Consider the following 288,358-nt stretch of genomic DNA (forward strand, 5'->3'; position numbering starts at 1 on the left):
TATAACACATAAATACATATTGTAAAGTGGCACAATAACTGTATTGTTAAAGAAAACTGTAAATGGCAAGACCCAGAGCATCCTGAATTTCCTCTTTGCCTTGGATTCTATCTGCGCGGTGATTTCTGCACTGTAACTTTAGTTCTTGGAGTCACTTAACCAGGGTGGCCTGCTAAGCAGGATGGGCACAACTGGGCATTTATCGAAGTGTTTTAAATGATAATAATCTGATTGAAAACTATAAACGTTTCAGATGAGAACATAAGGAGACACATGGAGGATATGCGGCCCAGTTTTGTTTTTTTAAAAATTTTTATTGGAGTATAGTTGCTTTACAGTGTTATGTTAGTTTCTACTGTACAGCAGAGTGAATCTGCTGTACGTATACATATATCCCCTCTTTTTTGGATTGCTTTCCCATTTAGGTCACCACAGAGCACTGAGTAGAGTTCCCTGTGCTGTACAGTAAGTTCTCCTTAGTTATCTACTTTATACATAGTATCGATAGTGTATACATGTCAGTCCTTTTGCCTGGTAGACCAGAAACCCAAATGTTATAAGCGACAGTGCTCCCAGACCCACAGACCCACAATGAATCTCCCAATTCATTCCGCCCCCCGCCCCCAGCTTTACTGAGCTGCAGTAAACTGACCATTTAATGGAACAGACTTGATTAATTTCCTGCCGATGACCAATTACCTCTGAGAGGTGTCTATGTAATATAAGTAGGCAGGTTATAGCTTCTGCAATGGGACCTCACTCTTAAAGTTAATGCATGTTGGAATACCTCTCATAATCACCTGTGCATGTTTTGGTTCAAATTTGTTTTAATTCAGAGCTGCAAGAGATAGAGACTTAAAAGTCAGGCCATATATCGTAACCCACACGTTAATCCCGAATGTCAGAGTGGAGTATCAAGTCTCAGGAGATAAATCCTATAATATTTAGCAGGTACAAATATTCTCTATAGAAGAAAGATTTATCCCAAACTGGGATGACTCAGTTTCCAATCCAGCTAGAGATGTTTAAGGATGTTCTTCTTAAAAGGCTGTGTTACTAGAGTCACAAATTTAAATAATAAATGGCATGGGACTACCATTCTCTGCATTTTAACGCCTAATTTTTAACTTCTTCTCTGACTGCCCCATCAAAAGAAAACCTGGGGTGCATACACATAGAATTGAATAAGAAAAAAGCCAAATGGTCCAACCGATATACTTTAAATGTCAGTTTGAGTCAAATGATCCGTTACTAACTGAATTTCTTTTCACCTCCCTACTTCAAATAACTCATTGTTGGCCTGAATTTCAGCCAGTTTATTTGTGCAGATATAGGCATGATCTAAGAAAAAGTAATTCCACATATGACTAAGTAAAAGAGGGCTGCTTAATATATTTTAAAGTTGTATGATGTAGGTTTGTGCATAGACTCCTGAGTTAGCATTTATTTTATACGAATTTTTCATTGGTTTTAAACATTCTATGTCCAAATAATGCCAGTTCTAACTAAAGCATGTTTATGAACCTCACTTTATTTCTTTATATAGGGAATTTACTTACGTTCAATTGATTTTAATAAGGTTTTACTGATTTACGTTGGGACTCAAGTAGTATTGTAATTCAGAAAAAAAAAAAGCCTGTACTATGTTTCTTGGAGTTTTGGCTGAGTTTCCTCTTTAGTCCTTTTGAATAAACAGTCAAAAGGCATAATCTTTTGCAGGCAAAAAGCTTTCCTTATTTATTAATTGAAATAAGTTATTAGGTTACAGAAATAAAATATAAACATAATTTCAAAAGCAATATTTCCTCTATAAATATGCTTATAACATTCCATTAATTAAATAAACATTTAAAGAATTTATATTTTACTGCTGACTGAAAGAAACGCACAAACGAAAAGTTGAGAATTATGTTTTATCCGGGCCATTACCGAGGACTATAGGCCGGGAAAGCAGCCTCTCAGAAAGCTCTGAGGAACTGTTCCAAAGAGGTAAGAGAGGAGACGGGATATACAGGAGCTTTTGCTAAAAAAAAAACAAAAACAAAAAAAAAAACACATACACACACCAAAAAAACAAAACATGTAATCCAACATCAAAAGATTACTGCTAATCACAAAAACCAGACATCTCAAGTTAATCATTTGATTGCTTTTCTATATATGGAAAGATGCAAGATTCTGGGCATGTTGAAATTATTTCTTTGATATGCATCTTAACTATCTAGGGCCAGTATCCTGTTTTTCTGCATCCCGAATTCCCCTCAGGGTGCACCGTTGGGGACAGCTGCCGTGGCTGATGACTTGGTGGTGAGCAGTATTCATTGTTTACTGAAATGGCAGGCAACAATTTTTTGTCCACAGTACATATCTGTCATTTAAGACATTTTAAAAATATTCAGAGATCTTTTAAATTACAAAATAAATATTGGCGGTATAAGCACTCTGTAAATGCTTTAGACTATGATAGGGGAAAGGAAAATTACGTTTCTAAACTTCCATTCTCATTATGCACTAAATCATAAATCATGTTCACAATCCTATTATTTTTCTTATAGCATTTCACTGCAATTACATATGGTTTTTCAGAAAGAAAAAATAAAAGGGAGAAGTGGCTGTTGCTGTGCTTCTAGAAATTGGTTCTCTAACCAGATAATTACTTCTCTTTTAACGGGGCTAAAAATAAAAAAGTTCCAGTTTATGTTATCCCCATATATATTATCATTAGTTTTTCATCATAAAACAACTGTAATTCCAGAGCTCTTTTAATAATCATAAATCAACATAGCTCTTAAATACTAAAATATTTAATAGCCAAAATAGTGGCTGTAACTTGCAGCTTTACATTGGCATTTTGAGTAAGAATGAGTGAACACCATTTGCTAGGTGTTGTATCAAAGGGTTCCAAGTAAAAAACATTCTACATTTCTTCATGGGCATAAAATCAAATAGTTTTGATGTTTGACTCATGTTCTCAGGACAGCCAAAAACAGATGCAAGTGATCTCCTCTGAATTCTCCTGAAGAAAGGTGCATTGTCTCTGCAAAACGTTTAGTTCTGAATATCTAGAGTTGCTGCAGGACTGAACTGGGTGGGTGTCTTCCTCTCGTTCCACCTCCTTCTCCACAGCTCCCAGGAGAACAAAAGTTTCCCGGTGGTTTCTATTCGGTTCCCCCACCCCCATGCGGTGGGTGTCGTGCCTGCCCAGGGCTGAAAAGACAACGTTCACATCTTAATCACGTGGTCTTTGGCACACAGTAGGCACTTGAGTAATGTTTGAGTTGAACAAAAATTCAGATATAGCACCAGACAGACTTTCAGAAAAGTTTTGACTCCTTGAGATCTCCACCCTTATTTTCTTGTCCTTTTCCTCAGGGATTCTGAAGGTCTTTTACTGTGTCTTAGTATCTCACCCGTCTGACTGGTCAAGACCTGAGTTCCGGGCTCTCTTTCCCACTGAGGTGTAAAGGGCTAACAAGTGGCCTGCTTCTTATTTGCATAAGAAATAGCAGCAAAGCCTTGACATCAAAAGATAAAATCTCCAACAGAGTTTCCTGGGAGATTTAAGAAGCCCATCAACTATAGTTTCAGATCATTATATTTCAGGTGGTAGCTAAGTTTAGGGGCATTTTTCTGACAAAAGTTGATATTTCATTACAGCTTTGGTTATTCATTATCACCAATATCTTGACTTGGTGGTGACATTTTTTATTCTTTACACCTTGTTTCATTTAATTGTTTTTGAAACTATTATATTTGAAGACAGTTACAATCCCTAGATTCAAATCCCACTGAATCATGTAGGGATATAAGAGTTTAGTGTGAGCTGTAATAAATCAACAATGAAAGAAGGGAAGCACTTAGAATTTATTTCCCCTACCTACTCCAGGAGTTGGTGAAATAAAGCCTTCTCCTCTCATGGAGAGCATAAGGTGAATCACAGAGATTGGTTTCCTTATGGAAGGGAAGTTTCAAGCTGAACAAATGATTGCACATTTAAAAATATTAATAGTTATTAATGAGATGTTATTTGAAAGTAATAATAGCTACTGATCATGAACCAGACACCATACTACGTGCTCTACAAAATTTATTCCATTTCAGAAGAATCACATAGCTATCTACAATTCACAGATAAGAAAACCATATCTCAGAGAGGTTAAGTAACTTACACAAAGACACCCAGCTAGTAAAAGAACTGTTAGAATGTTAAACTAGGGATGTCAGTCTTGAAAATCCTGGTTCTGGCAATGACAGGGAGTCATTGGAGCACTGTTGGAGACTCCATTTATTAATAAAGAGACCAAGGTCCAGGGAAGTCCAGCTACACTACCTAGAAAATCTGGCAGACTGTCTAGTAAAAGGCAGAGTGGATTCCTGTTCTCATTCTAACCTTTTCTCTAGTCTTCCATGCCCTCGCTTTATTGTTGTTTTTTTGTCCAAAGGTCCAATGTTCTTGTTACTGTGGTAAAATTGGTCCTCCGTTTAGATGCAGAAACTCCTAAGATACTTGGTGTTATTTTGAAAAGTCTTTACAAATTAGAGATACTTTTGAAATTCAACCTTAATTCAAATAAGCATTTAAAATGTACTTTGTAGCTCAAGATTTTATGGTAGGCACTGTACAAAAAGAACAATTATGTCAAGAATTTCAAATTATTGAATTATTATTTTCATTAAGCTTATAAGCATATATGTTTTGACATATCTCTTATTGGATTCAAAATACTCTCAACTTCTCACAGCAGTGGAGAGGCTAGTTTTATTAAAGAGTCAAGCTAATTGATACTAAAAGTAGGTAATTTTAGGCGCTTTTTGTGTGGTATTCTATTGTATGCTTTCGACTTCACTGAGTGACTGATTTGTTGCAAATACTCTCAAACGTCTGAAAATTCCAAGGCGTTTTCCAATAAAGTAGAGGGTTTGCATAGATGGTAGACCAGGACCACCATCTTTTTTTTTCATTTTTGTCCTGTTTTTAAGGAGGAATCATGTCTGTTGGATTAGAACACTTTTCCTCTAGGTTGTCACAGTGGACAGAGGAATTTTCAGCACCTCATTTCTTTTTTTTTTCTACTATAACTTTTATTACGGAAAACATTGAACACACTTAAGCATAGAAAGAATAGTATAATGAATTCACGAGTCCTATTATTCGGCACTTAAAAATATACCCCAAATTTCCCAATTCTCTTTCATCTATTTATTCCTTTACTCTTTTTCTTTCTTTTTCTTTTTTTATTGGAATGTTTCTACAGAAATCCAAGCTATCGTATACTTTCATCCTAAATACTTCAGTATTCAACAGCTCATTTCTGATCTTCAGCCCAGAAATGCTATAAAGAGGAAGTTATAGTTCAGTTTTCCCAAGTTAGCATTTCCTGCCTCTTGGGTCTCCAGATTATTGGGCTGCTTTGGGTCCTGAAAAGGGAAATGGGAAGAAAAAAGGGGACGGACATCACTGAATGTCCCCTAGCAAGTGAAGCCTTGCTTTCAGGCAGCTGTGGCTAGAAAGACTTTAATAATCAGTGTGCAGATACCGGGGGGGGGGGGCAGGGAATGGTTCATGTTTTAGAAATTTGACTGTTTCTAAGGAGGCAGCCAGTCGATTTCCCATTTCAACCACCCATACATGCAGCACTCAAATCTTGCAGAGAGGCAACAAGCAACTATTGTTTAAAAACGTTTTAAAAATCATTCGGATTGCTCTTTTTCTCCGCTGAGTCTGTGTACAGAATGACAGGGACCAATGTTCATCTCCTTTTTCAATAAACCTCAGGGAGACACGTGAAGGAACCTAGAAATGCATTCCTTAGAAGGACTTCGCGCAGTTATTTTAAATAATTTATACGCACACATACATATATATCCCCCGCGTGCATTTCTTTCCCCCTTTTCACTTGTGTAAAATCAGTAGCTACAATAACTGAAATCCACTTCCTCAGACTGTGACATTTCAGCAGGTCCTTCACGGAGAAGTCAGAAAGTCTGGAGCCGCACAAGCTGTCCCTCTAGGCCACCGACTCACACGGCTACTGCCCAGCGCCTCGCCAAGCGCGCTCAAGTAAAAGTTGCCCATATAATTAGCCCGGGTCTGAATTTGCACAAGTGGAGTAGACACGATGTGCTACGGAGGCCAATGACCTGAAACCGTGGCCGCGATCTCCTTTCTCCTCCACACCGCCCTACACCCCTCGTTCTTTCTCTAGGATTTCTATTTCAGGGATGGCAGCTACTCAGGCAACCCCTGGGATACTAAGAGTTTCTCCTTGAAACGCTTTCTGATTTCGTCTTCTGCAATCCAGCTGGCGAGAAGTGCGACAGGACTCCCGGGTCCTCTCCACGGCCACCCGCCACCACTGCGCAGGGGTGGCCTGGGTGCTCCGGAGAGGGGCGGGTGGATGAAAAGATACGCCACGGACACACCTACTCTGCGGACTGCGTGCTGCGGTCTTTGTCCGCTCGCCCTTCCGCGCGGGCCTCGCACTCCCTTTTCTGGCCGGCAGGTGGCGCGCTTGGTTCACGATGAGCTGCCGCCGGAGAGGGAAACGCGCTTCCATCTCTCCGCGGTCGCCTTCCCGCTGGGACCAAGGCCCGGGAGGAAAACCTGGCCCTACCCCGTGGGGAGCCAGAAGAGGGGTGGTTTGGGAGGAGGAGAGAAGGAGGGAGGCCTCGTCAGGAATCGGGGCGTCTTCAAACGTCCGGAGAAATTCACCGAGTCACGTCGGGGGCCGGGCCCCGGGCCGCCTGCTGCGTTGCGGTCTCTGGGCAGCGCTCAGTTGGCTGCGCCCGCGTCCGGGGCATCAGGGGACAAACCAGGGCCCAGTGCTGCCTGGGCCCCCAGGAGGCCCACAGTGACACCCGCAGCACCTCGGCGGGGGCGGCTGCGCGGATTTCTGCGGGTCCTGTCGCTCACCACCGTCTACTGGGGCGGCGAGAGCTGTCCGGACCAGCGCAGGGGAGCCACGGGAGCGCAGGGCGGCAGCAACCGCTCCGGGCACCCCCCGAGGTCGGGTTTGCGGCAGGTCCCGGCACTTCCACTTCAGCTCTTCGCCTCTACCCCCCGGGCCCCGAACTTGCTAGGCCCGGTTCCAGGGACTCCCCACGGGGAACACACAATTGATTCCGGCAGCCAAGGCCATCTCGGGGCGCCTTGCCGGGGTGGGGAGTCCTGTCCCGGGGGCCGGGGAGGTGGAAGCGCCTTTCCCTCCACGGCTGAGCGCGGAGATGGGGCCTGAGGGGGCTTCTCCGTTGCTAGAAAGTCTTTCGTTCAGTCTCTGGAGACAGGCCGAGGGCTGCACTCGACGTTGGGGACTGATTAGGTACCGCTCTCCAGGCAGCTGGGAGCCTGGGAAAAAAGCAGTAATCAAGCCACAGAACTCTCCCCAAAGAGCATTTCATATGTAGATGCACCACAGACACAAAATGGGGCCAGGAGCCAGGTAGCAGAGAGAGGCCGCGGCCGCGCGCAGGAGTGAACGTGTAGCCTGAGTCGGGGCGCGCGGGAGGCGAACACTTCGACCCTCAGAAAAAGAGCAACAGCAAAGAGGCAGGTCAACTTGATACTTTTTTTATTGCAATAAAAGAGCATTTTCCTCCATCTCAAACCGCCCGAGGCGTAAGATTGGGTTCCCACCCTTTCCTCGGACTTCCCCCAACCAATTCAGAGTCTTTCGAAGCTCCTTCCGCCGTCCAGGGGCTGGACTGCTGAGATGCGACCAGGGGACCCGCTGCTTCACTCCAGCAGGGGAGGGACGCGGCAGAACTCGCCCCCTTAATCCCGGGGAGACCAAGCGCCCAGCCGAGCCGACTGGGCGGGGCATAGGGGCGGGCTCTGCTCATCGGGGGCGGAGCAAGGCAACCCCTTCTGCGCTACTATTGGCTGCAAGCCCCGGACTGGCGGGTGCACGTCACGGGCCGGGCCCACCCCCTTGGCAATGTCTTCAGCCTGCTGCACTCCTAACTTAAGCATTTATTCCACTGGGATAGAAGCGGCAGGAGCAGCGTTAGCACCGGCGAACCATGGCTGGGATTTTTTATTTCCTCCTCTTTTCGTTTCTGTTTGGGATTTGCGACGCTGTCACCGGTTCCAGGGTGTATCCCGCGAATGAAGGTAAGAACGGGGCGGCCTTTCTGCGGTCTGGGACAGAGAGGCGAAGATCGGCGGGTGAATGGTCCCCGGGAGCGCGAGGCCGGAGGGTGCAGGGGGATCCCGGCGCGAGCGGTCGCCTTGACTCCGGAGAAAGGGGTCTGGAGCGACGGGAACCGCGAAGGGAAGGCGGGGAGCGGCCGGGCAGCCTGCCTCGGGGCGGTGACCCGTGCGTGTGGCGAGGTTGCCCAAGTTTGTAGCGAAAGGACAAAGTTTATCGGCATCCACCGGCGAGGGCAGCCCGAGGTGCCCCGAGGGGATGCATGGGAGACAACGCCAAGAAAACAAATAAATAAATAAATTTTGTGGACCTACTCCTACCGCCACTTACCCACTCAGCCCAGGTCGAGGGGGAACGGAAACCTGGAGGTCCCTGAGGGTATGGTGGTGCTCTCGGGTTCTTGCGAAAGCTTTGCGAGCTCTGGTTTCTGCAAAGTTTCCCGAGCCCTGCGCTTCCCGGGACCTGGCTGCCGGGCCTCCGCCGCGCAGCGGTCGTGGCGCCGCTCGCCGGTCGCCGGTGACCTGATTTGATTGCTAGCACCCGGCGTCAGATACCTTTCTCCCAGCCGGGCCCCCGTGCCGTCGGGGTGCGATTGCTGGCCTAGGGGACACCAAGCTCCTCATGTCACCCCGCAGACCTTGGGAACCCGCTGGCAAGCTGAACGTACTCGAGTTTTAGCTTTTTGCCCCTACAACTGTACACCGGGTTAGTTTGAAGGGAACGTGCCGGACCAACTGGATCAGTGTAGGTGCTCAGTTTTATGTGCGTCTGTTTGGACATGCTGGAGGGCTGTGTGTGTGTGTGTCTGTGTCGGGGAGGTGGGGGTTTATCATTTAGTTTCTGATGATCTCAGAGAAAGGCGAGTTGCGTGTGCGTGTGGGTATGCGCGCGCGCGCGCGCGCATATGGGTGTCTGTGGGTGCGCGGGTGTCCGCGTCGACGCGGACAATTGTGTGCCTGTGCTCGAGTGCCCCGATTGTGTGCGCTTATGTTCCGGCGATGCTCGCGCTCGAGCCTGCGCGCAACTGGCTCGCCGACTCCTTCACCTCCCCACCCTCCCCCATCCATCCATCCATCCATCCATCCATCCATCCATCCATCCATCCATCCGACTGTCCATCTCTCCAGGATCCGTGCATCCATTCCCGTACAATCTATCATTTTCCCTGTTCCGAAGGAGGGAGCCAAAAACCAACTTAGCCTTGGCTGGGCGGGCGGTGCCAAGAGCTCGCCGGACGCAACCTCCCAGAGATTCACACACCTGCCGGCAGACAAGGCTTGGGAGGAAAGAGGCGCTCTGTCACCCTTTCGATCTCCTCTCTCCTACCGACGTGGGCCATCTCGGTCCCTGCTGCCCCTCGGTCCCTGGGGTCGTTCCTCTGAGCAGTATCGTGGATCCCGCGTTCTCCTGACTACTTCGCACTCTTGTTAGGACGTCCCCCAAGACCTCTCTGCAGCAAACGCAGAGATTTTTTCCTTTTTTCCCCTTGTTTTTTCTTTGGGGAGCCCTAGACAAAAAAGGCGGTGATGGAGCTGTAGGCTGATGTAGAAAGGAGGGGGGTCAACCCCTCTCCGACCCCTCCTCCCCCTTAAAAATTAATTCATTTTGTTGCTTTTTATTCCCATCACGTTTTCTTTTCTCCCTTTTACCCTCCCTTTCTACTCCCTTCCTTTTTTTGTAAATTGGGTCTTATTGTTCCCTTTGTGTCCCTAATCCACCTTACATAAATCCAAATGGATGTAGCGGGCTTTTCTCTAGAGACCAAGAGGAGAGAAGGGGGGGGCGCAACTCCGGGCGGGAGCGACCCAGGGAAGGCTCTACATTTTAAAATAATTAACAGAACCTAGGAATTCAGGTTTCTCGGGAAAATCAGGAGAAAGAGGCTCATTTTTAACTACTTTGACGTCGGGGTGAAATGAGAGGAGAGGTGGGCAGAATTCAGGGGCCGGGGGGCGATACTGAGAGTTGGGGTGCGCACGAGCAAGGGTGAAGGTTTCCCATTTCCCACCCCTCCCCCAGCCTGAAGAGCCAGCCTCCCTGATCAAATTAATAACCCAGTGGTTCCTTTGAGATGGGCCTTTCGACCCCCAGGCCTGCAGATCTCGGTGGGAAAGACAATGTGGAGAGTTTAGGAATTCATTGCGTCGTTTTCAATGTTCTCGGTGCCTAGGACTGTTCCAGCGTGGGCGGGGTGCGACCGTCGTATAGCCGCCCTCCCGGTCCCCCCAAGCTGGGATGCATACTCTTAGGTGTAGCACAAGCATACTAAATCTATTAGGCAGTCCTCCATAACTAAAATTTAAACCAGTGATTTCCTCTTGGGGGAAGGAGTCTCCGATTGTCTTCAAAAAGGCCAAATAGAATACTTAAGTGTATTTGCATTCTAATTCCACACGTCTGCCATTTCCCCCTTCTGAAACTTTGATATTTAAAAAAGCAGCGGATACCACATCCAGGGCCTATTTATTTGGTGGTGGAGGAAAAAAAAAAAAAATGGTAGGGGAGAGAGCCTTTTCATGACCCTTTTGAGTACTCTCTGATAGAATTCACTTGTGGCTCTGTCACCATGATGATGAGTTATGCGGTCATCTGAAACTTGCAAAAACAAATAACTCTAGTAGATACCAGACAGAGATGAATGCAGATTTTGCTTGGGAGTGTAACTGCCCTACATAGATATATTTATTTTTTGAATTGTACTTGAGATTCTCAATTCATCCTTTTTAGAAAAAGAATCAACTGAGTCCTGGGATGGAATTTTAAATGCTAAGCAAGTTAAATAAATAAGAACCTGCAGATTTAAAGAGGGGAGAAGATCGAGTGAGTAATGATTATTTACATAAGTGAGACCGGGTTTAGGTTTTGATCAGAGTTGGATATGCACACCCTCGGCACATATGGAAACGCTCAGGCAAATGGTTTTTTGTAGTATTGGCTTTTTGCAATTGGAAATTAATCTATTTTTCTTTGGTTTTTTGCAGTTACTTTACTGGATTCCAGATCTGTTCAGGGAGAACTTGGGTGGATAGCAAGCCCTCTGGAAGGAGGGGTAAGTTCCGAATTGCTCTCTGATCCACAGGGTAAAAAGGAGTGATTAGCAACTTTCTGAGAGTCCTAATGGTGTGATTCTTGTTGATTGTGGCCGGGGGTCAGATTTCCGCCATGGCCTATGAAGTGAATTACGCTTTGTTGGAGAAATCCTATACTCCCTTTGGATAGCTCTGTCATGGAAGAACTGGAATCCAAAAGGGGTTTCCAAACTAGGAGATTGGTGGAGGCATTGCCTTAGATGCCTATTTAAGACTAAAACACCAACAAGAAATACGATCTGGGGACCAAATTCGTATTTATGCCTATTGCAGTGATAGCCATGAAGTCCTGACAGGGTTAATTTTAGAGCAATTGTTCTATTTCCAGAGGAGGAAAATGAATAAATAAAAATACCAGGGAGAGAACATTTCTAATTGTACCAGGAGCAGGTTTAGTTCTGTGTGTGAGCAGCGGGGGGCTCTGTAACTTGCTATGACAATCTTAAATCAGCTGCTTTTCGCTTGCACGCTGAGAGGAAGCCTTACAAACTTGTACCAAGGGCAACATCTATGCAGAAAAAAAAAAAAAGCCCCAAGTTTGGCATTGTTGTTACTAAATATGAAAGTATTTGGAATCTTGGATCTTTGGGGACTGGGGAGGCTGGATTATAGCGTATGAGAGGGCATCACTGTTCATTTCTTCTTGAATTTGCCATGAGAATAGAATTAGGTCAATAGCCACATTCTCCTACCCCATCCTCCCCCCTTAATAATAGGTCAGAATGAATCAGCTTTGGAAAGATCAGTACAATGTGTAACTCTGGCATCTGCCAAACTGAAACTCTCAAATCCTTTAAAAATTAAGCATATCATCCTACCTTTACTTGATAGTCTACGACTGAGCCATTTGATTAAAAGCGGTGGGGGTGAAAGATTAGGAGTCTTTATCAGGCAAAAATTGTAATGCCAGCACCCAGTACCGCGCTCCACACCTGGCCATTGAATAAACAATAAAGGATTGAAAAAAAATAAAGATTCACAGAAACTGTTATAGAAGATGGGCTTCAAAAATAAGACAAGGCAAGAATGGAAAATTTTAGGCTTTTTCCAAAGCAAGTCTTGTCATCCATTTGAAATAAAATGGAGATTGTCCTGCCTTCCTGTTTTTCTGCCTGAACTTGACTGAAGTTGGTTGGGTCTCTGCTGAAAAATTCTAGTCTGCCCTCAAAACCATTTTTTTTTAAAGGGAGGGAGAATGATTGGCAGGTCTCTGGCAGTGTAGACAGGCTGTATTCACCGCTGATTGCAGGCAATTGCCCTCATCCTTTGAATGCGAAGAAAGGTACAGCTTTATCTTGTGAGAGTCAGACTCTTGTTAATCCTATACCCTGGAAAGGTCATTGATTCAAGGAGGCTTTCCCATGCTACACCAGAGGTATTGCTCTGTAGGCCGAATGTATTAGAACTGCTGGCAAAACTGAGGATGGAAGGTATCAGTACTTGCATTAAAAAAATTAATGAGCCTTATTTTTCTTATTGGCTGTTCCCAAGTTTGAAGAGAGGATACGTCTAGTATGATTTTGGACCTGACTTGTTACACTAAATATACATGTGACCTATTGAAAAGCAAGGAGTAACACATTTTCAAGTACAGTTCATGGTCTATCTAGTTTCTGGGAAGCTTTTATTGCAACTTAATACGCTACAGACATCTCCCTCCCCCCACCCCAGCTCCCAGAGAACTGTTGAAAGAGCACCTGGTCACTTTTTCTAGACACAAAACTTCTTTTGGTTGTCTCCATGCCCCTTAAAAAAAAAAAAAAATACCGTGCATAGCTGACTGTACACAACCCAGAACCTTTTATGGGCAGAATGTGGACTTCTGAATATAGAATGTATTCCTTCCCTTTCCTTAAATACCATGTGTGTAATGTTTTAAATATTGTTAGGAAACATAAAAAATGAAATTTTATTTGTGTATAATAGAATTAGTCCTTCCAAACTACATAGTAGCCATTGAGAAATTATGTGCCAAATTATAAAGTTTAATTAATTTCTAGATTTTGTAATAAAGAAGACTTTGGGGCCTAGAATGAAGGGGTAAATTGGATATCTAACAAGTAGGGGGTGGATTGGCTTTAAAAAAGTCTTTCTGAGTATACAAGCATATTTGAATCTTTGGATTATTCTGAAATCTCTACTTATTGTTAGAACAGTTCACATCTTTCTTGGCTGGAAATTTGAGATTATAATTTTGCCGAATAATGACATTTATTTGTTTGTTGTTGTTGTTATTTTTAAAAAGAAAAAGAAACCTTATGTGACAATACCACCAGGTCAAAAATGAATTGTAGTCACTGTTCTTTCATTTTGCCATCAGAACAGCTAAGCAGAACTTGAAAATAATGGAAAGTGATGGTTTCTGATGGCAACATTGTAGCAAAAACCTAATTTCTTTTCAGTGTTCATTTAAAGGAGTATACTGAGTTTCTGACACTGATTGTAAAATGCAAAACTAAGGGGAGATTTGTCCTTGTTCTGCTGAATTGATCAATGTGTTTAGACAATTAAGTTCGGGCTGGAAAATTCGAATTAGACCTGAATTATGTGTATGAACTGTGGAGATATCCCTATGTGCTTTCATTTACATTGATAAATGTGTTTTTCCATATTTCCTTTGTTCTGAGATGAGAAGCATGCTGAGTAGGTTTTTTTGAAGGTGGGGATCTATTTTTGGATTTACATGAATTTCCCCCAAATAAGTAAATTACTGGTGATTTATTGCTTAGTGGATAAAAAGAAATTTTAATCACCACAGGGCACTTAACTCTCCCAGTTCTAAAACTTTCATAATGGTGGCAGATGAAAGGGATACAGAATTTTATGCATTATGACCCTTCACATAGTAACATTTCCATCCATTGATAGTTTTCCAATGCACAGATGGGAAACCTGTTAAAAGATATGTTATGATTCTGTGTACTTCATTGGCTTGAATGGAGCTTTAAGTATAGCTATTACAGAATACAAATTTTTTTTAAACTATCTTTTTTCTTCTAATTATATTCATGTGTTAGATACTTAAGCTGATTTATACCAGATCTATATAAAGGAACTACTGTAGATATTAACGAAGAATTGGAGGCTGTCTATCAGTCTGGTAGGAGCCCCAAATTATCTTGCTGCTTTTAGGATTATTTTAAAAGCCACAGCGAGAATGAAACTACAACGCTAGTCACAGTGAATTTTGCTGAACTCAGATTATCCCACTATGAGAGTCTCTATGTTAGGAAGTAGATTGAAAGAAAACCCTACTATCCTTCTTTAATTTTCTTGGGCTTTGACTCATAAATACCACTTACTGTTTTATTCTCGATATCCACAGTCTATTTAGAAGCAATGCACGTGTGCATTCGTGTTTACTTTGTTTTAAAAATAAGAACAGTATACAAACTTTTTGACTGAATACATGTTCTTGAAAAGTGTTCTACCATTATAAATGACAGTGTATTTGAGAAATCTAACCATAAAGTTTACTCTCTGTCTTCCCAGGATTACCAAAACCAAAATGGTGAGATTTTCTTTACCCCTTTAAAGAGTAGTGACATCGCCAAAAAAAAAAAAAATAGACTTTTTTTTTTAGGTATTAGAGAGCAGAGTTCTGACAGGAGCACCACTGATTGACTGATAACTGTCTTCCTTTGGCAGACTCTGCACTTCCTGCTCTTAATTTGCAGGTCTCTGCTCAGTTGTTGAAACAATACACATACTAGTTTTTTCATTTATGAGTAAGTTCGAACTGTTGTCACTTGAACCTGTAGCAGTTGTAATAGGTGAATTTGAGGTTGTTAGACCACCACGAACGAGGAACTGCTGAGAACTCAAAAGCAATCAATTCAGCAAAGCCTCTGGATCTGAGGCAAAAGAGTGAAAATTAAAATACTTTCCCAATATAATATCACCTTGGTGAGGAATTAGTGCTGGGTAGCTTTCTTTCTTACTGCAACAAAAATCATCACTGTGCTATGAGGGTAAAATAGAACTGATAAGTCACGGTGTGATGAAATGTTTGTAATCGATGCATTTCCTTTGGATCTTTGCAGTGGGAGGAAGTGAGTATTATGGATGAAAAAAATACGCCAATCCGAACCTACCAAGTGTGCAATGTGATGGAGCCCAGCCAGAATAATTGGCTGCGAACTGATTGGATCACCCGAGAAGGGGCTCAGAGGGTGTACATTGAGATCAAGTTCACCTTGAGGGACTGCAACAGTCTTCCGGGTGTCATGGGCACTTGCAAGGAGACGTTTAACCTGTACTACTATGAATCAGACAACGACAAGGAGCGTTTTATCCGAGAGAGCCAGTTTGCCAAAATTGACACCATCGCCGCCGACGAGAGCTTCACCCAAGTGGACATTGGCGACCGGATCATGAAGCTGAACACGGAAATCCGGGATGTAGGGCCATTGAGCAAAAAGGGGTTCTATCTGGCGTTTCAGGATGTGGGGGCCTGCATCGCCTTGGTTTCGGTCCGAGTGTTCTACAAGAAGTGTCCGCTCACCGTTCGCAATCTGGCTCAGTTTCCGGACACCATCACAGGGGCCGATACATCTTCCCTGGTGGAAGTTCGAGGCTCCTGTGTCAACAACTCAGAAGAGAAGGATGTGCCAAAAATGTACTGCGGGGCAGATGGTGAATGGCTGGTACCCATTGGCAACTGCCTATGCCATGCCGGGCATGAAGAGCGGAATGGAGAATGCCAAGGTAAGGAGAGCCATCTTGTACTTTTCATTAGGGCTGAGTGCACATAATTAAATCAGAGATGAGACTAAATGGAGTAAAGCCAGTAATTAGCAGCCCCTGTGGGATGTGGTGGGACAGAGGGGTCTAATGAGTAAGTGCTACAGCTCCAGGTGGCAAAGCTAAGACGATTCTAATACTGACAAAATAAATGATGCTGCTGTAATCAGCAGAAGGCCAAACATTTGCTAACAGGCACTTAGATCTGAACCGGCTTGATGTGCCCTCTGAAATGTAAATGAACAAGCTGAAGAAAGGCCCTGATTGATCCTTGCTTAAAGAGGGCCGACACATTTTCGAACCATGGTTCTCCTGTCCGTAAACATCTCTCCTCGTGTGGATGTGTACATGAATGATTTAAAGGTGGAATTAGGATTTGTTGTTCCAGTTTCCTCCTGCTGATTAAAATTGAGCTGTGCGAGGAAAGTCCAGTTTTTCCTGCCTTGTGGACCAGTGTAGACATGGCCCAGCAAAGTGGAGTGGCAAGGTTTCAAGTGCCTTATGTTCCACTGAGCACCCATTGATAGGGTTTCCAAGTGAAATGAATCTTGATGAAAGACCTCTTGATTTCCCTGAGGAGGTGACAAAGAGCTAGGAAGAGTCTTCTTATTCGATCTGTGGTCAGAGGCAATAGTAAATTGTAATCCATTTTGATTATTGAGTTTCTGAAGAAATCCAGATTTTTTTATCATGTTAATTACTATTTATCATATTACTAAGGTGACTTTTTTTTTTTTTCCCTCTCACCTAAAGTCCTGTGTCTGCAATTCCCTCTTCCCTTATTTCGCCTTTCTGGGGAGTTTGCAAACTTGTCTTCTTTATAGCAGCTTTGTGTTTGAGGAAGGATTGGGAGTAATCCATATTTATATGGATTGCTCATGTCATGTGTGGATTAAGGCTTAAAAAAAAAGCAGTTATTCCAAGATTTTAATTTTTGCTTGGTATTTATTTTCAGTGGTTATTAATAGTCTGCTGCTGCCAGTCTTATTATGGTTACTACTAAAGCGTGTAACTCTTGGTCCCATCTCTGGAACAGATCAGATTAATCTTTTCTCAGGGTAATTGTTGAACTGTAGACTGCATTGCCACATGGTTCATCTGATTTGGCGATTAAAGAGCCCGAAATAACTGACTGCCAAACAATTTGTCTGGCATTTCAACCATCTTAATGACAGGGTGGGATTAACTATGGAGCAATCCACTTGACTGATTGGAAATCAACAGTTATAACCTAAAGAAAGTTGCATTTGGGGTAGTTTGGTGTTATAGAGTTATGCATTTCTCCTTTCAGAGTTCATAAGTGTCATTCTTGATCTGCTATAGTTATTTCTAGGCATAGCTAACAATGACTGTCTTTTAACTGCATTGAAAAGTAAAACAGAATAAAGGCTGGCAACCTTTTCTGTTGACCTAGAGTCAGAAGGTAAACTTGTGAACTTGAAAATTTAAAGGTTGGAATTTCAAGGGTTTTTTTGTTTTGTTTTGTTTTTACAAAGGTTGATTTCTTGCCATTTTGTTAACTCTTGACTTGGCAACTACTAGCTAAGCTGTACCAAATGGAAACCCTGAAGTAGATTCTGGTATTAACATTAGAAAATACGTGAGTGCATTGTTACTGGCACTGAAATTACAATCATCATAGCAGGAAGAGTGAAATGAATAGGGCAGTGACATTGCATCACATTTTAGAGTAAATTATTCTGCCTTTTTGATTTTTGTAAGACAGGACTTGCACATCTTTACATTTCAAGATTCTTATATATATTTAAACACACACACACACATTGTCTTCCATTTCTTGCTCAAATGTTCATGCTTCTGGCATTAGTACATTTCTCTGTATCTAACGTCATTGATTTCCAATTGTCACAGAGCCCAGTAACTCATACGTTGCTGCACAGTGAGACTCCTTGACATTTTTACAACCCAAATGAGAAGGAAAAGAGAAAAAGATGGAGGGGGAAGTGAATGTAAAGGCAATTGAACATGGTAGTGGTTGGCTTTATGGAAATAACCTTGGGAATCCAGTTCATCATCATGTGGTCCATGGAAAGGGTGAGGCTTCATGTTTTAGGTCCAGTCCGTTTCTGAGCAAACTGTTCCTAACACAAGGCGAGATATTTAATGGAAGGGGAAGGTCGATTAAGCTATTTTTGAGAATCTTTGTTCTCTGCACTCTTGCTACCCAGGTATTTTCTTTGCTACTTGTAAAATGATTAAATCTTTCAAGAAGACACTTTTTGCACAAAACCTTGCACTTTGCTTGTATTTAAGACTACCAGGTAAGAATCTCTGATGAATTTAGGGAGGAAGAAAAAACTTGAATGACAACAATTCTAAAGTTCCAAATTTGAGTGAGAATTTTTAGGGATAACTCAAGACTGTAAACATCTTAAGAGTAATGAAAATGGTTTCCTCCATCCGTGCCATCATTACTGGAGTATCAGGATTATCTAGGAAGAGCAGAAAGAACATCAACACAAGGAAATGTGTCTCAGTTTGGTCACTTAGCTGCAAGACCTTGAGCATTTCTTAAGCCCTCTGAGCCTTGGTTTGTTCATCTATAAAATGGGTTGATAATAATTGTACTTAGCTTAGAGACTTGCTATGAGGACACAGTGATGTCAAATTAGTAAAAATCACCTTTTAGATCATAAAGCATTAATCTGATGTTAATGCTAACATTTCCTTTATCACTCAGCTCTGACCAAGGTCATAGCTGTTGAATTTTAAGGTTGTTGAGTTAAAATGGTAAAAGGGAAGTCCATCTTACAACCGCTCTTAGAAGTCAAGGACAAAGATAGGAAGCATTGCCTTTGCCCTAACAAAGAATAACATTCATTTGAAAATGATATTTGGAGAGTGTCATTTTTTTCCCCTCCCCTACAGGAAAGAGAACTTTCTTCTGAGTGAAAGAAAAGTGATTTGGAAGTGGGACAAGAAAGACCAGGGCGTAAAGGGAGCTTAAGAAAGGATATAAAGGAGAATGGGCAAGTCTTCAGAACTCTGGCTGCAGGTTCCTCCCCAATTGTCTTTTCAATGGGTCTGCTGTGGCAGGACAAATAGAAGAACAGGTGAAAGGTCACCTACTTCCTCATCCATCTTCCTTGGGGTCTGGGAGGTCAGAGTGAAGATTGATTAAGATCTTAAATGTTTGACAAAAGATCCTTGGGCAAAAATGGCCAGGGCGGGTGGGGGCCTGGGGTGTGCTGTTGTTTGCATCTAACCCTGGTCATCGGCTGGAGTCCTCAAGGGACCTTGGGGACAGGACTACACTTCCTCTTGGAGTTCTTACCTCCAAGCAGCACATGCAAATGCAGGCGGAGGTGAGTGGCCGCGTCAAAAGTGTCAAGAGCGGCAGGGTGATGGCGGGCATTGCCTTCTGAAGCAGCTGCAAGTTCATTCTGCCCTTGAATACCATTTTCTGAAATGCTCTGGCTCGGTCTCAGCAGGACAAAAAAGAGTGTGAGCCACTCATTTGTCTTCTCCAGGGGAATGTCTGCCTGGTGTTAGCAGTAGTTTGAACTTGCCTAGTGATTGGGTGCAGCGGCTAAGTAACTGTGCTAGTTAGTAGGAAAAAGGAAACAAAATTCTCCTGAGACATGTCCCCCCCACCCCCGGGAGGGAATGTTCCAGATGTTTTACAGGGTTGTTTTATTACCTCAGAAATATTAAGCAGGAGGAAGAGAGGAAAAGATTCTTTATTAACTTATTCTTTGCTTAAATAAAGAGCTGAACAATGAAAGGGAAGTCACAGGTTTACTCTTTGTGAAAGATTAATACGCAATATTTTCAGAGAGCATGGATAAAAATAATACTAATGAAAAGAAAACATTCTTATGGAGTCACTTAAGGCCAAATAATGCTAGGTAGGAATTAAACCTTGCTGAAATACATAATTTTGCTGTAAATTGTTTGGGGTCCTCTATATCTAGGACCTATATTATATATCATTACATATATGATACCTTCATATCAGCGAAAGGTATCTTATTAAAAGCTCTTTTGAGAAAGAACGATACAGAAATGCTTTGATGGCTGTAAAATAGTTCCCATCTGGGCTCTGAAAAGAGGGAGAGGGCTGTGTTTAGACAAAAATTATTACTTTGTTTTCCTAATGTATTATAGAAGGACCGGAGGAGAACGCAGTACGGGAAAGGAAGCATTTAAAATATAGTTCAGAAAGATACTGTTATATCCTTTCCACTTCTGAAATTTTTCTTCTACCTTTGAATCATGTCTTTAAGAATCAATTGCTCAAGTCACATGGCTGCTTTTATCTCTGGCTTTGAAGCATGGCTGTGATCATTGAAAGACACGATTCTTTACATCTGAGAAGAGCAGGGTTTAATTATTGTCCTTTTCCCGTTATACTTTTTTATTTTCCCTTCTACGTGTGACCAGGCTTCTTTTGTGAGTGTGAATCAGGCAATGGTCTCTATTTGGGATTCACCAAAGCACCACGTAGGAATTACCTCAGGGATGTTTGAATCCGATATTTAAGATTTGATGATTTATTTTAATCTGACTGAACTTCCTTGTACATTTCAAAAATGAATTAAGACACAATTATTCTGTTAAGACTTGAGTCTTTAGGAGAAAGACAGATTAAATGGCTTTTCAGTTACTACAGCGCGAAACAGAGGTGGTCATGATACGTGTTTGACTTTCACATCGTTGAATTTTAATACTTAGGTTTTTGGGGGGCAATTTTTTTTGCATTTAATTAATGAATTTAACATCACCAAAGAACTGTATGCTTCAGACTCTTACTCCAACTTATTTCTGAGTTCCCACTCTTTATGATTTGGTAGATAATGCAAATACATCTATATTCATGTATTTTAAAATATTATAGAAATGGAATCATCTTCTTGTCATCTTGTTTTTAAGATGCTTGACTGTTTGTCATGGACATCACTCCATATTAGAGAATATAACTTTTTTTCATCCTTCATAATTGATAATTAATATTCTGTAGTATGAATAGATCATACTTTAGTTTTTTTCCTTGTTGGTTGATAGTTAGGGTGTCTTAGTTTTTCCTGGTAATATTTTTAAGCAAACACTTTAATTTGTAAATCATACATGTACATTTTTTAAAAATTTGGATTAGCCTTGCTTTGTTATTTTTCTGGCTTTACCTTGGACAAGTGAATTTAGTAAAACTTCTTGACTATGAGCATGGATGTGGAGGAGGTCAGTCTAGGATAACCAGACAAGTAACACCACTGACAATTAAGGAACACAGTGGAGTCTCATTAAATGTTCATTGAATGAATGAATAAATAAATGCATAAGGTATTGTGGCCTGTTTCATATTAAACATTTATTTGGTGGAGTAGTGTTTCATGGAGTCAACATGCTATATCAGAATCTTTGCATGTGACTCACGTATTATGAGGTCCTTTTTTGTAATTCCTACTTCAGTTGGGTCTTAACTATTTTCATCATGTTTATGAACCATCTCTATGACCTGAATGTTCAAAAATCTCTGCAGCCCACGAGTTAACATAGTTATTAGCACAAAAGGGCTAAGAGCTGCCTTTGAAGTTGGAGACTTGAGTTTAGTTTCTAGGTGTGCCGCTTAACCAGGTGTGCAATCATGGTCACTAACTTAACCTCCCCAACCTCAAGTTTACATCTGCAGATTGCTGACAATGGTATGTTATTACGTATGATACACACATATCAGCATGCGTGTACAAAGGGTTTAGCACAGTGCCTAGAATGATTAAGCACTAATGAAGTAGAAAACGTTATTGTTAATTTTATTGTTGTTCGATAGAAATATGGTGACAGTATGGGCTATTAGGTCATTGTCTGTCCAACAGTGGAAACCGGTTTAGGGTTTGAAGTAGATTTTTTTGGCGGGGGGAGAGGTGAGGGCAGTGGTGACATATGCAAGGGTGTAGGGGATGGTATGAAATGGCTGTTCTTATCTGCATTGATCAAATCCTCTGTTCTCCAGCCTACTGCAGTGATTCTCAAAGTGTGTTCCAGCTGGGTTCCCCAAGACCCTTTCATGTGGTCTGCAAGGTCAAAACTTTCATACTGATATGTCATTCGCCTTTTCCCTCCCCTTTTCTCATGAATGGAGTTTTCCAGAGGCTACCTGATACGTGATAGCTCATCTCATCAAATTGAATAGAGAAGCAAGTACGAGAATCCAGCTGTCCTTTGTTAAGCCAGGCATTTAACGATGTCACTCTTCTCACTAATTTTGTTTTAGAAAATAATGTTTTTCATTAAAACATATTGTGTTAACATGTAATGGGTTTATTATCGATACTTTTAAATAAGTTCCTCTCAGTTTCAATTTCTAAGGGTAAATATTGGTAGCTTTAACCCACATAAACAAAAGCACGTTGGCATCCTCAGTTGTTTCTAAGAGTGTGTAAAAGGGTCATGAGACCAAAAAGTTTGAGAACCGCTGCACTGGTCCATCAGCTTTTTGTTTTTCTGGCAGGTACAGAGAGTGTACTTCTGTCTTCTGTAGACACTTTAAAGTTAAAGTGTTAAAGTTTAAAGTTAAAGTAAAATAAGAAAGCTCTGGAAACTTTCAGAATCTGGGAGATTTAGGTAGCTTAGGAGAATGACATTTATTCAACCCTTTAGATGTTTCTATAAAATTAGGCAACAATTTGTAGCCCTTAGCTTTTTAAAAACGGTTTATCTGTGTCCAATAACATGCCTCAGTGCTCTCTTAAGTTTTACTGTGCTTGTGAGAAGGAATGATTAAAGAAGGCCTCAGCTGGCCCCTGGACCCTGAGAGACTGTATCTTTTTCACTTAGGGCCTAAAACCTCTCTCACTGTGTCCCCTTCCAGCTGGTACCTCTGAGCTATTTTGGGGGGAGGAGAGCAGGTGAGGTCATTGGGTCCCATGATCTGGAGGGTAATGAATAGTCCCATGACTAAATGGACATTTTATGAATATTCAGAGTCTATTTGGGCTTCTGGGGAAACAAGCGGGTTGGTACCGCTGACAACTCCCTTTGGAGACACGGAGCGTTTTCTGCGTGAATGCGGGTCGTCAGCTGTCCGCCTAGGGTTGCTTTTGCCGGCAGCAGATTCCTCATTTGCATATTCTGTATGCGCCCTCATGCAAAACAGCACACCCATTTCCCCCTTTCACAAAGGCTAGAGGGCTTCCTTTGGAAACTCCAGCCAAAATCTCCTTCTGTTTATGCAGAACCCAATGATTTAGACACCATGCAAATTAATTCGGTTTTGATTTGAATGCTTCCAGAGATTGGGGGTGTAGGCGGAGAATGGGGTATTTGCACAGGGCCCTTTTTGTACACAACTCCGCACCCTCCCCGCTCCCCCACGACCCAGTGTGTCTGGTTGTCACTCCCCGGGCCCCTTGCCCCATGCAAAACAACCCACGGTCCCGCTGCTCTTTTTTTTTTTTTTTTTTTTTTTGCGGTACGCGGACCTCTCACTGTTGTGGCCTCTCCCGTTGCGGAGCACAGGCTCCGGACGCGCAGGCTCAGCGGCCATGGCTCACGGGCCCAGCCGCTCCGCGGCACGTGGAATCTTCCCGGACCGGGGCACGAACCCGTGTGCCCTGCATCGGCAGGCGGACTCTCAACCACTGCGCCACCAGGGAAGCCCCCGCTGCTCATTTTACTGTGACCTTTGGAAAGGAACCTAGTCTTGGTGAATCCCTTGGCTTGTGTGTTTAGTGACAGTTTCAGCTGGAATCTTGCTGTTCTTTCTGAGGAGAGAGGAGATGGCACTATTCAGATTATGCTAGGAATGTTTAGAAGTGGCCCAACAAAGGGCTTAAAACATTGTCAAGTAAAAGATAAAATTCTTGGAGAAAGATTTGTTAAGGTCTCAGGAAATTCCAAAAGTAGGCTTTAGGTCACTAGTGGGCTGGAACCTATTCACTCATTCAACAAATAGAAACTGAAAGCGTATAATGTACAAATCACCATTGGTATTTTCATTGTGTTAGTGTCCTTTATCTATGAATGAACACAACCATCTTCATACCTAGAATCATGATTAAAATCTCTTACTTTCACTTATGTCCCAGATAAATTTCTTTCAAAGGCGTAGTAACTATAATTCTGTTCCTTATTCTATATGTATATTTGCTTTGGGTTGAATATTGCCTTTTGAATTCCTGTCTTCCCATCCCACCCAGTGTCTCCAAATTGACTTAACCTTTGCTTTATTCCTTTAGAATGGTAATGCGAGCACACTTATATTTAACCCAACAAACTTCACTTTCCGCTTGAAAACAGCACTGTCTTCAGAAGGCCGTGATCATATGTATTCTATAAACTAGAAGAAGAGGACCGAGCATGAAATGTTTTTGAAGTTCAATTAGTTTTGAGTTCGCACTGATTCACAGGGCAGCATAGGCAGACTTTGCAGTGTAATTAGGCGGAAGGGCTGGGTCAGCTAAAACAACATCGAAATGTAGAAGAGCTTCGGTTTAGCTCCACGTGGCCTGACAGAATTTGATGATGCTGTTCAAAGTCGATTTGGGATGGATTATTAGGATTAAAGAACACCAGAAGGCTCTGTACTTGGTATAGTCTCTCGTGTCATTAGTGGATGAGAAAATTCAGCTGCTTCTCTGGCTCTTGTTTCGAAGAATGGATTTAAACAGACCCACACTTCTCAAACGTGATCTTACTAACCTCTTCTTAATAAGTTACAGATCTCCAATTGCTCAGAATCCTGAAAGTACCATTTGAAGTAAGTTGATTGATAATTATCATTTCCCCTACGTGTACAGATACTTGCCACAGCAGTGCAAAGCTATGGTACAGTTTCTTAATTACCCAGATAATCCTGTTTGCTTGTATTTTTAAACTATGAAGTGCTGGGTAATTATTCAATTCTTAATAGAAGGCAAATGGCAATGTAAACAATAATTAGGATGTTAGACAGACTAATGCGCTTCAGAGCAAATTGGATTTTTTTCATACTGTTCAGCATGAAGTCCCATAAAGCTAACAATTTAGAAGCAAGGCAAAAAAGGTTCCATTTGGTTCATATTTTATGGCGTTATCTCTTCATGGCTTGTTTCTGTGAATAGCAGTTTGCCCCAATGAAGCTGGCTGCGCCCAAGCCAACTGTTTCCTCTGTAACAATCGCTTCCCTGCTGTTTGACATTTGGCGATGTTCTCGAAGGCCTCCAGATTGGTCCTTTGTCTGCTGCAGATCCGAGGGGTCAGAGGTTAACAGAATACTGATTTCCTCTCATAATACCATACCAGGTAAATATGGGCCAAACTCATGATTAGTTAAGACGCAGCTAAGTAAGGAGTGCTTTTCTCATGGGCTTTTGTCCTTAAGAACTTCCCTGATTTGAGATGCTGAGTTTCCCAGCTCTTTCCTTCCGCAGCGGCATCTTCATTACCAGAGCTGCTGTCTCTTTTATATAGCTTTTCCCGTTAATAACCATTCACAACTAACAATATATCCCCAGAAATACATGACCTGAAAACTGAGCAAATCATCACGTTGGATGAATTAATTTTACCAGCTTAGCAATACTTTGCAATCTTTACACATTTAATTATGTCTTGTAGTCTTATCTGTACTGCGTGTTTCATGGATGAAATAATAAACTGATAACAAAGGCGGTAGACAAAGATCCTTTAATAGTGGTGCTCTTACCCGCCCTCCATTTTTTTTTTTAGTCCAGCCTTCATGGTGTGTTGCCAATTAGAGGTATAATTAAACAAACAATTTTATTCCCATTTTCACCATTTATGGAGATGTCCAAGCATTCATCAATATGCTATTAATATTTTACATTTAATTTAATGTAAATTTACATTTACATAATTAATATCAGTTTAATTATATCAGTGTTAATTTTTCTCCTAAGGATTAATGTAAGCTACTCAATAGGTTATACCTTAATTGTTCATGTTGGACACACAGGCTGTAGAAGTTTAAAGTATCTTTCAAACATTCTGTTACTATCAATTAATTAATGCAAAGGCCACCTTTGTGTATATCCCTATCCCATTTCTATTTGGCCAACCTCCTTCACATTGCACTGTGACCTTGATGCTTAGATTCATTTGTTTTCAGTTTTAAGTGTTTGAAAAAGACATCTCTCCTTTGAAAAACAGTTTCCTTTTGAAGTGTCCAGCTTGGCACTGACTGAAGCAGCCCCCGGGCCAATTAGCATGTTAAAAGAATGGGTCAATACCTTTCTGCTTCCTCCACCCTCCTTGCTCTCTTCTGAGGGGGAAGAGTTTTGAAGAACCCTAGGAGGCTCTTGACAGATGTGCCAGGGAGACTTCAAGAGGATTGTCGATTGCCCTGAGTAGGGAACATTGATGGTTTGATCTAGTGCCCAGACAGATTCTCTTGGCCATTTGAAAATGGATGCAAGAGGCACTGACAGCTTCAGGAAAGCTCTAGCAGTTCATGTAATTATGGAGAGGATTAGAAGAAAAGTGTTGGGAGAAATAAGAGATCAATACAGGGGCACTAGTTGACTTGAACTCACCTTTAGCTGTTAAACACTACATTTTGTAACGTTTAGCCTATGCACATGGAAGACTATTTTATAGGTTGGTTTTTTTAAGGGTTGTGTAAAGCCATGCATTAGAAAAAAACCATAAGCAGCCACTGATTTTTGAGAGCCGGACTTGTAGGTAATTAACACTGTAACACTTCTAGTACTTAAGATGCAAAGGTGCTAATTAACTAATGGGAGAAATTGAGATTTCATTACTCTGGTCTCTAACGAGGAGCCAGCAAAGATGTGCAGCTGAAAGTAATATTTTGAACAGTCAGGTTTCTTTTAAAGCATTTGCTTTAGGAACTGCCTGTTTATCCTAGAGTTTTCAATTAGCACTAATGCAGGGCTACAGTAAAACAATATAAAAGCGCAGTAATTTTGCACCAAGGAACTCCTGTTGATGGAAAAATGAGAACGTTGTCTTTGCATGATTAAAAAGAAAAGCTTTTAAAAAGTTTGAAACTCACCACCTGAGGGGCCCAAATGGTCTTGCTTTAGGAAGTTATCCTTCACAGGACAAAAAAATGGCTACTGTACTGAGCTAAACAAAGCCCAGTACATACTTTTTTCTAAACTTCAGGAAGGATTCTGGGATCCTCATTTACAAAATGTTGTGGCTGTAACTATTTTAGTAATTTTTAAATGGGTACTTGATAAGGCAAGAATTTTGCACTATGATTTCAGCAATTGTACTGAACTATTATCGGATCTTTCCTTTTCTTCTAGAGAAACAAAGTCATTTACTGAAGAGAAGTAATGTCTGACCTTATAAAAATCACAACTATTATTGCAACTTTAAAAAATAGATATACTAAAAAGAACCCCTACCCCCCTCAAAAGGATCGTTGACTTCTACTACAGATAATGATTGAAAAACAGAAACCTATTGAGTTTTCCCAGTATTTCCCATTATATTTTCCAGCTGGTTATCACTGATCTACAGGAAAGCTATTGATTTTTCTATGTTTATCTTGCATCCAATCTTTTTCTTGAACTGCCTTGTGAATACTAATAGGTTTTCAGTTAATTCTCTAGGTTTTCTAGAGAACTAAGAGTTTTAGGTGCAAGCAATCATATATTTTTCCTTTAAAAAAATTAAACCTCTTATTTATGATTTCTATCTTACAAAATTGGCCAGAATTTTCAGTCCAGAGAAGAATAATAGTGTAGATTGTAAGCATCTTGATTTTATGCCCAGTTTTAGAGGGCATAATTTAAGTATGCTGTGAGATATATTGTCTTAATATCATATTTCCAATTTTTAAACATTTCTAAGGAAGAAGGGCTTTTGAATTTTGCAATACCTTCAAGTATCTCTTTTAGCTATGTGACCTTTCTGACTTGCTGTGTTTATGGGATTGAATATATTAGTAGATTTTTCTGAAAATAATCTGTAAACTCTCTTTGCATTTGTGGAAAAAAATCCTATTAGGTGGCAGCAAATTTTGATAAATAGTTCCTTAAATTCTATTTGTTAATCGAAAATGGTGATGAAGAGCCAGGATTTTGGAATAAGAATTTAATTTTAATCTCAGCTTTATTTACAATGTGACAATGGGCTCTAGGTACTCAACTTTAGCACTTTTGTTTTCTCCTCTGTAACAGGAGAATAATGATACCTACCCCATGGGTAGCCTTAGGATTAAATAAGGCAATGTATGTAAGCCTTACTAGGAAGTGACATCTATTCAGTGCTCAGTAAAATGTAGAAATTTGTATTATTTTGAATTTTTAATAAATAACCAATTGATATTAAACTATATATTCCCTTTTTCTCTGTCTTTCTCTAACTGTATCTCTTTCTCTCTTTCTCCCCTCCTATTCTTAGCAGGTTTTAGGATTATAATTGAGTCATAAAGTTAATTACGATAGTTTTCCATTTTTTAATTAACATTGGGAAAGTTAGTGTGCAGGGGATCTAGCTTTACTCTGCAAGTTTGAAAGATTTCGCCATTAAAACTGGCTCTAGGCTGTGCACTTAGGATATGGGTACTTTTCTGTATATTTGCTAGACTTCAATGAAAAAATGCAACAACCCCAACAGGAAACTAGCTCTGGAACCTCATTCATTTGCTTTTCTAGTCACATAAATGACTCTTCCAGTCCATAGTTAGATGTGTTCTCTGACTCTGATCTGGGCTATTCCCAGCCTCTGTTGACTTCAGGGCTGAAAGCACAGATGCCACATTGCTCTCCTTTGTAATTACATCACTGAGATTTCTCATTACTTGTGTAGATCTTAAACATATAAGTTAAAGGCAATAGGATCGTTCGACCTGGAGTTAATGCATAGGTATGGTTGAGCTAGTCATAAATCAGGATCCTGGCTGTTAATGAGGATCTAGTTGAGATGATATTTAATATCTCATTAGGAAAAGCTACATTTCACTGCAGAGTGAATGTGGATGCAGGTCCTCTGAGCTGTGGTGCTTTGCTCTTTTTTTTTTTCTTTAATAGAGAGAGAGAGAGAGAACTTGAAGTGACAGATTCCCTGTTCTAGAAACATCTGGTGTTCCTTAGAGCCGCAACTTTGACATCATAATCTGTCAATATTTTATATTGGTTTTGAGGATTAGTAAGCTTCATTTTTTTTCATTTCAAATTATTCTGTGGGCCTCATGCAAGCTACACGAGGACCAGAGGACAGATATCGCCTCAGTATAAGGAAAGACCCATCTAATATTTTGAACTAGACAAGAGTGGAATGTGATGCCTTTTGAGAGGATGAGTTCCCCTTTGAAGCTGGTGTTCACACTGGCTGGATGACCCCAGGGCATCTAACTGTATCCCTCCAGTAAGAGATTGGAGACCCTGTGTTCCTTAAAAGGTGCACCATTGTCATTTTGAGGAGGATGATTCTTCCCTGAGTGTAATATTTACCAGACACTGCGGGTCCATCCTGTGCACGGTGGGTATGCACTTTGCAAGGCATTTGGTGTCCTGAGTGGTCCCTGGGCAGTAAATGCCTATGTCATCCTCTAGTCACTGTGACAGGCCAAAACCTCCCCTCACGTGTCCAACTGCCTCAGGTATGTTTACTAATCTCAATTGCAAGCTTCTAAACTAGACAAACTATAAGATAACTTACAACTGTTGAGATTCTAAGATAGTAGGGTATTTGGTCCCCTGTTACAAATGTTTCATATTTCTTATAGGATAGGTAATTCAGGTCTAGGATCTTTTTTTTCTTTTTTTTAAATATTTATATATTTGGCTACGCCGGGTCTTAGTTGTAGCACGTGGGATCTTCGTTGCGGCATGCAGGATCTAGTTCCCCAACAAAGGATCGAACCAGGGTCCCCTGCATTGGGAGCACGGCGTCTTAGCCACTTGACCACCAGGGAAGTCCCAGGTCTAGGACCTTGTAGCGTAGAAAAGATGGAGAAGCTCTTCAAACACTCCCGGCTATCAACCTCTCTATTTTTAATTTCCTTAAATCTAAGTGTACACCATAGCATCATCATCTGTTTCCCCAATAGGCACCAATTAAAGGAGATGGGGAATGTCTTCTGGAAGAAATTGCTCACATGTTATAAAAGCATCTGTAATGATGACCAACAACCAGGTTCCCTACTGACTTATTTAGTCCTAAAACAGCCTTGTAAGGCAGGTAGTGTTATTATCCCCATTTTATGGTTGGGAAGGCTGAGGCATGGAAAGGTGCCCAAGGTTATGCAGACTACTTAAAACAATTTGAAACCAGGTAGGCGGCTCCAGCCTCCAAGTTGCCAACTCTATACCATACTTTCCCTGGGTAAGAAGTGTTAGAAATCAAGAAATGTCTCCCCAAGGTAACTAACAATATGGAATCTGCCTTGTATTCTTACAAGGTAAGAGGAACATTTTAAATGCCTGAGTTATAAACTTATGTAAACAGCACCCTGTATTTACTCCAAGATTTGTAAAACACTCATCTGCCAATGGGTGGCCTTTATATTATTTCAAATGGCCTGGCAAAGAGCAAAATGTGACCTTGCAATTATTAGAGCTGAAGACCTTGTCATAGTGTGTTACTGAACAAATTATTCTTATTTTGACTCTGAATCACAGCACAGAGGGAGGTTATAAGCATAGATCCAAGTTTACATAAGACAGAACATCATCTCCTCTTAACTGGAGGACAGCTGAACCAAATGAGAAATTTTTTGATTTCTCAAATGCTGGACAATAAATCCAGAGCTATTTAGAAGGAAAATCAATCGAAAAAGGAGGATGAACTTTTCATAATCTAAATGTTGGGCTTGTGCTCTTATGCTGGTTCAGGTAGAGTATTTATTTGCAAATGTATGCAGAAAAAGAAAGAAATGGCAGCAAAATCATTTGTGATGCAATTCATTTCTGCAATAAAGCAAAAGGAGAAAAAAGGTGAGCTAAACATTGCAAATGGTGGTATATGTGATTCCTTCAGCATCCACGCAGCCATTCTACTCCCCCCCCCCCACTGTGTTGCTACCTAGTGGCTTCAGTGGAAATGGCTCACCTTTCAGCACCTAAAACCAGCTACATCCTGAATTGTTCTATTATGGAAGTCTCAAAAATTCTTTTTGTGGGGGGCTAAGTCATTTAGAATCAGGTTTTCTGTTGCTTGCATCACAACCCTAATAAATAAAAGAGGTCATTACTTTAACTGAAAACTAGTCTTCTATAGACAAATGTTTCACATAGGAAGCATAATGTGTTTGCCCAAGTTGAGTAGTTACTTTTCCAAAAGATTCCTTTCTAGTCCTGTAAACAACAAAAACATATTGGATGGCTATTTTGTCCTCCCTCCTCAGCCTGATGGCAAGATAGACTAGTTTGGGTTCTGTTGCTAATAGGAGAGAGAACCCTCTTCCATACAGTGGCTTTGTGAAGTGAGATATCTCTCTTCTTTGTGTTGAAGAATATTCAAGCCCTAACGACCTTAGAAATCCTTTATTTAGTTCACGCTTCTCATATTGCAGATGAGAAAACTGAGGTTCATATTAATAAAGTATGTAATAAATTAATAAAGAGGTACAAACTTCAGTTACAAAATAAATGAGTCACGGGGATGAAATGTACAGCGTGGGGAATATAGTCAGTAATAATGTAGTATCTTTGCATGGTGACAGATAGCATGTAGACTTATCGTGGTGATCATTTTGTAATGTATAGAAATATCGCTACGTTGTTCACCAGGGACTCACATAGTGTTCTAGGTCAATTATACTTCAAACAAACAAACTTACAGAAAAACAGATGAGATTTGTTGTTACCAGGGGTAGGAGGTGGGGAGAGAGGGATTTTATAGATACATACTACTCTATATAAAAAAGATAAACAACAAGGACCTACTGTATAGCACAGAGAACTATATTCAATATCTAGTAATAACTTATAATGGAAAAGAATCTGAAAAATAATATATATACATATATATAACACTGAATCACTTTGCTGTACATTTGAAACTAACACAACCTTGTAAATCAACTAGACTTTAAAAAAATTAAGCATTCAACTAAAAAAAAAGTGAAAAAAAAAGTAAAAAAGAAAGAAAAAAATAATTAAAGATAAAAAGACTGGCTCCTGAAATACGGAATTTTAGAGTCTTGCCTTCTTGACTGTGTCAAAGGGAGGATAATCCCAGAAAAGATGTAGGCAGCCAGGGTGAAGTAGCATCTGCATACCTTTGAAGTTGGCCTTGGAGAACTAAGTCCTATATACTCAAGTCTACTCCCCAAATTAGGCTTTTGATATGAGATCAAACTTGGTCCTTGATTGCAATCGTTGGGGTTTCAGTAAACTGTTGGCCCCCCACCCCCATAAAAGCTTGAAATCCTCAGATACGCTCTGACTCTCTTTGTCCGCATCAATACATTCTGAGGTCTCCATGCCTTTGTGTGTACTATTTCCTTTGCAAAAGAGTTTGCAGTCTAAGGGAGCAGGCAGCCCAGTAAAAATATTTATGATGTGTGATAAGTGAAGTTTGAGGACCTGGAAGAGGGAGATGCTGAGTGCTGCCGGAGGTGTGGTGTAAAGGAAGGTTTTTGGAAATTTGGACATAGTAGTGGTGCATTGGTCCACTGGTGGACTCAGTGGCCAGTGGGATCTAGGGGGTGTGTGAAAGGGAATGTTTTGAGTAACTTCAAGGTTGTAGGTTTGGTGCAACAATGCTTAGTGATTCTATTCTTAGATTAAGGAAATCCTAGGAGATGAGGTAATTTTTAAGGGAGGGTGGTTTGACCTGGCAGGATAGAGGATTAGTTTAGTTTATACTTGTTACATGTAGAATATAAGAAAGGATGAGGCTAGTGGTCCAGGAAGGGAAGGATGACCATAGTTTTATTTGCTTTTCATTTATGAATTTGACCTTATAGAAAAACAAGGATTTCCTTAGTCTAAGAATAGAATCACTATGCAATTCATTCCATCACAGGAGATGAAAAATGCCTTTCTCCTTGATCATTAAAACTTAGCCTTTGTGTCAAGGTTTCTGCCTTCATATCTTCGAGTTTGTTTTATTTATTTATTTATGCCTTTGTGGGTTTCTCGCGAAGACAGTGTGGTTTGGTGGCCTAGGGCTTGGGCCCAGGGTGGGGTGACTAGGGCTCTTCCAGGAGTGTGGATCTTGTGCAAATCACTTAATCCCTCTAGTTTCTTCTATTCCTCATCTGTGAAATGGGCGTACTGTTACTACTTTTAATTTTGCAGTATAATTCGTCTGATTGGTACACATGTTACATTTTTTAATATATCTATTATGTCTTTGGTTTAAAAAGATACTTTAATATTTCATTTTTAAAATATTTCAGCTGATTAATACTTCATTTGACCAAAACATAGATTTCTCATGTTAATTGTACTCTGGTTTTATTGTGTTTATAGCAGCTAAGTATACCATGGGAAACCCTACTTATTGGAGTATGAAAATATGGTTTTAAGCCATGTTGAAGGGAACTGATGAATTACAAAGTTATTGGGGTGAGAAAAAAATCATGAGAAATTCCTGTTTTTTTGTAGGAAAATGTGGTAATACCATTGGCAAGTAAAAAGACTGGCACAGTCATCTATAATGTCGCCACATAACGAGAGTCATACTTATTGTTTTGGTTTCTATGCTTCCAGACTTTCTTTGATGCACACATTGCCACACACACTCACTGAGTTATTGATCGTATAGCATGATGATAAAAAGTCTTTCCAGATCAATACATATAACTTGATAACATCATTTTTAAAGCTGACAGAGATTTCTGTTGCTTGGATGTACCACCGTTTCTTCACCCACCCTCTGCTTTTGGGCTTTTAGGTTGCTTTTAGTGTGGTGCTTTTTAATAACATTGCCCTGAATATCCTTACAGGAACATCTTAAAATATAGACTTAATTATTTTTTAATAATTGTTGGTTTGAAAAATGTGCAGTTTTAGATAGAGGCTTTGATATTTATTGGAAAAGACTCAGTTTTGAGATACGTGCTTACCTAAGCTTGAAACAATGAGAAATAACATACCTCTAGTGACTTCATATGACCATTTCCATGCAATACTCATAAATGAAGTGAGCTCCAAAGTGGAGGTAGTTTTACTCATTAGCACGTGCATGTTAGAAAACTTCAAGGTTTTTGCCAACAAAGCCTTTCTTTTCATCCAAAAAAAAAGCAATTAGCTTTTAAGCTTTATTTTCAACAAATGTAGGATTCATTGGCTATGTGATAGCTGTTAGCAGGAACCCTTTAATATAAAGGATAGCCTTTGATATAAATGATAATATAGTTTAGTCACCTGATAAACATTATTGCCTCTAAACCTACTGTAAATTTTCCCTCCCACTATCGAAGGAACGTCACTGCTCTTAAAACTCAGAGAATCACTGCCTTTCATAAAGACATTGTTAAAGTGAGCTTCATGAGGCTGGTTGTTTTCTATAATCTCTTCGATACTGTTGTCTTACAGTTTTAAGGAATGCCTTCAGGGCTTCACCTGGAAGCCCTGGTGGAAAGGAAAATGACTTCCTGGATTATGAGTGGGCTTTAAAATAACTACACACACAGAAACCAGCAATTCAAATTCCTGAAGGGTTAGCTGATTCTTCTTTTTTATGAGTTAAATGCATTGATTGCTGTGTAATCAATTGTTTCTGTGGCCTTAAAATTCATCTTGCTACACACCAGAGATTTAACACCTTTAAACTGGGTCATCCAAGTGCCTATACTAGCATTCCCTGCACTTATCTCCCAGTACCCACTTACTCACCATGGGATATTAATTATGCAGTTCAGTTTTGCACCTTCCCCTTTTTAAAATGAATTAAACATCTTGCAAGTTATTTCTCCAATTGCATGAATGGAATATAGAAAAACATTGCATCCTTTCTTTCCCACTTCCTAGACTCCTTTTGCCTCCATCTTTCTCAGTGAAGGAATCCTGTACATGTTGACTCTTAGCTGGAAGATCTTGTCATTTGAAAATAGAGTAGCATCTCTAAGGACAGTGAAACATTGCACGCATGTCCTCACACCGAAAATATTCATTCTTCTTTGGGCAACTCATCTCTCAGCAATGTGAAAAATAAAACCGTGTTATTTTTTAATTTATTTTTCCCTATTAAATGAATTATCGCATTTTATTCATGAAACTAATACTGTTCATTGTAGAGCATTTGGAAAACAAGAAAAGGAAACCGGAAGTCACATTTGGGATCATCCTGGTACCCATCCTCTGGTTTCTTGCTGTCCCTGCCTAAGTGTAGAATGGTGTTTCTCTGCCTGGTGGCAATTGCCTTTTCCTTTTTCCTGCCAGTGCAGAACAAGGAAGTGCTTCATTAGTAACCTCAGAATCACCTACTTGCTGGGTGGGTGATTTGTTTTGCTGTTGTAGGTGGCATTCCTGTCCTGCTTGGAGTGAATATTGGCATCTATGTGCCTGTGATGTTGCAGCTTCCCACATACTTTATTGGCCCAGAAATTCCAGCTACTCCTTTCTCTTTTCAGCTTGGCATTCCAGATCCCCAATGGGACCAGCACCTTTGGCTGTAACCCCAAAATCCTCTGTGAATGAGCTTGCCGATCCCTTCCCCTAGGATGTTACAGCCTGTTTCTCAATTCCACAGAATCTTGTTCTGAATCATCAGGAACTTGAATGTGGGTCGCCTACCTGACTTCTAGGGTGGTACCTTCTTAGGACCCTCTCTCTAGCTGCTTCTGACTGGGAGTCCTGAGAGTTTGATGTTGTCCCAAATCAAGACTTAGTTCTCCATGCTATTGTGGACACTAATTTGGCCCTACGTCACTTTCTTTAGATCTAGTCTCCGCAGATTCATCTCCCTCTGCTGCCTGTATCGGTGAAGTTTTACATGTTTGAACAGCCAACAGTTCAAAGACAAGCAGCTCTATGCCATGGAAAGTGTTTAAGCAGAAACTAGAGGGAGTCTTTAGTAAGAGAAGCTTCAGCAAGTCCCTCACTGGAAAGAAGGACTGGAATAACTGCTCTTATCCCTTATAATTTTGAGATTATTATAATTCAACAGTAAATGCCTCTACCTATCACAGGTTCAGTAAAAAATTCTCTCATTTATTTTTCAGATCCTGTGCTGAGAGCACTGATTGGTATGGAAGGCTTGCTGTGGCCCATTGAATGTAAAATAACATTTTAAAAAGGTCATATCCATACAAAAGGAGGGAAAAAATAATAACATGTTAATCAGAAGTGGCTGTTTGGTCATTTAAATTGTATTGGCCAAATTATTTAAATTACATATCAACCCTGTTTATTTCTGTCAGATATGAAGACAACTAAGAAAGGTTTGATTCACTGGATACACTGTTTCACCAGCTGCGTGTATATTTGTTTCGTTTTGCACATGGAAACTTGAGTGCTCACAAGAGCCCTGGCTGGATATTTTGCTTGACTAGAGAGAATATATTGAGTTTATTAATTAAGAAAAGTATCTTGTAAAAATGGACAAGTGCTAATAAATGAAGTAGTATTTAGGCAAAATTGACAATTGTCTTCCCTCTTTTCTCTGTTCCCCTCCTCCAAACCTATCTAGCCATGATGATATAGGTGGGATTATATAATTATAATGGGATATAGACTGAGATGATAAATCTTCCTAAACCTGAGTGTTGATCATGTGACACTCCTACTCTGAAATCACCCCTGGCTTTTACCTATGACCCTGCAGGGAAAGGAGGTCCAAGCTCTTTAATGTTGCTTCACTGCTCTAAGAATCCAGCTTCCAGGGCTTTTGCCCACACCGTTCCCCCTGCGCCACATGCTTTCCTGCCTGTCACTATTAGACACATTCTTCGAGGCCCTCTCGAGCAGCATTTTCTTTTCCCTTTGAACTCTCCTGAGTGTTTTGATTGCATCCCTTTTTTTTTTTTTTAATACAGCAGGTTCTTACCAGTTATCTATTTTATACATATTAGTGTATACATGTCAATCCCAATCTCCCAATTCATCACACCACCACCACCACCCTCCCCGCCACTTTCCCCCCTTGGTGTCCATACATTTGTTCACTACATCTGTGTCTCTATTTCTGCCATGCAAGCTAGTTCATCTGTACCATTTTTCTAGATTCCACATATATGCATTAATATACGATATTTGTTTTTCTCTTTCTGACTTACTTCACTCTGTATGACAGTCTCTAGGTCCATCCACGTCTCTACAAATGACCCAATTTTGTTCCTTTTTATGGCTGAGTAATATTCCATTGTATATATGTACCACATCTTTACCCATTTGTCTGTCGATGGGCATTTAGGTTGCTTCCATGACTTGGCTATTGTAAATAGTGCTGCAATGAACATTGGGGTGCATGGTGTCTTTTTGAATTATGGTTTTCTCTGGGTATATGCCCAGTAGTGGGATTGCTGGATCTTATGGTAGTTCTATTTTTAGTTTTTTAAGGAACCTCCATACTGTTCTCCATAGTGGCTGTATCAATTTACATTCCCACCAACAGTGGAAGAGAGTTCCCTTTTCTCCACACCCTCTCCAGCATTTGTTGTTTGTAGATTTTCTGAGGATGCCCATTCTAACTGGTGTGAGGTGATACCTCATTGTAGTTTTGATTTGCATTTCTCTAATAATTAGTGATGTTGAGCAGCTTTTCATGTGCTTCTTGGCCATCTGTATATCTTCTTTGGAGAAATGTCTATTTAGGTCTTCTGCCCATTTTTTGATTGGGTTGTTTGTTTTGTTAATATTGAGCTACATGAGCTGTTTATATATTTTGGAAATTAATCCTTTGTCCATTGATTCATTTGCAATTATTTTCTGCCATTCTGAGGGTTGTCTTTTCGTCATGTTTATAGTTTCCTTTGCTATGCAAAAGCTTTTAAGTTTCATTAGGTCCCATTTGTTTATTTTTGTTTTTATTTCCATTACTTTAGAATGCGGGTCAAAAAAGATCTTGCTGTGATTTATGTCAGTGTTCTTCCTATGTTTTCCTCTAAGAGTTTTATAGTGTGCAGTCTTACATTTAGGTCTTTATTGCTTGCATTCCTTAATGTCACGGATACTTTCTATTAACATATTCTTACTTTTTATGGGCACAGAGTATTAGTGAATAAACTGCCTACTACTTATTAGCTGTTTGACTTCTGGCAAGTCAATTTGTTTCTCTGTGCTTAGTTTACTTGTATATAAAATGCAGACAGGGGCTTCCCTGGTGGCGCAGTGGTTGAGAGTCCGCCTGCCGATGCAGGAGACGCTGGTTCGTGCCCCGGTCCGGGAAGATCCCGCATGCTGCGGAGCGGCTGGGCCTGTGAGCCGTGGCCGCTGAGCCTGCGCGTCCAGAGCCTGTGCTCCGCAACGGGAGAGGCCACAACAGTGAGAGGCCCGCGTACCGCCAAAAAAAAAAAAAAAATACAGACAGTAATAGTACCTCCTCCACAGGTGGTTGTTTGGATTAGACATGTAAATACTTGCAAAGCACCTGCCTGGAACATAGTAACTACTCAATAAATATTACCTTCTACTACTACTACTACTACTGCTACAACTGTTACTGAGTCCAGGCTCACTCTGTTCGCTGCAAGACAGGCCAATAAATCAGAGACGACGTGTTGAGGCAGGGAAGACGACTCTATTTGGAAAGCTGGCAGACCCAGAAGATGGCAGACTAAAGTCTCAAAATAACCGTCTTATCAGGGTTTGGATGCCAGTTCCTTTTATAGCACAGAGAGGCGGAGGAGATGAGGAAGTGAAGTAAAAAGGCCATAAGTTTTGCAAATATCCCCTGGAATGGCCAGCCTCGGGGAGGGGGTGTGTTAATTTCTTTCTTGCAGCCATCCACAGATGGACAGGGTCCGGATGTTGCCCTGAACAAAGGCACTTTGGTTTAACATTCAGGCGGAGGGGCAGGGTTCCCCAAGGCAGGCCATTATGTATAGACAGTATCCTTTTAGTGAACAAAAGCGACAGGAAGCAAACGCTAAAGTAAAAGAAACAGATCCAACATGGAGTCAGATTTGGCTCTTCCCTGTTACACAACTACTACTGGGTTGTTATGGTCCTGTTTCAGGGCCCTGAGCTTGGTGAGCAGAGTTTCAGCTGCATTTCAGACCCCACTTTCCCCTTCAGTTTGATGCCCTTGTTCAGTGAACAGCCTATATAACTGTATACGACAGTTCAGTATCAGAATCTATGTTCTCCCAGGCCTAAGTATAGATTCCACTTATCTTTGCATCCTTTCTAGTGCCTAAAATATAGTACACAGAGTTCTATTCTGTTCTGGTACTCCATATGGGATCACTGAAATGAATGAATAAACAAATGTAAAAAGAAAAATGTCACTGCAGTTTTGTTTATTTATAAGAGGCCCATTGATTTTTGAAGCATGCTCACAGAGCCTATCATGTATTTTCAGTAAGAAATCACTATTTTTCACCATCTTGTTACAATACTGGATATGTCATAAATTTAAAGAGTGAAATTGAGGGTAAATTTTCTGTGGGTTGATTTACTAGATCAAAGAGTGACTTCAACTTTCAGCACTTATTTTATTTGCCAGCATAAACTCAGAGGTTTAGTCAAGTGCCAAGAAAAGAAGTTAATTATCTGAATTATGCGGATCCTGGCAAATCATTCTTTCTTTTTTGGGGGGGGAGAATAAGAGCTTTGAGTCTTTATCTCCCTTCAGCAAATCCAAATGATTATAAAAGTAAGAATAAAACTCTAGTAATTAATCTAATAGCTCTAGGCTGCTAATCATTTCGGAAAAGTGACATTACCCAGAATATACTGGTTTCCATTATTCCATGTCATTGATATATAATTCAGTTGATTTTCACACTTTTTACATTCCAAAATGAAATACAGCTTTTGCCATGTCACTAGATTGGAATTCTTTGACAATACATTAACATGCCAAAAATAATATTACATATAAGAATAATGTAGAGATAAATTACAGGTAGAGCTGTATCCCTAAGGAGATTTTCATTTGTGTCTTAGAATAGAAGACTTATAACCCTACTCACACAACTATTTCATTCTAGTATGTTTCAGGCTCTTAGCTCAATTCAATAAATTACTCGTTTTGTACTTGTTGTATGCTAGACACTCAGTGTTGCTGAGCAGTGTACTTACACAAAAGTCTGTGTAACTCTCAAGTACATCCTGATTTTATCCAAAGAGCCGATAGAGACTTTTATGCAAATGAGTCCTTGAACTGGTCACCTTGACAGTTTTATAGGATTAGTATAATGCTGCCATGACTTTGAAACGTTTTTGGAACCGTCTTTTTTAAAAATGTCTAATGTCTTCTTTTCAAATGTGCTTAGTACTGGACAGTTCTGTGCTTTAAGGTAGATTTCATTTTTGGAAAGCACATCATTTATAGACAACGTTGTTGATAGATGAGAAGATCAGTCATGCTGTGTTATACATATTTTTTAATTCAAGAACAATGAGTGATTGCAATGTAACAAACTCTTTTCATGAGTAATCTTACTTTGAATGCAGCCTCAAAAGAAGTATTTGGAGCATATGGTTAAATTAGTAGGATAAGGGTGTGGTAGGTCTCCAGCATTCTTGGGTTTAGCTGTCAATCGCAATGTAACCAACTAAGAAGTCAAGTCTAGTTTGTTCCCTCTTGAATCCTCAGAATCCTGGAACTTGCTATTGAAATGAATGAGCGAGTGAATGGAAGCTTGCATGGATGAATGTTAACAGCAGTTCACACATGCACTCATAGGCCCTTGGATATATAGCAATTTATCTAGTTTATTATTATTTAACTTTCTGGCATTCCTTTAAATAATTTGTGTTAAGGTCACTTACCTGGTGAGAATTTGGTTCTATGTTAACCTCTTTTCTTGCAGTATTTCTTTGTAGCACTACAACCTGGTGAAGTAGTGACTGTCATTATTCCCTTTTTCATAGATGAGGAAACCAAGGCTTAGAGAAGCAAAGCAACTTGCCCAAAGCCAAAGCCACACAGCTAGTAAATGAGTCTGGACTCAACCTGAGAAGTCCGGCTACTGATTTGCAGTCTTAACCAGGATTCTATGCTTCCTTTCAGTGTATCTGTTTTTCTGATTGGGTACATGTTCTCACATAATGCTTTCAATCCTCCTAAACAGGGGATATAGAAATCCTTTTAGAGATAAGGGATTTGACCAAATTATGTTTTATAATAGAGATTTTCTAATTTAGGAAACCAGCAACCTCTTCTAACCATTTTATTTTGGCTTTCATGGGTCTCATTAGTTTCTTGATTAACAGTGAAGAGTAACTTTGTATTGTTCAGTATGTTAAAACCATGTGATTATCTGCTTATGTCCCCACCTAGATGTCCATAGCCAGTTCAAATGCAACATGTCCAAAACTGGGCTCTCCTCCCTGCCCCCCAATAAGCTTGTTTTCAGTATATGATTACATTTAGATGTTTAAGCCTGAAACCTGGGAGTGATTCTTCACACCTAATGGTGTGATCCACCTAACGGACTTGTCTTCTATTGACTTTATCATTAAATATTATCCTCCATCCTTGCTGCCACTTAGTTCTTACCAGCTGGGCACCCTGGCTGCCGTCTTGGTTATCTCCTGCTTACTGCTGTGATGTCCTCCTGGCTGCCCTTCTCCCCATACCACTTCTCTACGCCAAAGGACTCTTCATGTTTTTCCCTTTATGTTGGAATTTCCGATTACTCTTTCATTGAGATACAATCTTCTGGAATCTTAATAGTGCTTTTTTCTTTTCCCCAGAAGAAAAAAAAAAAAGAGAGATTTTCTAATTTAGGAACTAATGGGGGTTTGGGGAAATATCTTTAAAGAATGTCAAAGGTCTACTGCAGAGCAACCTTAGCCAAGGAATAGGATGGGCAGCTTTCAATGAAAGGGTAAACCACCAGTACATTTATTGAAAATAATTTCTCATCTAAAGCCCAAGATCCCAAAAAGGCCTACAATCTTCTTGAGAAAGGAGTACTTTAGGGTGGAAACACTGAGCTTCTAATCTCTGTTCTGAAAGTATCCAATTATCTGATCATGGAGAAGTTCCTTACCTTTCCCACATCAGTTTCCTCATCTAGAAAATAATTAGCTGGAATAAGTCTTTTACAGGACGCCTTTTAGCTCTTAAATGTGAAAATGTGTGATAGGATATTAAGTGCTGGTTCTCTGGAGATCGGGGGGTGGGGGTGGGGAATCTATGTTGACTGGAGCTATCTGGAAAGGCTTCCAGGGAGAAAAGGAACTTGATAAAACTTAGATAGTACAGTGGCATAAGAGGAATACATGCCCCTTGAGCTAAGAACAGGGAATTAGCTGTCACACCCTGGGGCTGAGGAGACTGGATTTTTGGAAGAATTTGAAGAGCAGAGGAGAGATTTGGTCTCTTCCACCTGGCTCATTCATCATCATATAGTCCTGATTGCATGCTCTCTTCTGGCCATCGAGAACCATTGATCTTGGAAGATTCTAGATATTTCATCCAACCAAAGAGAATGTTTTGTCGTTATGAAGATTTGTAATGTTTACCGAAATCTTTGTTCTACTATTAAGGCATGCAGAAGAAAGATAAGGAAAGCCTCCCAGGAAAGTTGACCTGAAGGTTATAGTTAAGGGATAATTTGCTTAATTTAAGCAAAAGGAGAAGATGACAAATCATTTGTTTGAAGAGCAAAAAAACAAAGTGCCCTTGATTTGGCATGATTGTTTTATTGCTTTGTAGATGGGTAGTTCAGGACAGTAAACAAATGATGATGATGTTTATTCAATTTGGAATTTGGAGCTGTTCTAAAAGGTTAATGCATGGCTGTTCATTTTTTTTTTTTTAGGTGTAGGAATGGCATAAGATAAGTTGGTGGAATGTGATTGTTTTGAGGCTTTTCTCTCTGATGATGAACCCCAGTGGTTCTGAAAATGAGTTTTGTACATTAGAATCATTTGGGGTGCTTGCTACAAATACACATGTTTAAGGTCACCTCCCAAGAGTTTTGAGTTTTGAGTCTGTGATCTAAATTGTCAACAAACTCCCAGGTGGTTCTGGTTAAAATTGTGGATGGAGCCTACACCCCTCTAGGCCCATGAGGTCAAGTTCAGATAGACAGAAATTAGCCAATACCACATTGTTTTGGTTGCATGCTGTAAATAATATTCTTTCTGATTGATACAAAAATTAAATCATGTAGATGCTCGAGCAAAGGGCAGTTCTGTCTATTGGAGAATTGGGAGTTTTTTACCTCTTTTTTATGGAGACTGTTTCTTGGGGGAAAAAGTAGTTGGAAGGACAACGACACAGAAGTGAAAGGCTGTTCGGTTTGGATTTAGGCATCAAATTATCAACTAAATGTGGCAGCCCTACTAGAACAAAGAAGAGCCAATCAAAAAGTTATCAACTATTAAGACTTTTAAACAGGAACCAACAGATTGACCTTGGGTTCCAGGGAGAATCCTAGCTTGCTGATTGTTTGTTCTCTTCCTTTTAAAAAGGTAGGGAAATTCACTCAACCCCACCCCCGCAGCCAGACCAGTGAAGAAGGCCATTTCAGGCTATCAGGCAAGAGACCGTTTTTCTGGGAGGGAGATCCTTCCTACACGCCAGTGTTAGAGCATTTGCAGATAAAGAGTCTCGGAATTTTCTGGAGTCAGCCTAGCATGCTGGTTAAAAGGAAAACTTTGTAGAGCAGGGCTAGATGTGGATTAGCCAAGAAGATCAACAAATGGAAGTAGAATCAGGACCAGCACCAGAGCTGAGACCAGGGCAGAGACATTTTCTCAAACCACTGGTGGGTACCTGGGATGTCAATGATCTGTTTATTCATTAGAGGTCTGTTTTTGCACAAATTCATTCTTTAGTCAAGAATGAATTTCTCGGAAGAGGCACAGTCCCGGGTGCCATCATTATTCCATATGTTTTGAAACTCCATAAACTGGAACTCATTCAGGGCCCTATAATCTGTGTGTCTAGAAGCTACGTTGAATTTTGGAGTTACAGATGGGTGTCGACCAGGGTTTCAACATTTTTCTTTCAGGGACACACCTATGAGTCTATGCTTTGAGCACATCAGTTTTCTTCTTTCAGAGTCATCAACCCCCTTAATCAAGTGCACATCTGTGTCCTTTATTGATACAACTGGGGGTGGGTGGGGCAGGTGACTACCTTTCCTCCATTTCCTCGTTCAAACATTTAGCAAAGGGCCACAAACCGAAAGAGAAACCAAGTCAAAAGAAGACCGGCCAGGCTTATGATTTGTTGTAACACGTTTTGAACAAAAAATGCCAGTGTTTTGAGAAGTAGAGCTGCCAGATGATAGGATAAATAATGAGTTTACTATAACGCATGTATATTGTTCAGTGAAACTCCTTTATAGTTTCCATGCCAAGGCCATTTGTGTGGCTCAAATAAAATGTAACAGGCATTTAACTGTAACAGCATAAAACATGACTGTAACATGACTGTTAAATGTAACAGCATAAAACATGACTGCTTTACTTTTACGCTGGTCTTCTTGAAGCTCATAAATTGGCTCAAAGTTTTGGTTCCTTGAGCAGGAACTGGAAATTAATAACCTGCCCTTAGAATGAGAAGGGATTTGGGTAAATCCTGTCTACTTAGCAAGTTAAAGGTGGCCAACAATCAGAACTCATTGTGAAATCTCAACAGGTGGGATTTTTCCCATCTTTCAATAGGATACATTTAACTATCTCTGTAACAGTGTTTGAAATTTACCTTTCAAACACCTTAATGAGGTTGGTTTGTCTCAGCAGGGTCCCACTTTGAAAGATCATTGGCCACACCTTGAGAAAGGAAAAGGGTCAATGATGGCCGCTAGAGGTTCTTTCTTCTGACACATTTTCCTTTTTGGTTTTGTTTTGTTTTTGGCTGTACCATGCTGCTTGTGGGATCTTAGTTCCCTGACGTGGGATCGAACCCAGGCCCCCTCCAGTGGAAGCTCAAGAGTCCTAACCACTGGACCACCAGGGAATTCCCCTGACACATTTTCATTGGGAAATTCTGCACATGGTCTCTCATTTATCCTTCCCTTCATTCAGCAGACATTTGTCTTCAGTCTCTGCTTCCCTGAGAGGACCATTAAGCCCTGGCCTTGGCACAGATACAAAATTCTGTTTGGGTTTGAATAGCTGTGATGTAAAAAGTAAAAATAAAACAGACATCTAGATAAAATGTTTTTGTCTAGACTGTATCTAGATACATAAAAATTGTTTAGACCAGATATAGGTGTGATACAGATAGATGGATATAACGTGACCCTATTTATACTACTTTTGTTCTTTAAAAACAAGAAAAGAAAAAAGCTTTTCACATACATCAACGAAGAAAAAGGATATCATTAAAAATCAGCCCTGAGTTGGAAGGATGTACTTATTTGTACAAGAAGTAGATTTTTATATTTTTCCTTTCTATCATGGTTCAGTGTTGAATTAGAATATCTTTATTATTTTTTTTAACTTCCATGTGTGATTACTTTGAAATTCCTGCCTGAGGACTTCCAAGAATTTGATAAAAATTATACAATGTAGAAGTTCTTTAAAAGAGGATTTTGAGTCCCAGCCGTACTGGCTCTTTAAGCTTAAAAAGTACTCATGGCTTTTGCAAACAGAAACAAGTCTAATGCTTTGAAGAATGTAAGAAATGATTGGTGTTTCAGGCATTGAAATGGTTAATCTATTAATCTATACTAGAGTAATAAACCCCCCAGTATAAACCCTTTCTAACTAGATTTGGTCTTGCAAGCTTATCTAATAGAGAGTTGAACATTACTTTTCTAATTTTGCAGTTTTAATACTAAGCAGGTTTAGAAGCCCTCGTTGGACTTTTCTAGTAGTAATTTTTTCTTGACCTTGCTTTCTTGAGTCGTCTTAGAACATACTTATTTGCTGCAATTGAAGCAGTTGTATCTTAACTGATGCTTTTCTTAACTTGATTGTAGCTGGGTACATGGGCTGATTATGTGACTCTAAATTAACATTTATAAGTTAGTTCCCAGGCCTTGGAGGTGTCATTCTGTCTTCAGCCACTTATAGCTAGTATTTGAAGGACTTCCAAGGTACTTGGGGGTGGCGGTAGGGGCTCAGAGAATCACATTTACCCACAGCACAATGGAGGAGTGGACAACAAAAAGAACTGCCTTCTTGCCCACTGCAACGCCCTGCTGTAATTCTTCCCTTCGGCTCCCACAGGGCTACGGATGTACCCAGCAGAGCTGGAGAACAGAATTTCCCCTGTCCCCCATTCCCAAATCATACGCATCAAGCCCTCAGCCCACATGTTTAAGGATGCCGAGCCCAGCAGCTCTCCTGAGAAGGATGCCCAGGGGTCCACGTGTCCCAGTTCCCCTGCAGGATTCCACTATGTGACAGGGTCACCACTCATCCCGTGCCAGGCACAGGTACTCACCCATCCCTAAGTCTATCAGTCCATCCGTGGTTCCCCGCTGCTGTGTTGTTTTATTTTAGAATTTGCTTCCAACTGCGCTCAAAGGCTTCCCTGTTGGTTAACGGCCATCTCCTCTCTGATGGATGATGCTGAACACAAAGGCAGTTGAAAGTAACAGTGTGATCAAATCCTTTCTCTTCCTGTTCTTCTGCATGAGTCGGTCTCCTGGCCTTAATGTTTATATAGATCCTTAATAACAAATAGCTGATGGCGACTTGCTGAGACATGTACAGTGAGGAAAGAAATTACGTATTAAAGATTTGGGTCTAGTCCCAACTTTTTTTTCAAAGAGGAAAAAAAAAAAGAGGGAGAGAAAGAGAGCCTTGTGCTAATAACCAGTTTGTGCAGCAGTGTTCCTTTTTCAAACCTAATGAGGTCCGATTCTCACAATTGTTTTGATTTATTACCTGCTCCTGCTGGTCTGTCTGTTTTGGTTATTATTTTGACATTTAGCTAATATCGCACTTGAAATCCTTTCACTTTCTTTTTTTAAATTTATTTATTTTATTTTTGGCTGCATTGGGTCTTTGTTGCTGCACGCGGGCTTTCTCTAGTTGTGGTGAGCGGGGCTACTCTTCGTTGCGATGCGCGGGCTTCTCATTGTGGTGGCTTCTCTTGTTGCGGAGCACGGGCTCTAGGCGTGCGGGTTTCAGTAGATGAGGCTCACGGGCTCTAGAGCTCAGGCTCAGTAGTTGTGGCGCACGGGCTTAGTTGCTCCGCGGCATGTGGGGTCTTCCCAGACCAGGGCTCAAACCCGTGCCCCCTGCATTGGCAGGCGGATTCTTAACCACTGCGCCACCAGGGAAGGCCCTCCTTTCACTTTCTGAATCCGTTTTTCACCCTTTTCATGAGTGGTTTTGTGGGAGGTCAGATTTCCTCATGTGAAAATAATACTCAGGTTAAAACACCTTTTCCGTTTCTAGTGCTCTGTCTTCACGTTGAGGAAACCGTACTTGCAGGTTTGCCAACTGAAGGAAAACGGTTGCTGGATTTGGGTCCAAAAGCTCCGTGTGTCATGCCTAGAAACCACCACAGTTGACGACCAAAGTTTCTGCCACCTTCAGTAATATGAATGCGGAATCACTGAAAGTTGAAGAGGTTATGCCCTTCGGCAGCAACTCAAATTTTGCTTTTAAGTCTGGGCTTCAAGACCAGGTGTGATGACCTCTGAGATGCTTCTGAGTCAGAGATTTGATGCCAGGGTATCTCAAAGCGTTAGGTCAAAATAATTAGCTCTGCCTACAGGATAATCACCTCCCTCTCTCCTCAGATCCAAACAATCTTTAAACTTGTTTTAGAAGATAGGCGTTCTCTGTTGGTACAAGTCAGCGTGTTGTGTTTAGATGTGGGAAGGGCTGGTGGTCCTTAGGGAGGGGCGGCTGTTTCGCAGAAGTCACAGTCCCCGGTGGAGAGAGGAAGCCGTCCACTCAGTTACCTCCATGTGCTCTGTGGATGGTGGCCTCCACCTTCACCCCACCTTCTCCACAGCCCCCTCAGGATGCAGCAAAATAAATCCCTTTCCTTCCTTCCTCAACTGACCCGACATCTCAGTGCTTTCATGGCTTAACATTTTTTAAATCATTTTCCCCTGATGTCAAACAGTGTGTGATATATATTAATAATAGAAAATTTAGAAAGTATAAAGTATTGCGTGAAGAAAATTACCCACAATCCTATCATTCAGAGAGACCCACTATTACTAGATTATGCATATTCTTGAGGTATTTTTTTTTTCTTTTTCTTCTTTTGTTTTGGTGGAGGCAGGGGGTGCATATGGACAGACTGTTTTTAATGCTCTCTGCTTATAATTTATTTGAGACTGCACAAGCTAATTCGATTCTTGATCTGGTTCTATCAGAGGGGCGTATCTGACCAAGGCTAAGAGCATGCCTTTAGTTGTGTGAGCGTTTGAAAACTGTTTGAATTGTTGAGCTGTAGCATATTTGGGGATGACACAGAAGAACATAGGACCAGAGAGCTGGGATAGAGGAGGAAGGGTGTGGAAGTGGCCATCAGAGGGACCGAAAATGGTGAAATGGGAGCAGTGCTGGATTTAGAATCGGAAGATCAGCTTCCTGCTCTGCTGGCTGGCAACCTCCCTGAAGCTGTATTTCCTAATCTGGGAAATGGGAGAACTCCAGCTTTTCTGGGTTGTATTGATGATTCAGTTCATTATACGAGGTACTCTTTGTGAAGATGAATTGTAAGCAAGCGCTGCAAGAATCAGATAATATTATTATAATAAAAAAAGGTGTTCGAACTTGGCCATGGTGATTCAAAGGGAATAAGAATAAAGTGACCAAAGGTGGCTGGGAGTTGTAGGTGGGTGTGCAGGTAAAAGGTTTAATTGTCTGATTTGATTTTATTGTTGTTGTTGTTAATGCATTTAATGGTTAATGTGGACTTTCTGTGAAGGTGGTTATCCAGCCTGGAATTAGGATGCTTTCCTTTGCTATTTCACTGTGGTCACTGTTCCTTCTCTCGTCTGTGTATTTTTAACTCAATAAGTACATTCTCCTGTAAAGCTAATATGTTTGCTCTCTCACCTAAGAGACCCTTATCAGACTTTTGCTGCGGGATTACAGGCCTCCATATCAGGAATCTTGCTGCATTTACACAAGGGTGAACCAGACAGGCAGAGCTCTGTGTTTTAAACAACAGATAAGGTTTGTGTTTCATGTGTGTGGAGAAGGAGGGGAGGGGAAAGAGGGAGAAATTAGGTTGGGGTGGGAGCTGGGAACGATGTCCAAACACCTGTAATCTGTGAAAGAATTTCTTTGTCTCTGCTCCTGAGCTTCTGGAATACTAAAAGAAGGAGTTTGCAGGGCACCTGCGAGAGCTCTGAAGTCAGATTGCCTCAGTCTATACCCTGTCCCATCCAGTACTTAGCTACGCAAGTTACTTCATCTTTATTTATTTTATGTTTCAATTTCCTCTTAGGTAAAATGGAAATAACAATAGTATCTAACTCCTAGGGCTGTTGTGGGATAAGGATATGCCATTAATATCTTTAGGACCGACCCATGCCAACTTTGCCTTGACTCTGGAAGGATTTGACAAGTGGTCCTGAGGCAGTGTGGGCCTCCAGGTTCCATGAGTGCGGAGGAGACCCAGGTGGGCCTCCCTTCCTGTGCTGGGGCCACCATGCTGGGCTGTTCACTTCTAGGTGGGGATGAAGGTGGAGGGTCAGGGCTGCACTTTGAGCTGTGACCCTCTTCATCCTGTGGGGCTGAGTCCTTGTCCTAAATCTGGACACTATCAAGTTCTGTCCAGGGTGTCTTTTGAAGAACACGCCTGTTCATTTCAGCTGCCTCTTCCCAGTGTCATAGTTTCTCCTTTCCTGTTCCCTCCCTCTTAACATTTTTCATTGAGAGACTAGGCTGGTGGGCCTGTGAGTATGGACGTTAATCAGAGACACTTTGCTATTGAAGAGTTGAACATGTTTGTTAATAGGAATCCTCTGAACCAAGAGAAGATGGGGACATGTTGAATTTACCCGATTTCCACACCATTTTTGTTTTCTTATGTTGTTCCAAGACAGATTAGTAGACTATGACTTTAATGCTTTTTCTCATTTTAAATGTGTGTGTGTGTAGTGTGTATGTGGAGTGTGTGTGGGTGTGTTTATGTGTATGTATGTGGTAGGTACGTGTGTGTGTGGTGGGTGTGAATTTTTCTTGACCCCGGATCCTATTATTATTCCCTGAGCACACAAGGGAAAGACAAGCTTTTGAGGCAGGCATAGTTCTGGAATTACGCTTCTTGGTTCAAATACTGACTCTGAAATTCATTACCGACAAGCAATCTAGCATTTGCCCAACTCTACATGCCTCAGTTTCCTTCATTTAAAATAGAGGTCATGTGTTTCCTTATTTATCAGGTCATCTTAAGTATTTAGTAAGATTACCCATGTAAAGCGCTGACCGTACTCATTCAATAAATATTAGTTATAATTATTTTTAGAATGTGGAAAACCTCAATTTGACTTTCACTTTGGCCATTTTTAACTAGCTGGAACCTTTGCCTGAACCTCCATTTTCTCATCTAGAAAATAAAATGGGGAAAACGGTATCTGATTCTGAGTCGTAAAGAGGATATGCACTTCAGCATTTTGGGGACACAGAACCTAAAAGTACTCGATAGGTTTCTTCTTCCTTCCCCACTCGTAGCCTCTTTCCTTGGCAATGTTTTTTCAGGGAATGTCAATTTCAGGAAGAAGCACTTCTGTAGAGAGGATATAGGTGCCACGTTTATGTTTCCTGCTGAGGACCTCAGGGCAGCGTGGTAAGCAGTGTATTTAGAGCACTGTGCCATGTACTTGGTGGGCAGTTTTCCATTATTTCTCACGCAATGTTGTCCCAGTTTCACTGAGGAAATCACAGCTGGGGGTTAAGTCTCACATCTCACTGTCGAGCGTCAGCTCCATTATTCAGGTCTGTCTGACTTCCGGTTGTGTGCCTAACCCCTGAGCCGTCCTACCCGCACTGAGGAAACACGGTGGAGCCGGGAGCACGGGTGTCCCCACCGCCGGAACTAATGGAGCTAAATAGAGGACGCATCCCTTCCTCACCTCCTTATCTTGTTTCACTGAAAGGTAATTTAGGGAGCATATGATAACTTGTTTACCTCCACAGCCCTAATATCCAGGCCACGAGTCAGAGAATTAACCTTTTAACTTAATATATATGTCGTACATGGAGTCTAGCACCAATTTTCATCTACCTAAATGGTAAGTTTCACGCAGCATAATGGATGTCCTCTCTGTGTACACATTGTAGGGGACAAATGCACCTGCTTTGCCCTGAGGCCATTGTGAATGCCACGTTTACTTGTCAGATGGGTCTAGTTTACATCATCAATTTTTATCACATTCTTTTATGAAATAGAAATTTCTGTCGTGGGCATGTAATTTGCTGAGTGTTGAAAATAGTGAGCTCTTTCAGAAGGCTGTAAACTTACATATTTGTATAAAATTTGCCCTATGTCTTCTCTCTCTTTCGCACTTATCCCAGAGGAATGAGACAACAGATAGTACAGTTAGGGGAATTTAAAGGGTTATAAAGTCATAATCATTACTTGAAAAATTTTATTTTAAATCTGAACTGGGGGAACAAATACCTTAACTATGAGCACGTTCCTAGTAATTCATTGGCAATAGCCGTTAAAATGTGATCAAATCACATCTAGGTTTGGGATGCTAAGAAGGATCAGTTATGTGGCAACAGGTTTAGGTTGTGTTTACTAACCTGAATGGACACTTGAGATGTTGAAAGTATTGAGAAGTCCAAGTACAAATTTCTTACATGTTGTATCTTTCTGGCTTAAGTCATTAAGATATATTTAAATTTTATGTAGATGGTTAAGCATTTGGGAAATTCTGAAAGACCACTCTCTAGAACTATACTTCCTTATCTTTTTTAGTTTGCCTATTCATTTGACATGGGCTTCATTAGGAAATGACAATTGTACTTCCCAGGTAACGTTCATCCTTACGTAAAACTGGTTATAAGTCTATCTTCAGTGGGTCATGAGGACTTAACAGCTATATTAAGATTTAACATGGACTGACCATTGCCCTGCATTCTCATTGTAGAAAAACACCTGCAAAGATAGGCAAACACCTGAGGAATGATCATTTCATTTACCACTTGCCTTATTGGCTATCTGCACGTGACTATGCTTTCTCAAGTTTCATTTTCCTTTCTTCCATTCGGAAGCCTGGCATGAAAATGCACTCAGACAGAATCTGGTGGGTTTAATGCTTAAACTCTTGGGGAGTTCTGGTGCTAAGGAGGGAGGGTAGTACCTGGCAGGAGGCACACAGGAGTGGCTAGAGCCTTTGCTCTGGAGCCATTCTCTCTGCATCTGACCTCCCATCCACCACTTAATAAATATTTTATTGCCTCTGCAAGTCAAGCACCGTTTGGGTGCCTTGGTTTTCTCAACTGAAATATATCTTTTTGGAAGCATATTGATGATACTGAGGTTCTCAAATTCTAGGCGGTAGTGCACAGTTTTAAAATAATGTAACAATTAGAATTTTATTTTTATTATCGCCTTCAATTTATGGCAAGGGATATTGGCTTTTGAGTTAAGAAATTAAGAAAATGATTGAACTTTCAGAAGATACAACTCCTGAAAATGGAACATAAGTCTGTGAAGTGTGGGAGACCCTGCTAGAGCCATGTTCTGGAGTGGGTGTTTATTGGTGTGTTGATTGGGTTTAAATCCCTATAATACTGAGCTTTGTTGTAACAGTAACCTACTGTCTTTATATAATTTCTAGACTGGTCATTGCATAGGTATATGGTTAGCTAACTTTTTGACTCATTGTGCTTTATAAACTGGACCAATCCTACAATTTAGCTGCTCCCACATCACTCCCCTGATACTGTTCTCAAAGAATACAGACGTCTTTGACATTGACAATCTGTCCCTTCCTAGGCCTCTTCCTCCTTAATAATCACCTTGACTGTTTGAAATTCTGATCTCCTTTAGCTTTTTTCATGCACCCTCCTTGTTCTTCCACAGTGAATGTAGCATTTGATCTGTAGCAGTGGACACTGAAATTCTCGGGTGCCTTTCATGCACAGTGGGCATAACTGGCAATGCCTAGGTCAAGAGCAATTGGTTGCTCTTGGTTAAATGTGATCACGTATTTAAAGTGCGTGACCTAGTGCCTGGTGGTGGCCAATAAATTCAAGTTCCCTTCTCGCTCTGTTCTGTTGTCTATCCTGCCTCTTTTCCAGTTGTCTTTGAAAGATGGTATTTACAAGATTCCTTCCTGAACTTTTTCTGAATCTACAGCTTCTCCACTCCTGTGATTCTTGTGTTCTTTGCAGATATTTTCCAAATCTCTGTCTCTAGTTGTGCTGACCTCCAGACCTGTATTTCCAATTGCTTCCTGAACATCTCAATTTAAAGGTCTTGAATTCAGTGACCACCTCGCAGACCTCATGCCCTTCCTTCCAAAATCAACTCCTCTTCTTCTGGTCCCTGTTTTGGTTATGGTGTCTCTTCTCTCAGGTATTTGGTCTGGAAACCTTATAGCTAGTTTCAATTCCACTTTTTCTACATCCTGCAACATCTAGTTAGAACTATTGGTTTGGTCTTGGGTAGAGCGTTCTTCCTTTCCTCATTCAAGGGCAAGTTTGGAAGTAAAGTTAGCTGCTTGAAGTTAGGCCAAGCAATGGCTACTTGATTGATATTCACAGTTGTAGGTCACAGAGTCTGTGGGACTGAGAATAGGGAAGGAATGATTGCAAAATGTCCCTGGTTAGCACTGCATGGACCAGGCCAGACCTTGCTGTATATGGAATAACCTGTCTCTCATAATCTCTATTTTTCAAATACATGAAGGTGCTACTATAGTTAATAAAATGCCAATGTCTTTTAAAGAGTTATTGAATGTGTAGTAACCTTTTGTCATTGTAGAATTTTTCAAATAATGCATGCTGGGAGTGCAACTGTTGGGGGGTTTCATCAAATGTTATGTATGATGTCATATGATGAAACATGGATTTCAAGGATTATTGACTTTCATTTGTTCAGAGTCACAGATGCATAGGGAAAAGAAACATCAGGGATTACATGAGCTTTCAAAAATTAGATTTGGGGGAAGAGAAATCATAATTGAAAATCTCAAAACACTTGACTAGTAAGTTTAGAACTCCCATCTGTTATAATCAAGATAGGGGTGTGTGTGTGTGTGTGTGTGTGTGTGTGTGTGTGTCTAGGATAAGTCCTGCCTTCTGGGTTTACCAATTACTTGCTGGATAACAGGGAAATAAATATATGTGTAAATAAGCATGAAGATAAAGGAGTGTAGTGTGCACGAAGTAAATGTGAGGTCTGATTCCCGAACGTAGTAATGCTTCACAGAAGAGGTGGTGGCTGATTTTATTTAGGCTTGGAAGTGCCCACCGAAGAAAAACACACAACCTAAATGTTGTGAGTTATGTTTTGTTCGGGGACCTTACTGAGGACTATAGCCCAGGAGAGTGAGGAGCTTCTGAAGAGGTAAGGAGGAGCCAGGATATATAGGAGTTTTTATTGGAAAAGAAAAAACAACAACAAAAAATACAACCACATAGTTGAACGTCAAAAGGTTACTGCTAATCACAAAACAAATCTTAAGTTAACGACGTAGTGCTCTTCTATGTATGGGAATATGCAAAAGTCTGGGCTCATTGAAACTATTCCTTAAATATATATATATCTTAACTATTTAGGGTTAGTATCCTGTTTTTCTCCATGCTGAACTCCCCACAGAGCACACTGTCATCGGGGGCTGATGGCTTGATGGTAGGCAACATTCCTTGTTTACTAAAATTGCAGACAACACGTTTTTGTTCTGCAGAGGAGAGGTTAAGATTTTGTTATTCGGAAGTGACTGAGAACTTGTAAACAGTCCAAGTAAGAACAAATGCTACACGGTCTAGTTTGACTGAAATGTAGGATATCTGAGGAACAACTGGGGCTGGATATGAGGCTTTTGAGTGTCTCTACTCTTCTGTTCGAATTTGATGGAGTACACAGTGGGGCCCCTTGAAAGATTTTAAACACAGGCATGACAGAATCAGTGTGGACATTGTACTTTCTTTATTACACAAAATGGGTATTTAAAAATTACGCTTAAATCCAGATAAATGGCCAATGAAGAAAGTGGAAGCAGAAACTAGAGGAAGGGAGAGAGACAGAAAAACTGAGAAACTACAGGGGAAGTAGAAGGATCTCGGTCGAAGAGCTAGGTAGGACATGGCTGGAGCTCTAGGTTGTGCTGGAGGTAACCTGCTTTTGTTTACTTGGGCTGGGAGTTTAGAATGCTATCCTTGCCTTGTCTCTGAAAGTTTACTTTGGTTGTTCTACCACTATGCCCACGTCTTTTCATGTTTTTTTATCCTTAAACCCTGAGAGGCTCCTTTCCTAGCGGCTAGTTAGCTGTAGTATTATCTTCGAGTGGCAATGCCAGCAGCATGAATACCATCCAGGACCAGTCTCCTAAGTGGGATGTCTTTATAGCTGGAGCAGAAGAAAGAAGTTCTGTTGGATGAGCCTGAATAGCTGAAGAAAAGGAAATGTTTTCTTGATGTCCCTTCCTGCTCTCCACCTCTCTCTTTCCCTCGGATTCTTGCTCTGAATCACCATCTGTTTTCCACCTCACAGGGTGTTGGGGTTAATATCAGCTCTGCAGTCTGTGACTCAGGGTCCAAACATCCTTAATCGGAAACCGCATCATTTCAAGTACGTTGAGGAAACGGGTTTCCTTTGTGGCCATAGGACCCTAGTAATCTTAGTGTTCTCATATTCTCAAACCATGGATCATGTTTTGTTATAGTCTACCCTCTTTGATTTTTTTTTTTAAACTACATTTACAGGCACCCTGGCTGTGACACTGCACTGTTTTGTTTAAAACACGCACCTGCTTTGTTCGTAAAGGAAACTTTGCCAAGAGAATTGTATGTAGGTGGGTGTGACTAACTCAGCAAAGAGACTTATCTCTCATCCTATCTGCCCGAGGTCCCGAGGCTGCCTTTGATACGACTTATTTCTTCCCTCACCAGCCCCACCCACTCCAACCTGTACTGCTCTTTCCTCCCCCAACTTTTCTTATCTAAATAGTTTAGCTTTTCAAAACTAGTCAGCCCTCTGGATTCATTTTCTGTTGCGTGACCTGAACCATGGGCTTCCTGCTCCTTTGAGTGCCAGGGGCTCACAAGCCGAGAGCATTCACATTTTGCCTCTCCACTTCCCCCACCCTTTAAGTATTACCAGCAGACCTTCTTGCCTGCCTGCGTTGGGGTCGTACTCTTTCCCTCTAGGCAACTTTCAGCACAGCCTGTAACGTTGCGAGGCTGTTTGAAGGGAAATCTGAGTCCCAGTGGACAAGAAACATAGGAACAGGAAAGGGAACCCAAAATGATCTTTGTAAAGCTTGGTTCACAGAGCCAGGGGTGGTCTGGCCGTGTGTCCAGCCTTCTAGAGCTGGTCATCAAGGTTTAGATGCTACAGGCAATTCATCCGTCCATTTACCCAGCCTACCAGTATGTCATGAACAGCTACCAAGGTGCTATACGCAGTGCTGGAGATTTCATCGCAAACAGGATAGGCACATTTACTACTGCTACTGATCAAGAGGTGCATTCTACAGGGGGAGATGGGCCGGGAACCTCTAAACACACAGTTCATTACTGAACGCTACTTGTGCAGAAGGCGGGGTTGACGAGAGGGTCTGTAAGAGTGAGGCTTTCCTTGTGGCTGGTACCGGCATGCCAGGAGTCCCTTCTTTTCTTATAAGCTGAAGATGACTGTTTTGCACTGTAGGCTAAGGACTGAGCTATATCATCACAGGGTCTATCAGGAAAAGAGGGTATGAATGGTACCAAATCTGAAAATTCTACTCTCATTTTTTCAGTTTTCTGGAAACCAGCTAGCTATCTGCGGTCTCCCAATTAGGTCAACGTCAGCTCTGTGCGGAAACAGGAAAGTAAAGACCCCACTTGAAAACCAACAGGGCCTGCCCACACCAACAGCAACCTAATGTCAACTCAGAAGCTAATGGCTCTTCTTTTACTTCTGTTGCTGTTGACACATTCTTGTCAGTTGCGCTCCTGGTTCTGGTTTGCCTCGCGCTCCGGAATCCGGCGCTCGGGCAGGCTCCGTGTCAGTGGGTGCTGTCGTGCGGCTGCCATCAAGGTGTGGCTGCTGTACGTAAGTGGTGGGAAACCTGGGCCTGGTTACCAGCCTCGTAGAGACTGTTGTGTTGGTGGGAGGTGTTCTATCATCAGCGGTGGGAGTGATGGCCCAGTCTGCTCAGGTACATCTAGACATGACTCATTTCAAAGGACACAGCCAACGGGAAAACCAAAATTTACTCCTCATGTCACTTGTCTGGTATCTTAAGTCCACATCCAGGAATATTTTGTGACCTCACTGGAGAGCAAAGCGAGTCCTTTATGTCATTTACTTGGAACCCAAGCTCTGATCCCTGCTCCTCTATCCCCACTCTGGTCCAGGTCACCATTGTCTCTTCTTGGTCTCCCTCAACAGTCTCCTCACTAGTGACCCTGCTTCTACTGGTACTTCCCAACACCCATCTTCCACCAGCCCCCAGAGTGATCTTTTGAAAAATCTTTACCCTGCTGGTCTCTTGGAGCTCAGTGTTGGCTTTCCTCCTCAAGCTTTCCCTAGAGACAGCTCTTCTTCTCTAACGGATGCACACCTCATCAGGGGCCTTTGCAACTTCCTTTTTCTCTTGGAATGCTTCTCTCACATAAATCTTCACATTTGCTGGCCCTTTCTTAATTCAGAGCCCAGTTCATGGGTCACCTATAAAAGGCCTTCCCTAAACACCTGCTGTAAGCCCTTTCCCCAATCTCTTTCATGTTACCACTTTGCTCTCTTGTAATTATACCTGAGCCACTAGAGTGTGTGTTCTTCCAAAGCACAGACGCCCTCTCTGTCATCCCCTCCCTCTGCCAGGCATATGCAGCTGCTTAAGTGTACATGTGGAGTGAGTGAGCCTTGATGCCATAGAGAAAAGACATCTGTTTTCTTCGTTCTCTTTTCTGATTTTAGTAAGTGGCAAAAGGAGCATAGGAACACTCAGAAATCTCTGCTAAGACAGGTAAGAGAAAGTTCAATAAAGAGTTTAAAGTTATGAATTTATGGGGGAGTGGGTTATTTTGATAAGCCCGTAACTCAGACCCATGGCTGGTGAGTGGTCGAGCTCAGGTCCTGAGTTCTGTGGATGAGCCCACACCGGGCCTGGAAGGGAAGGTCAAGGTACTGGAGTCATTTGCTGAATAGCATTTGAACCAAACCATAAATGACTTTAATGTTTATTAAAACGTGTTAGCTCTTTCAGAATCATTGAGTCTATCAGATCCTGGGAGGAGTATAGACCAGAATTTTAGAAGTTTAAAAAGAAATTTTATAAATTATGTAGTCTGGTGTCCTGAGAGGAAACAGAGGCCCAGAGACCTTCAGTTGGTAAATATTGGGACTAGAACCCAGCTCTGGTCCCCACAGAGCCTGGCCTCTGGATTCACTTCCTGCACTTACACATATGCTAGGAATGAATTCTGACATACCAAGTGTAACCTTGATGTAGCCTTGAGGAAAAAAGCTTCATTTTGTTCATGGAGATGATCATCCACCTGCCAAATTGTTTTAATGCTTTTCTTTTTTTTCTCTTCTGGGAGGAGGATTTATGACTTCAGCCTTTTTTTTTTAACTTCTTCAAATCCGAACCTCATTCAAAATGATCCCACCTCAGGGCTAGGAAAAAGTTTTCTATTCTAATAAATAAAATACAGGTCTTCTCATGGCCTCAGCTTTCCAGACACAAAACTGATCTGCTTTTGACAGCTCTGTGGAAGGACTTTTAATGTTTCTCCACTGCTTTGTGATATACAGAAAGGAAGAGTAATTAGCAAAGAAATTAAACCATTTTCCAAAATCCAGGTTGGTTATGATCTTGCAAATAGAATCCTAAGGAACGTTTTCAATTTCCCATGCTGCTTGTAATCATTTTTGAAGGTTAGTTCAGAAACTTGTTCTGGGCCAGTAAAGATTTTTGTACATCTGAGATGAATTTAGGTTATGTTAGTGAAATTCATTTCTTCTGTGTTTGGCAATAAGCCTGATTTGTTCTCCTGCTGGCTTTAAATGGCTCTCACTGTCACCCCATCTATATTTTACAAACAAGAGTTGTCCCACTCTTCCTTCCTATGACCCAACACTGCGGAAACTTGTCAATATCATGGTCTTGTTTTTATTAATATCAATTTTCATCGTGATTGCTTGTGTTTGATATTTGGGATGAGATACAAATGAAGAGATGATGACTTGATATTTCCCCCTGGCATCCCTGTTTGTGATTTATAATTTATACCTGGGAAAGATTTACTGACCTAACTGATAATCCTTCCCAACAAAAGATAAACACCTGTATAAGTCATCAGTGTTAAGTCAGATGCACTTGAAAGGGACAAAGAATTCACCTGCAAGCACTTTTGGCATCTTGCCCTTTCCCATGAATTCAAACTGCTGACAGAGAAAGCTGAGGCTGCCAGAGCACTTTCAACAGGAGAGCTCCTGAGGGAGGGACCAGCCCCACCTGCCATACTGTAAGGACCATCGTAGAGGCCTGCCCTTTGTGCTTTCATTAGCGGAGATCCGGTGACAGCGAAGAAATTGTCCTAGTGCTGTGGAGCTCAGATCTATGAATGTGCAGCTCCCCAGCCTCCCTTTTGTCCAAGTGGTCCTGTAGAAATCTCACAGGTAAGCCCTGACCAGTTGCTAGTCCTTCCTTGTCAAGGTGGGTGCCCATGGGCTCTCAGTGTCACGCTGCCTGTTCCTGCTAGCTTTAAACTGATTTCTTGGGACCACGATCTGTCAGCCTGATGGGCTGAAAATGCATTAGATAAAGGATCAAACCCATCCCACCCCTGAAGCTTGCATGAGTGTAACTGAGTCAGTGGGAGAGAGTGAGTTGGTACTAGCACTGTTTTATTTAAGAGTGAAGTCATTGGTGATCTCAAATGTTTGGTCTGCTGGTTCTTGCTCTGATCTCTCAGATTGTCTCTATACAGCACCAAACACAGACGGTGCACGTGCCCCATGACTTTCACTTGGTCTAGACTAGGACTCTTCAAGGAGCTCCTTGGGAATTTTTTGTTGTTCTCCTCAGACGTGAGCAGTGTTGGAATAGTCAAACACATGTAATATTAAATTACATGTAATTTAATGCTAATATTAAATGCTGGCTGATAGTTATATAAAATCACTAATCCACTAATGCAATACCAAAGACAAAACAAATGTTTAACCTGCTCATATCCATTTAACATAAATCCCCTTTTGATCATGAGTAACTCAGAATTTTAAAACTCTCTCCAAAAATTCTCAGTACGATAATATTCAAAAAATAAACAGTGGGGCCTCCCTGGTGGCGCAGTGGTTGAGAGTCCGCCTGCCGATGCAGGGGACACGGGTTCGTGCCCCGGTCCGGGAAGATCCCACATGCTGCGGAGTGGCTGGGCCCATGAGCCATGGCCGCTGAGCCTGCGCGTCCGGAGCCTGTGCTCCGCAACGGGAGAGGCCACAACAGTGAGAGGCCCGCGTACCGCGGAAAAAAAAAAAAAAAAAGTAAACAGTGAAGGGGCCCATGATCAAAACCTCAGCAAAGAATTGTAATGCATCCCTAATAACGTTAGCAGTGAGTCTTTTAAAGCTTCTTTTTCTTCTTCTGAGCTCCTTGGGCCCCATCAACATAACAAAAAAGAAGAGGGAGGCACTGAGCAGTGTTACTGTAGTCATTTCAGCCACATAAATCGTGATTTGTGACAACTCAGGCTGTAAAGTCGTTTGGATGACAATGACCAGCGACACTGCCAGTTAATCAAATAGTTGTTTAACATGTGTTTCTCTTGGTCTGGCCCTGGCTTCAGAACATATTTCATTCATTCCCAGTCTTTACAATCTTTACTTTTAAATGGAGAAACAGCAAGTATAGGATGTACCTAGAGTTAATGAGAGAACCTCCACTTGGGCTGTGATCTCCCTAAAAAGAGGGGCCTTGTCGAAATCAGCCTGGTAAATACCCAGAGTGCCCACTTCCGTGATCTGTACCTGGCTGGCAATCACTAACTCTTGTTTTATTTTTTCTGGGTAGAATCGGCTTCCTGGCCAAACTCTTTTTCCTTCAGGAACATTCTACTCAGGGGTCACGTGTTCTTACAGATGCCGTCTTTCTACTCCGTTCCTTCTATATGCAGACAGTCTTGGGACTTCCCTAGTGGTCCAGTGGTTAAGACTCCTTGCTTCCACTGCAGGGGGCGCAGGTTCCATCCCTGGTCAGGGAACTAAGATCCTGCATGCTTGCGAGGCGCGGCCAAAAAAAAAATAAGCAGATAGCCTTGGGTTAGGTGTGTCAGAAAGGTCCCCATAGAAGCCTGCAGGGACCCCTGCCAGAGAGCGTCCTTAAGATGGGAGTGGGGGCAGCAGTCTACTCTCTTCCTGAAGGCAACATTTCCCAGATTTCTTAGGGCTTAGTATGTGCTCAATGAATACTTTCTATCATGGTTACTATAAAAGCTTAACAAAAGCATTATAATAATGCTTAATAAATGTTTGCTAAAACATGAACAGACGAATGAATGAAAAGGTGTGCATACCTGCTAGTGGATGATCTCTTTATATAATAATGCTGATCACATCAAGTATCAAATTCAGAGTATGAGGAGTGGGATCCTTTATTCAGTGCTCTGACCTCTTATTTGAAATCAGTGGGTGTGTAATGAACCACGAGTCTTTATGTACCCCAAAGATCAGAGGCCGAAGAAGGCGATGGCACAACTCATTGGAAAGTTGGTCCCTCTCTGAAATGTCAGGGGTAATCAAGTTCGGTGTGAATGACTTCAGAGTCGCATGCCATCCCTGTGATTAACGTACTATCAGTGGTGAGGTTGGAGCCTATATAGCTGCACTTATTATGTTCCCATATATTTTCAGTAATTTTATATTCAAGGTCAAGGCAGGGATTAGGTGTTTTTAAGAACACGATTAGGAAATTCCCTGGCAGTCCATGGGTTAGGACTCGGAGCTTTCACTGCCAGGGTCCAGGTTCAATCGCTGGTCGGGGCACTTAGATCCCACAAGCTGCCTGGCACAGCCAAGAAAAAAAACAATAATAAAAAAAAATTTTTTTTAAGCCGTGATTAAACACTTTGTATGTTTAGCTCATCTTAAAGTATTTGTTTTTCTTGACTTTTTTTCTTTATATTGTAGACATTTGTGATTTTTAACTTATATTTGTTTCCTTTCCTAATATAAACTTTTACATATTAGAAAAGCAGATAAACTTAAATTTTGTCAAAGCCTTAAAAACATTATTATAAATCATTCAATTAAGTTCTGCTCAACCTATGCAAATTTATATCTTCAGTACGATCAATAAATTGAAAAAAATCAATCATTAATCTCAAATTTTATCAAAGAAAGTCACGGTCATTGATATGTGAAATTTAGTATGAAATAAAAGGAAAAGATCCACAAAATTTGTAGAGCTCTGGGGATTAGATTGTTTCCTTGAAATAGTCTCATTGTTTTTCAAGGCAATATTGAAATCCATGATTTGTTTTTTTTTAATATAGCAAATTTTCAGTGTCTTAAATGGGAGCATAAGAACAAGGGTTAGAGGTAAGAATAAAGAATCTTTATTTAACAAACTACATATTAAATATATACATATATATATATAGAGAGAGATTACAGTTTGTTGTGCTGCCTTCTATTTTAAAATTGTTACCCCCTATAAAATTGCAATAACTTACTTGTTTCTAGCAATGCTCTATTCTGATTTATTATAAATTCATGTTAACTCCCATCTTAGAGAAAATTGTAAAGATCAAACTAAGTTAAAGTTTCTAGCCTCACTGTGGTCAATTCTGGTAGCAACCTCTGGGCTTTAGATCAGAATAGATTCTGTCTCTTTCAAAAATACTGAAGCCCTTTATTTGTCCTGTCAAGTCACTTACATCTAAATTTGGAAACCTAATTGCCTTTGTTGGAGCCCTTAAAAATTCCCCCATGAGAGAGAATCCCAAACTGATGTAGCCAGAGATTGGAGCTAGCAACCTACATTCAGGTCAGTACCTTTACATATATACAGAGGAAGGCTTTTTTTTTTTCTTTTTTTGTGGTACGCGGGCCTCTCACTGTTGTGGCCTCTTCCGTTGTGGAGCACAGGGTCCGGACACGCAGGCTCAGCGGCCATGGCTCACGGGCCCAGCCGCTCTGCCACACGTGGGATCTTCCCGGACCGGGGCACGAACCCGTGTCCCCTGCATCGGCAGGCGGACTCTCAACCACTGCGCCACCAGGGAAGCCCCAGAGGGAGGCTTTTTTAAAGCAGTTTCTGGCAATGGAATTATGCCTTATTAATATGCTGAACCTACTAACTCATTTTCTTCTTTTCCATGTTTAGTTGAACTTTGTCTTTGGAATTTCTTCTGTTCACGTTGACTCCCTCCAAGTTTACCAAAGAGAAATAGCTCCTCAAATAATTAGACTGTGTGTTTTTGAGGCAAGCAGGGAAAATAATAAGTTATTTCTCCATTGCATTCTTTTTACTTGTGTTCAGTAATTTTTGTGGAGTTAATTTAAATTTAGCAGGCTTTATGTGAACTTGCTTCTAGAGGATTTACTGCATCTTATGTGAAAACCGTCTGCATCTGACATTTTAGAATTACCTACCTATTTATGGAATTATACTGCATTCTGTTGAAAGAGCAAGTCAATTTTCAGTGTAGATTTTTTCTGTCGTTTTCTTCCCCTTTGTCTATTTTTTGTGAAAGCTAGTTCCAGGATAAGAGTGGAAACAATGGAAGGAGCTGGAGGGTAGAGAATAGGATGGAACAGTGGTTTGCTGAAGGAGATGGTCTGCATCACAAACTATTGATGGAAAAAAGAAACCTCAAAACCCAACCCAATAATTTACTTAATTTTAAAAATGTTCTTACATATTTTTAAAATAAAACTTTACCTGAAACCTATCTTGTGTTGATCACTAAATAAGTTGCCGATGCTATGAGACAGAATTCAATCCAGGGTTTTTCACATCATGTTAACAAAGGAAACAAAACAATGAACACGTTATCTCATAGTGTTTTTGAAATTATATCCAGTTCTGTTCAAAAACAAAACAAAAACTTGAGTTTTATTTATTTATTATTTTTTAAAAATATATGGATTATGTGCACCTTTGCAGCCTGTTATATCCCACTGTAGTAATAATGTTACCCTTTTAGTGAGTAGTTAATACAGACCGGGCACTGTGCTTCACTGCGTAGGTATTGTCTCATCTAATAAGTACATCAGCCCCCAAGTCAGGCTACATCACTTTCTTACCATTGCTGCAAAAGAGTAAACTTTCCACCAACCATCTTACTGGAAAAGTAATTTGACTCAGTACTATAATATGTACATTCACTTTAAATTGGCTTTCAGAGAAGGATTTTTAAAGGCAACATTTGGGGTGACTGCTGCAGGATATATGACTTTCTTCTGATTGGTTAGTGATGAGGTAACAGGGGGTGTTCCAGGAATCTTAATCATCAACTTTCTGATTCCAACCAGTCTGGGGTCTCATTGTAGTTACTATTTACCACCTGGGTGGGGGTCATAGTTCCTACGGAACTCAAAGATGTCTATCCGATTGTCATGTATAGCCCTTGAGGAGGAACTAGGGCTCTGTTTTATCCCTGAGCTATTGTTCAAGCTATCTTGCTTAACTGCTTTTCCTTTGTTTCTGCATTCCATCACTTCTCTGATTAGTAACTGCTTGGAACTCGGGGAGACACTGCAGGGTAACAGAGATCAAGGAACCTTAGATTCCAGGCTTGATCCTGGCATACTCTAGAAGGAATGGTGGGCAAGTCATTCATCTCGAAAATGAGTGTGTTGGACTAGATTTAATATTGGCAAAGTATGACCCCCAGGCCTGACATCTGTTTTTTATGGTCTGAGAGCTAAGAATGATTTTTATAGATGACATTTGCAAACAATTTGATAATAAGGCACACTTTTTTTGAACTCCAATTAAGTGGAATATTATCCCTCCAGATAGGAATTCCATTCTTCTCATTAATAAATAGCACTTAATTGTTACTATTATATTCTGAATTTCATCAATTAAAAATTTTTGTAGAAATTTCTTAGAATTTTATCTTGTTATGTAATTACCTTCTTAATATCCTTGGTCTTCCTCTTGGCCTGCAAAGCCTAAATTTTTTACTATCTAACGCTTTACAGAAATGTTTGCTCGCCCCTGGATTAGATGATCTCTAAGCTTCCTTAAAAAACTCAATTTCCATTTTTTTTTTTTTTTCCAACTCTGCTTTGGTCCCAAAGCAGAGCCCAGTTTCCCTGTAACAATTGTCCATCTTTACCTGTAGATTTCAAAAGCATGAGGAGATCTATAAGCCTGATTTATAGGTTAAGCTACACTGCCTGGGTTAGAAAACCAACCCTGCCTTGGGCAGATCGGTAACCTCTCTGCCTCAGTTTTCCCGTCTGTACTATGGGGGATTTGTTGATGTTCACAACTTCCCCAAAGATGGCTGGGGATTGCACATTTCTGCAAAAACCTGAAAGCAGAAACCTTCTTTAGAGACCTCATTTTATTTTATTTTATTTTATTTTTTAATTTTTTTATACGTTTAATTTTTTTTAATTAAAAATTTTTTTTTGTTTGGCCTCACCATGCAGCCCACAGGCCTCCCACAGCCAAATGTTCCCCCTGGACCAGTTTGCATAAATGGCTCAGATTGCCCCAAGGGAGCCACTGTTGGAATTTCATCTTTAACCTTCTGGAGACTCCAAATTAAAATGCAAATTTGTTACCCAGGAAGGTAATTTTTAACACATTAATGTTTATTTGTTAGTACTTTAGCACAAATTAGGTTTTCTCAAATTAGCCAGCTGCCTGAGAGCAGTGCTTAAATAGAAGTGAATCAGACTCCCAGAGGTGGGTTCGGGGTAAATTTGAGTAAAGGTCCATCCCCCATCACTGTCAGTGCCCAGCATTTGCAAGAGTGCCTGTGTGTGGTCACACACACACACACACACACACACACACACACACACACACACACGTGCGCGCGCGAGACTTAAGATTCCAGACTTTAGCATAGCATTATTCAATAGAAATACAGTGCAAGTCACACAGATGATTTTAAGGTTTTTAGTAGCCACATTAAAAAATGTGAAGTTTCAAAGGTGAAATTAAATTTAATGGTATTTTATTTAACTCAGTATATCCAAAATGTTGCTTCAATATAAAAATTATTAATAAGTTAGTTCTCCTTTTTGAGTACGAAGTCTTTGAAATCTCCTGTGTATTTCACATTTACAGTTTGTCTCAATTCGGACCAGTCCCGTTTCAAGCACTCAGGGCCCGCTTGTGGCCAGTAGTTACTCTGGACAGTGTAGACCTGGAAAGTGGGTCACAGACATGTGGTTGACTGAGGCAGCAACCTGGTGGGCTGGAGGGACAAAAGGAAGTTGGGACCACCCGTACTTCCCCATCACTCAATTATATCAGTGTCACATTTTGCTAGAAGTCAGTCTTAATGCTGACTCCACCACTTAGCTGTGTGACCTTGGGCAAGTTACTTAAAACCCTCAGTTTTTTCATTTGCATGTAAACACCGTAAATGCTCAATGAATATTTGATGTATCATCACAATTGATATTATTAGTAGCTATTTTTACAAACTAAATGAGTTTAAATGTGAACTAAAAAGGCAGTCAGGTGCAATCAATCTTTCTGTATGTCTCTAAAAAGGAGAAAAATGACCAAACATCTATATATATAATATCTTTTAAGAGTAGGTTTCACTAGTTCCTGAAATTGGGCATTCCACCTCATGCAAATCATCTATACACTAAGAAATCCTGAAGATACTACCTTGCCTTAAGAACCATTTTGTTTTTGTTTTTAACCAAAAGTAGTTATATTTAAATATTCCACAAAGGAACTTCTACAGAAGACTGTCCTAAAATACAACCTCATTATAGTAGTGGGTCAGCCAATGAAACAAAAGTTTTTCTTTCTCTTCTTTGTCCTCATTTGTCTTCCTTTATTTAAAGTCAGCAGAAGGAACTAATTAAGGCAAAGCTAAAGGAGAAGAATTCAGAGTTTTGCATGGCACATGTGAATTAATCTTCCCACAATGGCATATTTGAAAGATCAAGTAAGGCACTCCTTCTCTGTACCCCATCTAGTGAACCCTCACCAGCAACGGGGCAGAAGGAAGGCATGTCTTGGGTGTGCAGTTGGGCTCTCTCCAAACTTGCTTACCAAGTCACTATCATTCAAAACTACAGTGTAATGGTTTTCACCCAAAAGAGAATGATGGAAAATCATAACACGTGTCAATGCTTGCTATACACGTTTCATGGGGGTTTTGTTTAGAATGAAAGATGTAGTGAAGATTTTAAGACGCAAATAAATGGTGATTAAATATGGGATGTACTTACACATCCATGCACCAAACGCTGCAAGGCTGTGAACCACACAGAGCAAAGAAATGTACTTAGCCATCCGTTTAGAAGGTCATTTTGAATGTAGGCAGCAAAATGGCTGTGTGCATGAAAAACCACTACTGTATTTTGTATCCTGAAATATTAATAACATGGTCTTAATGTAGTTGAAGACACAAGAATGTGTTAAGGGTAGCAAGGGTCGCTGAGAATAGCACAATGACAATTTTGTATTTTCTGCTTGCGCTTGTAAAAGCAAGAGGAAAAGAGAGTAAAAATAGTGTGTTTAAAGAACAGCAGCCTTCAATTTCCCAAATAGATACAAAACTCTGTATTCTCCAAATAAATTCACAAATACTTACTCTTGGTAACATTAATATACTAGCTTCAAGGAAACAGAAAAGAAGTATAAAACTGAAAATTCATTTTTCCCTTAAATAAACATGTATATATACAACTAATTTTTGAACTTTAGGAAATTCAAGATATCCTTCAATTTGATTTTTGTGAACTAGGAATTCAATTCTTTAACTGGAAGTAGTCTTATTGGAATAGAAGTGGAGGAAATAGCAATGCTTTTTTTTCCTTAAGTTTTTGAATGTGTTCTGTTTTCACATGGCAATGAATCAGTCATAGGCCAATTTTGTTGTCAATCTCCCTCTCCCACTGTGAGTTGTTACATTTTGATGCCTGATGAAACGAAGGTGCACAAGGATTAGGCAGGAACGTGGAAAGTTTTCCTCCAACATCCAGATGTGAAAAAATAAAAGCAATTTATCCCTTATTGGCCGTCCCAGCCCCGAGCGACCAGGTTTCCACAAGTTGCCTTTGTGGGCTGTGACTGACCGGGTGAGACACGAGACCCAGTGGGTTTGTGTCAAGTTCAAGGACTCATTGTGTTTGAAGTGGAAAGAACGAGTTTGACCCTCTGTGCTTCTTCCTGCCAAAGCCACAGTTTTTGATTTTAATCGAAACCCTAGGGCCATCTTAAGCGTGACCAAGAAGCACCTTGCATGTTGAACCTTATCTAATGATATGATGCGTATCATATTGAGACATAAATCTCAGTCATAGTCATTGGAGCAACTTGTTTTTCTAAGATGCTGCGGTCCAGTGACAGACGAAAGCAAATAAGGGAGAGCTTGATCTCCGAGCGCTTTTATTGTCGGTGCTCCACACACCATAAAGTTTTGGCTCGTTAAAGGAAATTCCATAAGCAACTTTAGTTAATAATGGTGAAGTAACTGCGCGCTTCTCTGGTGCTTCTGCTGAACTCCGTTTCCGCCTGCCGTTACCAGAGCATGATTAAGAAAATACCAACAGGATGTGCTGGACGGGGGAACAGACTTCAACTTGAAGCCGTACAGATGCTTGATGGATGAGTAACGAGACAGGGAATGTGGCCATTTCTCCTCGGAGAATCACATAGTTCTGTGGATCTCTTTTTATCTACTGGTTTGAGTAAAATCTGCTGGCGCGGTTGGTCTCTTGCGGTGGTCACGCTGATGGAAAAGGCCCTTCTCCCAGCTGATATTTTTGATAGTTTAGAAATACCCAAAGTGTGTGATAAATGGAGAAAATTGAGAGGGAATCATACTGGAAAGATTGTGGGTAACTGTAACATTTTTATCGTACCTCTGGTCTCATAAAATAACTTTATTTTTAATGGCCTTGTCACTGTGGGTTTAATTTGGATGGTGTCAGTCAATTTTTATTTGAGGTTGAGACAGATTTGGGAGGTGATCTTGAAGGGCATAGGGGAGAAAAAAAGACGCTATTAATTATTATTTATAGTGAGATTTCCCAGAATTATTGAGTCTTTCCACATTAGTCAAAGCGGTCCTCGGTGTCAGTGTGATGTTAGATGAGGTCATGGAAAGCGTGTCAGGTGCATAAGGAACTATATGGCCCTGGCCCATGTTCTCTCTCCACCAGCCACTTGGGCTGTGTGTGCAGAGGGAGGGCGGCGTTGGAAAAATGGAGGAAGGGGGAAACATGAGGGTTTTATGAATTTGAAAATGAACGCCAATATCTGCCAATCTTGAAAAAAAATCTGAACATATTATATTCCAGAATCCACCGTGGGTAGTTTTATATTACTTTCCCCTGAAATCATGATCCATGTCTTACCAACTCTTTTCTTTTATGCTTGGTTGCTTCTGTTGGTCTTCCACTTTGGTTCTCTCTGTAGCTGAGCGTAATTAGGAAATAATCACCTACCAATTTTTTGTTGGCGCTGGGATACACTTCCAGCTATTTGGTTCAAAACCATGCTGTCAGATTCCATAGCATGGGGCCAAGAGTACAGGCTTTGGGGGCCGAGCACTTGCAGTCAAAGCTGGTCCCTGACATTTACCAGATGCATGGTCTGGTGCCGACAGTTTACCGCTCAAAGCTGGTATTCCTCATTTCCAAGGTAAGACTAGTAACAGTGCCTGTGGAAAGGGGGCGCCGTAAGGATCAAACGGCATCATGCATATAAGCACGTAGGAAGCGCGGGGTGAACTTTAGCCGTGCTTTTATTGACACGACCGGTTTTAAGAATTTTTTTTTCCACAGGGCTTTGCCACCTGACCGTAATGTTAATGGCTCTTAAAGAGTGACTGTTATCAACAAATGTTTTGGGTTGTTTTACCTGCATCTCAAACCAGATGCTCACTAGTGATTAGCAAAAATGTCTCCTTTCTTCTGAATCAAGGAGGTAACATTTCGCTTTGCTATGTTATCAGGGGTTTATGTTGATTTTTTTTTTTTTTTTCTGCTTTCCTTTAGCTTGCAAAATTGGATATTACAAGGCCCTGTCCACGGACGCCAGCTGTGCCAAGTGTCCACCACACAGCTATTCTGTCTGGGAAGGGGCCACGTCGTGCACCTGTGACCGAGGCTTTTTCAGAGCCGACAGCGATGCTGCCTCCATGCCCTGCACCCGTAAGTTGTACGCTCATCTCCCGTTTCTTAGATGCCAACAGCTTTCATTTCCACCTAGCAGGGCACTGCTAGGCCTTCTCCCAGGATAACCATGCAGGGGGCAAATGAAATGAAACATGCATCTTTTCTCAGTCAGAGCAGGGGCAATCCTTAGGGAAAGAAAGGCTCTTTCTCACTGAGTTTGTCGCCTTCAAGACGCACAGCTGCCAACAGACGACTTGGTGGAGCAGAGATTGAACATTCAGGGGTTGTCTGACACAGTGTAATTAGAGCTGAGACTGGAATTTATAAACGGCTTTACCGTTTCATCTAGGACTCCTGGGGAAGAGTGACAGCTGCAAGGGAAACAGGTATAGGATGGGATCACATGTGGGCAAGTGGTTTCAGTTCTGTGCACAGATGTCATAGCCTGCAATGTCATTACCCTTCTTCCTTCTTTCCTCAGAGTTTTGTGTTCATAACATTTAGACCCGGATCCTAAGAAATGCTTGTTTAATGATAAGCACTGAACACATGCTGGGTTAAGGAGTGGATGGGGTTGGCACCTCGGTATGCAGGGGAATAGAGAACTCCTTTCTCACACTTTACGTGGACAGTGTTTCCGGGGGTTGACATTCCTTTCATGCATACCCTGGGATTCATAGACCCTGCAGTGGCTATGACCTTGACCAGAGCAGGGAGTGGTGGGCCCGGGTATTCCACCCCTGTGTTCTCATTGACTGAGACTGTGTTTGGAGGGACAGAGCTGAGTGGCCAGCCACAGGGGCTTTCCACAGGTTTTGGCTTTGTCTCGCAGCCCACCATTTAGTACCCAAACGACTATTTAGCCTTTTAAGTTTCAGTCTCCTCATCTGTAGAATGGTCTAATAATAGTACCTCCCTCATGGTTGTTGCTACTCAGTCCACTCATGTTATTTACAAACTATGTGAAATGTATAAAATCTTGCTACTTGACAGATGTTAGCTTTTACTGTCATTAGGACTTTCATTATTTTGTTCCTTAACTACCGTACATTCCATCTTGGCTGGCCTGTAAACATCACTGCAGATAGCGGGTTGTTTTTCTGGTTTGGAGTCAGTTGGGTCAGCTGGGGGGCCATTGTCTAGCCCAGTCAAAGACCACCTTTAAAAGGAGTGAGCGGAGAGGGCTTCCCTGGTGGCGCAGTGGTTGAGAGTCCGCCTGCTGATGCAGGGGACGCGGGTTCGTGCCCCGGTCTGGGAAGATCCCACGTGCCGCGGAGCGGCTGGGCCCGTGAGCCATGGCCGCTGAGCCTGCGCGTCCGGAGCCTGTGCTTCGCAGCGGGAGGGGCCGCAACAGTGAGAGGCCCGCGTACTGCAAAAACAAAAACAAAACAAAAACAAAAGGCAAAACAACAACAACAAAAAGGAGTGAGCGGAGAAACTTCAGGGCCATCCCAAATTTGTACTGAAATTGCTGTACCCTCCGGAGTTCATTTCATAACCAGAGAGGATAATAATTATTGTCATAATACCTACAACAACCATTTTATCATTATACCCAGGTAATGCATTAGGCACTTTTTTTTTTTTTGCGGTACGCAGCCTCTCACTGTTGTGGCCTCTCCCGTTGCGGAGCACAGGCTCTGGACGCGCAGGCTCAGTGGCCACGGCTCACGGGCCCAGCCGCCCCGCGGCATGTGGGATCCTCCCGGACCGGGGCACAAACCCGCGTCCCCTGCATCGGCAGGCAGACTCTCAACCACTGCGCCACCAGGGAAGCCCCATTAGGCACTTTTGATTAACTTTATCATAGGGCTCATATGATAGCAATCTACGAGATAGACATTATCTTTATTTTAGAGATGAGGTAACTACCAGCTCAGAGATGTTAGGGGTCGTGACCAGGACTACACCCCAGCTTGGTGGTGGTGCTGCAAGACCAGAAGACTCGCACAGTTTCTATTTATTGGGGGGCACTCTTGCCCTCTTCCTTAGCTCATGCACACATTTTCAGAGGGAAGGAGTATATTAGGGCCAGGCTTAGTTGTAAACATAACTGGACGAAGATTTCTTCATCTTCTTTTTCTGTTCCTTCCATAGACTAAGTACTTTCTCTGGATGCCACGTATATTTGATATGCTCAAGTCCAGCCTGTTTCTTTTCCAATCTAAATATTCTGCTCTTATGTTCCATTGTGTGCAATTAGTTTAATAATAAACTCTCCTCCTCTGTCCACACCCACTACCAACATTTCTCCAGTTGAGATTTTAGGGCATAATAGCAAGCTCAGAGGGAAACATAGTGGGACGACAGTGTGATAATTGCCCTCAATTTGCATCATGCAGTCCAGTACCTACATTCCACACAGATAAGTCTTCTCCAGGCTGGGGCTCGATTGTGAACCTCATAAAATTCACCTCTGATGGCAAGACAACCTGGCTTTTTCTCCCAGGTATTTTTAGTCTTATGATTCTGATCTGTTATCTAGCGTTCTGGGGGGCCATGGGCCAATCACTTAATTCTTGCAGCTTGCTGTGTGGGAGCTTAGGGAGACCCCAAAGGTTGCCACATGCCTGAGTTACTGGTATGTTTACCATATGTGTAAAAGTGGTTTCTGAACCCTCGGAGTTGTATGTTTCTGTAGGAGTAAATTATTAGCTTTACCCTGACTACGCAAATGAGAGAAAGAAAATATTGATTTTAGCCTATGGTTAGACCTGAAAGTTTAACATGAAAGTAACTTTTGCATTTTTCAGAGATTGTTTTCAAGAGAGGTGGCTTTTTGTGCCATTGATAAGAGACCCATGAAAATACCAAAGCAATATGTGATCCTTAACACTCTCCTAACAAGATCATTGCATTTATTGTATCTCTCTGACTCTGAGTTAAGAGGAAACACAGTGCTGATGTTAATACCACACACTTGAGAGGCTATTTAATCTCTCCAAGCCTCAGTCTACTGATCTATAAAATGGGGTTCTCACTATCTACCTGTGAGGTGGTTTTAAGAATTAAACAAGAAGGGACTTCCTGGTGGTCCAGTGGTTAAGACTCCGTGCTCCCAGTGCAGGAGGTCTGGGTTCGATCCCTGATCAGGGAACTAGATCCTGCATGCTGCAACTAAAAGAGCCCACATGCCTCAACTAAAGATCCCACACATGGCAATGAAGATCCTGTGTGCTGCAGCTAAGACCCAGAGCAGCCAAATAAATAAATAAATATTTTAAAAAAAGAAGAAGAAGAATTAAACAAGAAGATATTTGCAAAGGTCTGGCACATGGTAGGGATATAACGAATGTTTGTTCTCTTCTTTTATCCCCAGCTGGTCACTTCCTTCCCCAAATGACCTCCACAGCAGACAGCCAGTGCATCTCACTGCCCCTCTAAAGGGATTGTCTCACTTGACTACATGATTAAATTACCAGTGGCTGTACTGTACTCCAGAAGCTCTGGGGGTAGGACTGAGGCATCAGTATTTTCAAAAGTTGCCCCCATAATTCTACTGTACAGACAAGGTTGAGACCACTTCTCTGCAGAGTTGAATTTTTAAGTTTTATTTTTTAATTTAGTAAATATTAACTACACAAGACTCTTTAAGACCTCTTTGAGATAGGGGTAATCTGGGAGGTGACCATATTTTGCTAACAGATAGACTAGTAAATTAAACAAAAGAATTAGAATCTATTCTAGCCTACGGCTCTCCTTCTAGATTTCTTCCATCCTGGTGAATACAGTGGACCTGCATTGTCCAAGACGGTAGCCACGAGGCACACGTGACTGTTTTAATGGCCACATTTCAGGGCTCAACAGCCACATGTGGCTAGCGGTGACCATACTGAACAGCACTGCTATAGAATATTTCTATGATCACAGAAAGTTCCATTGGACAGTGCGGTGGTAGATTTTTCAATAGAGAAGACAGTGGGAGTTTCTCAGAGAACCCCTTGATCAAATAACCCAGAAAATGAAGCCCTTCCCCCTCGCCCCGCCCCCAGCTTTATCGGCTTCTCCTGACAAGATGTGGGGATGGAAAGGAACATAAACATCAGGGATCCTTTCAAAGTGATTCCAGCCTCTAATCAGTTCTTCCCAGTTGGTTAAGCCAGGTGACAAACCCAATCCCCTTGTGCTGACAGCCATGATAATCAGGGACTTCTTTGTTCATTATGCTGTCTTTAACCCCAACATTCTTATGCAGCCCTGAGTTTAGTGATCGCTCACTGTGACGGCACACTAATGAAGAAATAAAACACACTCTCTGAGACTCATTCTTCTGGCCAAAGAGAGACTCTGCTCCACTGGCTTGTAAAATCAGGTTTTTGTTCACTTGGAGAACGATTAGACCCGGAATACAAGCAGCATTGGCTAATTTAGAAGGAAACACCTAAGAAGTTCTTCACACCGTCGACATTGCTGGAGAACTTCAGAGAATTTAGTGGAGAATAAACTTTATCTCTAGGAGGACTTTGGATGGAGCTTCTGGTTAGGTTAGGTTAGCATAAATGGCTGTGAGTTAGATAGGCAGTTTTCAATGGAGGCATCATGTGAACATTTTCAAGAAAATAATCTGTACCTGTTAGAATAGAGAGTAAGAATAATGCTTCTTAAACATGAGTGTGCGCAGAATCACGCGAAAGACACCTAGGGATTGGTAGATGTCAGGCTTGACATTCTGCATTTTTAACAAGTCCCCAGATGCTGCTGGTCTGTGGACCACTTTTAGCCAGTAGGAATTTAGAGCCTCCCTGATGGATCGCATGTGATGGGAGACCCTCTCTTCTGTCCTTGTCACTTTCAGGCCATTTCTTCAGCTCATTGATGACTCTAGAGAGAGATTTCAAGTGTTCTGAACATTCTCCCTTAATGGAAATCGAGTACTTCATTTGTCTTCCAGATGAAGAAAATCCAACCTGGTTTGGAGTTGCATAATCAAACACGGGCACTGTGGAGTCTCCACTGTGTTACTAGGTTACAGCCAAAGAGTGGAAATGTCAGTGTTCCCTTTAGGCACAGACATCAGTCAAGAAGGTCAACAGGGTTTTTGGAGACGTTGCCAGCAAGGCAGACACGCAGGCCTCCATACATACAAGGATGCCATCTAAGCTGATTAAGGGATTTTGCTTTCATGAACCACTTCTTAGAAGAAATTTCAATGTGATTTTTAAAAAATGGAGTATAGTTGATTTACAGTGTTTTAGGTGTGCAGCAAAGTGATTCAGTTATATATATGTGTGTGTGTGTGTGTGTATTCCTTTTCAGATTCTTTTCCGTTAGAGGTTATTACGAGATATTGAATATAGTTTCCTGTGCTATACAGTAGGTCCCTGTTTATCTATTTTATGTATAGTAGTGTGTATCTGTTAATCCCAAATTCCCAATTTATCCCTCTCCCCTCCTTTGCCCTTTGGTAAACATAAGTTTGTTTTCTATGTCTGTGAGTCTATTTCTGTGTTGTAAATAAGTTCATTTGTATCATTTTTTTAAGATTCCACATATAAGTGATATTACATGATGTTTGTCTTTCTCTGACTTACTTCACTTAGTATAATCTCTAGATCCATCCATGTTGCTACAAATAGCATTTCAGTCTTTTTTATGGCTGAGTAATATTCCACTGAATATATGTACCACATCTTCTTTATCCATTCATCTATGGATGGACCATTTATGTTGCTTCCATATCTTGGCTACTGTGAATAGTGCTGCTGTGAACGTGGGGAGCACATATCTTTATGACTTAGAGATTTCGTCCTTTCTGGATATATGCCCAGGAGTGGGATTGCTGCATCATACAGGAGTTCTATTTTTAGTTTTTTAAGGAGCCCCCATACTGTCCTCCATAGTGGCTTCACCAATTTACATTTCCCCCAACAGTGTAGGAGGGTTCTTTTTTCGCCACACCCGCTCCAGCGTTTATTATTTGTAGACATTTTAGTGATGGCCATTCCGACCAGTCAGTGTGATTTTTATCAATGAAATCAATGTCCTTTAACTCTGATGATCACCAACGCTTCTCCTCCAGATCTCTTTCCCCTTCCCTTTACCTTTCCTTGTAGTCGGGGAACGTAGTCTGGTGATCAGCAGTGCTGGGAGACCTTGAAGCCTTAGTCATTCAGTTGCTTGTTCAGTGATTCTAGTCGGTGTTCTTTTCCCCCTTTGGAAGACAGAACCAGTATTACATTTAAGGTAACTTTCCAATCCTTCATTGTGTTTCAAAATGTACTGGAAAAAATGCCTTGTGAAAAAGCAAATTGGCTTTCTATATCTGGAAAGAACGAACTGATTTGTTATTTTGCCTCTTCTACTTCTGAGCACCATTACGGTGCTCTGTACTTTTCAATTGGAAATCTGTCCTTGTGCTGTTGGGTCCTCTTTGTTTAACTTGTTTGATGAAACTTATTAGAGCCTCATGATTGGGGGCACTCTGTAAATAAGAGATTATTATTTTAGATTGCCAACTTGAAGGGCCTTCACGAATCTGTCTGTAAGTAAACGGCCTTGAATAATTCAGTCAGCTATGCCAAACAAACAAAGAATGATTGATTGATACTTAGATGTGGCTAAAATATTCCAAAATTGCAGCTTTTAAGACAATTTGTACTGGAGGAGCTCAGTGCTAATGAGGGCAAATTTACCAAGATCTGTGACGAAAGGTCCTGATTTGAGGAGAGCTTTCTGCAGGTTTAGGTTATCAAGAAATTGAAACAGCCTAGCTCCAAACAGCAAAGCATCACTTACTTTGTCTTTACATTTGCCTTTTCTAATTGAATTTATCGCACCACTGTATTTCCTCTAGAAAATGTATTGTTTTAAAATTACCATTTCAGTTCTATTACTCAAAGCCCTCCCTTCTAATGCTTTCTGACAGTTATCCACATAATGAACCATAATGAAATGATGAGCAATCTTCAGTGGAAACCCGATGTGGATCCCAGTGGTGCTGTGTGACTGCGTTGTTAACATTTGAATGCAAATTAAAATAACATCGTCCTTACTTGTTTCCAAGGTCAGGAGAAGAGAGAGACTTTTTTCTTTTTTTTTTTTCCACGGTACGCAGGCCTCTCACTGTTGTGGCCTCTCCCCGTTGCGGAGCACAGGCTCCGGACACGCAGGCTCAGCGGCCATGGCTCACGGGCCCAGCCGCTCCGCGGCATGTGGGATCCTCCCGGACGGGGCACGAACCCGCATCCCCTGCATCAGCAGGCGGACTCTCAACCACTGTGACACCAGGAAAGCCCTTTTTTCATTTTTTAAGTGCTTTAATTTTGGAAATCTCATATCCATTTTCCAACATGCCCTTGAAGGTTCCACTGATGTTCATCTCTGCCCCAAAGACTTACATGCTTAACAGTCCAGCTAAGGGATTTTGGAAGGGATGTCTATCAGGAGACTTTGATGTTATAAACCACAGGATAAAAGGTAGCTGTCGGTTTCAAGTACACTACATTTCTTCCCCACCCAAAAGCATATTTCTTTTTGCCTTGGAACTGCAAGTAACTAATAATATAATGATGGAAGGGAGGACGTTCTGTGAAATTGATCAATGAGAGTGTAATTGGCTCTGGTGACAGACTAGTTAGTGGAAGAATGAGAATAAAGGCCAGAGATTCCTAAAGTTTTGTTCACGAAAGTGTTTCAGAAGATCCATTGGTTGATCCCTAACCACTTCACATTTTATTGTCTATGTTATCAATCCTTTTTTGAGAACATACTTTTATGAAAATTCTTGAATCTAAGGTTTGGTTATTTCATGTGATTTATAAAATTTGCAATATTAGAGTGTAGTTTCATACTGCATTCCATAGGACAAAAACTCAATTAAGACACCAACTCCCCCTTTTCCAGATCATGTGACGTAGTTTTTAAGGCAGAACATACGGTCCCACTGCCTGTTAAGCCAGCCGATAGGCCACCAAATGTGCCTGTCCTCTGGACCATGAAAACTGATCAGAACAACCAAAGCCATTTTCATGATTCAGATGCAGCCTTCCACCCATTCCATTTTTAAGCTGCATCTTTAGTTAGATCTCTAGTTCAAGGTCTGACATCAGTTAGTGAGTAAACCACATCCTTGTTTCTTCCTTTTAAGTTATCTTTCAGCCTTTTGACTGTGAATAGAAACAATTACCTCTAAAGAACCCAAGTGCATGATTCTTGTGTAAAGACAATTAAGGATATAAGGGGAAAAAAGCATCAAGTGTGCTTAATGGAAAGCACTAGACAGACCCCAGGCTGATCACTTGCCGTTTGGTAAAATTTTAAAAGTTCTAAGGTATTCGATAAAGATCAGATATCAGCTCATTGAGTTATTTTTCAAAAATGCTACTTTAACCTCAGCATTATCCTCCAACCTTATTCTAGCTTTATATAGATAAGCAGTCCAATGTGGACATTTTATCGGGATTAATAGTGCAATGCGGATTCAGCCGAAACATGCATATGTTTGAGGAACACGAATGTGTGCCCAAGTGAAAGACTTGACTCTTCTGCCAGCGTCATTTAGCCAGGTTATTACAATTTTTCCACCACCATGAATAATTAAGAATGGCTTGTTACCACCCGAGCCCCGTCATCTCTGGATAGCACTTTTGACACGACTCCTGGAAGTCCTACAGTGGCTGTGCGCAGCATGCTTCTGTGAAACAAGGTCAATTAGACACTTTCCTGAGATCCCCTGGGGTGAGAAGTGGATGCCTTCTCTGCTATCAGCATTTTGATTTTCCTGTCATAGCTGACTCTTGCTCTACATGCCGTCTACAGCTCGGCAGAAGATGGACTGAGGGGAGAGGCCTGTTGCATAGATAGAATTGCCCCCCACCCTCCCGTGACCTTCCACCCGGGAAAGCATCTTTAACAAAAACTCCTACTCTTGAGTGGAATGTAGGAACCAGGCAGAGAGAACAGAGCACCATCTGGGAGGTAATGCCAGCGAACTTCAGCCTGAAGGGCAGGGCAGCCAGGAGAAATGTGAGAACCCTCCAGCTGGGTCCACAAAGAATCCGTAGATATGCTTCATTTTTCCTTTGAATTGTCCGTATCTCTGGGAAGGGGGTCGTTTTAGCCTTTGAATCAGGCTTTCTGATCCTATCTTCGCACATATCGGCTGTGTGAATTTGGGTGAGTTGCTTCACTTTTCATATCTTAGTTTTTGGTCATCAGATTGCTTGGGGTAACAAGTACTGTTCTGCTAGATTTTATTATGGGGCTTAAATGAGATAAAGGATGAAAAAGGACTTGGCAAGAGGTGAATTCACAGGCTAGCTAATTCTAAAGCAAAACACTTAGAAATTTCTTTAAAAAATTACTTTTCGTGGTCTTTCATATTGTAACTTCTTCATGGATAACTGAGAGTTAACTGTATAAAGCACTTCAGCCATAAACTAGTCATCTTAAAATAAAGAAACTCCAACTGCAATTAACCTAGTAAAGAAAAGACAGATGGTTCCTGGGTGTAGAATAGGAAAAATAGATATACCGAAAAAATAGGTGGTAGCAAACTTTCAGCAAGGAGTTACCTCTACAGGAAACCAAGAATTTTTCGTGACAGTACTAAGTGATTGATGTGTTGGAATGGTTCTGTTTTTTAATCATGGGCAGTTCTGCTTTGACTCTGTTCGTTGTTAAACACATAAACTGCCGCTATAAAAGGTTACGCGCTGTGCATACATCTTGGAAGAGGTGTCCCAGCAGCAGTCTTCGTGTAAACTCACCCACAGCAGCAAAGTCTGAGAGAAGGCAATTAGTAGTGACACGTATATAACTGTCAGGGGGGATGCATGGGCTTTGTTTCAGAGTCAAAACTTACACACCCCAACTGTTTATTCTGCCTTATAACCTGTCTTTCAGCTGGAGAGAGATTAACAAAGGCTTATCTGAAGGGTTAGAGGGTTTTACAGCTAAGGCACTGAAGTATTATTGACAGTCCAAAAGTTGTACATGATTAATGAAGCCTTACGAAATGGAACTCAAGACCCGAGGTGCCTCTTCCTCGGAAGCTCTGTCTTGTCCTGGTTGCCTCGGCCTTTTAGTAGCATGACAGTAGCGCTTCAAGAAATTGATCATTTAAGAATTATGTTTCTGCCCATGCTCTGGGGGAATGTTTCTTCCATATCCAGAATTAATTTCATGGCACAGGCATTGAATTTTAAAATGGTGATTAAAAATCAGCTAAGTATTAAAAGTGTGTGATAGCTTTGGAAGCTGCTTTATACTTGAGCCTGGCTACTTTGGTTTCCTAGCAGCTATCTCCTAGCCCTGGTTGCAGACTTTTTTTTTTTAAAGCTTTTAGCATGTAATTGCCGTTTTTTCCTCCCCCCGTCACCTTTGCCTTTTGCGACGTGATATACCGCAGCGCTGTGGCTGTGATGCTTCTGAGGGGTGAGCTGGACTGGGCTTAAAGAATCATCCTTCCTTCACTTGTTCAGCAGATACTTAGGAAACATCTACTACACCTTTGGCATTTTTCTAAGGGCTGGAAGATGCTCATAAACCGGAAAAGAGAAAAGATTCCTGTTCTCATAGAGCTTCTGTTTTCATGGGAATAATAAACAAGATAATGTAAAATTCTCACAAGAAAGAAAAAACAAAGATCATGAGACAGGGTTAAAATAGAGGAAAGGGAAGAATTTCACTTTGCCGAGAGTGGTCAGGTGAGATTTGAGCTGAGACACGCCCCCCAGGGGGCGGGGGAGGCGGGGAGGGGGCTGCTCTTGAAGAAGCCAGGGGACAATTCCAGGCACAACTACCAAGTCTAAAGAATTTGAGTTGCAGGTTTCAAGTTTTACTGACAATGTGAGTTTTAAACTTGACTTATTTTGACCCTTTGGTCCTGGAGTCTGCTAGCACTTCAGTTGTTTTAAGTAACAGAAATTTCAGGTTCATGCGGCACGTTTCACCTTGTGTCCATGTAGATTTAAACCCTTTGGCAGAACCTACTTTTAAATGCGTTTCTCAAAGCGGGTTTCCATCATTTGCTGAAATTTCAGTTACTTGCTCTAAGAATAAAGAAGTGAATTTTACCTGACTTGTGACTTTGGCATGGGGTACATAAGGTGCAATTATCCTGACCTAGGCTTTCCATGGGGTGGTTTATAACAGACACCCAAGTTCACAATGGAGGTGTTTTTGACTTTGGATTGACTGTTGGCTGATCCTTTTTGAACCATTTTATTAAGCCTCCTACAGATTTCATGTGTATTTGTAAAACATCAGGTTGTCCTAAATGGGCTACTTTAAATCCTGGCATAAGCCATCAAGTATGTTTTCTAAATTACTCAGGAATTACACTTTCGTCTAATACATGGGAGGGAAGAATTATGATTTGTGGAATTACTGGAATTTTCTTTGATGCTTGGAATATTGCCCTTGTTAAATGTCACATTCATTTAATTTCTCTAGATAGTGTGTGGTTCATTTCTGAAAGCTTGTCTTTTCCCAGGGGAAAGCACATGATAGGTTAAGGAAGATCAAGATTTCTTTTATGATGTAACAGGATATGACGCGATAGTCCTTTGCTTCTGCTGTAACTTGGCTACAGTTTCTTGGGGACTTCATACTGTCAAACTCCTGTCAACTGAATGCAAGTTGACATCCCACTAGAAAATAATAATTACCCGTTGTAGCACCTTCCACCAGTACCTGCTGTGCGATACAGAAAGTCTTTCACACCCGTGAAGCAAATGGATGTTCATTAAATTTATCCACGGTGGCAAGAAATACAGAGGCCATTTCTGTCAGAGCAATGAGAAACCCAAAACATAGGCCATAATATTTTCTGTATTTTATTCCTTGCTTAATCAAAGAAAGTAGGTGTAACTCGGACTTCAGAAGCCAGAGTTGTTACCTGACCTGTATAAGTGTGTAAATCAGGGGTGTGATCTCCTTAGATTAGTTCAGAGTATGCTTGAAGTCCCTAGAATTATGTGCAAAATTACGAGTCATCATCTTTATGGGAAGAGAGTGCTTCGCTCCTATCAAAGTCCCTGTAGCAGAGCTTGGGAAACTATGGTCTGAGGGTCAAATTCAGCTGCCCTTGTTTTTGCAAATGAAATTTTCTTGGGACACAGTCATATGCATTTGTTTAGGTATTGTCTTTGATTGCTTTCAAGGTACCATGCAGAGTTGAACAGTTGCTAGAGAGACCATATAGCCCATAAAGGCTAAAATATTGACTATCTGACCCTTTACAGAGGTCTGTTGAATGTTGTCCTAGAGGGTTAGTAAGTTAAGGGTTATTGCCTTTGACTTCTGGTTCTAGTAGTTAAGCTATTACCCATGCCACTAAATTATGTTAAAAATGTGAAAGGCATTCTAAACATGAGAACTTTAAAATAGTTTAGCACGCTAGCCCCATTCTTTGATGCAGGAAGAGACAACCTTAGGCTTATATGTGAATATCAAGCAGGTTTTACAAATAAAACCAAAAATGTAAAGGAAGGATATTTATTATCCCCTTAAATATACTTCAGTATTTGATTGATTTGTATTTTAAAATGTCTTAATTTTGCTCATAAAAGTAAAATTAAAAGAAAAACCATGCTTCTCTAAAGGCTAATAAGGAAAAGGCCCATGAAACCGTTAAAATTAACTGTCTTCAGAGATAAAGTTTTCCAGAGCTTCATGCCTGAAGAAATCATTCCCTGAAGTCAAGATGGAGGAAGAAAAGTCATAATAACCAATCCCAAATTAACAAAACTTCAATTGATAGAGCCCACATTCTGAATTTCCAGCCATACTGGCTGGTTGTGGAGCTAGAAAAACAAGAGAGGAAAGAGTACTTGCCCTTCCGTCCTCCTGATGCTCACATGGTCCATATTTAACTTCCTTTAGTCTCTTCCTTCCCCCTTTGATTTCCTGCCCCTTCCTTCAACTATCCAGGAGAGTATCAAAATGAATCTGAATATTTCTTTTTCCTCCCTCCTCTAGAGCAGGTGACAAATACTGGACACAGTAAATATTTGTTGAGTAATTAAATGATTCCACAGTCCCTCCTAACAGAAGAAACCACCTCTATATGATACATAGCCCTCCCTACTTGTTCCAAAGTATTTTTTAAATGTAGAAAAGAAGAACTTGAATTAAACTAGCTACTCTGAGATACTCGTTTACAGGGCTTAATGGTAATGAATCAGTATGTGAAAAGCTGGCTAGTACAGCCTTATCTCAGAGAAGCTTGTATTAATTAACAGGCTTAAAATAACATTGTAGGTAGATGGGCAGAAGATGCATTAGAGGACCTTGTTAGTTTTCCATCCAGTCATTTGTGACTCCTCAAAAGTTTATTGAGCTTGCTCTGAACTAGGAATCATAGGAGATACTGGGAAATGAGGAAGACATCAATTCTTCTCTTGAGGAGCACACAGACTGTGATAGAAACAGATATGTACTGGGTGTCTGATTAGCAAGACCCCTTTACATGTTCCAAACAGAGAAGGAAATAGAAATAATGCCCTGAAATATGGAATAATCTCATAAGCAGGATTACTGCCAGTCCTACATTGAGACTAGTAGTGGGCAGTTTGGGAAGACATAAAACCCTATAATTCACAGTGACCTGCAGCTACCTGATGTTGGTGCATACTTGGTACATACGATTTCAATATGGAGACTAGAAAATTAAATGGTACGATTATCCCTATTAGTTATAAATCTCATATTTGAAATTGGAGACGTTTAGAGGTGGGTATATTTCTGATGAGAAAGGCAAGCATTTGTCAGAAATTTAATTGTTCCTAAGTATCTAGATATGATGCTATTACCGAACCAAGCTTGGGCCTGCTCACCTGACCTGTGGCAAAACCAATCTACTGACACAAGGTTGTGGTGAAGGAAAGTACAGCATTTATTGCCAGGCCCCAAGTGAGGAGAATGGACAGCTAATGCTCAAAAGACTGGAACTCTCTGATGACTTTCAGGGAAGGGTTTCTAAAGACAGTGTGAGGGAGAGTCTCAAGGTATGTGATCTGCTCGTGCTCAATTCTCTGATTGGTTGATGGTGAGGTAACAGGGTGATGTTTCGGGAATCTCAGTCATGGACCTTCTGGTTCCAACTGGCCTGGGGTCTAGTGCTTGTGTCAGCATGCAATTAGCTTCTTTTACCTGATGAGGGTTTTAGTATCTACAGAACAAGTCAAGGTTGTGGTTCAGGATATTAACTGTAGCCCTTGAGGAGGAATTAAAGGTCCTTGACTTTGTTTTATGGCTAAACTATTATTATTTTGTCTCACTTGACTGTTTTCCTTTGTTTCTGCATATTCTCACTTCCCTGATTAAATTGCTCTTTGGAACTCGGGGAAGGCCTAGGAGGCTAAAGCTTTTCCACACACAAGGGAGAGGGGCCATGGGGATCTGTCCCCGGGAAGGCCCTACAGAGTCCTGCTGGGTTTCAATACTTTAAAAAAAGAGTTAAGTTTTTTCCTTCTGGATGCCTTGTGTTTATTGAGAAAACTCAGTGTTACTCATGTTGCCTGTATTATTCTCTTTAGTCCTCTCTACAGGTAATTATTTTAAGATGCTGCCGTTAAGTATGACCGTTGGGCCCAGATTGACTTGGCTGTATTAAAGGCCATGCTGTTTTTTTCATTTTCTTGAGAAGAGGATACTTTCTTTTCTGAGGAAGAGGTGGCCCTTCCCTAGACATGGAAACACACCTGATGTGTTTACCATCTTTTAATGGGCAAAGTTTTTTTGAAAAGGAAAAACTCAGTACAACCACCATTGTGATTTTAATTTATAAAGCAAGTGTGCTTTCCCAGGTTTATGCAGAGGCCAAAATAATCCTCTACTAGGTGCACACTCCTATTATTCCTTCCCCCTACCTCAATTCTCTGGCTATAGTCCAATGTGTAAGCTGCTGCTGTGCCCCCATGTAACCATCACTCCTTATGGCAACAAAACATAACACATACGCAGTACAAGTCACCAGACCATTCGTGGAGGCAGCATTGAACTTGAACTTGCTTAGTTCTCTGTCTTCTGTTGAGCATTTGCCCCAGGGTAGATTCTTTAAGAATCACTGACCCAAGGAAGAAGGCTATTCCGCACTGCGTCTTGTTTTAATGCCAGCCCTCCATTTTGAAATCCTGCAGCATCTTTGTATTTTTTTTTTCACGTAGCAGCGTTATATCTCTGAGTCCTGTGACCATTTAGTTTTCTGCTCCATTTCTTCTCTGTTTAGACGCTGCCATGCCCCGTCCTACATACTAATTACTGACTTTTTGCTTCTGTGCTTGATTCATTGTGTCACATTTTCCCATGTGAAAGTGGACTAGGAACCTTGGCAAGGAGGTTAATGCATTTGAGAGTCACTCTTATTTAACCCTGAAAGTCACAGCAAAATAAGAACCAGTGGCTTGACTCATTTTATGAACCAAGCTGTGGTCAACTTCAGCGACAGACTAGCAATCAATGTCACTATGATGGAAAGAAACACGTACAGAATTTGAACAGGATTGAAGATACACCTTCCCTTTTCCTATCTTTACCTCTCAAACTTTGGCTGAAGCTACTGATTTTGTTGTTATTTTACCCTTAATGTGGAAATAACCCCAGAGTGTGGGAGTTAGTACTTTGGGATTTTAGTTGGACTCTGTCACTAATTAGGTTGCGTGAACTTTCAGTATTGTCAACTCTGCTTTCTGGCTCTCAATTTCCTCATCTATAAAATAAGGCTATTTAGCCAAATGATCTTTAACATCTTATCTGGCTCTAGGAGTCTGTGATTTCAAATAGCTCTAATCATTTATTCAAAAAAACATTTACTTAATCCTGTTGTTTTCCATTACTCTACTAAGGACCATAGATATAAATTTGGAATCTAAACAAGAAGGAAATTTGTGCTTCCTTTCTGAGGACCTCTGTGGGGGCAATCTTACCTTTAACACAAATTTTACAGCACTGTCTTTCCTTTAAGGTTCTCAGGATGGGGACCAGGTCTTAACATTAAGAGAGAGAGGTTGTCGGTAATTAGTCTCCCAGGGAGATTGGGAGGTCCTGCTTACCTTGTTAAAATAGAGGCTTCGGGCTTCCCTGGTGGCGCAGTGGTTGAGAGTCCACCTGCCGATGCAGGGGACATGGGTTCGTGCCCCGGTCCAGGAAGATCCCAGATGCCGCGGAGCGGCTGGGCCCGTGAGCCATGACCCCGGAGCCTGCACGTCCGGAGCCTGTGCTCCGGGAGAGGCCACATCGCTGTCGTGGGAGAGGGCACAACAGTGAGAGGCCTGCGTACCGCAAAAATAAATAAATAAATAAAGGCTTCAATTAAGTTGTATAAAGAGAAAAGGAGAGTGAATTACCCTTATTCAATATTATTACCAAAATCCTTTAGCCATTCATCACTGTGAACTAAGTAATAAATACTGAACATGACTCCTTATTCGTAAAAGTTACCTCTTCCAATTCTCTGGCGATGGCTAGTCTGGAACAGTATATTCCGTTATGGTTGACTAGGTAAAGCTTCTCCTGACCTCATGCGGGCTTCTGGTTAACCTCCTTTTTCTGGGGAACATGGACACATTTCCCTGAAAGCAGTCATTACAAATATATTAGAAGTAGAATAGAAACAATAAGGAAGAAGCCTCAGATTGTCACTGAAACTTGCTTTGGCTCTTTTCTTGGAACACCAAATTGGGAAAGAGGAAAGAAAAGAGAGAACCTTCCAACTGTTGCAGTGAGTCAATACTTTTTCCTAGAGTGCAGCAGGTATCTTTTAGACCTTTGGAATCAGCTCAGACTAGGAAAATTCCCCCTTTTCTGTTTCACCCTGATTCTTCTCCCTGAAGACAGTTTGTGTCACAACATCTTGGCATAGAGACTAATCTACGGCAAGAATCGAGATGGTTCATCGTGAGTCTGTGGTCTTATTTATTGTTACTATTTTTAAACCAACCATTTATGTTGTTTGCAATCAGTTCTGTTTCAAAACAGCCACTGCCATCAGACATATTTTGGAAACCTTTGATGTCAGTGGAAATGTGTATCATAAGAAGAGCCTGGTGCAGCCCTGGTCGGTTGAAGGACAGGACATGGGGTCTTAGGAGTCTTTGCACAATCCCTGCCCTGGAGTTGAGATTTCTCAACAACTGTACCTTCGACATCTCTGCAACCAGGTTAAACCAGTTCCTACTTAATTAACCATAAACAGCTTAACTTTCAACTGCCATGTCACACTGAAGAGGCACATCTATACAGTGCAGTTATTTTTATTCCATATTGGTGACGCACTGTACTTAGGAATCATCATTTATCTTCAGGAGTGGTATATAACTATTAATTTACCAGAGTCCCACAACAGCCCTGGGAATTAGAAACACATTCGTATACCCATCTTTCAGATGATTAGATTAAGACTAGATAAGTTATGAGAAAAAAAGCCTGGCCACTTCAGATGGAAAGTCAGGCTTGGAGCCCATTTGATGTAGAGCTGTTTCAAGTCTCACAGTGGCAGTCAATGCTACATTTGTTTGTTCAGGAAGGAGAATGACACTCACACATACAGCCTTCAATCATATTGCTCTTTTTTTTTTTTTAATTTTTTTGGCTGCACGGCTTGTGGGATCTTAATTCCCCGACCAGGGACCAAACATGTGTCCGCTGCAGGGGAAGCATGGACTCCTAAACACTGGACCACCAGGGAATTCCCTATCACGTTGCTCTTTTAAAAGATTTTTGCTGGCTCGATTTGCTTTTGGCTTTCTTTGCCAAACAGGACCGTCTTGCTTCTTGTAGCTGCAGAGAAGAATATAAGCTCCAAGAGATTCCAGAGGCTAGTTTCAGTTCTTGATGTGATAGTATGTTTTGTTTTGTTTCTTTCTTTTTCCAGGTCCACCATCTGCTCCTCTAAACTTGATTTCAAATGTCAACGAGACTTCAGTGAACTTGGAATGGAGCAGTCCTCAGAACACGGGTGGCCGCCAGGATATTTCCTACAACGTCGTGTGCAAGAAATGTGGACCAGGTGACTCCAGCAAGTGCCGGCCCTGCGGAAGTGGGGTCCACTACACCCCGCAGCAGAACGGACTGAAGTCCACCAAGGTCTCCATCACTGACCTCCTGGCTCATACCAACTACACGTTTGAAATCTGGGCAGTGAATGGCGTATCCAAGTATAACCCTAGCCCAGACCAATCTGTGTCCGTCACTGTGACCACCAACCAAGCAGGTAGGGATTGGCTCCACTTTACCGTCTATCTAAACATTTATGGAGAAAGAGCTTGTGTTGATATCCATGAAGGATGCTAAAGTTCTCCAGTTGAAGAAGAACTACAGGAATCTAATCATAAACCTGTGAGCTGCAGTGTAATACAAAAGATACTTAGAAGGATGTTTATTCATTCAGCATATATTTTTTTGGATACCAACTGTGTAACATGCATTGTACTAGGTGGTGGAGATTAAATGAAGGTTAAGACAGTGTCTGGTTGAAAACAGATGACATTGGGTTGGGTCATTCCATGCTAGACTTCTCTTGTAAGGGATGCGTCTTGGCCATTTTAATCACAAGGTCATGGTCAGATATCAGCACATTTACATATTATTTAGGAATATAAAGTTGATTTTTACCAACACAGAGTGCTATATTGGCATTTGCTGTATTTTCCAACAACAGCATTAGTGGATGTAGCTTTGATCTTGTTTTTTTATTTTAAAAATTAAAGAATAACTGACACGGGTCTTTATTGGAATCACCAGGTGGTGAGCCTGTGAATGATGAATGGTTTAATGGGTAGCTTGCTCTGTGTGGTTGACAAAATGTTCCTTCAAACACATACTACTTTTGTAGCCACTTTCATAGTTAAATTCACACTTGACAGGTGGAGGAGGAGAGTTAATTTGCCTTGTTTCCTGCATCACTTTCCTCTTCTAATTCAGATGACTGGAAAGCATTTTCTGTTCATGGAGAGTTTCTGCTGCGGTAATTGCAGAACTGTTATCCAATCTTGAATATCAGGTATTCCAAAGTGTGAATTAGAATCTAGATTTCTAGGCTCTGCTCCTGACCCACTTACTCCCATTCTTCCCCCAAAGAAGTTTCCACACTTTCTCATGATAATTTTCCATTCTGGATTTCTACCACATGTTTCACATTGCCACCTCCGTGTTATTTATTTCTGGGGATTTAAAGGGGAGGAGGAAAAAAGGACTGTGGTTTATCCTTTTGTGAAGCTCTTAAGAACAATCCACTTCATCAGAAAAGGATCATAAATTGCCAACAGTCCTATCGCCTCTTAGTGCACTGCTCCCTTAGATGAGAGTTTCAGTAAGTGCACTCAATAGTTAAGTAAAATATGTCTGTACTGATTGACTCCATAGTGAGAAGTATTCCAGTATCCCAATCCAAAGTCATTCTTTTTCCACTTTTCCCTGAACTCTCTAGAATAAATAAAAAGTTAAGACTGAGGGAAGATTTTGCATTGGTGCTAGACTGACAGATCTTCCCAGAAGGTAGTTTAAGTCACACAGATGTGACCAGTCTTCAAAAATATGTGGTGTGAACAGATCCTCTTGTTATGTTTTTGCCTTTTATTTCTGCACTTCTAGGATGTGAACACTGTTGTGGTCATCGCTTTTATTTCTCTACAAAGGCTAGTATGATTTAGGAGGTTTTGGGGGTTTTTTTAAATTATTTTTTTAATCAATTTATTTAATTAATTAATTAATCTATTTTTGGCTGCTTTGGGTCTTCGTTGCTGCGCGTGGGCTTCTCACTGCGGTTGCTTCCCTTGTTGTGGAGCACGGGCTCTAGGCGCACGGGCTTCAGTAGTTGTGGCACACGGGCTCAGCAGTTGTGGCTCATGGCTGTAGAGCGCAGGCTCAGTAGTTGTGGCGCACGGGCTCAGTTGCTCCGCGGCATGTGGGATCTTCCCGGACCAGGGCTCGAACCTGTGTCCCCTGTATTGGCAGGCAGATTCCTAATCACTGCGCCACCAGGGAAGCCCAATTTAGGAGGTTTTGATAGCATCACAAGGACTCTGTGAATGCCAGCTTTTTATTAGTTGTCTTTGGGAAGAAGGCAGGAAATACTGCACATAGGTCCTGGGAAACCTAGGATGTTGAGTGTCTCTGAGTTACAGGGAGCCAAGAAGGTGCAGAGTGGTCTTTGCACCCCTAGAGAATCTGGTTTATGATTCAATCAATATTCTTATGTTCAGCTCCCCTGTATTCTTCCGGCTATCCTCCAGTACATCACTACTTTGTGTTCTTAATGGAATTAAAACTAGGAATGGACCTTTGAAGCCTCAGCTGTACAAGGTGAAGTCATTCTCTTTGGCAGAGGGTAGCCTCTGGGAGATGTGCTGAGGACAGGCTTGGCTCCCACAGATTTTGTGGGGAGACTTCTCTGACTCTGTATATTTAAAGATTTAAGCCCCAAGGGACTATGTCAACCCCTACCAAGCCAGAAGGCACAAAGAACACAAGGAAGACAGGCCAGAAATCCTCCAGAAGAAGAAAATGTGCAAAAACATTATGCCTGGGAAGGAAACAAAGTCAAAGTTTTATTTAAAAAGTAGGTGTAATTGTTCTAGATCTAGAGAAATGGTGGACAGGGAATTCCTCTGACACAATGAGGTTTTCTCTGACACGGCGAGCAGTCCTGCCAGGAGGTTTGCTGAATAGGACAAAATTCCAGCTCCTTATTTTAATTTTCGTAAAGGGTAATGCTGGGAAGCTGTTCAAAATTAAAAATAAATCTTTCAATAAGGAGACCTCCTATGTGGCCAGCCAGAAGGCCCCTGCTTAGCAGAGAGTCGTGTGTGTGCACAGTGCCGTCTCATTATCCCACAGCGATTTGGAGTTCACTAATTCAAAATCATCGGGATGGTTTATCTTTGACTAACAAACCTTTTCTTCATAGTAGTGCAGATTAACAATGTAGGCCAAAATTCTGGATGAATGTAGCAACCATAAACTCTATCAAAGTTCCCCTATACATATTTACGTACACACAATTATATTCTAATTGCTGTTGTTCTGATCATTTCATTAAATTAAATTCCTTAGGGACCTCTAGAGGCAATGATGTCTCACTCTATAAGGAATACATAGAATAAATGAATGTTAGCTTTAAGCACCTGGAGGCCACCAAGTTTCATGGCTCTGCATTTTTGCTCTGTTTTCACAGGGTCCTTTCTCTCACCGGTGGTAACATATTTAAAAACAAACACAAAACCTAGAATTCCTGGTTTTATCATCACCACCTCTGAGACCGTCACAGCTGAACAGCACCGTGAAGGTGAAACTCACCTAAGCTCGTATCAGAGCCAGCACTTGAACTTGGGGAGAATCCTGCCCCCGAAAGGAGAAAGTTGCTTTCTTTTAAAAGTATCAGATACTTAATAGCATTCCTGTAGTCAGCTTGGCATCTCCCCATTTGTGAGGCCAGACTCTGAGTATCTGAGCCTGGAGATGGGGGTCTAACTGGGCTTTGATCATGCAGTTGTGGGATGTGGTGTGAATGGGCCAGTGTTCTCACGTGGTTATTTAAACCATTCTAACCCCAATCTTACAGTTGGTGTCTTAAGGAGCTAATAACACCCTTTTCCTCCCCTCCTGAGTTCAAACCCAACTGACACAGAAGACAAGACAAAGCTAACTCAGAGTGCCAGCTTTATTGCCGAACAGCTGATGAAAGGATGTGAGCTTTGTATCTACAGCCAAAAGGGCTGGATATGGTGACACGGCCCCAGTGTCACCCAGGGACAGTGTAACCCAGCTGGCTGACTGCAGGCTCCTTCCCAGGACAGAGCCTGCTCTGCTCAGGTCACCCGAATGTCTACGACTTCTCCCAGATCCTCTTCCTAAGCCTCCACCCGCACCCCAGGCCAAGAGCATGAAGTAGAGGCGAGGAGAAGGCAAGGATGGGGAGGCTTCAGCAGAAGTAGCCCCAGAGGAAAACATCGGACAAGGAAAATGGATGTTCTCCCTACACTTACTTTCCTCCATTGCAGTCCAAACGGAACAAAATGAGAATCCCTTGAAAACTCTTTCTCCTTCCTCCATCTTCCATCTTTTGTTTTGGAAGAGATGGTGTTTGTTCCGTCTTTTGTTCAGGAAGAGATGGTTTTGATGCTTATGAAAAATGAATAAGCAGACCGCTGGGTGATTTGTTTTCTAGATGACTTTCCTTCAGTTTACTTTTACTTAAGTGGACCATCTCAAGGAAATGAATGCAGGATGTGTGTCTAGGAGAGAGAAATGCTGTATAAATGAAACAACGTTTTCCTGACCAAGCAACAAAACTGTGACTTTTTGCTAAAAATGCTGTGATGGCAGCCGGCAGTAGACCTTAATATCACCGAACCAGTTTTCACTCTGCACCCCCTAAACCTCCCCCAACACCTGTCTCCCAGCTCTGGGGCCGGACCGAACTCTAGGTTCTTTTGTTTGTTTTAAATCGTGATGAACCCCTATGGCTGATATTCTCTACTTACACCAAGGTGCACCCAGGACAACTATAACATTTTGACTTTTACTTTGCATATGATGCTGTTCTAGAAGCTTTACAATGAAAAATACGTCTGATCATCTCTCTTTAGCACGGATGTCATGTCCTAGTGACAAAACATCTTTAACACGCTGGGTATGGACAAGTTCAGATATTCAGTGGGTTACATAATTATTTGAACCTAGCTAATCTCTAAGATCTTTTCCAATTTTAAAATTCTGTGATTCCAGGAATACACCCATGAGCAATGAAGTATGGGCTTGAAGGAGGGTTTCATTTCCATATGTTGTTCAGAAACTGGCTCTTAAGGCAATTCCGAGAGTGGGAAAACCTTCCAAAAATGCTTCAGCAGAATTACCAGAATGCATCTGAATCCTGCCTCTGCTCCATCCTTTCAAGCTGTTCTTCTAGGCTAGGTGTTCCACACCCCTCCCCAAACATTAGGCCACGCTGGGTGACATTTTTTGGTTGTCAAAATTAGGAGGATGGGGAGTGCTATTGCATCTACTGGGTCAAGTCTAGGGATGCTGCTAAACATTGTAGAACGCACAGGACGGCCCCACGACAAAGTATCTGGTCTGAAAAGTCCATAGTGCCAAGATGGAGAAACTCTGCTCTAGTGCTATGCTGGAAAACCAGATTTTATGACTTCATAGCAACGCCCACCTTCTCAGAGTTCCGTCCCCCAACCTGTCTTTGTTTGGGTCCATCGCTCCATGCTGGGAACACAGGGCTCACAGCACTATTCTCAGAGGATAGACAGTTATAAAAGGCCCTCTGGGGCCTCTTGTGAAGAATCCTAGTTGCTTTGTCATCAGATGAATTGGTGCTGCTTGTCAGACTGGCCTTGTTCCCTAGGATGGACCATTAAGAAAACTGCAAGAAAAAAAGAAAAGGAAAGAAAACTGCAAGAAAATACCACATTGACGATAAAGTGGCAGGAACCTCATTGTAATGCCACTGCACAGCACAGATATTCAATACCCGTCTGTTGATTAACACATTTATTTACAGTAAAAACAGTCAGTGAATGTTCTTTGTCAAGTAGTGATAAAGTTAATAAAACCAAAATAATGAGAAGAGAAAAGAAAATAACTAAGTACAAGAGGCATTCTGTCTTTTATTACTCAACTGGTAAGTTCCCATTCTCTCATTCTTTCTTTCTTGGCTGTCTTTTAATTAGACATATTATGTTATTTGAGTGGGATAATGGGGAACGGTGGGAATTCTCATCCCCACTGGGTATAATTGCTACTTGTCTTCTAGATGGTAAGAGGACAGCTTCAAGAAGGTGTTGGAAGAAAGGGAAACATCTTAGAGCAATTGTGTTAAGCAGTGCGCTCCAGGCATGGTAGAATGGGGCAGGTTCGGTGGAGTCTGAAGCTTAGACAATTTTTGTGTGATTTCAGGAAAAGATCTACAAATGTACACATATCAGATGAAGAATCAAGCTTTGGAAAGGGCCCGTGCAAGCTTCCTTAGCTTCAATATATAAAATCCTGCCTCTTAGTTTTATGGGACTATTGTGTAATTGTGCCTAAAAGTGCAAAGAAACAAGAAGAAAGTAGAGATTGCAAGAAGTCCAGGTTGGCTTAATAGGAAAGGTGATGTAGTGCAAGGGTCATACTGGAGTGGTTCTGGCCTATAGCTGGTGGGGAGGGACAGCGCTGGATGGACCTCAAGTGTGGTTTGAGATCCAATTTACCAGCAGAAAGCACAAGCAGAATGGTAACAGGTTGCTAAACCCAAATGAGATGTGAAGGATCTGGATTTCCTATAAGCTTAAACAGGAAGGAGCAGATCGAGGAACTATCTGTTGATATTTTTTGAGGGACAAATATCTGGCTTCTGTTAGTGCTTTAGAGCAGGGGTTGGCAAACCAGAGCCCAAATCCTGATCCCCCGCTTTGAAACCCCCTAAGAATGTTTTTTTCTATTTCTAAAGGGCTGAAAATAATCAAAAAATAATATTTTGTGAGATTTGGAAATTATATAAAATTCAAATGTCAGTGTCTGTAAAGAAGTTTTATTGGAACAAAGGCCCACTTATCTGTGTGTATGTGTTGCCTAAGACTGCTTTCCCAGAACCACAGCAGAGGTGAGTTCCTTTGGCAGAGTTGCCTGCACAGCAGACATATTCACCATCTAGATCTCTCCAGAAAAAGTTTGCCATTCCCTGCTCTGGAGTACCAAATCAAAAGAGGATGACACTGCAGCAGGCAACTCTGCATCTGTAAAGCAAAAGCAGGCATAGACAATATGTAAACGGGCGTGGCTGTGTCCCAATAAAACGTTACTTACAAAATCAGGCCCTGGGCCAGAGCCAGTCCTTGAGCTGGGAGGTAACTGGCTTTAGGGTCCATGTTCTTAACCATTACCCACATCGCATCAGCCTATTTAATCCTCACAAGTTTATAGTGAAGATCAAATGTGAAATCACATGCCCAGCTTCTAGCAGGTATCCGATTAACATTGCCTTAAAAAAAGTTTAAACTCAGTATTTGGAAATCTTACTTCAAATTGTTACCCCTCTAGTTGGAAGGTACCAAAGAGAAGAGGTTGAAATGCTGGTGTCATTTGTCAGAAACGACTCCGGCACAGGATGGCATGAATTGACATTTAGGTTCATCTCACATTGGAAACAATTTTGGTATTTAGTAAGACAGCTTCTTTCTAGAGGTTTTGACTCTATGAACAAGATTTCACAAAAATAATTAGGATTTCAAACAGGCCTTGACTTTCTTGTACCACAGATCTTTTCCCAATGACATCAGGTTTTTTTTTTTTTAACGTCTTTATTGGAGTATAATTGCTTTACAATGACGTGTTAGTTTCTGCTGTATAACACTCAGGTTTAAATATAGAATGTGGCACATGCTGGAGGGACTGTTCTGAGGGGGCAGTGTTCCGGTTCTCTTGAAAACATGCATTCTTAGCACTGCTGTATGGTTCCTAGATACTGGCAGCATTTTTTAAAATAATCATCTGTGCTGCTTTTTAAGGTTGCTTCCTCACCGAGATGATGTCTCGTTTGCCTTTGATCTCAAAAAAGTGATGCTTTTTTTTTCTTACTCCTAAGAAATGTAAAGGAGAAACACATGATGAAACTAGTGAAGTCTTTAAGTCAGAAATCTTTCTAAAGACACATTTTAAAATTCTTCAAACAAATTGTAAGCAATTCCATTGAGAAATTTTGCTGAAAAGTTGTTTGTACATCCTCAACGGTTGGTATGCAATCGTTAGGACCTCTAAGGTGGAAGCTGGTTGGAGAGTCCTTTCTGTGCCGGGGTCATTATAGGCCTAAACGAGCACACAGTGGGCTTCAGAGAAGCCAGGCTGTGGTTTTCTCATTAACAGCTCTGATCCAGCCATGGGCTCCTGGTTTAATTTCGTAATGCCTAGGAAATATACATTTTAAAAATATGCAGTACAATTTTTTTTTTTAAAGAGAACCGTCTCTTGATTCTAACTTTATACATAAAATAATTTCATGCCTGTGGAATCTTGTTGCCACCCCGATAATTATTACGCATGCTCACTAATTATGATCACGATGAAGAATAAAAGAAACCGGCAGATAGACAACGGTACAGCTTCTTGTGCGTGGCACCAGGGTCCAAGAATCTGTATTCAGGGTGGGTGCCACAAGTCCTGGTGGGGAAAAAAAATAAAAAGCCTTCCAAAAGAACCTACTAAATTATCCAGCTTCAAGGTTGACTGAACAGCACGGACAAATAGTATGTCTGTAGAGCCTAGTGGTAATTACTGCGTATACCTAAAAAGTGGGTTGCATTTTTAAAGAGGTGAATATTTCACTCTAAGAAAATGAAAGTTTTATTTACACACCCAGAACTGAGAGCGCTATCCTTCCTGATTCTTTTCCCTTCACTCCTACATAAGTATACACACATGTTCATTTGTGAGAAGGGAAATCAGTTCACCAGCATTCACCCTAAACGCTTGACAGTCTTAATGCTGATTTGCTTTTCATTCCTTAGTGTTATGCTTGTTCCTTCGGACACCACAGCCAACTTTTACACCCTACGGAGAAGCCATCGAGAGATCTGAAAAATAAGTACGCTACTGAGATGAGAAATGAATAGCGCAGGGCTAGCAAAGGTTCTGGATGAGCTTCTAAATTGTCTCGTTGTCACTCCAGCTGGCTGAATGAACGGCTGTCTCCTCAGAGGAGCCAGAAGAGACTCTATAGGGTCCAGTTTGCAACTAAACATCAACAAAAAGATCCAGAGAAGCTTCTATCAAAGCTTCACTCACCCCATACTGATGTCTTTAAAGAGTTTTTTTTCTTTAAACACGGGGAAAACCAAGAGCCGTGCTGCAGGACTAATCCTGCGTTGAGAGATCTTAAATCTGCAGAGACTATTAAAACACCTGTCCCTGCTGTACAGAGCCTTCTCTGAAACTCTGTCCGTGTGCTGTTTTCATGCTGGTATACAGCAAGAGAGCATTTTCTGTGTATCCTTCAGGTAGACTCGTGAGGATTTCTTTTAGGTTCTACACTTTAAATCTGTCAAGATAAAAAGAAAAAAAAATCTGTCAAGATAGGCATACCTTACGTAGCTATTTCTATGAGTATTAAAAATATATTTTTAATGGATCGTCCCCCTCTGTCTACCTCTCACCCCCAAGACACACACAGGCGGGTGCACACACACGCGCGCACGCACACACACAAATGTTTTCCTCCTTGGCTTGTGCCAGAAGAATGGAAAAGTTTCCATTGGTTGCCCCAAAACTGCAGTAACAGAAACAGAGAGATGGTGCCACACATCACTTGCCTCGTGAATACCGTGGCTTTCCTTGGGAAAGGTCGCTAATGATTTTGGTCGCACATGTGAAGGTTGGTACCCCAGAGCGCTGGAATCTAGCTGAACAGTCAGTCGAATGGCTGCCATATAGACCCAGAGCTGAAGAAACAGCTCTGGCATGAAACTCCTTCTTTCCCTGTTCTGATAGATTGGTCAGCCCACCCGCGAGGAGCTCTGCTGTGGCTCTCCTGTGCTTTATGACAAAGCACCAGAGCTACTCTCTAAAACATAATCTATCTAAAATAGCTTATGGGAAAAATGGTAGGGATTTGCCACCCTTCTTGCAAGGGAAGGGGAGAGGAAGAACAAGAGGAAGGGTGGGCCACTCCTTTTTGCCTGGCATCTTCTAAAGGATAATCTATGTATATGAATTTCTCAGGCAGTTTGGTCAAAAAGCCTCTTTGATGAAAGCTGGGGGGTAGCTGAATTTACAAGTTTCTTATCTGGGAACCTTTTGTCGGTGGTGTGTGCATACAAACACAACCGCAGTGTGTAGCTTCAGCTGCGCAGCGGGTGCTAAATAGGGACCCGCCTCCAGCAAGTTTGCTGTGTGTAACAGGCTTGGATAAGACCCATCCATTGGAACAAGCACTGAAAGGGGCAAGCTCACAGTGGCTCCCTGGAGAGTTGGTGTTGTCTAGGTAAGGTACTGCAAGCTGTGAGTCTGCCTCCTGAATCCCACCCCCCCTTTTCTAAAAAACACACGCACACACATAATAAGTGTGTATTTTGAACATAATAGCGTGAAGGTGGATGAGAGCACAGCTTCCTCCATGTCCCTTTATCAAAGCCAGGGCAAACATATAAACAGGCCAGGGATTTTGAATACGCAACTAGCTGAAAGCTTAATCAAGTGTTCCTTCCCCTCTCCAAGATAATCAAGGACTTTTTTTTTTATATATATGAAAGTTTCAGGTTATCCTAAGCGTTGCTGGCGGAGCCCTTACTTGCATTGAAACCCACTGAATTCGATCCCGATTCTACAGGGCTTCAGGAGAGCAAGGTTTTAGGAAACTTTCTAGGAGGATGCTTTTGGAGGCTTGGGAGTTCTTGTTGCTAACGTCAGCGGTCCCCAACCTTTTTTGGCACCAGGGACCGGTTTCGTGGAAGACAATTTTTCCACAGGGGATTGCGGGGGAGGGATGATTCAGGAGGTAATGTGAGCGATGATGGGAAGCAGCAGATGAAGCTTCGCTTGCTAGCCCGCCGCTCCCCTCCTGTTGTGTGGCCCGGTTCCTAACAGGCCGCGGACCTGTAGCGGGGACCAGACCCTGGGGTTGGGGACCCCCTGGCTAACATCATCTCATTTTCCCCATTTAAAATAGGGGTAGGATTGCCATTACAGTATGTAATCAGGACACTTCTTGCTTTGTTTTCCATTGAAAGCAAGAAGTACAAATACAGCAGAATCTTGCCGTACGAACATTGAGTGTCTTTATAACCAGAACAGTGGTCATAGTTTTTAAAAAGCATAAGTTATCTTTACGGCCCTCCTTGTATACATCAATGCTGATTAGTCAACTCATTAAGGTGTGGCTCTAAGAGGCTGGTAATATACTTAAGGAATCTTGATATAATGTAAAAGTGTATTGTTTGGGGAGATAGATAGATGGGAAGCAACTCACTGTTAACTCTTCAAGGGTATAACCTTAACTGTATGAGTTCTTTGGACGATGGCTTTCACTCTTTCTCTTTTCTTCCTTCCTTCCTATTTTAGAACACACACGAAATAACATTCATAAAACTGCTCATAGTATAATGGAGCCCTGCTCCAACATCTTTCTTAGAGACCGCGCTGTGGGACTATTTCTGGGTGAAATGTTGTTCTAATGAGGTCCTTCCGATACTTACAGATTGATTCCTGGTTGAAGCTAGCAATACTGAATTTTACCCTTCAGCAAGTTGTGTTAGAAAGGCCCCAGTGAGATGCTGTGAACCTCCTAGTTTTAAAAATAATCAGGTCCTAAAACAGTTATAACTTTCCTAATGCTTTCTTTGTTATTCTTTATGACTACAAAAGTCATCTTGGATTCTCAAGCACAGACCCAGTTGGAGACACCTATTGGCCTTAATAACATTTTAAAACTTCACATCTCGGTTGTTCTCAGCCTCAGTCTTATAATGCCTGTAGGAGTTTAAACTCTGGCACGTACAGTTTAGTTTCTAGCTGATACTCCCAAATTAAAAAAAAATTAATTCTTTGGTTGGCAATTCCCAAGCTTAAAATTCCTTCCCATAAATGATGCTCTTTTTTTTTTTAACCTCTATCATAGCTTTCAAAAGAATTGCCAAAAAGATAGTTTCAGATAGGAGGGCTGCAAGAATACCATTTCATTGCTACATTTTTTGAGAGCGTAGCATGTGGTGACCGTTTATATATGAAGCATTTTTAAAACATGCTGGTTGTAATTTAACCCCAAGGTCTCTGTATTTCTACCCTCCCCTTACCGGTCACTTCTTTGTGCTTGTCTATATAGCCAGCAAGAAACTGAACGAGAAAGGTTTGGCTACAAATAAAACGAAGGCTTCCTTAGGTAGTATTAAACCCCAGTTCCTCAGCATGCTATGGTTGGTGGATATTGTCCCCTGAGTATGATTCTCTGTGTTCAGAACTTTCCCAGACTTCCATATAGTGAAACCAAACTGAGAATAAAATGGAGAGCCTCAGTACTTCACCTGATTGGTCTACTTCCTGTTTCTCTCTCTGTCTCTCTTTCTACTTGTGACCTTCTACTTCACCATCCATGGCCATCACTTCTCAGTATTTAGCCATTGTTCTTTCAGCCAAGCAGCATTTGGACGTGGAAAAGTTCCGAGTAGCATACAACACATAGATTTGCAACCAGAATTGTATTGGCGTGTTTCCTCTGCCTACCTCATCCTGTCAGGGATCATCTGTAGCCTATAATTTCATGCTCCACTTTATTCTCTGTCAGATATTTTTCATCTCTGTTTTTTTTCTCTTTTCTGCCTATGTGTTTCAAAATGCAATAACAGAAAGAAAGATGAGTTACTAAAAAGTAATTTCAAAGATAAAAATAACAATGTCTGGTGAAAATGCTTACCATTTATGGAGCTTATATTCTCAATTTAGGGTCGCCATGACTTTATTTTTGAGCAGCTCATGAGGTCTTTTAAAATAACCATTTGGAAGAATAGGTATCCTGTTCCAACTGTATATGTGATGGGGAATTGGATGGCTCAGGAAATGACTCATGGGACTCTGGACCTTTCTGTCTTTAAGTCATCTTCTTGTATCTGAACTGCATCATAAGTGGTCCAAGGCCTGACCATCTGGCAGCCACTGAATGGCTATGGTAATGGAATTGGTCTCAGTCCAGGTCTTAGTCGACAGGTGTTCACATCATAAGTGACACTAATTGACTTCCTATCTTTCAACTTGGAAGACAGTGGACTGTCACTGAGACAGTGATGGGGAAGGAGTTATTCATGACATATTCAGGCTCCATTGAAAGCCAAGAAATTCAGTACCTTGAGCTGGCACCAACCTGGCACCTTGCAAATATTGTACTTGTCTCTTACGGGTTCCATTAACCTCAGAAATAAAAAATAAGAATCTAATTGCAATAGATTTGCCATAACTCAGAATGGCGAATGCTGTCTTTCTGAGGTTACATGAGCCTCATGTGTTGAGGCTTTTTCTCTTTATTTTGTATTAGAGTAATTAGGTGCCTCCTATGAAAATTTTATATAAGGATGAAAAAAAGAAATTGGATTCTTGGCCTGTATGATGGTATCAGTCAGGCTATCTGCTTTTATTTTGTGATTTTTTTCTTTGTTTGTTTTGGGGTTGATTACCAGGTCACTTCTTCACAGCAGATGATGTGGATGCTACCCTTTGATGGAGAATTTAATAAGGCTATCTTAAATGCCCTTGTGAAATGGAAACCAATGTGAAGAAGTAACTTTGAGGCTTTCATTAGCATAAATTTCAAAGCATAGAATTCAAGGGGCTTCATCCAACACATACCCTTTCCTGTGGTTCCAGGTATCTGAATCATAATTTATTCACTGTCACTGGGGCCATGACCTGAGGGTGACTTTGAGGAGATTATTAGTATTATTTGTATTAGCGTTATTAATATTTTGTTCCTTGAATTTTCCTAGGTTTATCTGAGGGCTCTTTTTGTAAACTACGCAGACAATTTGGATATCCCTGTAGCAAGTGGCAAAGCCATACTCTTGAATTACTTATCACACTTAAAAGTCAAGATGACAGCAGCCTCAGTGGATCTATTTATTGAAGCAGACAGCCTCTTTTAGCAGAATGATCAATGCCTTACCTCTTTCTGAAAGGCTTTTCAGGCACAGGAAATCGTCAAGCATCTGATAGAGAGTAATGAACAAGGCTTTTTATTGGTCAGTTTCTGGAGTAGGCTTTTAAGCATTTCTGCCTGTAAATGTAGAAACCTGAGTGTGAAAGTAAAAGGCAAGAGCAAAGATTTACTGGGTGCATCTATCATCCTGGCTTTTAGAGTCTTTGTGATTAATACATCTTTAATTGGGGACTGATCTAGATGCCTTGGATGTCAGAAAGCTAAATGTTACAGCGTTGTCTCATTGGTTCCTAACGCAGCAGGACGATTAGCAGCTGTCTGAGTAACAAAAGAACCTGAAGCCCACAGCACAGCTTTTATTTTCCAGATTTGGAATGCCTGTAGCTCTCCAGTGGAGCTGACAGCTAAGGGAACAGAAGCCTTCGTTCACAGCAGCTAATCCTTTTCCGCTCTCTGTGCTGTACTTCTGCTCAATAGGAGAAAACTTTTCCTTGACACCATCCTTCATATTGCAGATTAATTTCAGAGGGCATTGTCGGTCATGGAGGGGACTATATTGCCTAGGGCTCTTCATTCTAAGCAAGACACATAAAACAATTTCAGCTGAGAGTTTATACAAGATACTTTCCAACACACTGAGGCGCAATGAGAAGATTCATCTTCCTAGAGGCGTTCAGAGGAAACATATTTATTTAATTTTTTTCTGTTGTTGCTAGATTTACCCTGTTCTCTTATCTTAAAAAGGCTGTCTTGCTCAGACAAATTCTTACAAATCGCCTTCCAGTGGAAAGACTTGTTTTCCTGTTTGCCTCAAACTGGCATTCTTACTTAACAGGAAATACACACTGCATCCTGCCATGTTTCTGTTGGCAAGTGTTGGACTACCCTTGTCAGAACCTGCCAACAGATTTCTTAGTAAGCAAATAGAAAGTAAAACAAGCAGCTCTCAGACGAAACAGAAGACACAATTGTATTGCATCAGAGACACTCGGGTTCCCCCTAAGTCATTCCCAGTTAATTCTGGGGGGTGTGGCCTTGGTTTCACTTTGAGACATCACTCTCTTGTAATTCTACACTAATGGAGTGGCTATCCATGTAGGAATGCTAATTCAAGAGAGTTATTTTGAAAAGAAGAACAGGCATTTAAAGAATGCATTTTCCTTACTGTGGAAAGCAGCAATTGCTGTATGGCTCAGGTATTAAATATAGCGATTAAATAGTTATAAAAAAACCATAATTTGCAAAAATGGGCATCTTTCATGGCACTTTCAGAATTTTTACCCCAGAGGGTTAACTAAAAATTGCGAATGGGTCTTTCTATTATTAATTTTAATATTCCATCTTTTATACTCTTAGCTAACACTTTTATTTGTTCTTTAACCTTTTTATTGAAAAATATATACACATACAGAAAAATAGACAAGACAAATGTATCGTCCATGAATTATTGCAAAACAAACATCTCTGTGACCAGCAACCAGGTCGAAGAATAGAAGAACATTGCCAACCTTCCAGAAGCCTGCCTGCCTTTTGCCCCCCACTTCTTCCTTAACTCCAAATACTATTATTTTATTTTGTAATTAAATTTTCAGTTTCAGGTGATTCTCTTATTAGCTCTGTAGGTAGTTCTGAGATGATTCATCACCAAAGCTTTACACTTTGTCTGTTAACGGGGATCATGTCTAATCTATCTCTGGATTTCTGGCAACCAACAATGTACATAGATGGCCCTGAACCTAACATACAGCAGACCTAACATTTGCTCTGTTACTGACGCAGCTGATGCTGTGGAAGAAGAGGCCATTTAGCCTTCAAATCTCTAATTTCTTATCAGTGAAAGAAGGGGAGAGACTAGAGGCTTTTACAGATCAGTGGTTGAAAATGTGGGCTCTAGGACCTGACCTTTGAATTCATCACTTACAAGCTATAACTTGGGGCGAATTGTTCAAACTTTCTTTACCTTGTTTTTCTAATCTGTAAAATGGAAATAATAATAGTACGTTGCCTCAGAGGATATTTGTGAGGATTATATGAATCAATCCACGCAAGAGGTTGAAAACAATGCTTGGCTCTTACTAGTTACTCCATAAACGCTAGTTGAGTGTGTGTGTTTACAGACCTGTGATATGGAGAGAGGGTCACATACATACTTTTGAGTCAGGAAGACTTGGGTTTAAAAATCTCATTTTATAGCTTTGGTCAAATCATTTCATTTCCTTGTGCTGCAGGAGTTTCCAAATAGAAAATCAAAGGTGCTGATGATAACTGTGGACTTGAGAGTTGCGAGGGTTAAATGATGTTAAGTGTGTGGAAGTGCCTTGCAGAGGAGGCCAAAAGCATATTTTTGCTCATTTGCCCATTCTTCCCTGTTTAGCTCTGATTCACGTGGCCCAAGTCTTTACCTGCATGAGCTGTCAGCTATTCAATGAAGACTAAACTCTTTCCTAAAAAGAAAACTAAACCAAGCCATTTTGAGAACACTGCTGTCTTTTCCCATTTCCCATTAAAGCAAGCTCAGCTGAATCCTTCTGCCCAACATTTCGTGATTCTGCAGAATTCAGTCACTGATAGAAGATCTGGGGCTGTGCTTGTGTCTCGTGTCCCTGCAAAGCTGCACAGTCTGTTCCTGGCATTGTTGACCCCCAGGGCAGCACTCGGCCAGTGTCTCACAAACAAGTGGCTCTCCGCTCGCTGTGGGTGCCCAGGAGCTGGAGTTTCCAAGAGGGAGACCATTCAGGCAGCTTTCAAGTGCAGCTCAATCTTCTGCAGGCCACGGTACTCCTACACTTTATTTTAGTTAGTTATTGTATGAAGATGTTATTGCAGCTCTTCCTCGACTTATAACGGGGTTACTCCCCAATAAACTCACTGTAAGTTGAAAATACATTGAATACACCTAACCTATCAAACATCATAGCTTAGCCTCGCCCACCTCAGATGTGCTCAGAACACTTAGGTCGGGCAGAGATCATCTAGCACAAAGCCTATTTTATAATAAAGTGTTGAATTTATTGAATACTGAAAGTGAAAATCAGAACGATTTTCTGAGGACGTCTGCTAGCCCGGGAAAAGATCAAAATTTGAAATTCGAAGTACAGTTTCGACTGAATTCGCATTGTTTTCACGCTATCATAAAGTCGAAAAATAGCAAGTCGAACAACAGTCATCGTAAGTCTCGGACCATCTGTAGATGAAGATGCCCCTTTTTTCCCTGAATGGCTCCACTTTACCTGAATGGGCCGCTGTCACCCCAAATGTCAGTTAGCAGGTTAACACGATAGAAAATTGTTTCCTGCTCAAGTCACATCCAGTTGGTGGTGAAGAGGGGGAGGGTCTATGGGGAGCTTCCAAGATGGACCCTGAGCACCAGCATGGAGCTGGCAGACTGTGGGTTAGAGAGGATGGAGAGCCCAAGGGAGCTATTTATGTGATAGCTCTAGAAGGGGAGTCACTACTTCAACCCACAGCCAGAACTCAGGGATGTGAACCATCCTACATGTGAAGAGATCTAGGAAATGTGGACCTTGTCTAAGCAGCTCCACCCCAGAAACACTTATGGGAGGGGAACTCCCATTTTTGGGCAGTTAGCCACAGAGGCCTATCCCAAGACCTTCAACTTCTGTATGCAAACACTTAATGTAAAGGCTAAGAATTGCATCGCATTCCTTTATTTAAAATGTGGGTGATAGCTCTCTGTAAAGAATTTGCCTGAGATAATCTGCCATCCATTTCTCTGCAGAAATAAGAGTCTGAGTGAAACGCTTTGTAAAGTCTTGCTGTTGGATCACTTAGTTAAAGTACCATTAATGTCCCCAGAACAGATTCTGTCCCTCACTGGAAGCACAGGTCTGTTGTATCTTTTGGTAAATGTTACTGTACCCTGCTTTATGTTATAGTATTTGTTTAAAATAGATGCTGTATGTACTGACCTTGGAAATCATTTTATGGGAAAAAAAGTGCATCCCTCATACATTTTAAGTATAAGCTTAATATTAATATTTCCATATTTCAATATAAATGAACTTGATTTAATTCAGTCTCCTGAAGACTTTAGTTGAGAATCTGGCTCCACGTCTCTTGTTGAATAGGAAAAAAGTTCCATATCAATTTTAGAATAATCAAGTTTTTCCATACCTTTTGTCTGTTTGTTTTAGAAACAATTTCACTTCTTGACTATGAGAAAATGTGCTTAGGTACTTATTAATGGTACAGTAGCTAAAAGCTATGGGGTGCAGAGCTGAGTTCTTACATCAGTGATGTATTCAGGGAGGGTGGATAGGGATTGAGTCTTTTAATGATTTTTATCTAAGGATTAGCAGAGGGCTAATCCAGCTGATTGATCGAATGTAGCGCAAACAAGATCGTGCGTCTAGGAAAGCACTCTGTGCACTGTTGAGTGCTATGAACTACTGCAATATCATCGTAAAAAATAAAAGTTGCTCAGTGGTGTTTGGTGCCTTACATAATACAAAGCTCAGAGGAAGAATCCTGTCCTCCCTTTGGTGGGATGTGGAAGACAGCAATTCATATTAGCACCCGAGTTCTTAGCATCTCTGCGATGGCAAAACCCTTAATCACAAGGATATCATTAGTGCTCTGAAGCATTTAATTTTGATGCTTGACAGCATTTTAAAATGCACCAACCTTTGATAAAGAGCAAATCAGAGCTGTGGCGTTGAAATGAGAAAGAAAGGGGGAACAAAAACCACCTTAAGCTCCAAATAATTCAATCTAAATATGCTATTTGCATTAAGCAGAGCTATGTATAAACTGTAGGTTTATTTTTCCTATCAGGGAAAGACCCCTTAAGTAAACATCGCCTCTTTAAATTCAGATCTTGGGGAGGGAAACAAAACTCTGCTGAGGTTAAAGACGTCTTCCCTCCAAACGATGGGCTTGAGAACCACAGGCGTCCTTGGCTTTAGGTTTCTTAAGGTCCATAAAGGGCCATTTTCACTCTTCCCTGTCCACAGGCTGGAGACCTTTTGTTGCATCTGTTTCTTTCCTGCCTTATTCCTTTCTCCCCGCTAATTTGAGCCAGTAATGAAATGCAGTGGGTAGGTCCCCCAAACTCTTTATAATTCAACGCTTGTGATGCAGGATCCAAGAAGACAGTTTTACAGCCCACAAGTGAAGGACTATAGTGACTCCTTCCTCCCTTTCTTTTCTCCATGTCTCTTTTTCTCTTCATCCTATTGGGGTGTCACAAGGACCAAACTGCTGCAGTAAAATGACTTGTAGGTGTTTGATGGCAAGTCATTGAGGAAGTGAATAAAAGAAAATTGCAGCATTCACATCGGTGGGGAGCGGTTAGAACTGCTGAGCTTTGAACCAAAGAAGGTGAAATTTACCATTTTCTGAAAAGGAGCCACGTCTGTTTGACATCAAAGCATCTCCTGTAATTGTTCATTGTGAGACTCACGACTGTTGGAAAGTCATGATGGAGCCCCGAATCTAGGCTATTTCTGTTTATCCAAAACACACATAGAGATAAAACCCACCTGGGCCTTCGGGATGCGCCGTGGTCTGCTCTCAAACCAAAAGTAATCACAGGTACGTGGCCAATGCGGCTTCTACGGAGAAAGCATTCTCAGTTTCTTGAGGGTATGTATTATTTTGAATACAGAATTATTTGATGGGGAGAGAATTTCTCTTTGCTTCCTAGTGGAAAGCTCAGATCATTCAGCCTCAAGCTTCGGTAAAAGTTTCCTTTTATCCTCTTGAGTTTTTGCTCCATCTTTAAAAAGTGATATTTTCCTACCATTTTACTTGTTTCCAGTGGGTGCGTGGAAAGACAGTCTGTTTCACACACTTAATCTTGCTGTCCCTACCCTGACTGCAGAGGGCACTGTACTTGGTTACCCTGACACTTCAACAATGATGTTCTTTCCGTGGGATTTCAAGGATGTATGTGGTACTAAGGGCTGCCCCTGGTGGTGACTGTGCTTATGCTAGTGAGTCTTTAGAGATAACTCTGCTATTGTCAAACTAGGGGGCTGCTTGGGGCTCTTTCTGGATTTAGGATTCTAACTTGAAGGGAATCTCAACACCACTCACCTTTGTGTTAGGGAGTTCGGAAAACTATTTGCATATGCCCTCCAGAAACAGAGGAGAAATACCGAACATATTGTCAACGCCCTCGTCCAGGGAAAGAGCAGTTTCTCAAAATGCTATATGTAACAGGTGCAGTGAAAACTAGTTTTAATGTTAACTTACTTATTTATTTATTTTTTTTTTGTGGTACGCGGGCCTCTCACTGTTGCGGCCTCTCCTGTTGCGGAGCACAGGCTCCGGACGCGCAGGCTCAGCGGCCATGGCTCACGGGCCCAGCCGCTCCGCGGCATGTGGGATCTTCCCGGACCAGTGCACGAACCCGTGTCGCCAGCATCGGCAGGCGGACTCTCGACCACTGCGCCACCAGGGAAGCCCTTAACTTACTTTTGAATGACATTTTACAGCCTGTGTGTTCGACAGAAGTTCAGAAGCGCCAAAAAAGCCTTAGGAAACAGAGACTCCATTTAAAATTAGATTTGTCATTTGCTTCACTCCTGACTGCCAATATCTTAGTTAACCTAAATAGCAACACCAAACCCACGAAAGGCCATCTGAAACAGGTGCAGATATAAAGTTGTTTTAGGGATGACTTACTTCCGATACTTTATATTTAGAAAACATCTTGCTGGCTACAAAGAGTTTCTTTAGATCTGTTTAAACATTTAGTTCACCTTTATTCATTCGACAAATTTATTGAGCACCCAGTGTGTGCCAGACAAGATCTTGAATAGCGGGCATATAGAGGTAAGTCCTGTGCTTATAGGTTGTGCATTCTAATAGCCTACATGCTTGTATCTGAAAGGAGGGTGTTTTACAGACGGGAGAATGGAGGCAAGGAAACTTGTCCAAGATGGCAGCCAGTAAATTTCAAACCTGGATTTTTATCCAAAATCCTTTTTAAATTCATTGATTTTTTTTCCCATCAGATTAGTAAAATGAAGACTACTCCACGTGGCTAAGGATGCTTTTTCATCTTTACTTCATTTCATGTGTCCTAGATGAGCCCTCTGCCCCCACAGAACCAAGGGGCTAGTGATTTCCTGAACTTTCTAGTCACATGTGCAGCAGTGCAGCTCTGATCAGCCATCCTCTCCCCTTTCTGCTTCTTGTTTGCCCCAACAAATCAATCTGGACCACACTTCCCCAACCTCCTCCTTCCCCAAATCCTCCATTCTTTGTGTAATCCACAATGCACTCCTCCACATTCTGGCTTCTTATCCCAGTTACTGTCTGTTTAGTCAAGTACTGTTTAAGTTTTAAAACATAAATGCCTATTTAGCGCTACTTTAAGTTCTCCTCAAGCAAAGGCTTAAAGGACATTTGTAGAATGATTGAATGATGATTGATGTGTCAGCATGATTTGTAAGTGAAAAGAAGAGGAAATGGAGGCCACGTTTTAGATTCAAAACTACTGAAATCCCCTTGAGAGTAATAGGAAAAGGTGGTCTCAGACATCTGCATCTCAGGACAGTGAAAATTCTGCTCTAAAAATTTGAAAATTAAGGGCTGATTTGAATTAAATCACAAATCTTTCTGTAGAAAGTACCCTTTAGGAGTTCTTGCCTTTGTGATTTTTGCATCCATCCGTCATGATTCTCTAACCACACTGCTGTCAGCTAGCACGACCAGCTCTTCTGGTTGTGTGTTATGTCAAAATTCTAGCCATTAAAGGAAGGCTGCTTATGTCCAGGGGCACAAAATTTCCTTAAAGCAAACATCTCTTTTATGAAGGAAGTCTGTGGGTAGGGAGGAATGCCTTTCAGTCTAAGATGTGCTCTTTTCCTATAATGAGCGTACCTACATCAACCCTCAGCTTCCTCCCAGCTTCTCTCACTCTTCTGCAAGTGTATTACGTGTCTGAAGACACGGTATAATGAGGAAGTCTCTTATTCTCCCCATTGCCATGATAAAACTAGGATAAGAAGGTTAGCAGGAACTGTTTCTTGAGTTCTAGAAAATGGATTCTCTGGGTTGACACTAAAGAGTGTCTTCTCTGTCAGACTATTAAAAAATTCTCTGTCTTTTTTTTTTTTTTTCAGTTAAGAGGCTAAAGGGATAAGATGGCACTTAATTGGATACCAAAGATTGTATTTAATTTAGCTTCGTTTGCCCGTTTCCCTCTTTGCCGTGTTCCATTGGTGCTCATTAAGTTTGTGGTTAGTGGATGCGTCAGTACGGAGGAAGAGCCAGTCTCCATAAGGTTTGGGAACGTAAACTGGGAGGCAAGCAGGACCTTTTTTCTGCTTGGTCTTTTTATGTGGACCAAAATTCCCGGTATGATGAGAAGCCTTCTTTTGAACTAAGGCACTGATTTGTCAAAGCTCCTATTAAACCATGTATCTGGGACGAGTGTTCAGTCTGTTTTTTTATTAGTCTTTTATCTCCTCTTCTAATTCTGCTGGCAAAGGGCAGAGCCCTGAGGTACTGGGACTCAGGATCCAAAACACTTCTAAACCGAGTAGGGTTTGGCCGTGTTTACCAAAGTGTGGGAACATACCAATGGTGGCATCAGAGATGATTTTAGGGGAGACCCAGATGGGACATTATGTAATACTGAGTTGGTCTGTGTGAAAGTTAGTTCCTTTTCCATTCTCTCTCAGTTCTGATTTCTCTAAGGTCAGAATCTCAAATTGGTGTCGGGATTATCCTTAATGCTTCTCTAACACTGGCTAATCTCTTTTTCTTGGCAAAGCATAGAGAGGCAAGAGCATTTATGCAATTTTTTTACATTGTATTCATTATACTATTATTACGTATTCTTTAATGTATATATTATTTTTATTTGTATGGTTACCTGCCATTGATTGCACGTGATAACTCTAGAGGGAAGTTTTCTTTTGAGAAATAAAGTATGTCATCTTAAGAAAATTGTTATTTAAATCATAATCCAAGTTGCAGAGGGACGTGGTAGCAATTACTTGGGTGGCATGAGAAGACTGATGCTTGGGAACCACTGGGGGAGGGAAATGATTGAGAAATGCCATTGCCAAATGCCTCCTCTAGCCAGACGAGCCACAGGCTGGCACACAAGGCACGGTGGTGGCTTCTAGATGTAGAGCTGGAGGCTGTATTGGAAGCAGGGTAGGAAAGGCGAGGAAAGAACCCTTATGCGGCTTGTAACATGGAGGGCATCTTCTCTCCGAAGTGGCAGTGTGGCAAAGCCCAGTTTTTCCCACACTGGTGCTTTTCTTGCCAAAGAAGTTAAGAAGCTCTTCTCCAGGGGGAGGAATAACTGCCCTATTGACTATAACGCGCATCCCCGTTTTAGGTCCGATTCTCAATCTCACTTGGTCATGGGTTGCTTTTGTCACTATGGCCTGATAAAAATGCTCTTCTGAAAAAGAGCTGTTTGGAAAGAATTCAGACTTTACAGCCACACAGCATCATACTTTGTATAAATTACAATGATTTATTCTCCTTTCCTCTTTCATCTCATTTTCTTCCGTTTTTATAACAGCTGAGTAAGCATGCACTCTCGGTTTATTTTTTCACGTTCGTGCCTATGCATTTTCCAAGTAGGGCTGCATTAGGAATATCCGATTAGTTAACACGATGATATTGTTAACTGCCTGTCTGAGATTTTGTGAGCCCTCGGTGGAGCTCATATGCCCTTTGAATGACCACAGAAGCACTGCCGCTCCAACTCCCGAAGTGGGAATCAGGTTCATCTCCCACATGCAATAATTTAGGGATAACCCAACCAGAGAGAAACCGTCTTAGTTCATCAGTGTGCTCACTCCAAGGGCAGCCGGGCAATTCTTTCCCGAGACATCTGTCTGATCAGGATCTGATCCAGAACATTTCTGAGCGTAAGTTCATTTTATAACTTTATGATTTTCCTCCCTCCTGCTTTCTTTCTAACAGCCTCATTTTTCTATTTCATTTCCCAATCCTGAACGTGAGAGTTGGGAGAGCCCCTTTTTATGGAGTGGATGCTAAAGTGCTCTGTTAGGCCGTATATTTATTAACTGGAGTGAAATGGCTTTTCACAGCCAGGCAACCTTCCTAGCCTCCTTGCTACCTCTATATTTAAGAAAGTCACTCCTTGCATGTGCTGGACAATGGCTCTGTGTCAACCAGTAAGGAAAGAGAGAGAAGGCTTCCCTGGTGGCGCAGTGGTTGAGAATCTGCCTGCCGATGCAGGGGACACGGGTTCGAGCCCTGGTCTGGGAAGATCCCACATGCCGCGGAGCAACTAGGCCCGTGAGCCACAACTGCTGAGCCTGTGCGTCTGGAGCCTGTGCTCCGCAACAAGAGAGGCCACGACAGTGAGAGGCCCGCGCACCGCGATGAAGAGCGGCCCCCGCTTGCCACAACTAGAGAAAGCCCTCGCACAGAAACGAAGACCCAACACAGCCAAAAATAAAAATAAATTAATTAAAAAGAAGGCTCAACATTAAAAAAAAAAGAGAGAGAGAGAGAGAGAGAATGTGGGGGGCTGCAGGGGAGCCTTGACACAGCTAATGAGTGCATTTCCGGTTCTCATTATCCACAGGTGTTCCGTGGCTTTCATGTGTCTGCTGCGCGTCTCTCTGTTCACTCAGTTTGCTATTACTAACATGTGGGTTGCCTTTGATGGAGGATGTATTTATTTTCTGTATCGAAATTTTACTTGTGTTTATGCCTGAGATCCAATCTGGAATAGCTTTGGGGGCGGGGTGGGAGGAGAAGGAGAAATAGGGAAGAGAGTGTGTGTGTGCGCGTGCGCGTGTGTGCGCGTGCGCGTGTGTGTTACCATCTCAAGGCACCCCTAACAGAGATGCCGGGCTGTCAGATGGTCCCCTCCAAGAGGTGCTCTCTGCCGGATTAGCTTTAGCAGGAAGATTCCCTTGTGCGACATGTAACTTTGGTGTATCTAGTTGCATCTCTTGCCACCAGCATACCTGTCAGATGTGATCAGAGGGTTTGCAGCTAGTCCCATTCCATTTTCAGATAATTTATTTTACTTTTTCTCTTTTTCTTCCTCTGAGTTAGGATTTGGCAGTTGTATGTGCCGGGAAAGTGCAGGAGGATAGCCCAGCACTACTCTGTTGTTCCTCAGTGGCCGCTTTTGGACGTTTGTTTTCATATATATTCACAATTTGAGAATGAATACAAATATACATTCCATTCAGGAAAACCTCTGATCTCTGGTTCTATAGCAGCTTGGTTAGATAAGATCACAGATTTCGTGGACGCTCCCTCTTCTTCCTGGAGACGGCACATTTGTGCCATTGTTGGTCACCGCAGAGCTTGATAGCGGCTGGCTGGAGATGCGACCACCACAGTGGAGAAGCAAGGGTTAGGTGGCCTGGGTTGATAAAAGTTTCTGCTCTCCAACCCTGATAATACAGCTGGTGGAGGACGGCTTTTGTGTCTTTCTCAGTGGAAAGAGGAAGGTTTGCTACTCAGCAGGCAAAAGCAATATTTCATCTCTTGTAAAAGAGTTGCAAAATGCCTTCTATGTCCAGAGAGACTATCACGGCTTTATTTGTGTTCTTCATTATTTGCCTGGTTGTGTTCAAACTGGAAACTCTTACTGTAATTAAGCAAATGCTTTTATTTATATTGGGAAGTGTGTACATTGTTTGCCTTCTGGCATTCCCTGCAGTACCCTTGGAAGCGTTGCAGAGTCTCTTGTCTAAAATTAAAGACCAATAACACGACACTCAATTCTTTGGAGGTGGTAGGAGATGCAGTTTCTCTGAGCTTAAGAGGAGATTTTCCAAAGGTTTTCATGGCTTGCAAAAAAATAAACAAGCAGATAGCATTCTCTATACCTACGGCCTTTCTGAGGAGTGGCTGCAGGTGCTGTAGAGGTGATACTGTAAGGCCTGTGGACTTACCAGACTACTTCAGAGATTGTCTTTTTAAGACAAACCATATACAAGAAAATATTGGAAAGAACCGTAAAATGGTATATGCTTTTGTACTAGGGAAGAGGAAAACAGGGATTTGTCAGAAGACAAGACAATCCTTCACAGTTTTCTAAAATAAGATGGTATTATTGACTGATGCCACCAATTTTTCCCCCTAAAGTAAGATATCTTTTCTTTTCCCCACTAGCACCCTCATCCATTGCTTTGGTCCAGGCTAAAGAAGTTACAAGATACAGTGTTGCTCTGGCTTGGCTGGAACCAGACCGGCCCAATGGGGTGATCTTGGAGTATGAAGTCAAGTATTATGAGAAGGTATTACCTGAATAAGCAAGGTTCTTCTCCTTTCTTCCCCCCAACCCCTCTTTCCTTCCCTCCTTCCTTCCTTCTTTTCCTTCTCTCTATAGTTTTGGTCAGTTATAAGTCCTGGAATACTAGGAAATCTCAAAACCAAATGCATTTTGCTTCCCAATCAAATCCAATTATGAATTTTATGTATTAAGTTGCTAATCTTAAAAAAGAGAAAAAACACATTATGTTCTAATATAACTGTATTTTTTCTTTCTAGTCCTGCAAATCAAGATAGCTAAGCTAAGAATGTCTTATCTATAAACCTTCTATCAGGAAGAGTGACTCATAAAAGTTGAAATAATGATCTGTTTAAGTAGATCACTGCTATTCAGAATCAAGGTGTGGATTTTGATGACTTTTAATAGAAAATCAAGGAAAGAAAATTACATTCTTCAGCCTCTTAAAGTTATAGAAAGACATCATGTTTTACAAATAACTTGTCTCTTAAAGGACAGCATTCTGAAGAGAGTTATTTGCATTCAAGGTTGTCTAGAAAATGAACAATTGTCTCTTTCTTTTTAAAGGTAATCACTTATTGGCTTCCTTATTAAAAGCAGAAAGGGGACAGGATTTTTTTTTTTTTTGAAACCAGATTATAACATTTTTGACATTTTCTAGAATGGAAAATAGAAAAAGAAAAGGGACCTTCTTGCAGTAGTTATTTCTGTGAAATTGCTGGGTGTGGAGTGAGAAAAGCCATCAACCATCATCTAATGTTCTTTTCAAAAAAAAGATTACGGGTAAAGATCTGGATATGGTCAGTGTCAATAGCGATCATACCTGAACTCCACATTTCTTTCAACATCTAAGTAACAATAGTACTTCTAACATTGAACTGAATATAGTGTTTAGAGTTTATCAATCTCCATTTACTTTCAACCTCTGAATGGACTGGCTTGGCTGCCTTAATACTGTATCGGGGTAAGTGGGAGATTTATTTTGCCACCTTCCCTAATTTTATCCTCTCGTAATGTAGGATCAGAATGAACGAAGCTATCGGATCGTTAGGACGGCTGCCAGGAACACGGATATCAAAGGCCTGAACCCTCTGACTTCCTATGTTTTCCACGTCCGAGCCAGGACAGCAGCTGGCTACGGAGATTTCAGCGAGCCCCTGGAGGTCACAACCAACACAGGTAACGAGTTCTGAGATTCTTTGTACAATCCAGGGCAAATCCCATTATGGTGAACGAAGAAGCTATACAGATTTTTGGTTAGGCAAACATTTTGTTGCAAAGGCTATTGCTTGAAACTAGATAACCAGTGTCCGTAACTTAGCACACCTCTTGCTATTTAGAGAAGAACATTTTTCATAACGGTATCTGATCTGTCTTTTCATATGACTGAAAATTGTCTATCTTTCTCCTGTGTTGAGCCTTCCGTAAACCATGAAAACTGGGATGGCCAAACTGACTAATGGACAGTTGCATAACTATCTTACATTAAGCTAAGGAGTTTTCTCCCTGGGAAGATTAGAGAAGGTACCAATTTTTTTTTTTTCTCTCCTATGTATTTCTAGGAATCTGTTCAAATCAAGTCAGATCAGTTTTTTTAAAAGCCCCTCTAGACAACTACATCAATCTTTCAACATTGTGAGTTGGACCAACTGGATGATTGAATCAAAATGTTAATAGAGGGCATACCTATGAATAAGCAATTTACATAAGACATCTCCCCTCCATAATTAACAAACCAAAATTGAGCCTACTGGATAAGGAGCTGGTGGGGCAGAATTTCCTACATTAATTCTAGAAAGTAATTTTATTCACAAATTATTAAATAGAATATGAATGAAAAAAGAAAGAAAGTACTCTAGAATAAAATCTGAAGGGGTTTGACATCCTTTGTGATTATCCTGGAAGGCTTCAAGGAGGAAGTGGCTTTTGAGCTGGGCAATAATAGACAGGTTTTTCTATAGATGGGGTGTGAGGATGCAGTGGAGAGGTCATTCAAAACTGCTTGTCCTTTTGGCAATTTCCAGGTGTCTTTCTCACTAAGGAATTCATCAGATCCTTAAGTAAGAGTTTGGGCTGAGACTAGAAAGGAAGAGAAGAAAAAGCAATGAGTGGAAATGTTTACCATAGGATTTAATAAGAGTCTTCTGGTTGGAGTTCTTCATACAATTATAAAAAAGAATGTCTTTGTCTCATTAAGGCTGTCTTAGAAGATGCTGTTGTGTGAATACTTAACGTAGAGCAAAATAGGCTGTGAGCATTTCAAATGGCTTCAGAGAGTTGAAACTTGTGACAGTCAGAAGTTCTAGCGCTTAGGACCTTGCCCAAGGTGATCCTTGTGTAACTGTCTTTGCCAGTGCCTTCCCGGATCATTGGAGACGGGGCCAACTCCACCGTCCTGCTGGTCTCCGTCTCCGGCAGCGCGGTGCTCGTGGTTATTCTCATCGCCGCTTTTGTCATCAGCAGGAGGTAAGCACTTAAGCCACTCACTGCCCCTGACCCCCTTCCCAGTTTTTATGAGGGAGCTTTTTGTCTCCTCCACACAAAGCTGAGGCTTTTGATTAGCATCATAAACACGACATTTGCAGCACAAACTCCCTCCTCTTTGCTTTGATCTCCCCACCCCGCTGTAGAGCTTCCGGCTGGACCCTGGTGGCAGCCCTCACCACTGAGAGTCCTGGAAAGACCCAACTGATTGCAGGAAACTAAGCTGAAAAGCAGGCCATCGGGAACTTTCTAGATATTCTAGGCTGTAAGGTGTTACATTTATACCTCTCTTAAGCCTGAACTGACTGCCAAAGGCCAAAAAAAAAAAGCCATATAAAACAGACCTCACGTTTGAGCTCTATTTGTCAACTGCGTTACTTCACCTCTTTGAGTCATTGTTTCCTTTTTGTAAAATAGGGATAATAAAATATCTGCCTCTAAGAGTTATTGACAGGAGAGTTTTGATAGGCAAAGTAGATCATCTGTCACACAGAGAGTACTTCAACATGATATTCGTTCATAACAGTAACCAAAGCAAGGAAGTGGGCATTCCATCGTCCCTTAGGAAAAGCCATCGACATTTCCAGAGAGTATCCTTTGAGCACTTCGTGGGCATGGCATTGTTCTTGGAAATGGATCTAAAACAGCAATTACTTATTCTATGAGAGTTTACACTCTAACTTGATACTTGGAAAACAGTCTAGAAAAGAGAGGCATAGAAAGAGCTTGACAGCATATTCTTTTGTATGTGTGTATGTGTGTGTGTGTTACAATAAAACTTTATTTACAAAAACAGGTGGTGAGCTGGATTTGGCTGAGGACCATACTTTGCCAACCCCTGAGCTTGAAAGCATATTCTTTTGATCCAGTTTTTCTTATTATCATTGCCTCCATCAATTATTAACACTGCCTGGAGCTTCCAGAAGAATGGGGGGGAGGGGGTTTGAGGGGACAGCTGCTCATCTTCAACGTGTGTCCACATCTAGGTCCTCTCTGTCTCACGTGTGAGAATCTTCCCCTTCTCCAACCTTTACGCCCCCACCCCCACCCCCCATGCCATCAACTGTTTTACAAGATGGGGCTTTTAAGAGAAAAGCAGAACCCGGGCATGTCAAAATGATCCTCTTAAATATAAATCTTTTCATGTCACAGAAGAGGAAACTGATACTCAGAAAGGTACAGTCCTTGTCTGGAGTCACTATATTGCTTTAGTGGTAGATCTGTTACTGGACCCGCAGTAGCCGTGCTTGGACCTCAGGCCACTGTCTGTTGCACTGTCTTTTCCTGGCTCATCGGTTGATGAGCTTATTGATGTCACAGCATAGCCTCTGGCTATTTCCACTGACCTGGGCAAGCCACCATGATTTTCTCTCACTTTGTGGTACATTATAATTAAGGTGATGACCATATATCTTAGTTTGCCTGGATGGTTTCAGTTGTCACCCGTATTTATTAATATCATGTCTCTGCTCTCACTCTGCAGAATGTCCTGGTCTATAGAGATCAATCATGATCCCTCTCGCACAGTACAGCACAACTCCTTATTGTGTGTGGGCACCTCCATTTGTCATCGTGTGTGTTCTTTTTGGTGCAAAGTCTGTTTGATTAGAGCAGTGAATTTCGTCTTGAAGGAGTTAAACCCACCACAGACACTCACCCCTGTTGCTGTAATACACACACACAAACATACATCTAGACATGCCCACTGTACCCTATATAATAGTACAGCTCAGGCTTCGGAAACTTCAACTTGGCCTGAACAGACTCTGAATTGCCAGAGTTCTTTCCTTTCCTGGCGTTTGATTTTGGAAGTCAATCAGGATGGACCTCTTTCTTATTCATCGTCATTTGACTTTGTGCCTGTACACATGCCAGGCTCATAAACACATGGAAACTATAGGCATTCATCTATATCCATCTGATAGCCAAGAGGAGGGAGTGGGATGAGGATTGTATAGAAATTACATGGGCTTTTGCTTTCGTTATTACGTATTTCTGCATTTGAAATTTTTACAGTGTATTATAAACAACTTGTGTCATCAGAAAATAAAGTTGTTGAAAAGTCTAAAACTAAGGAAAAAATTATTATACACTGCCACTGCAAGAAATCTTTGACTGAAATCCAGTACCCCAGAATGTTCAGAACCATTTGAGAGAACGCTTGTTCACAGAAAGTGGATCTCGTCTCGAATCTCAACCAGGATATTGGTTGGAAGAATTCTCTAGTTGTAGTCTGGCTTTCCTTTAGAGTTACTGTTTTTGTTTATTTTTTGTATTTTAAGTTATCCTAAATACAGCAGTCAGACAGGAGTAATTAGAAATAAGTCACCTCGTTTTAAGTTTTTTTTCAGATTTTTTTTTGACAAAAGAAAAAAGAAAAGCAGATAAAAATGTAATACAGGAAGACAAGTTTATTAAAAGCTGTAGCTATAGAAAATAGCATCGCAAGCTTGATGACTTAATTTCCTTTCTGCTTTTTTTTATTGATCACTTTATTATATAAGGCAGGATTGATCGGATTTCCAATTATGAGTCCCCACCTTAGAGAACTGTGCCTGTCAAGTTACCCAGCCATGATCTTGTCCCTTCTCCCCCATTAAAAAAAAAAAATGTTACTTCCCAAGGCTGATAAACACTGCTTGGTGATTGGTCCTCAATGGATCACTTCTTAGAAAATGAAATGTCAACCCCTTGGCCTCCTATTGATTCTTCTTTAGTGTCGGACATAAAGCTGTCACGGAAAGGCTGCCTGGAGCCAGGTAGCTGACAGGCTTTGCAGCGGCCGATGCACACTCAGCTGATTCTTCTCCGCCAGCAGGTTGTGTGCTCTGTCATAACGGACCGCAGATGTTTAAATGGGACAAGAACAGGTGAGAAGAGAAGAGACAGGTAGTGCAGACAAAAGTCTGGTCCATGCTTTTAGTGAGAGTACAAATGAAAGATGGTAAATGGTACCCCTAAAATCATCTCACCACCCTGCAGCCAGCCATCTGGAAGAGCGACAGATGAAACATCCTAGCCTGGAAAATGATGCGGCTGCTTCTTGCCTCTTAGAGCCATGGGTAGTTGACGGCAGAATGGATGCGAGGGACGGACCCCTTATAGGGTGATTCCCTACACTGCTGATGACATGGGAGATTGTTTTAAGAGGTAGATGGGCAGAGATCCACACAGTGAGAAGAGTTTCAGTCCTTCCTATTACTTCAAAGGACAATCTGTTTGCTAATTTGTCATTTAAGAAAGAGGAAATGTCCTCAGGCTCACAGCTAGTATCTTGCTGGATTTTTTTTTTTTTACAGCAATTGTTTATTTTATTATATTTACTTTATATGGAGAAATATGAGCTTTAGGCAAGTCAGAGTCATCTTTAATTTTTCCAATGAGAAGATCCACTTTTTTCTTTTGACCAACTTGGAAGTGTAAACATTTGGGGATCTCAGTGAAAGAAGGAAATTCCTAAATTTATACATTTTATTTATATATTTAAAATAATATACAGAATACATTGACTTAGATTTATTGTATGTTTTTACCATCCACATTATGTTGAGGAAATTAACTTACATTTTTTATAGGCATCTTTGATCAGTGTCTTCCCGTGTCACTTATCACATACGTTATAATTTAAGGATTTTGTCAGCTTTTCAGAGAATGTAATTGTGCCTGCCATCTGGGTGGTTTAAGGTCCAGCATTTCTTGTATTTATGGAATGCTGTCTCTAGAAGTCTTCCTAAACTGCATGTGCACATTCTGTTGGCACCATTGCCTTCTACTCCTGTAGGTACACATTTGTGATCTCCACGGTGTAACCACTTTATTGCTTTTGAAAGTGATTTTTGACTGTTAACAATGACATCCTAAAATGCAATGATAAGGTCATAACCTCAGGACTAACGAACTTAGTGATCAACTGTGTTAAATTCCTCTGACAACTACCTCCCCCTTTTATATGAATGATTTTTTCAGTTTACCTCCAAGCATCCTAAATAGTATTAATTCAGGTTGCTTTGGGCCAGTGTGTCTTCCCCAAATAGAATTTTATTGTTCAGTATGTATGAGAAACACTTTTAAGAAAGAATTAGAATGCAAGATGAGTTCCTCTTTTCTAAAGGACAGTTTGGTGACCAGAGACAAGTACTGCCTGATAACCAGCCATAGGTGGCGTTTCTACTGACCTTCTGATGAGCTCTGGTGCTGCCGGGTTTCCATTTATGTTAGGGTTATAAAGTACCCCTTTTACCTGAATTAAAGAAGTGAATTAATTGATTTTAAGAAAAAAATGAAATGGCTATGGCAAAATTTGTGAAGGAGGTACACATACGGCTCAGGGTAGGAAACTACTGGCATCTTGTATATTAGGAACTTGAGGCCTAGAGAGGAGGTTAAACCGTTAGCTGCACAGGGTCATACAGCTAGTTAGTTGCCTGATCAGGACAGAAGTCCATCTCTCCTGACTTCCAGTACTGGCCTAGATAGATTATTTTAATGTCTTCTGGACTGAAAACATTGACCTACATCAAAAGTTAGCATTGACAACTGTAGCAAACCAGAGCTTCAGGAGTCTCCTTCACGATGTACCATTTGTGATGTGTGATTTGATGTGTAATCTAACACGTGCTGTAAGGTCAGACCTTGCACGTTAGTTTTATCTTCTTTGCAAGGTTACGATTTTCCACTTTGGAGCTGAAACTGTTCCCATAATGCTAAAACAGTCACCATTCAGACTCTATCTTCCCCAGTGTCCTAATTGTAATATTATGGTCACATAAGAATGAATACACTTAAATGTTAGCCTAAATTGGCTCTGATGAAGTCGTGTAAATTCCTACAATTCGTTGGCAGATGGTACTGCGGGAACATTTCTAAACAACCTGTGTGCCCTCGTGTGGTTCAGTTCCACCCATGTCAAAATGTTGCTCATGAAGAACGTGTAGCCATCATTTGGTGCAAGAACAATGACAGCTTAAGGAAGGGGAAAAAGAATAGCTTCGATGCATCTGCATAGGTGATGCCATTAAACGCTGGAAAGTGTCCTCCTGGAGCTATGCTAGTTATTACATTGCTTTATCTTCTTTAATCTACACTTTAGCTGAATAAATTACTTACCTTTTGCTAATTCGTTTTGGAACAGTGAGCCCCACCAATCAAACCCATCGACTTGATCAGGGAAGTCAGTATTTTACTAAAAGTGGGGTGCGTGCTGGGCCCTGTCACACTTCGCTCCACTGTTTTGTTGGTTTTATCGGGTAGTCAAGGTGCCAGGAACAACACATTGGTTGGGAGGGCAGGGCTGGGGTCTCATGCTGTCCCTGGACAATGTCTGTTAATACCCTGATTCCGCCTCCCTTTGACAGAGGCGAGCTTAGTCACAGGCTTTCAAAGTTTCACCTGCAGAGGAGTCTCTTTACCTCCTGCAGTTAAAAGGTTCCATGTTTCCTTCGGGAGCATTCACTCACAAACCACTCCCCTCCTTCCCCCCTTTTTGTAATCAGCTTGCCCACGTCTCAATAATTAGAAAATCGTCCACAAAGGTTTCCTTCTGTCATTCAGGTGATCTGCCTTGGATGTCAATTTAGCACTCTTTTAGGCGATGTGGTTTCCTCTGGTCTGGCTGACCCAACGATAAGCTTCCATAGGCTTTCTTTCTCTGGACAATAACGAACACATTGTCCCACCCTGAGCCTAAGGAGAAAGGGTCATCAGGTGACAAAGGTAGAGCAGGACTCAGGCTTTTTAGTTTTAAGGGTATTATTAAGTAGCTAATAGGCTACAATTAGCTTTTGAACAGTAATCCCTGTGTTTCTTTGTCAGCATTCCCTGTACTCTACCGGGGTCTTCTCCTCCAAGTAACACTCCAAGTAAAGTTTCTTGATAGGGAGGGTGGGAGGGAGGGAGACGCAAGAGGGAAGAGATATGGGAACATAAGTATATGTATAACTGATTCACTTTGTTATATAGCAGAAACTAACACACCATTGTAAAGCAATTATACTCCAATAAAGATGTTAAAAAAAAAAAAATACACCTTCTACCAGAAAAGCTGTCCTTCAGAGTTGAAGGAGAGAGAAAGAGTTTTCCAGACAAGCAAAAGCTAATGGAGTTCATCACCACTAGACTGGCCTTACAAGAAATGTTAAAAGAACTTATTTAAGCTGAAACAAGAGGGTGTTAATTAGTTGCAGGAAAACATATGAAAGTATAAATCTCACAGGTAAAGGTAAATATGCAGTAAAAATCAGAATAATTTAAAGTTGTAAGGTTAATTACTTACAAAGCTTGTATGAAGATTAAAAGACATGAGTAGTAAAAACAGCTATAACTACAATACTTTGCTGAGATACACAAGATAAAAAGATGTAAATTGTGACATCAAAAACATAAAACAGGGCTTCCCTGGTGGCGCAGTGGTTGAGAGTCCGCCTGCCGATGCAGGGGACACGGGTTCGTGCCCCGGACCGGGAAGATCCCACATGCTGCGGAGCAGCTGGGCCTGTGAGCCGTGGCCGCTGAGCCTGCGCGTCCGGAGCCTGTGCTCCGCAGCGGGAGAGGCCACAACAGTGAGAGACCCGTGTACCACAAAAAAAAAAACCAAAGAAACATAAAACATTGGCGGGGAGGGAATAAAAATAGAGAGTTTTATATAAAAAAAAATACACCTCCTAATTTACTTCCTCCTTCTATGTTCGGAAGCCTGAGGAGGGGGTGGGCAGGTCAGCCTTGTAATGGTCCCTGCCATTTTACCTCTCCTCTGGCTTTGCACAGATTTCATGAATATGTTGATGGAAAATGGCACTCCTGGGCTGCTTGAGGCTGCCCCTTTCTTTTGGTATCTACAAGGGTTTTTTGTTTGTTTGTTTGTTTTTGCGGTACCCGGGCCTCTCACTGTTGTGACCTCTCCCGTTGCGGAGCACAGGCTCCGGACGCGCAGGCTCAGTGGCCATGGCTCACGGGCCCAGCTGCTCCGCGGCATGTGGGATCTTCACGGACCGGGGCACGAACCCATGTCCCCTGAATCGGCAGGTGTACTCTCAACCACTGCGCCACCAGGGAAGCCCTCTACAAGGGTTTTTGATGAACTCTCTGACAGTTTAAAGTTGGGACAAAAGCTTCTCTGCTCGATGCATTTTTTCTTCTTTGAAGGAAAGAAATTCAAATCAGTATTCGAGATCTAAAGTTGTTTAAAATATATACTTGTAATTTTAGATAATGCTTTTAGGAGCTCTGATAAGATACAATCTCCCGAGCTGGCAGGACCCTATCACACCCTTGGGACCTAGGCACGCATTTCCCTGACATAAAATGCTATTTTCATAATCCCTGACCTAACACTCTTATATTTCCTTTAAAAGGAGAGGGGAGGGGGAGTTTTGGAGGGGACTACATCTTTCATACAAATGTTTGGTTTCAGGATGTTTAAACCTGTTTAGCTTCTTTGATGAAGCAATGGATTTTGAGAGCAAGTGGAATCCAATTTAAGTAGATTTACTGATATAAAATGTACTATGACTTATAATTAACTCTCACCAGCTATCATCATATAACTTCATCCATGCTGGGAGAGGCATGTGAGGTAGTGAGCTAGATGGGGCAGACACACTCCTCCTGTATTTGCTAGGAGGGTCGTGGGTAAATGACTTGCCCTCCTGCCTCCATGTTCTCATCTGTACAATGGGACTGAACATGTGTCTGTCTGCCTGATTGCTTTCATAGGGTTGTTGAGAAGATGCCATGAAATGTTATATGGGAAGGCTCTTTTAAAAGTTAAATACAAAGTAAAAATGCAAGCTATTATTTGGGACTGAATGACTCGCACTTTGAAGTGAACTCTAGTGACTGAGGTCTCTGTTTACTGAGCTGGTTCCTGCTTTGCAAACAGTTAGGGGAAGAGATAATATATGTGATGAGAGCACTTTGAAAAGTTAAATGCAGTGTAAAAATGCCAAGTATTATTATTTGCAAGGGAATTATACACACAGAGGAACATCTGTAGGCTCTGAGGGTCTGACTGCAGAGCTGGTTCCTGCGTTGCTGACAATTAGGAGAGGAATGTGGGTGAAGGGCTGGGACACGTGACTGTGACTGGGCTGCTCTCTGGTGGCACTGCGTGGCCCTCTCTCTTTTCCATGACCATCCTGCCCTTCTTGACTTGTTCAAAGTGCAGGGGTTCAGGTTATCAGATTCAGACAGGACCACACTGCTGCGACCCCCTGTGGCCACCAGGGACTCTTGTCACCACAGAGCCTGTTTCCTCACATATAAGAGTCTTGACGGACCTCATCTTTAAAGCTCTAAGAAAATTACAAGATGATTATAAAGTGCAATATAAACTTGACATTTTTGACAGAAACATACATGTACATATTTTATTCACTAATACGGTCTCATCTTCCAACTTTACAGAGTTCTAATATGGACTGAGTTGATTTTCCAATTTAACATACATACACATAGACACATATATATGTGTCTATGTATAATGTATCAAGATGACTGATTCAAGAATTATATATATTCAAGCTTGCTTTTTCCCAAGACTTTTTATAACCAAGCCTGATCTCACTCCTATGGGACACTGAGAGCAGAAGGCCAACTGTAGGACCATACACTGTTTTTTGGAGAAAAGAATTAGGCGACAAATGGAAACTTATTTTTTGTTTTGTTTTGTTTTTATTTGGTTGCATGGGGTCTTAATTGCGGGATCTTCGTTGTGGCACGTGGGGGGTCAGTAGTTGCAGCACGCGGGCTCTAGAGCACACAGGTTTAGTTGCCCCACAGCATGTGGGATCTTAGTTCCCTGACCAGGGATCGAACCCAAGTCCCCTGCATTGGAAGGCAGATTCTTAACCACTGGGCCGCCAGGGAAGTCCCGGATCCTTATTTTTACTGCTGCAAGTTTTCTACAAACTCTGTTTACCTTTTAAATTGTCGTTAATCATTTAGGAATTTGTATGCAGCAGCCGAAGCCAATAACCACAAAACTATTGTTTTAAGAATATCATATAATAGGATAATGAGTTTTTTTGTGGTGAAAGCAACAGGGCTTACTATTACTTATCACATACTGACTACGATTGCCTTTGATGTATGCAGAATTCACCTAGGGAAACTTATTTTAATTCAGAATATGTATGTGGGGAAATTAGCCGGTAAACTTCTAATCTATTTTCAATATAATAAATTTCTCCTGGAGATTTAAAATTATAATTGTATTATAAAATATTTGCTGTATCACCTCAGTTTAATACTGTGGTTACGAGCAGAGACTCTGGACTCTGTGGTGACAAGTTACTTACCCTGTTATTTCACCTCCCGTGAACCTCAGTTTTCTCATCTGTGAAATGTGCATTACATATCTGCCTGCCTTATATTATGGTAGGAAAGAACTTGTGGTTTACCGATTTTGAAAATATTGTTTTTTATCTTTTAATAGACGGAGTAAATACAGTAAAGCGAAACAAGAAGCAGACGAAGAGAAACATTTGAACCAAGGTACAGAAAGCTGGATTGAAAATAATTTTATTTTTAGAGCATGTCTCGTGTTTTCAGTTTAGAAATGTCTAAATAATATTCACATGGCTATTAATATTATATTCCTTTCATGAAATTATCCAAATAATGTACTTCAGGGTTTCAAACTGAAATAGGTGATCGGTATTTTTTTTTAAGTGAAATTAAAGATGGAGGTTGGGTAATTTCCTTAGATGCTTCTTTTTCCTTATCTTATCCTCCAACCTGAAAAAGTATTGGTCTAGCTGGCTCATTTTTGTAGCTGGGTGGCAAGATTTAGAAGGTCACAATTTTTCTCTTATTATAAGGTAAACATTTTGGAGACAATAGAATAAGAAATAGAACACACCACAGAATATGTGCTGTGGAATCCAGGACTATCGATATTTCTTTAGTGGATTTTCGTTATTTTGATATTCCAAGTGGAGTCAAAGACTGAATTCAAAGAATCGGCTCTGAATGACTTGAGCAAGATAGAAAACTCTGGAATGGACAGTGGTTGGTGTCTCTCCAGGAGTTCTGTCCACGAGAACTTTCTGAGGTGATGGCAGTGGTCTTTATCTGCACCATCTAATGCATTAGCCAAGGGGCCACAAGCACCACTGAATACTTGAAAAGTAGTGAGAATGAGGAAGTGAATTTTAAATTTTATTTAATTTTAACTGATTTATATGTAAATAACACTGAGTGGTTAATAGCTACCTTATTAGTGCAGGGAGGTAGAAGGGCTGGAAGAATAATCCTGAGAAAGGTTTTCTTGGCTAGAGCCTGTGAAGTGATGAAGGTTCACGGAGTGTCTGATAATTTTCCATTTGTTCATCTTGTTTCCTTTCTAAAAGCACACTTTCTCATTTGCGTGTGGTATATATTTTTAAAAACAAAAATGATGCATTTTTTTGAGATGAGGACAAAACTGACAGTCTTGGAAAATCAAAGGGTTTGAGCCAACCGGTATCCTACACCTCTCAGCGCCCCAAAGCCCCAAGAGCTCGAGCAGGGAGAGGCGGGGTGTAAAATGCCAGTGGAAAGTTCCCAGTAATCTCTTTTTTTTTTTTTTTTTTTTTTTTTGCGTTACACGGGCCTCTCACTGTTGCGGAGCACAGGCTCTGGACGCGCAGGCTCAGCGGCCATGGCTCACGGGCCCAGCTGCTCCGCGGCATGTGGGATCTTCCCAGACCAGGGCACAAACCCGTGTCCCCTGCATCGGCAGGCGGACTCTCAACCACTGCGCCACCACGGAAGCCCCCCAGTCATCTCTAATGCATCTTGTCCCGGACATCTCTGGCTGCCCCAGAGCTCACATTCCGAATTCAGTTTACCAGTGACTATGGGGTGTGGCCGAATTACCCTTCTTAGTATTTAAACCATTGATTCGCCGAAGCTTCCAGGTGAAATTCAATGTCTTTTCTTACAGCACTTTCTTTCCAAAACAGAATAAAAGTGGAACTCCAATACAGAGTTTGTATTTTCAAATCAAATAGCAGATACTGTCCCTCTCGTCCACTTAACCTAGGTTTAATCTTAGTTTGTTAATTGTTGTCAATTGTTGGTCCAGATATGAGGCAAAAGATGATATCTTATATCACAGGTCATTTGAGAAAGTTTCTATCATCTTCCCTAAGGGAAGAAAGCTGGAGATGGTGGGTAGGATGTGAGCAACTGATTGGGACAACAATATTTATTTAATTTTAAATTGTGTTTAGTTTTTTTTTGTTGTTGAATTTTATTTTATTTTTTTTTATACAGCAAGTTCTTATTAGTTATCCATTTTATACATATTAGTGTATACATGTCAATCCCAATCTCCCAATTCATCCCACCACCACCCCCCCCACTCCCCTCACCACTTTCCCCCCTTGGTTTCCATACGTTTGTTCTCTACAACCGTGTCTCAATTTCTGCCCTGCAAACCGGTTCATCTGTACCATTTTTCTAGGTTCCACCTATATGTGTTAATATGCGATATTTGTTTTTCTCTTTCTGACTTACTTCACTCTGTATGACAGTCTCTAGATACATCCACGTCTCTACAAATGACCCATTTTCGTTCCTTTTTATGGCTGAGTAATATTCCATTGTATATATGTGCCACATCTTCTTTACCCATTCGTCTGTCAATGGACATTTAGGTTGCTTCCATTACCTGGTTATTGTAAATAGTGCTGCAGTGAACACTGGGGTGCATGTGTCTTTTTGAATTATGGTTTTCTCAGGGTATATGCCCAGTAGTGGGATTGCTGGGTCATATGGTAATTCTATTTTTAGTTTTTTAAGGAACCTCCATACTGTTCTCCACAGTGGCTTTATCAATTTACTTTCCCACCAACAGTGCAAGAGGGTTCCCTTTTCTCCACACCCTCTCCAGCATTTGGGACAGCAATATTTAGATAACACATTCCAAATTTCCTTATAGAGACTCTCTTTTCTTCCACGGGATAGGTTGTTTTTAAAATTTCCTCCCTGAAGTGTGAAGACATTCCAGGAACTCAGTAGAGCTACAGCCTCTTAAGTAGCAAACAGTTCTTATTTACCCACTAACGAAACCCGGAGCAAGAATTTAAACATTTTCTTATGTCTACGCTAAGTATTTTTCTCATGCTAAGAAAATTTTTTCTGTGCTGAATATTTTTAGACCCAGAGAACTTCAGTGTATTAGTGGTTCCTGAGAAGTGTTCCGCCAACCTTTTGCATGTTTATTACTCAGGTGTTAGAACTTACGTGGATCCCTTTACGTACGAAGATCCCAACCAAGCAGTTCGAGAATTTGCCAAAGAAATCGACGCATCCTGCATTAAGATTGAAAAAGTCATAGGAGTTGGTAAGTGTCTGTGTCTATAAGCCTGTTTTCTTTCTGGATATTAAATATATGTATGTGGATTATATAAATGCATTAGAATGTATTGTATGTGCCTGTATATGTAAATATCTGTGTACCTGAAATTTCCTTGATCTACATAAAACACCAGCACAGTGCCTACTGTATAATAAGCACTCAACAAATGTTAGCTATTGGCTGTTATTCCTTCTCCTTGAACGTGTTTCTGGTTCAGAGTCAGTTCTTTTTCTCTCCCAAAGGTGAATTTGGTGAAGTATGCAGTGGGCGTCTCAAAGTGCCTGGCAAAAGAGAAATCTACGTGGCTATCAAGACTTTGAAAGCTGGTTATACAGACAAACAGAGGAGGGACTTCCTGAGTGAGGCCAGCATCATGGGACAGTTTGACCACCCAAATATCATTCACTTGGAAGGCGTTGTCACCAAATGTATGTGCGTCGCTCCCTTTACAAAGCCAAGTTAGAAGTTACTGGCAAATTAAACACACATTTTCTTTCCAGGGAAATGACAGATGGAGCAGACCCACTGATTGCTAATAGGAGGAAATCAGTGCAGGACAAGTCATTAATCTTGTAGTCATTTCTAAATGGGGGTATGGTGTAGGCTGATACCCTATTTCCAAGGCAGCTTGTGTGAGATTTTAGCGAAATTAATATTGCAGATTTTTGGTATGCCTTGCCATCCTTCAAATCTTTGCTAGACCAAACTGATTGTCACAGGATAGGCGCAAGCAGATGGTAAGCAAAATAAATTTTAAGTACTTTTCATATAAAACACAACAAAACCTCACCACACCTTATGTTCGAAGCTTGGGTTCCAGATGCAGGGAGTGCACCTTGGTCATCTGTTATATTGGGGGATTTGCTTGTCTGCTCTGCCTGATTTATGGAGCTGCAGTTGCAGTTCAGCACCTATTTCCAGGAACACCTGGTTGCACCTTCCTTTTTTAGTCCATTAGCATTCGCTCAGCCCGTGAAGCACGCTTCAGTTAAAATCCGACACAGCTCAAAAGATGCATTTTGCGAAGCAGACCCTGAATACACCTGTAAGACTGGCCAAGACCAACTTGTACAGCACCACATGGACAGGGCAGCTGAAATGGTTACTATTGAAGGTGGCTCTGTTCCAGAAGCCTTAGTACCTATTATAGTTACTACAAGTCAAGGATCTTGTAAGCCTGGGGCTGTGTCTCCAGGACAGCCAAAGAGCCATTTAATTTGATACCAGGTGCCTGGGAAAAGCGTCCTCCATCAACCGGTGCAGCGTGGCTGCCGCAGTGGGTGAAATGGAGGTGTAAACGTTGGATGTTAGGTCTGGGGCAAAGGGGGCAGTAAGACACAAGGGTACACAATCTTTAGGCAGAGAAAATTTGGAAATTACTAAAAAGTGAGAGCAGATATACACTAATTTAGAGGTCCTCAAACTTGAACATACATCAGAATTCTGGAAAACTCATTAAAACACTTTCCTGGGCCTCATCTTCAGAGGTTTGATTTAGTGAGTGGGAGCCCATGAGTTCCCATTTCTGAAGAGCTCAAGGTCAATCAAGCTATAGTCCCTGGAACCACACTTTGAGCACCTTTGACCTAGTGACCAAAGATTTACACATCATCTACTGCTAGTAAATTATGAGGCCTTGACTAGTTGCTCAAGTTCTCAGTTTCCTCATCTGTAAAATAGAGATAAAAATGGAATGGAATATTTAGCATGTTTGCCATAATGCTTATTTAGCAAATTAAAAAAAAACACAACTAAGTGTTAACTGGTATTATTATGTCTTAAAAAGTACATCTTTCCCCATCTTTGGAATCCTTCAAAAAAGGAACATTGATGCTAAGGGTATATAAGTTTTCACCAAAGGTGAAGTCTATAGTTAGCATAGAATAGCTCTATTTGCTTTTTAAGATGAGTTTTACAGACAGAATATTTTTCCCGTGGCCTGTGGAGCTGCCCAGAGCCCTTTACTACTTTAATTAAAAGATAACATTCCCTTTAAATACTTCTGCAGGTCCATTTTCTCAAAAGGAGGCTCTGTTCAACTTGGGGCGTTTTTCCTGGGGCAGACAGTGATTTTTGTAGCACCTCTGCAGAAGAGGGAAGAAACGGGATCTTTGTGACCTCTAAAACCCATGGCTATTACAGCTGTAACTGTTACAAACGACTGGATGCATTTGCATAATGCACTTGTCACTGAATTAAAATGGTTTAAAATTTCCACCAGAGGAGCCATCCCCTTCCCCCCACCTTTCCGCTCCCCATTGCCTCCCTGCCTGTTCCGGGAAAGGGTCTGTCTCTACCCTGGAGCCCAACCTGGACCCATTTCATAAGCCCCTCTGTGCTTACGGAGACATTCATCTTTATTTCTCTTGTAGAGCTCATAAATATTCTGACAAATGGATACTTTTCATAAACAAAAAAATGGAGAATAATTGTGAAGATAGTGCCAACAGTCAGACTAGGGAGGGGTGAGGGTGAAAGAGTGGGAGAGTGAATTCACGACTGGACTTCCTTGAGTAACTTTGTAAATGGACAGGGAGGCTATAAATTCTTGCCAGTACCCCGCGGATCTTCTCCTTGCTTCCCCACATTTCCAGAGGGATCTGGTGAAATGGAAGTAGGTGTTAATGCACCATCAGGGGAGTCACCCCTTCTCTTGAGTTGACAAAGTATCATTTGATTGAGGCAGGTTAATTAAAACTCATTTAGATGCATTTGTTCTATGTGGTCACAGATGCAGAGGGTAAATGAGTCTGAGGACTAAAGGCTTCCTAATAATATTGATGGAGAAGGGAAAGGTGTACGGGGACCACTCCCTCCAGCCAAGGGGAAAGAGATTAGAAGTGGTTTTGACTCATCCTTTGGTCTACACCGAGATTCCTGCTTTTTCTGCCTGCTTTCATTCATCACTTGAAAATTAAATGTTCGTGGTGGTGTTTTCTAATCCAACATTTTTGCCTCAGAAAGGTTTCTTAGGCACGGTACCAAATGTTCAATCGAAGAACAAATTGATAAATGGGACTTCATTGAAATTAAAAACGTCTGCTCTTCTAAAATTTTGCCTCTGAAATGAAGACATTTCTCCTTTCCCCACACCAGTACAGAGTCTCATCTGATAGGGGCTCTGGGTGGGAAATGTACTCGTTTAGAATAATTCTGGGGGCTTTCCAGCAGTGGCACAGAGCAACCCATTTTCCCTGACTGGATGTCTACGTCCAAACAGTCCACAAGGACAGCAATGAATGTTTTTGATTTTTCAAACTAACATTTTATTTTCCTCACAGGAACTCTGCTGTTCTCTTGGCTTTACCCCTTGCCTTAGTAAAATATCGAAGATTTACACCCCACTGCCACAAATACCCTTTAGAAAGAAGGAATTTCAGACCTTGAGTGCATTGCCAGGGATTAAGAAACTAAAGAATGATCCTTATTTCCTAAGGTCCTCGGAAAGAAAACCAAAGTGAAATGAGAGTGTTTCCCACTTCTCTCAAACCTTAAAATCATTCTGATTTCTTTGCTTAGAAAAGGGAGAAGGGCACACAAAGGTTCTAGTCCTGAATTAAAATTGCTGCCTAGGATGAAATCACTTATTGACCCTTTTCTGTGATTTTGTTGTTGCTGCTGCTGAGGTTGGCAGCTTAAGGAAGCAAATAGACTGAGTTTATTTATAGATAGGAAAAGGGAAAAGAAAGGATATAGCCCCTGACCTGAGTGAGGCAGGGGGAAAAGCTAAGACGGTACATGCTTGAACTTTAAGATGAGTCTGGGTAATGAAGTATCCAACATAGCTCCCAGAAGCTTGGGTTCCTCTAAATAGGTAAGAAAAAAAAAAGTTTCTCTGTTCATGATTCCTTTAGCATTGTACAAGTGGCTCTTCTGGGGACAGAATTAATTAATTATCTTAAAGATTTTTTTCTCCTTTAAACGGGCCATTTATCTTCTTCTCCATTTGCTTGAGAGAGCAAATACCCATCCACGTGCTCCCTGGATACCAGAGGCCACTTTATTAAAGACCTTGTCAACAAGCCACCCAAAGGGTTAACCTTCCAGATGGAATTTAAACCTACTCGTCCTTTTAATATTTCATTTCTAGCTCCCCACAGCTGAGGCATAAGCTTGGCTTGTTTTAATTAAATTAGATCGCACAAGACAGGTGTCCTGGCAGGAAAATTGCGCACAGCCCATTTTTATCTCATTAACTGCAGTGCTCATCAAGGGTTTTGTGTTTTTCTTTCTGGAAACTCTAGGTAAACCAGTAATGATCATAACAGAGTACATGGAGAATGGCTCCTTGGATGCATTCCTCAGGGTATGTGACTGCTTTATATTAAACCCAAGAATGTTGGTATTTAGAAAACTCTAACAGACTTCGAGTATTTGTTCTGTTTGGTTGTATTCATGGACTTTTTTCTAATGAGGCAAAGGAAGAAGAGGAGAAATAGAGAATGATGTGATTTTTAAAGGCTCTTCAATAATCCACGTACAAGGAGGGTAGTATTTGATTTATTCTTGTATCGTGGGGCTGTTTGAGCCATAGATTCATTATAGTTGGATAATTTCCATCTATTACAGGAAGCAAACCCAGCTCCTAGGATATACTCTACTCATGAATTAGTGACTTTGGTCAAAAAGGCCCGGAAATCATATTGAGTTTCACTGCACACCGGATACAGATATCAAAAAAGATCCAAGTAATAAATGCCTGGTGAAAATTAATTTGGCCTAATGCTAATGAGATTGTACCTTATTTCTTTCCTCTGCAGAAGAATGATGGCAGATTTACGGTCATTCAGCTGGTGGGCATGCTTCGTGGCATTGGGTCCGGGATGAAGTATTTATCTGATATGAGCTACGTGCATCGAGATCTAGCTGCACGGAACATTCTGGTCAATAGCAACTTGGTCTGCAAAGTGTCTGATTTTGGCATGTCCCGAGTGCTAGAGGATGATCCAGAAGCAGCTTATACCACCAGGGTAAGAAAGATTTGTGACCTCTGGGCTTTGACTCTGACGAAACTGTTCCTCTCACTTTGATGTTTTAAACCCTTTGTGATTTTTACAAGTTTCCTCATCCTTCAGAGCCCCTTCATAGCCATGTATCCATTTTTAAACCATGTTTCCAAGAGGGATTTTGAAACAGCCTCTAGATGTGTGACCACTTTACAAAGCCACAGGTTAGAGCGTCACTTATTATTGTATTTTTTCACACTTAATCTACCTTCCTTCCTTCCTTTCTTCTTGTTTGTTTTAGATTTTCTACTTGGTTCCTTTTTATTATTTTTAAAAAATCTTATTTTAAACAGGACAGAACACTATTTCTAGTCGGCTGCCTACCGAACCTGAGAATGTATATACAGGGTTTATAAAACATTTACACTACGCAAGGTTTCCCGGTATCTAATGGCCTGCGTTTTACTACTGGTAGATAAGCCAGGATTAAGGCACAGTTAAGAGTTATCAGTATACAGTTAATGGCTATGCTATCTTAGCCGGACAATCTGAATATAAGATACTAATGGAATAAACACAGAATCATAAAAGTTATTGGCCATTAGGGCTGACACTGTTAAAATCAACATGAAGCAGACCAGCCATTTTCTTCTTTGAATGCTCACCATTTTGCATCTACAATGGTAAGCATTGGGGTTTTTTGGTATAGTTCGTTGGGTGTGTGTGTGTATGTGTGTGCATGTTTTCTGGTAGTGTTCAGTTTCTTGGCTGTAGTTTGATTCTTACACATAGCCTCTTCTGAATTCACAGTCCATTCATTCAGGAAAGAATACATCCTTGTCCATGCTAAACACTTTTTATTTTTCCCCAGTAGTTGGAGAAAGGAAAGTAAAAGGAAGCTTCTAGAATGATACATTTGTATAGCCAAAATATTTAAGGAAGGCAGAAGGCAGCACAAGTGTCTTGCTGTATGGAACAAGCATAAATGTAATACAGTGTATTTTCAGAGTAAACTGCAGTGAACCAATGCAATTTGCAGTACAATTTACTGCCCTGTTTAGTAGCTCTAATAAAGCAAACTTTTAAATGATGTCCTCTTGAACACCTTAAGGGTCTGAACTGAAGTTGAATTAATTTCCCCAGATTGAACCCTAAGAAATTTGAAACTCCATTTAAAAATACCTTGCACATAAGCATAATCAAACAAGAGACATTTGAGACCTTTAAACTTTTCTTGGGTAATATTCAATTGCTTTACCATTTTTGCAGGATTTTTTTAGAAAAGTAAATAATAATCAAAATCTGGCCCTCCTGCCATTAAAGTTAATAATGGCTCTAGCATCTGGTATTATTTGACTTCCTCTAAGAGCCTGTTTAGCGTATTATCTTCTAGCTACGTTGGTCATGTTTCTCGTGCTCTATAGGAGTTGGATGACAGTGGGATGGATAGAAATGTTCATATTTAACTTTTTGAGGTCATGATTTCCAAAGCAGTATTAAGTATTGCCTTTGTGCTGCTGGGTGAGAGAATCTGACAAGAAGTCAAAATTACTGTCAGCTGCACATCCATTGATATATACCACGGATAAAGGTTTGTAAAACCTAAAATGTCCTTTCTTCTACAGTATTGCCTTAAGTAGAGCTCATGTAATAGGTAGACTTTTTAAAAAAATAATTAAACATGTTAGTTGCTTACTTCCCTGTGACTAAAGAAAACATATGAGAACTGTCTCAACCTGGAAGATTTTAGTTAGAATAAACAAATATCCTGTTATTGTTTGGACAGCTATCTCAGGAATGCTGTTGCCCTGCTTAGCAAACAGTAACAACATTCAGAAACTAGAATGGCACATCAGTGTACTTGGGGGATAACCTAGAGCTTGGATGTTCACAGGGTGGCAAGATTCCTATCCGGTGGACTGCACCAGAAGCAATTGCCTATCGTAAATTCACATCAGCAAGTGATGTATGGAGTTACGGGATCGTCATGTGGGAAGTGATGTCGTATGGAGAGAGACCCTATTGGGACATGTCCAATCAAGATGTGAGTCTTTATGTTCTGAAATATATGTCTTTGCATTAATGTATGATGGAGTGAGTGTTGAGCTTGAAATGATACATTAAACTTAAAATTCTTAATACAGATGTGTCTAGTAATCTAGCCAAAACTTATAGTCCTGGATTTCCAGTACCAAAATTACAAAGCCTTAATGGTATAATATGGGAGATAGATAGATAGATAGATCGGTGCATAGCTTGATCGAGTAGTGATATGGAACAGTACTTTTACTTGGTTAACTTTCAAACCCATACTGAAATAAAATTAAACCTTGAATTTTAAGAAAATGCAAGGATATCTGAAAAACACAGATTTCACATGAGATGAAACTGACATGAAAGGTTTATTGGAAGAAAATTAGTGAATATTTTAAAGCTGGCAAAATTGTAATTAGAGCTTGCCCCTTGAGGACTCTAAAATAAAGCTTCACTAAATGACCCTTTGTAAATTATACACATCCCTTTAAATGTACCATCTGGACTACTTTGTAAGGGAGTATCCACAATGCCTCCAATTTTAGAAAAGCGTTCAATAATGACACTAATAAGATTCCAGAGTAATAGAATTTAATTACAAACATCTCCAGTGAGAAAGGAAAAAAACAAACCTAGACCGGGGTGGGGGGGATCTTCCTAGAACACTTATTAGCTAATTCTGGGAAGGTGTTAGTTAGTTCTAGAAGGGTTGGAAATCAGAACAACATGAAATGGCCATTTCTTGAACTTCCCTAATTTTTTTATATGAGAGGTAAAATATTATCGTAGAGTGTGTTTACGAATGTGTGGTATTCAATTTATCGATAAAAATTGTATTTTTAAAAAAGGTTTTTTTAAAAAATTTTCTCGGATGTGGAATGTTACCTGATCATCTGCCTTATCCTGAAACAGCAGGATGTTGCAAAACCTTGACAGTTAAGTGAAAAACCAGGTGCACTCAAGAAATAGGATGTTGCCTTATCAGTAGAAGAATGTTTAGAGCAATACAGAAGCTGATGCATTCTGTGTCCAGTGGGGCAAAAAGAATTCTCTAACCAGAATAAGAGGAACAGTAGTGTTGACACTGTAGTATCTATAAATTATAAAGGAAGGTTCATAGCAAATAGCAAGAAAGACAGCAGCTAGCATAACTGATAGATAATTACAGGCTGGAGACAGACTATGGGAGTGAACAGTGTGTAATCTATTGTTTGATGTGATTGTGCAGACACCATCAGGTACCTTTCTTGTATAGTAACATTTGGTTTTGAGTTAGAGACATTCAGAGGAACAAAGACCAACAACCTAGAAGAAGGAGTGGTGCCTGTATTTACTTATTCGATTATTGGATATTTAAGCTTTTCTTTATTTCAGTTGAGAGTGGTCCCAAATGCTCATAAGAGCAGAATATCTAAAGATGTTGTCAGTTTTCCCACTCTAAATATTTTCAGACCTATAGCTTTGACAGCTTCTATATTATATTAAAATAATTTTGTTGGTTTAAACTTTCAGTTGTCTGCCTTTATCCATGAAAATGCATCTGAAGCCAATTCTCTCCCACAAATCATATTGATCTATCATTCACGTGTATTTGTCTCTGCGTTGGAGTCTGTATAGAACAGGAATCTACAGGAAATGTAACCGGAGAATTACTTTCATGGGTAGAATTCACTTGGCATATGGTGAATGGAGTCAAACTAACTGTTAAGAAGATGTCAAATTTATCAAGTTTTTTGTTTGTTTTAATCCTCGGCCTTCCCCCCCCAAAACATTCAGCAGTAAACTGAGAAAATATGCTTTGTTAACCCACAAGCCATCTTCCAAGCTGGCAGTGGATCGGGAGCTAATGAAAGAATACTAAGAAGTCTGAGGGTTTGTCACAAATTGTGTTAACCTGGCACCAGCCCAATGTTGCTTGCATTCTCATCAATTCGATGTAAAATGTTTTCATCAAGTCCAGAGTCAACACCGTGCACCTGGAAAGAGAAAAGAAAGTCAGAGGATCAAACTGACCTAATGTCATTGCCAGAAATAAATAGAATCACGTTCAGTTAGATAGCATATAGAAGTCTACCTTAGAAGGAGAAGTAAATTAATACTAATACAGTAGGAGGTTGGCAAAAAATACATGGGAGAAAAGGGTTCAGAGGGCTTAACAAATCACAAGATGATTGTTAAACTGAAACAGTATCCTGGATAAAAGAACCACAGTTATACTGGTACATATAAACTGGACCCAACTGAATTGATTATTTTCTCTTGAAGGCCAGTCATTGAGCAGTAATAGACCCACCTCAGGGGGACTCTGTCATGATCTCTGAGATGGCTGCAGCCAGTGGTGGTCTCACTAGAAGCTGTCATTTTAGTAGGGGGAGAAAAAGGACTGATTTAAAACATTCAGAACTTTTAAAAATCCCCAAAGAAAATCACCTCCAGAATCTCATAGGATACCCGTAAACCCAGATTATGAGTAGCCAAGAAATTAAGAAGTAATTCCCCTTTTGAAATTTGGCACGAGTCATATCATATTGTGTTATTGGAATTCACACCCTGAAGAAGGGGGATTTAGAGAAAAGCCAATAAGAAATGCTGTAATACCTGTGAAGATAGATTAGAAAAATTAGAATTAGAAGAAAGCCCGTGGAATGATTTATGGCTTATTAGGCAGGAGGCCCGCTCTGGGGGGGAGGCAATTATCACCTATCATTATCACTTCTTTCCTTAGATGTGCAAGGGTCCTCTTTAAGATATAAATGCCCCAAGGAAGGTTTTTGTTAATTATTTAAAAATTTTCAAATCTAGTTTTGAGCGCCTTTAACAGGGTCAGTTGACAGCCAACTGAGACCAAGAAAGAGATACAGGATTGGTAAACTGGTGTATTTTGGTCTTCCAAAACTAAAAATGGCTGCGCATCTGGAGGGGTTGAGGAATGTGCTATTTCTGAGAGAGGTAGTGTCTTCTGGATTGGAGGGTCTGGAAGTTGGGCTCTGGTATTGACCCACCAGCTGTCTGAGTAAGAGTACACAGGCTTAAAGTGATGCAAAGGGACTTCTGTTTTGTAGGCAACTATTAATGCTTCCTAAGGAATGCCTTTAACACTAAGCTAGAGTCTCTTTTGCTAAGAGTGTTTAGCTGATAGAAGAATGAGAGGGTCATCGCCCTGTGGTCTCTGGAGGCCAGGCCAACACCATGTGGTTGATCTGATTAGGTTCTAACCACTTTGGAACATTGATGCTTCTTCACTTTGGAGTTTCAGATGGGCATTGTCTACCATTTGAGAAGCCCTCATAGCAACAGCTGGCTTCCCTGCCCTGTGGCCAGCAATACTCAGGTCCAGCTCTGGCTTCTGTGAAAGAATTGGAGCCGTTCCCGTGCTCAAGCTTGCTGGCAGCTTCATGGACAGGAAACTTGCTGAGCAGGAGGGTGAACCTCTAACAACAGCTTGCTTGGCAGCGTAACATACCATTCTGGGTTTTTGGTTTTGTTTTGTTTTTTCGATAGGTGATTAAGGCCATCGAGGAAGGCTATCGGCTGCCCCCTCCAATGGACTGCCCCATTGCACTCCACCAGCTGATGCTAGACTGTTGGCAGAAGGAGAGAAGCGACAGGCCTAAATTTGGGCAGATCGTCAACATGTTGGACAAACTCATCCGCAATCCCAACAGCTTGAAGAGGACGGGGACCGAGAGCTCCAGGTCAGCTGTGCTTACTTAATACTGATGTATGAAAGAATACATCAGAGATGGCAGGCAAGTGGTGACTCACTTCAATTCCCGCCGTCTAGTCAGAGGCCACTTCACAGCTGTCTGCAGCCTGGGTGGCTTCTTCCTCCTTGAGTATTTATGGTAGTTCTTTTCACCATTTTGAAAACCCTAGTACTTGTCAGGCCTCAAACAGGAGTCAGAAAAACAAATTTAAAACAACAACAACAACAAAGGAATAGCTCAAGTGCTTATTTTGTGAGGCTGGACCTGAAAACTTAGGAAGATGGATGAAATGTACTTTGGAAGACGGTCAGGTTACTAGATGCTACATTTTGAAAGGGGAAGGAACATGGAGTTAGGAAAAAATAAGAATTCGAAGACATCTTTAAGTCGGCTTAATAAAGTGTGAATTGTAGCAAGAGATTCCTGGGTTTCAGTTCTTAAAGTTGCTCTTTGCTGAGTCTTTCAAGAGGGGAAGGAAACAGGACCAAGATAAAAACTGATCAAGTTACAAAGCATACAGATGAATATTTGAGAAGAGTTTTAAAAACTAAAATGATTGAACCACCTGTAAAATAGGTAGTTACTTCATTGAAAAGAGCAAAAAGAAGCATTTCAGTCCAGAAAGAAGATAAAGATACCGCAGGTCTTATAATTAATTCAGTAGGAACTTTTCTACCTGGAAATTGGGCTTTACTGGTATAAGATCCGGGATACCTAGATACCAGTCCCATTGACCATTGTTAGGAGTTAAGTGGTTTAAGAAGACAGGCATCATAAGATTAGGTGATTCAGGCCCGCAGGAGGAGGGGCATCTCATCTCCAGATCTGTGCTTCTCAGAGTCTTCTCTTTCATCAAGACCCTGAGTTAAAGGTAGGAAGACATTTTCCCCATAGTATCCAAGCCCTTCCAGTCTTGGCCAGCACTAGGATGCTCTCCTCTAGTCTTTTTCTTGAAAAGTTAGCCTACAGATTGGAGGAGAAGGAATACGCTTACCATTAACATATGTGAGGAAAAGAATTGCGAGTGAACAGCAGAGATACCCTGTGTTCTCTCAGGCTTTCAGATCCTGTACCACTAGCCACCATACAAAGAGTTAATGACCATGCTCTCCTGAAATAACACCGGGCTGAATTCACATCTTCCTTCTGCCACTGGTAGCTATGTGACCTAAAATAAAATCCCCCATCATTTCTGGTCTATTTTTGGTTCTTCTCTTCTCCAAGAGGGTGAAAATAGATGGCACTAAGGCCTCTTTTCCAGGTGTAGCTAGTTTCTTTTATTCCAAAAGCTAGTTTCTTTTATTCCAAAACTCCTCCAGCTTTTTATCTCCAGCTACAGATGCCACGTTATTTTGTCTGAAGGTTCTTTTGTACTTGGGGCTTCTCCTGCTGGTATAAACTCTTCAGTTGCTAACATTGTAGAATGTGTGATTTGCACCAAAGTACATAACAAATTGGGCACACTTTTCTCACTTCTAGATTTTTCTCATTGACGGTACTTAAGAGCTCTGTTGCTTCTTCCTGCTTGCTGATAATGGAAGGTAGTATAACATGGTATGTGATTCAGCACAAAATTAGGCAAATGTCACACTGTTCCACAAAGAGCACAAAGACTTCCAGAACAAGCTTGGGAATGACCCTTAGAGTTCATTCGTTACTGAGTAAGGGTATTTTCATTCTAAGGTCATTTTGACCTTGTCAGGTACCTAGAGCCTCCATGTGGCCCTTTTAATGCTTTGGCTTAAAGTTAGAAGTAAATGCAAACTTTTGGTTTTTGTTCATTCATATTCCTGGTAAACATTCAACACTAATATCTAAAATTCTATGTGGCAGTGTTTGTTATTGGCTCAAAATTGGGAAAAGAATGAAATCTTGATGATTCTTACCATAAAAATCTGCAGCATTTTACTCAGAAAATCGGATTTAATTGAAATAATGGACAAAAAAACAAAGGTCACAAAGACAAGCTGTTATTTGAACACAAAACTGATTGATAAAGCAAGTCTTTGTTAACATATCGATATAAAAAAAGAAGTAATGTGAATCAAGATAATTTAGGTAACAATTAAAATGGAAAATGGATTGGATTAATTCTACTATGTAGAAAGTTAAGCCACTAGAGGGACTTAATTTTGTTTTTACAAGAAAAGGATTTTTTTGGTTGAAAATTCAGTAGTGATGATATAATTCCGATTTAAAGGTTCGTATTCAAGCAGCGTAGTCTCAGGGTGAAAATCAGGTCAAAATGTTAAGATCAAACACATTCTATAATTTCTAGGGAAAGGGAGTTCAAGAAAATAGAACTTAACAAGTAGCAAGGTTGCTATACAGGTAATTATAATAAAGGTGGTATAAAATACCCTGTTAATGTCTACCTTATGATTATTATGTAGTTTGAGATGAAGATGACTATAATTCTCTTAATAAATACTTCCCAGAAATACATTATTTATTGTGTATCAATATCGTGAGGGATGACAGAATACTTGCCTTGAACTCTAGTCCCTCTTGACAGTGATCTAATGTAAAACACCTGGCCTGAGAAATGCATCAACTAATAAATAAGTTAATAAGAAGTGCTTGGAATTTGTTGAAATGATTCTTTTAGGAGCCCCAGCAAGGGAAAACGAGAAGCACATTCCACAATCCAAACAGTGATCAAAGTGGCCATTCTTCCTGCCAGTCTTGGCACACGTGCTGGTCAGGCTGCATTGATTAAAGAGAGGATTAACTCCCTGCTGTCCCAAGTTTGTTTGAATGCACTGAGCCTGCCTGCAAACCTGGCTGGAAGCATGCCGGACTTGAACTCTCGCTGTTTTCTCTGCTTCCATCAAGTCTGGCAGGTTGCAAGCTCACAGTTTTCCTTACTCATCCTTCACTAGGGTTTCCATAGTTGCTGAACTAAAGTCTGTGATATTCAATGCTGGCAGGGACTGGACCCTTCCTTCAAAGACTGAGCTGGTTTCAGCCACAAGGACTCCCCCAATCTTTACCACAGGCTAGGATGTTAAAAGACCTGCTCTGATCCTTAATGCATCAAGAGGTCCACATAAAACAAATGTGGGAAGTGAAGTTAAGAACAAATAGGGTGATTGAGACATGCTTTTGCAGCCTTACGAAATTAGGGGCGAAAAATCACATGATGACATTTGACGTTGGTGATGCTATCTAAAGCCCATTCTTGGTGCTTCGGTTCCCCTCGCCTGTCTTAGACCATTTGACTTCTGAGTCAGGCTGTCTCTCTAATAATTCTTGTCTGTCTACACTTGCTCGTTCCATTTCCAGACCTAACACTGCCTTGTTGGATCCAAGCTCCCCTGAATTCTCCACCGTGGTATCGGTGGGCGATTGGCTCCAGGCCATTAAAATGGACCGGTATAAGGATAACTTCACTGCTGCTGGTTATACCACACTAGAGGCTGTAGTGCACATGAACCAGGAGTAAGTACTCAGCGATGTAACACAAAAGGGTAAATCTAGATTTCATAGTATTTTGCTTCTTTTGCTTTGAGCTGCATAAGCATCCTACTCATTTTTTAAAAGAAAAGAAAACTGGAATGCCTTTCATTTTGATTGCCTGAGTGTAATTTTGCACAGCCTCTATAAAGCACCTACATTGTTGCATTCAATTGCTTAATTAAACATTTTAATACACCTGCCTTGTTGTGCTGTATTAACCGTGGCTGATTCAAATGCATGTCTGCATGAAGCCCAGAAAAGAGATGCTCAGCCCTCATCACGTTTTCCTCTCCCACTTTTTTCTCCCCCTACTTACAGTGACCTGGCCAGAATTGGCATCACAGCTATCACACACCAGAATAAGATCTTGAGCAGTGTCCAGGCAATGAGAACCCAAATGCAGCAGATACACGGCAGAATGGTTCCAGTCTGAGCCAGTATTGAATAAACTCAAAACTCTTGAAATTAGTTTACCTCATCCATGCACTTTAATTGAAGAACTGCACTTTTTTTACTTCGTCTTCGCCCTCTGAAATTAAAGAAAAAAATATATCTGCAGTGTTGCTTGGTGTACAGATTGCTGAAACTGTGGGGCTTACAGAAATGACAACCATCATTTGAATTAGACCTGGAACAAATTGTTTCTCAGAAGTCCATCCATCCATCACCAATTTGTAAAATACATGTACCTATATAAATAGAACACTGCCTCCGGTTTCAATGCCGTATTTGCTGCCAGATACTGAGCTTCTCCAAGACATCCTTGATCTTCTCTCCATTTGGATTACAACCGTAGTGTTTTGTTTGTGGCATAAATTACAGTCCATCCTTCTTTCACCGGAATGAAGACCATGTCCATTTCTGAAGGACTCAGTTAAACTTTTAAGGCTTGGTTCGTACCGGGGATAAAACCTAGATGAACGTCATGTGACTCACAGTGTTGCCGCTTGGTGCTCAGGCCACCTGGTGGATTATGCAGACACGTGGGGCTGGAGAGAAAAGGAAAGCGGATTTTAAAATAATAATAATAATAATAAAACCCAAGCACCATACCCCCTCCCTGGACAAACGAGGTCTGTTTCTTTGTGCCATATAAGTCTTATCTGGGGACTCTACAGACTTACCGTAACTACCTTATGGATAGTGGATTGTGACAATCTTGTGTAGGGAAGTTTCATACTTTCCTCCTTTAAAGAAGCAAACCCAAATCTACAAGGTAAGGCAAAAGAACCAGCAATGAGTCCTTCTCCAATGAAAGCTTTTTTTTTTGAAACTTTCTTATTTGAAACACTGAGCGGTAAATATCTTTCATGGCTATCAGGTAGTTTGGGTTTTTTTTTTAAGATTTCAGTCCTCTTGACATTGGGAGAGGAGACCCAAAGCAGTATGGCTTCTCTACTGTTCTTCCAGGAAGAAGTGAAATAGGAACTATATGAGGTCAGGATGGCATCTAGACCTCCACTGGCTGTGCTTTCTTTCATACTATGAGGGTCCTCTTGTCCTTTGGTGCCCTTCATTCCTGCCACAGATGCCTACTGAGCATCTTTGGGGTACTGGGTAGTAACCTCTAACCTTGTTGGGTCATGCACGTGCCCCATTCTTTGGAGAATTTGCTTCAGTTAAGGAGTACTGGAGGGTCTTTCCATGAGTTTCATTTTTTTTCCTTCTTTTTTTTTAATTTAACTTTTATTTTATATTGGAGTATAGTTGATGTACAATGTTGTGTTAGTTTCAGGTGTACAACAAAGTGATTCAGTTATACATATACATATATCCACTGTTTTTCAGATTCTTTTCCCACAGAGGTTATTACAGAATACTGAGTAGAGTTCCCTGTGCTATACAGTAGGTCCTTGTTGGTTATCTGTTTCATATACAGTAGTGTGTATATGTTAATTCCAGCCTCCTAATTTATCCCTCCCCCACCCCTTTCCCCTTTGGTAACCATAAGTTTGTTTTTGAAGTCTGTGAGTCTGTTTCTGTTTTATAAATAAGTTCATTTGTATCATTTTTTTAGATTCCACATATAAGCGATATCATATGGTATTTGTCTTTCTCTGACTTACTTCACTTAGTATGATAATCTCTAGGTCCATCAATATTGCTGCAAATGGCATTATTTTATTCTCTTTATGGCTAAGTAATATTCCACTGTGTGTATGTGTATATATATATATATATATATATATATATATATACACACACCACATCTTCTTTATCCGTTTCTCTATCGATGGACATTTAAGGTTGCTTCCATGTCTTGGCTATTGTAAATAGTGCTGCAATGAACGTTGGGTGCCTGTATCTTTTCAAAGTGCGGTTTTTCCGGATACATGCCCAGGAGTGTTCCTGTCCTGCTCCAGTAGCCCCTGTACCAAACTGGGTCAGCCAAGGAGGATTTACCTAGATGTCAATGGTGAGACTTGGAAGTCACCTTGACTGACTCATTATCAGAAAGTGACCTACTAAAAACATAGGCTTTTCATCCATCAAGCCCATTAGCCTTAGGTACTTCTATTTTAATCCCGGAATTTCTTCTTAAAACACGTGAATTTAAATGACTCTGTTCACTCCTAGAAGCAAATATCCTAACTTTTTTGACTGGACAAATTTTTAACTCTTCCATTTTTATCACTTTTAAAGAAAAGCTTGGCTGATTTTAATGACCTTTCTCCCCCCTTGGTTTTATCCTTATAGAGCAAGGAATGTTAAATTTGATGCTGTCAAATCATGACAGTTTAGTAAAAACCTTTTTGCAACATTAGTTGTGAAAACTTTTCCGTTCAGAAGGAATGTGAAATTTGTTTTTTAAACTTCTCCAAGAATTTCTGTTTTATCACCGCTTTTGCTGAAGTCAGGGAGTTCTCGATATTCATGTTTTAACTTTTAAGTTGACAAATGTTGGGGAGGTTCGCTTGCTTTTAAAAAAAATTATTTTTTTTCCTTCTGTAAAGCTGTGGGATATTCTGTTTTCAGTCCCCACAGTCCAATTCAAATAAGGTAGCATTATAGTGTTATCTTGTGAGTAAAAAGAGAATGTTACCTTGCACACATTGAATAATTAAAAGTTTTGCTTTCTTACAATTAACAGCTTAAGACTTGAGGTATTTTTCTAAACATTGAACATAGTCAAAGCAGAGCGTTTTTCAAAAGAGAGTGTGTCAATTCTAAGATGTCCTAACATGTTAATGTAACGTACGGTGTTGGGGTGGCTTTGTTACATCTTAGCAGGTATCTCTGCAAATGAAATATTCAGTTGAGAACTGAGGAAAAGGTGGAATATGAAATTCATTCGGAGACGGCTTTCTGAATCTTAATTTTTACACATTGTCTGAGTTAGAGTCCAGGCCAATGGAAAGACCAAAAAAAGGCTTTCTGTGTGTCTAAAATAATATCCAGTAGCAGTAAAAGTGGAACTCCACTGCTTCCAGGAAGTCATGCACGTTGAAAGAGAGATGTGAGGACAACAGGAATTTGTATTGTTTCCCAGGGTGTGGAGCCAGACTCTGGCATCCAGACAGCTTGGATTCCAAAACCAACCGAGATGTTGACAGTGGGAAGTTCACTCTGTGTTTCTTTATAACTCAGTTCCTCCACCTGTAAATTAGCGATAATGACACTTTAACAATAACACCTTTCCTAACACATGGTGTTGTTGTGTATATGAACTACTCCTATGTAGAACACACTGAACTTCACAGAAGAAAGGAGTACTCTTCCTCCAAGGTTTCCCAAGTGTTATTCACCCATCTTTCACTTGTGAACCCAAACGTTTTATTGCAGCAGGCCAGAGCGGGGTGAAATGAAGTGCAGCGGTAGGGAGCTATCCAGATGAAGCTTCTTCACTTTCAATGGATGTATGAGGGTTTGGGGGTAGATGTGTATCTATACAGAAGGTGGTAGACCTATCAAATCACTCCTGTATTATTTAGCCTTGAAATGTATGAAATTGTTATTTTATAATTGGGAAGAGTGAAATGTACAAGTAAGACCCCATTGCAATGAACAGAACTGCATGATAAAGACACTTTGATGTGTTCGTGACTGACTCAAAGGAACAAAGCTTTTGTTTATTTAGTCACCATGAAAGTCACATCTTTCACTCCTGATCCCACACAGACCACATGCTTTATCTGGTCTCTGTTCAAGCAATTCCTCATGATAAATGGGTTGCTTGAATTCAAGGAAGAAAAGGTTTATTTTTCTCCCTTTTATTCTGACATCAACTAGATATAAGCCTCCACATTCCCACACTTTTTTCATATACGCACTGAGTATCCAAATATCCCACTGACTATTACAAATATATTTATATCCAGGCATTTAGTGAAGAAGGGAGTTGTCAGACACAAACGGGACAAACATGTTTTTGAGATGACCCTTTCTCCTCTAAGTAGCAAAAGGAAATCACCTTCAAAAAGTGTGTATATCCATATGGAGTTGGTTATTCTTCAGAGTCTCTAAGGTCAAATTTGTGTTCACTTTGTCTTTCATGTAAATACATGTCTGTCTGATGGAATCCCTGCACGTTCAGGTTTAAAATACTATGTTCGATAGAGTACTGATTTCCAGAGAAGAGTTGGAAAAATAGATCTGATCCTTTTTCTTTCATTTTTTTTCATAATTGTCAAAAATGAATGGTGTTTACAAGTGACTACCTGAAGCCCTTGCTAGTTATGTCCTTACCCACATTTATAATTTTAAGTTGCTTAAGAAGTAATGTCTATCTGAATATTTCATACAAAACTTTTATTACTTTCTCCAAGTAGACTAAAGTATTTTCTACAAGTCTAAGTAATGGTCATTTACCTCCAAGAAACTAAATTTGATGTACCTCCCTCCCACAATAAACAACGCACATATACAAAATGAGCAGATACATTGGTTTGATAAAAGAAGGAAAATTATCTGTAATAAGATGCACTTTGGTCTGAATTTTTGCTCTACACTTGAGGCCACCAACTGCTAAACACGGCCACTGTGGTGGAAGATATAGTCCAAGAGCAACCTTGATGGAAAGTTATCAAAAGGAAAGAAGAGGAGTTGCTTCTTTTGGCTTGAGTTGATTATTTGATGAAAGAGAGGACAGTGGTTCCATTGCATTGTGCCAGCCTTGTTAGAACCTAGGCTGATGGGGCGGCTGCGACTGTCTCTTGGTGGACTTCAGTCCCCGAGACCTCCCTCACTGTGCCCATGGCCCCGGGTTCCCTCTCTCTACCTGTTATATGCAGATTGCATGGATCCTTTACTAATTAGATACTCCCATTCGTTAGAAGTTACTTTCTCTTTACGAAAAACATCCAATGCTTTTTATTTCGTAGCTGGCATTTTTTCAATCATATTGTTGAATATTGGTGGATTGGGATGTTTCCAGATGTGTCCCTAAAATACACAATTTCCCTCTTTGGAACAACTGACTTTTTAGAGTAGTAGCATTTGCATCCTTTCAGCAGCTCTAAGCCCTTCTTGCACAAATGAACCATAACAGTTCAGAATTTTTATTTCAAAGAAAGGCTGTTTCCATAGTGGGTAAAGCTTGGCTGTACACTCAGACTGTATGGATTCTAATCCCAGCTCTGCTACTACAGAACGTACAAACACAAGCAGGTTTTTTAACCTCTCTCTGTTTCCGTATCCTCATCCGTATAATAGGGATATGAATAGTATCTTACTCTGAGTTATAATAATGAAGCTGTTAATAAACATTTTTATTATTATAGTTATCATTTTTTCAGAGGAGGAAAGTAAGAATCTATGATCTTCTCCCTGGACTCCTTACCGAGCCATCCTGCCTTCTCTGTACTTATACGGGTTGACAACTGGCTGGCGAGATAGGTTGATGTTTTGTCTGAAGTCTTGTTCTTTTCTCTCCAGGGAGTACATTCTGCTATCTTGGCCTCACAGCCCTTCCTTTTGATTACAAAGCCCACAGAAGCAAACAGAACACACCCTCCTCAGTTCCTCCTAAACGTGTTTCTTCTGCTTCTACTATGCCAGTTCTGGAGCAAAGACGCTGATGAAACAACACTCATTCCTGAAAAGAATACATTTCTGACTTTCAAATCCCCTTTCCCGGTGAAAGGAATGGCAAACATTCAAGCTTCAGCATCTGTTCTCCATTTGCACTGAGGAATGTCCTGTCTGGCAGCACCAGCTCTGCAGAGCCCCTGTTCCCCAGCTCCTTTGGTTTTATTTATATGTATTTCCATAGCTCATTTCTGTATGTCCCTGCTGCATTGGTGTGGCAGCAAGTGACCGAAGGCTACAGCTTTTACCACGGACACCAGGTCCGGTGCCACTACACAAAAAGAAGCCAGTTCCCGTGAGCTGCCTACGATATGCATTGCTGAAGTAACGTTTTACCCAGGGTGTGCCATCGCAGTGATATAAATATATTTTTTTCCTAGACTAAATATGAGCTGACTATCTCTTTTGATGTGTGTACATAGGTGTGTGTGTGTGTGTACGCGTGTGTACGTGTGTGTGAGTATATAACCTCATGCTTAGAACTGCCTGTGAATGTTGCGGAATGCTACACGTGGAGAGGTCTGGTTTGCCACCAGTTCTGAGTTGAAGAGCCGCGTGCGATAGTGGGCCTGGAAACCGTGCCCCATCCCCTTAGAAGGACAACCCGGAAGTGTTAAATGTCCTGTATCTATAAGTGTATTTCGTAGCAGCCACGCTAACCTTAGTAAGTCATCCTACAGCTTTGGACAGAGGCATTTTCACCTTAGCGGTGGAGTGATTTTAGAATATAAATCCATTCAGGTGACAACCCATCATCAAACTCACGAATGCTGATTGAACTCCTCATCTGAATCACCAGTTCCTTGGTGGAGGGAGAGAAGGGGATGGAATTTGTCTAGTAACCCCAAATGGAATACAAGTAGCCTTTGTTTTCCTGCATAAATGGACGTGTTGAATGCGAACAAATATATGCAATTCATATACTTTTGGAGATGAACGTAGACGCGTGTGTCGGCTTTGAGATGATGTGTCCTGGATTAATACTTTGTCTCCCAATATCACAGAAAAATACATGCCAGTGACTCTTGAGGTTGGCATAGTAGGGATGAAACGGCCTCAAGCAACTTCAGGTTCCCAATTTACACGGAAAGTTCGACTGTTATGAATATGCAGCTAACTTCTGTGGCCCTCAAAAGTGCATCAGCCTTCCGGAATCTGAGGTCCAGTGTGTGAAGATTCAGTTTTGATCTGATAATGTATGCCAAAATCCAGCCAACATACTGCCAATTTTCATAATGGGAGTGGCTGCCTTGCTTATTCTAAGCTATGGTTGCAGAAACTGTGGCCATTTATATAAGCTATAACATCAAATCAGGGAAAAATGGGGGAAAAAAAAAAGATTCCAAACCTTATATTGTTGGATAAGTAGAGAAAATCATCAGTAAATATTTATTACATTCTGACAGGGTGTATGGCATTGTATTCTCATGAGTATGCCAGAGTGACAAAGTTAATTCACCCCTTTTTGGGGACTTTAATATATTTCTAAAGGGATGTGCCTATGCATTGATGCCTGAAAAAATATGTATAAAGAAATGAGGTTGAATCTCTGAGTGGGTTTTCTTTCCCCGGAGGTCAGGGCAGGAGACCAACTTCAGGTGCTGTATTTAGCCCCAGGAATGAATGCTGCCCTAGTGAGATCAGATGCTAAGTCATACTCAGATGCTAAGTCATGAGGCAGCATTAAGCTGTTCCCCTGCACCAAATCAAGTAGCTTCACCATGTGTTCGCTGGCCCCCAAATTATTTTTAACAATCTTAAGAATGAAATGTTTCGGTGTGTTTTAAAAAGTCCTTTTAAAGAAAAGTTATGCTCACTACACTGCTGGTGTGTGTTTTTGAGACCTCTTGTATTCAATCTGTGAAGGATATGTGTATTAATCCATACACACTTATAGCCTCAATATTTGTCTGAAGACACTTAAATTCTGACAAGTAAAAGAAAGTTCTAGAAGCAATATTTTCACTTCTTTAACATTCTCCAAACAACGTCAAGCATTGGTACACACTGAAGAGTGCATTTATTTTTTGTATCACTCCAAGCATGTTGGAATATGCAAGGACTGTGGTTAAAATTAGAATGTATAAGGCATATTATAATTTAGTTCATACTGAAGAAGAAATTAACAGAACAATGCTTGGTTCAGACATGTTCCAAAATTTGAGCGATCTCTTGAGTTAGACATAGAGATTTTTCTATTTTGTTTTAATTTGTCAAGGTATTTTGTTTTCCCTTCATGAACTTTAGGTACACATAACTTATGTCATTTATTTATGGTCTTTTATACCTAGTTTGTAAAATTGTAAAATAGCAAACTAAATGCAAAGAGTTTGCATTTGAAAATAATAAAGTAGTTGCCGTATACAAACGTGGAATCTAGTCGTCTCTTTTCAACAACTTTTGCCACATGCATCGTGTTTCTAAATTAATCGCTTGTTGTCATTTGGTTAGAACACAAAATCTTCAATTCTAATTTTGCTTATTTAGAGAATGAAAAGCGTTGATTTCTAAATGGTCCTCGCCCTTGAGAACAACGTATTAGCAAATCTAACTTAGATTCCGTGAGATCCTGTATCCCACTGTAATTAAGACTGAACTTTGGTTAGAATTCAGTCTCCACCTCTTACTCATCATACAATCTAGGGCAAGTTTCTTAATTTCCCTGTGCCCGTTTCTTTGTAGAATGGCAATTACAATGCCAAGAGCTTTTATGAAGACTATATTCAAGTGTTAGTACAATGTCTAGCATCTAGCCAGAACTCAACAAACAGTAGCTCTTCTGAGGATACAAGCTGTCTTTAACATTCCCAATCCTACGCCCACTCTAACACCGTTGCTACTGATCCAGGTGGCTAGCTACGCGTCCCTACCATGAGCTTTTAATCCAGGATCCGTGGACCCTTGACGATACACCACTGGAGCTCCAAGGTGTCGAAAAGTTTTCTTAAAACATGGAGCAGTTGTTAATGATTATATATGTGGTTTGATGGGGAGAAAGTTAATAAATTATATCAAATCTTAAATTGGTGTAGGATATGAAAATATTAAAGGCCACAGTTTTAAGAATGCATGCTCTCCACATTATTTCATTCAATAAGCTACCATTGGCTAAGCCTTTGTTAATTGGAAATGAGACTCCAAGACTTACTATAATAAGTTAAAGCACTTAAGTGCAGCTAGCTTCAGAGAGTGGGGCATGCCTTTTAGTGTTACCAGGGACATTTTAAAACATGGGCCTTGAAATGAATCTGGGTTACATCTGGTTATTTCGTGTTTATTTCTTACTGAAACACCTCTCTAGAATCAGCTATATTGATGTGTAGAGTAGCTGACAACGTATTTGTGATTGGAAAGAGACTAGGCTTGACATTTTCTCCCCGATTTGTTCAGCGAGATGGAAAAGCAACTGTGACTCTCCAGAGAAATAGCTAATAGGAGATGTCTCTCTATCTATATATGGAGATATAAAGATATAAGTATATAAAGACACTCTTTATGAGGAAATGGCTCACAAACTTATGGAGAATGAAAAGTTCCACAATCTGCAAACTGGATACCCAGGAAGGCCAGAGGTGTAATTCAGCCCAAGTCCAGAGGTCTGAGGACCAGTCAAGCCAATGGTAAATCCTTATCCAAGGGCAGGAGAAAATGAGATGAAATGTCTCAGCTCAAACAGTGAGGCAGGGAAAAAGGGGCGGGGTGGGGATTCCTCCATCTATATCCTAACATACTGGGTGATGCGGACCCACAGTGGGGAGGGCAAGCTGCTGAGTCCACTGATTCAAATGCTAATCTCAACTGAAAACACCCTCACAGGCACACCCAGAAATGATGTTTAACCTGGGCACCCCATGGCCTATCAGTTTGACACATAAAATTGACCATCACGTTGTCGGTATTTTCCTCTACATTTTCTAGAATGAGCTGGTAGAGTGGTGTCAAAATTGCCACATGTAATCTTAATAATTATGAGATTTATTTCAGTGTAGTGCAAGCTAGCTTCTGACCCTATATTCTCAGCGGTGAAAACACTAAAGTTTTATTTCCAGCTCACATCACAGCCTGGAGAAGATTCAGAGGAGCTTCCTGGCAACTTTCCAAGCAGTGACTCAGGAATCCAAGCTCTTCCCCTCCTGTGAGGCTGCCACGTGTGGTGTCCAAAGCAACATGTAATGGGAAGAGAATGTGGAAGATTGTCTTGAGGCTTTAAGGCCAGGCTTGGAAAGGGCTTATATTCCTACTTCCCTTCTTCATTGACCAGAACCCAATCACATGGGCCTAACCTGTTTGAAGGCTGGGAAGTGTGCACAGGAAAAAGAACTACAATGATTATACTTAGCCAGGCTCTATCACAAGTACATCAGCCCCATGCACCTAGGGGAGGTCAGGGAAAGCTTCCGGTAGAAGGGAAGTGCACCTGTAAGCTTTGCCTGATCTCCCATAAACGTGTCCCATGGTCATTTCCCAGAGATGCAGACAAGCATCAGCAGACTTGTTACAACATTTTCATTGTCATCCTTGTCTATCTGGATGCTTTAGGGATTGCATTTTCCTTTCTGCATCACAGATCTCTACACTTTGGCTACACACAACCTTCAGTTAATACGCAAAAGTACCTGCCTCTTAGGGTTTAAATTGCCTTAGCCACTCAGTTTCCCTAGGAGGAAAGGGGGGTAGGGAGCATAGAATAAACCCTAATGCAAGCAACAGATCTGAGGTGTTATTTTTTCCTCCAAATAAAGACACAACTAGAGTGTGTAAAACCACACCACCTTAACCCCTTGATGCCTATCAGATGGACATAACCCTGAAGACTTATTCTGAGACGTCTTCAGAATTAGAGACAAAGTGCAGGCTTAGAGGATTTCATTCCTTTAAACATTTGTGAACACAACGGCATGCCTGCCATGTACTAAACTGTTTATTTAAATACAACAGCCTATGACAGAAGCACTCTTACACCCATTTTATAGATGAAAACACTAAGGCATAAGTTGATTAGACAGCTAGTCCAAGGCCACCTTGCTAATAAGTGTTGGAATTTGGGATTTAAAGACAAGTAGTTGGACTCCAGAGATTGCTTGTCGCCTCTACTCCCACTGCCATACCATGTGATGAACCCGGGTTGCTCGCTTCTATCTTAATCAATTTGTCCGATGGGTATGTTCCAGTTTGATGATGATGTTACACGCCATTGTGAGCAGTATATCCGTCAGTGCATTCTTCCCTAAACACCACTTGCCTATTCTGGTGCCAGATGGCTTACTTTTGACAGATTTGTCATGTTAATTATTTTTGATAAACTCTACTGAAACAAACTATACCTTAAGCACAATGGTCACCTACACACTTTGTTTTGTGAGAATTAATTTTCAAAGTCTACTTTTCACTAAAAGCAGAGTGTAAGCTATTATTGCTAAGATACCACCTGTGATATATAATGAGGGAGGAAGTGGTGATTTTCTTTAATTATCATTTTCATGTTCTAAGCATAAAAACCACGGACAGCGTTTCTCAAATGCCATTCTTCATTTGATGATGACTTGTGACAAAGAGGCTAGTTATTAACCAAATAGAAAAAAAAGATGGGTCCAAAGACAAGAGAAAAATTAACTGAAGTAAAGGCTGTGCATGATGGAATTAAAAAAGTGCACAGATTTGATGTGGACCCTGCCTTGGCTACTCACTACCTGTGACCTTGGGCAAATCACTTAACTGCCCTGAAACTCAGTTTACTCATCTTTAAAATGGGAGCCTACTTTGTCAGGGTCTTGTGAGAATTCAGAGTCATCAATTCTAAGGAAAGCCAGAGCTGCAAATATGGATGTCTACATAGGCCAGTTAGACCACGTGAATAAACCATGTTGTCCAAATGTGACACAATAGAGAGTAGGTATTTAGATAAAACATTAGGTTGATAAGATGTTAATGAGTATTATTAAATAGATGGTAAGTTGGGGCCAGAAGGTTTCTATGGTCAAATAAGATTGGAAAACAATGATACATTTCACTACTCCCTTTTGGGGATTCATAAAACATTTTAATACATTAAAGGCTCTGAGAAGTCCTGTGGGAAAGGAACCAATTTTGCTACTTAACTGCGCATTTTCCAAATACATTTGATAATGAAACCCTTTTAACATCTCCACAGAATGAAAGTTCTCTGCAACACAATTTGGACATCTATTCTCTGGGGATTCAGATGAGAAAACTGAAGGAGGGAGAGGCCCACAGATGCACCCCATGTTGCACAACTCTGATGTCCTGTTGCTTGACTCCCAGCCCATGGTGCATCTATCTCCACACCCCAAGGCAGAGTCCAAGGACTTACTTGGATTTGCAGCTGCACAGAGATTTGCCTTTTGTTCATTGGTGGTCTAGGGGCTGCAATGAACTGACTGGGGTAGAGCGTGTGATGCAGGAGCATAGGTTGGAGAGATTGTGCTACTGGAAAGTATGACTGTTGAGTCCTGATTTCGGAACCCATATAGGAGGTTCTAAGTCATGAAATGACCAGTGTGAAGCAGTCATGACCTGGGCTTAATGTCTGAATTCTCCTAGTCATAGTAAAGGACCAAATGGATTTTGACAATGAAAAAATGTACCACACACTTAAATCAACAACCTAATTAAGACTCGTAGCTATATTATGGGCTTTGGCCTTTCCCTTTGGAGGAAGTGCCTTGAGCCATTCACTGCTCCCAGCTGAATGGGTAATAGACCCCTGACATATCTTGTTTCAGGCAATCGCCCTAGATATAATTCTTTGTTTACAGCACTGCTGTGGAAAACTTGATGAATGCTTAGAAGAAAATAGAATTAGGACCTAAGGACCTAGTTAAAATCAACTTAGTAGAACATAGACATTGCTTTGTGTAGAGCTGGAAAAGATAGCCATGAGAGAAAGTGTCTTTAACATGCATCCAGAGAAACTATATATTATACCCATAATATGTAAGAGGCAATTACGGCTTAGTAATCTGCAGTGTATCACTACCTAGCAATCAGATTGACGTATTCTAATGAGACCCATGTTGTTTGTAATCAGACTGGCATTGCTTATTCAGATCTCTGTTCCATAAGATGCACTTTTAAATGGCTCAGATTGCACCAGATGCTATAAGAAATAGCATTCCATTTTATTCCATTACCAGCATTTTTCCCTCTTTCAATTAGCATAATTTAAAATCAGCCAGAGGCAAGTGTGAGGGGCTGGAAAGTTGCAAAGAAGTTCAGGAACTACTTGATAGAAAAAGGCAAGAAGACACACATGCACAATTTTTTATATGGGCAAGAGAACATTACAATTAATAGAGTTTTTATTCTTTAAGTTGCCCAGAATTTATTTCCATGACTTACTGAAATATTAGAATCTCTCAGGGGGCTAATTGCCCTGTAGGTTCTTCTTGCTTATGCATTATCTTGTGGATGACACAATAGAATCACCACAGCATTTACTATTCAGCAAATATTCCGACGAAATGGTCGGGAACTTGGACAATCAGAACAAATTCTCGTTTGTAAAATGAGAAGATCCTTGTAAATTGCTTCTTTAAAGGTTAGGTCCTGGCTGTTTATAAAATATCTGATGCTAAAACCTGAGCTAATGTAATACATATTTTTCCCTGATATAATCCGCCATGATGCCAGAAACAGTGCTTTTTAGATAAGTTTTTAAAATAAGGATTGTCATCTGATATTGGGAGACTACACTTCCAATGATTTGTCTCCCCAGGATTTTTGCATCATCCTAGAAATAAGGTATAAACTCCCCAGGCTGTGTCTTGGGCTTTTGCTGGTAGCTCAACCAGAATTCACTCCCCTTGGTTCTCCTCCTAATAGCACCTAACTTGAGGACACATGTCCTCTCTTTATGTCATTTGAGTGGGACTGACCTATCCCCAGCTATAGTTATCCTAGTGGGTCTGAATCACAATAAACCCTTGACACAAGGATGGGTTCAGAGGAGGTCCAATCAAAGTGAAACTTGAGACTCCTTTTCCATAGGGTGGGAAACCACCTATCTGAAACCCTACCCCACTCCTGCATGAACAAAATGTACCATTTCCTCTAGCAGCCATTCTGGGATCATGAGAAAAGTCACCTTCGGTATGAAAGTGACACACATAGGTGAAAAGAATCTCAAAGAAACAGAGGTGGAGCCAGTGGTCTCCTGGAGCCGGCTAGCACCAACCAACTCGCGAGAGCCAATTGTTAAATTTTCAGGAAACTTGTGAGCTGGTCAACATGTTGGTAGCTTAATATTGGCCAAGGTGGAAGTATTCACGCCACAGAAATCTGCAAACACTAAAAATCAAGGGCTGCTTCTTCTTTTTCTCCTTCGCTTTTCCTCCTCTTTCTTGTTCCTCTTCCTCCTTCTCGCTTCCAGATCTGGTTGTTAAACATTTACCAGCTTTCCACCGGCTGGCGCCCCGACTGAATCATGCCTGAAGCCTTGACTCACTCCTGCACTTTTCATATCAGAAGTCTAGAAAGTCTCCCCTTATTGTTAAGTCAGTTTGACCCAGATGATTTTCGGTTACTATTAACCAAAGGCATATCCTCCGTGACCTGCAAAGTTCTCCGTGATCTAAGGACCAAGAACTGTGCTAAGTGCAAATTTACTTTAGCTCAAATAAAACATCCAGGTCTACAAAAAAAGGTACTTTTATTATTTCTGATTCACACATGAAGAAACTAAGCCTCAGGGTGCAAGCACCACTTATCCAAGTTTCAAAGAGACCTCCTACAGTTTTCTCAAACTACAGTAGTTTGAGACTACTACAGTTTTCCAAATGCACCAAGCGTTTTCATGCCTTAGTGCCTCCCCTGTGCTGTCTATTCTTTTTATAGACCATGTCCACCTGGTTAATGCCCATCATCCTTCAAGATCCTGAGTCAGTGCCTCACAGAGGTCTTCTTCATCCTGTCAGTCTGAGCCGCGTGATTCCTCACATCACCTTGAGCCTACTTTGCCGACAGTGTTTTTAACAACGCCGAGTACTTATTGATTTTCTTTTTTCTTTTTGGAATTCTCAATAGGTTCTTTATTTTTTTTATTTTTTTACATCTTTATTGGAGTATAATTGCTTTACAATGGTGTTAGCTTCTGCTCCACAACAAAGTAAATCAGTCACACATACACACTCCTCCCTCTTGCGTCTCCCTCCCTCCCACCCTCCCTATCCCACCCCTCTAGGTGGTCACAAAGCACCGAGCGGGTCTCCCTGTGCTATGCGGCTGCTTCCCACTAGCTAGCTATTTTAGGTTTGGTAGTGTATATATGTCCATGCCACTCTCTCGCTTTGTCACAGCTTACCCTTCCCCCTCCCCATATCCTCAAGTCCATTCTCTAGTAGGCTTGTGTCTTTATTCCTGTCTTACCCCTAGGTTCTTCATGACACTTTTTTTTCCCTTAAATTCCATATATATGTGTTAGCATACGGTATTTGTCTTTCTCTTTCTGACTTACTTCACTCTGTATGACAGACTCTAGGTCCATCCACCTCACTACAAATAACTCAATTTCGTTTCTTTTTATGGCTGAGTAATATTCCACTGTATATATGTGCCACATCTTCTTTATCCATTCATCCAATGATGGACACTTAGATTGTTTCCATCTCTGGGCTATTATAAATAGGGCTGCAATGAACATTTTGGTACATTACTCTTTTTGAATTATGGTTTTCTCAGGGTATATGCCCAGTAGTGGGATTGCTGGGTCATATGGTAGTTCTATTTGTAGTTTTTTAAGGAATCTCCATACTGTTCTCCATAGTGGCTGAACCAATTCACATTCCCACCAGCACTGCAAGAGTGTTCCCTTTTCTCCACACCCTCTCCAGCATTTATTGTTTCTAGATTTTTTGATGATGGCCATTCTGACTGGTGTGAGATGATATCTCACTGTAGTTTTGATTTGCATTTCTCTAAGGATTAATGATGTTGAGCATTCTTTCATGTGCTTGTTGGCAGTCTGTATATCTTCTTTGGAGAAATGTCTATTTAGGTCTTCTGCCCATTTTTGGATTGGGTTTTTTTTTGTTATTGAGCTGCATGAGCTGCTTGTAAATTTTGGAAATTAATCCTTTGTCAGTTGCTTCGTTTGCAAATATTTTCTCCCATTCTGAGGGTTGTCTTTTGGTCTTGTTTATGGTTTCCTTTGCTGTGCAAAAGCTTTGAAGTTTCATTAGGTCCCATTGGTTTATTTTTGTTTTTATTTCCATTTCTCTAGGAGGTGGATCAAAAAGGATCTTGCTGTGATTTATGTCATAGAGTGTTCTGCCTATATTTTCCTCTAAGAGTTTGATAGTTTCTGGCCTTACATTTAGGTCTTTAATCCATTTTGAGCTTATTTTTGTGTATGGTGTTATAGAGTGATCTAATCTCATTCTTTTACATGTAGCTGTCCAGTTTTTCCAGCACCACTTATTGAAGAGGCTGTCCTTTCTCCACTGTACATTCCTGCCTCCTTTATCAAAGATAAGGTGACCATATGTGCGTGGGTTTATCTCTGGGCTTTCTATACTGTTCCATTGAGCTATATTTCTGTTTTTGTGCCAGTACCATACTGTCTTGATTACTGTAGCTTTGTAGTATAGTCTGAAGTCAGGGAGCCTGATTCCTCCAGCTCCATTTTCCATTCTCAAGATTGCTTTGGCTATTTGTGGTCTTTTGTGTTTCCATACAAATTGTGAAATTTTTTTGTTCTAGTTCTGTGAAAAATGCCAGTGGTAGTTTGATAGGGATTGCATTGAATCTGAAGATTGCTTTGGGTAGTAGAGTCATTTTCACAATGTTGATTCTTCCAATCCAAGAACATGGTATAACTCTCCATCTATTTGTATCATCTTTAATTTCTTTCATCAGTGTCTTATAATTTTCTGCATACAGGTCTTTTGTCTCCTTAGGTAGGTTTATTCCTAGATATTTTATTCTTTTTGTTGCAATGGTGAATGGGATTGTTTCCTTAATTTCTCTTTCTGATCTTTCGTTGTTAGTGTATAGGAATGCCAGAGATTTCTGTGCATTTATTTGGTATCCTGCTACTTTACCAAATTCATTGATTAGCTCTAGTAGTTTTCTGGTAGCATCTTTAGGAATCTGTATGTATAGTATCATGTCATCTGCAAATAGTGACAGCTTTACTTCTTCTTTTCCGATTTGGATTCCTTTTATTTCCTTTTCTTCTCTGATTGCTGTGGCTAAAACGTCCAAAACTATGTTGAATAATAGTGGTGAGAGTGGGCAACCTTGTCTTGTTCCTGATCTTAGTGGAAATGCTTTCAGTTTTTCACCATTGAGGATGATGTTTGCTGTGGGCTTGTCATATATGGCCTTTATTATGTTGAGGAAAGTTCCCTCTATGCCTACTTTCTGCAGGGTTTTTATCATAAATGTGTGTTGAATTTTGTCAAAAGCTTTCTCTGCATCTATTGAGATGATCATATGGTTTTTCTCCTTCAATTTGTTAATATGATGTATCACGTTGATTGATTTGCATATATTGAAGAATCCTTGCATTCCTGGAATAAACTCCACTTGATCATGGTGTATGATCCTTTTAATGTGCTGTTGGATTCTGTTTGCTAGTATTTTGTTGAGGATTTTTGCATCTATGTTCATCAGTGATATTGGCCTGTAGTTGTCTTTATTTGTGACATCCTTGTCTGGTTTTGGTATCAGGGTGATGGTGGCCTCGTAGAATGAGTTTGGGTGTGTTCCTCCCTCTGCTATATTTTGGAAGAGTTTGAGAAGGATAGGTGTTAGCTCTTCTCTAAATGTTTGATAGAATTTGCCTGTGAAGCCATCTGGTCCTGGGCTTTTGTTTGTTGGAAGATTTTTAATCACAGTTTCAATTTCAGTGCTTGTGATTGGTCTGTTCATATTTTCTATTTCTTCCTGATTCAGTCTTGGCAGGTTGTGCTTTCTAAGAATTTGTCCATTTCTCCCAGATTGTCCATTTTATTGGCATAGAGTTGCTTGTAGTAATCTCTCATGATCTTTTTTATTTCTGCAGTATCAGTTGTTACTTCTCCTTTTTCATTTCTAATTCTATTGATTTGAGTCTTCTCCCTTTTTTTCTTGATGAGTCTGGCTAATGGTTTATCAATTTTGTTTATCTTCTCAAAGAACCAGCTTTTAGTTTTATTGATCTTTGCTATCGTTTCCTTCATTTCTTTTTCATTTATTTCTGATCTGATTTTTATGATTTCTTTCCTTCTGCTAACTTTGGGGTTTTTTTGGTTCTTCTTTCTCTAATTGCTTTAGGTGCAAGGTTAGGTTGTTTATTTGAGATGTTTCCTGTTTCTTAAGGTAGGATTGTATTGCTATAAACTTCTCTCTTAGAATAGCTTTTGCTACATCCCATAGGTTTTGGGTCGTCGTGTCTCCATTGTCATATGTTTCTAGGTATTTTTTGATTTCCTCTTTGATTTCTTCAGTGATCACTCCGTTATTAAGTAGTGTATTGTTTAGCCTCCATGTGTTTGTATTTTTTTACAGATCTTTTCCTGTAATTAATATCTAGTCTCATAGTGTTGTGGTTGGAAAAGATACTTGATACAATTTCAATTTTCTTAAATTTACCAAGGCTTGATTTGTGACCCAAGATATGATCTATCCTGGAGAATGTTCCATAAGCACTAGAGAAAAATGTGTATTCTGTTGTTTTTGGATGGAATGTCCTATAAATATCAATTAAGTCCATCTTGTTTAATGTATCATTTAAAGCTTGGGTTTCCTTATTTATTTTCATTTTGGATGATCTGTCCGTTGATGAAAGTGGGGTGTTAAAGTCCCCTACTATGAATGTGTTACTGTCGATTTCCCCTTTTATGGCTGTTAGTATTTGCCTTATGTATTGAGGTGCTCCTATGTTGGGTGCATAAATATTTACAATTGTTATATCTTCTTCTTGGATCGATCCCTTGATCATTATGTAGTGTCCTTCTTTGTCTCTTCTAATAGTCTTTATTTTAAAGTCTATTTTGTCTGATATGAGAATTGCTATTCCAGCTTTCTTTTGCTTTCCATTTGCATGGAATATCTTTTTCCATCCCCTTACTTTCAGTCTGTATGTGTCTCTAAGTCTGAAGTGGGTCTCTTGTAGACAGCAAATATATGGGTCTTGTTTTTGTTTCCATTCAGCCAATCTGTGTCTTTTAGTGGGAGCATTTATTCCATTTACATTTAAGGTAATTATCGACATGTATGTTCCTATTCCATTTTCTTAATTGTTTTGTGTTCGTCATTTTAGGTCTTTTCCTTCTCTTGTGTTTCTTGCCTAGAGAAGTTCCTTTAGCAGTTGTTGTAGAGCTCGTTTGGTGGTGCTGAACTCTCTGAGCTTTTGCTTGTCTGTAAAGGTTTTAATTTCTCCATCAATTCTGAATGAGATCCTTGCTGGGTAGAGTAATCTTGGTTGCAGGTTTTTCTCCTTCAACACTTTCAATATGTCCTGCTACTCCCTTCTGGCTTGCAGAGTTTCTGCTGAAAGATCAGCTGTTAACCTTATGGGGATTCCCTTCTGTGTTATTTGTTGTTTTTCCTTTGCTGCTTTTAATGTGTTTTGTTTGTATTTAATTTTTGACAGTTTGATTAATATGTGTCTTGGCGTATTTCTCCTTGGATTTATCCTGTATGGGATTCTCTGTGCTTCCTGGACTTGATTAACTATTTCCTTTCCCATAATAGGGAAGTTTTTTTTTTTTTTTTAACATCTTTATTGGGGTATAATTGCTTTACAATGGTGTGTTAGTTTCTGCTTTATAACAAAGTGAATCAGTCATACATAAACATATGTTCCCATATGTCTTCCCTGTTGCGTCTCCCTCCCTCCCACCCTCCCCATCCCACCCGTCCAGGCTGTCACAAAGCACCGAGCCAATATCCCTGTGCCATGCGGCTGCTTCCCACTAGCTATCTACCTTACTGCGTTTGTTACTGTATATGCCCATGTTACTGTATATGCCCATGACTCTCTCTCGCCCTGTCACAGCTCACCCTTCCCCCTCCCCATAACCTCAAGTCCGTTCTCTAAGAGGTCTGCGTCTTTATTCCTGCTTTACCCCTAGGTTCTTCATGACATTTTTTTCTTAAATTCCATATATATGTGTTAGCATACGGTATTTGTCTTTTTCTTTCTGACTTACTTCACTCTGTATGACAGACTCTAGGTCTATCCACCTCATTACAAATAGCTCAATTTCGTTTCTTTTTATGGCTGAGTAATATTCCATTGTATATATGTGCCACATCTTCTTTATCCATTCATCCGATGACGGGCACTTAGGTTGTTTCCATCTCCGGGCTATTGTAAATAGAGCTGCAATGAACATTTTGGTACATGACTCTTTTTGAATTTTGGTTTTCTCAGGGTATATGCCCAGTAGTGGGATTGCTGGGTCATATGGTAGTTCTATTTGTAGTTTTTTAAGGAACCTCCATACTGTTCTCCATAGTGGCTGAACCAATTCACATTCCCACCAGCAGTGCAAGAGTGTTCCCTTTTCTCCACACCCTCTCCAGCATTTATTGTTTCTAGATTTTTTGATGATGGCCATTCTGACTGGTGTGAGGTGATATCTCATTGTAGTTTTGATTTGCATTTCTCTAATGATTAATGATGTTGAGCATTCTTTCATGTGTTTGTTGGCAGTCTGTATATCTTCTTTGGAGAAATGTCTATTTAGGTCTTCTGCCCATTTTTGGATTGGGTTGTTTGTTTTCTTGTTATTGAGCTGCATGAGCTGCTTGTAAATTTTGGAGATTAATCCTTTGTCGGTTGCTTCATTTGCAAATATTTTCTCCCATTCTGAGGGTTGTCTTTTGGTCTTGTTTATGGTTTCCTTTGCTGTGCAAAAGCTTTGAAGTTTCATTAGGTCCCATTTGTTTATTTTTGTTTTTATTTCCATTACTCTAGGAGGTGGGTCAGAAAGGATCTTGCTTTGATTTATGTCATAGAGTGTTCTGCCTATGTTTTCCTCTAAGAGTTTGATAGTTTCTGGCCTTACATTTAGGTCTTTAATCCATTTTGAGCTTATTTTTGTGTATGGTGTTAGGGAGTGATCTAATCTCATACTTTTACATGTACCTGTCCAGTTTTCCCAGCACCACTTATTGAAGAGGCTGTCCTTTCTCCATTGTACATTACTGCCACCTTTATCAAAGATAAGGTGTCCATATGTGCATGGGTTTATCTCTGGGCTTTCTATACTGTTCCATTGATCTATCTTTCTGTTTTTGTGCCAGTACCATACCGTCTTGATGACTGTAGCTTTGTAGTATAGTCTGAAGTCAGGGAGCCTGATTCCTCCAGTTCCTTCTTTCGTTCTCAAGATTGCTTTGCTTATTCGGGGTCTTTTGTGTTTCCATACAAATTGTGAAATTTTTTGTTCTAGTTCTGTGAAAAATGCCAGTGGTAGTTTGATAGGGATTGCATTGAATCTATAGATTGCTTTGGGTAGTAGAGTCATTTTCACAATGTTGATTCTTCCAATCCAAGAACATGGTATATCTCTCCATCTATTTATATCATCTTAATTTCTTTCATCAGTGTCTTATAATTTTCTGCATACAGGTCTTTTGTCTCCTTAGGTAGGTTTATTCCTAGATATTTTATTCTTTTTGTTGCAATGGTAAATGGGAGTGTTTTCTTGATTTCACTTTCAGATTTTTCATCATTAGTATATAGGAATGCCAGAGATTTCTGTGCATTAATTTTGTATCCTGCCACTTTACCAAATTCATTGATTAACTCTAGTAGTTTTCTGGTAGCATCTTTAGGGTTCTCTATGTATAGGATCATGTCATCTGCAAACAGTGACAGCTTTACTTCTTCTTTTCCAATTTGGATTCCTTTTATTTCCTTTTCTTCTCTGATTGCTGTGGCTAAAACTTCCAAAACAATGTTGAATAATAGTGGTGAGAGTGGGCAACCTTGTCTTGTTCCTGATCTTAGTGGAAATGCTTTCAGTTTTTCACCATTGAGGATGATGTTTGCTGTGGGCTTGTCATATATGGCCTTTATTATGTTGAGGAAAGTTCCCTCTATGCCTACTTTCTGCAGGGTTTTTATCATAAATGGGTGTTGAATTTTGTCAAAAGCTTTCTCTGCATCTATTGAGATGATCATATGGTTTTTCTCCTTCAATTTGTTAATATGGTTTATCACATTGATAGATTTGCGTATATTGAAGAATCCTTGCATTCCTGGAATAAACCCCACTTGATCATGGTGTATGATCCTTTTAATGTGCTGTTGGATTCTGTTTGCTAGTATTTTGTTGAGGATTTTTGCATCTATGTTCATCAGTGATATTGGCCTGTAGTTTTCTTTCTTTGTGACATCCCTGTCTGGTTTTGGTATCAAGGTGATGGTGGCCTCGTAGAAGGAGTTAGGGAGTGGTCCTCCCTCTGCTATATTTTGGAAGAGTTTGAGAAGGATATGTGTTAGCTCTTCTCTAAATGTTTGATAGAATTCGCCTGTGAAGCCATCTGGTCCTGGGCTTTTCTTTGTTGGAAGATTTTTAATCACAGTTTCAATTTCAGTGCTTGTGATTGGTCTGTTCATATTTTCTATTTCTTCCTGATTCAGTCTTGGCAGGTTGTGCATTTCTAAGAATTTGTCCATTTCTTCCAGATTGTCCATTTTATTGGCATAGAGTTGCTTGTAGTAATCTCTCATGATCTCTTTTATCTCTGTAGTGTCAGTTGTTACCTCTCCTTTTTCATTTCTAATTCTATTGATTTGAGTCTTCTCCCTTTTTTTCTTGATGAGTCTGGCTAGTGGTTTATCTATTTTGTTTATCTTCTCAAAGAACCAGCTTTTAGTTTTATTGATCTTTGCTATTGTTTCCTTCATTTCTTTTTCATTTATTTCTGATCTGATTTTTATGATTTCTTTCCTTCTGCTAGCTTTGGGGTTTTTTTGTTCTTCTTTCTCTAATTGCTTGAGGTGCAAGGTTAGGTTGTTTATTCGAGATGTTTCCTGCTTCTTAAGGTGGGCTTGTATTGCTATAAACTTCCCCCTTAGAACTGCTTTTGCTGCATCCCACAGGTTTTGGGTCGTTGTGTCTCCATTGTCATTTGTTTCTAGGTATTTTTTGATTTCCTCTTTGATTTCTTCAGTGATCTCTTCATTATTAAGTAGTGTATTGTTTAGCCTCCATGTGTTTGTATTTTTTACAGATCTTTTCCTGTAATTGATATCTAGTCTCATGGCGTTGTGGTCAGAAAAGATACTTGATACAATTTCAATTTTCTTAAATTTACCAAGGCTTGATTTGTGACCTAAGATATGATCTATCCTGGAGAATGTTCCATGAGCACTTGAGAAAAATGTGTATTCTGTTGTTTTTGGATGGAGTGTCCTATAAATATCAATTAAGTCCATCTTGTTTAATGTATCATTTAAAGCTTGGGTTTCCTTATTTATTTTCATTTTGGATGATCTGTCCATGGGTGAAAGTGGGGTGTTTAAGTCCCCTACTATGAATGTGTTACTGTCGATTTCCCCTTTTATGGCTGTTAGTATTTGCCTTATGTATTGAGGTGCTCCTATGTTGGGTGCATAAATATTTACAATTGTTATATCTTCTTCTTGGATCGATCCCTTGATCATTATGTAGTGTCCTTCTTTGTCTCTTCTAATAGTCTTTATTTTAAAGTCTATTTTGTCTGATATGAGAATTGCTATTCCAGCTTTCTTTTGCTTTCCATTTGCATGGAATATCTTTTTCCATCCCCTTACTTTCAGTCTGTATGTGTCTCTAAGTCTGAAGTGGGTCTCTTGTAGACAGCAAATATATGGGTCTTGTTTTTGTTTCCATTCAGCCAATCTGTGTCTTTTAGTGGGAGCATTTATTCCATTTACATTTAAGGTAATTATCGACATGTATGTTCCTATTCCATTTTCTTAATTGTTTTGTGTTCGTCATTTTAGGTCTTTTCCTTCTCTTGTGTTTCTTGCCTAGAGAAGTTCCTTTAGCAGTTGTTGTAGAGCTCGTTTGGTGGTGCTGAACTCTCTGAGCTTTTGCTTGTCTGTAAAGGTTTTAATTTCTCCATCAATTCTGAATGAGATCCTTGCTGGGTAGAGTAATCTTGGTTGCAGGTTTTTCTCCTTCAACACTTTCAATATGTCCTGCTACTCCCTTCTGGCTTGCAGAGTTTCTGCTGAAAGATCAGCTGTTAACCTTATGGGGATTCCCTTCTGTGTTATTTGTTGTTTTTCCTTTGCTGCTTTTAATGTGTTTTGTTTGTATTTAATTTTTGACAGTTTGATTAATATGTGTCTTGGCGTATTTCTCCTTGGATTTATCCTGTATGGGATTCTCTGTGCTTCCTGGACTTGATTAACTATTTCCTTTCCCATAATAGGGAAGTTTTTAACTATAATCTTTTCAAATATTTTCTCGGTCCCTTTCTTTTTCTCTTCTTCTTCTGGAACCCCTATAATTCGAATGTTGGTGCGTTTAATGTTGTCCCAGAGGTCTCTGAGACTGTCCTCAGTTCTTTTCATTCTTTTTTCTTTATTCTGCTCTGCAGTAGTTATTTCCACTATTTTATCTTCCAGGTCACGTATCCGTTCTTTTGCCCCAGTTATTCTGCTATTGATCCCATCTAGAGTATTTTTAATTTCATTTATTGTGTTGTTCATCATTGTTTGTTTCATCTTTAGTTCTTCTAGGTCCTTGTTAACTGTTTCTTGCTTTTTGTCTATTCTATTTCCAAGATTTTGGATCAGCTTTACTATCATTATTCTGAATTCTTTTGCAGGTAGACTGCCTATTTCCTCTTCATTTGTTAGGTCTGGTGGGTTTTTATCTTGCTCCTTCATCTGCTGTGTGTTTTTCTGTCTTCTCATTTTGCTTATTTTACTGTGTTTTGGGTCTCCCTTTTGCAGGCTGCAGGTTTGTAGTTCCCGTTATTTTTGGTGTCTGTCCACAGTGGCTGAGATTGGTTCAGTGGGTTGTGTAGGCTTCCTGGTGGAGGGGACTAGTGCCTGTGTTCTGGTGGATGAGGCTGGATCTTGTCTTTCTGGTGGGCAGGTCCACATCTGGTGGTGTGTTTGGGGTGTCTGTCGACTTATTATGATTTTGGGCAGCCTCTCTGCTAATGGGTGTGGTTGTGTTCCTGTCTTGCTAGTTGTTTGGCATAGGATGTCCAGCATTGTAGCTTGCTGGTCGTTGAGTGAAGCTGGGTGCTGTTGTTGAGATGGAGATCTCTGGGAGATTTTCGCCGTTTGATATTATGTGCAGCTGGGAGGTCTCTTGTGGACCAGTGTCCTGAAGTTGGCTCTCCCACCCCAGAGGCACAGCACTAACTCCTGGCTGCAGCACCAAGAGCCTTTCATCCACATGGCTCAGAAGAAAAGGGAGAAAAAGTAGAAAGAAATAATTAGTAGAAGTAGAAAGAAAGAAAGAAAAAGAAAGAAAGAAAGGAGAGAGGGAGGGAGGGAGGGAGGAAGGAAGGACGGAGGGAAGGAAGGAAAAAAGAAAGAAAGAAGATAAAGTAAAATAAAGTAAGATAAAATATAATAAAGTTATTAAAATAAAAAAAAATTATTAAGAGAAAAAAACACACAAAAAACGGATGGATAGAACTCTGGGACAAATGGTGGAAGCAAATCTATACAGACAAAATCTCACACAGAAGCATACACATACACACTCACAAAAAGAGGAAAAGGGGAAAAAATCATAAACCCTGCTCTCAAAGTCCACCTCCTCAATTTGGGATGATTCATTGTCTAAAGGAGGGAAGGAAGGAAAGAAAGAACGAAGAGAAAGTAAAATAAAATAAAGTTATTAAAATAAAAACTAATTATTAAGAAAAAAATTTAAACAAAAATCGGACAGATAGAACCCTCGGACAAATGGTGGGAGCAAAGCTATACAGACAAAATCTCACCCAGAAGCATACACATACAAACTCACAAAAAAAGGAAAAGGGGAAAATATAATAAATCTTGCTCTCTAAGTCCACCTCCTCAATTTGGGATGACTCGTTGTCTATTCATGTATTCCACAGATGCAGGTACATCAAGTTGATTGTGGAGCTTTAATCCGCTGCTTCTGAGGCTGCTGGGAGAGATTTCCCTTTCTCTTCTTTGTTCTCACAGCTCCCTGGGGCTCAGCTTTGGATTTGGCCCCGCCTGTGCGTGTAGGTCGCCTGAGGGCATCTGTTCTTCGCTCAGACAGGACAGGGTTAAAGGAGCCGCTGATTGGGGGCTCCGGCTCACTCAGGCCGGGGGGGAGGGAGGGGCACGGAGTGCGGGGCGGGCCTGCGGCGGCAGAGGCCGGCGTGACGTTGCACCAGCGTGAGGCGCGCCGTGCGTTCTCCGGGGAAGTTGTTCCTGGATCCCGGGACCCTGGCAGTGGCGGGCTGCACAGGCTCCCCGGAAGGGGGGTGTGGATAGTGACCTGTGCTCGCACACAGGCTTCTTGGTGGCGGCAGCAGCCGCCTTAGCGTCTCATGCCCGGCTCTGGGGTCCGCACTGATAGCCGCGGCTCGCGCCCGTCTCTGGAGCTCCATTAAGCAGCGCTCTTAATCCCCTCCGCTCGCGCACCAGGAAACAAAGAGGGAAGAAAAAGTCTCTTGCCTCTTCGGCAGCTCCACACTTTTCTCTGGCCTCCCTCCCGGCCAGCCGTGGCGCACTAGCCCCCTGCAGGCTGTGTTCACGCCGCCAACCCCAGTCCTCTCCCTGCGCTCCGACTGAAGCCCGAGCCTCAGCTCCCAGCCCCGCCCGCCCCAGCAGGTGAGCAGAGAAGCCTCTTGGCCTGGTGAGTGCCGGTCGGCACCGATCCTCTGTGCGGGAATCTCTCTGCTTTGCCCTCCGCACCCCTGTTGCTGTGCTCTCCTCCGCAGCTCCGAAGCTTCCCCCCTCTGCCACCCTCAGTCTCCACCCGCGAAGGGGCTTCCTAGTGTGTGGAAACATTTCCTCCTTCACGGCTCCCTCCCACTGGTGCAGGTCCTGTCCCTATCCTTTTGTCTCTGTTTATTCTTTTTTCTTTTACCCTATCCGGGTACGTGGGGGGTTTCTTGCCTTTTGGGAGGTCTGAGGTCTTCTGCCAGCGTTCAGTAGGTGTTCCGTAGGAGTTGTTCCACGTGTAGATGTATTTCTGGTGTATCTGTGGGGAGGAAGGTGATCTCTGCGTCTTACTCTTCCACCATCTTCCCGGAAGTCTCCTCAACGCCTATTTGTAGTTTTTTAAGGAACCTCCATACTGTTCTCCATAGTGGCTGTACCAATTCACATTCCCACCAGCAGTGCAAGAGTGTTCCGTTTTCTCCACACCCTCTTCAGCATTTATTGTTTCTAGATTTTTTTGAAGAATGTGTTGAGAAGATTAGAAAGATCATTGGCTTTTGTGTCAAATAGACTGGACATGAATTCTAGCCTCACCGTTCATTACCAGGGTCATCTTATGTAACTTGCATACTTTCCTCATCTGTAAAATGGGACTGATATCTAACATTTAAGGTTGCTGTGTGAAAGTAAATAGTTGTTAAGTGGCCAGGTACATGGTGATAGACACTTAAGAAATGGTAACTCCTTACTTTCATGCCCTACAATCTTAGTCATATAATATATATGCCCCCAGGACTGTCACCTAAGATTTAGTGTCTGACCTTCATTTTCTTAGTTTGGATATTACAAACTACTACTTCATCCTACTAATACTAATTATAATCATAAATAACAATAGCCACAAGTATTACTATATATCATGGGAGACTGGAGTCTTTTTAAACTGAAAGTCTATTAATTATGGGTTTGTAAGAAGTTTCTTATTTTAGGTTTAGGCTGTGATTTATCTCTAAATCCATTTCATTTTTCTTATTAGATCCTGTGTGTGTGTGTGTCACTGAGCCTTGCTGACAAGAGATTAGAATGTGAGACCAGGCCATGACAAGAGTGATGTGTACTTTGTCATGTTTTTGTACTTCATTTTGGAAAAAATACTTTGAAAATAAATTTTTTAAATGCTGGGTGTGTCTTAGCAACTTGGACTGATGACTCTTCTCCTACATGTGCTGTTATTTGAGACTGAATATACCAGACTTTGTAAAATATCCCGTTGACTCTAAGGAATGTCATAGCTGAGCCATCTGGCTAGACCACACATGATGGGTGGTCATTTTGACCTGGATGCAAGGTTAATCACTATCAATTATCCTGGAAGTAGGAAGTTCTAGGGCTGGACATGAGCTAGCCCTTGGACTAGTGGAGAGGATACTTTTCTTTTATGGGTCCCCAGGAGGGGAAGTGAAGGTTGTCCCGGACTCAAGATATGGGAGTATGTGGAGAATTTCCAGTGGTGAGAATTAGTGGACGCTTGTGCAAGGAGGCAGGCTGGAAGGTAGAATGGGTGTTGACCTAATAAGTGGAGCTAAGGTAGATTTTGGGCATGTGGGATGCTAGCAGTTGTGAGTTATTCCCTGTAACCCTAAACCTCAGTTGAGAGTAAATCACATCTTCCCTAATCCTTTCCCGGTTGTAACGTGGGAAATTGGGTTCAGCAGTAAGCTCACGATCAAATCAGGGAGGAGCAGTGAGGACCTGTGGTCAAGAATAGCTTCCCAGAAGGGAAGTGCTATCACAAGGATTGTCAGCAGCACAGGAGAAGATGCGAGGGGAGGAAACTGACAGATTTGTTCTAGACCACGTGGAAGGCAGGATGCTGGGAAATACCCAGAAAACTTTGAGGAGATTTTCTGTGCCAGGAGTTGGCTGTAAAGGGTTCAGATCATAATAGTCTGGGCCTGAAAAGAAAATGCAACCTCATTTTGTAGCCACAGGCAGGTGAGGCTGATGACTTATGAGTTATACGTAGATTTCTTATTTAATTTCCACAACAAACAGGTTGTAAGTATTATTACTCCTATTTTACAGCTATAATACCAAGAATTGAATTCAGGTTTTAACTACTTATGAAATGGCCACACTGAGATTTGTTCCATGTCCATCTGCCACCGAAGGTGATGTCTTCCTATAAGACCATCATGCCTGCCTCCTGAAGGGGTGAACTAGAAGTGAAGAGAAATGTGGCTCACTGGTTAATTTCCTGTGGTATTTCCACAAAGCAAACCTGTGAAAGTATTGCTTTCCATCTGTTTCATCCATTCTTTCGGTATAAATTGCCTATCATTATTATCTGTCCAAATGTCTTGATGGGGGAGTGGGGTGTAGGGGAAATTTGTAATTTTCGTAACAACCAGTAACATTTCACTTCTTAAGTAAGACTTTTAATTCTCTGGTCTGTGGCCTGAAATTGATTTTCCCCCAGCTGTTGACCAATGTGATAGAAAATCTACTTAGTGTAATAGGTACTCTCTCCTTGAGCTGTTGAAAAAGAATATTGTATAGTTTAAAAGATACTCCATCTAGCCTGAACTCTGACACAAAGAGCTTTATGAGTGCAGGTATGTCGCTCATGACTTCTTATTCTAAAACCAGGATTTGTGCTTCCTAAGCTCTGTCTTTCTGCTCTAAATTTCAATGTATAATTTAAATTTCTTGGTTCCTGTGTATGAGTTTCTGAATTAAGGAATGTTTATACACAGACACAGAAAAGAAAGGCAGCCAGCACTGCCTTTATTTAGCAGATATGCACTGGTATTTCTGTAGCAGTTGTATATTTAAGTACTTTCATGCTAGTTGGTACCTGGCTTCTGTTCTGAGACACCCTGAGTGGCTCATATTACCCTAGCTGTATGCGTTATCCCCTGTGCAGTCCCACAATCATTGAGTCAAGGTATTTCATGGAAGTTTATTATTTTTTGAAAGGTTTCGAAATATTTTCACATGTACAAAATAACAATAACTCTAAATAGAGTATGCAGACATAAATTTAAAAAGACACCTAGGATAGAGAAAGAGAGAGAGAGGAAGAGAGAGAGAGAGAGAGAAGCAATGGCTATCACTAAACATCAATAAGAATGACATGAAAACTTAACACTATATTAGACATGTATAGTCTCCTGTGTCATTCTGTCTTTTCTTTCTTTTTTCTCTCCTTTCTTTTTGTTTCTTCTTTTTATATCATCTAAGAGTTAAAGAAAAGAAATTTCTATTTTCAGACTTTTTCTGAATCTTTTTCCTAGAATTGTCAATAGCACAGAGCTTTGAATAGGTAGATATCTTTCATTAAAAAATTAAACTTTCAGTACTTTGAGACTGAAAGCACATAGAAAGAAGAGAACATTTCTTGTGCTATTAAATAAGCTCAAAGTGCTTCTTTTATTCAAAAAATGAGCAGAATGGTCTGTGGTGTTTTGGGTGGTAAAAAGAATGAGGTACTCACAATGCAAGGTCTTTTACTGACCCGCAGTCACTGTTCCTTGCAAAAGGTAATCTAATAATCCTCTATTCCATTTAAGGACTATACGAGCTTGTACATTTCCAGACATCTTAAATGATTTGCCCAATGACCCTTCAAGCCCTTCTGATCCAAGTATTGTTATTACTTTTGCTTGATGGGAATTTAGGTGGACTGAAGTTGAGTGAGATCTTGGATGCTAATATATGCCCTGCTGGTGTGTGGTTTTCTTTCTTATAAGTCGGCCACATTGTCCAAAAAAGTCCCCCCAAAATACAAGCGCATGGCTCTGAGTTTTTGTTTTTCTGATTGACGTGAGTAACTTTCAGAAATCTCTCTGAAGTTCTTTAAGGATCTATTGCTATTCTTGACAGAGTTTTGTAGTTGATTGCTTTGAAGCCCACTTATCTTCCTTAGCTGATTGAAGATGTCACTAATGTGCTTTTTTAATTAGTTTGTGAAGTGGGTGGAGATGGAGCAAAGTCAATTTCATCTTGCTAAAATCCAATCAATGCTAGTTGACTGAATGACTTTAGTTTATTTAGCCGATTGACCCTGGACTTCTTCAAAAGTTGTTTTCTCTTATTTTCAATTTTGATGATTAAAAAAAATGATTTAATTACAGAATTCACTTTTATGTTGCTTAATATGCTGACAGGAAATTTACCCTACTTTTCCACCTTATGTACAACTCATAAGGCGTATAATAACCCTCCGCTGAATTCAATATTTGCTGTTCCAAACTATAAATGAGACAACACAGTTTTCTCTTTTGACTTTTCATTTCTCTTACTGTGCAGACAAGTATTTATAGAAAGAAAAGATTGCCCAGACCTTTGCAAAAATATTTACAGTGTCTAACTTTTGTTGAATTTTCTTTAGGGTTTTTACGGTGCAGTGTTTTGCAAATCCTTTCACTGGTTAAACTTTCTTATTGAAGTAATGAATAGAAAAATGGTGGTTCCCATTTATCTGGAGAAGAATTATTGTGACTGCCTGCCTGGGCATCAAGCTGAAATGCTTACAAAACCATTTCACATCTCAAACAACAACCAACCAAATTTTATTTCTGTCAAAATAATAGAAACAAATGGTTCCAAAGCAGAAATGCTGCTAGTAAACGTTTTCATCAGAATCAAGCACTGTGGCTATTAAAATTCATCCAAATTAAATGTTTATTTCTGAAACAAATGCCTTCTTTGTAAAATATTTGCCACGAAAGACTCCATCGACCCTGCAGGGAGAGTTCACTTATGTGAAAGACCTATGACTCATGAAATCCTAATTAGAGAAAACTTCAGTAAACTTCTCTTTCAAAGGAAATGTTAAGCCTGAATTTTTAAGGGGGTAATGAAAACTCATTCCAAAGTTTTATTTCCAAATGCCATTTTTAAGAAATTCTACAAGCTGACTCAGGAAGAACAAGGGCAGGTCACTGTTTGTCAAATGTACCAGGAGATCCCAGCTGAGTCCCAAACTGGATTTAGGTCCCTGTTTCACTTTGATTGGTTTGATCCTGGAGTGTCTGAATGGAACAGAGGAGGAGGAAAAACAGTGGAATGGATGGATTGGTGTCTACTCCCCTGGCTCAGCCTCATGGACTAACTTGAGACCACAGAAGAGGATGAAACTTGCCTCTTGATGCATAAAATCTGCATACAAGTTATCCTAAAATGCCAAGCACATTTCAAACTTCTGCATATACCTTATACACTAATATCTCCTTGGTAAAAACAAGTTACATGGGTGAATTCAAGACCAAAGTGTATGGCAGTCCATTCACCCACCATGAGGTTAAAACAAATCACATACCTAAGACCAACATCGATGGGAAGGACACATTCTCCCGTCGTGAGGGAGAGAGAAGTGAGTAAATATTTCCTGAACAACATTATAATCTACTGCAAGTGGTAAAGCCAGAAAGTAAGGATATGTGTTCATGAAATATTCATGAGTGTTAGTCCAAACAGTGCCAAAGATCATAGTGCAGCTTTGACACCCAGGGTTTAGAGTTGCCACCAGCAGAGAATTGATGAACATGGTGGAACAGTATTTCTCCAGAGGCCTCTTGCCTATAGTCAGTGGCCAGGTGCCTTGGTAAGACGTTGGAGCAGTGAAGCAGGCGTGTTTTTGTTGCTGAGCACACACTAGATGCTACTACCCCTGGAGAATCTAGGAACTACCTGGGAGAGACTTTCAGTGGGGCTAAACTTCTAAACAAGCAGGAGCATTGGTACAGATTAATTTGTATTTGTTTCCTTTGGATAGCGTTGTTTTGTAAATTAAGTGGGAGATTAACCTCACTTTCTAGATAATTCCAAAATAAAGCCCCCAATGAGTCTTATATCCATATTGTGAAGACAAGAGAACATATTTTGCCTGCAACTATATATTTGTGTATAGGATGGCCTACACAACTTATTTTTAGACAAATAATGGAATGGATATATGTGTCCAGTGGTGGTTTTAGTCAACAAACAATTGAACATTTAAAAGAAAATTGGAAACAATTTGAAGGTATACCATGTGGTTTTGCCATTGTATCCTAAAAAGACACAAAATTTCTATTTGTGGAAGCAGTTTATGATCCTACCTGCTCCTCCATCTGCCATCGTTTTCCTACTAACACATGTATGTGGATGTTGTCCCATCACAGTGACTACAAGCGTGAGCGTGGGGGTTGTGTGTTGCAAAGGGCTAAGTTCTTACCAAATCCATTTCCTCTTCTTCCTGAATACATAGCTAGATTACATTTTGCAAGTTCCTTGAGGGTAGTTGTGGCCATGTGACTGAGTTCTAGCCAATGGAGCGTGAGCAGAAATGATGCTATGTCATTCCTAAGACTGACCCATAAAAACATCCCATGTTTGATTCTCCATCTTCTTTCCCTTTCCAGGGCTTAATGTAGACAAAAATGCCAGTCTTGGAAGCCATGTGTTGAAGATAGTAGAGCCATAAAATGAAAGGATACTGGATCTTTGAGCTACCACTTGGCAAAGCATCTACTGATCAGGAATTTAAATAAGCAAGAAGTAGAATCCTATCATGTTTGAGACTATGTGACCACAGGTAAGTTATTTGCCCTCTATACACATCAATTTCCTCACCTGTTAAGTGGTGTGCAGTTCTAAAATATGTACACAAAACTCATGGACACTCCTCCCTTCAAGAGGTGGAGTATAATTTTCCTCCTTTTGAGTGTGCTCTGGACTTAGTGCTTGTTTTCTAACAGAATATAGTGGGCGTAGTGGTGTGTGGCTTCTAAGACTGGGTCATAGAAGGTGTGGTGGCTTCCTGTTTACTCTCATTCTTGGATCCTTTCCTCTGGGGGAAGTTGGCTGCCATGTTGTAAAGATACTCAAGCAGCCCTATGGAGAGGTCTACCTAGTGAGGAACTGAAGACTCCTACCAATAGCCATGTGACTGATCCAACTTAGAAGCAGATCCTCCAGACCCAGTCAAGCCTTTAGATAACCATCATGCTAGCTGGCATCTTCATCAGAGATTCTGAATCAGAAATACCCAGCCTCTCTCTGATTTTGATCCATATAAACTGTGTGATCCATGGAATCTAAGTCGAGCAATGAAAGATATGAGCCCATTAGGGGGACTGATAGGCAGATTAAAGTCAATAGATTGGAAGTTCCAATGAAGATCAAAGAATGGTTGGATTGAGACAGATGCTAGACTACGTGAGCTAGAGAGATAGAACTGATGATCAGAGTGTACAATGCTTAAAATCAAGATAGTGGAAGTAACATAACCATGGGTGTGGGATTATAAAAATCTAAGTTGTTAAGATCATAGGAGTAAATATCTAAGATGAACTGAAGGATAGATTGTTGGAAGTGAGAGCCTAGAGTGATGGGCAGATTATTTTGTTAGACGTTGAAGCTGCCAAGAATATGACAGGGATGGGGTTAATTTTGTCAAGCAAAGCAGTGAGCTGGATGCTAATATTTTCAATGAATATGGAGGTCAAATTGCATACTTGTTAGATGAGTAAACCAAGGAGGGATGGTTGGTGGTCCTGCCTGACAGATGTGGGTCTAAGAGGCCTGCATCTTTGAGGAAGAAGGGATAAGAAATTGTATAGAAGTGGCCAAGAGGAGCTAGGAAGATACCACGTGATGCCCAAGCCCTAGGGTACATGGGAGCAGGAGAAAAACATCATCGTTGCTGGTGAAGGCTGTTGGGGGGAGTAGTGCTGTCAGACAACAGCCAGACTGCTGCTAGAGAAAGAAGGAAAAGGACGCACCTGGAGGAGGTGTTGTAGATAATGGGAATTCGGCTGATAATAGACTCTAAATCTCAGATCAAAGAGTGAAAGCGTTTGTGAGGCGGAGAAGTGGTGGGAGATTGGGTCAGACTAGGGGATTACAGGGCTACAGGGGAATAAAAACCTGAGTAATGATGGGAACTTGGAAATCCTGAACTTCTGGCAGTGGCTGATTTAAAAGCGTACTTGGCTTGACCGTGATGGCCTTTTAGATGAAGGTGAATACTAAGCTCTGCTCATGGCCTTTTCTTAGACTTGTTCTTGGTCAGGTGGTAGGGGTGAGGTGTGTGGTGGCATGGCTGCAGCAAAGGCCATCTTACCAGGAGTCCATGGAGTTTCGTGGGCCTCCCTGAATTTCCCGAGGGTGGGGCGGGGTGTCAGGAGGCACTCTGAAGGCAGTGGGTGGTGCTACAGTCCAAACAACAGGGAGACCCACAGCTGGCAGTCTCCACGGGACTCTGGAAATCTTACTTAAATTCTTGTTTGCTGAGTTTCAACTGTCTGCCCTATTGAAAGATCAACGCACCAGATACCCTTAGGATTCAAAATGGTAGAGTCTATAAAATGTTGCTTCACTCCCGGTCACCACTTGATAAGGAAAGGAAATTGAGTCAACATTTTAGACTTAACTGCTTCTTTTTCCTTATCGCCTCTTAAAATAGTCATTGTTTTATTATTATTAAAACTCTACAACGACGGCAGCAGTCGTTTAGAATTTAGCTCAACTAAAGATGCTTTTCAGGGAGGACCAGTTTAGCACTGTTGGAACTGCCAGTGCACAGTGAGAGTATAAAGCAGACGGAGGGAGTTCCCTGGCGGCCTCGTGGTTAGGTTCAACCCGAGATTCAATTCCTGGTCGGGGAACTGAGATCCTGCAAGCTGAGTGGTGCAGCCAGAGAAAAAGGAAAAAAAAAAGAAAGCAGATTGACTTCTAGTTGGTTTTATTATTATCATTATTATTATTTTTTGTGTGTGGTACGTGGGGCTCTCACCGTTGTGGCCTCTCCCGTTGCAGAGCACAGACTCCGGACACGCAGGCTCAGTGGCCACGGCTCACGGGCCCAGCCGCTCCACGGCATGTGGGATCTTCCCAGACCGGGGCACGAACCCGTGTCCCCTGCATCGGCAGGCGGACTCTCAACCACTGCGCCACCAGGGAAGCCCAGTTTTATTATTTTTAATATTTATTTATTTGGCTGCACCAGCTCTCAGTTGCAGCATGCTAGATCTTCGCTGAAGCATGCGGGATCTACTTCCCTGACCAGGGATTGACCCTGGGCCCTCTGCATTGGGAGCGCAGAATCTTAACCACTGGGCCAGCAGGGAAGTCCCAGTTTTTAATGTCTGCAGACAATGCCCCCTGTATTGCCTTCACCTAAAGTGAATCACTCCTATTTTCCCACCATTCCTACTCCACAATTACTGAGGGCAATTCTAGGAAAAAGCAAAATCCAGACAGCAAAGAAGATGCTTTTCCCCTTGTTCACAGACCACTGCTCAGTTTTGTTACTTAGGGTGTCCCTACACTGCTTGGGGGGTGATGACTGTGGTGGACCAGGGGAAGTGACACCCAGAGGGAGAGGCAGGTGAGTTCACAGAACTCAGCAGGGCCATGGTGCCTGCCAGACAAAGTGACACTATTAGTGATTCTCAGAAATGCTTTGCAGGCAGAGGGGCTGCTTTGCAGAGGTAGGACCCTGTGCCAGCAGGTTAGGACAAGAGCCAGCACTTCTAGATCGACCCCAAGGTGGGTAAGAAAGAAAGAAGGTCAGTTCTCAGAGAACGCACAGCCTAAGCAGAGCAAACGTCAAATTAGTAAACTTCACAATAGAAAAGAATTTATTTTACTATAGTGTATAATCTGAAAAGCAGAATGCTAGGCAAATGTGTGCAAAACGTATGGGAAAGTTTCCTGGGAGAAATGACACCTGAATTGACTCTTAAGAGTAGGAGTCAGTGACCTGCTGAATTTGTCCTGTTGTGACTTCAGAAGTGGCTCTTGGGTAGATGAGGTATTTGGAGGTGGAGGTGCTCCCCAAAATCCCTTTAAATGAAACAACATCATGCTCAGATTTACTGAGCATGCACAGTGTGCCAGGTAGACTGCCCAGCGACTCATCATCTAATTTTATCCTCAGTGCAGTCCCTGGGGTATGTGCTATTATCATCCTCATTTTACCAAGGAGGGAAACTGAGGCTTTGAGCAGCCAAGCAACTTGCCAAAGGTCATAAACTAAGCGACAAAGATCAAATTTGAATACAGTCTGACTTCACAGTCTGGGATTTAATCTTGCAATCATCTCCCAAAAACAAATCCAGGGGGACACCTGGATCACTGTTCACTTGCAGCCCTCAGCTACCCATCCCTGTAAGCTGTGTGTAAGACTGACATGGCTCTAATGGGACAGCCCCTGCAGGTATTCATCTGAGCTAGGGCTGGCGAAGGTAAGGGTCATCACCAGTGACTATCCCGAGGGGTAAGATCCAGGCTTTGCGCTCAGATTTCATCTCTGTTACTTCTTGGCCATATGACCTTGGCTAAGTCACTTACCCTTTCTGAACTCGGCTTCCTCATCCATAACAAGGGGCTAAAAGACCTATGTCTCAGAATTGTTCTGAAGGTTAAATGCAAGTAGGAGAACTAGCCACTGACACACAGTAGGCACTTTCACGTGCTACACTGACATATGTCAAAGTTAACTAAACAGGGCATATCACAACTGGTTTCTGGAGAAAACACAGCTTACATTCAATTTCATTCTTCCACAGTGACATATTTTGAATCTTAAGTAAAAGACCCCAGGATCGCTATTTATTTTAAACAAACACCTGTCATCGCTCAAATTAGAAACACTTGCCGAACCACGCTACAAAATATTTATAAATTCACAAATGTGTTTTAATTGCTGCTAAGTAAAATGAATTCAGCTGTAGTTTTTCACTTTGTGAAAAACGTGCCTTCATTCCTTTCTCCCCAGTCTTAATTAGAACGGTTGAATATTGGATTTGCACAGCCAATGGTATGGTATTTGTGATAAAGGAAAATTTGGAGATTGGAAGAAAAGGGAGTTGAAGGTGTCGGAGAGAGATGGCTTCATGTGAAAGAGGCACTTGACATTTCAGACGAAAATGAGGCAGACACTATATCTCTATTTTACCTTGTAACTCCTACCCACAGTGGGAAATCCATTACCTAATTTGTGTAATGTGTTTTCCTTTTCTTTTGATAATGTAAGTCTGAAGGTATCCATGCATTTTACTCATCATACGTTTTGTTTTTTTACTAGAGTCCAGGGGAACAATAATAGCAGTTTTATCTAAAACTTATTAGAATAAATAATGCAGTCTACTTTCATTGGTGATGGCTCTTCAGGAATTGTATCCCTGACCCAATTCCTACTAGACTTTTCAACATTAAGACTTTGAGTGTTATTTCGATCTAATTTAGCATAATTTCTGGCAGGAGACTAACAAACCAAGAACACTCAGGTCAAATTCTACCTACACATATGTTTCATTTGGTGTTTGAAAACTTTCAAGCAAATATTTTTTAAGAATTGGAAGATTTTACATGAAATCTGGTTTTTGGCTCTCTCTTAGCAAAAATGGAGTATCAGGCAAACCAGTGCCACTCTACCCTATGGCAGTGGTTCTCAAAGTGCAGTTGCTACATCAACATCACCCAGAAATGCAAATTCATGGGCCCTCCCAGACCTACGAAGTCAGAAACTCTGGGGTTTGGCGCAGCAACCCATATCTTAGTCACCTTCCATGTCACTCTGAGGCACACCAAGTGTGAGACCCTCTGCCCTACTGCAGCCATCTGCCGGAGTTTCCTGGAAGCAGACATCTCTCACTGGTCCTTGATGACCCAGCTGGCTGTGGACCCAGTTGTAGAAATGATGGGTGTGCCTATCCTCACTTGCCTCTGACCTTATTAGGAACAATTTCCTAGCAAGTCCCTGGGGCCAGCCAGCTTCATGGGTCTGTGATCTCTGCAGTCAGAGGGCCCCACTCTCAGAAGAGTCCTGAGTTTGATTTAATGCTCTGCTATTCTGTCTTGAAATTCTTAATCCTTTTATCTTTGATTTTGTGTTTTGTAAGTGAAGTGTGATGAGACAATGGAGCATGCCTGTGAGCAGAATAGATATACCTGTTGCCAGCATGTATGGGCTCAGGCTGATGGACGCAGAGGGGCAGTGGGCAACTTACGTGCTGTACAATTGGCCTGGGTGCACAGTGTCCATGTGCATGCCTAGGGCAGTCCAGGGCACCACGGATCCCCAAAGAAGTGATGGGATGCACATTCACTTTGACTATACAACCAGCACAGGAACTACCGGCACTCAGGCAGTAAACTTCGTCAGTAAATTACTACAAAATAATAGTGTATGCATAGACATGGCAATAAGGCATATTAACAAGTCACTAGCAGACTTCCCTGGTGGCGCACCGGTTAAGAATCTGCCTGCCAATGCAGGGGACACAAGTTCAATCCCTGGTCTGGGAAGATCCTACATGCCGCAGAGCAACAAGCCCGTGAACCACAACTACTGAGCCCGTGCTCCACAACAAGAGGAGCCACCGCAGTGAGAAGCCTGAGCACTGCAAGGAAGAATAGCCCCTGCTCGCCGCAACTAGAGAAAGCGTGCGCGCAGCAACGAAGACCCAACACAGCCAAAAAAAAAAAAAAGACGTTACTAGAATTCTTCAAAAACTTTAGAATCTCTGTGCTTGAAAACAGTTGTACCATTGCAAAGCAACTATTCAGAAGCTTAGAAATAGAAATTAAATTTTAAAATGATCACATTTGATAGAAAAGAATGCTATTTTCATTTGAAACTTTGGATTAACCAGTTATTAACAAGAAAACAATTTTATATGAATGTTTCCTTGTACTTGAAGATACGGCAGTATAATACATAAATAGGCATTTGAATTATATACACACTGTGAAGCCATTTTCAGTTTCTTGTGTGACCTCTGCAAGTGACATAAAATGTCAGAGGAAACATTTAAATGCCATCGTATAAATTTACACTTAAAATTATATTCAGGCTTACACAACACGGATTTGTACAAAGAGTTAAATCTTTTTAGAAAAATTGTTTCTCAAGAATCATTAGTCTAGATATTCTAAAATTTGTATTTCAAAATGCCTTATCAAAAATTTCTGCCAATATAGTGAAGCATACAAAATACTCTTAACAGCTATAGTAACAGTTGCATCGGCATAAATAAAGTCCTTCTTAAAGCTAAAAGTTATAAAAAATCGTTTGCTACATTTCATTTGCCAACAATGATTACTTTCAATTATACTGATTGAGAATGAAGTTGCTAAAACTATAAATTTGATTGTTCTAATAAAGAAATAGGCAGAAAAGAGAGCCAGAAAAATCTCATGATTGATCAAGGTACAATAATAGTCCTTATTAATAAAGAATTGGCTTTATTAGTATTATTATTTATTGTATAAAAATATGACATGAAAAGTTATTTTTGTAATTTATAAGTTTATGTTGTTTTTTATGTATTACTGCTACCCCATTACATTTCACAGTAATAAAATATTTTTAAAGATAGAAGCTTTATATTTTAGTATCTTAAACAGCATTCTCCCCCTGCTTTTTAACAAGAGGTCCTAAATTTTAATTTTGCTCAGTTTCCAAAATTATGTAGCTGGTCTTGCCTGGGACATCTGAGGTAGCCACACTTAAGAGTAGACATGATAAACATGAACAAGAATAAAGTCAGGAAACTCACTTTCAAACCTCAGCTCTAGGACACTTCGTAAGGTATTTTGTGCTTTCAGTGTCCCAAAGGCAGAAATAGTTCTGAGACTGTTCAAGAGTAAAGAAGACCAAAGAGCCATGACAACCAGAAGCAATACAGAAACACTGATTATATCATGGATGGAGAAAAAATTAAAAGGAACTTTGGGGACATTGGGAAATCTGAATGTGGACTAGATATTAGATGGTGTCGCAGAATCAACACTTATTTTATTGTAATAATGGTAATGCGGTTATATAGGAGAATGTCCTGCTCTTAGGGAATTCATGAAATTTTTAGGAGCGAGGTGTTATGACGCTTCTCAAATGGCTAAATGAGAGAGACGATGGGAGGGAGACTGCAGGAGCAAGGGGATGTGGCTACATGTTAACGGTTGAGGTGGATGAATCTAGCTAAAACGTGTGTCGCGGTGATTGTATTATTTCATTTCTTTGAAGGTTTGAAGTTTCTCATATTAAAGGAATTGAGAAAATAAGTGAATGACAGGGTGTAGGGGGCTTTCTGGGAAGTTGGTAATGTTGCTTATTTAATTAGACACGGATCCTTGTTGCAAGGATGTCTTCAATTTCTAATCATCTACCCGCTATTCACTTACGGTTTGTCTGCTCATTAATGTATATGCTATTTGTCAGTTAAGAAGTTTTCAAATGATGCTCTATAATTGAGCAAGCGTTACCCAAATGTGATGTACTGTTCTACTGCTGAGTGAACATATGTCAGTGCTTTCGGAGTGCGAGAGTTTTGCCAGTTAATCAGATGATCACTTTCCTTCTGTTTGTTTTGCACATCAGATTCCAAATTTCACATTCAAAGTTTAAATAAAAAGTTTAGTATGGAAGAATATGAGAAATATGGGAAAATGTAACTAGAAACCACTTTCACAAGGGTGGACCCAGGTCTTATGCAGCTTGAAGCTGATATGATTCTGAGGACCCTCCTTAAGGAAGATAATACAAAATTCAACCTGAAAGTAAATATTGCTTTAGAAAGTGTTTAGGAAATGAGGGCTCAGAAATTTGAATATCTTTGTCTTCAAGAGAAATCTGCCTCTGGTGTTTATGTTTCATTACTTTACGTTAGGACAAAGGAAAACTTTATTCCTGTTTCGATTCCTCATATTTCAGTCATTATTATATTTACTATAATCTTGTTGCTTCTCCTGGGCACCTCCAATAACAGTTCTTTTTTTTTTTTTTCATGACCAAGGGAGCAAAACTTCTCTGGTTGCCTCTAAACAATGGCTGGAAGGGAAGTATTCAATCTATATACTAGTAGGATGGAAATGAGAGGATTAGAGTAGAATCTCTGACTGCCTCCCCTGTCTAAAATGACATAAAACGATACACATCCCACTAGTATCACCAAACTCAGGGCCTAGCACGTGCGCCAGATACCACGTAACAGCTTACAAGTGACCAAATTGATTTTGGTTTAGTCCTCCCAATGGCCTTCTGAGATGGGACTTATTATTCCCATTATGTAACTGAAAACATTTTCCCCAAGTTCAACCAGAGAGTAGTGCCTGAGACAGAATTTAAATTAGGATTTTGTGCTCCCAAAGCCTGTGCTCTAACCATTACACTCTGCTGTCCTAGCCAACAGGAACAAGGCATTTCACACCCTGGGACATGCAAATGATTGCTCTCTTGAGTTCAGGATGTGGCATTTGCTTTTCATGCTTCTAATAAAAGAGGGAAATACAGAATAGTTGAATGTTAAAGTTGAGACTGTCTATAGCAACAGGGCAAAAGGAATAAGCTCACTGTAGCTATGCGGCTTAGGTTCTTGCTTCTGACAAGACAAGCCCCTCCTACTCAGCTCATGTAAACTCTCCAGAATGCCAAAAGGTGAAACAGGAATGAATAGAAAAATGCCTCTTGCTAATGTACACTTGCTTTTTTTTTTCACATTCATTTTCATACTTAAGTCACTAAATTAATGCAATTTCCTAGTTCCTTTGCCTAATTAAATTATTTTCTCTTATACCAGCCAACTGAGCTTACCAAGATAGTTCAGGGACATCATTTTGGTTTTTTGAAACAACTCATTTTGCCCCATTTTAGAGAGGTTTTATGAAACTCATGCTCCAAAGGCAATCAACTTCTCTTTCTCTCTCCCCTCTCTCTTCCTTTCTCTTTAAGGAACTGACAAACATAAATAAATATACCTCAAGATTTCACTTATAAATGAACATATCCAGGTTCAGATTTTTTTCTGTAAAAGATCATATGGAGGGCTTCCCTGGTGGCACAGTGGTTGAGAGTCCGCCTGCCGATGCAGGGGACACGGGTGCGTGCCCCGGTCAGGGAAGATCCCGCATGCCGCGGAGCGGCTGGGCCCGTGAGCCATGGCCGCTGAGCCTGCACGTCCGGAGAGGCCACAACAGTGAGAGGCCCGTGTACCACAAAAAAAAAAAAAAAAAAAAAAATCATATGGAAAACTTATGCACTCTTTCTGCCTTTTATAAACTCCAAATCAGCGTCAATCAGTCTGTCTTGATTTGGTATCAATCCCCAGAAATTTGACTGGCAAAATTTAAATAGGTTTCAGGACCAGCTGAAAAGGGACAATCAGGGAGGGGTGGATAAAAAGCAGATAATCTTTTGAAGGCAGCATCTGAGAACATTTGGTAAAATCAGGACACCCTCGCACCGCCAGCAACCTCGGATCTCATTAGACCTTTCTTTCTGGCTTGAAAGGCCTCTGCCTTCATTTCGTGACACTGTCCATTGACCAGTTTTCTGCAGTACACAAAACAGATATGTTTTCCTTCCAGTTCTGGCAAACAAGTCTTGTCTTTCATTATAAAGACATGTTTATTGATGTTGAGACAAGCCGAGTTCCTACTTCCACTTGCGTTTGAATTCCTGGGCTGTGGCTGAGGCTCTCTGGAAGGAGGCATAGAATCGCTATTGGCTGTTAGTTCAGAACTGATTCTTTGGAGTTCAAGCTTCTTTCTAGTAACTCAAGACATAGATCAAATAATAAGTACATCAACTTTTGATAAAATGGTGTTTTACCTGGGAGTAGTGGGTGGGGTAGCTGAAAATATTTTCAGCTATTGTCTGAAATTGAAATTGCAGATAATGTCATCAATTTAAATGCCATTTTTGTAGTGGTAGAAATATTTGGGGTGGCCAAAAAGTTCGTTCGGGTTCCCCCAAAGACGTTATGGAAAAATCCGAACGCACTTTTTGGCCAAGTCCATACCTCTAGTATTTATTCTCTCTCTTCCACTCTCTCCTTTTGGGAGGACTCCAGCCCCATAGTTCTTGGGAGTAGAGAATGAGATCCTTTTGGATTGCCACCCTGAGCCACATTTATGATGGACAGGACTAAGGTTTCTGGAGGATCATCTTGGAATACACCTTAACGAAACTACACTTGGGAAACTGGACAAGACCCTCCCTCATCCAGGGTGCGGCCAAGATGCCTCGCAGCTCTTTGGAGAGGGGTGAAGTGCATTTGTTTTCCTACGATAAACATCTTTTAAGGATCAATCTTACAGTTTTCCTTCCTGTTGGAGATGCCAAGGTGAAATTTAGGGCCCCGCTATTAGGCAGTCATCCATTGTAGCTGATAGTAAAAGAACTCTATAAAATACTGTGTTGTCTTTCTTTACCACTAGTATGTCCATGCAATGGTAGTAAATGACATTAACAGATAAAATTTAACACTAAATTTAGTAGAAACCATGGACTTTACGTGAGCCTATCAATTCTCCCTAACCAAATTCAGTCATTATTCAACACATTTTTGTTCAGTGTGACCAAATGAAGAAAACGGACTTAAAATTTGCCTAAAACCTTGCTGCAGTGACCAATCTACCTCATCAGAGGCAACGGTGAGCAGTGATTGATGCTAAACACTGAATACAAGAAGCAGATGTTAGAAGCAGAGAGTACTGAAGCTTACAAATAAACAGCGACTAATTAACCCTACGTGATTTGGACCAGGCCACCTGGCTATTGTAGAGGTTATGAAATGGAGGCAGTGGGGAAGGAAAAGGATGAACTCAGCAACCTCAAAGAGCCAAGTGTGGGATTTCGTATAGGTAGCCCTCTACGGTTGACAAACTATGCTTGGAAATTATGCAAGCACAGCAGAAGCTGGAGCACAGGGGAAAAATGGAGCCGTGAAACTGTGCTTCTGTCTTGACTTGTTTGTTAAACACGCAAATAATTACAGGCTGACTGGTGACAACAAAAAGAAATTTATCTTTGGAGTCTCAGACTACTGCTGGTGGAAGGAGCATGGACGATTTCCTGGAGGGCTTGTCTCCCTCTCACCTTAACGTTTATAGAAATAGCAACTGGGATTCAAGATGTTTTCTGCCTCAGGTCACGTCTCAAGTGAGTAGTAGGCGCAGTTAGAACCCGTGTCTCTTCAGTTCTTCTTTTAGCATCCGGTCATCCTCCAGATAGAACCAAAACTTGGCACAAATGAAAATGGCAAATGTCCATGTGCAAAGCCTCAGACAACCTGTAAATATGTGTGAAATTACACTTACCCTGGCTTTTCCCGGGGTTACATTTAATTATCTTTTAGATGGATTATATGCAGATGTATGATTATATGAGACAAATGGGAAAAGGAAAAGGCGAAAAGGCATGAGGTGGGTATAGTTTTCTGTAACTCTTTTCAATGTCAAACTCAGATTCTGACAATAGAAACATGATGAGAAATGCTGTGATTTTCTGAAAAGAAGCTTTTTTTTTTTAATTTTGTAGCCATAACACTGAAAATGATAGAGCTGATCCTGTAGAAGCTTTTCAAAATGTGGTCAATTAAAAACATACTGCCCAGTAAGTAGGCAAACTAGACATCATTACCAATGGGGGTTGGTCAGGTCAGTCTGGTACTGGTTAGGTTATCTTGTATGGAAGCCCTGCATGTGATATCCGCTCCAGATGGAGAGATGAACTGTGGATGGATATAATGGATGCCTTACTGTAGTATCTTGCTCACTCATCTTAGATTATTTTATTAAAAAAAAAAAAAAAAGCAGCTAAGCTTGCCATCCTACCTCCAAAATGATGAGATTAGATTTATGTTTGGATATTTTTAAAAGACCATGCTGACACATTTCTTATCAGAGACATTACTTTGGGTTTCTTGGTTTTTAATCAGTTAGATAGGCAGATTTGTTCAGAAAATGCAGTATGATTGAGTTGCAGATTGATGGAATAATTGATTGGGTGAAGGTTGGTACTGCCAAGTAATACTTAGAAAGTAGTATTAACCTTATCGGACTTTCTGGCAGTTTTATAGAGTAAATTGTTAGCCAAATGCATGCAATTAAGCAGGGCCTAGAGAAGACAAGGTGATTCAAAGATTTGTCCCCTTCTGTATTGCCTCTAGCTAGAGGTAGAAAATAAGAGTGAATAAAAAATGGACAGTGGCAGCCAATCAGAAGACTTTCTGATGGAAACTTTCTCTCTGAATTCTAAATAAAGGTAAGCTTGATTGTGTATCATCAAACTTACCACCCAGAGAGGTTTACACACATGCCGTGCAGTGCTTCATCATAAGACTCCACAAAAATTATGTCTCCACAAGTCAAGGGTTTTATAGCCATTTAAAATTTCTACATCTAGTTGGTTAGTGTTTTTCTCTTTCAAAAACCTTTTCTCTCTAACTGCTCATTTTTACTTGTTCTTCTAGTAAGGAAGAAAGTGGAGCAGAAAAAAAAAGTTACATCAAATAAAATGGTGTGATGCAATTCAATTTACTAAGTATACTTTAACTACTGCCTGCAAGGCCTGCGCTAAATTCTTGAAGTTTGAGTTTAGCCATTTTCACAGACTTTAGTTATGCAGTTCTTGGGGTCCTGACCCTGGAAATGTCCAGATTCTAGCAGCTCCCTCTCTTCAAATTCAAGAAAAAGTAGTCCCAAGAAAGGTCTTCAGTGTATTCTAGGGTTTTGGGAGGGCCTGTTGAAATATATTCATTGAAGAGTAGTTTAGGAGCTCTGCTGACACATATGTCATTGAACTTGAAGTTCTCCTTTAATGGGAAATAATAAAGTATGAAACAAAAAGTTTACACTGAAAATATTCTTGATAAAAATTTTTAAGCCTCTGCCCTTCTAAATGTTATCCATATGTATGCTGTCTACATGAGATACTTGTTCCAATCATTCTGCAGGAGAGAATAATTTAGTCAGTATGGAACCATTAGTAACCTAAGAGTGAAGAATCAGGGTTCTGCTCGAAGTAAGGCTCATATGAACGTACAGAAGGGAATAGAGAGGAATTTGAGATTGACTGGACATGAGAGACAAAGCAGAGTCTGCTGCCTCACAATTTTAGGCCAAGATTATTTCAAGAGCCTTCCAACAAGCTTCCCTTCTTCCTTGTTGCTTTCTCCAAGTTATCCTAAGCTTTCACTCAGTATAGTAGCTTTAAGATCCTCTTTAAAGCTATTTTTTTAAATCATATGTGACTTACAATCTTGAAAACCTCGAATGAATAAAATGCGAAAAGTTTCTTTAAAATACCCCATGCACGTTCTCATAACATCAGTTTTCGCATTCTCACCTCCACACTTCTGCAAAGCTCTTCTCTTCCCCATTACCTTATGTTCATTTGTAGGCTCCCCTAGTGCTACCCACTTTAAAAGAGTGGAGGGCTTCCCTGGTGGCGCAGTGGTTGAGAGTCCGCCTGCCGATGCAGGGGACGCGGGTTCGTGCCGCGGTCCGGGAAGATCCCACGTGCCGCGGAGCAGCTGGGCCCGTGAGCCATGCCCGCTGAGCCTGCGCGTCCAGAGCCTGTGCTCCGCAACGGGAGAGGCCACAACAGTGAGAGGCCCGCATACCACAAAAAAAAAAAAAAAAAAAAAAAAAAAAAAAAAGAATGGATAACCAAGGAAGTGAATCCAGACCAAGGTTAACATCATTTTCCTGTCTGGTCACTCAGCACCATCTCTCTTGCCACTCTTCTCTCCACTCTCTCTGCCTTGGCAGTTTTCAAAATGAATCCTTGCACTGAAATCTCCAATTACATCCTCTCATCATTACCATTGTTAATTAGTCCACAGAATCTTCACCCAAATATTAGATATGCAGAGACAAGTTTGTCCCTTCTGATGTTTAGAGACTTGTGTAACCCTATTATTATACAGATTGTCAACATACAGGGAGATGCATTGTACTTGTTAAGAATCTCCTTTAGATGTCAAGCCTTAATTTAATGTGTAGGTACATTACCTTGCTGGAACAATCCAGCTCTGCTCTTAAAATACACCACACACACACCTGAATCAACATGGCTTACTCCTGGCAAATAGGGGTGTTGCTCCAAAGTGGGTGATTCACTCTCTATTAACAACTTACTACAATGACCTAATCAAATGAGTTTGTTTCTTCTAAAATAGAAACTACAGTTAGCTTGGAGAAAAAAAAGTTGAAGGAGTAAGTGCAATCTTCCTTAGGGCATAGATTCTGTAGTACTTAGAACAGAACAGGGAGTTAGAAGATATGGTTTTTAGTGAGAATATAAGATAGAAGACCAGAAAGAGAAAATTAATTTTTTTGAAAGAAAGATGATGAGCTACAACTACACACCAATTCAAATGACGTAAAAAGTATATACCTACAATACCAGATGCTGGAGAGGATGCAGAGCAACTGGAACTCTCATACATTGCTGTTGGGGATGCAAAATGGTACAGCCACTTTGAAAACAAAAGATACAATTCTCATATGATTCAGCATCCCATTCTTAGGAATTTACCCAAGTGAAATGAAAATTTATGTTCGTATAAAAACCTATACGTGAATGTTTACAGCAGTTCTATTCATCATTACCAAACACTAGAAAAACTCCAACTATCTTTCAATGTATGAGTAAGCAATCCATGATACATCAATATAATGGAAAACTACTCAGCAATGAAAAGGAATGGACTGCTGACACATGGAAGAGCTTGGTTGGATCTCAAAACCACTATAATGAGTGAAAAAAGACAGCAGTTTCAAAAGATTGCATACTGCGTGATTCTTTTTATATGAAAGTCTCAAAAGGCTAAAACGCTAGTGACAGAGAACAGATCAGAGGTTGCCAGGGAGTAGAGGTGGAGGAAGGAGTGATTGTAAAGAAACAGCATGAGGGAATTTTCGGGTGTGCAAGAGCTGTTTTGTATTCTGATTATTGTAGTGTTTACTTGAATGTACGCATGTGTTAAAATTCATAGAACTGTACATCTGAAAAAGATAATTTTACTGCATATTAATTATAAGTTCAACTTTAATAAAGAGGTAGGAAGATGGACAGAAAAGAATATCAAACATTCTTTCTTGAAATTTAAGTACAATTTTTACAAAAGAAACCAGTGCCAAAGGGATTTCTTTCTAGGTGCACAAAGAAGTCAAAGAAACTACTGAATCCCTACCAGACAAGCTGCTAGGAATTCATGACTTTATTTTTCAAGTTGGAATAAAACTCGTTTTCTGATCTACAAAGTGGAGAATTGCAAGAGGAATTTATGTTTATATTATGATAGAAACCACAAAACAGTCACATCCCCTCTCCCCCCTTGCATATTCATTGCTTGAAAGAGAGGCTTGACTCAAATGTAGACCTATAAAAAATATTTCCTGAAGAAAGTTGAAAGTTTAAATCAACATATTATCTTTGGAAATGACATTTGCTAATGAAAAACCATCCGCTTCTTTAACAGGCAAGTTTCTCTTCTGCCCTTTCATGGCTTTGAGAGTGGTTACCATGGAAAGAGACCAGAGCAAAGTAAGAGGGTTGCATTTTTTTTTTTTTTGTCTTCGCTCTTTGGCTTTTGCTGTTTATGCCTAACATTCCCAAGAATTTATGGGCTTAATCAGCCGTCAAGAGACACAGCTTTGTTGCTTCCCTGGATAGCTGTGACTTTATGTAGCGATACATTGCAAATACTCATCAATCCGCATAGTGAGGTAGTTCCTTTATGATTTTTATACAGCATCATGCTTTTCTCTGTGTGCATGGATGTGGTCTTATAATTAGGCAACACATTTACCAGATCCTTATTGTAAGTTCTTCATACCAAGAGTTTACCATGGTATATGTTTTCTCCTTTGTGATTTTTTTATTTCTTAACATGGGGAAGTGTTTGTTTACTAAACTAACTTAATTTGTTGTTTGTTTAGCAATCTGATGCTTTTGTACAGAGCTAGGCATTTCACAGTTCTAACGGCTGTATCCATCTTCTGAAATCTATCGTCTCTTCTCTACTCACATCTAAAGACGGCTACTGTTGTTTTAAACACAACACAACAAAGATATCTGTGACAGAACGTGAGAGCCTAGAACAGGAGTCAACAACCTGTGACCTGTAGACTGGTTGCCTGGTTTTGGAAATAAAGTTTTATCGGAACACTGCCACACCCATTTGTTTATATATTGTCATTGTTTATTTCACGGTCCAATGGTAGAGTTGGGTAGTTGTGACAGAAACTGTATGGCACACACAGCCCAAAATATTTACTTACTGGTTCTTTACAGAAATAGTGTGTTGAGCCCCAGACAGAACATTTATCTTAACCAGTGCTTCATTTTTGTTATGACAAGTTTTATCTTAACCTTTTAAAAAGCTCAAGTTATACACAAATGAAAACTCAGTTCGTTCATTTTGAAAACACCTTGGGAGGACACTAAATGGAATTTGAAATTAAGCATTGGATTGATCCATTGAGAGGCTGCTTCTCAAAGCCTGAATGTAGAAGGACTAGAGCTGGGTTTCCACAATGAAATCCACATGCAGTGTTCACAAACCTGAAACGTCAAAGGTCCCTGCTATCCTTAGCCCTGCTCAGGCAATGGGGAAAGCATCACCAGAAGAATGGGCATTTGAGTAATGACAGTGTGCTAGGTGACTCTTAACCTGGAAGATACATATATATTTTCACCCTAAGTCTTAGCATATATTTTTTTTAAAAACAGCCCTTCCATCTCTGAGGCATAAATTGGAGACTATTAACAAAAGGAATTTTGGGCATTCAAAGTCGTCACTCAGAGGAATTAAGTCTTTAGGATTTCCTTTGTTGGGCAGATTTGTATAATAGCCAAGAAAAAGAAAAAAGCACCAACCAGTACGAATGGAGCCAGTTAACCCACCCTTCTCTCCTTCTCTATTTGGGATTATGAGTGGGTTACATTGATTTGAATCCCCAATTTTCATTGGCTCCAAAACCTTACCTGATTGATGTCAAGAGATACAGTCTGTGTAAGTCTCCCATTCCCCTAACATATCTAAGGTTTCCCAGGATTGTTTATAAAGTCCATACATCAATCCTGGGTGTTGCTGTCCCACAAGCTGTAATACCTAGTGCCAGTTCCCTACAGCCCAAGTCTGGAGGATGCTGTGAACTTGCCCCATTGAGGCAAGACTTACCTTCTGTCATCTGGCTGCTGCTGTGGTACCATGCATGGTGTCTGGGAGACCCACCCCTTCTGTTTATAGATGGGTAGCTGCCTATACATCCTCCTCCATTCTATGATGCACACGCTGCTGGGTGGCTGTACCAGGCTGGGCCTCAGGACCACCTGCACACTCTACTAGGGGCATTTCTTTGCTCTCTTCTATGACCCTCAGGCCTAATGTTATCTGGCTGATGTATGCACTCTCATCCTTGTGAGGTCACCTCCAGGACTTTTCTTGTCTTTCCTATAATCTGGGCTATTCGAAGAATCAGGGATGCATGTTTGAATCTCTAATCAGAACAGAATGTAATCTTGGTTCCCCCCAGCGGAACTCCTTTTTATCTATGTCAATTAGAAACAAGCAGATTCTTGGGAGGAGGGATCCAACCAATTCTACTCTCATCAAAATCCAAGCCTTAAACTCCAGTGGATTCTTTAGGGTAGGAGTTGTAATTGAATTCTTTTACCACCATGTCTGAGCCTCATAGCTTCTCCATTCAAGCACTGGTGAAGTAAAAATGCTTCTGTTGAACTCTAAGTAGTAGGGGTAAAAAACTGATATGTTCACTTTTGAACTTTGCAATTATCAAAGTTGAGGGTTCAAAATGTGGTCTCAGAACCATCTGCAATAGAATCTTCTGAGCATTCTGAAAATACTGATTACCACCATGTTCCCTAATAACCCAGGGTGGGACCTAGGAACTTGTTAGTGAGAAAACACATCAGTAAATAGCAAGCAAGAGTACACAGTAGGTATATGTATGTATTATTAGCAATTTTCTATACATATGTATGTTTGCTAGAAAACTGCGTATAATTAATTCTATAACATGCACCTGATTCTTTTCAATCAATCTTTTAATTTCCTATAAATATATGTCCCCAGGGGATCTGTCCTGAACTAAGTTTGACCATCTTGGAACATTCCTTCTAGCAATATTCCCACCAAAAGGACTATCTTAAATTGAAACCCAATACAGACATATATCAACAAACATCTAAATGTTTTAAAAATACCCACCTAAAAGAGCATTCTTCAGATTTCATCATCAGTTGGTTGATGCCATATAGATACTGAGTAGAAGGCTCACTGACACACAAAAAGATTGCCTACAGAAGTAAATGGAACTAAAAGTAGTACTTTTCTGATAAACCATTATGTACTTAAAAGTAGTGGGGGTCTGGGCTTGGGCTGAAAGCTGAGATACAGACTGTTACAAACCCCAGTCAGTGCTGTAGTCTTCTTTTTTCCTCTGGTTATTTTATTTATTTATTTATTTATTTTTTGTGGTACGCGGGCCTCTCACTGTTGTGGCCTCTCCCGTTGCGGAGCACAGGCTCCGGACGCGCAGGCTCAGCGGCCATGGCTCACGGGCCCAGCCGCTCCGTGGCATGTGGGATATTCCCGGACCGGGGCACGAACCCGTGTCCCCTGCATCGGCAGGCGGACTCCCAACCACTGCGCCACCAGGGAAGCCCTCCTCTGGTTATTCTGTGGTCCTTATGTTGTCTTTTAAACCCAGAGGTAGTGAGAGTGAAAAGTTTGGAAATCGTCTACTTGTCAAAAGAAAGGCAGAAATTTAAGAAGATCCAACAACCATAAACTCTGGATCAGCGTTCTGGGAAATTCATGTTCTTCAATGGGATATCTACCCATACGTCATGAAAAAAAATCTTCACATATTTGGGATGCCTGGTATTAATCATCTAAAATGTTGGAAAAAGTAGATGAGATAAAACTTATCTCCCCTCCTGCAGTTTTCACTGGGTTGCTGTTTTGGTAGACAGAGAATTGGACACTAGTGTACTGAAAAGTGTAAATTTCGATTCATAAATATAATAATAAATATTATAAATATTTGAATATTATAATAAATAATAAATATGATAAATATTTAAATGTGTAATCTTTATTCCATGTTTTGATCACCTATCAAAGAACAGCTTTAAGGCAGTCTGCTATATTGTGTTACAGTATTTCGTTCTTTTTTTTTTTATTTAAGTATAGTTGATGTAAAATATCATACTTTATTCTTAATTGTTTTCTGATGCCTTTTCTTCTTCTCCCTCCATGGCATCACACTTTTTTTTCTTTTTCTTCTTTTTTTCTGGCTCCTTCTGTCTGCCTCTCGTCTTTTTCCTCATTTGTCACTCTTGTATAGCTTTGTGCCTGAAACTAGGTCATGAGACTGTCAAGATGTCAGCTTCAAATTTAGTTCTCAATTCCCTGTCTTTAAACCACTTTATACTTTGGGGATGATTTGCTCTTCTTTGTGGTTAGATGGAGCAATTTGAATACCCTTCGTATTGCACATGAGTTTTTCCTTATATATACCTGCTTAGATGGCTTCTTATAAGTTATTATGCATTGGTATTCACACATTACAGCACCTGGGTTGTCTTTAAAAACCTTCAGGTCTTGATAAATTAAACGAAAAAAAAGAGAAAAGCACTTTACAAAAGGAACATAAAGTTAATTTTTGTCACCACATTTATAAAACAGTTCCACTAACCGAATACAGCCTAGTTCTTACAAACGCAATTATGGTTATGCCTCATTGAGGGAAAAGATTTTTAAATATTAAAAATAAAGTAAGCCACAGAAAACTCAAATATCCTCCCCTAGGAACAAATAGTAAAATCTGGTGTTCATTAAAATACTTGAATGTTAATGGAAGAAAAAATGTCAGCCCTGGGTCTCCATTTCTTTGGACAAAGACAGTGTGGTTTCTCAGTTTTCTCAAGGCCTGGCCTACTTAGGATCTGGTGAGACTCTTTGGAGACAGGAAATGTGAGGTTGGATGTAGAGAGCAAATGGGTGAAATGGTTTGGGGTACGTCTCCTTGACCTTCCCCATGGGAGTACCGTCAGGCTCCAGGAGCCCACTCCCCTTGTGGGTCTTCTCTATTTCCAGAGATCTCACTGCCACTGAAGTGGGGAAAAAGGTCTACAGAAAAACACGACAAAATAAGACAAGACCAAATGTGGAGATTGTAGAGGACCTATGGGTTTCAAAGTGTAGGTAGACAAGGAAGATGTTGCAAAAATCAACAGCATCATAAAGAAAGTGGTCCTCCCATCCCCTCTCCTCCAACCCTCCCCCCTATACACACACACTTGCCTTCTTGCCCTTCCCTCCTGCTAGACCCTTAGCCAAAGCAGGACAGTCTACAGGCATCTGCCTGGATTTTTTCACTTTAATTGGCCATACTAGTTAACATTCCACCATTAAGAGTCATTTTTGTTGTAGGCTTCCCTTCCCTTTTACATCTTAATTTTATTTTCAATGCAAATAACTCCTGGAAGATCAAAAGACTGTCAGCTATTAATACTTCAGAATAAACTAATTGAATCAGATTGCCTTCTGTATGATTCCTAGATAAAACCAGCTGTGCTAAAGAAATAAGACCCCTGCAGGGTAAGGAGGGGAATTTTTGGAGAGAACTCTGGCTGGAGGGAAGGAAGAGGAGGTCTTTGTAGGTAATAGAATCTGAGGCTGGGGGTTGCTTGCTGGGTCTGGGTATCTAGAGGTGTGTGGAGTGGAGCAAAAAAGGCGGGTAGGGGGCTGTCAAGGTCAATACCGGATTATTTGAAATGTTTGCCCCTGGCCATGGAAGGGAGGAAAGCTCCCAGCCTGATGACTTCCAGGAAAAGAGCTGGAAGAATTTTATGAAAGAGAGTCAACAGTCAAATTTCCGACTTGCCAATTAGGTGAAAGGCAGTGATAACTTCATTCTGTGTTCGTTGAAATATTTGTTGCTAGTTCCCTATCCTTCTAAACTGATGTACGCGTGTGCCAAATTCTGGCACATATTATATGCTAAATAAATGATAGGCATCATTATTAGTAATATGTTTTTAAAATGATCTCTTATTAATGTATATAAAATTTAATTAATTGACTAATTTCAGTTAATTAATTAAATTTTATACACATCAGTAAGAGATCATTTATGATTTTGAGTAGGTAACATATAAAGAGAATATACAAGCTCAAGAATTAATTGAGAACAAATATACATAAATAAAATGATTACTTTTTTAATTATAGAAACAGTAGTAGATAGAAATATAGTGGTTAATACAAAAAGTTTTCCAAAAAGGGAATCATCCTACAATGATATTTTATATTTTTTTCACTAAATATTTAGTAGACTGACTAGTCAGTAAATAGAGGCACCTATTATTTTTAACATCTGAAAAGCATTCTATTATGTAAAGTCACATATTTAACAAATCAATTTTTGATATACTCTTAGGCTTTCTAGTTTTTTAAAAAAATATTATAAACAACACTGGAATAAACTTCAATGGTTCTATATTTTTGTTCTAAAACCTTGGTAGTGGACAAAGACTTTCTAAACATTATACCAAAGGCAGAACCATGAAGAAAAAGTCTAAATTTCTCTACCAGAAACACAAAAATTATACTACTGAAAAAAGGGTGGAAACAAACTCGATCTTATACAGAATTTTAAAAGACAAATGACAAACTGAGCTTTGCAACATAAGTAGTAAAAGTAAATATCCTCAATATAAAAAGCATATTCGTGAATCAAAAATATGACTCTCTTAACAGAAATATGGGAGAAGACCTTATACAGGCAGGTAATAAAAAATCAAGTTGCTGATAATGAGATGCCTTCTTTTTGCCAAAGATCAAACATTATTTTTAAAATAATTCTCAGGGTCAGTGAGGGGATGGGGAAATGAATGTTTTTAACACATTTTGCCCTTTCTTTTTCTACGAGTTTTCCATATAATTGCATCTATCCTTATCTTTAAATATCATATATATTTCAACTACACCTAATTATGTACACCTTGTCACTGGGCTTCACAGCCATACAGAGACTTGCCTACTTGAGTTATCTAGTTCATATCTGACAAATATCTGAAAATTTACAAATCCAAACAGCACTTTTACTTTTCTTCTCAAGCCTGGCCCTTTCCCAGTCTTTATTCATCCAGGGGGTCCAAGTCTCAGAGTAGAATTATTCTTCATACCATCCTTCTTTCTCTCCACACTCAGTATCACCAAGTCCTATCAGCACGTCTCCAAGTATGTTATCAGTAGAGCCACTTCTTTGCAGTTCTATCAAGATGGCCCCAGTCCAGGCCACCATCCACCATTTCCTGAATTACAGAACGAGCTTCCTAATTGCCCCCTTCAACTCCATTCCCCTCTTTCCCCACTGATTTTTCCACTGGGCAATCAGAATGATACTTTTCAAATGTAATTAGATCATGCTTCTTCCAGGCTTGAAACTCTTCAATGGCTTTTCATTACCCTTCCATTAAATTCAAACATGTGGTACCTAGAAGAGCACATTGTAGGCACACATAAGTATTTACTGAATGAATGGTTACCAAGGCCCTACGTGGCATGGCCACTACTCACTGTTGGAGCCTTACTCGAGGCAGTCTTTTGCTCTGTCTTTCTCCTCTTCTACCCTTCTCTTCCACCTTTCTTCAGGGTCCCCAAACGTGTCAGGTCCTTGCCTGGGTCAGGAGCTTTGCCGCCACACCTTCCCTGTCCCTGGAACGCCCTTGCCCCGCTCTCAGAGGGCTGCTTCCTCCTTGCCATTCAGGACCCAGCAGAGAGGTGCTACCTCCTCGCGAGGCCTTCCCTGAACACGTCATCTAAAGTAGATTCACTCTGTGATCCTGTCTCATACTGCCTGCATTGTTTTCCTCCACCTGACTTAACAGAGTCTGTATTTATTATCTAATTGGGAGGCCTCTAGGGCAGTGACATCAACTGTATTTGGCTCCAATTGTATCCTTTCTTTTTTTTTTGATTGAGGTGTAGTTGTGTTAGTTTCAAGTGTACAGCAAAGAGATTCAGTTATATATATATTATATATACACACATATATATATATTATATACACACACGTATATATATTCTTTTTCAGATTCTTTTCCATTATGGTTTATCACAGGATACTGAATATAGTTCCCTGTGTTATACAGTAGGTCCTTGTTGTTTATCTATTTTATATATAGTAGTTTGTACCTGCTAATCCCAAACTCCTAATTCATCCCTCTACCTCCCCTCCTCTTCCTCTTTGGTAACCAGAAGTTTGTTTTCTATGTCTGTGAGTCTATATCTGCTCTGTAAATAAGTTCATTTGTATCTTTTTTTTTTTAGATTCCACGTATAAATGATATCATGTGATATTTGTCTTTCTCTACCTGACTTACTTCTCTTAGTATGATAATCTCTAGGTCCATCCATGTTGCTGCAAATAGTATTATTTCATTCTTTTTCATGGCTGAGTAATATTCTATTGTGTATATGTACCACATCTTCTTTATCCATTCATCCATTGCTGGACATTTAGTTTGCTTTGATGGCTTAGCTATTGTAAATAGTGCTACTAGGAACATTGGGGTGTACGTATCTTTTCGACTTAAGTGTTTTCATCGTTTTGGATATATGCTCAGGAGTGGGATTGCTAGATCACATGGCAGCTCTATTTTTAGTTTTTGAAGGAACCTCTATACTGTTCTCCATAGTTGCTGCACCAATTTACATTCCCACCGACAGCGTAGGAGGGTTCCCTTTTCTCTACACCCTCTCCAGCAGTTATTGTTTATAGAATTTTGAATGATGGCCATTCTGACCCATGTGAGGGGATACCCCACTGTAGTTTTGATTTGTATTTCTCTAATAATTAGCGATGTTGAGCATTTTTTCATGTGCCTGCCCCAATTTTATTCCTCATGCTTCCCATAATAGTGCAATCTGTGAGCCAAGAAAGAAGAAGTGACAGAATCGTAGAAGTTAATAATTAGTACATTTTGAAAATTTTTCTCTGCTGGGCACTCTGCCTTGAAAGCAACAATACACATAAATACAGGTAAATCATACATGGAGTTAGAAGAGTACCTGATGCCGGCTGAGCTGCAGTGATATTTCTAAGCCTATATTCTCTTGTTGAATCTTCCTAGTCACCCCACACAGAAGTCTCTACTTCTTATTTTAGAGGTGAGAAAACTGGATGGGGCTTAAAGAAGTTAAGGAAGTGCTAGAGTTTGGACCCAAACCCAGGTCCGTCTGGCCCAATCTTTCTGTCTCCAGTTAGGAGTGCCTTTGGTGTCACACCATTTGCTAAGGAGTCGCCATCCCTGTAGGGCTGACCGTGACCTGAGACACTGCCCAACTGAAGCAGGATCTTCTGCTCTTTTCCCAGACTCCAGAGTTGGATGGGGAAATAGGCATAGACGCTCAGGGAGAGTGTCAGGGAGAGAAGAGCTAAAATGAAGTTACTCTCATTTTCTCTCCTGATATTGCCCATAACTAGAGCGACACTCCATCCTGGTTTGTCAGAGCAGTCTCAGTTTTCTCTGGTTGTATAATTATTAATAGTGAGGGCCCCTGTGTGGGCTCTATGTCACTTGGTCACTCTGTCCACAACTGTTCCAGGTGGCTGGTAGCTGGTCTGCTAGTCTCCACTCTCCACTTTCCTTCTCATTTATTTTTGGTGACTTGCTCTCTGTGCTTTAACACATTGGCTTTCCCAGATGGTGGCCAACTCCTGCAGGTTCCCAAATCATCTGCTCTATGAATCCACCTTGGAGGGAGGTCAGAGCCCAGCCATGGTTGGAAAGAATTGTGAAGCATCAGGACCTGGGCTCGGTATCTACTGTCCTGCCTACTCAACACACAGCTGACACCGTGCCTGTGCACTCACAGGGAAGAGGGCTTACCACAGTTTCCAGCAGCCACTCCAATCTTGATCATCTTCCATCTGGGTTCTCCCATAGTTGACTAGCCTTGAAGATGCTTCAGGAACTTCAGGGAGTCTAAGTGCCGTCCCCCACTCCCTTGCCCATGGGGACTGCTTGGTGTCTTCCATGGGCAGATTTATTTCACTCTGTCAAGCCCTTAGAGAGAGGGCAGGGATACTTGTGCTGCATCTCCTCAAACCCCTGCTCAGTATGTGGTTTTGAAATGATAATGAGCCTCTGGTTTCCTTCCCTGGTTCATAGACTCTTGTTTCTCATAGGCTGAATAGTGTGTCTCTTGATTCATCCTCTGAGGAAGATGATTGCCATGTGTCGTAACGATATAACATCATCTTGCCTACCTCCTTGCTCCAACATAACCGTCAGCAGATAGATGCTGGGCAGCTTGGATTTATTTTTTGCTGCATTCAATCAGGCACATAACATCAGGGAGAGAATGTCAGTTTATTGCAGCACAAGGTGAATGACACAGAAGTTCCCCAGTGGGCAGCCCCTTAGAGACCGGCTTGATTGTATTTTTCCATAAATGAGCTTTCAGGGGGAGCGTCAGGCTCTGGCTTGATAGAGCCCGCTGGACTGGTGATGGGATTGGATATTGTCACCCCATGTTCTCTTCCAGGGAAAGGCTGGATTGATTGCATTATTTAGAGTAAGCAAAACCCAAAAAAGCGAAGTGCTTGACTTTCAGGCTTTTCCTTCAAAAGGGGAGAGCGGATGGCAGTTTCATTTAAAAAGGGAGAAGCGACTATTCGATCCATGGTGTGTTCTCTGTTCTAGAGGGATATCATTTTTGCTTATTTTCCATCCAGTTGCATTCATTCACGATGCCGAGCACATGCCCTTGCCAGGACGGCTCTCCTCTCTGGGTGGGGAGGCTGGCAACATTTCTAAGAAGGGGCAGTCAGAGGCTAAGGCAGCAGTGGTTTTTAACTTGCACTCAATGGAACTGTAGGTTTTGTAGGGGGTCAGCACTGAAGCCTGGAAAATAATTTCAGAATGTCTGATATTTCACTTGCCTAGCAACGCCGGTCCTTTGTTTTTGTGTCTTTTATTTATGACAAAACATACCAGTAGAAAGATCTCCTAAATCTTAGGTTAACTAAAGTATATAGGGAGTGCAGATCTTCATAATAAAAAATATAAATTGAAAAAGAGAAATCTTCCCAATATGGATGCATGGTATTTTATCTGGAAGCAGTACTTAGAGATATTCATAGGAAAAGAAAAATAGATGTCTAAAGTAACTCTTGCAAATATACCTGAACTAGTAACCAAGGGATCTAGTCTTAAGAGTAAGGATTTGATACCTGTATCAGGAAAAACCCAGTTCTTCCCTACTATGTAGGGAAATACCTAGTTCTTTCCTCCCGTATCTTTCTTTCCTGCGTGTCTCTTTACTGCTCACATAGAACCCTTCACTTCTGATACCTGTGGTCACTGGATGTGTGGAGGTTTTCTCCCACCAACAAGCTGGGTGTCCTGCAGTTTAATTCATTTCTGACACCATCTACTTGGAGATAACGTCAGATCCCACAGGTTAAGGGCTCAGTCCCACGAGACTGCTCCCCACTTCAGATGCCAGTTGCCAGCAGTAGGTCCCCAGGTTACCCACAACTGCTATCCAACTTGGCTACAAATCAGTTTCCCATGACCCCCTGCTCAGGTTTGATTAATTTACTAGAGAGGCTCACAGAACTCAGGGAAATGCTTAGTTACGTTTGCCAGTTTATTAAAGGATATGGTTAAGGATACAGATAAACAGCCAGATAGACCCTCTGGGAGGGTTCCAGGCGCTGGACTTCTGTCCACAAGGAGTTGGGGTGCATCATCCTCCCAGTACGTGAATACGTTCACCAACTGGGAGGCTCCCAGACCCCATGTTAGGGAGATTTTTATGGAGGCTTCATCAAGTAGGCATGATGGACAATTAACTTCATTTTCATTTCAAACCTTCTCCCTTCTCAAGGGAATGAGGGGAGGGGCTGAAAATTCCAAGCTTCTGATCATGGTTTCTTTCCAGTGACCAGCCCTCCTTCAGGAGCCAACCAGTAGCCCACTAAGAGTCGCCTCATTAGAACAAAAGACACTCCTATCACCCAGGAAATTACAAGGGCTTCAGGGGCTCTGGGTCAGGAACAGGGAGCAGAGACCCATCTATGTTTTCTATTATCTCACAGCCTAGATGGCCCCTCTCCCCCACTCCCTCACCTAAGAAAGCCTTTGCGGGAGAAAGAGCTCCTTGGAGCACGGTTACTTTCTTGATGGTCCTACGGTATCAGTGAACAGGTGGTAGGTGAGGCCAACTGGGATGGGGCAGGATGAGGAAGAATAAGGCTGGGGAGTGATGGTGCAGGACCATACTCTCTACACCTTTCTCTCTCTGCTCCATTTCTACCCCCATCCTCAACTCTGAGCTGAACACGAGGAGGGTCCATGAAACACCACTCCTGGCCACTCTGACCTGCTCTTTGATGAGCACGGAAAGTGTCCCGAGTGCTGCAATCCAGTTCCCATACCCTGGAAGAAGTTATCTCCTCAAACTTCTGAGCCTCAAACTTCTTTTGAGACTCCCTTCTTTTCGACACAATGGTGGCTTTTTCTTGGCTAAAATTCAAAGAAACCTCCAGAATGAATGAGGAAAAACTTTATATCACTTTGTAATCCGCAGCTTGTCTCTACTGGTTCTGTAAGTTTATTGTATTGTTTTCAGAATGTTTACTTAAAACGTGTGCAGAGCTGGCATAGAGCAACGCATCTATGTCTTCTATCACCGGGGCCACCGGCAGGAGGCTAAAAATAGTCCACCGAATGCTTTCTTTCACCAGAAGAATTGTTTATTTGCCAGAAGAAGAGAGAAAACAGAAACTCACTCTTCACCCCTCTCCCTGAATTCCTTCTGAAACCGAGTGAATGTTTTGCTCCAGAAATAAAAGTTCTTTGCCTTGAAATGGGGGCTAATGAGGAGTTGGCACCTTCAGTCTGTTTCTGCAAAGTTGAAGGTGACATTGTAAGGAACGGCACCAAAAACAGAGGAGAGCTTAAGCAAGCTTTATTTGGGAACGCTCCCGGGCGAGGTTCACTGGTCCGAGAGAAAGGGGCCAGAGAAGTCGCACCCGGGTGTGGGCGCGAACAAAATTTATAGGGCTGGACGCAGGGGAGGTGCTTGCTGTGTGAAGCAGCCCTTTTTTGGTAATCTCTCGGGTGTTGTGGCAATGTCAGGTGTCGGTTGCATCAGCCACTTTGGCGGGGGTTCCGTCTGGCTCCCTGGGCCCTTCCCCGGACCTGCTGGCCTTACAGACATGAGTGTTCTGATCTTGTCACACACTTGCTGTAGAACTTTAGCAGCTTGCCATTGCTTATAGGACGGGGGCTGGATGCACTGCATTTGGTATTTGAGTCTCTTTTTAATCAGCTCCCCCGTCACCCTGCATTATTCTCTGCTATTCCAGAATTTTTAGCTTCGGACTCATCTCTTTAATGTCCCCCCGTATCCCTGGTGTTTGCCTGGTCCTTTGATCATGCTACTTTCTCTACTGAATGCCTGACTCTTATAAACCAGTCTGGTTCTGCTCGTCTTTCCAGGAAGGGTACCCAGCTCCCCTCCTGGAGAAGCGCTTCCCTGGCTGCCCAAGTTATGAAGAGCTTCCTGGGCGCCTGCAGGACTCAGAGTCCACAGCAGTCTGCTCCTTTTGACACTTGGCAAATGAGAGTCTTACGCAGGCATTTATCTTTTTATGTGTGCAAGTTTTATTTTCTTAGTATCTTGAACATTTCTGGGAATAGTGACCGTAGGTTTTAGTCTCTGTATCCGATGCAGCAAGTGACAAACAGTGGGTGCTTAATTAGTGTTTAAGGATTGATTTAGGGATCTGTGCTCTGTTTCCACCAGGTGAGTTGAACATCCAGGATATCATCCAACCCAGGGGCCGGGCTCTCCAGGGTTTTTGTAAAGTGGAGTTTGATAAACACTTCTTCCCCTAAAATGCTTGCAGGGGGAGGGGGTGGGTGTTGTGAGGAGGAAGGTCACCTTTGTGGTTTAAAAAAATAAAAGAAAGAAAGAAGCTGTTTTGCAAAATGTCCTTGTGGAGTCACCAGACACCTGAACAAATTAAAGGTGCTGAGAAATCCTGCAGTAAAGAAAGCTCTTTTATTTTGTTGAATCTACCATTTTCCAGATTAATTTGGCCATGGAACTCTTCTGATTTATTTTTTCTGAGAAGTAATGACATTTAGCATCCAGAAACACTAGATGTCTTAGCTCGAGCTGCTCTAAGAAAAATACTACAGACTGGCTGGCTTAAACAGCAGAAATTTATTTCTCACGGTTCAGGAGGCTGGAAGTCCAAGATCAGGGTTCCAGCATGGAGGGGTTCTTAGAAAGAGCCCTCTTCCTGGCTTGTAAAGTGTAGGCTTCTTGCTATGTCCTCACCTGGCAGAGAGAGAGAAAGACAGCTCTGGTCTCTCTTCCTCTCCTTTTAAGGTTGCTAATCCCACCCTCATGACCTCATTTAAATCTAATTGCCTCCCAAAGGCCCCACCTCCAAATACCATTGTCAGGTGTAGGGTTTCAGCATATGAATTGTGGAGGGAGGGAGCAAAAAACTTCAGTCCAGAACACAAAGCTTCTTTGAACACAGCTTGAACAGAAGTGGCATCTTTCTCTGGCTTCTCACCTACCCTCCCTCTAAGCCACACTCTCAGTGAGTTTTTCCTTATCTATGACTCTGGTATGATCTCTTGGGTAATTGGGTTTCAATACTCTGTTTATTATTTTGCCCAATTTGCACTAGAACAAACTCCTTCCATTTCTTTCTTTCTTTTTTTAAAATTTTTTGCCTGCACCACGTAGCATGCAGGATCTTAGTTCCCTGACCAGGGATTGAACCCACGCTGCCTGCATTGGAAGATGGAGTCTTAACCACTGGACCAACGGGGAAGTCCCAAACTCCTCCCATTTCTGGTGTTCTGTTTTGCATTCTTTTAGGTAAGTCCAAATGAAGATCAAGAAATTAATCAATATTTCTGGGAACTTAAGTAACTACTAGTCTTAACACAATAGACAATTCCTTGTGCCTCTGCCCTAGCCAGCTAGGTGAACATATTAGAGATTTTCTAGTCTAATCAGATTTTTAAAAAACACATGAATTAACTAAGGACTTGGAGAGTGAGTAATGCACCCACAAGTTGGGGTAATGTTGGAACTAAATCCAAGTCTTCTGGCTGCCAGGTAAGTGGACTTTCCCACGCACCTCTGACTTCTCAATCATGTGTGTCTCCTAAGTCTTAAATTTTCCTTAGTCTCTTGAAGTCAGCTGAGATCAACCCAAATAGAGAAGGTTACTTCTCTTTTCTTGACTTTTCTGGTTTACATGTAACCAGACCCTTCAATTCTTCCTTGCAGGATATACTTTTCCTTCACTTCTCCAGTCTGGTCAGTCTCCTCTGGGTGTTTTCAAGGCAATGTCCTTTGAAAAATGTGGCACTCGAGACAAAACCCAGCTCTCCAGATGTGACCTGACTTGACAAGGTGTAGTGGGGCTGTCCCTGGTCCCTTAATCCAGGCCCACTTTTTCATTTGCTCTGGGAGAAGGACTCTCAGTGGTCTCAGATATTATTTTGATCATGCCCTTGCCTGCCTCCAGACCTACTCACCATCTCTAAGCCCTCCCACCATTTGGTCCCTCTCTAATTTCGTTCATGTCATCTCTTGTTACACCCCCGGCTTTTGTCCTCCTGTCAGACAAACCTGCCTGGCACCTCCCTATACCTGTTTCTGCTTCATTTTTTGAAAAATCGCTGACCTCTGGTAGTGGTTACTTCCCTCAAATCATCCTTTCTTCTTTCTGTATGCTACATGAGGACTCCTTCCTTCCTCAGGTCTTTGTTCAAGTCTCATCTTCTCTATGAAAACCTTCTAGACCAAGCTCTCCCAGCTCTTACCCCTCCTCAAAGATACGTTCGCTTCCCTGTTTTCTCTCTAAATGTTCAGCACTAGGGGAATACTCTTTGTATGCCTTGTAATGCTCAGTGTAATTTTCTACCACTTGTGTCTGTAAGTCACCTTTCTTTCTCTCTCATTGCAGCACTGATTGCAATGGTGAGCATTTGTGCATCAACTGATTCATCACAAAGCACTTATACATACACTGGATCATCTGACTCACCTCAATCTTGTACAGGGGAGGCAAGTATTAGCACCCCTTTTATTTTCAGATAAGGACAGTGAGCCTCAGCCGGGTTATATAACTTGCTCAAGGACTAATAAATACATCTCTGATTCAGAGAAAACACTCCCCATTGGCTGCTGAGATAAAGTTTGTATGAGTAGAGGGCAAGCTCAGAAGATGCCTTATCTTACACAGTAACCTTTGGTTTTGAAGTTTTCAGACAGAGGCAGCACTCTTATAGCTCCTCTGCACTGGACTGGTGGATTTGCTCATCCTGGGAAGTACTGGCATCTCAGTTGTTTTATTTATTTATTTTTTTGGTTTTCATTACCTCTCCTTTACTTTGTGCCATTTCTGTATTTTTTAATTCCGTGTTCTTTACTTGGCAAGTAGGTTAGTAATATACCTAAGAATCAACACTTTAAAAACCCCTTGTGAAACATTCATTGAAAATGAGAACAATCTTTTGTTGCACAAGTTCTAGAATTTTCTACCCCTGAACAGAGCAGGTTAAGGATTGGCTGATGTTTTCTAGGAGGGACACAAAATAATGTGAGCACAAGGTGAAGAGCAAATTGATACTATTTGGAAAGAAAATAACCATGAGGCCACACCATTTTGCCTCACTACTCCATTGCAGTGGACAGGGGAATCGAATTCAACAAAAGCTTTCTGAGTCCTTACTATGGGTTGGTGTCGTTCTAGGGACTTCAGAGAAAGGAATAAACAATACAGACACGATTCCTGATCTCACAGAGCTCACATTCTAATGGTGAAAACAGTACAAATAAACAAATGATATATTTCAGACAGTGATAAATATTGGCAGAAAATCACATAGTACGATGTGATGGAACACAGCTCAAGGGTGGGGCATTAGAGTGTGGTCACAAAGGTCTCCCTAAGGGGGTGGCATCTGAGTCGAGATTTGCATAAGACATAGGCATCCTAGTAAAACTGCGGGCTGATTGTTCTGGGCAGAAGGACAAAAAGACTGTAAGGGGGGAAGGGACTGCGTTTGAGGTTTAGAAAGAAGGCTGGCAAGGTTAGCATGTCATGAGTCAGGGAACAAGGTAAGGAAACTGCAAGTTTACATAGAATTCTTGTAGATCAAGGGAGCCATTGGAGGGTTTAATGGGGAAGGATGATGTAATCTGATCTACATTTTAGAAATGTCACACTAGCTACTCTATGCACAAAGGGGGTTATTGGGAGGCAAGAATGGAGGAAGTGAGGTTATTACATTAATATTAATCCCAGTGAGAGAGGATGGTAGGTTTCATCAGGTATGAAGGATGACAGAAATATAAAGAGATTTAGGATATATTTTTGAGGTGAAAGTGATATAATAGGCTCATGGATCTGGCAGGGAGGTGAGAAAAAATGAAATCAAGGATGACTTCTATGTGCCGATACTGAGTAGAAATATTGGCTAGTGCCATGGAGAGTTACTAGGCAGAATCTGACGTGAACCTCAGCACTACTGCTGTAGTCTTTACTGCCAGGACACCCCTACTGGTAAGCTCCATGGATGGGAACGTCTCAGACATTTTAAATAAGTAATTTATATTCCTTCCTTATAATAAAGATTATATTATTTCATGACAAATTTAAGTCAGAAACAATCCAGAGGAACATAGTTTTAGTTTAAAAGCAGAAAAAACCCTCTTAATGGTGGAAATAAACAGCATTCAGTGTGCACAAGGAGTCATATACAAGGAGCTGAAATAGGCAGTGAGCTGGGTCTCATTAGCGGGGCTCACCCAGTGGTGGGATATGCAGTTATCTCCCCTGGTGGGGAGATTAGGCTTCTTGGCATTTAAGCAAAGGCAAGGTCTAGCTCTCACGTGGGTGGGGAGGGAGTCGATCTGATATCAGGAGTGGTTAGAGGATAACCAAGCGTTTGGTAGTATGACCTAGAATATCCAAAAGACATTTTCTCAGTGTCTGACGCTGAGTGCTTCAGTCTTATTTTGATATGACTTTCTCTAAGTCTTTCTATCATGGGTTTAGCCACTGTTATGATGCCTTAAGAACTGTAGAGAAGGGATTTCTTCTAGAAAATCTACTAAGAAGATGTCCTCTTGCTCCTTGAAGAAAATGTACAGCACATTGAGCTGGAATATTTGAAGACGTCAATAAAAGTACTCTTTAAGAGTCCATCAGTGATGCTGAAACACCCCAAGACGTGCAGTGGTGGTAAACTCTTCATGGTCTATGGGAGCAAGGGATGACAAAATTGCTACCAAACCTGAAAGGGATCAGAGATGTGAAAAAAAGGTCACTGAAAAGAAGCTATAGAGACCGTGGCCACCTCCACAGCCGAACCCCAGCAGGGAGGGAGCAAGCAGGGAAAAAAATATTCCCACCTTTCTCTTCCTGTTCTCCGATCTGCAGGGTCTCTCACTGGCTGATGCTCAAATAGGAGCCAGAAGGTCAAGGATCCAGGCCTCATACTCCTGGGGCCCAGGGCAGGGCAGGGAAAGGTAGAGAATGGATTAGGGGGTGAAAATAACACTTGTCTCTCTACGGTCAATTTTGGTTCTACGATTTCAGGTTTATATTCATTCTTCTGTTAGTTTTACGTACCACCTTTTACATGCTGAGCACACAGGTAGAAATCACAGCTGTAATCACTATAGAGATAGATGGTAGTTGACTATCGATTCTGAGAGGCCGGCAGGTAGCAGATGGCCATAGAGGTGCAAAACTTCGTTTCTAATCGCACAGATTGAAAGAAAAACAATCACAAGCACACACAGAAAAGCAGATTCAGTTTCCAAACCACATTATCAGAGTATTTAAGTGAGAAGTTGATGTGTGAATACTTACAAGAAGGCTGTAGGACCCACTGCTACTTCTCATGCCTCTTCTACTTCTTTGGCACTAGAGAAATGCTTTAGGCATTGGATCAGCAAGGATTTGGTTCCAGCCGGGAACTAGAATGAATGGAACATGGTCCAGCTCAAGAATGAAGGATTCTACCCCACGTTGCTTAATCTTCATCCCTACTTAGCTACTAGGTGCAGCCTAAATCCCCCAGCTTCTTCCCTCTCATCTGAACTGCACTGTGGTTATTAAACAAATTGTGGATCTATTTCACATCCTCTCTAATACTTTGAAAACTACACAGTATGAGGCCTAATGAAGACGGCAGGCCTCAGAATGACTTAGAACTGAAAATATGACTCCATCAAAAGTCTTTAGAAGACAAGATTTTAATGGCTGGATGATATGCTGGAAGAGAGGAGTAATTTCTTCTCGAATGCTAGGATGAATTATTTATGCTTTGACAACAGTATGTGTCTCGAAAGCAGCTCTTAGTTATTTGCCACTTCTGGCTACAGTTGATCCTGCTGCCCATTCTTGTAATTACATTAACCTCTTGACTTTACATGACAAGCTTTTCCGGTGTGCTGCGATCAATAGCCTATAACTACACCTCTTTAATAAGGCCATAGTTACACTTCAGTTCAGATACAATTAACTTTTGTCCCCCTTTTCTTTTTGATGGGGCATGGAATAAAATGTCTTATTTTAACATCTGAAACAAAGGAAACCATTTTGAAGAAAAAATTTATGTAAAAATATGCAGATCCTATGGGAATAAGTGATTGCAATGATAAATATGCCAGTTGATAATCCAGTTCGGCAGGCACATGAGATGAGAAACCTTGGGAGAAGCACTGGATTTCAAAGCCCTAAATTGGTGTGGTGGCCTTTAAATCTCTGTTTTGATACACTTTTTATGTTCAGTAGGATTAAAGGCACTGTGGACCACCTACTTTCCTACTCAGGCTATATCAATTAATTATAGTGTATGCATGTAAATAGAGAAAGCATAATGTTAAATGTTGAAACACCTTTGAGGTCAGCTAGTTAAAGCCCTCTCTTTGACAAAGAAAAATTAAGAGAAATAGATATAGCACGTGTGTGTTAGAGCCTGCCAGCTCAGGGAAGCAGATTGTGTGTATCCAGCCACATCGGTAGATTTAAATCAGCCTTTGTGGGAATACTTACACCACGGAAATTGGCAAACTTTACAAACCAGTGCTTTTCCCCCCAAAGAGCTAAACATCTACCTGCATATCTATATCTATAGCTATAGCTGTATCTATATCTATATATCTCACACATGTATATATATGTCATTATGTGCTATATTATGTAGGCTTTCCATTTATATTTCTCATAAGAAACAGTCTCATAAAACTTCCCCAGATATTTTTGTGGTTACAATTTAATGTTTGTTTGTTTGTTTATTGCTTTATAATATATTAACACACACACATACACACACACCCAAATTAGGTATCCATACAGACTCGCAGGGAGCTGTACTTTAGATTAGACTGCATGTGGCCCAGAATACTTTTGAGCCTACAGATCACTTTGAGAAACTCAAAGGAAAGCTCATGAGAATCAGCTCTACAAAGATAAGCACGATGGTCAAGGCTGCAACCAGACGCATTTGAAACACTAAAGGTTTTGGATGTGAACTGAACATAAAACAATGTAAAGAACCTATATGAGCCAAGGGGGAGGGGGAGGGATGGATTGGGAATCTGGGATTAGCAGATGTGAACTATTACATATAGAATGGATAAACAACAAGGTCCTACTGTATAGCACAGGGAACTGTATTCAGTATCCCGTGATAAACCATAATGGAAAAGAATAGGAAAAAGAATATATATATGTATAAATGAATCACTTTGCTGTACAGTAGAAATTCTAACACACCATGTAAATCAACTATACTTCAATAAAATACATTTTTTAAAAAAGAACCATTATGATTATTTCTATATTACCAGTGAGAAAACTGAAGCTCATAAGTCAATCAGCTATCCAAGGCCACACAGAAGAATGGGAACTTCCACGCTGACTCCGTGTCTCTGAGCCCAAAGCTTCTCCCATTACTTTACACTGCCTTGAAATTATATCTGAAAACCCTGTTCCTCACACTAACTCGGAGCATGGCAAGCCTCAGAGGACGAGGTTGCAGAGGGGCAGAGGTGGGCAGGAGGTGGCTCCCTCGTGTTCTGGAAGAGCCTTGGTGTCTCCCATGTCTTCCTCCCTTGACGAAAAGGTAAAGTACATTCTAGTTTAACCTCAGCACGTGCTAAAACCCGCTATTTCTTAAACTTTTCTCACTAGGGAATAAAGCCCGATAGTAGTAATTCCCAATTTTGAGTATGCATAAGAATCACTTAGGGACATTTGATTCAGTGGGTCGAGGACTGGGGCGCAGATATTTGAATATTTAATGAACACTCCAGTACCTGTTGATATATGTACTTCCACTCCCCCCACTGAAACAGAGGCTGCTCTGGCCCTAGGACATTGTAAATTCTCTCTTCTTAGTTTCTCTTGGTGATAGCTGCATTCTAATTACCTTCTGCTGTTTCTGCACCCACTCGAGATACTATTTTTTCACGCTAAATTTGCTGATCATGTAATACGTGTAGGCATCAAGCATCTATATTACACAGATGACTTTCCTGCATTATAACAAGTCTGACACTGTCATAAAAGAAAATTAGAGTCGTCTGCCAGGACTGAAGCAGCCATCGGCTATTTCTTAAATAGCCGATTTTAAACCAGATGCATTATCTATAGGGAACACTGGATGGGTCCTAAATTATTGCTATTGGTAATGGGGAGTTTTATTTTATTATTTCTAAGATATATGGCTCTGATAATATAGTGCAGAAGACAGTAACAGACTTTGCTCCTTTACAGCATTATACAATTAGAGAGAAAATTGATTCAGTTCACATCCAAAACGCTTAATTTTTCAAATATGTCTGGTTGCAGCCGTGACCATCATGCCCATCTTTGTAGAGCTGAATCTCATGAACTTTCCTTTGAGTTTCTCAAAGTGATCTATAGGCCCGAAAGTCTTCTGAGCGATCTGCAGTCTAATTTAAAGTACAGCTGCCTGCAAGTCTGTGGGTGTGCGTATTCACGTTGTAGATTTGTTCCGAGAACTAAGGGAGATACACGGAATGTAAAATGTTAACCCCAGGTGGTTGGGTACAGGGTCATGTCAAGTTTCCCACGACTTAATTCTGGGACTGCGTCACTTATTCTGAAATGGCTTTATAGGGAATCTCTGTTTTGTGGTCGAGAGTCTAAAGCGCTGAGTGAAAGGTATCAGAAGTGGCAGGTAAAGTAAGCGAGGGTAGTTTTAAGCCCACGCATAATGACAGGCAGCAATTTTGGAACACTTACCATGGTAAGAACTTTACATAAATAATCTCATTTGCTTCCAAAAACAATCCACTGAGCATGCACTATTATAATCACCATTTCCAGACGAAGAAACCATGATTGATTATATGATTTGCCCAAAGCCACACACCTTGTAAATGGGAGTCTAATTTGAATTCATCAAAAGTAGCATGGAAGTCAGGCCGGCAGTGAGATTAGATTCACCCGGTACCAGCTTCTCTACCCGTATGTCTTGGGCTGTAGGATCACCTGGGCCTAAAGGTTAGGAAAGATAAAGTGTGAGCAGTGTAAGTACTTCCCTTGTTTCCTGGAATAAGTCAGAAACCATTGTATAGGGAGGGTGGGTTGTTAATACTCAGTAACTCCAAATAAACCCAATTTCCTTTTCATTGAGGGTTTGTAAGAATTAGATTGGATTAACAATAATGATTATATAACCTGCTTTACTAGTGAGTTTTCTTTTCTTTTTTTTCTTTTTTTTTTTTTTTGCGGTACGCGGGCCTCTCACCGCTGCGGCCTCTCCCGTTGCGGAGCACAGGCTCCGGACGCGCAGGCTCAGCGGCCATGGCTCACGGGCCCAGCCGCTCCGCGGCGTGTGGGATCCTCCCGGACCGGGGCACGAACCCGCGTCCCCTGCATCGGCAGGCGGACTCTCAACCACTGCGCCCCCAGGGAAGCCCAGCTAGGGAGTTTTTAAAGTGCTGGATATTTTATTGGTTAGAGTCATTGTAGTATAATCTGTTCCCAAGATGATAAGTGGGATGTAATAGAGCACTTTCTCGGGTCTTTCTGATTCATCTAAGTGTCTTTTGGTTTAGTTCAGTGGGGTAGAGCCAGTTTTTGTGAGGACATAGTATCTAATAAAGTAGTAGAAGTTTACACTTGGCATTAACTCTAGGGATGGTCCCTTTTTTTTACTGGGTGGCCTGTAGGAGCTGTCAGAGCCACGGTCTCCAGACCCATCAGGATGGAGCACATACATTGCAAAAGCGTGTTGCCTTGCCAATGGGTTTAAATCACATAGAAGCAAAATCTGAGCCCTTTCATGTGGATGGAGCTCAAGGGTCTGATAGCAGTCTACAAAATAGCACTTTGCCAAAAAAATCCAGATTCTTTCAGATCCAATACAAATTCTCCTGAAACATCTGGATCCATTTCCACACGAAAAACTTGTAGTTTAATGCAATTGCCAGATGTGACCACTTGCCAAAATATTGAGATGCTCTTGTTAGTGAGTCCCTACTTTAGGGGAGCACATGATAGGGGCTGAATTATTGTTCTGATCTTATCCTTCTAAACCACTTGACATTTTCAGGTTTTGCAGGCAGATATCACTATTTGAAGTTTATACCAAAAGGGGTTTTTCTGCTTCACAGGTAAGGTAGAGAAAACCCTGATTTTAAAGTACCTTTCTCACCTTCACAATTGGTTATCCTCTGTTCTACAGAAGTTATTTATGCACTCCCCGACCCATCTCGTGCCCCAATATACCTCTTGATCATTAATGTATGAATCAAAAGAAAAAAATCTACTTGAGATAGCTAAATTCAGAGATGTCTAGTTTTAATCTTGTTTCTCTACCTTAGTTTCAATTGTCAACATTGTGAAACAATTTCTCTCTGCTGGGGAGAGGCAAATATTTCCTTCCTGAAAGGTGAATCACTCAGAAAATAATGAATTCTACCCTGGTGCTCTTTTTTAATGTTGTAATTCCTTCCTTAATGGGGACATCTGACCCCCATAACCCCTCTTCCCATTCTAAAAGTACAACCTCAAACCCAAATAAATAACTTCTACCTTCAAAGAGCTCAGAAACAAAATGTTTTTTGAAAAACAATGGTGGCAGTGCCTTAAGACTTACTGTACCAAATAACTTTAACACGATCCCTCTGAAACCAAGCAAAATGTTAAGACAGTGATGCAGACGGATTAGCAGAAACAGACTCTAAAAGCAGGTTCCTTAAAAGATCCCAAAGCTGTCCTGAATGGGCCCAGAGAAGCCTGAACAATAGATGGAATTTCAAAGAATGAGGGAATTACTTATTTTGATCTCTAGTAAGAAAAACAAAAAGGGAGTAGCAGATAGTGACAAATGACCTGAAGATGAGGCCATGGTAATACAGCCTTGCCTGCTGCAAGAAAGAGGTTTGTCTGTCCTGGAAACCAGAGCAGACTGCTTTCCTGGGGTGGGAGGAATAGGCTGTCTTTGTCACAATGGGGAGGTTTTTTCATGTCTTTGAAGCAAATATGCATAAACTGTATCTTGTCGGTTAGATGGGTTTCTTCAGTTTGAGGGGTAAGGGTCTCTTCTTTAAGGATGGAGTTGATACCAGCATAGAAAACTACATCTGAACGAAACCAGGAAAGGCCTGTTGCTCAGGAAAGAGAAGCTGGAAGGCTGGGTTCTAGCCAAAGGTCGGCAGTCTTGACATAAGGGCCAAGGTTATTTGTGGTTTGCAGTACAGCGTAGCTTTACGAAGGTGTAGCTTTACGAAGGTTTAGCTTTGTGTAATGGGCAGAGAATCAAGAAACCTGTCTGTGTTCCGTGCCCCACGAGTGCCGTTTCCCCAACTGCAAATTGTGATACTTGGATCTAGGGTTCTTAACTTTGTTTCTCTTACTCTTTATTCCATTCATTTTCTTTAAATTTTTTGGACAGGTGGAATTTCCCTTTTCCCCCTCTTTTGCTGCACTGCGTGTGTTTCCCTTTTTTGGGGCGGTGTTACATTGTGTGTTAGTTTGGGTCTGGAGGTTGTTTAGATGTGTATCTTCTAGATGAAATCTCTAGTGGTAATGTTCACCTGTTAATTTCTGTTCTGCGTTTTCCCAACATTTAAAAAGCAGGGGAGTATAGGACTTTTCCTGTTCTCAGTTGGATACTTTAAACCTCTATAGAACAGATTTTCCAGAAGGAAAAAAATCTTGATATGATTCGTCACTTACCCTAGTATCTAGTTTGCTACATCCAATCTTTAATTCTAGCTTAAATTGAAGGTCCAAATACTTCTTTAATCCTCAGTCTGATATTCAAATAATGAGACAATAACACCTTCTTCCATCCCTCTTTTTTAATCTAAAGTATTTGGAGACCTTCAGATGAAAAGCAATTCCAGACTAAGTAAACTGCATTTTTTCTTCCTTCCTCAGATCAAAACAGCTCATCCTTCCATTTATTTTCTCTGCATTTCTCTCTTTTTGCCTGGACATCTCTTAAAGACATCGAACATTGAACTTTGGTTTTTTCATACTCTTAAAATGCTAAATGTTCCTTGGAGGACTTCATACAAAGAACAAGTCATCTTTCTTTAGAAACATGGACAATCATTTTCTTTTCAGACAGCCGTCTCAAAAGACCTTGCTATTACATACCTCGTAAGTTGAAGAAATAACATTTCTGTGAAAATAAATGACCAAAGCCACTTCAGAAAGCAGCAAACTTCAAACAACTTGGTAATTTGTAGACCCCCTCTGACATCCCAAGTGCATAATGGATTCGCAAAGACATTGAGGATTAAGTAAATTAACTATGAAGTCACAGCTCTATTTAAACATTTTCCCTTTAAAATCTTTATTTTTTTTGGAAAATATATTTGTTGATAAATATTCCCCCCAAAACCACTGTGGTTTTCATTTCTGTCCCAGGTAGTCCATCTATCCCAAAGATGCAGTTGGTAAAATCCACAGGCTTACAGCCAAATTTAGCCCTTGTGGGCCATAAAGTCCTATTAAAAAAAACCAAAAAACCAAAACTCAGATAATTTGGGAGGTTCCTTGAAATAACATCCTGGAAAGGATATTTTCTGCTTGGGTTATAGGCACTGGAAAGACAAAAAAATCCGTGGTGGATCCAAATGTGAATCATTTGAGGCTCCTGTTCCGGCGATGGTGCCACTTTATTGAGCACTGTCACCCACATCGGATTTATGGCCTCTAGCAGAGAGCTGCGGACTGTAAATTCTGAGGCCTGCTTCTTAGAACCCCGGAGCATTTGACAATGCACGTAATTAATGATCATTTGCTAAAAGTATTTTGGGGGATTTTATTCAAACAAAGTAAAAAAGAAACACATTAAATATTCGTCCTGTTATGTATTATGGGACATTATATCCATTTGTGTGCCCATAAATCATTTAGCTATGAATACTTAAGAAGAGCAAGAAAGTGATACCCTATGTACACTCTGAGATAATATTGGCTTAGTGTTTGATTACAGGCACAGTGTCCTTAATGGACAGATTCCTGCTCTATATCCAATGTCCAGTCAGAGCTGGGGCACTAAGGAATGGTAACAGGAGGATTTCAGGGCAAGATCAACCAGAGCTCAGGAGTGTGAACTTGGTGATTAAATAAGACTTTTACTAGCCTTCTCAGAAGACTCTCTCTGTCTCCTTTATTGTATTGCCTTCCAGTGATTGGTTTTGTTGCCCCAGTGTGGGTGTTTTGTGTGTGTGTGTGTGTGTGTGTGTGTGTGTGTGTGTGCATGTGTGTACTTTTGGGGAGGGAAGGTATTAAAAATATTTGGCTTGGTTTTACTATCTTTTTATTGGGTCAAAGAAAGAGAGGAGGGTAGTGGCTGCTTCAGTGAGAACGGGAGGAATAAACCTGACTATTAAAACAAATAGAAGATTTATTCTTTTTGAAGAGCTACAAAAAGTCATTTCAATGAGTTAAACCAGAGCTGAAGCTCTGTCTCCATACACAGGGTAAAGTACAAAATTTAAGAAGAGGACGAGAAAGAGGAACAGGGGGAGGAGAAGGGGAAAACAGAAGTATCGTCTATGAAATTCAGACACCCAGTGCAGGATCTGTGGAGCGATTGTGGAGTCAAGGGGCTTATTTTAAGTACTGACTGCCATGGACATGTCATGTGATTTGGTACATACCACTTAAGCTTTCTGGCCTCAATGTACAATTCTAAAATAACATGAAGGAAAATCAATCATTAAGATCACTCGGGACTTCCTAATTGCAAATATTTATGATTCCAAATTGACATTTTCAGGAGACACATGATCACCACGAAGTGTGGATTTTTTTTTTTGTCCAAGTGATCCATATAATTGTTTTACGTCTCTGGTTCAGTAGACACAGGCATGATGTCTGGCTGCCCCTGTATATCATTCCTAGGTGCAAAGTCTAAGCAGTTACTGCCTGCCTGGGAAGCAAAAAGTGTCTAAAAGAAAATTATTTAAGATCACATGAGCAAACTTTGGGAGAGCTTTACAAAATCTTTGAAAAATTGGAACTCAGTGCCAATCTTTAAAATTTGGCTGAAGAAAAAAAGGACTTCAAATATTTGTTGAGACACGTTAGTGCACACAACTTGATGAACAAATTGATGTTCTGGGAGATTGCTGTGGATACTTCTTGTTAGTATCTGGATGCCAAAAGTAGGCAATTTGGAACTCAGGACCACTAACTCAAATTGAATTGTATTCACAAGTTTTTAATTTTATGGCGATTTAGACGTAATAGTCCAAATGAAAGTTATGAGAATAAACCTATACCATTTAAAAAATTTCAATGTAGTAACAAATAAATAGGTTACTTGTCCGGTTTCATACTATTTGAAGAGAAGGTGTACAAATGTGTATTTTTGTCAGCGTCGGCTACTGCTCTTCCCTAGACAGTCTTTAGCCTCTCAGCACAGTATTAAAAAGTGAGTTCAGGGGTCGACCAACGAAAGCCATTTTCACTCTCATTTCTCAAATTCTGGCCATTTTTGGTTTAGAAAAATTCTTTTACTTTTTGTGTCTGCCCAGAATGTCTACACGAAATAAGATGTGGAAGAAGATGAGAAATGTATTTCAAATCAGCACTTAACTCATGATTGTGAGATCTTGAATCCACTTTAATGTCTTTTTTTTTTATCTACAACACTTAAATTTTTTTAATAAAATTTACCACCCTAACCACTTTTAGTGTACAGTTCAACAGTGTTATATATATATTCACATTGTTGTGCAACAGATCTCTAGAACTTTCTCATCTTGCAAAACTGAAACTCTTATGTTTAGGTTTTTAACCCACTTTGAGTTAATTTTTGTATATGGTTTTAGGTAAAGGTCCAACCTCATTCTTCTATAGTAACACTTTTATATTGAAAAATTCCTCTTACCTACTTTAACTTCTTAAATTAAAATTTTCACTATCGGATTTAGATGAAAATATTCACTTTCTTAGAAAATGACACCCTTGAAAGAGATATTCTCCCATCATGTCTTATTCACATTCATCCAAATTGAAGGGAAAAAATGGCCAATCATGCATTGTTTTGAGTTGCAAGGGACTCTTTGGGGGTGGAGGTGGGGCAATGGATACTTACCCTCATCAGAAGTTGGCAGATGAACCAAAAGCTGAGTCTTTTTTTCTCCAGGGCAGTATTAATGTTTTAGTCCCTAACTGTGCTTGCAGGTAAACCAAAGGAAAAAAGACACAATGTGTTTTAAATAATGCAGCCCAAGCCATTTGGGGTAGCTAGAGATTTATAAGGGAAGGCAGCCAGAAAATCTCTCTGCTGGTGCAGTTAGAAAAAAGCCATAGTCCATTTGGTTAGTCTGTTTCCATCTCTTAGACACCAAAGAGGCACTAAGAGGAGGCAGCTCAGGGTATTGGTTAGAGCACGGCAAAATGTTAATATCTGTCAAATCTCAGTGGTGAATATGTGGCCATTTGTTACATTAATCTCTATGTCTTTCTGAATGTTTAAGAATTTTCATAATTAAAAAAAAGTGAGTTGAGTTTGGAACCAAGCCTTGGGTTTCAAATCCCTATCACCTTACTCTCTAGCTATGGTGGCCTTGGACGAGTTATTTAACTTCTCAGAGCCTCAGGTCCCTCATTAACATAATATGAATAATAATAACCATTATGTGGGTTAATCTGAGGATCCTGTATAACTAAACAATACCTGACAAGTGGCTGGTTTCTCCTTTGGTAGCAGTCGGCACCCAATTCTAAATTAAAACTCAGCTGAGAAAAGCAATCTCTAAGGAACATTTCTCAGAAGTGATGCACTGTATCTTTATACATGTTCTTCTAGAACTTTATATTTACTTCTGGATTAAGTCAGATCACCAGAGATCTGGGTGTCTGCACCATATCATTTATACTGGGCCTTGTCGAGATGTTTATACTCCACTGTCCTTGGGAAAGATGCTGTGGGCTTTCACTGGGGAATGCTGTTCAAATAGTCCTATTAAAATTTCTGTGTACTCCCTTTAAGCGTGCTGTGGGGATGTGGTTCACTGCATGACACTGGACTCTTCAATGGCTCCCAAGGGAGACATTCATCTCTGATCTCAACATAACAAATAATTGTTTCTTCTGAGTTACTTCTTTGTTTTCTTCTTAAAACACTATGAATTGTTAAACTGATTGGGTTTACCTGTGGGGATGGTGGCTAGGAACTTGCAAGTCAAATTAATGATTTACCCAGAGCAGCTGGATAGGTCCTTATGATATGGCTTTGTATTCACTTTATTTCAAAACCCATAGTACTTCTGTACTCTTGTTTTCTTGACCTGTTTTTTTCACTTATTTTAAATTTATGTCATATTGCTATATCTTAGGTATTCTCGTTAAGTCATCTTAAGTTCTTTGGTAGGAACAAGTAACCAGGTGGCATATAAATAACTCAACGAATAATATGTAGCAATCATTATTATTGATAATAATAGAAATATGAGGTGCAGCTGAAAAGTAAGAAGGTTGAAGGCAGTAAATGTTTCTGAAGAAGATGGCTGGTATCACAGCAAGGCTGAATATTCTTAAATGGCTTAAAACAATTCAACATCTTACGTACTGGGTTCATTAAGAAAAATAGTTAATTTAAAAAATATTTGTGGAGTCCATGATATATACCAAGCACTATTATAGGCTATAGTGAGAAGACCAAGTTGACAATTTCAGAACACTTTGTAGGTACAGGAAATTGATTTTAGAAGCTGGAATTTGGGAGTAGGTATAACAGAGGACCATGGGTGTGGAAAATGGTAGAGAAGAGTAGTTGGGTTGTTATGTTGTTTTGCAAGGAAAGGAAACAATGAAAACACAACATAAAAAGGAGACACAAGTTATGTTGCTGTATGGAGAGGAATGGGCTGGGCTGCATGATGAATGCCTAAGGAAGAGACCTCGTCTGAAGTGCAGCCAGAGGAGCTTGGCTAAGGATGATGGTCTCTGTGGTACAGTTTTGGGAAGAAAGCTGGGGAGCTAGCTGAAGGCCAAAAACTTGGCTACGAGTGGAAATCCCCAGGTCCCAAAGTTGAATCTCTTTCCTGGACACATAGGAGATGGCAGCCATTTCCCAACAGAGGTAAGGTACAGGACCCAGGGGTCAGTGGTATCTTGGTTGTTCTCTACTATTTTCTACTATTTCCATGAGAACTGAGAAATTGCAAAGGCCTTGCCTTAGCTTTTGTTGTGCAAATTCTGAGCTGGTTAGTTTATGGTATCCTTTAGGCTAAAGTTGATGTGTCAAATATCCCCTTAACACCATCTTATTTCAGAGTTAAGGAGAGCTCTAAATACTTCTTGAAAGATTCTTTTCTTTTTTGAAGACTCATTTTTATTTTAGATCTTGGTTGATTTCTGACAGCCCCTTCAGATGATCTGGGCTAATTTGGGAATATACTGGGCCTCAGGAAGCCGTCACAGGCAAAAGCTGGGGAAAACCCTCATGTTTTCTACAGAGTACTGTTATTTACAAAACCCTTTCACTGTTATAAATAATATGATCTTCTCTACTGGCTCAAGGTATAAATATAGTCCTCTCTATATGTTTTTAAATCATTTTCTTCTTTGCTTACCTGAACTATGCACATAAAAAAATCTAGTACTTTCTTTATGAAGCCGACCACCTCAGAATTTTCCAAGGATGCTGGGGCCTATTTATTTGATAGGGATTTCATGTTTTTTACAGTGTCAAAGCGAGTAGGAGGCAGAGGAGGAGGAGGAGGAAAAAGAAGAGGAGAGGAAGAGAACATGAGAAGCGGATCTGTTGTTTCTTGGAGCCCCAGAGTGTCCCTTTTAAAGACTGGTCATGAACATCCACGGTAAGGCTTGCCTGCTGCAGCTGTTGACTCTCTCTGTCCTCTCCCAGGACACAGCAGTGACCCAATTTGGGTACAAGTTTGGAGCTCCTTAGCTCATACTTCATTGCTCAGCTCTTGTGTCCCAAAGCCCACCACTGTGTCAGCCTGACACCCTCTCTTCCCTGACCCTGACTCTTGAGTACTACCCTGGTCCATCCCAACACATCTTTTTTATGTCACATCACTGTGAGTAGGGGTTGTGGGTCTTGGATTATCCTTTCCCAAAGACCCTAGAATCCTTATGCAAGTTGTTCTGCTTCTCCACAATGACCAGCTTTTCATATCAGAAGTCTCCAGAAAATGCAGTCTTGACAGAGTCAAGATTTTGTTACACTTTTGGTCTTAGACAGTAGGAATCTATTCACCCTACATTTGTATAACTACAAATCAGGCATTTAGGAAACTGTTCCTTGAATAAACAAGGTCTGCTCCAAGGTGATTTGGTCACTATCCCTGGACATAAGAGAAGCTGGTATAGTTTTCCAATCTCTCTCTCAGTTGGTGCCCATGTCCTGTTACATAACGCATCGAGGTAGCTGGTATTATTTGTGTTCACCTCATTGATACAGAGACTGAGATTCAGGAAGTTTAATGAGTTGTTCAAGGTCACACGCTGATATATTTGACATCTCAACATAGTCGTGTTAGCTAAAGGGCAGAGGCCTCAGCAGGGCAAGGAATTGTAAAGCACATTAGTAGTAGTATTGAGTAAGAGAGACTGTATCCTGGTATACTTTTGTATTAATGGAATTTTTAATGAATATGCATATGGATATGTTTTTACAGAAATGTAGTTTTACAATAGTAGAATATAAAGAGAGAATGGAAGATTTGATCTGGAAACATTCTCTAAACTATGAGAAATTATAACAATAAAGCAGTGGACTTGTCTAGAGTCTTTGAGTCAGCCTTTGCAGACAGAAGGATTAAGAGAAGAATCTCAGAGACTTTCTGAGAAAGTGAAACATTGAGTTCATGTGACATGAACTATAGCAAATATTTAAAAGTGATCAGAGGATGCCACAAATATAGAGGGCACAGACGCTCTGGAGAGTGCCGTCAACTGCCAGAATCAGTCTCCTTCCCAATCCCTCTAATATTGATGGTTTATTACTCAGATTTTACAGCAGAATTAGGTTTTTCTGTGAATCATTGAAACCAAAAGCCTTATATAAGTAAGGAGGAATTCTGCAGGCATTGATTACAGCACCTTTTGAGATTGAGAGAGGGAAGGCAAGGCTTGGTCAAACCAAAACAAATCAAGGCTGCCCACAAAAGCAACCTACTAGGATGTGATGGGAGGGAGGCAGGGAAGGGTGGAGAGAGGCAGAGAAGGTGACAAAGTAGGCTGTGTATCCTTTTATTAGGTTAAAAATGAACCACATATGAAATACAAAAGAGCAAGGTCTATATCCAAGCCAATCAATAAAACTGTTCAGGAAGCCAAAAAAGTCAAGGACAGAAGTCCAGCCTGGAATGGGATGGCCAGAGATGTAACAAAAGACAGTTGCATTTGAAGGCTGAGTTAAGAACTCACCAGGTATTCAGCACATTATTCTTATCAGCTGCTTGGTGATACTCTTGGAGCTGGGAACATGATCTTTTTTTTCTTTTTCTTTTTGTGGTACGTGGGCCTCTCACTGTTGTGGCCTCTCCCGTTGCGGAGCACAGGCTCCGGACGTGCAGGCTCAGCGGCCATGGCTCACGGGCCCAGCCGCTCTGCGGCATGTGGGATCTTCCCGGACCGGGGCACGAACCCGTGTCCCCTGCATCGGCAGGCGGACTCTCAACCACTGCACCACCAGGGAAGCCCTGGGAACATGATCTTAAAGGCACAAAACCATGGACACAGTCTGACTATACCCAGTTCGAATTCCTTTGTTCTGTCCTTTTTATCCTCCTAGACACCAGAGAAACTTCATCAACTCTCCAAACATGAGAACTGCCAAAAATTTAAAACAGATTAGAAAGGGCTTGACTTGAGTACCCAGATGAATCATCAAAGAGCATTCAACATCAAACTAGCCTCAGAGGAATTTCAAACTGTTGCTGAGACAAATGCCAGACGTTGCACTACGTTATGGAAGGAAATTATTCGATCAACAAATATTTATTGAGTACTTAGTATGTGCCAGGCACTGTGTTTGACATTTTGTACAATGTGAAACAAAACAGACAAAATCCTTAACTAATAGTTTATAGTCTAGAAGTTCATACATTAAATGAATAAAACCATTAAGTTACAATAAATGTTATAAAAGAAAAGACAAGGATGTTCTGACTTTGTTTGGGATGATCTTATAAGGAGTGATTTTACAAGTTAAGACTTGGCACAGTGAAAAAAAGAGGAGTTACCCAAGTCAAGGAATGATATTCCAAGTAGAGGAAACAGACCAGGCAAAGACACTGGTCCAGAGAAGTGTTTGGTATATTTGAGGATCTCAAAGAAGTCCTCTTTGGCTGGAGGTCAGGAAGAATGGCATGAGATAAAGGTCTAGGAAGCCTGGAGCCAGATAATGTGGTGTTTATAGGCCATTTCTAATGGTTTTAAGAAGTGGAGTGAAGGTGATTCTACTTGTGTTTTATAAAGATCACTGTCTGCTGAATGGGAAAAAGCAAGACCAGAAGCCACCAGACCAGTTATGATTCCATGATGATGAATAAGTTGATGATGGCTTGGATTACGCTGAATGTAGTAGAGACAGAAAGAACTGAATTGATTTGAGAGATGTCCTTAAGTTAAAATTGACATAATCCTTCCAGATTGCTGAATTTAGAGGACAGGAAGAAAAAGAAGAGATAAAATAAAGGAGACTGAGAAATACCAACCAGAGAGATGAGAAAACTAATAGAGATTGATGTCATAGATATGACAAAAATGCTTCAAAAACCAGGAATAGGGCTTCCCTGGTGGTGCAGTGGTTGAGAGTCTGCCTGCCAATGCAGGGGACATGGGTTTGTGCCCCGGTCCAGGAAGATCCCACGTGCCGCGGAGCGGCTAGGCCCATGAGCCATGGCCGATGAGCCTGCACGTCCGGAGCCTGTGCTCCGCAACGGGAGAGGCCACAACAGTGAGAGGCCCGCGTACCAAAAAAAAAAAAAAAAAAAAAAAAAAACAAACCAGGAATAATCAGAAATTTAGAAAGATAAGACTTAAAAACCTTAATTGGGAGTTTGGGATTGACATATAAACACTACTATATTTATTTATTTATTTATTAAAATAAATTTATTTATTTAAATTTTTGGCTGTGTTGGGTCTTTGTTGCTGTGCACGGGCTTTCTCTAGTTGCAGCGAGCGGGGGCTACTCTTTGTTGTGGTGCACGGGCTTCTCATTGTGGTGGCTTCTCTTGTTGCAGAGCATGGGCTCTAGGCACATGGGCTTCAGTAGCTGTGGCTCATGGGCTTAGCTGCTATGTGGCATGTGGGATCTTCCCGGGCCAGGGATGGAACTTGTGTCCCCTGCGTTGGCAGGCAGATTCTTAACAACTGCGCCAGCAGGGAAGCCCAACACTACTATATTTAAAATAGATAACCAACAAGGACCTAATGTATAGCACTGCTCAATTTTCTGTAGGAACCTAAATGGGAAAAAAATTTGAAAAAGAATGGATATATGTATATGTATAACCGAATCACTTTGCTGTACACCTGAAACTAACATAACATTGTAAATCAACTATAATCCAATGTAAAGTAAAAATTAAAAAAAATCTATGGGATATGTCAAATGAGAGGTCATCCATGAATTTAGCAAGAGCAGGTTGTGGAGAGATAGTGGCAGAGGACAGCATCCTGACCAGAGTAACTGAAATGGCAAGAGAGAAAGTGAGGATAAGAGGAGAAATCAAAGCTTCTGAGAAGTTTGACTTCCTTTTATAGATGAGTGTTACTCATCTGATGTCTAGAGAGTTAAAGTGATGCGCTCTAGATTGCTGCATTGAGCAGAAGGGGATCAAACTGAACAGGCTTCAATCTCAGATTCTCTAGCCCATTAAAGAGGGCTCTCCTTGGAGTAACCACACAGTATTACACTGTCCAATACAGTAGTCACTAACTACATGTGGCTATTTACATTTAAATTAATTAAAATAAAAGTTTAAAATTCAGTTGCTTAATTGTACTAGCTATATTTCAAGTGTTCAGTAGTTGTACATTTCTACATATTGAACAGCACAGATATAGAATATTTTCATCAGTACAGAAAGTTTAATTGAATAGCTCTGATATAATTTATCATTCAAATTTGGGCAATTTTGAAAGTGAATGGGGCATTTATTCATAGTCACACCAGGACAACAGGCGTAAATCATGACTATCTTGGGAAGACCAGGACAGTGGACACTTCCACATACGAACACCTCTGCCCGGTTGAACATTTTGAGAACTTTACTTCTAATCTTTATCTCTTCATTGGCAAGAAAATGGTCTTAACATCTGCAGGCCTATAGGTAGGTGCGGCAGATAGCCTCTCAGATGTTCCCCAATAACCTTCACTCTCTAGTATTCATGACTCCTTGGGTGTACACTGGATCTATTGACTCTAACAAACAGAATATGGCAAAAGTGATGGGATGTCATTTCCTAGGTCAGGTTACAAAAAGACCATGGCTTTCATCTTCAACATTCTCTCTTGCATTCTTGCTCTGAAGGAAGCCAGCTGCCACGTTATAATATGGCTGTGGAGAAGCATATATGACAAGGAGCTGAGTGAGGTGGGTCTTTGGCCAACAAGAAACTGAGGCCCTCAGTCCAACAGCTAGCAAAGAACTGAGGACTGTCAACACCAGGTGAGTGAGCTTGGAGCAGATCCTCCCCAATTCAAGCCTTAGATAAGACTGCAACCTCTTGAGAGACCTTGAGACAGAGGCACCCATCTAAACCTCAGCTGGATTCCTGACATGCAGGGACTGGGAGATAAATAAGTTGTGGGGTAATTTATTATACAGCAATAGAGAACTAATACACCTGGGCTACTCAAAGTGTCATTTTAATAAAATTTTAAGGAGGTGGGTGTTGATGTGCAAGCATTTGATATGCAAGCATCTCCCCCAAACTCAATCCCTCTTTCCCTTCATTTGTATTTTTCTTCTACAATTTGAAAAGGCCAGAGTGTAGCTTGATTGAACCACAATAAGCCTTCAATTTATGCTTGCTAAGTGAAAACAATGAATAAAAGTAATACAAGGCAGGCAAGACTTTCCTCCTTCCACCCGTATGTGGTCGATGGCCAATCTTTGAGGAGATTAGCTCTTTAGCATAAACCACAAAAAAGGTCACAGGATTCTGTGGAAAGGTATTTAAAAAATTATGCCATTTGCAGCAACACGGATGGGACTAGAGATTATCATACTTAAGTGAAGTAAGCCCAACAGAGAAAGACAAATATCATATGATATCACTTATATGTGGAATCTGGAAAAAAAAAAAGACACAAATGAACTTATTTAAAAAACAGAAATAGACCCACAGACATAGAAAACAAACTTATGGTTATCAAAGGGGAGGGGTGGGAAGGATAAATTAGGAGGATAGGATTAACATATACACAGTACTATTCATAAAGTAGATAACCAACAAGGACCTACTGTATAGCACAGGGAACTATACTCAATATTTTGTAATAACCTATAAGGGAATAGAATCTGAAAAAGAATAGATGTATATACATATATATGTATAACTGAATCACAGTGCTATATACCTGAAACTAACACGACATTGTAAATCAACGATACTTCAATAAAAATTAATAATAGATAGACAACATAAAAAAGCAACCCGTTTTCTTGTGTTCTTTGTTTTCTTCTGTGACATCTATTTTGCTCTTGTTTCAGTTATTGTTCCATGCATATTGGAGGCCATGGGCAAATTGAATTATGAATATAGATCTTTTACTCCAGTATCCTTCGGGTTCATTAAATGAGATTGTTAGTGAACAAGGCCACCTGTCTGAGTCTCAGAGCACAGTGAACCTTGATGGAGCTCTGGTCTCATCTAAGAGCATCTCCGACAACTGTCATATATACATTTGCTCTGTGACCATGAGCGTAAGTCTGGGCTGTCTTTTAAGTGCTCCTTTGCTATTGTAACAAATTCCCAGAAAGTCTTAATTAAATCCATTAGAACAGAAGTTGCATAATTTCATTAACCCCAGGGGTAGTACTGGCAAAATTACTTCACGAAACCAATTTTTTAAAGGTAAAGCAATGTAAATAGTATGAAAATAAATTCTCAACCGAGATGTTGAGAAATCTGGAATTAATACTCGGTAAGTAAGTCTACGCAGGGATCCCAAGCCCCATTCAGTGTGACTATCAGCAGGATAGAGGATAAAGGTAGACTTCAAGTACCATGACTCTAAAGATAACCAGACATTCCAAGAGAGGAAAATAAAATGCCCCAAGAGAAGGAAAAACATTTATGATTCTACTGAGAAAAACAATCAGTCGTCATCTGATGCGATCAGGGCAATAAACACCTAGTCTAACAATGATGGCCTGAATCACCGTGGAAATTAACCACCTAGTTCTAATACTTCAGGGACAGCACAATTACCATAGCTGGCCTTATACAAATAGCATTTCAAACAGAGGCTCACAAAATGATTTTGTTAAAAACCCCTTGGCATCTAAATTAAAGTCCCCGAGCTGCCTTCAATACTGTAAATGTAAGTGTCCCTTTGGAATACTCTTTTTCTGCTCCATATGGATGAGGAAGCTCAGAGGCTTAGAAAAGTCCTGGGGGAAGGAGGCATGGAAAGTCTCCAGGGATCCTAGAACCATTAAGGGGGAAATAATTTTTTAAAAATGGACAATTTAAGACATACATTCATGAACAGGAATAGAGAATTTATATAAAGTATAGTAATATGACTCAAAAATAGTTTGATGGTTATGATCAATATATTAATTCAAGATGAGAGAGATTACCAAGAATGTTATGGGACCAGATGACACATCAAACTAATTTTCAGGTATAAAAGAAGAAGATGGGAAATTCACTCCAGACGTGAGAAATGGGGACCTCCATGGATTTCTCTGGTTCACTGAAAGCTCCACATATTGAAAACAGTTTTCTCTAGCACACACTAAAACACTCCTATTCCATCCTACTGTAGCTTATCCTGTATTACTTGGCTAAACTCTCTCTCCTCTCCGATTCAAATTTTACTCTTCCTTTAACTATCTTTTCAAGAACCAACATTTTCTGTAAATTCTAACCTTCCTCTTTCCTGCTTATGCTAGACTAATGATCATTGAGTCCTTGAGTTCAAACAGCCGTGTTGGTTAGTGTACTCAAATGTGTAACTAACTTACTAATGGTGTGGGTGTATACATGTCTGCTTTTGTCCATTGCTTCTCAACTAAATCATAAGTTCCCAAGAGGTCAGGAAGTATGCTTTACACTTCTCTATGCCTGAGTTCTTCTCCATTATCTTATTCAAATGCTACAAACACACTTGGAATCCTGACCAGGATGGTTTATCAATTGATGAAGCACCCCAGGACAAAATGAGTTCCTTCTGAGAGCATCTCAATAATATAAAGGTTTGAGATGAATGTGATTTATAGTTGTGGTTTAAGTTCTAAAACCCAGTAAAGGTAACCCTATTCTGAGCTGCCAGTTTAGAATACTTAGGATATCGAGTTGCTCTTTAGAGCATAAAGTAGCTATGGGAAGAAATTGTGATGATTAGTAGCTTATAACCATTGGATGCAATTCTGAAAAAAGATAAACATAGCTTTAATAAACATTGAGTGCTTACTATCTGCTGGGTTCTACCGCATTTCACCCGCAGAGACATCCTGCCAGGGTATTACTAGCCCTAATTCACTAATGAGGGAGATGGGCTCAGAGCAGTAATGGGAGTACAGAGTTCAGACAGAGTAGGTGGTAGAACACGAGTTGGAAAGCAGGACTCTTAACTTCAGCTGCATCAGATCACAGCTCCCTCCTGGGTACTAATTTTTCCAAGAGCAATATTTTTTCATGTTTCCAAGTTGCAATAATGAAAAGAGGTATAAATTGAACTCTTAATGAGACTCTTTCTCATATCACACTGGTCACTTGTAATATTGGTAAAAAAACAAGTATTTGATTGATATACTTAAAACAAAGAAAAAACAAACAAACTTAGAGACTCGGGAATTAAAGAAAGCACTATTCATTTCCCTATGTTGTCACTCAAATACATATAAATGAATATAATTTATGGTGAATAGAACCATTTGGAAGAGTCTTTCAAGATCTTTCAAGGCTACTTGTAGTGGATACTTGTTTTGGCTTTTTTTTGGCCTGGTTTGCAGAAGAACCCCCTTTCTGGTTTTGGTGAGTCTCTGCTACATGACTCTGGGTGGGAGGTTGGGTCACTACTTTACTACAGAATGTATCCAATTTCTTCCCATCCCATGGAGGCCAGATGGAAGGAAGGGAAGGTGACTAGGCTCAGCCAGTCTGATCCCCTCACCCAGAACTCTGAATGTCAAGTGGGTGATCTTGCTTAGAGACAGCGTAGCCAGCAGAGTGGTGGGCACCTTGCGGGCTGCACTCGGTGGTGGCAGAGCTGTGCAGTGGCAGTGGTGACAAGGCTCTTCCCACATTATTTCTTATCTCCAGCCTCCCTCGCCTCCTTTCTCTTTCCTGATCCTGATTCTCTAGCTTCTCTTTTGAATTTGTTTAGCAGTACCCTTCCAAATCACGAGTACTTAAATTAGCTCATGTGGTTGTCTGTGGTTGCAACCAGTAGCATATTTATGAAATAGTCCAGTAGGAAATAATCTACCATACAAAACATAGTACTAATGGGCATGATTAAGTTACTCTTTGTATCTCTAATTTTTACTAGGGACATGTGAATAGTTTTCAAAACACATTGATTCACAACCCAAACACATTCCTTTAGGTGCTCAGGGTTGATGTCAAAATGGATGAAATACTTGTTGTCTAGACTAACGTTTAGCCTGGAGATGTTACTTGTGTCCCAGGCTGGGGCGCAGCAATGCAAGATGCCTAAAATTGAGAGGTGGAGAGGTGTAGGAAGAAGAACACACAAGCCTTGAACTCATTTGCATTGGCACTAACAGCTGTGTAATCCCTACAATGACCCAGCTTCTCTAAGTTTTAGTATCCTTGTGTGGCCACAGGGGATGAGTGTATATACTCTTCTCATTGTCCTAAGAGTTCATGTGTCTAAAGCACCAGGTAGATACTGAATTAACATTGGCCAAGCCTTTTCCTCGTCCGTTACAACTGCTGTTAATTTCCTCATGTGGTGGGAAACGTCCATAAGGAAGAGATAATAAAAAATAGATGACTCAAAGAGTTGTCTGTCAAAAGGAGAAAAATTATATATACATATGTATGTCTGGATGTGGCTACTGATTCATAGAGCTAATATTTTTAATTTCGACTATTTAAGAGTACTCCCAGAAGTCCGTGACATAAAATATTTTATAGTGTTGAGAAAGCATATGTAAGTTTGAATTGTATTCTGCAAAGGTGGTGAAAAGGAGAAAATCACTTGGGTAGTGAGTAAACCCAGCTGACCTCTCAGCATCAGCATTTCAGTTCGTCTTTGTGTTTTCCTACTAACTTTATAGTGTAACGCTCACAAGGTGATTCAACTACGGATTCTTAGTGGAAAGGGCCTCTGAAAGAGAAGAAGTACGGGTAATGCAAGGCAAGAGAGAGCGAAGAGGTGCAAGAAAAAAGTGATCTGCTTTTTCTAAAAGAACAGATATCTGAAAGAGTTGAATCGGACTTCAGCAATGGCTTAGACGTGACGTGGTGAAGTCCCATGTATATTCTCCATCGGCAAACGCGCGTAAGCCTCCATGTAACCATTTTAACACTTGCTTCAGCTAGCTCAACATTGCTCAAGTGAGAGAATATTAAAAGGCGGAGAGGTGATTTAACATTTTTATTCACATTTTACTGCTGTTTATGTTAGGAATCATCTGCTATGTAGTACTTGGGAACTTGTCAGTTGGTAAATTTCATGAATAGTAGATATTTTCTCTCTGTGGGTGGAATTTAAAATCATGCTAAATGGTCAGGGTTTTACAAGGAAAAAAAGAAGTCTAACTATATAATAATGAACTGATTATCTCCCACAGAATTTCAAGAACAGTGTTTTCAATGAGAATCATCAAATCACGGAGCCACAGAGGACTCCAACCTATCTCTCTCGTTATATTAGATGATAATTTTAAATTAACATTCCAAATTGTGTTTATAATTCCGTGGACCCTTATACACATACATTTTAGAAAGTTAGCTATTAACAGATCAGCAAATCACAATACAAATCATGAGCTGGGGGTAGGGGGGTGGGGATGGTGGAGCGGAGGCTGAAGGGTCCTTCAGCTCATCACTGGAGGAAATTCTAGCATTTAGAATATATGGTTTGTTGGTAGCAAGAGAGTTAAGGCAGTGTGTTTCCTACCTGTGTCTCTTCACCATGGAAGGCTCAGGTCTATGAAGGAGTATTTGACAGAAAAATAAAACAAAAAGAGTTAGAAAATATCTCTAACTCTTACCTTACTGAATTTCAGTTCAAATTGATGGGAACCTCTTGAAAGTATAACTTCAGTTCTTAATGTAGGATTTCGTGTGATACTGTGTTTAGGGAATGTGCAACCATTATGCTGTCCCTTTTGATGAATGAAAACTGTTTCCTCCATAGTCTCCACAATTAACATTATACTGCTTTATTTCCTCTCTCTGAAGGACACATTATTTTTAAAGGTTATTTATTGTGCAGATAGGTTTTTCTCTGTGATTCCTTCCTCTGGTGAGGTTACTCGGAATATCATCCTGCAGACATGCAGTAAAGCTCAGTAGCAGAGAAAATAATAGTGTCATTAACCTCCTTAACACCGGAGATAAATTAACACTAATACGAGATGTACCAGGGTAGCAATTGGCTTGACAGAATGAAATTCATCAGCCTAAGGAGATGGTAGTCGTGTCACTCTGCTGTACTCCACAGTGCTGCGCGGATTCAGTGGCTAGCCAGCGTCTTATTTCTGTCTTCTTGATGTTCAAGGCGGCACGCTGCACTGAATTAAAGTCTGGCTGACTGTGGTCTCCTCTTACACTCTGCTGCTGGCCTTGCTGATGGAAACCAGTGCCACCATTATTAAGTTTCCATGGATCAAATAACTTTTCTCATCTCATTTCATGACAGGGTATCATGATAGCTTCATAGTAGATATACATGCCAGAACAAGAGTGAGCTCTGCCTCACTGGAAAACATTTTGTCAACATATCTAAATGATGTGCTGAGAGAGGAAACAGGCCAGAGTGGACTTCTTAAGGGAAGCAAGCTAGGGAAAAAAAAAAAAAAAAGCAACAATCTAAAGATAGAAATAGGGCTTCCCTGGTGGCACAGTGGTTAAGAATCCGCCTGCCAATGCAGGGAACACGGGTTCCGGCCCTGGTCCTGGAAGATCCCACATGCTGCGGAGCAACTAAGCCCGTGCGCCACAACTACTGAAGCCCGCGCCTAGGGCCCGTGCTCCGCAACAAGAGAAGCCACCGCAGTGAGAAGCCCACGCACCGCCACGAAGAGAAACCCCGGCTCGCTGCAGCTAGAGAAAAGCCTGCGCGCAGCAACAAAGACCCAACGCAGCCAAAAATAAAAAAAATGAAAGAAGTAAATTAAAAAAAAAATAAAGATAGAAATAAAAATTAAAATGATATTGGTTATTTAGGGGTCCCTCAGGTCACCCTTGGCCAGCCATGCAAATGCACTTTAAGTTTTCATTTGTTAACTGAACACTAAATGAATATGGCAATAATTAATATTTTTACTGCCTATTAATTCGGAAATTGTATCCCGTGTAAGCTACCTAGAAAGATGATGTATGAGGCATGACTAAGTTGGAGCGCCACTGTGAATTGATTGTGGCCTCACAGGTGGAAATAGAAATGTGTTCGCGTTTGGCTTCATTATTAGAGGTGCTTTTAATAAATTGACGGTTCTTCCAATTGTCTGTTTGTGCCTCTGGTGGACTGCAGTTACGCACGAGGGATGCCTTTTTTGCTGTTATCTAACATTGCCGGCAGGCTGAGACGGTGTGCAGTTCACGGTTCACAGAAGGGCTGCTTCTGAAGAGCCTTTGTCCGTGGCATGTGGAGTTTTTCAGGTTTGAGCATTCATCCCGTTGCCAAAACATCTGGTTCTGTTTTGGGGAAATATTTGTAGTTATTTTTCCATCCGGATTTAATTACTGCCCCTGGGGCATTAATGGGTGCCCTGCTGGCCTAATAGATTTTATCTGTGCGCCCTCATATCTATGAAGTGTAACTGACAAATCGGAACTCTGTGTTTTGCTGTGACTTTCATAAAACGGCCACAACCTGAAGAAATGAGGATTAGCGGCATTCAAAGGATGAACAGATACCAGATTTGTGAGACAGGGATTCTAATTCGCAAAGAAGATAACTTTTGCTACTTAGTTTACCATTCATTGAGAAAGTCATCTCCTATATTTCACCATTAATACCCTAAATAAGATAGATCTATTAATATCAACTTTAGAAGGATATATTTCAATGTTAAAACTACTGTAAACTCTAGGCTATTAAATGGGCAAGTTTGCTTTTTGTTTTTAAATCTTTCAAACAACAGGTGATGTAGGAAATAAGATGAAACAGGAGTTACTGTTTATTATCTTCTATACAGCAGGCACCGTACTTAATGCTTTAAGTGTCTAATCTCTTTTTAATCATTCCAGTAATGTGAGGTAGATATTATGATGGCCCATGTTATGGACAAGGAAACTGAGGCTCATTGAGACTCTAACTTGACCAACGTCATACATTGAATAAGTGATAGGTAGAACCAAGGTTTGAACACAAGTATGTTTGACTTTGAGTTCATTCTCATCTATAATGCTAATAATATACCTTTATCATTCCTTAATCAAGCATCTGTTAAACACTTTCTAAGTTCTAGGCAGCCCCAGTACTTGGTGCTGGGGGCACAAAAGGGGAACAAATTGGGGCTGCCAGAGTGGTTGGCCTTGCCGGCAAGTCTCTAATGCATCAAAGAAAGGCTTGACTAGCCTGGAACCACCGTCCATGCTTTCCTCACGCTTAAAGCTTCATTGACGAAAGGGGCCATTCCATATGAACTATGGCCAATAATGTTGCTGAAATGAATGAAACAGATATTTTTAAAAATGCAAGGGAGTAGTAATTTATCACCACCTAATATTTAGTAACAAGGCAGCACGTTATAGTGGCTGCGATCACCAATTTTGGAATCATTTGCATTTGAGTCTCTGCTCATACTTATCATCAGAAAGTCGTGTAAGCTCTTGGAGTCACACTTTTCTCATCTGTAAAATGGAGACAATGCTCTCTTTTTCATTGGGTTTCCTTGACCACGAGAGGCGATAATATATCATAATTTGGCATCGTGCTTAGCACACAGCCATATATTTCAACCTGTACATTGACTCATCTTAGGAAGCATAATAAAAGCTCCAGGGATGAGGCAGCCTAGCTCAGCATCTCACAATAGTTCCGTGTATCTTCCTACCGATCTGAGTTCTGTCTTCATCTCTGTTTATCTCTGGATGTTCATCTCATGCTGTGGGTGTATCTCTTGGTTCCTGGTTGTTTTTTTTTGCTTGTCTTCTGGATATTACTGTTCATTTCTTTACTCACTTCTCTCTTTGAAAGTATGCTACCATTTTGGATCCCCAACAGAGATCTTTGACTTGTTTTAATCTTGACCATATCTTGTGCCCATGATAGCTGTGGCCTGCAGCTGCTGCTGCCCTAAAAGAACGAAATGTGGGTTATGTTGGATTGGAGCAGGGGCATGTTTGGAAGTTGTCGAGTTGGCATTTGGATGTATTACCAACAAACAAGCCAATCAGGAGAATGCTAATGTTTGAAGAACTCATGTAAATATCTTGCTGGAAAAATGTTTTGAGTACATTGTACCAATGTAAAATATCACACACCAAAGATCGGGGGTTAGAGCTAAAGGGAATTCTCACAGAGTTGAGAAAAATGTTGCACAATGGAAAGAGCCCAAGGAGAGGTATGCAATCAGTCAGGGTTTGAAACTTGACTCAGGATAATTTACTATGTAACTTTGAGGAAATCACATTCTCTCTCTGAAGGTTTTTTTTTTTTTTTTTTTTTTTTTTTCCGTGAGAGGATATATTACACCCCAACTCACAGATTATTGTGAAGATTAAATAATGAAAAATGGTTGATATTTTTCCTAGTATGTAGTGGCTATGATACTCTTGCAGCATTCACCCAGGTTTCTTGCACAACAGTTGTATATGCAGTCCAGTTCCAGAACTTGTCAAGACTGAAGTCTGGGATTCACTTAAGGTAATTTTCACTTTTTTTTTCTTTTTTTTGCTATAAAAAATTTGACGAGATCAGCAGTCTGCATAGAGTGATGGCTTCTGTGAAAAATTATGGGGGAAGATTCTGAGCCTTCCGTTCCCCTGTCCTGTAGAGCAGTGCTGTGTTATTTTATTTTTTTAATGAGTAGACTTTATATTTTAGAGCTGTTTGGGGTTTATAAAAAATTGGGCAGAAAATACAGAGAGTCTCCATATACTCTCTTTCCTCCTATACACAATTTCCCCTATTATTAACATCTCTGTATTATTAACATCTTCCTCTATTATTAGCATTAGTGTGGTACGTTTGTTATAAACTGATGAATCAATATTGATACATATGAACTAAGATGCATAGTTTACATTAGGGTTCACTCTTCCTGTTGTATAGTTCTAAGAATTTTGACAAATGTATAATATCATTTTTCAGGGTGGGTGCAAATGCACCCACCATTACAGTATCATATAGAATAGTAGTACTGCTCTAAAAATTCCTGTGTTCCACCTATCTATCCCTCCTGTCTTTCCCTTAAACCTCTGGCAACAAAAATACCCACTAACTGCCCAATCAACAAAGCAAACCAAAAAAATCCCACCTATAGGAAAGCTTTCACCTGGATCACTTTTCCATTCTCTATGACAATGGTTCTCAAAATGTAGACCCCAGACCAGAAACATCAGGATCACCTGGGAAATCATTAGAAAAAAACACACCCTAGGACCCCACCCCAGACCTACCTAATCAGAAACTCTGGGGGTGGAGTACCAACCTGAGTTTTACCAGGCACAGTTGACTAATGTAAGGTAATGCTTGAGAACCACAACTCTAAAGCACTGGTTCTTAACCAAGCTGCAAAGTAGAATCCCCTGGTGCACTTTAAGAACTACAGATGCCTGGGCTCCCATCCAGACATTCTGATTCAACTTGTTTGTAGTGGGGCCTGAGCCTGGGTGTTTTTAAAGAGCGTCTCAGATGATTCTAATGTGTAGTCAAGGCTAAGAACCACTGTGCCATCTGTTTCTTCACGTTGAATTCTTCTATGGCAGGTGTGTGAGTGTGTACTTGTGTGTGTGTGTGTGTGTGTAACTCTGTGTGAGCATGTCTAAGTCCTGAATCTTTGCCTAAGTAAGCCTTACTCTTAGAAAACTGTCACAGAAATTGTTCTAGAGAATGTTCTAGAATAATCTAGATGGTGGTCAATAAACGATGGCCGTGGGTCAAATCCAGTCCATGGGTTGTTTTTTGTGTGGGCTGTGAGCTAAGAATAATCTTTTTTTACATCTTTAAAGGGCTGTTAAAAAAGGAAAAAAGAGGGGAAAAAAAGGAGCAGAGACTATATGTGGCCTGCTAAACCTAAATGTTTACTATTTGGTCCTTCACCGAATATTTTGCTGATCCTGCTAGGAGATGCAGCAGGCACAACTATAGAAGGGTTTATAAACTGGCTTTGAAAGAAAGGGCAAACTACAGTGTAAAACTAACTGAGCCTTAAATTACACAGCACACGTTATAAACGCTACAAAAAATTTAAAAATCATAAGGGAGTTGGGGACTTCCCTGGTGGTGCGGTGGTTAAGAATCTACCTGCCAATGCAGGGGACATGGGTTTGAGCGCTGAAGATCCCACATGCTGTGGAGGAGCAGCTAAGCCCGTGTGCCACAACTACTGATCCTGCGCTCCAGAGCCTGCGAAACACAACTACTGAGCCTGCGTGCCACAACTACTGAAGCCCGTGCACCTAGAGCCTGTGCTCCACAACAAGAGAAGCCACCGCAATGAGAAGCCTGTGCACCACAACGAAGAGTAGACCCCGCTTGCCGCAACTAGAGAAAACCCACGCGCAGCAATGAAGACCCAATGCAGCCAAAAAAAAAAAAAAAAAGAAAGAAAATAAATAAATAAATAAGGCAGTTGGAACTCATCTAAGCTTTAAAGCATTTGGGTGGGTGGAGGAAGGAGGAAAGCCATTTCACATAGGGCCTTCGGGCAAGGGGGCATATGAGACTCCAGGAAACTCAAGTTCGAACACTGCCCTTTAATGCAGAACACAGTATTCCTAACATTATTGGACTCCTCCTGGTATATTCTTCATATAGAACGTTCTCTATCTTCCAATGAATTACAGGGGTTTGCAGCCAGGTTTATACTTTATTTTAAAAGATGCATCTGGAACATTTCCTTAGGTAGTGCCAACTAAAGGTTAGCACTGGCCATCTACCTCTGCAAGGATTAAATCACAAGCTGCTGCAACTGCTGACCTTCAACACCCCCTGAAAGGAGTTCAGGGTGGAGACCAGGAATGAGGCACTCTGTGCTCTAGGAAAACTGGCCAGGACAGGTCTTCAGATAGTTAGATATTTTCAGAAGATTTTATGAGCCCAATTCTTGCATCTCCTCGGATCTAGAAAAGCACTACAATCCTTCATGGTGACGTCTGCTCCTTGTGACTAGCAGTAAACTTCTGCAAAAAATATGTGCCTGATTGCATGCACTCCCCCTTCACCCAAATCACATGTATATTGACCTCCCCACCTCCCACCTCTTCAGAGCAATTTCTCAGAGCTGTCTGAAATGCTGTCTCCTAGACTATAGTCCTCATTTTGCTCCCAGTAAAACTTAACACACAACTCGCACGTTGTGCTTTTTTTTTTTCAGTTCAACAGTAGGTTGTCAGGAAATCTATCCCAAAGTCTGTTCAAAGGCAAGTGGCTTCCTGAGAGAGTCCTCTTCTAAGGTAGACATATGTCTTCACTGTCCCACTCCCCCTTCACTCTTTCTCATTATTTCACTCTGGGTAGCATTGAGAACTTCTTTAACAGGACTTGCTTGTGTTCTTATTGTCTGGCTCTCCCTGCTGGAGTGTAAGACCTTGTCAGAACCTCGTCTATCTTATGCAATCCTGTGTCACCAGCACCGAGTACAGGGCTTGGTATAGAATAGGCATCGCACAAAATTTCCTTCATAACTGTTATTTTTTTAAAAAGGTAAAAAAAGTAAACAAAAGGTTTCTAAGTTGAATATACTTGAGGATAAGTTACCTAGGAAAACAGTTTTCTTAATTGCAGGACTTATCAGAACCCTTAGCATGTTAAAGTTCTAGCTTGATAGGAAAGACGTTATATGTATTATAATGTCAAGATTCCAAAATGTTTATGACTGCTTGTATTAGATGCAGATACTATAGGGCAGAATCATAAATGAAAGTCTGTGAGAAAATGGAACTGGCAAATTTCTGATCAACGCAGGCGGCTGTATGTTTATAGGACGGTACTTGGTATTCTCTTCACTGATATCCTTGGAGTTTATACAATTGATTGTGCATAATATAATCACGGAGATTTGTTACCACTGTAGTCACCTGAATATTTTTACATTGTTTAAAGTGAGGAGTCAAACAATCTTCTAAGAATAATTCTTATCCCTGATTAAAAGGCCTCCCCGAATAGAACCTAGTTTACAGAGCCAAACACAGAGGACGAGTCCTCAGGTTATCCTAATACATATAAATATAATACGCCATTGTAATTTGGGGTACCTTAATGTCTTGTGCTCTCTTCTGATGGGAAATGTGAGGTCTCTGGTGTTATTTCATTTGAGCAAAGCTATTCATCCCAGATAATCCTATAGTCACTCAATTAGCCAAGTTCCATCACTCTTACTTTATAAATTAGTTGGAACTCTCTGGTGAAAATCAGACCAGGTTTTAAATCCATCCAATCATCCAACAAAAATTGGATTGTCCTCTGAGTTCAAGGTGCTGTGTCAGGCTCTCTGATCAATAGGAGGTACGTGAGAAATGGTTCTGGTTCCCTTAACTCCTATAATCTAGCAGACGAGCTGGCCATACCCCAAGTTTACAAAGGGATCATGAAGCAAGAGACTTGAAACTTGGAAACCAGAAAAATAATTAATGACACAGACGCTTATTACTCAAAAATTAGGAAAAGTGCAAGAAATTTTATCATCTTTGTTCTACTAATAGAATGTTTTCTATATCATGAAAAGAGAACTGGATACCGCCCTGGGCAGGCTCTGAGAAATTTTGTTAGAAAGCTTGATGAAAGGGCACTCTTAATATGCCTCCAGCAATGGAAGGTGATGTTATTTGCCTCACATTTTACAGAAAGCAGGTACAGAAAAATTGAACGTGCTGTATATGATAGTTTGGAAGCAACCATTCTATGAGGATTTCAGTCTTCTTTCAGCTGTGATAATTGACAATTGCTCCACAATGGAGGAGTCACATGGTTGATGAAATGACCCAAATAACTACGGATTGCTCATGTTTCGGTCCTGTTATGTCAGCTGTCAAAACAGAACAAGGTAATCTATTTCATAGTTGGCAGCTATGACTATGGCCAAAATGCATTTGATTGGGAAATATTAAACACAGTCTAAGTGTTGAGCTCAATGGATCTAGTCCATTAATGATGTATTGAAATAGGATAACACAGCCTAGATTAAAGCATCCCCACATTTTAGTTTGCATATAGCTTCCAATCTCCAATGGGAATGGCAAGTGAGTTGCCCTTACCTTTTCTGTGCCTGTTTTTTTTTTTTTCTCCCCAGTTTCCATGACTTTTAATAACAGAAATCTTTGCAAAGTGAACTTGAACTTCAAGAAGCACTATAGCTTTTCTTCTGCTTATATTTCCTAAATGATTTTCCCCACGATTAGTTCTATAGTCTTATAAACTTGTTATAATTGAATTTAGAAAAAAAAAGTACTGGAGAACACGAATGTCCTGGCAATAGGACTCCTGGCGGTACAGAATTCTACCTAGGAAACTCTATCTGTACTTGATTTCCACTACCAGAGTGCCTTGGAAATGTTGAATCCTTAACTGAGCCAAAAGTTGATCTCAGCCAATGGTCTAGTTATGACAAACAATAGAAAGAATTCACCACCTGAAAATAATTTTAACAGGATGCAAAATGAGCACTGTTTTTCTTTATCTAAGGTGGGAGTCACGTCGCCGTCCTGTTCTTTGCTTTGCTTTGGGGGATTTAATGTTTTACAGAAATTCTAGGGATGGATTGATTTGCTTAGGTGTTGCTTTTGCTTTGATGTGCAATAGACAGATGCTCGACGTTGGGGAAGACAAGCCTGCATCGTTTGTCTCCCAGGGAGCCTCGGAATTCATTTCACAAGTCATTCATTAGAAAACCAAGCCTGTCTCAAAAGAGGCCAACAACGGTATTCCAGAGCCCTCCATCGCAGAGGAGAGCAACCCTGTATCCCTGGGGGCAGATAAAACTCAACCTCTGTACCTCAAAGAAGGCTTTTGTGCTCAGAGGGAGCAAATTTATGACAGCTGGTGAACCAAAGGGGCTGTGGGCCACCTGAAGGAACAAGGTTAACCGAACATTGTCTTTTTGTTGGTGGGGATGTATTTGTTCTTTTTGTTCTTCTCCTTTTGAAGTATTTCTAAAAGGAAGAAAGTCCCCAGCTCGACCACATTTTAAAAATTATATACAGCATATTCCAAAAAGCACATTGAAAATCTCACATTCATCAAGTAGAAGTTCCAGGGCTGTACTTGAGAAAGGAACTATACTAGTTCAGCAGTAGCTGGTCTTAGCTTGAGCCATGGTCAGTAGTTCAAGATACATGCTGATCCTTTGAAGGCTCCGGAAGTCTTCTATAGCCAAGATCACAGCTTGATCTTAGGCAACATTAAGCTCCCCATGGAGACAGCAAGTAGCCTATTTCCTTCTCAGTCAAGAAGGTGATCAGAGATTTGCAGTTATCTGAACCCTAGGATTATTATCCAGAATCATCAGGGCCACAGAAACACATTAATAGAAACAACAGTCCTGCAGGGGTGGTAGGTCAGATGAACAACTGCTGGTATATGCTGTTATTTAAAGAACAACCTGGTAAAGGACAGTTATTCTCCTTACAGGTAAAGTCTATCAACAAAAATTCAAAGCATCTAAAAAACAACAGTAACATAAGAAAAAGACAAAACTGAAGTTTATCTGAAAATCTGCACAGTTAATATTACTCACCCTTCATTTTGAGTACCAGGATTTCTGAATCCCTGTATGGAGTATGGGCTTCTTAACCCTAATCTTGCCTACTTTTAACCTTGACTTTATTTATGCTCCTACCTCTTCTAATAGCTGCCCCATTATTGAAAAGCTATTCTTATCTCAGCTCCTCCTGGTAGCTTACGTTTTACTGCCATCCATGGTGAGTCCACGATGACAAACAGGATGGCATTTTAGAATGATAAATAAAAAGGTCCAATATCCACATTGCCCTGGCTTCTCTTCTGCTTGTGGGAGTAGTAAAAGCCCTGTCAAAAATTCAGGAATGGAAGTGTATGAACTACGTGCAAGACTTAATACACAGGGTGAAATTTTTATTTATGGGAAATCCAAGGGAGTCAAGCCTGGGGCTAGAGTTTTTTATTACAATTAGAACAAAACTCATGTGTAGTTAAGATAAGCAGGTGCCTGCATGGGGTAATATGAACAGTGCCAGGATTTCAAGTCCACAGAACATTTTTGCCACCCAGACAGTATTGCCCTGGTAACTCCTTGTTCTAAGCTCATCAATGCCCTGGAGAGTTCTGATTCCCAGAGGCACTTGAGTGGGATTGGGCAGATGCAGTGTCAAGAAATTCAGGACCCCAGGTTTGGGGTTAAAATCCAGATGTCCAGTGGTCCATTCAAGAGAAGATAATTGAGCACTTACAGAGTGGAGCCATCCAGATCCTTCAAGTTTAATATCTAAATGAGAGTCCCCCCCAAATTACCATATTGCATAGTTAAAGCCATCCAAGGCAGAGAATACAAAAAGTTAGGTCAGGATCTAGGTAGAAAGGCTGAGATGTAAAGACTCATAGAAAACACGATTATAGAATCAAAGACAGCATCATCTGGATTAGAAGTTGCTCTGCCAGATGCTGGGTTTCTTCTGCCTTTTTTGTGAAATCTTCCAGACCTACCTGTTTTTGCAGACCACATGAGCCAGGGCAAAGAATATGTGATCTGGAGCATGCACCGTTCAAATATTCACCACACTTTTGGAGCATTTATTATGTGATACTTTATATTATGCTCTCTAACTTTCACAGTCAGCATCCACGCCAGGGATTATTATCTTTATTATACACCATGAAAGTTGAATCTAGGAGAGATTAAGTCAGTTGTCCAAAATCACATGGCTCGAACGTGGTATTTGAATCCATCAATAATCAGTGGAACCTTAAATTGTAAAATGGGAATTATAAAATGCGGGGTTGCTGTGAGGATCAAGAGAAATACATACAGCAAGTCAAAGCTCAACAGAGCGTGGTACAGATGGTCATCTTTGCTTTTGAAACCCGTTTCACCTTCATTTGAACTAAAATTCCAGCCTGTGTCAGAGGCGCTCAACCTCCCCTTGGGGTGGATAGAAAACCTACTTGTGGCTCTGGCTGATTGGGGAATGCATAGAATGTCATGAGATGTCTAGACTATGCTATCCGACATGTAGTCCCCAGCCTCAACTGGACTTGAGAGGTGACTCGTCCAAACTGAGATATGCTGAAGATGTACAATACACACCAGATTTCAAGGACTTGGTCCAAAGAAAAAGAATGTAAAATATCTCAATAATAATGTTTACATTGATCACACATTAAAATGACAATATTTTGGATATACTGTGTTAACTAAATATAATTTAAAATTAATTTTATCTTTTTCTTCTTTTTTTAATGTGGCTATTGGAACATGTAAGTTTAGGTACATGGTTTGCATTTTTGGCTTGTGTTATATTTCTATTGCACAGCACTGGTCCAGAATCTGGGTGACTTTGTTTCCCTATTTTTAAGACTATGTTCTTATCATCTATGGTCAAGGATCCTGATGACCTTTGAATTAACCCTTAATATTTCCCAGAAATAAATTACTGTGTTCCTAGCAGCCATATACATTAAGATCTGTGATCTTTGTAAATGTCAATTTTTCTCTAAGTTGTCTTGGAAGATTCAAGAAAGTCTTGATGGGAAGGGGAAGAGGATCTGGGAAGCACGAGAGGCTGACAAGCTTGTGGGATGGGAGAGGGGACACAGGACACTGGATGGAGCAAGATGTAACCAACAGAGGAGTAGGGATCAGAGAAGGGACGGCACAGGCTTGCGTTAATCTTGGAATTTCCTCTGAGAAGCTCTATATCACCAATAACCTTGAGGGTTTTTGTTTTTTTTAAAGTAAATTTATTTATTTTTGGCTGTATTGGGTCTTCGTTGCTGCTCACGGGCTTTCTCTAGTTGCTGCGAGAGGGACCTACTCTTCGTTGCGGTGCGCGGGTTCTCATTGCAGTGGCTTCTCTTGTTGCGGAGCACGGGCTCTAGGTGCATGGGCTCAGTAGTTGTGGTGCTGGGCTTAGTTGCTCCGCGGCATGTGGGATCTTCCTGGACCAGGGCTTGAACCCATGTCCCCTGCATTGGCAGGCAGATTCTTAACCACTGTGCCCCCAGGGAAGTCCCTATTGTTTTTAATTACCTTTATTTTTTAGAGTTCACAGCAAAATTGAGTTGAAGGTACAGAGAGTTCCCTATAGTCCCTGTCCCCACACGTGAGCAATCTCTCCCACTGTCAACATCCAGCACCAGAGAGATATATTTGTTACAATCAATGAACCTGCATGGACACATTATCTATGCACACAGGTTATCACCCAAAGTCCACAGGAAACTGTTTTTGTCCTTTAGGTACTTTCAGTTTTCTATATGTATAGGTGGATACATTTATACATATACACACATATATACCCACTTTCCTGTATTCAGCAACAAGAAAAAGGAAACTTTTTTATTTAGGAGGGTGAAAGGGAACTTAGTATTTTGGTAGGTGAAGGAGTTGGGATTTGCCCTCAGGTCTGTTGAAGTCCGACAGCAAGTTTTCCTCCAGGGGTCAGGAAATGAATGGAAAAATTCAGAGCATGGGATCCAGGGTCAGAGTATTTGTCTGGGTGTGGAAAATTGCATAATCTCTGCCATTCGGTTTCCTCATCTGTAAAATGAGGATGATAATACTAACCTGAGAGGGTTGATGTTCGTATGAAAATGAGAGAATACTGCATGGTAGGTGCTTATGTGGTGTTTCGTCCACAGCAAGCACTCCATAAATGAGAATGATTATTACTTTACTAAATAATGCATGTTTCAAATAACCTCTCCTTTGGACGATGGATGAGTCCGATCTGAACCACTTGCCAGCTTCCACCCCAGGGCTTTGAATCATATTCTCACTTGATGAGCTTCCAATATGCTTGTCTGGTTTTTAAACACAGCAACTGTCTTAACACTGCCTTAGTATTTCTTATGCTCCTTAGGTCTTGGAAAGGTCCAGCCTTAATCTTTAGTAAATCTAGCTTGAAAATGCTGTGGTCTTGGAATGTTTTACAAACCTTTACCATTCTCTAACTGCTCTAATGAAGAGAAAAATGGTAATTGAAATGAGACTAATTAGATTGTCAATTACCTGCCTCCTCACATAGGTAATTGAAATCTCCCTAATTACGATGTCTGTGTGTCTAGATGCTTTGTACTGAGGAATTATTAATGGAAAGCAGCTTTAGATGAGGTAACAGAAAATCTTGAAAAATGATTTAGAGAAAATTTGTTCTAAAGCGTTCATTCTTTCAAAGCAAAGATGTTATATATCCAGTCCAGTAATTAAGTCAGCAAGGAGGAAGGAAAATCAGCCCAGTGTTTTGCCTTGACTATAAAGTTCAGGTTTAAAGGCAATAAGATGATATTAAACCTTGACCCTGACCTTGATTTTTATTTACTATTTATCCCTGGTTTTGAAAATACTTCCTTTGGCTTCACAGGTTCTTTATGTTTGGAAGAAATAGGTTTACATCAGCAGGCAATTAGAGGATATCAAGATAAATACAGAAAGTGAGATTTGCAGATGAGGCAGAAAATGTACACGGAATTAAATATATACATCAAACAAATGACTTCCTCTGAGTGCCCACTACGAAGAGCCTTTATTGAAGTAGCTTCAGGGGTGAGTAGGAAAGGCAGTTTTGATTCTGGACAAAAAAGTTTATAATGATAAAATCCTTAGAGTTTCCTCTTGAAACAAAGTATGTTCTTAGAAACAAGGCCTTTCCACTCCTGTTTCAAGTTTTTAGTGGAAGAGTGTCCTTGGAGAAAGCTCTAAGGTCACATCGATAATCGAATTATATTTGTATTAGGATCATTTTAAGAACATTTTCCAGCACTGCAACATCTGATCTCTCATCAGTTTTACAATAAACATGAAGTTAGGTGGGAAAGATATGATGACCTTTGTCTGAGACGTGGAGCCAGAGTGATGCAGAAAGATGAAGAGACTTGACCAACATGAATTATTAAAGATCCTTTAACAATTATGTTATCAAATAGAGTCTTACAGAACAGAGTGTTGGTCCTTCCCCTCTTAGTTCTTTGCAGTGAAGCAGGGAACCTAGTTAGGTGAGATATCATTACTCATATTTTAATCTAGCGAGGTTGCAAGGCAAAATAATCCTGTGTCTAGGTAAAGACTATAAATGGGGCAGATAGTCATTTTGAGACTTTTGAGTGATTTTTTTTAAAGTTATGTAAATATAAAGAGCATTGGAACTCACTGAAGCTTCAATATTATATATTCTGTCTTTACAGTCATCATGAAAGGGCTCCTACAGGCCCCTTGAGGCGGGACTGACCTTGAGAGAAGGGCAAGTCTGGAAAGTGATTGAGATCTAACCCCAGCATCTGGGGTATCTTGAGGGAACTGCTGGTATTTTGCCCAGTGCCTGACTAAGGCTAGGCTCTTACTGTGGTGCCCACCCATGCCTGTACCCCCTCCCTGCCAGCGTCTTGTTCATGTTTCAAAGATAATGTGCTCAAAGGGCTCTAACTGTGGGAGTCCAGGGGTGGAGCAGCCCCATGGTCTGTGCATGTCTACAAAGTGGTAGATGGTGTCACTGCACCAGCTGGTAAGGAGTTGGGTTTGTTTTCAATAGCAACACCGTGTGACAGCAATGTTGAAAATTGCACCCGCCCCCCGAGTGCAATGCGTGGTACAGTAAAATTTTAGTGGGTTTAATCAGCATGTTTGTGGAATGAAGTAGAATTATAATAGAAGATTTCAAGGTGCAAAGCACAAATACAATAAATTTCATTAAAAAGAAAATGTCTAGAGCCTCTGACTTGAAGATTTATGGGACAATCCTGTCTCCTCTTCAGGAAGTATTTAGAGATAGGTCTCTATGTTGGATTAAGAAAGTAATCTTCTGATTCTTGGTTATTCGAATAGTGAGTGGAGACCCATAATGAGGTACTAGGCTTATGGGGGAAGGGAAATGGTAGGGTTGAAACAAGTAAATTTGGACAAAAACACGAAGGATGGATGGTCTTTGTTTCTCAAGCTGGAGATGTTGCTCATGCTTATTGCATTGCTGGTGAAATAGCTTTGTTTTAGGAATTCTGAAAACTGCTTGGTGGCTTCAAGGATCATATTCTAAAGTATGAGAAGGAATCTCTAGTATTCTAATCTTCTTTGTGATAGGCTCAATCAATGAGGTGGGGAAATTTAGTCAATAATTCTCCTTCCTCTATCTGGTCACTCTCCCCAAATGACAAAGACCCACTTAAGCACATTTTTATATAGTTAGAATAAAAACACATGAGATTTTTAAAAAGTGCATACTTATGATCACTGGGTACTTGAGGGCTGGAAAGAGGAAAGAGGAGGAACAATAATGTGCAAAGTGTGTCTTTGGGCTTTCTAGAAACTGCAGACTGGTTCAACAGATCTGGAGAGAGGGAAGAGGATAAACAATGATATGCAAAGAGTGTCTTCACACTTTCTAGAAACTGCTAAATGGTTCATCCAATAAGAACAATTCAGACTTCAAAGGGAGAGGGATCTAAGAACAGAACATGTTTTTGGATGCTAATACTTGACTTCTTTCTTGTTGCTTCTGGTGTAGGCCAGAGATTGCGTCTGATGGCGTAGGAAATTTGGTGGCATAGCAAAACTGCATCATAATGGAATTTGACTGAGCAGCTTTTCAGTCTTATCAATTTCAAGTACCTCCTATTAGTTGTGTCAGCCCTCAACCTAGTTCTATTATTACTATAAGCCAATTTTTTCTCAAGCGTCTATGTTGTACTTACCCTAGTAAGTACAACATAGATGCTCTATTCATTTATCCAATCACTGATACGTGATTTAGTATTAAACTCTTGCTGAGTCCTGAAGACACATATCTGGCCTGGATTTACTTTTAGGAGCCTGTCTCAGACACTGCTTGTTGGCTAACCCAACAGCTATTCCTAATGTCCTTTTCACTCTCCATCTCCCACAGAGAAATAGTCATCTTTTCTGCTTCCCGTGCAGCCAGGGATGATCATGTGACATTGTTCTGACCAGTGAGTTATAAGAGGAACCTAACGAGGAGGTGGTCCTAAAATTTGTATTTTTTTGATAAAAGACACCAAAGTGGCTGGCACTTCCCCTTCACACTTTCCTTCTGTCTTAAGCTAGTTGAGATCCCTGGTGAGGGAGAGATGAACATGAGGGAAAAGCGAGGAGAATCACAAAGACGCAGGCTGTCTGAATTAACACTATTTCCAATCACTTTGAGATTCCCTGTTATTTATTTAAGGCACCATAAACCAGGGGAAGTTCAAGGGGCTGTATCTCATGGTCCACCTGGCTGTACCTGACATTTTGATGGGTTTCCCATCTCCATCTATCCCAGCTCCATCCTCTTTCACCTAATCCTCTAGCAGATTATCAGGTAATTATCACTTCTATTGGCTACCAGGAGGCCTTGGGTTTCCCAAACCTTTTGATATCATTCTATTTTTTCCCTTTGCAACCATTTAAAAAGAGTTTCATCAGGAAAGATGAAAGCAAAACAAATCATAACAGAATTCCACAGAAACCTGGCTTTAAATGAGATAGTATATGATAAGTTCCTGGCACATAGCAGGTACTCAACAAATATTGATTGCTATTCCCTTTCTATGCCATTGGAGTCGAGGCTGCCCATCTTTAACAACTGAAGACTAGTCATGGGATCATGTGGGTGGCGTAGGCTCTGTGGCAAAAGTGCCCATTCATTTTCACTAATCTGACCTAAAGAAAACTGTTTAAAGGCTTCCCTTTTCAATTTATAATTCTTTCTCCTCTCACACACTCTTTTATGTGGTGTTGTGGAAAGAGCCCAAGACCACGAGTTAGGAGAACTGTGTCTTAGACTTGGATCTGCTGTATAAACTCGAGCAGGTCACAGCAATTCATAGGCACTGTAGGAGCCTGCCATGTATCAGTCCCTGCTGCAGCCTGAGATACAGAAAGGAGCAAAGAGATGTGGTTTCTGCCATTGAAAAACTTCAGTGTCATCAGGAAAGAGATTCATGAACAAATAATGTCATCCAATGTTGTCTATGCTCTGATGGAGATACACATAGAACCAAAGGGCCCTGGAATTAGCCTTGGAGTTGGAGGAGGTGATGCTGGGGAGAATACTGCCCGATGACAAGGATTTAGATGAAGGAGGGGAGGAAGACAGCACAAGCAAAGACCTTTTTCTCCTATGTAAGTTGAAACGTTTGGATTGATGATTCACAAGATCTCTTATAGCTTCAAGATGTTATTCTATGCCTGCTTGTCTTGTTTCTTGGGAAAACACATGAATATTTGTCTTCCTGAGAGATATCAGCCAAGCAAGAAAGAAAGAGTTGTAAGAAAGAATCTCTTCTGGTTGAACCTGAACACAATAATTCCTGCACCTCTTCTCTTGGATCTCAGATTTTATTACAGTCTAATGACACTTGCACAATTTCATTCTTTTTCATGAATAAAACTTTATGAAATACTTAGAGTAATATAATGGTTTTGTAGTGGCCATTGCTATATTCCAGGAAAATAAAAAAGCTTTGAACATATTGGAATATGAATGGTCTATAAACTTAATTTTAAAAAAGCCTTCTCTAAAACAAGGGACGTGGGGAATTACAAGATTGAAACTTTCCTCATTCTACTTTTGGCTAAGGCAGGGTCAATGCCCTGTAAATTATATCAATGAGTCAGAAAGGGGGACTGGAGTACAATCTTCAGGAGAATAATGCCTTGTTCCATGTAGTATCCCTGATATTTAGAACCATGTTTAGTGTATATTAGGTGTTTGGTAAAATATCATTTAAATGAAGAGGTGGCTGAGGTGATCTGCTTCTGGACCACACATCTGCTTCTGGACCACACATCTGCTTCTGTATCACACATCCAGATGGCAACAGCAGATCAAAATGTAAGCTTTACCACACAATATAAGGTAGTCGGGGTGAGCTTTTCAACCTATGGAGACCCCAAACTTCCTTAAATCCCCTTGCTGAGTAAGAAGCATTGAATATAATTCTTTCTTTAATTTATAACCCCTTGAAGTCTTCTTCCCAAATATATACCTTTGGCATATAGGTTAGCAAATCCAGGCTCAGCACAGCCAGACAAAAGCAGCCTTGGTCAACGTTCAAAAGCATAAATCTAAAGATAGATCACCCGCCAAAGCTGGCTGCTAACAGAAAGCCCGTAATCCATTTCTTATCGAATATAAGTTGGATTTAAGTTTAAGTGTTCAAATGCTACCTTGTTGATTGGCTGCCCTCTGGTTGAGGCAGGTATTTTTATGCATGAGCTTTGTGTGAACCTGGAGAGAGAAAAGAATAATGTGTTACTGGGTGAGAGTTAAGAAAGTGACTTGGCCTGGGTCATTCTGGGATTCCCCAGGGACATCGGAGAAGGCCCTGCCATGCATTGTCTAATAAAGTCCAATAAAAGGGAGAATTAGTCCTGGTGTGGTGTCAGCACAGCTATAAATTCTTGTGCAATAATAAAATAATAGGATGTTATTAATTCAACCATTCCGGTTGCTTCTGAAATAGTATTAAAGTAATATCATTGATACATATATTTGACTACTAACACATTATTTTCTAGAACCATTAACTGCTTTGAAACTGGTGCGCCATAGTACAGCGGAAAGAGATAGTGAAATATTTCGACTGATTCCAGCAATTAATTTAAGGCTATTCTGCACATTTTAGAATTAAGGATCATACTTTAGAATAACTTACAGAAACAAATTAAAATGAGACCATGAGTATTTTTGGACTTAATCACTCAGTCTTACAGGTGAAATTTGGGTCACATTTTTCAAGAATAGAAATTTTAGTCAACATGTAAAATGTCAATCTTTCATAATTTTTTTTTACCTTTGAATCAGAGGAAAAAAAAAGTAGAAGCATTTATTGAATTCCTACTTCGAGCAGTACATTGTACTAAATACTTTGACATGTATGGGTTCATCGAACCATGATCTAAATGAATTGAAACAGGTTTGCTATCTTCTAGTCCAGACCTACAATCTTGGAGAAAACTATATCTAAACCAAGTTCTAAGAATAGGAAAGTGTGGTGGAATTTGGGAGACGGGTAAATTATCCTTCTCAAATGCTCTGGAGCAGAGAATACTGCTAGTATCTTGTGTTAAAAGACAATAGCTTAAGCTGTTAAATGTAAAAACAATATCATGGCAAACAAAATACATCATTATCTGGACAATTAAAAGGGAATATGGAAAGAGAAAAATGTTTTCACTCAGTAAAAACTAGAGAACAGAAAATTCCAGAATTCTGTTTTTAGTGCAATGTTCAGAGTGGTTTGGTTTATAGAAGGGTTGAAAACAAACCAGATTAAGAAAACAAAACAACAACAACAAAAACACGTAAGAGGGAGAAACTGGTGTAAGAAAAGATCCTGCTAATGTAGCTGGAGAGAATTTGTCCAGACCAAGAGGTCTTAATGACCCCACTCTCTCCAGAGTTTACTCTGTCAACCTCCTGGTAGCCAGGGGACTGTATCAAGTCACCATGAAGTGCTTTTGGACATTTTTCTGAGAAGCCAGCAGATTAATGTTGGGCAAAACCTACCTTTATATGCATAATTTTGTATCCTTTTTCTTAAAGAGGGCTCCCGTTATCGTATAAGCTTCAGGACTCACAAAGCTTGGATCTTCCACTGGGAGGGGCAGAAAACAATCTCATCTACCAAAAGGCTGTGCCTTAAAAGACAATAGGAAGCAGGACCAGTAGGGTAATTTGCCAAGCCCAGTGCAAAATGCAAACATGGGGCTCCTTTTCCCAAGTCTATGAAGAATTTCAGGATGGTGGCAACAGCATTGAACCATGTGTTGGGCCCTTCCTGGCACAGGGCCGATGAGCCTGCACAGGTCCCACACCCAGGAAACTGGCCTCGGCAGGAGGATAGTGCATGGTTACACTGTGTTTCTGGTCTTCTGGTCCCTGGCTCAGCAATAAGGATCCGAGGCTTCCACTCCCAAAGTCAGCCATCCGGGTGGCAGGTTTATGGCTCTGGCTTCTACCAACAAACGGCCTCAGCTCTGCCCTCTCTTCCTTGCCTCTACCTCCTGCCTCTATTGTGCATTTTATACTTCTGTTTCCTACTGGTTCTCACGTTCAAATGCTCTGAGAATGGGAGGGAGGGAAGGAGGGAGAGAAAGAAAAAGAGAGAGAAAGAAGGGTTGGTCAGGTTCATTAATGGTTATCCAGCACGAAGCACCCTGTTGAGTGGAATTCTCACGTGCAGCTGATTCAGGGATCACTAGACAGAGTATAAATGGCCGCTTAGAGTCAGGTGACAATCTCCGTCTAATTAACTTGTGCCAAGGGTTGTGGTGTCATATAGTGAAAAGCGTAATTTATCTGTTTCCATTTCTGTCACTTAGAGCCGTGTGCTGGCAGCAATGGAAAGCCTCTTGGGTGGGCAGGATGGTTGGACGACATTGGACCCATTCTCTCCCACTCAAGATGCACAAGGTCCAATGCTATGCTCCTGGAAAAGTATTTAAGTATATTGTATGTTGCAGCGCAAAAGTCGACCTGTGCAAGTTAAAAAGTATTGTGTTCCCAAATTGGTGTGATTTGAACATTGGAAAAGTAGAAGGTGAGACTGGCTCCCTCTGAGAATCTCACTCTGCTTCCTTATCAGATTTCAGCTTTCTGCAAAGGCATTTTCAAGTGGGCTGTAATTGCTTGCCGGTAGATACTTTGTAAGCTCATAAATCTTCACTAGCACAGAAAAGTAAATTGTGTTGTGTTTGAGAATTCTTTGGATGGTGAGAGGGATGCAGGGTGAGGGGAGGGGCTGTGTCCTCAAGGTGAAAGTCTCCGGTCAGAGCACAAGGGTCCTAGGAGAGGGCAGTGCAGGCAAAACCCAGCCAAGGAGGCTCTGAGCAGCGATGAGATGCCTGCAGCCAGCTGTCCCATAGAAGCCATTGAGAAGCTGTCATGAGGCGACAGCGTGCTATGCGTCATTGCGTCTCAAACTGGTCGAGCCTCAAAATTCCCAGGGTAGACTTCTGCGAATACAGACGTTAAAAATAAAATTTCAACCACAGCAACATAGGGGTAGTTAGGAGCCTAGGTCTGGAGTCAGTTAGTTCAAATCCCAGTTTTAGGACTTACTGTGTGTCTGATCTTTATGTTTTCATGTTCTCATCTACGAAATGTAGGCAATAATCTTATGTAAGCTCTCGTGAGATTGAATGAGAAGATAAGCATGCCAGCACAGTACCAGAAACTTTGGGAGTACCCAGAAAATCCTGTTTGTTATTTAACATACTCATATCACATGCAATATGTACGTATGGATGGAGGTATTTATACACGTATATATACAGAAGCACAGTAAATTACATTAAGGTTTAATGCACCATTGGCCAGGGGATACTTTACTATAAAGTTTCCTTTGAAATCTGCTCTTGAAAGATGAGTGGAGTATATACTCCCACATGTGTTAAAAATTAAGTTAGAATCCTAATGAAGGCATAGTTCTATAGGGAAGGACTTGAGATTTGACAAACAATCAAAAGGTAAATCTAATTAATTTTAGGGGAAAAATATTCAGAAGCTGCAGAGATCAAGTCCCATATTCCCAAGCACAGGGAGGAAAAGAAGCCCAGCAAACATAATGACTGTTTCACAGGCAAAAGCAACACTAATTGAGTGAGCTACCAGGCAAGAGGGGAGAAGTAAGAGCCAATCTCTTCTTTCCCATTTATAACTACAGCTCTGGGGACTGTCATTCCTGCAGGGCATGGACCATGTCTGTTTCACTCCCTGGAGCTAAATCCTTACACATCACCATGTGCAGATTAGCATTTAATAAGTGTTTGTGGAGATGACTGATTATACGGCCAGTGCACTTGGTAACGTAGAGCAGGCTGTGTCAGTAGTAAGAAGTTTTATTTTCCTTCCTGTGGGAACCCCTTCTCTGCTTGACTTTTCTTGCTGATTGTAAGTTCCCTTGGGCAGGAGATTTGTTTGTCTGTATGTTTATTAAGAGGCATTGAACAAATTGCAACAAACTACACAGTGATAACAGTGAGTAAAAATTTCATGAGATGCTATCAAATGATTCATTAAAAGAAAGATCCAGGATATTACCACCAACCGCTACATTAACTAGTCATGTCATAACACCATCAAAATGCTAATTAGGTTGTCTGGCATGATTTGTTATTTAAAACAATCAAGCCAACTTTCTGTAGTTCTTGAATTTGGGTAGTTTTTCCTCTCCTTATATCTGCTTCAGGGTTTATGGGGTACCATTTAGTTCTCTTCCTTTGGAGATAAACAAAGCTTTTGTGCATTCCTCTTGTTACTACTCTTATAAACCCCCAAGCACTCTAACCTTTCAGACGGAGGTCCAAATCTGCAGAATAGTGAATTGAAATCACTAAAAGAGGATAAAGCGTGGCGTTAGGAAGGTGCCAGGCTGAAGAGACTGTTCATGTTGTCCTCGCTTGGAGTCTAGCCAGGGCTGACTGGATGGTTGCTTGCAGCTGGACAAGGCAGGTGGAAAGGACTAAGACCTGTCGCTCAAGCCATTCGTCGGCATAGTCTAGGAGCTGGCAGAGGAACAATAAGGACAGGCTTACACAGAGAAGGTTCTATCCATCAGGCCAAGTCTAGTGTTGTGGGGGGCAGAGGTCTCAGAAGCAGTCAGGGATGGACAAAAGTTCAAGATGAGGGCTTCCCTGGTGGCGCAGTGGTTGAGAGTCCGCCTGCCAATGCAGGGGACACGGGTTTGTGCCCCGGTCTGGGAAGATCCCACATGCCGCGGAGCGGCTGGGCCTGTGAGCCATGGCCGCTGAGCCTGTGCGTCCGGAGCCTGTGCTCTGCAACGGGAAAGGCCACGACAGTGAGAGGCCCGCGTATCGCAAAAAAAATAAAAATAAATAAATAAATAAAAAGTTCAAGATGAAAAAAGGGGGTGCCAAATAAGGAAGACAGCCTTGGAAGGGGCAGATGCACTAAACTGTTTAACCTAAATGGCCACTCAAAACAAGGTCTAGGCTGAAGTCCAGCTATCGAGATGTTGGGGCCCACAGTGGGCTGATGAGGAAAGAAAAATAGACCACTTTTCAGATCTAGGGCACGATGGCTGAATTGACTGCAAGATGACATACTGAACCCTAAAATGTTGATGCCAGCAGGGCTGACACGATAGGAACTGGAAGCAGGGCTGAGCCTGAGATAGCCCAAGTGGTCTCACTGTGGAGAGGAGGAGACAGAGGCCGACAGCAAGCATGGCCCAGCTTTGGGCAGGTTACCTAATCTTCTGCTTTGACTTCTGTTCCTAAACCTCCAGAATGATGGAAGGAAGAGACAGCAAAGCATGACGCTGAGGGCACATGACCCGGAATGAGACGTTTTGGCTTTGGCTCCTAACTAGAGTTGCCAGATTAGCAAATCAGTATAGGGCGCTAAATTAAATTAGCATTTCAGCTAAACTATGACCAGTTTTTCAGTATAACTATGTCTCCAATATTACATGGGACATATTATACTAAAAAATTATGGTCCCATGTAACGTTTGAGACACAGTTATACCAAAAAAATTAGTCATTATTTATCTGAAATTCTAATTAAACTAGGTGTTGTCTATTTTTTCTGGCAACCCTAGTCCTAACTCTCCTACTTTCTAGTTCTAGGAACTTGGCAAGTTATTTAAAAAATGATCTAGCTCATAAGGTTGTTGCGAGGACTGAATGGGTTAATATATGCAAATTACTCCAAATAGTGTCTGGCACATAGTAAGTGCTCAAAATTGATTAATTTTGCTTTTTTTTTTATTAGTACTATTACTATTTATACTACTATCTGAGAGCCAGTCTGAGTTACTGACAATCAATAGGATATTTTTATGTTTGTGAAGTAATGCAAGACAAGGTTTCAGCAAAACTGAGAAATATTTTATTCATTTGTTTATTCGCAACTCTCTTCCCCACAAAGTCGTTAGAATAAAGGAACAGGTAAAATAAACCCAAGGACAATTGCCATAAGAAAAAAGACGATCACTAAAAAGTTAACAAAGAGTCAAAGGGAAAACTATGAAGAGATTCTGGTTGAGGATATAGTTCTCTATGGTGGTCAAATACAAAGTTAAGTTCTGAGTTTGCTAATAGCTCTGGAGGATAAAAGAGATGGTGGGAAATTGGGAAATTGGTCCAATGCCCATTCCCTGTCCCCTCCACATGTCCCATTGTATTTTCTTCTCTCAAAACTTGGTCCAGAGAGACTCTTGTATCCTAATATCCATGTAAGTTAGTAACTCCTTGCAAGAGAGTTTCCACTTAAATTCATTGTAGAACACAAGGGCTTACTTTTCTGTTAGAAAGGTCTTCTTATGTTAGTACTTTGTGGGGTGGAGAGAGAGTTTTGTGTTTTTTGGTGTCAGTCTTTGTTTGAGGAAGTTTCCAGCCAGAACAGACAAGGTCCTTGACCTTGTCTACCCAGTCGAGTCAACTGGGAAGCTTTTAAAAATCCATTCCAGGCTGCAATTTATATCAATTTTTTTCAGAATCTTTGGGTGAAGTACCCAGACACAAGTCCTTTTTAAGCACCTCGGTTACCCACCTTGGGTAGCCAAGGTTGACAGCCATTGAGCTAGAAGAATATACATACCTCTGTGCAAACCATTTATAGGGAAGACTAATGAGAAAACCATATAATCCAGGGTATAATAATAACTATGATTTAAAAATTCCTACTATATGCCTGCTCCTACATACATGTACTTCTAACCTTTACAGCATTGAGGAGTATGTATTTTTATCCACATTTTACAGTGAGGAAACAGAAAATTGTAAATAACACAGTAAGTAAATGAGTCCAAAATCAATTGGATGCATGACTCCTAAGCCAGAGCCCTTTCTAATACGCCACATTGCAGAGAAGGGTGGAACCTGCACTTTATGTCCTTTTCTCAGGCCTTATTTTCATCAGTGCCTGATTGTTCTACTAGATATCAGTGCCTGGTGGTCATTCAGGTCTTGGGACCCTGTAGGGTGAGAGCTCTGTGTCTGGCCTTCACTCTAACACTTCCACTTCCCCATGAGGCCTTTGCCCATTCCACCACAGACGAATCAGCCAGAAGAGAAGAGCAGACAAACATACCTGGGCTTTGTTGGACAAACCTGTCTGAAGACAGACTTGTGAATGGTGCACTGGGTTCTCTGACTGTACTTAAATAGGGCTTTTGCCTGACAGGTTTGGCCGGTCAAGCAGGACTTGTTTGTGCCTGTGGCAATGAAAAGCTTGAATGAAGAGTAGAAGCAAAATCAGGGACCCACAGATCACTTCAGCTCTCATCAGGCACTGGTTAACTCTTTTTCCAGGAAAGCCCTTTACCAAAACAGACTACAAACACCGTGGTATTTTATTATTAGCTCACACATGGAAGGAACTGCCAAGTGGATCCAGTTTTCCTATTAAAACTGCGACCTTCAAGCCTGTATGTGTGTACATGTGTATGCATTCATGTCTTCATTCATCCATTGTTCATTTACTCATTCATTTACCTACTCGTTAATTTGATCACACAACCAATATTTACTGAGTGCTTTCTATGTGGCAGGTACTGTGTAGCTTGCGGATTTCATTAGTAAGCAAGACAAAAATGGTCCTGTGGACACGGAACTAGTAGGATAGGGAAGGTGGGAAGAGCTCTCAGTCAACAAAATAAATTATATGTTTTCCCCATATAATTATGGTAGACACCACTAAAGAAAAAGAAAATGGGTGTTATGTGCAAGGAGAGATTAAAGTTTTGATGGTTAGGGGGGGTAACAGGTAGGGAGGGCTATGTCTGGGAAATCTTCTCTGAGAAAGTTATATTTGAGCTAAAATATAATTTTGCAATTCAAAAAAGTTTTTTTGCATCATATTGTCATTGAATATTTACCTAAATTCTTTTTTTCCCCTCTTATCAAGAATGCCAACTGCACACACATTTTTCTTAGCCTTCCTACTTATTTTCATATGTAGGTTATGGAGCTAAGAGTCATAGATTGCTATATTCAGAAAAATACAGCCCAGCATCCCACAGAGGATCAATGAAGACTTAATCTTACTATTTGCTTGTATCCATTACCCTTTCGGCACCATGATTGTTTTATTTTGGGATGCGTTTGATCGTTTCAGGGCGCGTCCACATTTATCACCCACTTGATCTTCACCAACAGACCTGCAGGATACAAAGAGCATCATCTTTCTGTTAAACAGTGAGAAATGATGATTCTGCAAAGTCAGTGTCTTGTCCAAGGTCACATGCCTGTGACAACCAGAGGGAAGAGAAGAACTCGGGGGTGTTTTGATCAGAGGCCAGGATTTTGCATGCATAGTGGGGAATTCCAAAATTCTCTCTTTCTCAACCCCTGCCCTTCTCCCGATGCTGCTTCCCCAAAGCACACACATTTCTCTCTCTGATTCAGAGTATTTGGGGGAAGGATTGATTTAGGGGCTTCATTTCTCTTGCGTATTGCCATGGATCCAGGAGAATCTACCCGGCCCATGTTCTGGCTTCAACTCTCCAACCTACAGTTAATAAATAGATAAACAAGTAAATATTTAAGTTCAACATGTATGTTTTGGTTGCCTACTGTCTATGAGATGCTGCTCTAGTCTCTGGGCATATATTACCAAGCAAATAGACAAAAATCCCTCATCCAGTTTACATTCTCCGAGGGGAGGCAATCAATAAGTAAATCAGTATGTCAATATAGATAGCATGTTGCATGGTATGCTATTGAGAAAAATAAAACAGGGAAGAGAATTAGGGAGCGCTGAGGGGAGGATGTCGAAATTTGAAGTAAGGTGGTCAGGAATGGCCTCTCTGAGAATGTCCTATTTGTGTAGCCATGAGGTCATCTGGGGAAGAATGTTCTAGGCAGCGGGGACAGAGGCTGAGGGGTTGGCCGAAGCTCAGGACTCATTCAATGCATCCCACCCTTGAACTTGAACTCTGTTTTTCCAAAGGCACAATATTAAAAATGCTGGTTAGATCCAGTTGAAATCATGTTTTTAGGGATTAAGTTCTATATTCAATTTCATTTTGGGTTCAATACCCTATTGTGGGCTGTCCAGAAAGCCAAACCACGATGAATAATGTTTCCACGGGAAAATGTTTTCTGGGTTTCAACCCGATGACTTACAAATGAACTTAGGAACAGAGCTGGTTAGTACGCTGAGAGCTGGTTGTATCAATTAAGGGGCAATTTTCCTACGGCGGCTCCCTCTCTCGGCTAGAGAATGACATTGACTGAACTTCTGCCACACTTACATTCTTTTTTCTGTCCTTATCCTCTCTATAGTCTCTTTGGTTCCAACCTGTATTTTCCATTTTCCCTGCAGGGCTTCTCTTTTTGCCCTTAGATCTTTGAATAATCCTTCATGAAGCCATATTGAAAGCCCTTGATTCCCCTTATTCTCCTTTAGAAAAGCTGCTGTCTATCTCACCTTAATTGTAGTGTATCGGAGATTTCCCAAGGCTTTTTCTCCATGCACATGGATTTATTTGTATTATTCACTGTCTGCTTCTGGCAATTGCAGTGCATTTAGTGCGAGTCATGAGCATTGCACCTGGAAAATTCTGAGCACCTCACAAATAGGTTAATGAGTACACATTGTATGTTTTTATGAAATTAATGACTACCCGCTCTCCATTAAATGGCGAATTCATGAAGATTCTTTTCTCTAGAGGAATGCTACACTGTCTGTTTGAAATTGACTGTAGGTGTTCATGAAAATAATCAGCTAGGCTGATTTTCCTTTTCTCCTTCAACTCTGCCTTCCGTTCCTTGAAGGGGGGAGGAATAACAGTTTCACATCTACGGAGAGGCACATTGGGAATTCATAAATTTGTAGCATCAGAATAATAACTGAAAGGGAAGTAGTATGTGGGGTACTTGTATACCGGAAAGACTATTGGGGATTTTTCTGTGAATTTGCCTTTGGGACTTGCCTGGGTCTACATGGAAGAACCTTAGGTATACACCGAAACCATGGATAGCCTTTTCTTTATTCTCATTTTATTTACACAGTTCGGGAGGCAGTTAGGTCAAATATACAATTGTAGGCAAAACCTAGAGAATAATAATAGTTAACAGGTTGTTAGCACTTGGTATGTTCCAGGCACTGTGTTTAATATGGATAAGCTCTTTTACTTCACAATATCCTAAGTGAGCCCCCAAGACACAGATTTTAGATAACTTGCCCAAAACTACCCAAATAGTAGAGTCAAGATTTGACCCAAGGCAGTCTGATCGTAGGACACAAACTTTTAACTACTACCTACCACTATTGCCCATGGAAGATGAAAGAAAATAGATTTGCCATTTTCTCTTTTTCCCTTTATTATGGCTTGAGACCCTTTTATGACCCTTAATGGAAAAATCAAACCCCAAACCACTTTATCAGATCACAGACACTAGCCGGATACTGGTCCTCCAAATGGTGGGCATCAGTATTACCTGGAGGATTTGTGAAAACACAGAGTGCTGGGTCTACCCCAGAGTTTCAAATTCGCTGAGAACCAATAAATTTTCCAGTTGACGCTGGTGCTGCTGAGTAGGGGTGCACACTCTTAGAACCATTGGTTAGGCACTGCCCTCAGACCCAGACCCTACAGATTAGTAGCATTAATAATTATAACTGCATTTGATAGCATTTTCCTGCTTTCAAAGCACTGAGTCTATAGCATCACGGTTCCTCACAACAGGGCCGGGCTTTATCCGGGGCAGATGTTACCTCCATTCTATGGATGGGATAATAGAAGTTCTGTGACAACAAGTGATACATTCCTTGTTGTAGAGCACGTGAGTGGCAGACTTAGGACTGAGGCATTTCATTTTTCCCTCTACCCCGTTGTTCATGCTCTAAGGAGAGACAAGCAACTGTCCATCCCCAGCACAGAGCTCACAAACTGGTTTGTTCACTTTTCTTTTCAACTCAAGCTTATAGGAATGAATGAGCTCCAGGGGAGGGGGAGGGGGAGGGGGAAATCATCTCTTGCTCAAAAGGAGAAACTGCGTCCCCAGAGGCGAATATCTGGGCACAAGGGAGGGTGGGCCAGTTTGTCTCCGCAAACAAGATCTCGACACTTACATCCAAATTAGAGGTCTCTGAGCTTGACTTGGGCTGGCTAAGATTTCTCTTCCCTTCCAGGTTTGCTGAGCTTATAAATATCAATTATAAGGCTGAGTAAATTACAGGGATGTTGAACTTTGAATTGTAGCACTTTAATGTGTCTATATAGGGATAATAAGGAGATTGTGAAAATCTGCTGAAGGAAATCTCACACGTATTTATAGATAATTAATATAGTGAGCGGAAACTGAAAATCAGCACTGTATTTTTTAAAGCAGTAATTTAAAAATGCATTGTGGCAACACATTAAGTTAGCAGTTATTCAACAAGGAAATGTGAACGTTATTAAGCTCATTAAAGGTAATAAAAACAAGCGAAGGTATTGGGCATATAACTTTGAGATGAAAAAGAAAGAAAATCCTTTGTTTATTCCTACTACTTCTAGGCAAGACAGACGGCGGTTAATATATTGATAAGTTACTGGATTTTTATGTGATAAGAAAAAGCGGCTGTATAAAAATATATTCCCTGGAGAAGCACCAAAAAAGTACAAGAAGATCTTCCTGTGTAACTCTAGACACTTTAGCGGGCATCCGTAAGCACATGTGTGCTTTCTCTGTCTCACCAAGGGATGAGTGATTGCCCTTTCCGGAACTTGATCTTGGAAAACTTTCTCCAATATAACTGATCCCACTCAACTTTCAGATTCTGCGGCCTTTTATTCTGATCTTTGGGCTTTCTTCCACTTCAACCTTATATGACAGAGATCCGGGGGATGGTTTTTTATGCTACTCCTCACCTGGAGATCTTGCTCTCTGCGTGGAGCTACTCCTGATATAAAATGGAACTACGCACTGCAAGTGGGAAGCTGGAATTGCTGGTGAGAGCAGAAATAGACCCCTCTCTCCGGCAAATGCTTCAGTGAAGTGTGTGCAGCTCTGCAGGGTTTATACTTTTCTTTGGGGAAAGATAAAGGAGGAGAAGGGCAGGAACACATAGAAGATAAGTTTAATTGGAGAATTAAAAAAAATAACATTCGCACATGCAACAGAAGAATGTATTTATGTCCAGACATTTGTTGGTTGGTTTGTTTACCAGTTATTGAGGAGGAAAGGGTTGGCCGTGGGAGGGAATGGTCAGACACCAAATTAACCATACCTGTGACTGCCAGCCTGATGAAATGGATTATTAAGTGCTTCTGGAAGAAGCCTTGGGTGTGTTTATGGCAGTACAGGACGTGGCAACTTCAAATTAAAGCTGGTTCATGATTACTAATTCTGGTAGAGGACCCTTGTGAAATTTACTGCTGAGCAAATTGGGGTTTGCACAGTTAAATGGGGGCAAAGCTCATCACGGGGAGAACTGTTCAGCTTATCAGAAAAACGGGGCTCAAGTAGGATAAAAACTAGCAAATCACTAGTCTATCAAAAACGTTCCAATCTGTCTGTAATTCTACACATGTATGGGAAGAATAGCTTAGAGGTGTACACGCAAGCTCTGGATCTTATACCCTAAAAGAGTATGATTATTTTAGTGCATTAGGTTCTATAAAACTCTTTATGAACTCAATCTTTCCTAAAAATAAGGGGAAAAGTCATCCTAAAGAGCAATTGGATCAGCACTTAAATTAAGAGAAGGATTTAACGTTGCAAGTTATTTGGTTGATGATTATGCAAATTATAAGTAAGATCTCTATAAAACTTTGTTCTAAGATTCTAAATAGGAGAGAATTTCTTTGGAAAGCTAGCACACTTTTATCAGCAAGGTCACACTAGGAATTTTAGGAGGACAAGTAAAAGATGACTTCCTCAGGCAGAAGGGACCCTTTTAGGTCATCAGGATGAATTGTTTGAAAGCTTCAAAGCAGCCTTGGTTCTCATTACTGGAGCCTGCCTTTACAAGAAATGCCTTTTTTCAATTATTTTCACTTTTCATTAGAAGTCTTTGCAGTTGTAGCTCACCTCATTTAGTTCACTGAGATGTGATGCCTTTAATTTCCATGTTAAAATTTGTGGCCAATTGTTTGACATTAAACCTGGCTTTCTTTTTTTTTTTTTTTTTGCTATACGCGGGCCTCTCACTGTTGTGGCCTCTCCCGTTGTGGAGCACAGGCTCTGGACGTGCAAGCTCAGCGGCCATGGCTCACGGGCCCAGCCGCTCCGCGGCACGTGGGATCTTCCCGGACCGGGGCACGAACCTGTGTTCCCCGCATCGGCAGGCGGACTCTCAACCACTGCGCCACCACGGAAGCCCAAAACCTGGCTTTTTGAGTCTCTGATTTCTGAAGGTTTTTGCTGCCCTCCCTCCATGGTAACCAGTTACTTTGTGAAGACTGAATACATTAATATCTTTAATATAATTTGTAATTTAACTAGTCTCAATTATGGGAATTTTGTTCTGATAGGTTGTCCAGGTCAGTGTGCCTTCCAAGTGTGGAAGCATTCACCATCAGATGCCTTCTGGAAACAGGTTCAGCCTGCTTGTGAAAAGCCCCACATGATCCAGCCTCCACGTTCATTATTGAGTGATCAGTGGGCTAATGGAACACTTTCTCTCATAAGATTTTTCTAATTCTCAGCCCAAACTCTCCTCTGCTAATTTATCTCATTTATTTGGTGTGTGCACATTCTAGGTATTTGTAGCTTTTTATCATTTTGCCCCTCAGCTATTGCTTAGTCAGTTTCCTTGACGTAGCTCCTTTCATCTTTTCTCATCAGTCAATCACTTCCAATTGCCTCATTCCTTTAATCATCTCCTTTGAACTCAGTCCAAGCTTTTGGGTACTCAGGTACCCGAGACACAGCACAGTGGTCCGGGTGTGGTCTCCCCACCATCACGTAGAGCCCTAAGAGAAGGAAAGGGATGGAATCTCAAAGGTGTCTTAAACTTGTTCTAATTTCCATTTTAAAAATAGTTCCATGTTTCCACCCTCTGCTAGTGAGCCTCTCTGTTTTCCTTCTTCCCAAGCTTTTCTCGTGCGATGTAAAGCATTAGGAGATAGAGTTTTCCTGTCACCACATGCCCCATCGCAGACAGACTGCTCCCACCTTTCAGAATTGGTGACATCCTGGGACCTCAAACAAGGTCGTGTTTCTGTGAAGTCGCTCCACAGGTGTATATACCACTAGCATGTACAGACGATGACTTTTCAGATAAATTGCACTTGACTTTACCTGCCACCCCATCAGCTCTACAGAGCCTGGAAGGATACATATGGCGGACTGATCACCAACAGTCTGGCAAACATCAAAATTTGGTGAACATTGTTGTTAGATGCTGGTGTCTTCTGAGAAGCATTAGTAGACGTTCCACATACAATCTCAGTCTCAACTGAAGTAAACCCCAGGGATTTCAGCAGAGCTGGGCAGCGCAAATGTGGGCATTGCTGTGATTGGGAGGAAGAGGAAGCTGGTCATTCTCATGTCACCTTTAATCCCCACATCATCAGTGGGCCTGAGGTTAGGGAACGGCAAAAATGTCCTTCCAGCAAAAGACAAGGTTCCCCGCAATTGTCATTTAGGTTGGAGCACGAGAACTTTGCCACTCTTTAGCATTGAAAATTGGCCTTGCACTATACAGCAGGAATGGACCCGTCGGCTGTATATCATGGGATTCTATTAAATCCACTGCACTTTCCCAGTGAAGGAATACTATAGCTTTAGACCCTTCATTTGCTAAGGGATGGAGTTTTTCCTTATTACAGCTCAATGTCTCTCCTGGTAATAAATTGCCCGGAACTGGAGCCTTAAGACTGTCAATTTGCACTTTCTGTTTGTATCTCCCCATCCCTCCTGCTGTGGCAGTGTAGAACCATGACAGGAGATGGATATTGAAAGAGAACTCCCCCCACCCCAATACATTTCACTTCTGCCTTTTGTTTATTTAGTTTCTCCAAGACTTATTTTCGTTTGGCAAAAACCTCCAGGTTGATTTAACAAAGGATTCCTCTCTGAGCTTACCTGAGTTTCCTGCCCATGGGGGACCTGTTCTTCTACCAATTGAAATTTGTCACCGAGTGATTCTGAAAGTTGAACTTGTTTCTTTTAGTTACAAGGGAACAATGTGCCTTCAGGTCAATATGCATCCTAACCACAACAGAATATAAACCTCATTCTCAGACAGAAAGAAATGCATTTGTTCAAAGATGAAGAAAACATAAAAGAGGATGAGGCTAAGGTTGGAGACAGTTTCTGGGCGTTCACAGGTAAGCTGATACTTTGAGATTCTCGGAGATTAGTGTTCTATCAAACAACAGAACATCTTTGGCAAGAAGAAACCTAAGGGATTAATGGTGAGGTTGGGGTGGGTAGCTAACCACGAGGGTATGGGGGACAGATGTGTACAGAGGGTGTAAAAGTCATTCTTCCTGGAGCTGGGAGAAGTTTAGACATTCTGGGGACTGAGCCAGCTACATTTTATTTTAAGCCTCTCAAATCACAAGATTACAACAAGCATGGACAGGTTTAATTATAGTAGATGGAAGGTTAAAAAGCACACACATTTCCAACAAGTGGGCACACACACACGTACACACAAACATAGAAGTTCTGTTTTTTTGTTTTGTTTCTTTTTCCTGGGGAATTCATGTTACTGCTAACTGCTTAGGGGTAAAGATTTGTTGGAGCAATAGCAGAATTCACTGGCATAATCTATAAACAATTTGAAAATAATCAAAAGAGAAGTAAACTTTGACACTAAACTGACACCTTGAAGAGAGCAAATGAGAGAATAAAAATGGCATTGGAGAGCACAAATGGATCCTGGCCCATTCTAAACACTGTGTGTGTGTGTGTGTGTGTGTGTGTGTGTGTGTGTGTGTGAGCGCATGTGTGTGTGCACAAGCACTCGTGTACATGAGTGTGAATTGAGAAATTCAGTCATGAAGTAGAAAAATAAATGAAGCTTCAACAAAATGCATTTGGGGTAAGATAGCAGATTGGTTTTAGGGATAATATAAAGGCAGCCACCAATATGTGAGCTGCAAAGTTGAAATTGGGTGGTATTTTTTTTCTGTTCTTTATTACAGTGTAACAGACCATGCCACAACTTACTGATGATTTTTTGATATTCCCCACAATTCTCTGCGTTGTCTGGACTCAGTTGGGCAGCTCTGCTGCAGCTCATGGCAACAGCTGAGGTCACCCACTTGGCTGCATTCAATAGGGCACATCTGGGACTGGAAAGTCTAACACAGCCTCCCTGGAGTACCTGGAGCTCTGGTGAGGACAGCTGGAAGCCTGGGACCTCTCCTCCTTGGTGATGTCTCTGGCAGGTTAACTGTGTCCCTTTACAGAGTGGTTCAGAGTTCACAGAGAGTAACAGCAGAAGCTTCCAGGCCTCCTAAGGGCTAAGCTGGCGTTGTGTCATTTCCTTCTCATTCTGTTGGAGAAAGCAAGTCACCAGACCAGCCCAGATTCAAGGGGAGGGGAAATAGAGCCCACCCCTGTTGGGAGGAGTGCCAGCAGGTACAGGCACGGCTGGAGTTGGTGACCGCCATTTTGTAGACAGTTTCCCTCAGTCTTGTAAACATATGGGGTCAAAAGGGAGGGGTCAGAAATCTGAACTCTGCTCTGGTTTAAAAATATGTAATGTCTTCATGCATGAGACAGAGTTATAGTTTCAGTTCAACTCGTGGGCAATCACAAAATCCTTCACTTCAGGTTTGCGCTGAGAAGTGAAATTCGTTGCCTTCGTGAGTTAACACTTCCATGCAACCTGGAAGCTTCCTTCAGCTCCAGAGAGTCAGTGGACTGGGGTCATGGAATTGCTACTGTGTGGACAGCCTGGCCTTGAGCTTTGCTTCCAACTGACAAGTGGTCAGAGAGATTTAAATAATTTTAATTATTTTTTCCACTTTTATTGAATTTGTGGCAGTTGGATTAGCCAATCAATTTAGAAAGACTAAATAGTTTAATGACTACTGTTCCATTCTTCAGTTGTTTATTATCACAATTACATTGAAATAGGAAAATCTTATACTGTTGTTTGGTTTACTGATATCTTTAGTCTTTATCTTCTTTCTTGTATACCTATATCTTTAGTTGAATAATATAAACTTAATAAGACTACTTAATTGTATGATGAAGTTATTAGGACTTTGGTTTGGCTGTGACCTGGTCAGGATTAATTTTATAATACTTTTGGGAAATTCATCTTCCATTAAATCAATGCATATTTATTGAGTGTCTGCCATGTGCACTATAGTATATTTTTAAGGGCACAAATGTTCTGTCAAGAAGTTGTATCATTTAGACAGGTCTTTTTGATACCAATCCATGTAGAAATCATGATTTTACATAATCATCAAAACAGATTGAAAAATAAATATGTTGAAAAGATGAACTGGTTGACAAGAAATGAATTGACAAAAAGATAATATATTCTATGGCAAATACAAATGCTGTCTTTGTGTCTTTTCAGCAGTTAAAAATGAATTTTATACCATGGGAGGCCATAGATTTTCCTAGAGACTAAAGAAAATACAGAAAATAAAAGATTGTCAAGGGATATGTTAAACATAATGAAACTATTTATAACCCACAATTCTATGGCAGCAAATACTTGTAGAGTTGATATTGTGATACATTAAGGTGAGCTGTTTACTAGCAGGTTATTATTGAAAGGTGAAACAACCATGAATTTAAAAAAGTATATGTAACAATCAACATTATTTTAATCCATCCCAGAGTTTCTTTTTTTTTTAAAGTGTGTTATGGGAAATGAAAGTAAGAACGAGCATAGAGAATAAAATAATTTAAAAATTTTTACTTATTAACTTTTAAGAAAAAAAATGAAATAAAATTATAAAACAATCTTTCCTATAGCCATTTTAAAAAAAATTCTAAAATCTTCATTACATTTCTAAATAATTTTCCCTAACAAGCAAACATACCTCAACATTTTAAAAGGTGAATTCTTTCATCTCTATCAGCGGTCAGCAAACTACAGCCCAAGGGTCACATTCTTCCCACCACGCCCATTGGTTTAGGTATTGTCTATGGCTGCTTTCATGCAACAACAGCATTCTAGCTTTGACAAAATCCCAAGGCTGTAGACCTGCAGAGCTGAAGATGTTTAGTATTTGGCTCTTTACAGAAAAAAGTTTGCCAATCCTAGATGCAGAATATACAATTTAAAACTTTTTGTAGTGTAGTAAAGATAGAGGACCTTGACTCTGAAAGAAGATTGTGATATGAATTATTCCTATACTATATTATAGTATACTATTCTATTCTACTCGATTTTATTCTATTCCATAGTACAAGGTTTTCAAAGAGAATTGTTAGCATTGGAACTGTCCCCACCCCACTCCAAATAAATCTTACCTGGGATCTCTGTATATGAAATAAAGATGGAGGTTGAGATGCAATGGAAGTTGTGATGTTTAAGATGGGGGTGGAGGCCTTGGAACTCTGGCAATTACACTGTTCTGTAAGCCCTCCTCTCTCCAATGAAACCCATGAAGCTTCCTGAAGAGAGTTCTGGACTACAAGATTGCTTCTGGGTCAAATGGATGAAATTAACAAAATGTCAGAGCACAAAGGAATTAGAGCAATTGTTTTCTCTTTAAAGAAGAAGAAATCAAAACCCAAGGAACATAAATGCTTTATGCCAGGGCCTGCACCTGTTATTAACAGAACTAAGATCTAAGACCAGAACTGAATGACCTGCTTTACAATCCACATGTGCTCTGTCCTTTCCTGCAGAGAATGATGCAGAAGTTGGTATCACTTGGTGACATGGTAACCCCAAGACCAGAAATATCTTCTTATAATACACTCAGACAGGTTAAGTAGCTTTCTAAGCAGTGACCTAGAAAGAGAGATAGAAGACTCAGATGAGAACAGAACCACGCTTTAAAATAAAAGAAATTAAAGATGGCTCACTGAAAGTGAATTTTAAAGGAAAATTTTAAAATAAACCGATGACTCTGTCAAGTATTTCTCTCCTACAAATGATGTTTTGAGATTTCATATAGCCAGGGCTATGTTAGATTATTTGAAGTTCTATTTAAGATTTTTTTTTCTAATTTCAGATTAAGAAATGGTGTAGAGATGGTATAGTATTGAGAAGATATAGAGCAGTAATCATTAACTCTTGAGAGAGAAAGAGAGATAGAGGGGGAGAGAAAATGCTGAGAAAAAACTATAAAGCAATAAAATTAATTTAGAAGAGGAAGTGGAGAATCATTTACTTACTCTATAAGGAGATTTAGGTAGAGAGAATTGAATGACTACAGCAGGAATCTGTCAGGGCACTGAGGTTAAGAGCTTGAGCCTTATGACAAAGCTTATGGGATCTCAAATGAGCACAATGGCCGTGAGCACCTAATTAATATCCTTTTCAATTTATGAAAGAGGTTAGAAAATCTATTTTGGCCTGGGATTTCCTCAGCCTTGCGGAATAGAGTTTAGTTTATTACATTTCTAATAATATTATTACTACTCCTTGATAAAAGTTAGAAGCAAATTAGAGCATTAACCATTACTACCTGTTATATCTTTTGAGAGGAAGATGTTTTTCAAGTACCATCAAAGATCTAATAGTAATTACTGAAACTTTGATTCCTGTTTCCCCTTATTTTAATGACTCTATCAATTTTACAGATGAAAATTTGAATGAAAACTTTAGGAAACTTTACTGGTGGGCATCCAGCCAAAATGGAATTACCATGCTTAGGAGTCAAAGAAGATAATTCACTGGAACTCACATATATTTCTGTTTCTGGAGATACTTGTGTTTGTGTTCTATAATGATCTGTTATTGAAAAAAATCCCATTGATATTAGAGGTAAAATTGAGTCAAAATACTTATAGATAATGATTGGCTTCTGCTTGTAGCCAATTCCAAATCCAAACATATTGGAACAGGGGTAGTAATAGCCTGTAAAGAGGAGAGCACCTTAAACCAGGAATCAGGATTCCTAGATATTAGTTCTGGCTTCTCCAGTCTTTTGTTTTGCAACCTTGGATCAAAGTGTTGAATCTACCTTGAACTGGTTGTATTTGTCTATACAGTATAGGTGTTTAAATAATAAAAATTTGCACAGAGCTGTCTCACCTAATGATTACGTGATAGCTTCTACTTTATTTGGGTAACCCCCAAAAAACTTTGATTTTTTTTTTAGTTGGAAAACTTTACCATTTCTATTTTTTGTTTGCTACCCCTTAGAAGTTTTTGGATCCTGTAGATTTCAGGTTGGAAAAGACCTGAGATTACCTTGCTCAGTGGTTCTCAAATGTATGCATGTATCAAAATGAACTAGATCACCTATTAAAATAGTGAGTCCTGAATCATCTCCCCATCCCACCCCCCCACCGCCCCAGTTTCTGATTCAGTAGGTCTAGAGTAATATCCCTGATTTGCATTTCTAATAAGTTACCAAGTGATATTAATGCACTGGTCCAGGGACCACACTTTGAGAACTACTGGTCTCACTCAGACTCTTTATTTACTAGATTGGAAAACAGGCCGTTCAAAGTTAATTGAATTATCCATGCTTACTCATCAAGTTAGTGGCTGAAACAGACCAGCAAAACCCTAGACTTCCAGATGCTGAGGTCAGAGCCTTTCCCAGGACACCACAGTTCCCCACTTTGATTTTGGGTTATATGATACAGACTGAAAAATCCAAATGAATTTATTCCAATCCACACTGCCACTCAGATTAGGATTTTAAAAAAGTAAGAAATCTTTACACTCCTGTGGAGAGGAATTTTTTCATTCAGCAACAAAAAATCCAAATACCCAGTAATTTTTTTTTTTTTTTTTAATTTGTGGCCTACACTTGGGCCATGTTTGCATGACAGAGAATTAAGGCTGAAATGGTGCAAAGAAGGCAAGATGCATTGCGAGTGAAAGATTTCTGTCACAACAAAGACAGACTAAAAGAAAACAACCCAGCTTGTTTCTACTAACACATTTTAAAAAATATTTTCAGGCTTGATTTTTAGTTTTTATTAATAACAGAAACTGAGCAGGTTTTGGCTTCATGAAAGATTTTGGTAGATTTGGAATCATATTTGTTTTTTAAAAAAATCCCCTAGACCTTGATTTTGCAGAGGTGAGATTTTTTTCCTGAATCCCTGGAAATAAGCACAAACAATATGCTTCTGAACCCAATGAGGACCTTTAAAAGACAAATATGTTTCCCTAGATGCACTGAACTCTGGGCTTTTATAGCACATTCTTCATCCTTTGGACTGGTCCTTTGCCTCTCCTTTTCTTCCCAGCTTGTCCAACTACTGCTCATCCTTCGGGGCTGAGCTTACATGCTCTTTTCTGAAACTCCAGAGGTAAAGGAGGTAAAGGACTTGAGGTGGCCCCCCTCTAAGATGGCTCTCAATCATCCTCACATTCTGACGTTCTTGCCCTTGTGGAGTCTCTCCCCTTGAATGTGAGCTGAACCTAGTGATCAGTGGAACAGCATTTCCAACATTAGGTTATACAAAGACTCTGGTTTCTGTCTTGCTTGCCCTCTCTTGCTTGCCCACAGTTGTCATGTCATGAGCTACTCTCTATGTGGCAAGAAACTAAGGGGCTGGGCATCTGGCCAACAGCCAGGAAGCAACTGAGGCCCTCGGTCCTACAACTCATGAGGCACTGAACCCCCAACAAAGGTGCGAGTGCGCTTGGAAGCCGATCTTTCTGCCAAACCTGTGGATGAGACTGCATCCCAGCAGTCCTGTAGCAACCTTGAGACAGAGACACCAAGGTAAACTGTGCCCAGATTTCTGACCCATAGAAACTGTGAGATAATAAATATTTGTTGTTTTAAGCTGTAAAATTTGGGGGTAACTTGGTAAACTACCACAGGGCCCATCACATTTATTGAATCTCCCTGTAGGCCAGTGGATCAAACATTTTAGATGGCAAGCTCTTAAAAATAGAGATTCCCAAACCCAGTCTTCAGATAATCTGACTCAATAGGTCTGGAATAAGGCCCAGAAATCTGTGTTTTAAACAAGCATTCTAAGTAATTTTCAAGCATTATAGTCTCTGGACTATACTTTTGAAAACACTCTTTAGTTTGGAAGCCATAAGCAACCATATTTGCCTTATTCATGGCTATATACCCATGTCTGAAACATGGTAGATTCAAAAGAAATATAATTTAATTAGTGAATGCATACTGATACACAATATAGAGAAATTTTGGATGACTTTACAAAAATTTAGTTATAAGTATAATATAAATAAGCAAATTAAGTTCTCTGTTCTCAGAACCCTTATGTGGTTATCTTAACTTTTCTTAACTGTAGCTGTTTATGCATTTACACATGTAAATTTCCCTTTTCCTTAAGAACTAAGACTGTATCTGATCCTTTTTATCCATCTACCATGACCCCATGGCACCTAGCAAAGTGTCTTGGCATATTTTTAATTCTCAACTGTACCTGTTTATTTCTTCCTCTTTTATTTGTTGTAATTTAACAATATACATCTTTTAAAAGCAGATAACTCTACCTTAACTTTTCACAAGCTCATCAACATGATTGTCAATCTATCATCATAGAAAGAATAGGAATTTTCAAATTATACATGCCTGGCTTTAAATTCCTGTTTCTGTATCTAATAACTGAGGGTCCTTTGGCAAATCATTTAAATTCTTGAGTCTTTGTTTTCTTCTGCTTAAATGGTGGCTGGTGTTCTTGTGACATTTGAAAGAATTAATATGCAAGAAGTCTTATACCTGGTGGATGCTTGAGTTCTCATCATTTTAACTTATTTTTAATATACTCCTTTTTGTTTGTTTTTGCTTGTGCTATGGGTTGAATTACATCCCCCCCAAATTCATATGCTGAAGCCCTAACCCACAGTACCTCAGAATGTAACTGTATCAGAAATAGGCCCTTTGAAGAGGTAATTAATTTAAAATGAAGTTGTTAAGGTGGCCTTAGTCCAATCTGTCATCCTTATAAGAAGAGAAAATCTGTACACACAAAGAGACACAAGGTATATGTGTGCAGAGAGGAAAGACCATGTGAGGACACAGCAAGAAGGTGGATGTCTGCAACCAAGGAGAAGAGGCCTCAGGAGAAACCAACCCTGTCAATACCTTGATCTTGGACCTCTAGCTTCCAGAACTGTGAGGAAATAAATTTCTACAGTTCAAACCCCTAAGTCTGTTATTTTGTTATGGGAGCCCTAGCAAACGAATATATTTAATATCATAATATGTTTTCATGCTGCTGTTTAATCGTAGTCATGATTTTGACCGACTACACAAATACCATTGAATTGCCGTAGTTTATACAACAGTCCAATTGGATATTTAATGTTTTTGTTACTTTTTAAATAGAAATAGTTCTGTCAGGTCTGGCCTGTTTTCTAGACTAGCCCTCCCCTCCTTATCCATAGGATAGTGATGGCATTCATACAAAGAGCTTGTTCCCCTTGGTCTGAGCACCAACCCTGATCTGAAGCAAGAGACAGTATTTAAGCAGCTCTAGTGCCTTCATCTTAGGCACTGGCTAAATTCACCTTGGCCATGGTCTGCTTCTCCCTTCCGGCAGCTTGGAGGACTGGGCTAATTCTCCATGCTCCCTCGGCCTCTGTCCTTATTGCTGCGCTCCTGACTTGGCCCCTGACCCTGACACTTTACCAGCTGGTGGTCCCTTAGATAGAAGGTCAAAGAGACAGTGCTGTTAACTACCCAGAAAATTTTAGTTCAACTTTTACTAGTCTTTTTTTCTAACCCAGGGATCAAAAAGATATCATTCAGTTGTGTTCGGGGTATAAACTCAGGTAGGCAAACCCAGGAAAAGACTGAGGAAGAAGTGATGTGCTTGCTTGTGTGTCGTGGGAAAGGGAGGATGGCTGTGGTGGTGAAGGTGGATGAACGACCAGGGCTGAGCCTTCTAACCCTTTGATGCTTCAGAAGCTGGAGTTCCAGGCCATGAAAAACAAGCCCAGAAAACATTCCATCTCCTCAAAAAGTAGAAAAATCACAGACCTAGCTCAAGTTTCAACAGCAACCAGAGGGCTTTTGATTACAAATAAGGAAAAATATTCTGAAGAGAAGGTGGTGAAACATCATAATACATTCCTAGAGGGGGCAGTTGAATTACTGTAATGGTCGATCTTTAAAATACAGAATGTCTCCTCTATTTAAGGTTATTTAAGTATAGTTGACTCAAGCCTGAAGTGGAGGAAAAAATGCGAGGACTTATTAAGAGCACATCAGCCCCTGTAATTCCACAGTCTTCATGAATCAGCAGCCATTTCTCAGTGGGTTTACCAATTTCTAATAGTTGATATTATTTTAGGCTTACCAGTAGCTGATTCTTAAACATGCTTCAGGCTTCCAAGGCTGTGCATACCAAGATTTCTGGTAACAGCTGGAAATCCATAATTATAGTTCACGGGGTACAATGCTCATCTGGCAAACTCTGTAAATAAAGCTTAAAAAGCAAATATCTCATTTATATAAACAGTTTCTCAATACTAGCAGATCCATTGCCAGGGACTGGAGAACTAGCTTTTCTCAATTATTCCTTTTGATAGATCAGAAGGTAATAATTTATTACTTCCTGTGAGAGTAAAGAAATATATATATATATATTTAATATTTAAAGAATTGATGTAAAGAGTGAAATTTATCTAAAAATATTTCCTTTTTTTGCTCTTTATATAACATGAAAAAGTGGTCGACTGTACATTGTTGAAACATCATCAGAAAGAAAATTATTGCTTGAAAGCAATTTCCTACAGGGATGTATTCCCCACAGTTTTGTTTTAAGGAAGTTTCGGGGTTAGCTGCCAAAGACTGTGAGGTCTTTCTGTCTTAATGCCTTTTTAAAATCGTTTGAAGTACCATAAACCAACATGAATAAAATGATATGGGACTGAGGAATAAATCATTTTGTATTCCTAAGTGAAAAACAATCAGGTGTATGAGTTGCACTGGAAATAGGCACAATTTATAATTTAAGGTATGAATCAGTTAAAGTTTGCTTTTAGATGCCATGCTTGAAAACCTCCTGACTTGCCATTTTATTCCAAGAATTTATTTGAAAGTGGATTTTGGTGGAGAATATTTTAAACTGAATGAACTCTTAAGCAATTAATGATTACAATTCTAGTAGAAATGACAAGATATAAACCCACAAATACACCACAAGAGACATTCCAGTGACTGCTTAGTATTTGTGGTGGCAGAGGAATGACAGCATGGTCCTCCCTCTTTCCAGAACAAGCAATTAAAATGGTCAATCGTGCTCAATTCCATGCACTATACTACTGGTTTAAGAGTAAAGGCAAACACATTTTCTCTTTTTCTTTGTGATATTTTTACTTTTGTTTGGTTCTGTGCATGTTTAAACTAATTATTTAAGTACTTAGCACAATTTAAACAAAATGAACCAGAAAAAATGCAATTTGCCTATATTCGTCACACGTTAGGCTTACTGGCATCAGTCACTGTCAGAATGGCCCGGGGCACAAGCAGATGCAAAATCTGATTTTAAAATCTCTCAAACTAGATGATTGCATGTTTCAGCCTATATAAGATCTGATTATTGTGCATACTTCTTTTGCGGAGTAACTGACATTACTATGCAAGCAACCCTGAGTCCATCTTTAAGCCTCTCTTCCATCTTACCAGGTCTTTGGACTCGCTGAGCTTCTTTGCTTATTACTTCACTTACTTGAACAAGTGAAAAAGCCAAGGGGTCAATAAAAGAAGCAACTGTTTTCTCCTCCTTCTTCTCCTTTTTAAAAATTGAGATGAGGCTTCCCTGGTGGCGCAGTGGTTGAGAGTCCGCCTGCCGACGCAGGGGACACGGGTTCGTGCCCCGGTCCGGGAGGATCCCACATGCCGTGTACCGCAAAAAAAAAAAAAAAAAAAAAAAATTGAGGTGTAACATATGTACAATAAAATGTGAAACTTCAGTAATCTCAAGTGGTACATTTCTGCATATATACACCTGTGTAATCACCATGCACATCAAATATCTATCATGTCTAACAATCCAGAAGTTTCCTTATGCCCTTTCCAGATTAATATACCTCTCCCTCTCTGGGGAGTAGTCACTATTCTGACTTTTATTGCCATCAGTTAGTTCCAAGTGTTCTTGAAATTTATATCAATGGAATTATAATGTTCCCTTTTGTGTCTGGATTCATATATAAAATTATTAATATTTTTAATGCCAATCTAATCTTAGTTTAGGAGAATGACAAGCTGAGTAATTTCTCCATGTTTTGTTTTAGTTATTCTGCTATTAAAGAAATATGGTATGTGGTAAGCTCTTAATTTTTTAAAAAAGATTTAATTCTACGAAAATCGTACCAGGGCTAGCAAAGAGCCACAGAGATTTTAAAAGTTCAAAAACAAGGCACTTCTTTTATTTTTTTCTAAAATTAAGGTTGATTTTATCAGAGAGAGGAGATAATATTAGCCAGACTCTGAGCGTCTATAAGTTTGTGAGTTGTTTTTAGAGGAAAGATTTGGAGCCATAGTTCTCTATGCTCATGGAGGAATAAAAGGGAAATAGACTAAAGTGGAAAAGATTTGTTTGGGGCCCCCAAAATGGTATGATGTCCCGAGAAAGTATTATCATATACTCAGGTTTTAGTTTTAGCTCTGTCACCATCTATAGATGGAATAACAAATTACTTCTCTGGTGGTTAATCTAGATTAGGAGTTGTAAGCTCAGATCACTGTAGGGGCCAGGCGGGTAATATCAATGAGTGAAATGGTCTGTAAATCAGTGTGACAAACAGGACAGGAGCAGCCAGATTGATCATACGTTGCCCAATGGGAATACAGGCTAGTATTGCCCAAACAATCCCATTTTCAAGAACATCTAGAAATATGGAATTGTTCACGTGAAGTCCATTGCTTTAACTTTTTAATCTATAGAACAAGGCAACAGTAATTCTCCCAAATAAACAAACAGCACCTTGAAGGGGTATGAAGCCACCAGGTCAAGATCTTTGATTTAGATATTTACTGTGCAGTAGGGCAGCCACTGGCAGCATGCAGCGACTGAGCACTTGGAATGTGGCTAGTCCACATTAAGAAATACTACAAGTGTATGGGACTTCCCTGGCGGTCCAGTGGTTACGACTTTGCCTTCCAAAGCAGGGGGCGTGGATTTGATCCCCAGTCAAGGAGCTAAGATCCCACATGCCTCTTGGCCCCAAAAAATTCAAAACATAAAACAGAATCAATATTGTAACAAATTCAATAAAGACTTTAAAAATGGTCCACATTAAAACAAATCTTTGGGGCTTCCCTGGTGGCACACTGGTTGAGAGTTCGCCTGCCGTTGCAGGGGACACGGGTTCGTGCCCCGGTCCGGGAAGATCCTACATGCTGCGGAGCGGCTGGGCCCGTGAGCCATGGCCGCTGAGCCTGCGTGTCCGGAGCCTGTGCTCCACAACGGGAGAGGCCACAGCAGTGAGATGCTCGCGTACCGCAAAAAAAAAAAAAAAAAAAAAAAAAATCTTTATAAGACATTAAAAAAAAGAAATGCTACAAGTGTAAAATACAGTTAGCAGAAAAAGAACTTATTATCTTTTAAATAATTTATATGTTGATTACATGTTGAAATGACAATATTTGAGATATATTTGGTTTAATACCTGCAAGGTATATAATCCTATATACCCCTCTTTCTTCCTCTTCAACAAGGAAAAGGAACAAAAGAAAGGATAAAATATACTTGAGTCAGATCAAATCAGCCCTCTTGTGTCTCCCTCCCACCCTCCTTATCCCACCTGTCTATGTGGTCACAAAGCACCGGGCTGACCTCACTGTGCTATGCGGCTGCTTCCCACTAGCTATCTATTTTACATTTGGTAGTATACGTAAGTCCATGCCACTCTCTCACTTTGTCCCAGCTTACCCTTCCCCCTCCCCATGTCCTAAAGTCCATTCTCTATGTCTGTGTCTTTATTCCTTTTCTGCCCCTAGGTTCTTCAGAACCAATTTTTTTTTTATAGATTCCATATATATGTGTTAACATATGGTACTTGTTTTTCTCTTTCTGACTTACTTCACTCTGTATGACAGAGTCTAGGTCCATCCACCTCACTACAAATAACTCAATTTTGTTTCTTTTCATGGTTGAGTAATATTGCATTGTATATATGTGCCACATCTTCTTTATCCATTCATCTGTCGATGGATACTTAGGCTGCTTCCATGTCCTGGCTATTGTAAATAGTGCTGCAAAGAACATTTTGGTACATGACTCTTTTTGAATTATGGTTTTCTCAGGGTATATGCCCAGTAGTGGGATTGCTGGGTCATAGCATAGTTCTATTTTTAGTTTTTTAAGGAACCTCCATACTGTTCTCCATAGCGGCTGTTATCAATTTAAATTCCCACCAACAGTGCAAGAGGGTTTCTTTTTCTCCACACTCTCTCCAGCATTTATTGTTTGTAGATTTTTTGAAGATAGCCATCCTGACCAGTGTGAGGAAATAACTCATTGTAGTTTTGATTTGCATTTCTCTAATGCTTAATGATGTTGAACATTCTTTCATGTGTTTGTTGGCAGTCTGTATATCTTCTTTGGATAAATGTCTATTTAGGTCTTTGCCTATTTTTGGATTGGGTTGTTTGTTTCTTTGATATTGAGCTGCATGAGCTGCTTGTAAATTTTGGAGATTAGTCCTTGGTCAGTTGCTTCATTTGCAAATATTTTCTCCCATTCTGAGTGTTGTCTTTTTGTCTTGTTTATGGCTTCCTTTGCTGTGCAAAAGCTTTGAAGTTTCATTAGGTCCCATTTGTTTATTTTTGTTTTTATTTCCATTTCTCTAGGAGGTGGGTCAAAAAGGATATTGCTGTGATTTATTTCATAGAGTGTTCTGCCTATGTTTTCCTCTTAGAGTTTTATAGTGTCTGGCCTTACATTTAGGTCTTTAATCCATTTTGAGTTTATTTTTGTGTATGGTGTTAGAGAGTGTTCTAATTTCATTCTTTTACATGTAGCTGTCCAGTTTTCCCAGCACCACTTATTGAAGAGGCTATCTTTTCTCCATTGTATATTCTTGCCTCCTTTATTAAAAATAAGGTGACCATTTGTGTGTGGATTTATCTCTGGGCTTTCTATCCTGTTCTATTGATCTCTCTTTCTGTTTTTGTGCCAGTACCATACTGTCTTGATTAGTATAGCTTTGTAGTATAGCGAAGTCAGGGAGTCTGATTCCTCCAGCTCTGTTTTTCTTTCTCAAGATTGCTTGGCTATTCAGGGTCTTTGTGTTTCCATACAAATTTTGAAATTTTTTTTCTAGTTCTGTAAAAAATGCCATTGGTAGTTTGATAGGGATTGCATTGAATCTGTAGATTGCTTTGGGTACTATAGTAATTTTCAAAATATTGATTCTTCCAATCCAAGAACATGGTATATCTCTCCATCTATTGGTGTCATCTTTAATTTCTTTCATCAGCGTCTTATAGTTTTCTGCGTATGGGTGTTTTGTCTCCTTAGGTAGGTTTATTCCTAGGTATGTTATTCTTTTTGTTGCAGTGGTAAATGGGAGTGTTTCCTTAGTTTCTCTTTCATATTTTTCATCATAAGTGTGTAGGAATGCAAGAGATTTCTATGCATTAATTTTGTATCCTTCTACTTTGCCAAGTTCATTGATTAGCTCTAGTAGTTTTCTGGTAGCATCTTTAGGATTCTCCATATATAGTATCATGTCATCTGCAAACAGTGACAGCTTTACTTCTTCTTTTCCGATTTGGATTCCTTTTGTTTCTTTTTCTTCTCTGATTGCTGCAGCTAAAACTTCCAAAACTATGTTGAATAAGAGTGGTGAGAGTGGGCAACCTTGTCTTCTTCCTGATCTTAGTGGAAATGGTTTCAGTTTTTCACCATTGAGAATGATGTTGGCTGTGAGTTTGTCATATATGGCCTTTAGTATGTTGATGTAAGTTCCCCCGTGCTTACTTTCTGGAGGTTTTTTATATCATAAATTGGTGATGAATTTTGTCAAAACTTTTTCTCCGTGTATTGAGATGATCATATGGTTTTTCTCCTTCAATTTGTTAATATGGTGTATCACATAGATTGATTTGCATATATTGAAGAATCCTTGCATTCCTGGGATAAACCCCACTTGATCATGGTGTATGATCCTTTTAATGTGCTGTTGGATTCTGTTTGCTAGTATTTTGTTGAGGATTTTTACATCTCTGTTCATCAGTGATTTTGGTCTGTAGTTTTCTTTCTTTGAGACATTGTTGTCTGGTTTTGATATCAGGGTGATGGTGGCCTCATAGAATGTGTTTGAGAGTGTTCCTCCCTCTGCTATATTTTAGAAGAGTTTGAGAAGGATAGGTGTTAGCTCATCTCTAAATGTTTGATATAATTCACCTGTGAAGCAATCTCATCCTGGGCTTTTGTTTGTTGGAAGATTTTTAATCACAGTTTCAATTTCAGTGCTTGTGATTGGTCTGTTTATATTTTCTATCTCTTCCTGGTTCAGTCTTGGAAGGTTGTGCTTTTCTAAGAATTTGTCCATTTCTTCCAGATTTTCCAATTTATTGGCATATAGTTGCTTGTAGTAATCTCTATGATCCTTTATATTTCTGCTATGTCAGTTGTTACTTCTTTTTCTTTTTTTTGTCTGTTGATTTTTCTCCCTTTTTTTCTTGATGAGTGTGGCTAATGGTTTATAAATTTTGTTTATCTTCTCAAAGAACCAGCTTTTAGTTTTATTGAAATTTGCTATTGTTTCCTTCATTTCTTATCTGATCTTTATGATTTCTTTCCTTCTGCTAATTTTGGGTATTTTTTGTTCTTCTTTCTCTAATTGCTTTAGGTGTAAGGTTAGATTGTTTATTTGAGATTTTTCTTCTTTCTTAACGTAGGATTGTATTGCTATAAACTTCCCTCTTAGAACTGCTTTTGCTGCATCCCATAGGTTTTGAGTTTTCGTGTTTTCATTGTCATTTGTTTCTAGGTATTTTTTGATTTCCTCTTTGATTTCTTCAGTGATCTCTTGGTCATTAAGTGGTGTATTGTTTAGCCTCCATGTGTCTGTACTTTTTACATATTTTTTCCTGTAATTTATATCTAGTTTCATAGCATTGTGGTCAGAAAATATACTGGGTATGATTTCAATTTTCTTAAATTTACCAAGGCTTGATTTGTGACCCAAGATATGATCTATCCTAGAGAATATTCCATGAGCACTTGAGAGGAAAGTGTATTCTGTAGTTTTTGGATGGAATGTCTTACAAGTATCGATAATTCCATCATGTTTAATATATCATTTAAAGCTTGTGTTTCCTTATTTATTTTCATTTTGGATGATCTGTCCATTGGTGAAAGTGGGGTGTTAAAGTCACCTACTATGATTGTGTTACTGTCGTTTTCCCCTTTTATGGCTGTTAGCATTTTCCTTATGTATTGACCTGGTCCTATACTGGGTGCATAAATATTTACAATTGATGTATCTTCTTCCTGGATTGATCCCTTGATCATTACATAGTGTCCTTCTTTGTCTCTTATAATAGTCTTTATTTAAAGTCTATTTTGTCTGATATGAGAATTGCTATTCCAGCTTTCTTTTGATTTCCATTTGCATGGAATATCTTTTTCCATCCCCTCACTTTCAGTTGTATGTTTCCCTGGGTTTGAAGTGGGTCTTTTGTTGACAGCATATATATGAGTCTTGCTTTTGTATCCATTCAGCCAGTCTTTGTCTTTTGGTTGTAGCATTTAATCCATTTACATTTAAGGTAATTATCGATATGCATGTTCCTATTACCATTTTCTTAATTTCATTGTGTTTGTTATTTTAGGTTTTTTCCTTCTCTTGTGTTTCCTGCCTAGAGAAGTTCCTTTAGCATTTGTTATAAAGCTGGTTTGGTGGTGCTGAATCTCTTAGCTTTTACTTGTCTGTAAAGCTTTTGATTTCTCCATGGAATCTGAATGAGATCCTTGCTGGGTAGAGTAATCTTCGTTGTAGGTTTTTGCCTTTCATCACTTTAAATATGTCCTGCCACTCCCTTCTGGCTTGCAGAGTTTCTGCTGAAAGATCAGCTGTTAACCTTATGGGGATACCCTTGTATGTTATTTGTTGTTTTTCCCTTGCTGCTTTTAATATTTTTTCATTGTATTTAATTTTTGAGAGCTTGATTAATATGTGTCTTGGCGTGTTTCTCCTTGGATTTATCCTGTATGGGACTCTCTGTGCTTCCTGGACTTGATTAACTATTTCCTTTCCCATTTTAGGGAACTTTTCAACTATCATCTCTTCAAATATTTTCTCAGTCCCTTCCTTTTTCTTTTCTTCTTCTGGGACCCCTATAATTCGAATGTTGGTGCATTTAATATTGTCCCAGTGATCTCTGAGACTACCCTCAATTCTTTTCATTCTTTTTTCTTTATTCTGCTCTGCAGTAGTTATTTTCACTATTTTTTCTTCCAGATCAAGTATCCATTCTTCTGCCTCAGTTATTCTGCTATTGATTCCTTCTAGAGAATTTTTAATTTCATTTATTGTGCTGTTCATCATTGTTTATTTGCTCTTTAGTTCTTCTAGGTCCTTGTTCAACATTTCTTGTATTTTCTCCATTCTATTTCCAAAATTTTAGATCATCTTACTAACATTACTCTGCATTCATTTTCAGGTAGACTCCCTAATTCCTCTTCATTTTTTTGGTCTGCTGGGTTTTTGCCTTGCTCCTTCATCTGCTGTGTGTTTCTCCGTCTTCACATTTTGCTTAAATTACTGTGTTTGGGGTCTCCTTTTCACAGGCTGCAAGTTCGTAGTTCCCGTTGTTTTTGGTGTCTGACCCCAGTGGCTAAGGTTGGTTCAGTTGATTGTGTATGCTTCCTGGTGGTGGGGACTGTTGCCTGTGTTCTGGTGGATGAGGTTGGATCTTGTCTTTCTGGTGGGCAGGACTGCATCTGGTGGTGTGTTTTGGGGTGTCTGTGACCTTATTATGATTTTAGGCAGCCTCTCTGCTAATGGGTGGGGTTGTTTTCCTGTCTTGTTAGTTGTTTGGCATAGTGTATCCAACACTGTAGCTTGCTGGTCATTGAGTGGAGCTGGATCTTACTGTTGAGATGGAAATCTCTGGGAGAGCTTTCACCATTTGAGATTATGTGGAGCCGGGAGGTCTCTGGTGGACCATTGTCCTGAACTTGGCTCTCCCACCTCAGAGGCACATTCCTGGCACCTGGCCAGAGCACCAAGACCCTGTTAGTCGCACGGCTTTTGAGAAGTCTGAGGTCTTCTGTCAGCATTCAGTAGGTGTTCTGTAGGAGTTGTTCCACATGTAGATGTATTTCTGATGTATTTGTGGGGAGGAAGGTGATTTCCACATCTTACTCCTCTGCCATCTTGAAGGTCTCCCCCCTGAAGCTCATTTAATCCAAGATCTCCATTTTAGAGATGAGGAAATGAAGACTCCAAGAGGTCAGCTTACTTGACCCAGGTCAAAGAGATTAAGTGACAAAGCTAGCACAAGCCTAATGCATTTTCATTATTCTATATAGCATCTTGTTATACTATACCTTATTTAAATATAAATGCTCATTTTTTGTGAGTATACCCTAACTCATACATCATTTTTTATATGTTCTTTATATTTCATGTACATAATCATACTTTCTGCAAGCATTTGCAAATCAGACCAAGTTATTTCTATAGACGATTTTGATAATTAGATAATCAGCTCTGGATATGAAAATGGGTGGCCTTGAGCCATCTGGTCTTGATTGTAAATTAATCTTAAAAGGGTGAAGATAAATAGGATTCCAGATGAAAAGAGATTAGAAGAAGCTCATCATCTTCTGGTGTTAAAAAATAACACATACTCATTCAATTGGCTGTACAGAAATTTTGTGCATATTCATATTCTTTGTGTTTGGAGAATTTTATCTCTTATAAGAATCATAGGATATTAGACATCACAGAGTACAATTGCTTTATTTTTCAGATAACAAGACTGAGGCTTGTTAAATGAGTTTCCTATGATCATTTTACCAGTTAGTGGAAAGGAAGGTAATTATCAAGTGGTGGACACTTTAAAAAACTTTTGCCAAGTATTTTCATAGATATTTATTTTTCATTATCTATAATATCAATATTATTTTCCACATCTAATCTCTGAAGAAACAGGTCTTCAGAAATATTTCTCGTTGTTGGGTCTCAAAAATACATCTGTTAATTCTAAGATGAAATCCTTTTTACCACCACATATACTTGAGAAGGGTTGGAGTTCAGATTCAAATTCATGTCTATTGATGCCCAACTTTTGGACATTAGTTTAAATGTAGATATTGCCTAATGTATTTTACTTTTCAATTAAACCTACTGATGTGATATAGTTCTAAAGAGGTAATGTGGCAAACTGAATATGAACATGTAGCATATTATTCCATCTGTATTATTGGTGGAGGTAAGAACTGAGTTTGGTCTAATGTCTTTAAAAGCTCTGGTCAAACAACAGAAAATTCCTACATCAACAGATTATACTTAAAAGTAAAGGTCTGAAATCCACTTTTAAACTTAATATCAAATACAGTGTCTTTATAAATAATCTTTGTACTGGAGCAAAATTTTCACTTGTATTCTGTGTTATATTTACTATGTGAACTTTTTCTTTGGAGGACATAATTTAACCTATTATATATCCAGATCTATGTACTAAATATGTGTCACAGGCTGCTGTACTAGCAATTATTTTAAAATAGAGCACACATCTGTTTTTTCAAAGTCATCTGCTCTGCCAACTTGTGTTCAGTCAACATAAAATGAATTGGACTCCGTGACCTTTCAATGAACCATATGATTTTGTTACACATATTAGTTTCAAAAGGATTTACTTTTACAAAGTCATTCTCTATGTGTAATACTATATAGGTAGGGGAATTTTAATGGACATTAAACATTTAGAGAAAGCCATTATGCATAATATTCAAAATAAAATATATTGATTATCTATGATATATTTTTCAACCAGATGCACAGCAGTTTTATATAGGAGAAACGATTTTTATCAACAGTGATGACTGGAATACAGCATGAGCCAAATCTCTCATCTAATTCTATATACATAAGAATGCTCTAGACATTAAATATTTGTGACAAAAAACCCTGAATTTTCTTATGTGATTTGAAAAATGACTAGTTAAGTAATAAAATAATTTTATTTTTAGAAAAAAATATATACACACGCATATTACACACTTGCATACACGTATCTCAAGGATTACAACTGAGTGAAAATATTATGTAAGAAGGTCTATGGTCATTTCAGGGAAACATCGCTCGCTTGTCAGTTTTTTGTGGGTGACCTCAACTCAGAATGACCCCTAATTATAAGTCCTCAGTAAACAGATATCATTCATTTAGTCTAAGACATGGATAAGTTAGGATATAAACCAAGAATTCCAGCCCTCTCCCATCATAATTAATTACATAACGATTTTCCATGCCTATTCAGCAAAGGAACAAAGAGGGGTCTAAAATGTTTTCATAGATTGAAGTGTAAGAATTCCCTCTTAGGTATGGGATACTTGCCATTGGCAAATAATTTTTTTAAAGTTAATAAAGGGTAGGGCTGGGTTTGAATCTGTTTCATCAAACAGTGAAGTGGTTTTCACTCCATGGCCATTATCAATAGCCTGAGAAGTCAGGGAGTGACAGCAAGAGGGAAAAATGTATCATAAATTAAATAATAAGAAATTATAACTAATATTTACTGGGAACTTCCTATGTACTAAGAATTTTGTTTCTAGTATGTCTTCAAGAGCTTAGAAATGACATTTATAGGAAGGAGAGGAAACTTTAGAGAGTGTAGTTTCCAAATGTTCCAAAGAGCCAGTTTCCAAAAAAATTTTAAAGACTCTCCAGTGTGATAGGACTCATATTTTATTATTGGTGGAATCATAAAACAGCATGGCAAAAAGCTACTTTGAATTTTAGTAATGCTTTTAAATGAATTTGTGTTGTGTAATCACAATAACATCTGTGTAAATTTTTTTAAAATTACGTATATTTCTGTATGATATAAGGAGTTTTATATATCTGATATGCACACATAGGGTGCAGATACATATATTTATAGTACGTATAGATAACTATGCAATAATATACATATATTTTTATGATATAATACATAACAAATACATATAATGCATAACCATGTATTTAAATGAAGTATTATTTATCCAGTTATTCTACATTCAGTCTTAAAAAGTATATGAATAACTATGCCTTAAAATAACCTTGAGGCCATCCAAGGTGAGAACCACTGTTTTTGTTTTTTTCTCAATTGAATTTTTTTCTATTTATTTTATTTATTTATTTTTTACATCTCCATGACATTTTTTTAATTCAATTTTTTATTTTCATACAATTTTAA

The 288,358-nt window shown here is 40.5% G+C and overlaps 1 protein-coding gene across 2 annotated transcripts; it reads left to right on the forward strand.

The window, feature by feature from the left end:
* The first annotated feature begins 8,019 nt into the window (after window positions 1-8,019).
* On the forward strand, window positions 8,020-151,451 carry EPHA4 (EPH receptor A4). Of its 2 annotated transcripts, XM_060016042.1 has the most exons (18): window positions 8,020-8,110; window positions 11,129-11,196; window positions 15,280-15,943; window positions 70,187-70,342; window positions 88,122-88,460; window positions 113,970-114,094; window positions 115,107-115,266; window positions 116,442-116,553; window positions 126,002-126,060; window positions 128,783-128,896; window positions 129,154-129,339; window positions 133,156-133,217; window positions 133,672-133,881; window positions 135,752-135,901; window positions 139,393-139,586; window positions 142,884-143,039; window positions 143,376-144,273; window positions 148,932-151,451. In XM_060016042.1, exons 1-17 carry the CDS (start codon window positions 8,020-8,022, stop codon window positions 143,488-143,490), a joined length of 2,961 nt encoding a protein of 986 aa, XP_059872025.1. In that variant the 3' UTR covers window positions 143,491-144,273; window positions 148,932-151,451. The 2 variants fall into 2 exon arrangements, with proteins under 2 accessions (XP_059872025.1, XP_059872026.1); XM_060016043.1 differs by lacking the exons at window positions 70,187-70,342; window positions 88,122-88,460; window positions 113,970-114,094; ... (10 more) ...; window positions 143,376-144,273; window positions 148,932-151,451 and adding an exon at window positions 36,030-36,158.
* The last annotated feature ends 136,907 nt before the right edge of the window (window positions 151,452-288,358 follow it).

This window comes from Delphinus delphis, chromosome 7 (genome assembly GCF_949987515.2).
Source record: "Delphinus delphis chromosome 7, mDelDel1.2, whole genome shotgun sequence".
Taxonomy (NCBI): domain Eukaryota; kingdom Metazoa; phylum Chordata; class Mammalia; order Artiodactyla; family Delphinidae; genus Delphinus; species Delphinus delphis.

What these genes read in the sequence shown, in the direction of transcription:
- EPHA4 (XM_060016042.1), top strand. Translation starts at nt 8,020, where the DNA reads ATGGCTGGGATTTTTTATTTCCTCCTCTTTTCGTTTCTGTTTGGGATT. An exon ending in GGAGGTCACAACCAACACAG is followed by an intron (nt 115,267 to 116,441) that starts GTAACGAGTTCT and finishes TGTCTTTGCCAG; the next exon opens with TGCCTTCCCGGATCATTGGA. An exon ending in CCTTGGATGCATTCCTCAGG is followed by an intron (nt 133,218 to 133,671) that starts GTATGTGACTGC and finishes TTTCCTCTGCAG; the next exon opens with AAGAATGATGGCAGATTTAC.